General features: G+C 36.2%; 2 protein-coding genes and 1 long non-coding RNA gene across 9 annotated transcripts; 2 read left to right on the plus strand and 1 right to left on the minus strand.

Annotated features, from left to right (window-relative positions):
• The first annotated feature begins 18,369 nt into the window (after nucleotides 1-18,369).
• On the plus strand, nucleotides 18,370-165,910 carry PKHD1L1 (PKHD1 like 1). 4 transcript variants are annotated; one of them, XM_025451092.3, is made up of 79 exons: nucleotides 18,370-18,513; nucleotides 20,328-20,417; nucleotides 28,463-28,607; nucleotides 29,582-29,690; nucleotides 30,937-30,994; nucleotides 32,054-32,147; nucleotides 35,151-35,204; nucleotides 35,825-35,898; nucleotides 36,990-37,032; nucleotides 40,868-40,938; nucleotides 42,320-42,430; nucleotides 45,991-46,080; nucleotides 47,912-48,180; nucleotides 49,683-49,774; nucleotides 52,818-52,977; nucleotides 53,445-53,580; nucleotides 54,361-54,504; nucleotides 56,232-56,389; nucleotides 57,318-57,431; nucleotides 58,137-58,286; nucleotides 59,308-59,432; nucleotides 62,204-62,367; nucleotides 63,744-63,916; nucleotides 66,184-66,331; nucleotides 66,851-67,005; nucleotides 69,538-69,660; nucleotides 70,581-70,686; nucleotides 73,385-73,495; nucleotides 74,612-74,776; nucleotides 75,730-75,851; nucleotides 77,234-77,366; nucleotides 78,105-78,300; nucleotides 80,083-80,225; nucleotides 80,627-80,731; nucleotides 81,924-82,112; nucleotides 82,869-83,039; nucleotides 83,575-83,798; nucleotides 84,741-85,725; nucleotides 87,642-87,890; nucleotides 88,826-88,975; nucleotides 90,415-90,589; nucleotides 91,565-91,721; nucleotides 92,134-92,290; nucleotides 93,735-93,814; nucleotides 94,266-94,395; nucleotides 95,431-95,560; nucleotides 99,410-99,651; nucleotides 100,719-100,855; nucleotides 103,076-104,105; nucleotides 105,687-105,878; nucleotides 110,128-110,279; nucleotides 111,651-111,810; nucleotides 112,786-112,957; nucleotides 116,118-116,206; nucleotides 116,556-116,704; nucleotides 118,000-118,129; nucleotides 119,457-119,575; nucleotides 120,256-120,385; nucleotides 124,944-125,117; nucleotides 129,034-129,137; nucleotides 130,046-130,175; nucleotides 130,951-131,072; nucleotides 132,568-132,658; nucleotides 136,075-136,223; nucleotides 136,306-136,428; nucleotides 136,970-137,081; nucleotides 137,159-137,275; nucleotides 140,583-140,748; nucleotides 143,865-144,097; nucleotides 144,272-144,439; nucleotides 147,699-147,856; nucleotides 149,934-150,069; nucleotides 152,864-153,208; nucleotides 156,760-156,911; nucleotides 157,329-157,475; nucleotides 157,822-157,975; nucleotides 162,070-162,330; nucleotides 165,089-165,132; nucleotides 165,704-165,910. In XM_025451092.3, exons 1-79 carry the CDS (start codon nucleotides 18,441-18,443, stop codon nucleotides 165,725-165,727), a joined length of 12,813 nt encoding a protein of 4,270 aa, XP_025306877.3. In that variant the 5' UTR covers nucleotides 18,370-18,440; the 3' UTR covers nucleotides 165,728-165,910. The 4 variants fall into 4 exon arrangements, with proteins under 4 accessions (XP_025306877.3, XP_025306878.3, XP_025306879.3 ...); XM_025451093.3 differs by lacking the exon at nucleotides 165,089-165,132 and having other exon boundaries at nucleotides 18,373-18,513; XM_025451094.3 differs by lacking the exon at nucleotides 144,272-144,439 and having other exon boundaries at nucleotides 18,373-18,513.
• A 3,985-nt stretch (nucleotides 165,911-169,895) lies between these two features.
• LOC112662538 (uncharacterized) lies at nucleotides 169,896-174,533 on the minus strand. The gene is made up of 2 exons (XR_003138640.3): nucleotides 173,985-174,533; nucleotides 169,896-170,157 (listed from the first exon to the last, which is right to left on the minus strand). It is a non-coding gene; the product is annotated as an uncharacterized LOC112662538 (long non-coding RNA).
• EBAG9 (estrogen receptor binding site associated antigen 9) lies at nucleotides 174,512-192,801 on the plus strand. Of its 4 annotated transcripts, none has more exons than XM_025451099.3 (7): nucleotides 174,512-174,748; nucleotides 179,782-179,879; nucleotides 182,189-182,267; nucleotides 183,246-183,404; nucleotides 185,054-185,161; nucleotides 188,820-188,911; nucleotides 192,257-192,801. In XM_025451099.3, the coding sequence occupies exons 2-7, from the start codon at nucleotides 179,797-179,799 to the stop codon at nucleotides 192,375-192,377; spliced, it is 642 nt and encodes a 213-aa protein (XP_025306884.1). In that variant the 5' UTR covers nucleotides 174,512-174,748; nucleotides 179,782-179,796; the 3' UTR covers nucleotides 192,378-192,801. The 4 variants fall into 4 exon arrangements, with proteins under 4 accessions (XP_025306884.1, XP_025306882.1, XP_025306883.1 ...); XM_025451097.3 differs by having other exon boundaries at nucleotides 174,737-175,311; XM_025451098.3 differs by lacking the exon at nucleotides 174,512-174,748 and adding an exon at nucleotides 174,905-175,307.
• Nucleotides 192,802-202,905: the final 10,104 nt, after the last annotated feature.

The following is a 202,905-nucleotide window of genomic DNA, read 5'->3' on the forward strand; positions in this document are numbered from 1 at the left end:
TGGATGGACAAGGGAATGAACATTAGGGGAGCACAAAATAAGATAACAATACAATTGGGTATCATTGAGAAGACTTCGTGTTAATTTTTGGTTTACTGTTCCAGAGATACAATTTTATCTTTCTGATGAATTTATCTTTAAAGTGTAGTCTTTGAACCAACTGGACTTGATTATGTAAAGTGATCTCTCACACACAAAATCACAAAACCTACACAAGAGTTTTTGTTTCATGTCTTATAAAGCAATGATCTTAAAGCAATGGTAGTTATATTCATTGTTCTGTTGCCCATCATCAAAAAGGAAACAGTCTTAAATGATACAACAGAAATATTAGTAACAATAGTTCTTATTTTACAGTACTGTATATGAAAACAAGCCAAAAACTGCTCATGAAGATATTTTAGAAGCTCAAAACGAAAATGAGAAAATGAAAACAAAATATTTTGAAATGGAACAAAAGAAAGTTGAATAGAAAGTATAGCAATTGAAAGTACTAAAGAGTATAGTTTTAAATGATCATGCCAAAAAATGCCCACCTCTACCACCACCTCTATGTTTCTTTGACTTCTTAGGACTGTCTTGTTTGCATCTAGAACCATTGTTCTCTTTCAAAGAAACCAACTTCTTGACTCCCATCATTGATTTATGTAAACTAGGAATACATTCTTTAAAATTCTAGCACCCTTCCATGCTTAACATCAGGAATTCAATAGATTACTATTACACAACTACACTGGGGGAGTAAAATGCTAATTAAGATTACTATAAGCTTCTCTTGTATAGGATTAAAGAAGACTCCACTAAATTATGTATGTAATCACTTTGCTTTGGCATTATGAGTGTATCATTTGGTTGAACAGTGCCAAGCCAGGGCCTGGGTGATGCTGGGAATTGGTAATTGGATATGTGACTTCATAACTTGATAAAAGGCCCCATCTAACTTAAGAGAACTGTAACAGCTGCTCAGTAGCTGATGTTGGAAATGATCCAGTGTGTGCGTGCATGTGTATGTACGTGTGTTTTAACCCTTCTTTTAAATGGCTATCTCCTATTACTCAATGACTTCATAAAATCCTTCATATTACCATTAGAAACCACACAAAAGTCATTGGATGAATCCACCAAGAAAACGAACAGGTACAGTCAAGCAATTTGAGTTCTAGTTTCATCTATGACACTGAATTACCAGGTAAGACTGACTCTGCTGCATAATAGGTCTGATAATATTATCTGGCAAGAATTAAAATGATGACAAAACTGTTAATATTATTAATAAGATCATCATAAAAGCAATATGGATTCGAGTTACTCCTAGGAAAAACTCTAGAAATATGTAATTATTTACTATGTGTTTAATACATTTATATAAATATATGAATTACACCCTGTGTCGAAAACAGCTGCTTTTATTTTTCAGGAATTTCTATATGATATTAATTAACATAATACCTACAAGAATGGAGATAACCAACGTATCTTGGTTGGAATAGAATAAATCTCTCTGTAGTAGCACTTAACAGGGAGAGTTGAAATTATCTGTAGTCAGTTTTACCCTCATTCCACTATTAACTACTGTATTGACATAGACTGTATACCATTTATCTTTTAATCCTAAGTGCCTAACAGGATAAATTCTTGATAAGTTCTTTTAAAGAAATGAATAAATAAATGCAACAGAGAATGAAATTTGACATGTGCCTGTTTATTCCAGACTTAAATTGTATTTGGTTGTTCTATCTATCAGCCACCAGAGGGCACCTGAAGCCCGTACTTTGGTTCTACCTGGGGCTGTAACTGAGGTGTTAATTTCCACAGGCTTAATTCCAATTCAAGCGAGTCAGATTTTTCAAGATGGAAGTGTTATTGAACTAAAAAATGTGAGGACTTCAGAATGTGCTTCTGTTATAAATTAAGATGAAGCTACACTAAGATATGTTATTTTACTGGTATCATTTTCTGAAGCCAATTCAGTATTTCAGGCAGCAATTGGATTTAAATAGCAAATCCCATGACTGAAATAATTCTATTCCATTTATTTTTTCAAAAAAAAAGAAGAAGAGGGGTGCCTAAGTGGCTCAGATGGTTAAGCGTCTACCTCCGGCTCAGATCATGATCCCAGGGTCCGGGGATTGAGCCCCATGTCCGGCTCCCTGCTCTGTGGGGAGTCTGCTTCTCCCTCTGCCTCTGCCTGTCACTCTGCCTGTTGTGCTCTCTCTCTCAAATAAATAAACAAAATCTTTTTTAAAAAATAAATAAAAGAAGCACAGTAAATTTTTAATAAAAAGCGAAAGAAAAAATAAAAAGTGAAAGAAAAGTGAAAGTGTCTTATTTCCCTGTCCTCATGCTCTTCCATTATAGAGTGCTTTTAGAAGGGAATAATACTCATATTTTCCTTTTTCATACTAGTCAATGTTTTTTTTAAAAAAAAGTATAAATAGAATAAAATAAATAAATAGTTCCAAAATCCTGTAGACACTCAATAAAGATTGGCTTATGATGACAATGGTAAAAAGAAAAAAAAAAGTCAGTTAATGAAGGCAGATTCTGCACTCAGGATGTACTGTTGTTAATAAAATAACTTCAAGTATAGGAACTGGTGCCAGTACTTACCACATTCATAAATGCTTTGGCTTTGTGCCTGGCATCACCAGAATTGAGTACTAATCAATGGCTTTTAGTTATTGTATATCTCCTTAATCTAAAATTATTTGTTGAGGGCACATCTTTGAGAATTTATCCTTTCTAGGTAACTACTTACATTAAAATTGCCCTTTGACAAAATGAGAGGCATAATGTAGAGTAGTCGAAATAGAGACGTCCATTAAGCCCCAGTCTGTCAGGTGTGCAGGTGATTTGGGTAATGATACACATTGTGTAATCTGAGTAGCATTCAGTTCAACTAGTATGACATGTTGAGCGCACACTCTGGTTCTCTTCTCGGATCTATCATTGATGTACTTAATGATTTCATTAGTCACTTAAAGTTCTACCTGACAGTTGCCTATCAACACGATTCCTTTCTGTTAGGGATGCTGAGAAGATAACAATGTAGGAGAATCCTGAGTGCTCCCCTTAGGAGGTGTAACATAAAGTCAAAGTTATGGTAAAGGACTCTACAAGTTCTAGGTATAACATATAACTTCTAGCAATGGTGCTCATGAAATATTTTGTGTATTGCATCTATCTCCTGCATTTTATCTGAAGCATAAACACTGGACTTTGAGCAGACCTATACGGTGAAAAAGCACAGATGTACCCACTGATCAGCTGCCTTTCCAATGCTCCTGACCCAATTCTTTCTATAGAGACTTTACATGAAAGAATGAAAAACTAAAAGAATTGAAAAGGGTAAAAAGGGAAGGAATGAAGGTCAAGAAGTATTTTATGTTAAAAAGAGAACAAGGAGAAATGCATATTTAAAGGAATGTGTCAGGCTTGATAAATAAAATTATAAAGAATATTACTAGGACACAGAAATTTTTAATATGGGTTATAATATCAGTGTTTTAAATTTGCTGAATGTTACATTTGTATTTACAAATGACTGTTTATTTTGAAGTGTTTAGGGATGAAGTGTTACATGGTAACTTTCAAATGGTTCAAAAACAACAACAACAACAAACAACAAAAGTATATATACTTAATATGGAAAGAAAGAATGATAGAAAATACGATTCTAAGGGAAAGCCTGTTATCACAAACAGGCTTAAAAGTTTTCAAAATAAAAATTGTAAGGGAAATAATGGTCACAAATCTCAAATGAACTTTTCACTGCCCCAGAACTCTATATACTGCCCTGGTATACACTTTCCACTCCCAAATTGCCTGTTTCATACTCCTTTCCTATCTATGCTAACCACACTGCTTCATGCTTTACCAAGGAACATCAACAAACAAGAACCTAGCATCATCCCATCACCAAATCTGCCAGCCTTCCTGAATCTGCCTTCAGACTTCCAACCTTTCCTCCACTTGTGCTCTGAATCCCAGCACTCTTTCTTTCTCAATAATTTCTCTCCTGAGGTTATTCGTCTCTAGACTTTTCCACCAGAAGTTTCTCCCTGTATTGCATCAGCTCTAACAGCAGTAATGTGGCCCTGTATCTTGCATCTTTTATAAAAAACCACGTCTTGGTCACAGATCTCTTTCAAGATACAGCCCTATTTCTTTGCTCTCATTCAAAGCAAGGAAAGCTTCCTAATTAAGTTGTCTACAAGTACTGTCTCCACCTCTTCCCTCCCACTCACTTACTCAATTTGGGGTTATGGCGATTGCTATTCCACTGAAGCTATTCAAGTCAAGGTCAAGAGAAACCACTACTTAATAACCTCTTGGCAGCACTGATAGCAGATGACCACTCTTCTTCCTTAGACGCATTCTTCTCTTGCTTCCCATGTTGTGAAACCATCCTACTCTCCTCTTAACTCGTGGCTGCTGTCTCTCCATCCTTGCTAATATCTCTTCTTCTAAACCTTGGACTTCTCAAACTCTCATCATGTTCTTCTCTGTCTCAGGGGTTCTTGACTTTTTTGTGTTATTTTGGCACTCAAGTGAAGCCTATCTATTCGTTCTAATAATAATATATTTAAGTGCACAAAATAAAATTCTTAGAGTTACACAGGAAATTATATTAAAATACAAATATATTTCAAAATAAATGCATGATATTCATCTTTATTAACACATAATAAGGCAATGCATTTCAAATATAGGTAATCTTAAAAAATATATTATTTTTAAAATATCACTTTAAAGGCTATTTAAATTACTTCTTAACTAGTATAAAAACATTAAATGGTGTTCAATCAGACAACATACATATATTGTTTTCACATAATACATATATGATATGTTGGACATTCCATCAATTTCAAATTTTTATTTTAATGGTTATGAGTACTAAAAATATTGATTAGTTAAGATATATATATTTTTGCAAATGGAATTACAGCTTCTTTAGCTCACTTTGCAAGGCCAGGAAAACTTGTCTCAAAGAACACCAGGATTCTCAAAGGCTTTTTAAGTTAAATTTCAACTATAATAATATTTGGTTCTAAGATCAAAGATTGTGGTCTAGGACAGTATCTTCAATAGAGTATATAACAGTATCTTCAATAGAGTTTATATCAGAAAGAAAAGGATTGTGGATCTGTGGTTCAACTTTAATACTATCAAGATACAAGTAACTTCTGAAAGAATCCTCAATAGTTTACAATTGTCCATAGATTTCTCTTTTTGAAGAAATTGACAGTTATCTGAGGATGAAGCACCTTCTCCAGCATTTCAAAGTTTGGCTTTCCTGACTAGTTGCTAATCCTAGAAATCTTATAAATTTTTTTTTAAGTAGAAACCACAATGGACTTGAAATGAAAGTTTCATCTCATTCATATCATTAGAAATAACTGCCAGGTGAGCCAACTCATAGATAAATCATTTTTTTCAAAGTGTTTGAAATGTGCAGTTTCATTTCTTTTAGAGAAATTAAAATGGACTGTCCTTAATTTAGATAAGTATTTAACTCTTGTTCTATAAGAAAGTCAGTGAACTATTTGGTAAAGATTTACTTCATATTCTGATCCTTTTTCTTCACAAATTTTTAAATTCAATTATTCAAAGTAATTATCAGAGGATAATGCTAATAATTTTTATAGTTGTTGGCAAATCTCTTCTCAGGATTGTAAAATCAGTCTTAGTTTCCAGTGCATGTCTGTGTTAAAAAACAAAGTGATGATATCATGAGGTGCTTCCTTTTCCATTAAGGTAAGAAATATTGGATATATTACCAAGTATTACTGCAATCATGGGAGGCATATAGTGCTTTTTTTTCCAATTGAAGTTTTGTTTGGAGAAATAATCTTTACAAAACCCCAGAACAATAAAACAACTTTTCACAACTTTGAACCTGTCAACAGTCTTGGTCATTTCCAAAAGAGACTCACAGAAAAAGAATTCTTCCAGTCAAATACTCCAGGAGAACAGTGAAGCTGTCAATTCCTCCATTGCTTGTTTAAAAATTTTAAGATATTTTTGTAATTCTACCCTGAATGAAAACATTTGACATGAGAACCCCTCCTAGATTCCTGTTGGTTTGCAACCTTGGGAGCTTCCAGGTAAAATCTGAAACCAGCCCCTGTACATGGAAGACAAGGAGAGATGGAAGACAGTTCGGCCATTCTAGATTAGTAGATAGAAGTCTTAATAAGCAAGGGGACTTAAATATGAGGCTTATCTTGGGCAGAAGCAGAACAAGTAGATTTCTGTACTACCTGCCATAATTTTAAAAGTTTCTATAGAGATCTTAACTAGGCTCTGTCATGTATATAGTCCAGATAGTCTCAACAACACCTCACTCTCTCAAGGCTGAGTCCTTGAAAACAGTTCCCACTATTTTGTTGCCAAACAGTGGGAACTGTTTTCAAGGATGCAGAAATGGTGGGTAGAGTGTGCATTCTGAGGTCAGGGGAGGGGATGAGGAGCCTGATTGCCTGGGTCTATCTAGCTCATGGGTCAACTGGTAGTTACATCCTCTCCATCATCTGCTCTAACAATTTCCTCTATTCCAGTCCAGAAACCAATGTGTACATTTTCAGTGAATATGGCTGAACTAGAGGCGCTTCCATTTTATAGGAAGCTAGAAAAAATAATTTTGTTAAATGGAAATTCCATTTTGGAAATATCCTAGCTTTTCATCTTTAGATTTTCTTGCATGAGGAAAGTGCTATTTGTAAGAATTTTTACAAATAAGAACACTGTGGTGGCATGATCCATAAAAGAATGAATTGATAAATGACTTCATTCCAATTTAAAATTTCTGCTTTGCAAAAGACACTGTCAAGAGATTGAAAAGACAAACTACATATTGGGAAAAAAATATTTGAAAAAGGCATATCTGATTAAGGACCATTATCCAAAATATGCAAAGAATTTCTTAAATTCAATGGTAAGAAAACAACCCAATTAAAACATGGGCCAAAGATGCCACCAAAGAAGACATACAGATGGCAAAAAGCATATGAAAAGTTGTTCCATATCATATATCATCAGGGATATGTAAATTAAAACAATGAGATGCCATTCTACACCTATTAGAATGGCCAAAATACAGAACACAACTAATGCTGGGGAAGATGTGGAGCAACAAGAACCTTCCTCATTGATTCCTGGTAGGAATGTAAAGTGGAATAGCTACTTGGAAGACAATTTGGTGATTCCTTACAAAACTAAACACACTCTAAACCATGCAATCCAGCAATCACACTCCTTAATATTGAAAATGAGCTTAAAAGTATATATCCACATAAAAAAATGCACATGGATATTTATAGCAACTTTATTCACAACTGCCAAAATCTGGAAGCAACCAAGATGTCCTTCAGTAAGTGGATGGATAAATAACCTGTGGTGTCTCCAGACAATGGAATATTATTCAGCACTAGAAAGAAATGAACTATTTAGCTCATTAAACTTTAAGGCAAACTACTAAGTGAAACTTATATGCATATTACTAAGTGAAAGAGATCAATCTGAGAAAGCTACATACTATAAGATTCCAAATATATGATATTCTTGAAAAAGCAAAACTAGGGAGACAGTAAAAAGATCAGTGGTTTCCAGGGACTGCGGGGAAGGAGAGATGAATAGGAGGAGCACAGAGGATTTTTACAACAGCAAAACTAGTCTTTTTTTCTTAAAGTTTATTTAAATTCAATTTAGTTAACATATACTGTATTATTAATTTCAGGGGTAGAATTTAGTGATTCGTCAGTTGCATATAACACCCAGCACGCATTATCTCAAGTGCCGTCCTTAATGCCCATCACCCAATTACCCCATGAATTCATTCTTTTTGATAGCTGACTAATGTTCCAGTGTGTGTGTGTGTGTGTGTGTGTGTGTGTGTGTGTGTGTGTATACGAATGTGTATTTTAAAAATTTGTTTATTTGAGAGAGGTACAGAGAAAGCATGAGCAGGGGAAGGGGCAGAGGGGGAGGAGAGAGACAAGCAGACTCCCCACTGAACTGGGAGCCCAACATGGGACTCAATCTCAGGACTCCAAGGTCATGACTTGAGCCAAAGTCAGACATTTAACTGACTGAGCCACCCAGGCACCCCACAACAACAAAACTAGTCTTATGGAACTTTGATGGTGTACATGTGTCAGTATAAATCTGTCCAAACCCACAGAATGTAATGTACAATGCCAAGTGTGAACTCTAAAATTATGGACTTTGGGTGATAATGTGTCAATGCAGTTACATCAATTGTAATAAATGTACCATTCTGGTCAGGGATGTTGATGATGGGGGGATCTTTGCGTATGTGATGGTAGGGGCATATGGGAAGTCTTTGTACCTTCTGCTCTACTTCGTGAACTTAAGCTCTAAAAAATAGTCTGTAAAAAATAACTACACTATAGCCTTTGTGTCTTATCACATTGAGCAGTACACAAATAATACCCTAGCATCTGAGGCAGGAAGAGCATGGTTATGTTGTTATAGGTCTAAAGATTCCTTTAAGTAGTGATGAGCATAAATGATGTTTCAACATATTTCCACCAATTATAATATTATATGAAAATATCTATTATTTCTATTGATATCACAGATACCAACAATACTACTGTGATTTGTTGTCTATGTTAGTTATTAAAGGGAAAAAATAAAGCTAAAAATTTTTCCCCATACAAATTCATAAACATCTGCCCTCTGAGATCTTAGCTCCTCTTGTGGCTTCAAAGTCCATCTCTGTGCCACTGTATAATTCCACATTTTACTTGTTTACTTATCTTGACCTTCATTCTTGGTCTGTAAGAATATTAGCATTTTGGGGATCCCTTGATGGCTCAGCGGTTTAGCACCTGCCTTCAGCCCTGGGCGTGGTCCTGGAGTCCCAGGATCTAGTCCCTCATCGGGCTCCCTGCATGGAGCCTCCTTCTCTCTCTATCTGTGTCTCTGCCTCTCTCTCTCTCTCTCTCTCTCTCTCTGTCTCTCATGAATAAATAAACAAAATCTTTAAAAAAAAAAAGAATACTTAGCATTTGTTGAGGGCTTACTGTATGCTAGGCACAATTATAAGCATTTTATGTTTACTAAGTCATTTACTTCCCAACACAACACCATCAGGTAAGTTCTATTGTCATTTTACATAAAAAAAAAGAAAGACAAAGAACAACAAAAAACCACCTGAGACATAAGTAGTTAGTCCAAAGTGTCCCAGCTATTAAATGGTGAGTGAAGCATGCAACCCTGACATTTGCCTCCAAAGCTTGTGCTCTTTGCCTGTAAGTAACCCTTCTCCTAACCAGCACCTCAAACTCAAGTTAGACAAATCAGGTGTCCGGAATCACCTACCTCAAACTGCATCTTCTCTAGCTTTTGCATATCATAGTAAATGACTCAGCACCCACTCAGGCATTAATGCCCCAAACCTAAGACATTCTGCTTTCCCTTGCCCCACCAATCCATTCCAAAATATAATTACAGAAGTAAATAGCAGTGCTATCTCTAACCTATATCCAAGCGTCTACCCATTTCTTAACAATTCCAATGCTTTCTAATTCCATCCTCATCATCTGTAGTCTAGACCACTACAATAGCATCATAACCAGTCTTGTGTCCATTCCTATCCCTAATTTAATCCTTTACCACAAAGCATCTACAGTGCATTTTCTGAAACATGGATCAAGTCACTCCATTCTCCACTTAAAATTTGACAACTGCTTCCTTGGGTTTTAAAAGCCCACCAAAGGGCAGCCCCAGTGGCGCAGCGGTTAGCGCCGCTTGCAGCCCGGGGCGTGATCCTGGAGACCCTGGATTGAGTCCCACGTCAGGCTCCCTTCATGGAGCCTGCTTCTCCCTCTGCCTGTGTCTGTGCTTCTCTCTCTGTCTCTATGAATAAATAAATAAATAAATCTCTTAACTCTTAAAATAAGTAAATAAAAGCCCACCAAACCCAGTTTTGGGGGTTTTGTTGTTTTTCAGCTTATCCTTATTTGCCATTTATTTTGAAAGGGAAGAAGGCAATGGAAACAAAATCCAAGCCATCACTTAAAAATGTGCCCACTGACACTTGGTATTGATGTATCATTGCATCATGCCATTTTTAAAAAATATTTTATTTATTTGAGATAGAGAGAGAGACAGATATAGCAACAGAGATAGTGAGAGAGATCAGGAGCGAGGACGAGAGGGAGAAGCAGGGTGCCCATAATTGAAGCTCTAGCCCAGGATTCTGGGATCATGACCTGAACCAAAGGCAGATGCTTACCTGACTGAGCCACCTAGGCACCCCTGCATCATACCACTGGACGAAAATATTTTTCTAGCTTTATTGAAATATGATGAACATATAACATTATGTAAGTTTAAAGTGTATAGCCTGATAATTTAATATATGTACATATCATGAATTAATTAGCACAATAAGATTAGTCAACACATCATATAATTACAATTTTCAATTAAAATCAGGAACAAGACAAGGATGCCCACTCCCACCACTCCGATTCAGCATAGTACTAGAAGTCCTAGCCAGAGCAATCAGGCAAGAGAAAAAAAGGAAAAAAAAAGGCATCCAAATCAGAAACGAAGAAATAAAGTTGTCACTATTTGCAGATGACATGATGTTATAGATAGAAAACCCTAAAGGTTCCACCAAAACAAACAAACAAATAAACTATTAGCTAATAAATTCAGTAAAGTTGCAGGATATAAAATCAAAATACAAAACACAGTGGCATTTCTGTAAACAAATAATGAAATATCTGAAAGAGTAATAAACAATCGCATTTACAATTGCTTCAAAGACAATAATACCTAGGAAACTTAGCCAAGGAGATGAAAGATCTGTACACTGAACATTACAAGACAATGTTTAAAGAAATTGAAGAACACACAAATAAATGGAATTTTATCCTTTTTGCATAGATTGGAAGAATTAATATTATTAAAATGTATGTATTGCCCAAAGTCATCTACAGATTCAATGCAATCTCTATCAAAATTCCAAAGGCATTTTTCACAGAAATAGAAAAAGCAATCCTAAAATTCCTAAAATCCCGAATAGGCAAAGCAATCTTGAGAAAGAACAAAGTTGGAAACATAACACTTCCTGATTTCAAACTATACTACAAAGCTATAGTAATCAAACAGTATAGTTATGGTACAAAAACAGACACATAGATCAATGGAACAGAGAAGAGAGCCCCGAAATAAACCCATGAATATACAGTCAACTAATATGGGATGAGGGAACCAAGAATATTCAATGGGGAAAGAATGATTTCTTCAATAAATGGTGCTGGAAGGGCGCTGGGTGGCTCAGTTGTTAAGCATCCAACTCTTGATTTCAGCTCCAGTCGTGATCTCAGGGTTCTGAGATGGAGCCCTTCATTGGGCTCCATCCTGGAAATGAAATCTGCTTAAGATTTTCTCTCTGTCTCTGTTTCTCCTTCTGCCCCACACCCACTTGTGTGCACACACACTCTTTCTAAAAAAAAAAAGAAATGGTGTTGGGAAAATCGGGTAACCATGTGTAAAAGAATGAAATTGGACCTCTTTCACCTTTCCAGTTCTTGATCATTCCATGTTCATCCTTTACTTAAGACAACTAACTGCTCTAGCTGTTACCTCAGTTGAAACATTCTCACTTGATTGTAAGGTCCATGAGGGAAAGACTTTGTATGTCTTGTTCATTGAGATATTTCTATTACCTAGAGCTATTTTTGATGATCAAGAATCCTTAATAAATATTTGTTGAATAATTGTATGAGTATTATATAAATACTTCTTAGTGAAGGTATAAATTAGAAGTGTTATATTATTTGAGTTTATTGGAGATTAATACCCCTAACAGAATGCTGGGCAGATAGTAAGTGCACAATAAATACTTTATTGATAAACTGACTATGACCATTATGTTGTTCTACCTACTTTCAAAGTAATATAAACTGCTAATTATCAGCACACACTTGGCTAGGAAATATTGTGGAGTGTTTCAAAATATAAAGCCAAGATTATAAGCTTTCCATTTGCTTCAAAACAATTGTTTATAACCATTTGCCAAAGACTTATAAGATGTTGATTTGTTCTGTCTAGGAAACATCTTCTCAACTATGATTATCCTAGTACATAGATACCTGTTTGGGGAAGGGAAGATCAATAACTTTGTGTCTAAGAAAAATTGGGGTCAATATAGTTTCCATATTTAAATTTCTTATGTAGGATTTTGGAAAAATCAGAATTGCCAAATGATTCAGTCCTCTAAGAACATTACCCCAGTGATCCTTCACATTATTAAAGTATTTTACCCAATGCTTCATTTTTTTAAAATGGCCTATCTCATTTTCCAGGGCTCTGTCTCTTGTCCCAAAAGTATGATTTCCTAATAAAAATGTTTTCTTAATGAGAATTGTTTGGGGGTTGCAGGCAACAGTAACTAACTGGCAAACTTAAGCAAAAGGAAATTTATAGAAAGACTATCTGAAGCTCCTGTTATCACAGGAAACCTGGCAAATCAAAATGTGAAAACAGGAAGGAACCAAACTACTTTCTAAGATGTGGAAGAACAGGACAATTCTGTGTGAATAGTCCAGTCAGGGCACCTCTAGTGCAGTGAATGAACCCCAGCATTCACACTCTTGCTTTGTTCCTCTGTTCAAGGTTCAGGTTCCAGGGAAAATCTGATACTCTGTGTTCCCCCACCATACACATACACACCTGGACCACCAGACTATATTTAAGAGATTATTCCACAAAAGAAATTGGGATGATGTTTAAAAAGGAGAAATGAAAATGTTCCCCCCAGATAACTGTCTTCTACAAACAACAGAAACAAAAATTCTCAAGGCATTAAAAAACAAAATAAAACCCACATGCATGCTTGAGAACAAAGGTTTGTTCTATCAGTAGGTTTTAGTCTCTTTACCCTCTTATACTTTGTTTCCTGACTTTTTATTAGAGAATGCTGCTCACAGTGTCATCTAGTGTAGGCAAGTACCTTAAAGATAAGTGAATAAAACCACTAGCTTTCCCAAAATTGCCTATTCTTATCCCTGCACCTGGGCACCTCAAAGTAGCTAGAAAAAAGATAATACCATTCTCATTGATTTCACTTTAATCCAAGACTGCTAGGACTGCTAGTTTTATTGGCTTCCTGCAGTGACTCTTTTCCCCTGGCCCATTGACTTTCCAACTCTTCTTATTGTGGACCATTCTAAAATGGTCCCCAGTTATCCCTGCCTATTTCTTAAGGAATCTGCTCCAATTAGAATTTCACTCCACCACTTTGGTAAATTATTCTTAGTTTCCATAAGCTCCACATTGTTAAATCCAAGGGTAATTGATAGCTATTACTTCTTCCTCCTTGAATACTTCTCTATGTGGCTTCCAGGCAACACTATCATCTAACTTCTCTGCCACTTTTTTGACCACTCTTTCTCAGTGGTTTTGCTTGTTTTTCCTCATGTTTCTATTACTAAATATTGGAGTTTTCCAAGACTGTCTTTAGATATGTTCATTTTTTCATCTATATTCTATTCTCTAGATGATAACATTTGGCTTCATTATTTCTAAAATACATGCTTGTGTTTATCAGATTGATATCTCCAACCTGGATTTTTTCCTGAACTTCAAATGCAAAAACCAAACTGTCTATTTTACATCTCACTTGGAAATCTCATAGATCTTAAACTTGATATGTATGAAAGTGAGCTCTTGATACACTCTTTCAAATCTGCTCTTTCTACATTTTTCACCAGCAGTTAATGGCCTCCATATTTCTAGATGTTGAGGACCAAACTCTTGCAGTTATGTTTACCCCTCCTCTTTTCTCTTACCCTCCATACTCCTGGTCGGCGAATCCTATCAGCTCAGTTCTCAAATATATCCACAACCTGACCTCTTTGCACTACAAACACTATTGCCAACACATCCTAGTCCAAGATACCATTATTCTTGTCTGGATGATTTGCATTTATCTCTAAATTGATCTCCCTGCATCTGCTCTTGCCCTAGTACAACAAAATAGCATCTGGGTGTTTCTTTGAAAACATAAATTAGATGATGTATTTCAGCTCAATATTCTACAGTGGATTCACATATCACTCAAATACATGATCCTGCATGATCTGCGCCTCCCCTCTTTACTTCTCTGACTTCATATCTTATACTGCTTTGGCCTCCCTGCTCCTTATATATAAAGCACACTCCCTCCTTGTGGCATTGGCATTTGTTCTAAAATGCTTGGAATGCTCTTCTCCCAGATATCCACGTGACTAAGTAATTCCCTTTAGACATTTAGATCTTTACTCAAAATTCACCTTCTCTATGACAACTTCCTGGTCCTCCTATTTAAAACTGCATCACACTCAACCCCACCCCACTCCCCACATATGTGACATTCCTCCTTGCTTATTTGTCTTTCTTCAGCATGTATCACTTTCTAACATCTATATATTTCACTCACTTATCTTGTTTTTAGACTGTCTCCACTAAGAATGTAAGTTCTGTGAAGACAAAGATGAAAAAAAATTACTGTTCTATTCCTACTGCTTACCATATTGAATACTTGTTGGAGGCTTAACAAGAGAATAAATCTATTCTTGTACCTCATTTTGTTCATCGTCTCTCACAATTAGGTTTAGATTCAAAATCAGGCTCTCACAGCTCATGTTCCAAGTTAAGTGAATTTGCAAGTGAACCCTTTTTGCCTTCTAGCTCTGCAAGTGTTCTTACTCTTTATCACTTTCTAATTGCTTTTATTTATTTTTAAATAAATTGATTCTTTTTTTTAAGATTTTATTTTATTTTTTTAAAAGATTTTATTTATTTATGAGAGAGAGAGAGAGAGAGAGAGAGGCAGAGACACAGGCAGAGGGAGAAGCAGGCTCCATGCAGGGAGCCTGACATGGGACTTGATCCTGGGTCTCTGATCCTGGATCTCTAGGATCATGCCCTGGGCTGGAGGCAGTGCTAAACCACTGGGCCACCCGGGTTGCCCAAGATTTTATTTTTTTTATTTGAGAGAGAGAATTGGGGGTTGGGGAGCCAGGGGCTGGGCAGAGGCAGACTCCCCACTGAGCAGGGAGCCTGATATAGGACTTGATCCCAGGAAAGCTGGGATCACAATCTAAGCCAAAGGCAGATACTTAACGGACTGAGACACCCAGGTGCCCTTCTAATTGCTTTTATTTATTTTATTTTTTTTCTAATTGCTTTTAAATTGAAGGATCACTCATATGTGGAATTTAAGAAACAAAACAGAGATCATAGGGAAAGAGTGGAAAAAATAAGATGAAATCTCAGGAAATAAACTGAGGGTTGCTGGAGGGGAGGATGGTGGGGAGGTGGAGTAAGTGGGTGATTACCTCATTCAAAAATTATTAAGGAGTTCGCAATGGTGCCAGCAGAGCATTAAACAAAGCAGGCATCTATGAGACCACACATATCATATGCCCATGATGTTGGCCCTAATAGCAGGATTTTGTTATAACTGGATTTTTTTTTAAATTTACAAAAACATAGAATTTAGTGATCAGGAGTTGCCATTCCATTCCTATAGTCTATGATGAATTTGTATTATAAAGGCTTAAATATTCTAAAGAGGAATACAATTTAAATCATTAGTTATGTAAACCACAAAATCACTTTTTCTGGTTCCAAGTTGACTTTTGGTTATACAAATTTCTATCTAGTTATAATTATTTATTGTCACATTATCCTATCCACTTACGTTAATAATTTAAGATAAAAAATACCACTGGTGTATCTTTTGCTAGACATGGATTTATCACATAAATAAGTGCTCTTAAAGGGAGAAATGTTAAAGATGCTCATTCATTCGAGAGTTGAGTAAAAATCTATATATGCAAATTACAATGCTTGGTTTTTTAAAAAAGTTTAGGCATTATTTAACAAGAAAATAGGCTTTTTGCTAAAATATCAACTTTCCTAAAGTCAATTAGCCAAATGATCAATTTGCTGAAAGACCAATTAGCCAACTTTGGATTAAATGAATTAATGAATGCAATTTAACAGTATTAACAGTTTGAACAAGTTGGTGAAGTATATAGAACAATTATACATACATTTTTAATATTGACTATCACAATTAAGTTGTGAATTATATATGGATATTTGTATATTTTATATATATACTTGTTTCATACTTATATATATACTTATTCATACTTGCATATAGAGTTAACTTGTTACATATGCATATTATAAGTAACATATATAGGTTCCCTATATGGTTAACTGGTTATAAGATTTTTAGCTATAAAGAAAGCTATAAGAAGATTAGCTATAAAGAAAGTAAAGATATCTGAAAGGGACTACTATAATCTGGAAGGGACCATATGGTTAGTATGAAATAAGTAAAAAGATGAAATAGGACACAGCGGGAGTAACTACATTATATGCTAAATATTGTATGCCATCTTCTGGTTAACATACTCTGAGGATTTGGTAAAAGAATCTTAAAAATATTAAAGGTTTGGCAAAACAGAAATCAACATAAAGAGGTTCCTAATCACTTATTAATATATCCAAAATGCAGAATAAATAAATCTCACTTATTTTTCATACTGTTTTAATCATAAATTCAAAAGCATCTGAAAAATCAGAATTTTGAATTAAATTGCACTTAAATTACTTTTTAATGAAATCATCCAAAACTTAACTTAGGTCAATTTAATTTGAAAAGCATCAGAAAGAAATAAAAATTAACCAAGAAAATACAAATTTTATTCCCCTATTACATTTTATTTTGGTTTTTGATACTGAAATACATACTTCTACACGTCACAGTTAATAACTTGAAGTGAATATTTTTGTTAATGCTGCTAAGAAATTCTTGGTAAAGTTGCTAATTATAGCTATACAACATTACAGTCTTTAAATTAAGTAAATTTGGCAAATAATTAACCAGCAAATTGGCATTCAACAAGCTTTCTGCTAATTGACCTACTTCTAGATAGCGGATGGGAGGATGAGTAGAAGCTGCAGGAACATCAATTTTCAGGAAGAAGATGTAAGAGAAAAATATGAGATACAAGTGATTGGAGAAGTAGGAGGAAACCCAAGACTCTTCAGAGGAATGGAATTTCAAGAAAGATGTTAACAGTGTCATATGCTACAAAGAGTTCCAAGAGTAAGAAGGTCAGTGGTACCTTGCAGGCACTATTTTCAGTAGGACGGTGACATGGGCAGTCAATTTGTAGAAAATTATGAGATGAATGTAATTAACCAAAGCCAACAATAACAACAAAATTAATCCTCAATGAGCTAAACATAAACTCTTAAAGCACAAGGATATAATTTTATTATTTTACTTATTTTAGGATTCTATTTCTTTTTTTTTTTTTTAAGATTTTTATTTATTCATAAGAGACACACAGAGAGGCAGAGACACAGGCAGAGGGAGAAGCATCTCTCTGCGGGGAGCCTGATGTGGGACTGGATCCCAGGCCCCCGGGATCATGACCTGAGCCAAAGGCAGACGCTCAACCACGGAGACACCCAGGTGCCCCCTCTCTTCCATTTCTTCTGTCTTCCCTCCCAACTAGAGTAGTCCAATTTGGCAAATACAGGATGCTGAGTTAAATATGAATTTCAAAGACAATGAATAATTTTTAGCATAAAGATGTCCTAAGCATCGCAAAACCTCACCAGAAGTGTGCTACATTGGGAGCAGTGGAGGGGGTAAGAGCACTGGGTCCGGAGTCACTGCTTGAATCCTCACTCGGCACTTAGTTACGTGTCCATGGGCAAGTTGGTCAACCTCCCGTGCCTCAGGCCACAGCTTGGAACACCCGGGGTGGGGGGTGGATAAGAAGAGTAATCATAATTAACAGTAATAGTAATAGTCCTTTGGGGATTATTGTGAGTTGAAGTCCCTAAAGCACTGGGCATGGCGTTTGGGACAGGCAGAGGAATCAACACGTACGACTGTCGATGAAAGGAACAACACTAATTTATACGAATGTGAAGGGGGAAAACGTGTGGGGTTTGTGTATTGGATGGACGTTTAGGTCCACCGGGGATAGTTAATAGCCAAAGCATACGGGCTAAGGAAGGCACAGGCCTAGAATGTAATGAAAGGGAGGGGGCGGGAATCATGGAAAACTTGCCCATTGGTCCCTCTTGCCAAAAGGAGTGGAGTCATTGCCCTCGTGGGGGCGGCCTTGGACGTCAGCACCCACGCCGACGACCACCGCGGGCCGGGCGGGCCGGTTGGCGGGGCGGGGAGCGGGTCCGCGGGCAGATCCAGGGCGCGGCGGGGCGGGGCGGGGCGGGGCGGGGCGGGGCGGGGCGGGGCGAGCTCGCCTGCGCGCGTGGGAAGGGCCGTGCGCGCCGCGGGTCCTGGTCCGCGAGCCCAGCCCGGCCCCCGCGGCGCCTGCGAGGCAGCGGCGCGCGCGGACTGCGGGGCTGACGCGGCGATGGGACACCTGTGGCTCCTGGGCACCTGGGGCCTGTGGGGGCTGCTCCTGTGCGCCGCCGACCCCCGCGCAGGTAATTGCTCCGGGGCGCCCGGGCGGCGAGCACACGTCCGTGCAGGCGCGACCCCGCTCCCGGGCCGCGGGAGGGGCGGGGCTGCGATCCTGGGCACCTGGGACCTGGAAGGGGGGCCTCGCAGACGGACAGACAGACACGCGCACACAGAAGGAAGAGTAGAGGGATTGCTCTTAAGTCGGAAGAGTTACTGCTTGAATTCTAGAACCTCACCGCCCCCACTCGCAGGGGACTCGATTGAAAAAGACACACTTAACTGGGGGTGGAGGCGGGGATACAATCTGAGTCCTCTCCCACTTTTCTTGGGTCCCTTTCCCCCACCGAAGGGAGGGCAGTGTCCCCCAGTAGGACAGGAATGGGTCTCTGTGGCTGCTTGTCAGTCACGTCCAGGGGCAGCGGCCCTCTGCCTTCAAAGTAATACCCAGGAGAGGGTTGGAAGGGACTGATAAGATAAGAAATTGGAGTTGTCCCGTGGAGATAAGGGAGGATGAACCTGAGATAGGTGAGGAGCAGCACGGTCTTGGAGATAGGATCCAGAGCCCTCGCTGGAGTTTCCTGCTCTTGGCTGGGGGCTGCTCGAAGTTATAAATGTGCTGAAGCAGCAGCAGCAGCAGCAGCAGCAGCAGCCTTGGAGCTCTTGGCAAAGTCAGACCCGTAGTACAGAAGACATTTGAAGTCCATGCTAAGCTTCTTGCAGGCCCGGATGAACTATAGGATTATAATGTCTTTAACCTTTTCTCATACATCTATTTCAAACAGTAATTTCTATAGCTTTTCTTTTTGTGTCCACTTTAGTTTTTCCACCTCCTTTGAGAATTGTAACTGGATCTAATAATTACCAGATTTGTGCAGTGTAAGCAGAAAACAAACCATTTTAGCCACCGTGTATCTTTGAGTTGTTTTAAAGCATACTGATAGTTCTCTTGAGAAGCAGCTCACTCACCCCTGTGTTTGCATAGGCACCTCCCTCTTTCTAGAACTCTTTATCTCTCCAATAGGTGGTCCTGTCTAGCTATTAGTATTTCCTGTTGAGATGCAGCAGGGACAGCCCTTCTTTTAAGAAGCCAGTGTGACCCTACTGAATAACGAAAAAGGGAGTGAACTGCCCCTTCTTAGCTACCCATGGCCCATCTACTCTCTTGTCACTCTGTACAAAAGTCAAGACAGTTAACACATTTTTATATCCTCAGGACCTTTATACCATTCATTGAATGAATTAGTGACCAGTAGAGTAAGAACTTACTATCATCAGGAGGCTAAAAAGATCCCAGAAATGATCTTTTCTGAAGTCTTACTTAGTCACAGAAAACAATTTCTTCTTTAAATACACCGTTAGGTTGTGTACCTGGACTATTCTCTGCATCTTCATTTATTCTTTGCTTTTCTTAATTGCTTTTATAACGAATGGCCTATTTCTCCCCAATGTTGTTTTTCCAGCATTGTCTGCTACTGTGTAGGCTGCTAACTGCAGTGGAACTACAGTTTAGTTGAGCACTACATGAAATTAAGGGTTTAATAAATGTTTTATAAATAGGTAAGAGTGATGAAAATCATCATGTATTATTCCTGCTCTTTGTGGCACAAAAGGGAGTGCTTTGCATAAAACCAATGAGTATTAATTAAGTTAATGACTTATTTCCCTGTCAAGTCATTGGTTACTAGTAGAGCCGCAGATAAAATATAGGTGTATTTACTTTCAGGCCTATAATTTTCATGATGTTTTTCTTACAACATTATAATATGTGGTATCAAATTTGATGCTTGAATTGAAATACTTGACACTTTTACCATTACTGTGTTTTAATATCTTTCAGATGGCTCTAAAATAATTCCCAAAGTCACAGAAATAATACCTAAATATGGCAGCATAAATGGAGCGACAAGGCTGACTATCAAAGGAGAAGGTATGATGGCCCGCTCTTTTTTCTTTTGGCCAAAGTTGAGGTATTTTAAAGACCATTTCACTTTTAGACCTTTCTGGTCTTAAAAAAAATCCACAAAAAATGTTTCTATGTTTCTGCATTTGGCCAGGGTAGTAAAACTCTACCCCTTTGACAGCTAACAAAATCCTTAAGAGTCTCTACCAACTTGATCATCTGAATTGATACTACAATTACTTGCTTAATTTAATTCCCAAAATCTGGATTATAATGACTGAACTGAAAGAAACATCTTTAACTCAGTTTTGCAATTATTTGCTTTGCTCTTCATGGGTCTAATAACATTTATCTTTATATCAAATATAACATGGGGGGGGGGCTTGGGAGGTAGAATGTTTAATAAGAGGGAATGCTAGAGATATAGAATGTTAATGAAGACAGAAAGGCAATTGAAAGCAAAACTTTGGATCCATTCTCCTGCCACCCAGTCCTTATCAAATGCTTCATCAAAGCATGGGTTATGTATGACTCTATCTCCTTGCCAATCTTGAAAGGAAACATCGTAGGCAAGCAGTGAATTTATTTAATGAGTAACTCTGCCTAAGATTAAATAAAAATATGTGGTTCTTTTAGTCCTATGGTCTCTACCATCTAAATTATAATACTATTCAGCTTACAAATTTTTGAAGGTTGGGAAAGAAAACATTTTTTAAAAATACCAAAAACTATTATCTGGTCTTGAAAATAAAACGAGAAATGAGAAGTTTTTCAGTTAGAATTGACAGAGCAAGATATTTAATTATTCTGTCAGATATATTGAAATGTCTTTCAATACTTCTAAGTAACATTTCTACAGAATTCAGTCTCTCAGTGATATATTTAAAATGGCTTATGCATGTAAATTGTGAAGAATATATTTTGGATTAAAGTTTGATCGGTTTTTGTTGCTTAGAGTTAAATACCCAAAGGCAATGCATTTGTTAAAGACCATTTTAAAAGTGTCTTTATCCATCGTTCCCTTAAATTGCTGTTAAGATACTGTGTTCTTGGAAGCTATTAGGTTTTTAACAGAGATTTAAAAGCCAGGAGAGAAATGCTTAGATTAAAACAAAACAAAACAAAATAACTACTCAGCTATTTCTTTCTTCATGGAGACCTGAACTTTTTCTGATCCAGGAGCCATGGCTTGAGTTTTAGTACATAGACCCAGATGGCCCTTAGTTATAAATACAGAACAAAACAAAATATTCTATTCTTAACGCATTTTGGAAGAACGTCTTTATGAATTTAGCTATATAACCTTTGCTTCTTTCATGGACTTTCTGAGTCACAGTATATTGTGTGTCACTAGTGTCATGGTGAATTTCTAGTTTTCCCCTCCGTCTCAATTTCTGAATGCTCTTGACAGAGAATCATAGAATAGTTAAATCCTATTGGAATTGCAGATACCTGCATCTCCACCCTGATTTATTTTCCCTCTTCCTGCCTTAGCCACATACTGTAGTCAACTAAAAATGGGTTAGCATGTGTCTTTCTCAGAGGCTGAGTCTATGTACTGTTTTACATAGGTTTTCAGGGCCCATGATATGCATAGAATGTAAATTTATGCAACACACCAGACCTCCAAAACTACAGGAATGTAGTACTTGAACAAAATTTATTTGGAGAACTACATTCACATAATCCATCAGTGTTGCCTCTGACCCATCTTTATGTTTAGATTTGCATGCAGAGCTAATTTATTAATCACAGAAGAACATTTTCTAAATGGAATTGTAACTGCTAGATGATTACTTAAATGTTGGTCCCATGTAACTATAAAAATGTTTTATTTTTGTAAAGTCACGATGAAAAAATTAAATGTTATAGAAATGTTTGACTTCGAAAGTGAGTTCTCTGAAATTCTACCTTCTAGAAAGATCTACTATTAATATTTTGGTATTTTGGTAATAAATGGCCAATTGACTTTTGGCCATTTCCACACATCATATTTGCCTAAGCAAAAATTTGCGACTATATTACTTTGTTCTAAAGGCTGTCCTTCAGGAGCCAAAGAGAGATCATTTTACCATTATGATGCCCAAGTAAAAGTGTTCTGAGCAATGGCATGATCATGGAAATAATTGTGTCTCTAAGAGGACTGATTTAATGAGGGGTGTTAGCATTTTGATGATTAGTTCTGGAGTGTTTCTAACTTTATACCTGTATTTCTCAGTTATCTTTCTTAATCGGTCTCTTTACTTAAAAAAAAAAAAAAGTAAAATGGAAGGAATAGTATTTTACTTTTTACCTTTTTCCCCTAGATAATTCTCTATTCCATATATTTTTATCTAACTGAAGTGTTGAATTATATAGTTTTTGTAATATTATGGAAAACACGGGGACTTTGGTCCTGTCTGGTTTTCAGTCCATCTTTGCCCCTTCCCACAATGTGACTGGGGCAGGTAACCCCCCTAAGCCTCAGCTTTCTCATCTGTAAAGTAGGATATTGCTTCATACCTGGTGGGGCTGTTGTAAATATTGAAAAGGATGATGTATCTAAGGTCCCAATGATACTATTTGTTCCACAAATTAGAGCTATTTTATTTCTGTTATTTTGTTTTATTTTTGTATATTTTTTTGCATTTATGTCACAGGTTTGTTTTCATTCTTGAGAAATTATCCTTCATCACACTGTACCTTTCCTTCTGATTGTTTTGCATGTTACAACTTTTGAGTAGGTTTATACTCTCTCAACCCTGTGTTTTTTTAACTGGAGAAATCCAAACAGCCTACATTGTACATGGTAACTGCTGGCTTTAACGACACTGACATTTTCCATGATAGCAGCACAGGCTGATATCAGGAGAACCAGGTTTGCGTGCCTGGCAAGTCTTGTCTCCAGTTTTTCTGCAAAAGAAAAAAACACACCAACGTGCCAGGAATTTCCATCTGAAGCCTCAACCTTTTCTGTTTCCAGGGTACACTCAACCCTTCCTGTAATCTTTGTGCTTTGGAGTACTTCCAGTGGTATCCTCTTTATACCCAATTTTTAAATTCAGAATTATACTTGTATATTGAAATTCTTTTTTAGAGGTGATTCCTTTGTACTGCTTTTTAACTCTTTGGAATTAGCTAAAAAATCAGAAATATTTCTATAGTTGTGTTTTTTAAGCAATATTTGTAATGAGGAAAAATGTTACTTGGCTCATGTTTTCCCATGGATTTTACTCCTATGAGGTGTATGTGTGTGTGTATATATATATGTGTGTGTGTGTGTGTGTGTGTGTGTATGACATAAATTATGACGACATAAATATGATATAAAAATATATACGACAATAAATACACATGTGACATTAAATATATATATGACATTAAAACAACTCAGCAAAAAACATAACATCTTTTGTTGATTTTATTTTTTACGATTGTATTTGTCTCAGGAATGCTGAAGAAAAAAATCTGTGTTACCATACCAATTTTGTGACATGTGCCTAATAGGAAAATAAATACATGTATCACATCCTGAGCCACGCTACAAGTAAAACTTTCCATACTTTAGTTAGTTGCCAGCAGCCCTTCTGTGTATTTCAAGCTCAACGTGAACTCCAAAGATAAGCAGAAGTTGGCAAAAGAAAAGAGCAGGTTTACAAGAAACTTGCTTTTCTGTGCTTTCCTGTATCTTTTCAAAATTTCATTTTAGCAGTAATTGCAGTCATAGAATCAAAACTTCAGATTCAATGCAAATATCTTTCACATGTCAAATTGATACTTATCTTTGTACTTTAGCTTATAATTGGATGAGTTCTGTTGGTTACAATTTAAGCTTAGAGGAAGAAAGTGTTGTGTACTCAAATCCCTACCCTTTGTTGAGTGTCTGCTTATTTTTTCTGCATATAAAAGATAGGAAAAGAGCTAAGGACATAGGGTCTGAAGGAAGTTACATATGGTAATGGGTAATAGCTTTAGAGTGTATGTTTTTAAATATTGTTTTACTCCGAATATCACAGGTGCCAGGTTGACATCTACAACCTGGATTTGGATCCTAGCCACCCATTTATTAGTTTTCTGTTATTTAAAAGGGATTACGTTAACATTGAACTTAAATTTCAGGATTTTTGTGACCAATAATAAGATCCAATAATAAGATCCAATCCTCATTTCATCTTCCTAATACTCCAATAAATAGGCAATTATGGTCATCTTTCTTTCTTTCTTTCTTTCTTTCTTTCTTTCTTTCTTTCTTTCTTTCTTTCTTTCTTTCTTTCTTTCTTTCATTCATGAGAGACAGAGAGAGGCAGAGACATAGACAGAGGGAGAAGCAAGTTCCCTTTGAGGAGCCTGATACAGGACTCGATCCCTGGACCCCAGGGATCACAATCTGAGCCAAAAGTGGGTCCACAACCACTGAGCCACCCAGGTGCCCCTATGGTCATTTTTCTGATAAGAAGATTAAGAATGAGAGAGTTTATATCTAGAATTTGAACACCTGAAGGTTCACAGCAAGGATATGTTGGAGCTAGGATTCCAATCCAGGATGTTAGGGTTCCTTTAAATAGCACTATCTCAAACAAGCAACTTTCCCAGAGCTGGAGTTTAGGGGCTTTGGCATTTGGTGAACATCTGGCCCAGTGAAGTCCTTAAACTAGGCAATTCATGTTTTAATGGGCCTTTTTAGAAACACTGAAAATGTTTAATAATTTAAAAAGCAATAACATCAGAGATATTTAGCAACCTCAGTTCAGCCACATCAGCTGTTAAGGGTTATTTAATGTGAGCATGTGTGGTAGTGGTGTTTTCTGAAGCATACTGCAAAACTACATGATAATTTAAAGTAAATACCTAAAATTTATTTATTTCTTCTAACAAAAGCAGTATATATACACATAGGATTTGGAGTTAAATCCAAATCTTTGGGTTTAACTTTTTTCCTGGTTTACTGATTTTAAGTTTATTATTGTACTGTGCTTATGCTCTGCAGGTGATTAAATTCTGAAATGCAAATAGCTTATAAATTTACTTTAAGGACATGGAGGCAAAGGAAAAATCTTCATAATTTCAAAAATATTAGTTATCAATTTGGCAATAGTAGTGTTTTAATGTTTAGTACCTTGCAATACTTAGAGAAAAGTAACATTTGAAAACGCACATACTTTCAGAACTCAGAATTCAGAAGTTTTAGATTTTGAAGTGATCGAGGCAAAAATTATTTATTTACTAATTTAACTTTATTCCAGAAAATATTATAACATTGACAAACTTACAGGTTTACTCTGCATATTAGAATATTATTAAGTATATTTTAAACATTTTTATTAGGAGAATATTTAATTATAGGATTTAATCAATAGAACAGTATCCAATTAATCTTTTTTTAAAAAAGATTTTATTTATTTATTTATTCATGAGAGACACAGAGAGAGTGGCAGAGACATGGGCAGAGAGAGAAGCAGGCTCCCTGGGGGAACTTGATGCGGGACTTCGATCCCAGGACCCCAGGATTATGACCTGAGCTAAAGTTAGATACTCAACCACTGAACTAGTCAAGCATCCCGGTATCCAATTAATCTTAACCATAGGTTTTATTTTGGGGGTTTATTTCAAAATTGAATGTTGTTCCAGCAATATAATATACTTTTATGTGGCATAAAATTACTTAATGGATATTTAACTACTTCTAAATCTAGTTTTGAATTTTCATGTATTTACTATAAGATTAAAATAACTTTCATCAATTAAAAAAATAATTTTCTGCTCTGTTTCACATCATCCATTTCTCTGGTTCTGTTGAATCACACCCATTAGCATGCAAACATACTGTTATTTCACCATCCTGAAAAAAACAAGAGCAAAATCAGCAAGCTACCTCTTGCTCCACACCCCCTTCCAACTACCATCCATGTCTGTTTCCCTTTATGGTAAAAATCCCCAAAAGGTATTAGTATTTATTCTCTTCACTGATTATCCTCTAATCTTCTCTTGACCCCATGCCACTCATTTATCCATCACTCACTGAAACAGCATCTTCGCTGCTGTCCCTAGTATTTATTCTCAGAACAGCAGCTAGTGAATGTTGGAAAGTGTAAGTCACATCATGCCATCCCTCTGTTGTGAAGCCTCCCATACTTCTTCACTCATAAAAATAATCTAAATGCCTCAATTTCTGGTCTCATATCCTACCACTCTCCTCACACATACTTCTCCAACCGTGCTTGCTAATTCTTGAATCCAGAGACATGCTCCCACCACAGGGCCCTGAACAACATAATCCCTCTATCTAAAATGTACTTGCCCTGGATTTCTTCTGGCTTACTCCTTCCAGAAAGCTTCCTTGACCATTTATGTCACATCACATGCTGCCTATTTCCCAGGAACAGGGCTGGGAAATCATAAACAAGAAGGTCTCATAAAGAGGCATGTGAAGGTGCTCATGGTATGAGCACAAAGCATGCAGATCTATGTCTCAAGTTAATTCCTACAAGAAAGGATACCTCATAGAGGAAACAGAAAAACCATATTGATTGAATGACTCATTTAGGAGCTTCTCTCTTTGGCTACCTCAATGCTTGTGCAATGGACCCATGAACAGAGGGGCCATGGGAGGAAGATGGTGCCTGAGCTAACACCATGGACTCCCCTTTCACCAAGGCTAAGCTATCCACTGCAGTTGCTGAATACCTGACCTGCCAGTAGCAGAGACCCACACTGAGATGTCAATAGGGGCCATCCCTCAGGAAGTCCACCAGCTACTAAGGGACAAATTGACTACATTACTCCCCTTCTCTCATGTAAAGAACAGAGGTACGTTATTGCTGGAACAGACACTTGCTCCAGGTACAGATTTTGCCTTCCCTATCCACAGTGCCTCTGCCAGCCCCATCTTCTGAGTACTTCCAGGGTCTGAGTTGCTTCCACAAAATTCCATAAAATAGTGCCTCAGAACAGGAACACATTTACAATGAAAAAAATTGTGACTGTGGGCATATTGCCACAAAACCTATGTCACTCTGAAACCTGTGGCCCAGTAGAATAATGGAATGGTTTATAAAAGGCAAGCCTAAGATCCCAGCTTGGGAACAACCTCCAGTGGGGTAGGACGCTGGCCTCCATCATATGCTGTATGCATTGATCCAATGGCGGATACATGCTACTGTTTCCTGATAGAACGCGTGGAGCCGGAAAGGAATGGTTACTCTCTGTCATTATCACTCCCAGTGATCTGGAAACTGAGCTGTGCTTTCTGTCCTTGCAGCTTTAGCTTCTGCTGGATTTGGGGTCTGAGTTTCCAGTTAGAGAATACTTTTGCCAGGGATCCCTATATGGCTTCCACTGAACTGAAACCACTACTACTTGATCAGTTTGAATTCATCAAACATAATTAGTAGACTACTAGAGATAATCAGTTCTGAGGATCCTGAAGAGGTAGGGAAGGATATGTGTGGAATTCAGGGTACTCATGAGGGTATGTCTTGGCTTCCGTGTCACATGAGAACTGTGAACAAGCAATTGTGGCAACTACAACCTAACAAAGGTAAAGCAAGTAAGGGCTCAGACCCTCAGGAGGAAGGCTCGTGTCACTCCATTAGCTGAAGGGCTGGTTAAGGGTAAGGAAATCTACAATGGGTGGTAAAGAGGGGGTATGGGGAATATCCGTTATAGCTTCAGGACCAGTTGTATTAATTTGGCCTGTATCTTGTCCTGCTAACCCTCTTGTATTAAATCTTCTGTCTCATCTGGCCTGCTTTTTTTCATAATAGTTATCCTCAGCAGATAGAGTGTATGATAGGGGCAGGGGAAGAGTCTATTTTCTCCAGCCCTCCACACCCTGCCACTGGAATATAAGCTATTATTCTGCGCCTGGCAAATAATAGGTTCTCAAGCATTACTTTTTGTGAATAAATGAATTGAAGGCAATTTTTTAGTCTTCCAAAGAGGATTACAATCATAGGGATAAATATAAAATAGGTTAACTGCTTACTTCAGGACTATTCCTTATTATTTATTTATGATTCAATACTGAGTAACAATTGTTAGAGCTTTGAAAACAGAGTTCCATTAATAATAATTTAGTGTTTTTACTTTTCCAGGTTTTGCTCAAGCAAACCAGTTTAACTATGGAGTTGATAATGCTGAGTTGGGAAATAGTGTGCAATTAGTTTCTTCTTTCCGATCAATTTCTTGTGATGTAGAAAAAGATTCAAGTCATTCAACTCAAATTACATGCTATACCAGGTATGTTTTGTAGTATGCTTAATAAGAGCATTTTATCATGTATGTATTAGTATTAGATACTTTTTTATATACTCTATTAAAATAATATTTTCCGATCAGCTATTTTTTATTTCATAATGTTTAGACCATTTTATAACTTTGTTTTATTCAGTGTAATGCTCTTTCCACATATTGGCACAAAAAAATAAACTCTATATCCTCTCCCCTGTTATTAGAGCTATTATCTTATCATTATTGATCTTTTTTAGAGGATAAATGACTACTATTAAATTATAATGATGCTCCTCAAAATATCAAAATTATGCTTTCTTGTATAGTTTGATTAATTTTGTTCAAAATCTTGACACAGTGATTAAGATTAAAGACAATCATTTTGTATAGTGACATTTCAAGTTCTTTACCATCAGCCAAAATGATGTTTGTTATTAGCAACTTATCATAAAAATTAATCATTTTACATAGCAAATTTTATTTTATTTTATTATACAGCAAATTTTAATAATAAAGCAGGTACACATATTTCAGAGGATTTCATTTACATTAAGCTTGTCGGCTCTTCTTTAGTAGCAAAAGCTTTAGAAATTTGATCAGAACTTAAAAACAAAACGTAACATAACTGTATGAAGGTGATATATTACTGTTTTAAGTGATTATTCCTACATTTGTTATTACATTTTTTTTTCCTTTTCAGTAAGCATCAGTGTACTTAGAATAAGGCTTTGCCTGAGGTCTATGATGTTAGAATTTGTAGTACAGAGTTCGGGATGGAGATCCTTCATGATACAGAACAGAATTCTAACAATTTAGAATTCAAATAATAGAGAATGGAATTTAGCTGTACATCAATTAGAATTTTAGGCATTTATTTTAAAAAATGACTTGTAGTCTCTAGGGCAGTATTTTTCATTACTGGTATACAGTAAATAAAAGGGTCATTGCATTCATTCTTTATACGTTCTTTATTTGCTTTGCAGAGCAATGCCAGAAGATTCCTATACTGTGAGAGTCAGTGTGGATGGGGTTCCTATTACAGAAAGTAATACCTGCAGAGGTCGCATCAACAGCTGGGAATGCACTTTCAATGTATATTGAAAGGATCTCCTCTTTAACTTATAGATGATCGATCTTGTGCTTGCTTTCTTTTTTTTTTTTTTAAATTTTTTTTTTTTAACTTTTATTTATTTATGATAGTCACAGAGAGAGAGAGAGAGGCAGAGACACAGGCAGAGGGAGAAGCAGGCTCCACGCACCGGGAGCCCGACGTGGGACTCGATCCCGGGTCTCCAGGATCGTGCCCCGGGCCAAAGGCAGGCGCCAAACCGCTGCGCCACCCAGGGATCCCTTGTGCTTGCTTTCTTGCTGAAATGGGCTTATATTTTGTAATTTTACAGATTGTTATCTATTTCCACATTGAAAAATACTGTCATGTAGTGAAGAATAACTTCACTCAGTTTTAATGATCTTCTGTGGTAGAGGAATGTCTTTTATCATTTATTTGTTACTCTCTTTAATTTTATTAATGAATTAAACTTTGTTTTCTTGCTCACACTATTTTTTCTGTCTCCATTTCTACTCTTAGTTTAATTTTCTTTTCCTTATCTTCATTGCACTCACCTTCATTTTAAATAGAGTCATAACTATTTATCCTTTCTTTATAATTTCTAGTGCATTGAGATAAAATATGACTGCACATACCAGAGGAATCATTCAAAATTTAGTTACCCTATACATAGATATTTACAATAATACATTTCTTCTAAGGACCATCCCATATATTTTTTAAAACTATGTCTGTCTATCAAAAGTATGAGTTTCCATCCCTCATGTGGGCTCCTTGGAATTCTTTCTCCCATTCCCTTTTGGTGTTACAATTCTTAAGAATTATACCTGCATTGCTCTAGAGTATTATTATTATTAGGTTCATTACTAAAGCTTAAAGCTTACTTTGATGGATTTTATCCAGATTTTGCTTCTGTTTTTGAAATATGCTTTGTTATTTTTTTCTTCATAGGTTTAAATAAAAGAAGGCTTTCTGTAATTTTATTTCCCCCAAATTCCTAAAAGTTGTTACCAGAAAGCCTTATTACTAGGATTTGACTTACACTGTGAACAAAGGAAGATTGAATGTTAAAATTCCAACCTAAAAATATTGAAATGAAAGAGAGTTTTTAGTGGTTAAGGAAAAGATCTTGAATAAGCAGAATAATATTCTAAACCTTATTTTTTATATGTAAAAAGAGATATTTTTACAGTCATATTATGGATATTATTTAAATGTAAATAATGTAAGAAACAGAGATATTAGCTTATTGGTGGTATTATTTTACAGGCAAAAAGTTTCAGAACCCCAATGATAAAGAGCATCACACCTTTATCTGGAACTCCAGGTCTGTTATATGACAGCTGAATATCTTTTTTGATTTGTGGTCATTAATTTTATTTTTAGTATATAAAATTGTTTTATCTGATAATTTATAAATAACATATTTATGATTATTCAGTAACTCCCATTATTATTTCAAAAATGATTTTCAGTGGTTACATCTAAATCTGCTATAACGTATTTTACTATCTCCCCATTTGACATTTAGCTAGCTTCCACTTCATTATAGTTATAATTATACTAGCTTGTAATCCCAAGAGGAATGTGAGAATACCTTTTTCTATAACCTTGACAATTTTAGGAACTAATTTTTTTCAAGTATCACATTTCTAATTTTTCTAATTCTTGATTTATGCAAATTTATTTATTTAATATATATTTATTGACCCTTTGTATTTCTTCTTTTGTGAATTACTTGTTTATTTCCTTGGTTTAATTTAATGCTAGTCAATTTTTTCCATATTAAAAGAATCTTTTATATTTTAAGGATGTTAATGATTTAAATTTTAACAGTTTTTCCTGTCATTCAGACATTTTTTAATTTTTAAAATTAAATCTGTAGATTTTAACTATTGTTTCTTTCTTCATTTTTATGCTGTAGAAGGCCATGCCACTCCAATTATATGAGTATTATATAAATATATACTTATTTTTCAAGAGTTTTTATGGTTTTATTTTTATATTTAATTTTTATTTCTCCTAAGATTTATTTATTTATTTATTTATTTATTTTTTGGTATGAAGTAGAGTAGGGATCTTAGTTAATTTTTGAAATATATCATTCATGACCCAAGCAATAGTTATTGACTAATTCATTGTTTTCCCTGAAATATTTCTTTTATCTCTAAGTACGTACAGATATTGCTTAATTACTATACATATTCATTCATGTTTTATTGTATTTGCTAGACCTTTCAGAACAATGTTAAACAAATAGTGATGAACTTGGAATTTAAGTGTCTGGATTCTGATTTTATTGGGAATACCTTTAATGTTTTGGTATTAAGTGTATGGGTTTATGGGTAAGTAATCTTTCACAGAACTTTTTGTTTGTTTGTTTTAGGCACACTAATAACTATCCAAGGGAGAATCTTCACTGATGTCTATGGAAGTAATACTGCGTTAAGCTCAAATGGGAAAAATGTTAGGATTTTGAGGTAAATTTCTGATGTCGAAATATATTGTTCTCATTCATAGGTAGGATATGGTATTCCAAAAATAGTGGATTTAATGGTATTCAAAAATCACTACAATATGATGGGATTAATCAGTGTGTTTTCAGCCGTATTACAGGAAGAAAAGTAGACTGTTGGATGATCATTGACATAGAAGCAGTGGCGAATATGCCTTTCATTTTTGGTCTGACATAATTCATTTTCTGTGATGGGTTTTAATTAATAGAAAGCACATGGAGGTAAGTCCAATAGTAATTGAGTTAGTTATAGAACTTTATTATTGGATAACATTGTTATCTAATCTAACTGCCTCATTTTGCGTATATATGTAAGTGTGGAGCCTCGGAGGTTCATTGCTTAGTCAAGATCCGAAAACTGGAGTCTCTGGACATACAATTTGGCCTTTTTTCTTCTACACAGTGGTGTATGGGAGAGTGCTAAAGCTAAAAATGGTCAATAACTTATATTTTTTTAAAGATTTATTTATTTATGTATGAGAGAGAGAGAGAGAGAGAGAGAGGCAGAGACTCAGGCAGAGGGAGAAGCAGGCTCCATGCCTGGAGCCTGATGCAGCACTTGATCCTGGGACTCCAGGATCTTGCCCTGGGCCAAAGGCAGGCGCCAAACCGCTGAGCCATCCAGGGATCCCCCTGGTCAATAACTTATTAACAGCCTAGGGGTTGAATACTGATTCCTCCATTTACCAGCTACGGACCTGATGGTAACACTGGCTAGTTACCTAATATCAAAAAATAATTGTCCACATTTTGGACTAGCTTTGTCACTAATCTTTCTGTAGCACAGGTGTAGTTATCTTAGTTAGTCCTGCCTTGAAAGACTTAAAGCCCTGTTCATGCTTATTAAATACAGGTATAAAATGGATCAATAGATAAATTAGATAACAATTCATACAGCAGATAATTTTTAATACTAAAAAGGTAATATATATGTATATATACATGTGTGTATGTAATTTGGTAAAACAAGTAATTTGAAAGATTTCACTAAATAAAATAAAGGTAATTTAGGTGGCATTCTATGAGATAGAACTCAAATCACATTTGTATGCATCTATAATATTCTGGCAATGTTCATATTGATTCCTTATAAATAATACTAAATAGAGAAGCAAATGTTTGACATTTTAGATAGTTTAGCATAAATATTTTGTTTGCTTCCATATAGTTGAATGTTATGAATGGTTTATATTCCAATTCTTAGATGGGGTTTTATAAGTCATCCTTTGCTATAATAATGCCAGAAAATAGAAAGCTTAATCTTTCAGAAGATTCCTCTTCCTGTCCCCATCGTAACTGAAATTTACTTGTGTTCAATACAAAGGAATGGATAGAAATTATTTCATGTAGTCACAGAATTGCAATCAGAAGAGACCTCAGAGATCAGACTACTCAGCCCATGTACTCCAAAACCCTGAGATACTATATATAAATGCACAGAAACTTTCATATACCTATTAATGCGAGAGGTGAATGCCTTAGATCTGTGTTTATCCCATTTCTACTATCTTAATAGTGACTCTGGGGTCCCCAAAGCATTTCACTGTGCTTGAATCCCCTTAGCAGGGGGCAATGGGCCATGTATGGGTAGGAAGTCAGGACGCCAGAATATCTAAGCTGCTTCTGCTTTTCACGTCTTGTCCAGTCAGCCTAATCTCCAAACTCAGATCAAGTACAAATTATAGTGGACATGCAAATAACCAAAGGGTGTGGTGTGGTGCCCACTAAGGAGATTTTGGTCTAAAAGATAAGATGAGAAAAACTAAAAATATATATATATTTAAGGCCACATAGGGTAGTTTTGCTGTTGATAGGCAAACCCAGACCAATATAGGAATTCCTGGGTGTGGGTAAGAGCAACTGCTGGAGCCCAGTTATCTAGGTTTGAGTTCCTGCTCTATTCCTTACTGGCTGTGGGTTTGAGCATGCTATTTAACCTTCTGCTTCAGTCTTTTCACCTATAAAATGGAAGAGTAATAGTTACTAACCCATAAGATGGTTATGAGGGTTACACATAGTAAGTGCCTTTAAGTGTTAGTTGCTAAATTTATTATTTAGGTGCAGTAAAGAGGGAGGTTAGAAGAATACGAATTCATAAATCTCTACAGTGGGTACAATAATTCAGTGTGCTTACACTACAAACCTAATGTAATGATAAAGGATTTGTGTGTAAAAGGATAGTAAAAAGTTTAAAGTTCTCTGCAAATGGAAGTCCTTACTTTATAAGACTTCAGGTTTATATCTGCAGTTACTTTGTATCTGGGATTTGTTGGCACAGAAACTGGGTGGTTTGTTCTGAGTATGGGAGAGAATATAGTACTTGTCAGTCCCTCCTGCAATCTTCCAATAACATCAGGTCCTATCATCCTTAAAGCAGTAGATGACCTGGTCAGCTAGGGAAATAAATGCAAGGCAGATGTTTCCCTGCAGCCCAACGATGCCTCTTCTCAGTTTAGGATTTCCACCTCAATGGCACTGAGGATGTTAGTTGTTCTCTTCATTGTAGTTACTCTGTGGGGCTTTGGCTGTGACCCTCCTTTAATTCCTACTTATAGTTTGAAACTTAATCTGTGTAACAAAACATAAAATTCTGTTTTGTATTTGAATTAATTGAACTCCAGATGGAAGGGTCCCCATTATCTGTTTCCACATTTTCTATTTTTGTAGTATTATCACTTCCTAACACACCAAATATCTTATGATTATCATGTTTATGATCAGGTCTCTCTCAGTTAGAATGTCCGTCCCACATGGGCAGGATTTTTGTTTTGTTCCTTGATATGTGCCAATATCTCTAGTAGAGACTGCAACGATATAGGTATACCCTCTGTGTTTGTTGAACAAATGTATGTTGGATAACAAGTGATTGAGAGAAAAATATAAGGTGTTAGTGAGCTTGGTGGGAGGGAGCATTTTGAAATGATTTACTAAACATAACTTGATCTTTTCCAATAAACTATTTATACAGAGTTTATATTGGAGGAATGCCCTGTGAGCTTCTCATACCACAATCTGATAATTTGTAAGTCATTCAAATAATTTTTTTTAGAAAACAAACAGTAGATATAAACTTACCAGTTTAAGTAGCAATGTTTAGCGGTACTGTACAGCTGAATCCTTTAAAATACAGTGTAAATTATAACCTTTTATACAGTAAATTAGCAATCATTTATATAGTTAAGTGTAATCTGATATCCCTTATTGTCTCCAGTAGAATACGATATGAACTATTATTTAGATTATTATGTTTTGAGGTATTTTGAGAAATATCTTTATCAAATAATTGTTTCCCTTGAAGAATTTAAAAATATTTAAAAGGAGTATCAATGGGGATAGCCAAATTAACTACAGAATATTTAATTGTAAAAGAAAGCTTGATGCAAGCTTTATATATCCCAAGCAACCAAGGCTGGGATATATTTTCATTTCACAGAAATTTTTGTTGTAGCAACAGTTCCTATCCTGATACATATTCTGAAGTCCATAAGGTGTTTTTAAGGGAAACACAGTATTTTATTTAATTTTACTTGTTTTTTAATCTATTTGACAATAAATGCATCTTTACTATACAGATACATAAGGGAAACAGTATTTTAAAACAATGTCAATATAAACTTTGAATTAATATATATATTTTATTAGGTACGGTCTAAAGTTAGATCATCCAAATGGAGACATGGGTTCTATGATTTGTAAGACGACTGGAACTTACATTGGTAAATGTTCATCACCATTTTTTATAATTCTTAGAGATCCTGACTCTATTTCCTTGTTTTATATTCTCTTAGAACTCTCCTTCACCCTCATCACTCTCTTTAAAATTAACATTTCTTCTTTACCTTGGCTTCTTTTCGGTTTCATGTAAGCATGTATGAATTACCTTTTTCTTAAGGTTTATATTTAAGGTAAGCTTCTTCAAATTTCTTTTTTTTTTTTTTTGTTAATTCTTCTGTCATCCAGAAAATTCCATTACTAATTTAGCTGTTTTTGCTGTAGCCTTAATTTTTATGTTGTTTTCTTCCCTATTTCTCTATATACTCCAGGGACATCAATCTTTTAATTCTTTTTTTCTAGTTTTATATTGATGTACATCACTGTATGCATTTAAGGCTTATAACATGATGGCTTGATTTATATATACTGTGAAATGATTACTGCAATAGATTCAGCTAGCATCCATCCTAATCTTTTAATTCTACAATAGGCTTCACTTCATTCTGTCTCAGAGCTTTTGCAAGCCTCCCATCCTTAGAATTTCAGATTAAATATCATCAAAAAAGCCTTCCCTGATGCCCAGCCTTCCACTCTCAAAGTTCAGTCTGTTTTTTTTTTTTTTTTTTTTTTTTTTTGGTTACTTCTTCACAGTTATTAGTTCTCTGTGTCATTGCTCTTGACTGACTGTATCCCCCACTGTACAATATGCTCAGTTAAGAGAAGAATAAACTGCTCACCCTGCGTTGCTCAACCCCCAGCAGAATATCTCATCTAATTAAATAGCTGTGGAATGAATGAAAGAAATTTGAGGGCAGTTGGTTATGTATTTGTTCTTTTATCATTCTTCATTCATTATATTTTGTCAAGTTTTTCTAGTTATAATCTTAAGACATCTTAGTATGTGTATTTTAAAATACTAGATGCTTCTTTCAGATAGTTCATTGTCATGTCTTTGAGGATTAATAAATGGACATATAATTATAGTTTTAATTTTAAATTTCTTTGCTTTGCTTTTAAATCAGCTTTATAATATATAGTTATTGTTCTCCTGTGATTGGGAATTTAATTAATTGTGTATTTTAATTAATCCCAGGTCATCACAATGTCAGCTTCATCTTGGATAGTGATTATGGAAGGTAGGTCACTTTGTAAATAATAATTTTCATAATTGATTCAACTGGGTAAATAAAAGTATATATTTACTTTGTGCTGTGGACCCAGAGATTAAAAAACTAATTAATTTCTTCCCCCAAATTAATATTTAAGGGGTCTATCACTCCCTTTCTCTACTTTGTGCCTCAGACACAGCCTTTCAACTGTTGGGAAATAGTGCATTACCTAAAACAATAAATAAATTTTTTATTGTGATATTTAAAAGGGTTTTTTTGTCTTATAGCTCTCTGACTTAATTGTAATTCTTTTGATAACTAAATAGTTCAGTTTTCGTTTGAACTAATGTGAGGATAAATAAAATCCCATGGTTAATATTACTTGATAAAGGTGTTCATTTAAAGTATCAATACATACGGGGTGATGAAAGATAGTCATTACAGCTCACAATTGTCCATCTTAGCACCAAAGTTAATAACATTTATTCATGACCTTTAATAAATCTAGAAATCACTTCCAGATATCCTACACCCTAATTTCACTAAGAAAGAGTACCATGTGTTTATAGAAATATCAGAATATGCAAATCTCAACACATGATGCAAACCTCGTATTATAGATAATCATAATAAAGAACATGTAGTGGCAGGCAGGGTGCTAAGCATTTTACATATGTTTTCTGGTTGTATACTCCCAAAGAACCCATAACGTTGAGTGTTATCATCCCCTCTGTGTTGCACACTGGAAAAATGAGACTCAGGAAAGTTGAATAATTTGCCCATGGTTATTCAGCCAGTTGGAAGCAGCACCAGTGTGTGAACCCACACAGCCCTACTCCATGCCCTGAGCATTTTATTCTAGTGCTCTGCTAAGAGTGGTGGAGGATTTCAGCCATAGAGCCACATCTCCTCACTACTTGACATCCTGACACAGGATTCTTTAATCCTGGCAGAATTACCCCATTTCTCTATGCATTTGCAAATGTGTGTGGAGCATTTGTTGGCTGTCACAGTGACTAGGGCATGCTAATGGCTTTTTGTGGTCAGGACCAAGATAACTCCAAACTTAAATGAATTATTCTGCCCAAAATGTCGTAGTGTCTCCCCATGAAAAAATTAGCTGGTTAATAGAAATCCAAATAAATCACATTATTTAGTCATCTAGTACTAATATAGCTATAGTAGATCAGTAATAAGATATGTCTGTTCATTTTATTTTTGTTTCTGAAGGGAGATGAATGATTAGAAAATATTGAAAAAGATTAAAAAGATTGAGAAGAATGGCAATATTACAATCAAAGTAGATTATTCCTGGTTAATGCTCACAGACTGCAAGAGAAAGATGATATTTGGTCCTTGCATGCATGCAGCTGCCAATTGAGGTAGTGAGACCAAATCTATTATCATTGTATTTAAAAATCTTCTGGTTCCAGACAGCTAGAGGCAATGGGTTTATAACAAAGTGATGACTGTGTTGCCCACTTTATTATAGACCAATATAGACTGGACCCAAACCACGAAGAATATTATAATTAAATGGCAAACCATTGTATTTGGTACATAAATGGTACTAAGATTCACCTTTGTGATTTACATGGAGCAAATGACTTAGAGTCCCATGATTTACCAGTTATTTTCTGCAAGGACACAACCTACATACACATAACTTGATACAAATAGGGCAGTAGGATTTTATTGAAAATATTAGAAAGTCATGTTAGAAGCAGTTATTATTGAGTCTTAAATGATTTCCTGAACTATGTATGCTTTTTTTTTTTTTAATGCTCTCACTGTCATTCTTCTTCAGGTGAAAAAGATGAATTCTTAGTTCTGAGTCTCTATCAGAGGTATTAATTACCAAATCCATCATATATCTCTCAAAGAAGGAATTATCCAAAAATAGGTTTGAGTGATCAAGCTTGAATGTGATTGATAAGCATATATAAATCATTGTGTTGCATTAACATGCCTTGAAACTTTCCATTTTTAAAAGCCAGAAAATTTGCACATAATATAGGCAAAAATACAGCTTACAATAGTTGATTCTGTGATCTTGAGTTATAATTCCTTTTTTTAAAGCCAGTAGCTGTTCTTTTGTATTATGTCTCAAAACTGAGAAAACTGTGTTTCTATATAAAACAATCTTAGGAATTTAAGAAAACTTAAAAAAAATACAGCATTTACTACTTAAAAGCCTAGTTTCATGATTTTATGGCATTTAAAAAAATGTTAAATCATTTTATAAAGTAAAAAAACCATATTTTACAAATTTTGGGAGCATTCTTGAATGTCAGATGAACCAATTAAGACCATTGTGGCTCCCATTCTGTATGTCTTTTAATAACTAACCTTCTCTCCCTCTATTACCCCAAGTTCAAACAACAGCTGTTCCAAACTGATAAGGTTCAGATGAGGCTGCTTTAATTGAGAAATGCCTAGTCATTATCAATGAATTAGTGAAAATCACCTCAGTGTCATATCAAATAAATTACATTCAAATTTTATTTCAGGAGGCAATTTTCCCACCAACTTAAGAAGCAGGGTTCTTTTTTCAGATGTAGAATCTGACCATAGACAATGTTGTTGGAGCTGGCATCATTTCAGGTCTTTGAGAAATGACTGAAAGCTTATAACATACGAATATAAATCCAGTATGAACTTTTTAAGTAATTAATTTAGCATCCAATATTTCCAGAGACTCTGTGGTCTTACAAATGCACATTGTAATGCTTGGGTTAGAGTTATAGGAGTTTATTGTGGTCTCAACCAGAAGATTTTTTTTTAACTATTTATTTATTTATTCAGAGAGAGAGAAAGAGAGAGAGAGAGGCAGAGACACAGGCAGAGGGAGAAGCAGGCTCCATGCAGGCAGCCTGACGTGGGACTCGATCTCATCCATGTCTAGGATCACATCCTGGGCTGCAGGCGGCGCTAAACCGCTGTGCCACTGGGGCTGCCCTTAACCATAAGATTTGTATTATCCTTTTAGATTCTAGTTCAGTGTGTTATAAATATAATAGATGGGTTTTGAGACTTAACATTTGAATTTCTTAACATCTCTAATTATGAATTTCATTGAGGTAATTAGGGAAACAGTATTTAATTTCCCTTCCTCGCTTTCTAAGCTATGGAAGTGTAAGTCTGTATCAAAAAAATATGAATAGGTTCTGTGTTTATTAAGGGTGATTTAACTCTAGTGGATTATTGTTAACCTGCTTTATTCACTGGGCTCTCACACAGATTAGTGGCAGAAGAGAACTGTGTAGGACACAGGCTAGGAGTCCGGACTCAGGACTCAAATTGCCTGGCTTCAAAATCTGTTTCTGCTACCTACTCCCTTTATGATCTTGAGTAAGATAAATAGATCCTCCGCGTTGTACCTACCTCATGGGGTTGATATAAGGATAAAATGGCATAATAATTTAAAAACTTAAAAAAATCTTAAGTTAAAAGCTTAAAAACCTTAGCATGGTATCTGATAAGTGTTCAGTAATGTTAGTTATTCTGATGCTGAATGGATTATAAGAGAGGAGAGAGGAGGGAGGTCAACACAAAAGCCTTCATGAAAGATGATCCTCTATTTTTATCTTAATAAGAATTGTTTATTGAGGTATGATTTGCATATAATAAAAGGTGCATAATTTAAGTGTGCAGTAAGTTCTGGCCAATGAATGTTTGAGTATTTGTATTCTTTTATATTTGTGTAACCGGTAACTATATCAAGATATAGAACATTTTTGTCTTTCTAAAATGTTCTGTTGAGCTCCTTTGCAAATTATGACATTTATATCACTAAAGAAATAACATTTTCCTAAAATAAAGTTCATTTTTAAAGTAAGAATTTTTTTCTTTTTTTACGCAGGAGCTTCCCACAAAAAATGGCGTATTTTGTTTCTTCTCTAAATAAAATTTCAATGTTTCAAACATATGCAGGTATGTGAGCTCTGTGTGTGTGTGTGTGTGTGTGTGTGTATGACAGAGAGAGATAATGAAAAAGACAGAGAGACTTGTGTACTTCATTTTATCAAATCAATGACGATAATGACTTAAGGCATACTATATTATTTTAGGTACTGCTAAGAAAGGAAGAACACCCAAGATGGGGAGTCTAATAGGAAGCTCTGACATTAAATTAGGACCCAGAAAACTACATTTTTCATATAAGGTTGATTGAGAAACCAGCACATCACTCTGAAAGAGACAGAAAGGAAACTTGCATGTATCCACTTGGGCTGTTGGTCCAGGGAGAAGAAAAAATCTCCACTGTCAATTTAAACTACAAGCCATAAATCTCTCAGATTTATGGTCTCAATGTGGTCCAAAAGAATACTCAACCAGATTATTATTTACTTTAATTTATAGAGGTCTAAGGTTGGTAAACTCCTCAAAGAGTGTCAGAAACAAACACAAATCCTACTGTAAGAATTATACTTCATTCTGGGTCAGGAGTGATGGAGAGGCACATTCAGATTTCAAAGACGTTCAGAGGTGAAAAAAAGTGTCCTAAAGTCAATCAAATATATATTCTGGCTTTTTCTATTTAATGTGAAACTTGTGTGTAAAAATACGTAGAACTTTGATAGAACTAATAAGAACAATTTTTTATTATATTTTTATTTATTTATGAAAGACACACAGAGAGAGAGGCAGAGACACAGGCAGAGGGAGAAGCAGGCTCCATGCAGGGAGCCTGATATGGGACTCGATCCCTGGATCCCGGGATCACACCCTAAGCCAAAGACAGGTGCTCAACCGCTGAGCCACCTAGGCATCTCAATAATAAATTTTAATAAGAATCTACCATATATCATGCACTGGGCTATTTTACTAATATATCTAAAACTTATATATATGAAACCAGAAGACTTCCAACCATAGTTAATGTATTACTATATGAGAAAAATATAAGATGCTGGCCTATAAATAGAAGACAGATTTATTCTTTAAGAGTACGGGGGAAAGAGGCTGTGCTCATCCCTTCCTATATTTTCTTTTGGAATCAAACATCTATACTCAGCCCTGCTTTTCCTTAATTCCTGCATCTTCCATTACTGATATCTCTTTAGTGCCAGTCACCACTTAAAAGCCTGGTCCCCATGAGATGTAGGGCACTGTGAAAGCCATGTTAATTGTCCTCTGCAGGATTGCATCAGAGACAAAAATAGAAACACTCAATTTATGAATTTGGTAATCCACTACCTATTCTGTGTTATGTGTTAAAGCTAGGTAATTTGGAAAATTTATAAACATCAAGCATTTGGGATCATGTGTAATATTCATGACATTTTATTTAATGTGCTTCTCCTCCCTCCAGAGGTTACTATGATTTCCCCTTCAAGAGGAAGCACTCAAGGTGGCACCTTGCTAACAATAAGTGGACGGTTCTTTGACCAGACAGATTTCCCTGTCAGAGTTCTCATTGGAGGTATTTTTTATGGCTTTTAATATATTACATTGTAAGAACAATTCCTGGCTTTTATTTAATAATTTGTAGGAAGAATAATAGTCTTTTCTTTTCTTCGATTAATGTCTTAAATTTAAAGCTGAATATTTTCACAGGACATTTGGTTCTGGGGCTTGATACTTTTCCTGCTGTGACTTTTCCATGAGGGCTATTCCTTGCAACTTTACATGACCAGGACTTGGGCTTTGAGGTCATCACCAAAGGGCATTGTATGGTAGCAACATGGCTGCCTTCCGCAAATTCCTCACCACACTTGGAGACACATCTACTCTTTGTTTAACAAGCTTTTAAATGTTCTTCTTGAACTGTTGTTAATTCTTAATGGATTAGTTATGGGAAAATTTAAAGTATAGGGATACTCTTCTCATCCCCTTTTCATGTATTGTGACTTACCTGGTCATCAGGAATTACTGATGATATTGGCTTTAGAAAGAGCATTGGTTAATGTGTTATATTTTTACAAATGTGATAGGGCTTGGTTCTCTGATTATACATCATTTTTATGTATAACATAGGTTTATTCAGGGTAGGGAGCTGTGCAATTCAAAAGGGAGATGGAGGATGAATACAAGTGTGGGGATCTCCCTACTCAGTTATAATGACCTTACCCACCCTGAGCAAAGGACTGCATGTCTGGCCATGTAACTGGGCACATACTTTTTCTGATATAGCCCTCCTTAGGTACTTTCTACTTTTAAGGAATCTGCCTATGAGCCTGCCAAAATGTGACTTCAAGAGATGTAATTAGTATAAAGTAACCTCATCTAACATTTATGTAATATCTTCCTATCCCTGTGAATCCTTGCTGGTCACCTGTATAAAATATTAAAGCCTTTGCAATAAGATTTTTAAATATCATATATGTTTTCTGAAGTTTTAAATATAAGTATTTCATTTATTTTTTTTAAGATTTTACTTATTTATTCATGAAAGACACAGAGAGGCAGAGACACAGGCATAGGCAGAAGGAAAAGCAGGCTCCATGCAGGGAGCCCAATGTGGGACTTCATCCCGGGTCTCCGGGATCAGGCCCTGGGCTGAAGGCGGTGCTAAACCGTTGAGCCACCCGGGCTGCCCTATAAATATTTCAAATATCAAAACCAGGGACATAAAATATTTTTAATTTAGATACTGTTTTATGATATTATGATACAGTTGATATGCAAATATGTTAAGTTTTTATGATATTTCATTGCCATCAATGTGACAAGTTTTGAGATTTTCAATCCTCAGTAATTTCTTTATTGAAATTTCATTACTTTCGTTAAGATTTTTAAAAATTTTAAATTCCAACTAATTTATTGGAGTATAATTGCATATAGTAAACTGCATGTATTTTATTTTTTTCTTCCAAGTTTTTTTTAAAGATTTTATTTATTTATTCATGAGAGACACAGAGAGAGAGAGAGAGGCAGAGAGACAGAGACACAAGGCAGAGGGAGAAGCAGGCTCCATGCAGGGAGCCTGATGCGATACTCGATCTTGGGTCTCCAGGATCATGCCCTAGGCTGAAGGCGGTGCTAAACCGTTGAGCCACCAGGGCTGCCCTTCTTCCAAGTTTATATTTAAACTCCAGTTAGTTAATGTACAGTGTAATATTAGCTGCAAGTATACAATATAGAGATTCAGCACTTCCATAGACACATTCCATGTGTCTATGGAAGTGTGTACTCCTTAATCCCCATTACCTATTTAACCTACCCACCCCCACCTCTCTTCTGGTAACCATCAGCTTGTTCTCTGTAATTAAGAGTCTGTTTCTTGGTTTGTCTCTCTCTCTCTTTTTTCCCTTTGCTTATTTATTTTTTTCTTAAATTCCACATATAAACGGAATCACGTGGTATCGGTCTTTCTCTGACTTACTTCGCTCAGCATTATACTCTCTAGCTCCATCCATGTCATCACAAATGGCAAGATTTCATTCTTTTTTGTGGCTTTTATATATACTATCTCTTCTTTATCCACTCATCAGTTAATGAATGGGCTCTTTCCATAATTTGGCTATCGTTGATAATGCTGCTATAAACACTGGGGTGCATATATCCCTTTGAAATAGTATTTTTGTATTGTTTGGTTAAATACCTAATAGTGTAATTGCTGGATCATAGGGTAATTCTATTTTCAACTTTTTGAGGAACGTCCATACTGTTTTCCACAGTGGCTGTACCTGTTTGCATTCCTAACAAAAGTGCAAGAGTATTCCCTTTTCTGTATATTCCTGCCAACACCTATTCGTTTCTTGTGTTCTCGATTTTAGCTATTCTGACTGGTGTTAGGTGATATCTCATTGTAGTTTTGATTTGTATTTCCTTGATGATCAGCGATGTTGAACATCTTACCATGTGTCTGTTGGCCATCTGTACGTCGTCTTTGGAAAAAAAATGTCTATTCATTTGTGCATTTGTTAATTGGATTATTTATATTGGGGGTGTTGAGGAATCCTCAGTTAATTTCTTGAAAACAATGATTTGTCTATGTATCTTTCCTTTGCTCCACACAAAATAGGCTAAGTTGGTTTAATATACTGTTCAAATGCATTGTTTTCTATCTCAATTATCTTACTTTCACAAAGCATACAAAATTGTGAAAGGTAGTGTTGAAGTAAGTTTTCCAGGCCACCAAACAAAACTTGGCAAAGATACTTTCCTCTATTTGCTAACCTCTACCTCGTTTTTCATGGGCTGTGATTCCCATTTCAGTAAATACTTAAGGCACTGACTAGGAGGGGCATGTGGAAGTCTGGAATATAGACTCTTCACTCAGTTTTAATTGTGCTTTTGTATAATTGTTCTCGTTTAGACTCCTTTTGGTTTTGGTCTGCCTCTGGAAATACCATTTATGCATTATTATCTCTGTTGTTTTCATTTGAAGAACTTGGACTACACTACTGTTTGTTTGTTTGATTTATTTATTTCCTAAGATGGCTGGATTTGCAAATTCTGAACATTATGGACTTATTCAGCATTTTTTCTGTAGGGAACAAGATATAAGGCTTCACTTTGGACTCAAAAGTTAAATCTTTTACAGTGACATAGTTTTATCAATTTTTAAATTTTATTTCTCAGAAATCACTCAGATTTTTGAGTGATTATAGTTAGAGTATAACTCAGACTTGTGATGTTTTGGCAGGAAAATGTTGCTGTGTGAAAGTATGACAATGAGTGATAAGCTTTATTATTTTTTATTAGATTTTTAAAAAAATTATTTGGGAGAGAGTGAGTACAAGTCAGAGGGAGAAGCAGACTCCCGCTGAGAAGGGAGCCCAAGGCACGGGGCTCAATCCCAGGACCCTGAGATCATGACCTGAACCAAACGCAGACAGACATTTAGCCAACTGAGCTACCCAGGTGCTCCAGAGTGATAAGTTTTAATGCAGAACATATAAAGGAAATGAAGAAACCCCGACTTTGCTTCTTGCTTATGCAACTTGGTTTTCATCAGAAAAGCACTTCAAGATAAGCTGATTGTGATTTGCATTCTGGAGCTCTGTAGTAATAAGTCTGCACCTTATTTCTCTCTAGGTCAAACCTGTGATATTTTGAATGTCACAGAGAATAGCATATTCTGCAAGACACCCCCTAAACCTGAAGTTCTCAGAACTGTATATCCGGGTAAGTTACCAGAAGAGAGAATGGCCATTCTACATTTACATAAGAAGACATATGCCATTAGTCTTTTAGTCCATTTGGGCTCCTGAAACAGAATACCACAGACTAGGCAGCTTATAAACAACAAACACTTATGTTTTACAATGCTGGAGCCTGGGAAGTCCCAGATGATGATGCCAGCAGACTGGATGTTTAGTGAGGACCTGCTTCCTCATAGATCAGCACCTTCTTGGGGCTAGAGAATTCTGTGGGGCCTCCTTTATAAGCCCTCATTATGAGGGCTCCACTCTCATGACCTAAACACCTCCCAAAGGCACCACCTGCTAATAACGTGACATTAGACATTAGGTTTCAACATCTGAGTTTTGGAGGAGAAGCAAATATTCAACCCAGAACAATTAGTAACAAAAAATATTTGAACTTTTTAGAATTTTTAGTGAGAATTATAATAATTTTTTCCACTTTTTCTCCTTACACTTTCTGGATCAGGAAATATTTGTATTAAAATAGCTGCCTCAAAACTGTACCATGAAAATAAACTCAGCCTGAATTCCTGAGACACCCTATTGAATGAGTTTGAGGATGACTTTATTTCAGATTAAATGAGAGTACTGAATGTTGGTGCAGGCTGCATGGCCTTTTTGTGGTTAAAAAATAAATGGCAGAGGTTAAATCCTTACTTGTCTAGAATGTTTTAAGAGTGATAATAGAGGATGAGAGAAATGGAACTCAAAATTCTTTCCAGACCTTGGCCTGTGACTCACTGTAGGTGCTTTGACACCTCCAGTGATACTACTGAGAGGCTGAATGGCTTTGAGGGCATATATCTCCTATCCTGTGCACATAGTGAAATTGGTTTATTTATATCACTGGTTGGTATTTGAAGCCAAGTAAATTATGTTTATTAACCTCTTAAAATTCCTGGTTTTGAATGACATTAGAAAAAGATGCCCAGTTTAAGAGAGTGTTTTGATCATCATAGTTGATAACTTTAAAGAAAGTTGTATTTATCAAAGAACACTGTTGCTGCCAGGGGTATTCACGTTTTTCTCCAAGCAAACTCAACTGAAGAGGAGGAGCCATCTTTTTCTAGATCCAGCCACTCCAGACCAGATTAAGGCTGCTGGAAGAAGGCACGAGTCTGTCTGATTGATGTGTTTTAAGGAAGAAAAAAAAAAAGTGAGATGGCTCCCTTATGATTAAGAAAAAACAATTCAGATTTTACACTGGCAAGTGTAGGTTCACTTTAATGAGAATATTCCCTCTGATTCTGTCCAAGAAGGAGATGAAATCATAGGACAGAAGTGATGTTAGAAAGATGAAGAACAAATACAAAAATCTTAGAGTCAACACTGTCCATTCTTTGATTAGTTGCAAACCACTAATAGAGTAACTTTTGTTAGAGAGAGTAATCAGGCAAAGTCTTTGAAATAAAATGGTCTGAATCATGAAGTTTTGAGATTTAACTATGTAAAGTAACATCAATCATGTCACAGGTAATAGTTATCATATTATTATTATCTTAAATAATGTACTTAGTAACCTCTAATCCCCATAGCAACCAGGCAAATAGTGATATTACTCCCATTTTACATATGTAGAATCTGAGGTGCAAATATATGAAATAATAATAAATAAATTGTAGACTATCTTAAAAGTACTCTATCCTGTGGGTACAGGTACGTGTATGGGTATGTGTAATTGTTTTGTTTACATGCATACTCTAAAAATGTGAATAGCAATAGAATATCTATAACCACCACCCAAGTAGAGGGCCATTGAGACACCACAAGAAAATTCTGATGAGAGTATTCTTCTATTTTGTTATATTCAGGTGGGAGAGGCCTAAAGCTTGAGATATGGAATAATAGTCGGCCAGTGCACCTTGAAGAGATACTTGAATACAATGAAAAAACACCAGGGTACATGGGTGCCATTTGGGTAGATTCAGCTTCCTATATTTGGCCCATGGAGCAAGACACATTTACTGCACGCTTTAGTGGATTTTTGGTGGCTCCAGACTCTGATGTCTATAGATTCTACATCAAAGGCGATGACCGATATGCTATTTATTTCAGCCAAACTGGACATCCAAAAGATAAGGTAAGGAAACCACAGAATACTATTTAATATTATAAAAACAATATGACAACTTTTATATGTATCTCATTTATTCTAAACCCAAGCTGATGCATATACTAAAAAAAATATGAGGTATATTTTCACATGGTTGGGTTTTTGGCTATTTTAACACATCTAATGTGAACTATAAAATCACCATAGAAAACTCATGGCTTAAAAAAAAATGCTTTCCTATACTTAAATTTTCTCTAGGAGGGAAAAATATGTATTTCCTTTACAGATTATTTTAGGGACACCTGAGTGGTTCAGTGGTTGAGCATCTGCCTTTGGCTCAGGTTGTGATCCCAGGGTCCTGGGATCAAGTCTCACATCAGGCTCCTCGCAGGGGAGCCAGCCTCTCCCTCTGCTTATGTCTCTGCCTCTCTCTCTGTGTCTCTCATGAATAAATAAATAAAATCTTAAAAAAACAAATATTATTTTAATTATGGAAGAGTTATAACTATACATAGGAAACTTGGGAAAGAGTAAAAATAACTCACTATTCTACTAGATCTATTTCACTATTATGTGGTTATGAGATTGAAGTCTGTCATTTCTTTTTGTGTCTGTTTATTATATAAATAAGATTATACATTCAATTTCATAGTCATTTTTGTCACATTAGAATTTCCACATTTTATTAAATAATTTTCACAATACAATTTTTTTATGACTGAATAGTGTTCTATTGTCTGGGTTTACTAAACCTGCATCACGTTGTGCCTACAGATACATTTTTAGCTTACCTGACTTTTTATGACCACAAATAAAATAAACATTATTGGGTATTCATTAAATTATGTGTTCATTAAGTTATTCTGCATTTTAATTATTTCTTTAGAAGATTTTCACAAATGTGAAAATAATAAATCAAATAAAAAGAATATTCTATGACCCAGTGTATATGGCAAGATTGTCCCCCAAACTGGAGGAACAAGTTTAAATTGCTGCCTGTAGTATATGGATTCTAATTTTACTAGCTTTTCAGCATGTTTCCTCCAAGATGGGATAGTCATTCCCGACAGGAAGTACCAAGTTTTCTCATTCTAGAACACAAACCCATTTAGTGATATTTAGCATTTTTCACACCTACTTTTAGTAATCTCATTTGGATTAAATCTCTAAAAGCTCTCCACAGAGGAAAAGGATATTTTATTTAGCAATAACAACCTTGCTCCTGGTATGTATCTTTCTATTTTCCATTGCAGTTCTAATTGTGGAAAAGCTACAGTTTGTGTATGTTTGTGGTATAGTGGTGCTGATGTTAGTTGAGGGTGTAAAGTATGAAGTGAGCTTTGATAATTTTTAAAAACTTTATTTCACTGTGTAAAACTGATCTTAGAAGAAAAATATGGTAGTTTCCTGTTTTTCTATTCATAAAAGTTCTAGGATTGACAGAAATAATAAATGATAAATTATAAATAAAAAAGATCTATTAATAAGTTCTCCTCTCCCTCTCTTACTCTTTTTCTTTTTGGGATAAGGTGAGGATTGCATATCATTCTTCCAATGCCAACAATTATTTTTCCAGTCCAACACAGAGATCAGATGACATTCATCTTCAGAAAGGAAAAGAGTAAGCTTTTAAATTTTTCATTAAACTGTTGTGTGGTATTTAAAAATTGTAAGTTTAGGGACACCTGGGCAGCTCAGTGGTTGAGCATCTGCCTTCAGCTCAGGGCATGATCTTGGAGTTCCTGGATCGAGTCCCACATCAGATTTCCTTCATGGAGCCTGCTTCTCCCTCTGTCTGTGTTTCTGCCTCTCTCTCTGTGTCTCTCATGAATAAATAAATAAAATCTTAAAGCAAAAACAAAAAAACCCTGTAAGTTTATATCTAAAAATATTTTTAGTTTGTTTTATGGGTGGAAGTGATATTAGTTTTTGGCTTAATTTATAATTTGTCATTTTTTAATATTTTTGTTAAATATGGTTTCTATAGTTTCAGGAATACTGGCATTCAGCCAACCTGGGGAATTTGATATCTAAATTATCCCTGTTGCAGAAATGATAATTTTGTGAAATTTACCTAATCCTGTTCTTAGTTTCTTACTAACCTTTGCATCAATCCAGCCATCTAATTTCCCTGCTCAAGCACCTGTGCTCTTGAATATTTCTAGAGAAAAAACACAAAACCATATGCTTTGGTACCACAGCTAATGTATGTTTGATATTCATTGATTTACTTTAGACCCTGGGCCAGGAAATTTAATACAAAAAATATTGAAATATACTCCCTGCCCTTAAGGAGTACATCACTTAGTGCTACAAGGTCAGTTCCAGGGAGATGAGAGTGTCATTCAAATAGTAGATAATCCCATTCAAAAAGCCATTAAGGATTCTTAGAAAGCAGGGAGGTAAAAGACATGGTGTATTCAAAGTAGCTAAGTTTCATGAAGATCAGTAGATTCAGTGGGATCATCTCCCGTTTATCATTTGTATCTGTTAGATTTTGCTGCATAAGAAACTACTCCCCAAAATTTAGTAACTTAAAGCAACCCACTTTTGCGATGGCTGGGCAATTCTTTTGGTCCTGGTTACTTTAGTTGGTGATTGATAGCCTAGAACGGCCTTGCTCATATGTTGAGAACCACCATTTGCATGGTTGGAATTTAGATATTTGGGATATCCCACTCCACATGGTCTCACCTCTCAGTGGGGAGCCTAGGTTTGTCACATTGGTGGGTGGGTTTCTAGTGGTAAAGAGAGAAATTGTTATTGCACATATACTTTTTAAGACTCTGCTTTTGTCACATTTGCTAATATCCTATTGGCCAAAGTAAATGGCCAAATCTAGAATCAAGGGGTGAAGAAATGCACTTCACTTCTAGATTGTAGGAGGTGTTTTGTTTTGTTTTGTTTTGTTTTTCATTCTACAACACCACCCTTCCAGACATTGATGAGATTATGCCTACAAACAGCACCATGAAGACCAGATGGAGCTAGACAGGGAGGGTTGGGATCAAAGGTACTTGAGAGCAATCATACTCAGTGTTCTCACTGACATCTTGGTAATAACGACATGGGGAAAGCATTCCATTCTTTTTCTCCTCCTCTGACTGTCACTTCTTTATGTACTTAAACATTTACTTTTTTAACCAGAGTCACTGCCAATTCATGGTAAGTAGAGTACCTAGTTAATCCTTACTGCTATTAAGCATTCATACATATTTCAGACTCTGCATTGGCCTTGGAAAATGCGTTCAGTTTCCCTGCTTGGCGGGAGCACAGAGCTTACATGGAAGGGACTCATAATACATCTGCTGTGTGATATCTGTGCTCCTGCAAGTTAGTATGGAATTTATACACTGACCTTTATAATGATGGCTGTGAATTCTGAAATCGAGGCCATTCTAGCTGGCTCCTTTCACAGTGGTCCCTGGCACCTTTCCAAAGGTAGCTCATTTTCCAGGTTCATCCTAGTCACATAATAAAGCCTCATCTCTAAGTGTGTATCTTTTTGGTCACCCTGCTCTACTTCGAGTCATACCTCTGTTACTGATTTTTAAGTAACCTTTTGATCTTTAAAGCTCTCTTAGTGTCTGTTATTCATATGAACAAAGACAATAATAATAATATATATTTTATAGGATTTTGTGAAGATTAATAATGTTTGCAAAGTGCTCAGTTTAGTGTCTTGTACATAGCAGGTCCCTAATGAAGATTTTTAAACTGCTAATAAGGATACAGAATTTAATGATTCTTCTTACTGTGGCCTACATTGCAGAGCTGGCAAACAGGTTCTCAGGGCAGCCGAGAGCCTGATGTAGTCCTCCAATACCAGTACCAGGAGGGGGATGATCCATAGCCCCATCATCCTAGAAAGATGACAGGTGATACATGTCCCCTATTCAGAGTCTTTCATGAACTGTGAATACTCACTCTTCACATACAAGAGGGTATCTGTTGAATCATGTGAGGCAATTTAGAGGAACTCCCAGCTGGCTTCTCCAAAGATGGGAGCAGTGGTGACATTAATAGAGATTTAGGTAGGTAACCAATAGCTTTTCATCACCTGTAACAGCTGGCCAGAGAATGCCTTATTCTCTATAGGCAGTTGGATGACCCAGCTTCTTGGAGGACCATAATCAATCTAATCGGTAACAGCTTCCTAAAGCCATGTTTTATTTCCCAAGTTATAAGTGGAGCCATTATTTAAGGAACTAGAGAAGAACTTTCATCCCTGACATATTTAACCACTCAGATACAAAATATGTGATACACCTAAGTCTGCCTGTCATTTTCTTACACATATTAAAGTATTTAAACTCCACATGCCCTCTGTGTTTTAGGCCAGGGAGTTTGCATTATAATGTACTTTTGTTTTAAGCTCCTTGAGGATAAGCGATGGTATCTTTTTCAGTAAATATTTACTGACAAAACTGAATGAGTTAGTCATGAATGGGGACAACTCTGTATCTCTTGTGTGGATATCTTACATAATTTATTTTATTTTAATAAACCACTATGAAATTTTATATTTAAAATCAAAGATACTGTAAAAAATAAATAAAACAAAACAAAATCAGGGATACTACAATATAAATAATTTAATAGGCTGGTGTTTTATATAGTGTTGCAATTTTATTTTCATTGGAAAAAATTTCATATGTTTCCAGATATTACATTGAAATCTTGCTGCAGGAGTATAGACTGAGTGCCTTTGTTGATGTTGGCCTGTACCAGTATAGAAACGTTTATACAGAACAACAGACAGAAGATGCAGTAAATGAAGAACAAGTTATCAGATCCCAGTCGACAATTGTCCAGGAAGTACAGGTTTGCTATGATTATAGATCCACTTCGTAGAAAGTAAATGTTCAAAGATAGGAGCTCTATTTGATTATTAATTTTACTAGGGAAGATGGTGTTTTGGGGGAGGGGAGATTATTGACTTGTGGCTTAGAGTATCTATCTGTATTAAAACTCAAAAGGTGGGATAACTGGGTGGCTCAGTGGTTGAATGTCTGCCTTTGGCTCAGGTTATGATCCTGGGGTCCTGGGATCGAGTCCTGCGTCTCCCTCTGCCTATGTCTCTGCCCCTCTTTCTGCGTTTCTCATGAATAAATAAATAAAATCTTTTAAAAAAATCGCCAAAAAACTCAGTAGTCTGTTATTTGATAAGAGAGAAACTTCAAAATGTTTTGTCATTTGCAGTAAAATCAAGAGGCATTGAATAGTTGACTATCATGCTTTTAAAGTGTATTTTTCTATACAGTAAAGATTTTTTTTTAATTGGAAAATAGCTTATAACATTGGAAAACTGGGAAACATCTAGTGCAACTAATGAAGTTCAGAAGATCACGGTAACCAGCCCGTGTGTAGAAGCTAATTCATGTTCACGCTACCAATATAGATTAACCTATAACATGGAAAAAACTGGTAAGTTGTAAATTATAAAAGAAATTTTATTTCTCTTCATTTATAGATGGAATTATAAAAATTTGCTGTAGTCAAATTATAAAGATTTGCTTTAGTCAAATTCTTTCTGGAAAATATTGTTTTAATAGTATGCTAGACAAGCTAAAAATACGTTGTGAAGAAAAACCTTTAGACTAGGATAAAAATGGCATCAGTAAAAACAACTTCCAGGTATATAATATCATTTTTGTTTATAAGGATCATGATAAATGTACACCTATGTGCACACAAGGGATTTATATATCTGTGATTCATAGGTATGTTAAGATAATAAGAATCCAATTTATCATTACAGAGAACTAAACATTTCTTCCAGTTCCTCAAATTAAGTGACAAAGATATGAGACACTAATTTATTCGTTAACAAAAACATCGTATCTCTATTTTATATTTAACCTTAAAATATAATTTTTACTATTTCCATTAATTGTTTCATTAAGTAAATATTGACAGGCGCTTACTATTTTCTAAACACAATGCTTAGTACTAGGGGACTATTAAAACAATAAAATATGATCCTACTCTTCAAGAGATCACAATCCAAATAAGTAGTCACAATTGTTGAACTTGCATCAGTTTCAAAACACAATTTTATTAAGTGATAACATGATACAGACGATGGGCACTTGAAAAAATCAAATATAAAACATTAGTACTGGCTATGGTAGTACAAAAGATTTTAACTCTTCTTTTTTAAATTAAAACCCCTAATCATTTGACTTTTTTTTTTTTTTATCCAAGTCTTGCTACCTGGCGATGCTTCTGACTTCATATTGGAATCAGCTTTAAATGATCTCTGGTCTATAAAACCAGATACAGTTCAAGTAATAAGAACACAAAACCCCCAAAGCTATGTTTACCTGGTAACTTTTATATCAACTAGAGGTAAGCATATATTTCATTTTGTATTTCTGTTAGGTTTTTTCTAAGAGACAAATTTGTATCCTGTACAATTTCACTGAAAATGGTAAAAACTCCATAAAATGACAGAAGAAAAGAAGTGAATTCATAAAATAAAAACTAAACAGTTAATTTTTTCTATTATAATCAAAACTTTAGTTGTATTTTAAGTATTGTACAATTCCAATGCATGAGAAATATACTATGTATACTAAAAATGCACTATCTATTTAATAGCATACTAAGTTAGCAAAAATTAATGAAGATGTAAATTCTGGAAATAAAAGTTTAAGTACTCAATATTTGTCAAGAGACACTAGTCTGGCCAGATCGTGCCCGATGAAAGGATTCTATGGTCAAAGCCACATAGGAAACTGCATACACCAACTTCTTGTTGAAGATTGACAGAGCTCATTCGAATATTAAAATCCTTGAGGATTCCTACAGTGAAGAAACAAACATACAAACACACAAACTGGAAAAAAACCACTTTACCTGTGTTTAATACAGCATTTTCCCAAATTATTTGACCTCTCTTCTTTTCAAGTAATAGCTATTAATTTCCTGTTAATGTTTTACATTTTCAAATCTTTTTTTTTTTTTTTTTTAAGATCTTTTTTATTTATTCATGAGAAACACAGAGAGTCAGAGACAGGCAGAGGGAGAAGCAGGCTCCATGCCGGGAGCCTGATGTGGGATTCTATCCCAGGACTCTGGGATCATGCCCAGAGCCAAAGGCAGATGTGCTCAACCGCTGAGCCACCCAGGTGTCTCTACATTTTCAAGTCTTACAGCCACATTTAGCAACCAAGCTTGGTATTTGGGCGATCTAGCTCAAAAATAGGTTCCTGAATATGTATTGTAAAAAAATTTTGTTTGGGCACTCATAATTCATTTAGGAAGATGTTACTTCATTGTTTATGTCTCATTTGATAAAGCTGTCCATTTGATTGGTGAGTGGAGGGCAAAGAATTTTATTTAATATGAATTGAAGTTCTAAAAATTTCCCAAAGGTTAGATTGTCAAAATGCCGTATAAATGAAGATATGGTTATCCTTGTTCTCCCAGAAACTTATCTACAGCTCAGAGAGAAATTTTAAGGCTTCAGCAGCATACGTTAAGAAATATGTCGGTAAAATCATAACTGGGCAAATTCTAGGACATTGTCCAACAGAGAAGGTCAATGGGATTCCACTGGCGAAGCATCTTCCCAAAGTAGAGATACATCTGAGGACAAACTCTTATTTTCCTCAAAGTGAGATTGTATAAACAGGCTTCACAAGCCTGGGGCTATTTCCTGGGATTCAGCTTCATGCCATATTTCTGTTTAAAGAAAATAGAACTATCTCAGCTTCGCCCTTTATATTATGATAACAGTACTGGACAAAACTAAAAGAATTTTTGGAATATCCCACTTCCAATTGATGTTTACCCTCTGGTTCCAAAACCTCCTTCTGTTTATCTCATAATACTTTCTTTCAAACCATGGAAACTGAACCTTAAATGAATAGCACTTTATTTGCTGCTTTGCTATTTCTGCTGCAGTTAAATCTGCTCAAAGTCAAGGATCCATTCCTTGACTTCTCCGTTCATCCTTTTCTTTGGTGATAATACAACTAAATAAACCCAATTTTATTTATTTTGAATGTCTATTATGGCTATATTGGTATTTTATTAATTAACATCAAATTCTGTTTGGTATTTCATTGCAGGAGACTTTGATCTGCTTGGTTATGAAGTGTTTGAAGGGAACAATGTCACACTGGATATTACAGAACAAATCAAAGGAAAGCCCAGTTTGGAGACATTCACATTGCACTGGGATGGAGTCACTTCTAAGCCTCTGACCCCATGGTCATCAGAAGCTGAAGTAGGCTGTTTGTTAATTTCTTAAACAGAAATCTGTTTAAACGTCACCTTTATATTAAAAAAACTTCCCACACTTTAAGGAATGGTAATATACTCTTACTTGGCATGATGGGTTGGAGCCAACCCACATTGAGCAGAGAAGGAAGGAGACGTCACACAGAGACAGAGGGGATGGGAGGGAGTTCTTAGATATGTGTTAACAGGATCCAGTGTATCCTCCCAGAGCCCAGCTGTTCCCATAGAAAAAAAAAATGTTTGCTTGGGAGTTACTGAATTTTGACAACTACCTACACCATGAGTTTGTTAACATTTGTTGCATGATTAAAGATCTTATATTACCTCCTTAATTCTAAACATGAATTCTATCTGTGTCTTGCCAGAGAAGTAGGTATGGGAATTACAGGAGAACTTGTAAAAGTGTACTAATTCCTGAGTAATCCAAAATGACTTATTATTTTTAAATAATCATAAATGCAGTCTTATAGTATCTGAATTTCTTCTTTTGAAAAACTGAATGTGTTAGGATGTATATTTTTCCCAGTTAATTTTGAGTTAATTGAGAAAACTACTGACTTGGAACCTGTTTAATTAGGTGCTAATTCATTTAGGCTCGCCTCATTGCCCTCTTTAAAAAAAACTGCTAAACAAATATGTCTACCTTATGTAACAACTGTGTAAGCTGATATTACCCAATGGGATGTAACTATTGTCATTCTAAAGTAAAACTCTCGAAAAAGTCACTGGACACTGAAATTATTACACAGAAATTAAAAAATATTTGGGAAATGATCTCATAATGATGGCTAAAGTATAGGAATTGTATTATGCAAATGTTCTATTATAACTAATTAGTGGAATTAGTGGTAGAATTATGAATGTTCTAACTCTTCATGAAAAAGAAGTTACTAAAGCTCATACTGTTAATTTAGTTTCAGGCAGCCGTGGAAGAAATGGTTACCACCAAGTGTCCACTACAAATTGCAAATTTTGAAGAAGGATTTGTTGTGAAATACTTTCGAGATTATGAGACTGATTTTAACCTGGTATGGAAGATTAAAATGAACTGTGAAACTGACCAAATAAGAAAATGCTTGGAATTTTGTGATTTTCTTTGTATTAGTTGTGATTCCTGTTGTCAAATTGCAAAAATAATTTTGTTACACATTTATTGATAAGGTCTGTTTTAGCATTTCTTGACATTATAATGTGATTCATTTTTGAAAGCAGCATTTCCACCACATATGAATTTTCTTGTTCAAGAGAAAGTAGGGAAGATAAACAAATGAAAGATCTATAGCATATTTTATTTGTTTTCTTTACTTGGATGCAGAGTAGATCCTGTTTCCTCACTGACTTCAGAGAATACAATTTGTAGTAGGACATTATATACATTAATTACTTCCCTTATACCTTGAAGATTAAACAAAAAAAAAACAGCAACGTGTACACAGTGAACAGTGAATAAATATTTGTGGAAGGAATGAATAAATATCCTTGAGAGTTCATGATATAAGGAGAAAGATAAGATTTAGGAAATCATCAAAGGTAAAGGTATAAGGGATTATATGATTATGGAGTGACATAGGATGAGAGCTTTAGAGTTTCAGAGAAGAGAGAATATTTCAAGTTAAAGTAGCGTGGGAAGAAATGGAATCAAGTTGGAACTTGAGCGACTCAGGTGGAGATGTGGGGGAAGAAAGCAGGACAATAAATCATTTTTTTCACTTGAAGTATTATTGTGTCTATAGGAACATAATAACAGAGGGCAGAAGACAGCTGAAACCGATGCTTACTGTGGTCGTTATTCCCTGAAAAACCCAGCTGTTCTTTTTGACTCAGCAGATGTTAAACCAAATAGACTACCATATGGAGACATTTTATTATTTCCTTATAATCAGGTAAACTCAACAAAATGATATGCTAATTTAATCTGTAAAATATCTAGGTAATAAAATGTCATGAAATTTTAAGACAGGGAAAAGTACTTGTCATGTGAAATTATGTCACATTGGACAGGTACTGTGGTTCGTATTCTGGGTGCTTATGATTTCCATTTCAGTTGGTTCTCAAAAAAAGGTATTTTAAAAAATATGCAGTATCACATGTATTCTGCTTTGTCTTATAATTTCAGAGAAAATTATTTGCATGCAAATTTAAGTACTAAAGTCATTAAAATGTATTATCTCTTCAATCTTCCTTCATTTATTAAGAAGAAACAAAAATGGATAGGCATCATAGAGTGATCTTGGGTATCCAGTCAAGGAAAAGTGAAGGAAAAGCATGAGCAGAGATGGTAGTTTTAGGGTATATATTTAAGACTAGCAATCATAGTTTTGTTTATCCTTTTTCTTGTTTTAAAATTCTCAAATTTGTGATGCATATTCTTAAGTTCTAAATATATTTGGTATGCTTAAGATGTTGTAGACCACTAAAATTGCTATTTTTTAATTGGTATTTAATTACTATTTTACAGTGACATTCATCTCCCTCTCTAAATGCTCAGCTACGTTAACATCCCAATTAATCTACTTGAATGTTTATCTTCTCTCTGTGGGTGATGGGCTTTTAAATTCACTGTGGAGTTCAGCTAGAGCTGGATTTAAGTGTTACATTGCTCCGTGACTATGAGGAGTGAATTGTTTTAATTTTTCAAGGAAACCATATCTAAGAAAACATTAAAGAATTAATCATTAATTGTAAGGTCACTTCAACTCCACTTCTTCTTCTAGGAAATCTTCCCCAATTCTTCTGTACCTAATAAGCTGAAATTAATTGTTCTTTCTCTGTGTTCTGAAACATTTTATACAGAAAATTCTCAATATTTATTTATTGGAATAGATTGAATTAATTTGAATTGCTAAAAAAACAACTTAAAAGTAAGATATTGTTACTGATTTCTTTTTAAAACTTTCTGTGTAGTTATGTTTAGCATACAAAGGATTCCTGGCAAATTATATTGCTCTAAAATTCCAATATCAAGACAGGAGCAAGATTACTAGAAGCAATGATATGCAATTTACATATGACTTTACTAATGGAAACACGTAAGTTATGCTATGAATTTAAAATTTAAGTTAGACTATAATATATAAGCTGAAAATAAACTCATGTTTTGTTTGGGCTTTTTTTTTCTCACTTTTTGTTGGTTTTTGACAAATCATGTGCACCATAGATCTGACTGCAGTTTTCCTGTCCTGTACATAAGCATCCTAACAAATAGTTGTGCCAAAAATCAATCTATAGGCTATGAAAATAAAAATTGGTCTAGTGTTATCATCACCTATGACCATTTAAAAGACAAAGCAATGGTAAGCTTTATCATTTAAACCATGTATTATTAAATCTAATAATGTTCCTACTTATTGAAGGAGGGTAGAAAGAGACTGCCTCATCACAATATTGTCATTAGATTTTGATCACTGAAGAAAAGGTCATTTCTGAGTGTAAGTGGAGAAAATAAAATGTTTCAATGAATATTCCAAAATTAGGGGAGAGAAGACTCTTTAATGGTTGATTTGCCAAAAGTTAGACACATAGAAATGCAAATAGAAAATATAGGGCCCAGAGAAAGCTATTTAATGACATTATAATTGCTATACCCTCAAGCACTATTTAGTTCTGCATAATTTTTAAAAATATTTTATTTATTTACATTAGAGAGAGAGAAAGAGATGGAGAGGGAGAGCATGAGTGGGGTGAGGGGCAGAGGGAGAAGCAGGCTCTCCTCTGAACAGGCAGCCTGATATGGGGCCCTACCCTTGGACTCCAGGATCATGACCTGAGCCGAAGGGAGATGCTTGACCAACCGAGCCACCCAGGCACTCAGTTCTGCAGTTATGTTCTGATTTTTATTAATTATTTAATCTTCTGAAATTTATGTCAACCCACTCTTGCATTTCCACATACAACATACACACATTTCACATACAATAGAAGTAAAAATGAAGACACGTGCATACACATATATACTTTTTTTATTTTAAAAAGTATTCCCCAAGTACATTTTGCTGTGATCATTGCCTGCATATCTGAATTGAACAGTAGAATCACAATTTTAGCTTTGATGAGCACCACCTGCATACATTTTACTCTTCCAGTGTAACAGGATTTTGGGATGTTTTACAAATCTTGGTTCTTCCTTGTTACTCAAAAGCATCACTTGCCATTATTGTTAAATAGATTCTGTTTCCTTCTAACCTGTAGTTTATCTGCTGTGAGGTAATTTGAAGATGTACTACATTTGATAGAAATGATGGGCTTCCTTTACTCTAAACACCACGAGATCTTTAAACAAGAGTATCATGATTTTAAAGGACTAGAGTTCGCTGTTAAAACTATTGCCAATTAAGGCAAAGTAAACTGTCCTGCTCCTATTGGGTATTTCTAGATCTGCTTTTATTTAGGCTAGATAGGCCACCTAGATCAAACGGATGTGTTAGCATTAGATTATTTTCAGGACATTGTTAGTGTTAGAAGAGCCATTTTCGGGATCCCTGGGTGGCGCAGCGGTTTGGCGCCTGCCTTTGGCCCAGGGCGCGATCCTGGGGACCCGGGATCGAGTCCCACATCGGGCTCCCGGTGCATGGAGCCTGCTTCTCCCTCTGCCTGTGTCTCTGCCTCTCTCTCTCTTTCTCTGTCTGTGACTATCATAAATAAATAAAAATCTAAAAAAAAAAAAAGAGCCATTTTCCTCTCAAGAATCATTCTATAACCTTCCAAAAACAGTGATGTTCATAACTATAAATCAAGTTTCAAAATTTGAAAAGTTAAATCTCATTTTCCTTTAGAAACCACTGTTATCTAGCCACAAAGGCAGTGTGCTGTTCACTTAAGCTTGATACTGTTTGTTATCTCCTTTTGTCTGATAAAGGGTCCTGTCCTGTATACCAAATTTTCAAAGTGTATTTTTTTAAACTTCAGAATTATATAATGAGAGTAGAATTCTACGGAGACCCTAAGTACTTTTTTTCGGATTTACTTGAAGAGCACATTAACTTAGTATAGTTTTGGATATAATTTTCTAAAAATGATACATCAGTTTAAGCCACGCTTTGATGCACTTGGGTAGATCCCATGATGAATTTATAAACCACGAAGAAAATTCGAATAGAAGGTGCCCAAACAAACTAGTCAGTTAATAACTAAGGTAGTAGCTGATGTAAAGATGATTGTTAAATTGTACTTAGTTATTTCCATGGCAATATTTATCTCTTTGTTGCAAACTCTCGTAGCCAAATTGCTTCATGGTAATTTATGGAATTCCAGTGCAGTTCATATGTAGTGAGAAATCTGAATCTAACTTACACATTTAAGAGGCATTGTACTACAAATCACGTAGCACTTAGAAGTAGAAAGTGCAACTCCAGCGAGCTCTTTTGGGAGTAATAACAAATTCCAGTTTTGCTTCTTAGTCCTGAACTGAATTTAACTGTTCTATCTCTGACATTTTTTGCTGACATAGTTGACTTTGTTGTAGTGTCTTATTTTTATTTACATGCTCTACACCAAGGTGCATACTCCTTAGTTTCCTTATGTATTGCTGCAGAATATTTCACGTCCCTATGGCTACTGCCAAGCTGCAAATAGAAGAAAACCCGTATTTGTATTCAACGTTAATTCCTTTACTACCAATTCAAGTTTCTGTCTGTTGTTTGTTGTTATGGCTGCTTTTCTGTGCTAATGAAGTATGCTTGATGGTCTTCTTGTGGGAAAAACCACTTCTACTCCTTAAGATTTTAAGGCTTTTTATAGTGGATGGCTTTACATTAGACATTACAACTGACCTATGCATCTAATTAATCAACCATAATTTTAGCTGGACCTATACTTGCATAGACCTTCTGGACCTCATACAAACCAAATACACTGGGTCAAATTTTTCTCTTCGGAGGATTGGTTTACAGAAAGCATCAGAATCACAGTCCTTCTATGTTGATACAGTATACATTGGACAGGCATCTACACTTTCAGCGTGGGATGGTATGTTGTATCTTTCCATACCTATTGAAACCTTCTGAATCTTATGTAGTAAAATCTTACCATGGAAATTACTTATATTCTTTAATTTAGATAGAAACATTAATCTATAAATATTTATGACTCATTCTTTTATCTTGATATTATAATTTAAATCATATTTTTTATTCTAAGGATAAATGTACCCTTAATGTAAGCTTTGTCATTATTGTAAGAATTAAACTTTGTAGTCCTGGATTCTGTTTACAGATATATAAACTATAGCAAACATTTTCATTTTGCTTTGATTTTTAAGAAACTAACTATGAAAATATCTGTTCCTAAAAGGCCACCATTAACATTGAAATCTGTTTGGTAAGATTCAGCTGACTATTTCCAAGGATTTAATTGTGATAATTAATGATACTTAAATGAAAACTTTATTTCTGGTAGCCTTAGCATTGTTTTTTATTTTAGTCATGTCAGTAGATGCACATATATGAGCTGTGATAATAAAATTAAATTGTGATCTTTTAAAAAAATCAACCTAATTTCAGTCACTGTGAAAAGTGACTACTACCATTTTTCAGAGGAATTTTGGGATCCTTTCCTTTGGAATTGTTTTCAAGTACAAGGTCATGAGTCAACTGGTAAAAAAATTAAATGTAACTATTTTAGAGTCACTTCTTTTGAATCCGGTCTTACCAGACTTACATTATGATTAGTGGAGCACATATATAAGACAGCTCACTTGTGTTCAGATAAATTTTGTAACTCATTAAATACCATGCATTTAGCACCTACCATGTGGCAGGCACTATGCTGGGTACTAAAGCAATTGCTGTGAACAAGACAGTCTTGGTCTTGTCCTAGTGTATCCTAGTAAGCACTGCATTCTGGGAACCTAGAACAGAGCAGAACAGGGCCACAGAAGGCTATGTGGAGCCCAGGGTTTGGTGGCTTTTATTTTTTTTTTTTTTAAGATTTTATTTATTTATTCATGAGAGACAGAGAGAGAGAGAGAGAGAGAGAGAGGCAGAGACACAGGCAGAGGGAGAAGCAGGCTCCATGCAGGGAGCCCAACGTGGGACTCAAACCCGGGTCTCCGGGATCACACCCTGGATGAAGGTGGTGCTAAACCGCTGAGCCACCCGGGCTGCCCATTTGGTGGCTTTTAACTATTTTCTTTTATCTGATGAGGCTTATACATCGACAGACTTTAAAGCTTTATACTCTAGAAGTAAAAGTTTACCAAGCTTCAAAAACTGCTTACCTGATGAATCTCTTTCTAAAATTTGATTCTAAACAGCTTATTCCATGACATGGATATAATTTGATAATTTTCTTTTTAGTAACAAAAGCTGCACAATTTTATTTCCCATTTATTCTTTGTTCTTTAGAAATGCCAAAGAGAAGACTGCCAGCACTAGCAAATAAAGGGATATTTTTAAAGCACTTTCAGGTGAATCACACCAAAATTAATGGATCAAGTGTGACCAACCAATATTCTATCACCATGACTTCATACAATTGCAGTTACAATATACCCATGATGGCTGTGAGCTTTGGGCAGGTAAGCCTAGAATTTTACAAGTTACTCTTTCCAATTTATGGGAAAATAGCTTTGATCTAGTAAATTTTCTTTTTTTTTTTTGATCTAGTAAATTTTCTTTTTAATTTTTACATATGGCTGACATAGAGATGGGCTAATAGGACAAGATAATTTTTCTAAGGATAAATGAAGACATTGAGGCTTGTAGAACTTGAGTATGAAAATTCACTTTAAGCATTAAAAAAATCTTGAAGAAATGTATCTGTGGGAAAAGACAAGGGGAAATATTCTTAAATAGTCAGATTTAAGTAAAGTTCCTCTCTTGACTTAAAAGGAAAAATTGTGGGCCCTTTCAATATATGTTCTGAACAGAGATTGTTGAAAGCAAATTTGAGATTCTGCAATATGTTTTAAAATGTTTCTGTTATAGGGGTGCCTAGGTGGCTCAGTCAGTTAGGCATCGAACTCTTGATTTCAGCTCAGGTCATGATCTCAGGGTTGTGAAATTGTGCCCCATGGTGGGCTCCGTGCTGGGCCTTTTTCTTTCTCCCTCTTCCTCTGTCCCTAAGCCCAACCTGTTCTCATGCACATGCATGTTCTCTCTCTCTCAAAAAAAAAAAAAAAAAAAAAAAGTAAAATAATAAATAATCAATTTCTGTTCTAAACACCATTTTTTGCTTGTATCAAAATTGGTACAGTGAGGGAAAAGATAGTTTTCCACAATTTCAAAAGGATCTGAACAATTTTTTGTACTGCTTGAGTTATTTATAATAAGATCAGTATTAAATACTGTAAGGTTTTTTTTATTTTTTAAATTATTTATTTAAATTTTTTAAAAGACTTTATTTATTTTAGAGATACAGAGAGAGTATGTGCAAGCAGAGGAAGGAGCAGAGGGGGAGGGACAAGCAAACTCTGCCCTGAGCACAGAGGGGAGAAAGAGAACACAAGCTGAGGAGAGGGGCAGAGGGAGAAGCAGACTCAACTGTGGAGCAAGGAGCCCCATGTGGTGTGGGGCGGGGCTGGGGGGTTGGCGGTTTGGAGCCAAGACCCTGGGATCATGACCTGAGCTTAACCGACTGAGCCACCCAGGACCCCCTGCATTTCATTTTCTTTGAATTGTAAATGGTCTGTGTTGTTAATTTTTGTTTCTATATGCTTGCTTTTGTATGTAGGAATGTGACTGGTTTCTGTGTTCATCTTACATCCTGCAACCTCACTGAATTCCATGAATTTTTACAAAGTAAATACCCTCATGTAACCACTACTCAGATCAAGACAAAGAAAATCATTAGCTCCCCAAGAGCCTTTCTTGTGCCTTCCCCTTGTCACTATATTATTCACTCTTCACCCCTGGATAACCACTGTTTTTGACATATACCACCAATAAATAGTTTTGCTTTTGCTTGTTTTTAATCTTTGTATCAATAAATACTAGTATGTACTCTTTGCATCTAGCTCCTTTTATTCGGTATTATGACATTTCTCTTTTGCATGTAGCCATAGTTCATTCTTTGTCATTGCTTTACCATATTCCATGATGTGAATATACCACAATTTAACCATCCTATTGATTAGCTTTTGCCTTATTTCCAATTTGGCACATTATGAATAAAACTGCTATGAACATTCTTGGCATATGTCTTTCGGCAATTATGTTTATTCATTTCAGTGGACAATGAGGCTTATAGTTTTCAATTCCACAAAATTCACAGACAACTGTGAGGGATCAGAAGCAGGAGACTATCATTGACTAGTAGAGTCACAATCTATGAATTTTCATAGCATGTGTTGCTTTTGGCAATTGATTTGCCAATCAACATTAAGCTTTTCTCCTGAGTCTGGATCAGTCTCTATGCCGATTTTATACTATCGTATATTGTTAGTTTTATAGTTGTATTATTTCTCCAAAAAAGATTTTGTTTTTTGATAGCTAAGACTTAATGTTTCTTTGCTGCCCTATGGTGATTAGCACTGTACCTTGAATGGAATGCCTGTTCAATAAATATTTGTTCGTTGAGTGATGAAGGGTATGCTCTGAATTAATGAGGTATTACTGGGATTCCAGCTGATTGCTGCACAGATGACTGAGTTGATTTTGGCCTCATTATCACAGCTGTGTAGGTATGGCCTGTGTTGATTTATGTGACACTCCTTCATGTTCTGAAGAATCTTGAATACCTGAGGCTCATTTATGTCATGTCACAGAATTGTATGATGGTGAAATAGAAATCATGTTAGCTGTTGTTATGTTTAATCATTTTATCAATATTTATTTTGGAAATTAGATCATCACAAACGAGACAGAGAATGAGTCTGTTTACAGAGGAAATAATTGGCCAGGGAAGTCAAAGATTCGTATTCAGAGAATTCAAGCTGCATCCCCACCTCTTAGTGGCAGCTTTGACATTCAAGCTTATGGACACATCCTCAAAGGTATATGGCAAAAGTTCAGAATGTGATATATATATAAATCAGTTAGATGGTGCCAATCTAAATAAACATAATAAACATTTTGGTGTATTTTTTTCTAATATGATTTCTCTACATAATTTATATAGTTGAGGTTATGTCAGTAATGTAAAGCTAAATTGTTCAGAACAAATTACATTTTCACTTTTTCTTCATCGCCTCTCCAGATATAACAGGTTATATTTCCAAAGTTTGTTTTTCTTTTATAACCCTTGGCTTGTAGGTTGTCTATAAAGTTAATCAATATTAAAAATAAAAATATTTGAGCCATGTAATCTGACTTACATTACCCATGTAATTTTTGCTTCTAAGAGATACATAAATTCTTGGCATAAAAAAGATATAAATTTCATTTTTACTGTATTGGAGGAGGACAGTTGGCTTACAAGTGATAATCCACAGTACACATTTCCTATATTTTAAAGGTGAAATTTAATTGTGAATTTTTGACTCATACTATTTCCTGTCTTTCTGTGTGTGCAGGCCTTCCTGCCACCGTGTCCGCTACAGAATTACAGTTTGCTCTCCAGAGTGTAGAAAAAGTTGGACGAGTCTCAGTGACACGTGAGGGAACCTGTGCTGGATATTCATGGAACATCAAGTGGAGAAGCTCATGTGGAAAGCAAGATCTTCTACAGGTTCCTTCAATTGGCTCGAGTTTTGTTTTTTTTCTGTGTGTTGCTTGCTTATTTGCACCATGCCTCATTTTATTTTTCACCCAGCCTCATTTTTATTCTCTTTTAATTTTTGCTTATTTTTTTACCTACTTTATTTTTTAAATTTATTTTTATTTATTTATTTTACTTACTTATTTTTTATTTTTTTTATTTAAATTCAATTTGCCAACGTATAGTATAATACCCAGTGCTCATCCCATCAAGTGCCCTCCTTAGTGCCTGTCACCCAGTTACCCTATCCCCCCACCCACCTCTCCTTCCACGATCCTTTGTTTCCCAGAGTTAGGAGTCTCTCATGGTCTCTAATTTTTCCCACTCAGTTCCCCTCCTTTCCCATAAAATCCCTTTCACTATTTCTGATATTCCTCGGATGAGTGAAACCATATGATGATTGTCCTTCTCCAATTGATTTATTTCACTCAGCATAATACCCTCCAGTTCCATCCATGTCAAAGCAAATGGTGGGTATTCATCTTTTCTGATGCACCTGGCCTCATTTTTAAAAGAATTTGAGACTCTCTGTATTTTAAAAAATGGAAACTGTAGATTAAACATAAAAAAAGGAAATTGAGATGAAGATTGTTCTAAATTAAGTTGATGAGATGTTCTCTTTCATGGAGAATTGCTACTGGTACTTTATTTGCTGTCCCCTCTGGAAAGAGTCCAGGAATATGTGTTAGAAGACTCTTGACAGGGATCCCTGGGTGGCGCAGCGGGTTAGCACCTGCCTTTGGCCCAGGGCGCGATCCTGGAGACCTGGGATCGAATCCCACATCGGGCTCTCGGTGCATGGAGCCTGCTTCTCCCTCTGCCTGTGTCTCTGCCTCTCTCTCTCTCTCTCTCTCTGTGACTATCATAAATAAATAAAAATTAAAAAAAAAAAAGAAGACTCTTGACAGGAGCAGGAGGAGTCCAGGCAGGGCCTGTCTCGGGACTAAATCTGGGTATACTTTATGGGGGGACCAAGTATAATCACTGTTGCTGTCTATAATTCTACCACCATCCATTAGAGCTGTATTCTGGGGCCTTGGATACTATTCTGGTTCTAAAGGTGATCTTTTAAAGTTCACAAGGGAGTCACATGTTAAGTTGTCATCTAACTACCTTTGCTTAGAGTGTGGAGGAGGTGGGGAGGTTGGGCCCAAAGTATGTGAAAGACAGGAGTCTAGAGGAGTCTAGGGGCTCAGATTGTCAAATATTAAGAAGATGCTTTCAAGTGACAGAGTGTGAGGAAAGAGTCTCTCTCATGCACTGTTTTAGTGAGAAAGTCAATTCATATGACTTGGGGGATTATATAGTAGAGTCCGAATATAGATACCTTCTGATTTAGCAATTTCAGCTATTAAACTCTATACTACTAAAATAATAACACAAATATGAAGTGATATAGGCACAAAAGTAGTCACTGCAACAGTATTTATAATAGTAAAAACCTAGGAACCTATCCCCATCAATAGAAGAATGGTTGTTAAAATGCCACAACTTTAGCATGACTGTCATGCAGCCATAGGTAGACCCATGGATATTCACCTGGAAAGATGTCCATCACATAAGGTAGAAAAAATGCAATGGTTTACTTATGAAGCCACTATGGGAAAAAAAAAGAGGGAAAGAGAAAGGAAAAAAAGTATATAAATGTAGTGTATAATGTCCACACATAGACTATGGATGTGCAAAATAGTAACAATCATAAAGATATGGAAGTTCTTTAAGAAAATGTATCATTTAAAACTAGAATTAGAAGATTCTGTAGCTGAGCAGCTCTAATGACTGGTCTTCCTCTTGTTATCTCTGCTGGTATCTGTGCATTTATCTCCTTGTCTCTTTCCTGACCAGTCTCCTCTGCTTGCTCATCATTTCTGCTTCTCATCACCACTTCGCAACCCATGAGGCCCAACATGGAGACTCCTATCTCTTTGCTAGGTGCCGTATGTATCAGAAGCCTACCATATTGGCAGAGGGATTTTGGATTGACCAAATTGTACATATTGATTTTATTTGATTCATTTTTATTATTGGCAAAAAACATAATTCCACAAGTGGATGAAAAACCAGGATGGGCAGGGGTAAAACATGCTAAAAGAGAAAAGTTAACTCTCTAGAAAAAGGAATAAATAAATTCAACTATTCAACAGTCATTTGTCAAAGTGGTGATATTCAGAAAAAGCAAAGAACTTTCTGAGAAAATAAAATTTAGTAAAATCATTTTCCTGAGACATATTTTATTTTAAAATTTCAGGTTAATTTCAGTCATTCAATTTAACTTGTAATCGGTGCAATATATGATAAGGCAATAATATTAGTGTTATTTTATTGGGGGTATATTATGCTTACTTGTAAGAGGCTCCTTCCAAAAATATGACTAAAATGTTATAGAATTTTTTTTTTATCCTTAGCTTTTATTCACTTTCAACCTTGCTTAATTAAAAAAAAAAACTAATGTGGTCATATTTATCATGGCCTTTCTAGTAAAATAATTTTGTGTAACAATAGATTAATGATTCCCATGTTATTGGAGAAAAGGCTAATATGACAGTTATGAAGATAAAGGAAGGTGGCTTATTCAGACAACGTATACTTGGAGACCTACTTCGTACACCCAGCCAACAGCCACAGGTATTCTTGAAACTTTCCTCATGACATTTAACATAATTTTAAGTGTGTAACTACTTTCTAATACATTAAAGACCAGTTAAACAGCAGAGATGGTGTCTTTATTTTCCTGTGAATATTTGTGTCAATAGTTGATTAACTCAATATTATTTTGTGACTTTTGGGAAAATTATCTTCCTTATGATAAAAGCATAGATCTATAAACTTTGCTATTGCCTGTTAGAATTTGAAAATGTATTCTTTCATTTAATTTTTACGTCATTCTGTGAAGTAATTATTAATATTACTACTTTAATGATGAGGAAATTAATATGTAAGAGGTCAGAGGACTTTCTCAAGAGCAGCCTTTATTTTCCTTCATAGCACTATTCACCACTAGGTGAATTGTATGTATTTACTTTTAAAAAAAAAATTGTAGTCTTGGGGCACCTGGGTAGCTCATTATGAGTTGAGCATCTACCTTTGACTCAGGTCATGATCTTGGAGTCCTAGGATAGCCCCGAACTGGGGGCTCCCTGCTCAGTGGGAGTGGGCTTGTCCCTCTTCCACTCCATGTGCCCCATTCGTGCTGTCTCACAGTGCTCTCTCTCAAATAAGTAAATAAAATCTTTTAAAAAAATGTATAGTGTTGTGAAACTGTCTCTTTCCCACTAGGACATAAATCAAGTGACAGCAGGGATGTCATTGGTTGTGTTTAATGATATTTTACTGTATTTTACAACTGTGTCTTTGCATAGAAGGCACATTTGCTGAATGAATGAATGAATGGTCAAAGCAGAAAAAGTTTAAATAGAATAGGATAATTTTTATAAGCAAACAAGCAAACAAACAAAATTCCATCATTTGTTTAAATCCTATGCATATTCTCCTTAGCCATGCTACCTTTGTTCTCTCTCTGTGTGTGTGTGTTTCTTTATTTGAAGGTTGAAGTCTATGTCAATGGAATTCCAGCTAAATGTTCAGGTGACTGTGGGTTTACATGGGATGCCATGGCCACTCCATTAGTCCGGGCCATCAGCCCATCTCAAGGTAATCTCCTGCTTTTTAGCTTGGAGTAGAAGATGGAAGACAACTAGCAAAAATGTAAACTCATAATGATTTTTTAATATACTAGTTTCACCGACTCAGGCAAGCAGTTATTTCTACAGAGTTAAAAAAAAATCTATCAGATCAGAAAGCTGTGGACAGAGCATTCATTACTTATTTTTGAATAAAAAAATCACATTTGAAGATGGACTCCTCAGCCTTCTACTTCTTTAGTTTCACCACATTGGAATCAGTATCTAAAATTTCACTCTGATAAGGCATTTTTGTGAAAGGCCGCTTGCTGGGGTATTAATGGGAATCTTTCATCATATGAGACCACTTCTAGGAGATTTAGTACTAGAAGGTTGGTAATGAGACAGCTGCTGTTTAGTAAAAGAAAATAATTAGGTCCTAGACTTGAGAACTGGAGAGAAAAATTATTGCCAAGAACTCAGTCTTGGGTAACACATTGTACCATATCTTCATAATATGTTGTTACTTTAAAAAGCATGGTTACGATTTGTGTCTGAGCTCCCAGGTGCTGAAGTAAATAGCAGGTCTAAGGATTGCTGGGAGTGGCTTGTGGTTTCAGTCAGAAAGATGAGCTCAGCTACTATAATCACAGATCTGATCTTGGCTAGTAGGAAAATTCATCTGCTAATTATATATCAGGGAAAAACGGGAAATTTTAAAAACAGCACATCTCTGTGTCTGAAGAATAGATTCTTCAGACTTTTTTACATTAATGATATTACTTTGGGACAATTCATGTCACATGGGGTCAGAGCTATCAAAAATAAGAATTTGATTAACTTTCATTTGGTTGTGGTCCTTCAGTATTTACATTTTTACATTTTCTATCCTTGTATTTTGTAATGAATTTCAATTTTTTATGTACTTCCTGAAAAAATTGTTTCTTACTCAAAATAATTAATCCAAATTGCCTTTTGCCATATTTTGATAAATTTAAAAATAATTAAAAGATTAATAATGCTATAAAAACACCTATATTCTTTCATTGAAAATTAGCACTGTTAACATTTTGTCATGTTTACTTCCTATCATCAATATAAGAAAGGAAATATTATAGGAATAGCTCAGGTCCTCTCGAGGCACAATTTCTTCTTCTAGTGTCTAAAATCTCCCCAGAGGCAGTCACAATAATTAATTTTGTGTGTATTCTTTCATGCCATTTTTAATACCTTTTGTATATAACATGCACATATGGTAATTTTGCCAGTTTTTTTAAGCTTATGGAAGAGATGTTGAAATGTAAGTATCAGAGATGTTACATTGTAAATATCATTTGTATCTGACTTTTGTCATTCAACATTCATTTTGAGAAATATTTATATGGTTTTATGCATGTCTAATTCATCATTTAAAAATATTTCATGAATATATCTATTTTCATCTGTATTGATTGACATTTAGATTGTTTGCATTTTTTTGTTTTTACCCATAACCATATTGAGCTTTGTTGCACAAATCTATTGTATACATACTAGAGCTTCTTTAGGGTATATGCCCAGAGAGAATTGCTGAATAAGAAACGAGTGAACGTGTATTCAGTTTATTAGATGACCAAATTGCTCCCCAGAGTGCCTGTACTTGCAGTAGGTATGAGAGTGCCATATTCTCCACATCCTTGTCAATATTTGGTATCATCAGTTTCCTAATTTTGGTCAATCTGATGGGTAAAAGGGGTTATCTCATCCTCGTCTTATTTTGTCTATTCCCTTATGAGAAATGCATGTGATCCTCTCATCTGCTTCCTGGACATTTGCATGATTTCTTCTGCAAATTGTTATTGACATCCTGTATCCATTTATCAGATTGTCTCTTTTCTATTGACTTATAGCTGTGTATTACATAATATGTTTACCAATCTTTGCACATGTCTACTCCCACTATGTCACCTGCACTTTGTTTTAGTATCGTGCTCATGGAAACATTTAAATCGTTGATATATTCCAATTTATTTATCTTTTCCTCTATGGTTAACCATGGCTTTTTAATCTTATTTAAGAAACCCACCTATACATTAAAGTTGTTTGATTATGTTTTCTACTAAAATTCTAGAGTTCCACATTTTTCATTCTTAGCCATTTAAGCCCATGTAGAATCCATGTTGTATGTGATGCTATATAGCCAGGGTGACTATATCATTTATGGATCAAATCTGGACACTAGAGTGAGTGTAAAAACTTTCTGTATAAGGTATTGAGACAGTCGGTGTACCCTGGTAATATTTCAGGCACTTTAGGATGTGTGTCACCCTAGATAGAGGAATCTTATTTTATCACAAGTGGGAAGTGCCCACAACACATTTTGTGCAGTTCTTCCTTTTCTCATGAATTTGTGATGGCAGTTCTGTCATAGTATAAATTATCATATAGAGATGCCTGTTTAATTTGTCATGACAATAATTCTCCTTATGTCATTCCATACTTCAGTCAGGTAATTCTGCTAATCTCTCTCAACATAGAGTTAAAATATGAAACAATGCAGAACAATTCAGTGGAAAAAGTTTACCACTGGTAAATACGTGTCTATCTTTTCCCTGGTTGCTTATAGGCTTATTGTTTGTAGCCTTTGGAAGATAGGCTTATTTTTCTCTGCAAAACATTTGATTTCATAAGAACAGATTCTGTATTTTTTTTTCATTTTAATACTGTTTTTTTAAATTGGTCATTTTCAGGGTCCTATGAAGAAACCACAATTCTAACCATATTAGGCTCTGGATTTTCTCCCAATTCCGCTGTATCAGTTTCAGTTGGACCAATGGGTTGCTCTCTTCTTTCTGTGGATGGTAAGTCCTTTGTAAAATTATTATTATTACATCTAATTGTTTTTCTCTAAGAGAAAGTAGAATCAAAGAGCAGTATTACAGTAATCCTCCTATAGAATACCCTATGGGGGCATGAAATAGGCAGACTTCTCTGGGTAAGTGCATTATCTTGTAGATCTTTGGTTATGACCACAAACTAATTCTTTCACTGTTGCACAGTGTCTATCTCATAGCAGTTGACTTTTGTTCTTTTACCCTCATAAAGTGTTATATAGAAGCTACTATCTTTCTTTGGTATGTCTCTGGGACAGAAAAATATAAGCTGCCACTCTGGCATCCTTCTCCTTATGCTTTGACAGTATCACATTAGTAATGCAGCAAAAGGATATGGCCATCTTCCCTGACTCCTATTATCTGTATCCCTTAACACAGAATTTCAAGATTATTCACAATTTCTATTCTTGAAAAGTGAAAGCCATATTTATTTCTTTCCCTAGAAATTATCTTTCATGATCCTAGGTGTTTTCCTTAATTTTAATAGGTTGGAATTACATAAGCAAATTCACCTTCCATATAATTTGTTTTTAGTTCACATACTCTATGCATTCTCGAGATCTAAGTCAATAATGCACCTGTATTATAAATGCACATAGACTGTTCTAAATGTAGTATGAAGGATAGGCTTTAATTTAGGTTTTGATCACCTTTCTTGATGAAACTTGATATTTTATTTAGCTTTGGACATGAATCATATATTGAATCAACAGTTTTAGAATTACTGATAAAACTGATTTTACAGATTAGGACTTTTAAATTATTATTACAATAACCTTTCTCTCTTTCTTTCTCTCTCTCTCTCTCTCTCTTTCTCTCTTGACCACAGTAGAAATAAGGAGCAAATTTTTCACTTTGCTTTTTTTTTTCATCTAGCTTTTTTCTAACAGTTTCTGATTCATAACATCAAATAGCTTGTAAAGATTTCTGCCCCATTAATATATGAGTAGTTTTCCTTAGATACATTTCCTGGCATATAAAAATGAAGACCAGTGTTTATATTTGCAAACATAAAATTTCAGTAATTTTATCTTATAAAAATATTTGATTTATTGTATTTTTCTTTTTTTTTTTTATTATAAGAAAGTGAGATCAAGTGCCAGATTCTGAATGGAAGTGCTGGACGTTTCCCAGTTGCTGTGTCTGTAGCTGATGCTGGACTAGCACGGAATGTAGAGGGTGAAGTATTCTACTTCATTTATCAGAATCGGATCTCACACATCTGGCCTGCTTCTGGAAGCCTGGCAGGTAATAGTTAATTGTTCTAAACAAAGAAAATTGCATACATCTCCATCATTTCATTGTACTGTTTCTAGAACAGAATGGAGGGAGAGGAACCCAAACCTCCCTCATATAGAACAAAGGAGCCTCCCCTTTTGGAAGGCAGGGTGATTAAATGGCTAACTAATTCTTTTGTTTCTTGTGAAGCACAAGTCAAGGTGACTGCTTATACTTACATCTTAGGTTATTGAATTAATATCATCAATTATTACATGTTTCTATAACAAGCTCATCAATTATGTCAAGATAAGATTTATTAGTTATTATTCTGCTTACCAGCTGCTCCATTTGTAACCACAGTCTCAATGGAGCTACTTGACCCAGAAAAAGTTCTAGGAACAAATCAGGGAAAGGAAAGCTGACGCAGAAGATGGAAAGAAAATAACACATTTTTCCTGTCCTGCTTCATTTCCTTTGCCTTTGTTTGACCATGCTTAGTTTTGGATTTTTGTTTTGGTCTTAATCTCTTCAGTGTGTTTTCATCTTACTTTATTTTATTTTTGTTTTGTTGGGATTTTTCTTAGTTCCTTTTACTTAGAAATATTAAAATGTGAAATTTGGGAAGAGTCTTAATTCACTTTCACACCCACAGAATGGTTGAGCATATAGAAAAAGCATAGTTTCTCTTGAGGATGAAGACACTGTAGAAAATAGATAGCAGTTGCTGCTAGTGATACCCCAAAGCAAATGGCGGTTACAAATCTGTTATTTCATTAAATCACTTAGCCCAGTTCCTTGATGGTTCCAGACTTCAGAACTCAGGCTCTGTTATGTGGTGGTGATTATATACATCTCAAGTCTGGTCCTTGGTCTATTTGCCAACCTGTCTCTTGGATGACTAGAACATTATTGAATGATGAGTTAGTTGCTGAAGTTTCCTTTTGTTATTGTTGGTCTATTATTGTTGTTTCTTCATGAAGGTGGTACTCTTTTGACTCTATCTGGATTTGGCTTTAATGAAAATTCAAAGGCATTAGTTGGAAATGAAACCTGCAATGTGATTGAAAGGGATTTGAGTAAGATAACCTGCAGGACACCAAAGGTAAGGCATCTGATTTTAGTTTTTTGTTTTTTGTTTTTTTGTTTTGTTTTGTTTTTTTTCTGAAAACTTATGAACATCTCTGTAGGTTAAACAAGTGACATTTTTACGTAGGAACTGCAGCATTACAGTGTTGTTCCCTAACGATTATTTCTTCTACATCTTTCTGCTAAGACCCTAATATGAAGCATTATATCCACATACTTATATACACATACCAATTAGAAAGACAGACACATGAACCCATGTTAAACAACGTGATACAAAGGCAAAATAAAATATAGTGAGGAGAGGCTGTCAAAAAGAGTTTCACAGAAAAATTGATGGGCTATCAGAACTTGAGGGATGAATGAGAGTTGACCAGGTAAATCCAAGGATGAAAAAAATTCAGTACTAACAGACAGTCTAAAAAAAATTCAAAGAAGCAAATCTAGGCATTTTTTGTTTTTAAAAAAGAATATATGTTTTGAGTGTGTTATAGTTTCAGTTTGTTTACGATGAATAAACAAGTAAATAAGTAAAGCAGATACAAAAAAATGAAATTCCTCTTGGAATACTGCATCTTAGCATGATCTTTGTTCTTTATCTTAAAAAATAGTCTCCTAATTTAAACCAAGGTACTTGTTTGCTTATTATGTGCAAAGGATGCTGAATCCAGTAAGTAACATTAAAAAAAAAAATTGAGCAGATTCAGTGTGGGTATAATGTAGTTAAAATCTGTAGGAAAAGTAAATTTGAGCATGTGTTGGACCGAATGATGATGAGAATCTGGAGGATATGGTCAATGAAAACTTTGTTTAAATTATTCGTTTAAATGCTGAGTACATATTGAGCAAATAATACATGTTGGAATAACATTTTTCCTAATTGGGAAGTGTGTAGATACTCTATCAGTAAAAGCACTAAACATTTTTCTTAGGAGTCCAAATGTTAGTCTTGGATTCTGAAACTAGGTCACCAAAAGGATATAATAATGTGATTTGTCAGTAAAGAGGAATAAAAAATTACATTTGAGTGTATTTTAAGAGTAAAATGTCAAAACTTTTAGCATCTTAATGCTTTATCAATTTGAGTCACTTGTCCAGAGAATCTTCACTATATTGCAGAGCCCTTATGAACCCAATAATATGGATGCATTTAAATTGGTCATAAACATCCTCAAAACTGCTATAGCATATGCCTTTATCTAAAAAATTAAAGCATGTAGCTTACATTGGACACTATAGCTTTCTGAATATCTGAAAACTGATTATTGATTCATGACTTTGAAACTAAACATCTTCAGCAGTTTATTTTGAATAATTCTATTTGTTTTTAGCTATCAAATTTCTTCATTTCAATGATTCAATTTTTTTAATTGTTTCATTTTTTTCTTCTTATTTCAGAGAATTGAGGGTACAGTTGATATTTCAGTTATTACCAATGGATTTCGAGCCACAGCAAAGGATGCTTATAGTTATAATTGTTTACAGACTCCAGTTATAACTGATTTTAGTCCAAAAGTTCGAACAATACAAGGTAAGAAAAATTTCAGTAAGATCATTTGATATATATAAGGTATATATACAAAAGATACATGTATATGTGTGTATATATAAATGTAAGATATATATAAATCACATAGATAAATGTAAACTATTTTTTTCAAGATTTTGTTTATTGATTCATGAGAGACACAGAGAGAGGCAGAATCATAGGCAGAGGGAGAAGCAGGCTCCCTGCAGGGAGCCCAATGTGGGACTCGAATCCCAGGACCCTGGGACCATGACCTGAGCAAAAGGCAGATGCTCAACCACTGAGCCTCCCAGGAGCCCCAAATGTAAACTATTTCTAGAAAGGTTTTTGAAGCATGGTTTCTTCTGCAGTTGTTTCTTAAAGTAAAACCAGCCACAAGTTTTATTTTTTTAAGCATAGATTAGTCTATTTATTATTTCACTTTGAACATGTGTAAAGAGAAAAAAATACATTTTTTAGAAAGCACTTTGCCATCTTTTTTCCCTGTGAAACAATTGAATATGAATTTTATCTCTACATGGCAATCAATTCTATCAATTCTTGAATTCTATCAAGAATCAATTCAATTCTATTGAATTCTATCAATTCTTTCACTGACTTTTCTTTTGTCTCTGCAAACATTAGTATTTCCTAAATCCAATAAAAGATAAGAAGCAAGTTGGTTTACTTAATATGTGAATTTGATGCCACATAATAAGTTGAATCTTCTTGTAAAACTTTTGTTCTCTTTTAAAATAATAGGAGACGTTAATTTAACAATTAAGGGTTATAACTTTGGAAGTGAAACTGCACAAAATGTGGAGGTATATGTTGGAGGAAAACCCTGCCGGATTTTTCAATGGAACTTCACAGATATTAGATGTCTTTTGCCCAAGTTGTCTCCTGGAAAACATGATATCTATGTAGAAGTCAGAAACTGGGGCTTTGCATCAACAAGGTATAATAATGACCGTGGAACACAGGGGGCTAATGGTTTGGGGATGAGAAAAGAAATAGTCATTATCTTTATAAAATTTCAGCTGCTTTTTTCACCTATCTGTATACCTCCTTTTACAAGATGTTCTGAGAGACTATCTCCTACAGAACAAATACGTGTTCAGTTTTGAGACCAATTCCATTCAGATTAGGTTGTAAGATTCTTTGTGGAACTACATTTATGTACATATCACATAATTTTCATTCATTCTGGAAATACTTATCGACCCATTAGTAAGGGGCAGATACTTGCTCAGTGCTGGGTTTGCCAGGGAGAATAAGAGGGACCTTCCTCCACTGTTAGTAATGCCCACAGTTTTGTTGGGGAGGCAGATTCCAAACAGAAGATTACATCAATAACTTAATTATAAGTGTGAAAGGGGCTATGAGTAAGAGGTAGCAGGTCTTAGGAGCATATACTAGTATGCTAGTCACTAGATACAAGTGACCCTTAAATTGATACATACATGTAACTTTTCCTGAGGTACAGGAAACCGTTCTCTAAAAGGTGACAATTAAACCAAGAAATGTGTAGGAGCTGACCATAAAGGAGAGGATGGAGAGAATCCTTCTCTAGCTGTTTCCTTTATGTAACTATTCAGTGTTTTCTTCCCAGAAGCTGTTTGTTAAAATTTTTGTAAAATTTTAGGTCTAGCATAAGGGAAGTACTGGTTCAGAATACTTAGAAAAAAAAGGAAACTGAAATTTAGGGATTAAAAAAAATCTTGATGTCAGGATAGGAAGAGAGATTATTGCAGCAGAATCTTGAGGTGAAGGAAGATGAGCAACAGTAAATATGAACTCTAGAACTACATCCCCTCATTGATTCACAGGGCAGAGTTCATAGGAGTTCTAGAAGAGCTGCTGGTTTGTGCTTTGGCATGATGGAGTTAATGAGCAGAATTGACAGCATACAAAACTGGATATTTCAGTGACAGTTCAAAAAATATAAATCCAGTTATGCTGAGGAAGTGAAATAAAAGTTAACACAAAGGCTCATTTTATTCATGGTGAGAGCTGGGCTGTAGGAGTCTACTCTATAACAAACCAGAAAAGCACTGCACATTCTGATGACCTCTCAGCAGACACATTGTCTATAATAAAGCAAAAGAAGTTTAAAACTCTCTCATTGAAATAGTGGGAAGGAAGATCATGACAAGTTTCCAACATACATAGAATAATAAGTTCAAATTAGTTGCATAAAACTTTTATTTCTTATATAAAATGTATGGAATTTCATTTCTATTCTCTTATAGATAATGCTGCCTTTATGTTTTACTCTAATGAATATATAAAATATTTTAAAGGACATCATATATTTCTTGTGACCTCAGTTCTCATAACCATATCTTTCTCATAATATTTTAAGATCCTCCATCTCAAATTATTCTTGCCATGGGATTCTCAGAAACTTAATTTTCTGTGTTAGGGAAAACTATTATTATATATTATTATTATTATTATTATTATTATTATTATTTAGCACATTATTACATATACTACATATGTTATTATACACACACACAGACCATCCAACCAAATTAAGGTCATGATAATTGTCAGATTATCTAGTTTAAACAAGTATTGTCTAATTAAATATTCAACTACTTCCACTTCCTAAATGAATCATATTCTTAAGAGTTTAGCAAAAAAAAAAATAAATAAAAAAAAAATTTAAAAAAAGGTTTAGCAATAGAACCTCATGGAAAGCTTGTTGAAGCATCTATCAATTTTTCTTTTTCAGAGACAAGTTGAGTGCTTCTATACAGTATATTTTGGAAGTGACTGCCATGTTTCCACAGAGAGGCTCTTTATATGGTGGAACTGAAATCACTATAATAGGTTTGGGATTTAGCACGATACCAACTGAAAACACTGTGCTTTTAGGTAAGAATACCCTCACAGAGGGTGTTATCATCTTTTTCACTTGAAAAGATGTGCTTAGAGGTGAGTTATTACACAAATACTCTCAATCGTGGAAACTTTAATTTGCTATTAGCATATAAAAGATGATTGGTTAAGGTAGTAAAGAGAAATTGAATAACTGATTTTGATTTCAATAAGTAAATATTTTATGTTTAATGTGTATAAAAGACTAAAAAGTGAAGGTCTCTGTTCTAAAAATAATCAGTACTCAAACAATATAACTATCAGAAAAGTATCAAAGATTCTGCAAAATAGTGTGGAGCTTTTCGAGGGCCTTAACTATTCACTAATTATACTAAATCTCTCTATTTTACAAAAAGTATTTGAGAAAATGCTTTTTCCCCCATCTTTTTTCTTTCTAGGGTCCTTCCATTGTGATGTGACTTCATCATCAGAAAATGTCATAAAATGTATTCTTCATTCAACAGGGAGTACATTCAGGATTACCAACACTGGAGAAGATTCAGGTATTAGCCAACGTTTACAAATTGTAAATAATGGGAGCACTTCATCCTGAAATTGATTTGATTTTTATTTATTTAATACTTCAAAGTATTCAGACAAAAAAGTATTGCTATTTCTCTCCATAATTTGTCAATAGTTTGTCTCTAATTTACCACCTTGACATAGGGAGCAAAATATAGAATGAATCAGTGGTGGACTTGAGTCTTGAGTCTATAAGGATAGACTGCAATTGGCAAGTTGAGGAATTGCTATTAAGTTTTACTGCAGTACAGAACCTCATGAGTTATGATGATTTGTTATTGGCCATGGGGTTTCTAAATAAATATTCAAGTTGAAATTATATAGATTTTTGCATGTCTCAATGCCTGAGAAAATTCTTATGTTTAAAGAATTGATCATAACTTTATTTTTTTAAATATTTTATTTATTTGGGCAGCCCAGGTGGCCCGGCAGTTTGGTGCCTGCCTTCGGCCCAGGGCATGGTCCTGGAGATCCAGGATCGAGTCCCACATCAGGCTCCCTGCATGAAGCTTGCTTCTCTCTCTGCCTGTGTTTCTGCCTTTCTCTCTCTCTCTGTGTCTCTCATGAATGAATAAATTAAAAAATTTTTAAAAAAATAACCATTGAGCCATCCAGGCATCCCTGATCATAACTTTAAAAAATATTCCATGTGATATTTCTGAACATCTGATTTTTTTTTTCAAATTATCTCTTGATATCATCAGTTTTGGAGGTGTGTAGTTTTTTTTAAGGTTTTATTTATTATAAAGAGAACATGAGCAGGGGGTAGAAGGAGAGAGAAAATATTTTTTTTAACTTTTAAAAAAATATTCACCTATTTATTTATTTATTGAGAGAGAGAGAGAGAGAGAAAGCGAGCAAGTGCGCGTGCACACAGAGAGAGAGGGAGAGAAAGACTCCCTGCTGAGCAGGGAGCCTGATGTGGGGCTGGATCCCAGGACCCCAGGATTATGACCTGAGCTGAAGGCAGACACTTAACTGACTGAGCTATCTAGGTGTCCCGTGTGGTTTATTTTTTCCCTTAGCTTCTATTTTCTTTCTTTTCATTATTTCTGTTTATTTTTGTTACATGTTTAAATTATGCACATAAAAATTTTAAAATACAATACTTTCAAAGATAATTAAGAATTTTTACTTTTTTTCCCTTAAATATGCCTCCATTCTTGCTTCCAGTACATGGATTAGGTTATGGCTGGTCACCATCAGTCTTAAATGTATCTGTGGGAGACACAGTGATATGGCATTGGCAAGCACATCCATTTCTTAGGGGAATAGGATATAAGGTTTTCTCTGTATCCAGTCCTGGAAGTGTAATTTATGATGGCAAAGGATTTACAAATGGCAGAGAAAAATCTGCATCAGGTATGTTTCAACTTTGTTGCATTTTTATGTCACGCTTCTTTTTCCTAGATATAATAAAAATATATTGTTTAGATTTAAAATACCTTTGCATAAATATATGTGAATACACAAATAATTTAGTTGACATTTATTGCTGTAGTAAAAATATTACAAATTTATAAAAATATTATAAATGAATGTAAGCAAGGTATTTTATATGTCAGAGATGAGTTCTGATTCAGAAACATCTTTATTCATTCTGGAATAATCAGCTGATTTAAAAAATCTTAAATAAGCAAAATATAAAGAAAATTGGAGCGTTTTAATCATACTGACCAGGTCGCAAGTAAATGAACTTCTGTTGATTGGAATCAGCAAATCATTATTTCTCCTAGGACAATTCAGTGTAAAGCGTGCCTTTTAGACTATATGTCTTGTTCTATACATATGTAGCAGTTTCAACTTCTCATGAATACAAAGTATTGTTCATTTTTCACTGCATGTTGAATTTTTCTTTAAAATGTGGTAAGTTATGCTAGACTTGACCTGGTTGTCTAGAAAAATTAATGCTGGATCTTGTCTTCTGGAATGTATTTCATTATAGAAGATAGTTCTTTTATAAGTAGTGAGTCATTTCTTTACTACTTACTATTGAAATATCACGTGCATGAAAAATAAGAATCCTGTCATCTGCATGTGTGAATGATCACTTGAAATTTCTTTTGGAGGGTGCATTAATTGCTTGTATTTATTATGTACAATCTTATTTTATGGCAGGTTCATTTTCTTACCAATTTACTTCACCTGGAATCCATTATTATAGCAGTGGATATGTTGATGAGGCTCGCTCCATTTTTCTTCAAGGAGTCATTAATGTTTTACCAGCTGAAACCAGGCACATTCCTCTGCACCTGTTTGTAGGTAGCACTGAAGCCACATATGCTCAGGGTAAGAGGGTTAAAGATGGAAACCCAGTTACTCCAGTGACATAGGGTATATGTGACCTTTTTGGAGTAGGAAGCAGATTACCCTCTTTCTGTCTCTGACCAGCCGCATGACCTTGCGTAGATCTGGACAGTTCTGAGGCTGGAATTTATTCTGTAAAATGAGGCCCATGTTAATATTGCCCTGCCATTCTCCCAGAATTCTTCTGTGCCTCAAATGAGATGTAGCGTGAAGAAGTGTGCCCCAAGATATATCAAAATGTGAGATGATGTTATTGTTTTGTTGTCCCCATAGGACTTGGCCTTAGACAAATTGAAAAATAATTTTATATTCACTCTTCATTCTTCACTATGCCACCTTTGTCTAGGTCTTTAATTTAACTTTGTACTGCCTGAGTACCTCTTGTAATTAAAATAAAACAAAAAAAATTTTAATGGCATATAAACCACCACCATTAAAATAAAGAGTAATGCAGTCTGAAAACAGTTCTTGTTTTAGAATATTATCCATGACTTACAGGCAGTTCTTTTGCCTAAAGGACCTGTGGATTTGCACTTGGGGAGCTCTGTGGCAGGATGCCTAGCAACAGAACCCTTGTGTGGCCCAAACAATACCAGGGTTAAAAATTCAGACAGATTGGTCTTTGAGCTTTCAAGTTGTTTTTCACCATTTATAAACAACATTAGTCCATCTGCTGGAACACAAAATGAATTGATAACAATTACCGGACGTGGCTTCAGTAATCTCACATGTGCTAATAAGGTAAGAATGTAAAGATCTCCTTCTTACTACCATATACTCAATAAAAGGAAAATGTTTTATCCATAACCTCATAATTTAATTTCTAACAGCTTTATTATAATATAATTCATATACTGTAGGATTCATGCATTTAAGGCACATAATTCAATAGCTTTTAGTATATTCACAGAGTTGAATTTTATGATATTCAATCACCACACTCACCACACTCAATTTTTTTTAAAGATTTTATTTATTTAGTCATGACAGACACACAGAGAGAGGCAGAGCTACAGCGAGAGGGAGAAACAGGCTCTCCACAGGGAACCCAATGTGGGATTCAATCCCTGGGACTTGGGATCATGCCCTGAGCGGAAGGCTGATGCTAAACCACTGAGCCACCCAGGTGTCCCACCACCACACTCAATTTTAGAACATTTTTATTACCTCAGAAAGGAATTCCTAACCCTTAGACATTACACCCAATTTTCTCAATCCTCCCAGCCCTAATTTACCTCCATCTTTATGGATTTGCCTATTCTGGATCTTTCTCATAAATAGAATAATACATATGGTCATTTGTGACCAGTTTTATTCACCAAACATAGTATTTTCAAGGTTCATCCACGTTATTCCATGTTTATCAGTACTTCACTTCTTTTATGGCTAAATAATATTCCATTATATAGTATATACATTGTATTCATCCATTTACCAATCATGGGCATTTAGATTGTTTTCAATGTTTTGACTGTTATGAATAATATAGCTATGAAAATTCATGTATGGTTATAATTTAGTTTTAAGATTAATCTGAGAGATGCCTTAGTCAGCCCCCCAAATTAATTTTATGAATAAATAAGTTTGCATGAGATTAAATTTTTAAAATTTAGTTGTTAATAGAAAATTTAAGTTCCCACTAAGTAATATATTGACTTGTTTCCATGTTCATCTTACTTTTAGGTTACAATTGGTAACTACCCCTGTATTGTAGAAGAAAGTAGTGACAATTCCATTAGATGTCATATTGACCCTCAAAACTCAATGAATGTTGGCATCAGGGAAATTGTCACAGTAACTGTCTACAACCTGGGCACTGCTCTCAATACACTGTCTAGTGAATTTGATAGGCGATTTGTGCTTTTGCCAAACATCAACATGGTGTTGCCAAATGCAGGATCAACTACAGGAATGACAAGAGTGAGTGTAAGAGGCTCTGGATTTGCAGCTTCTCCTGCAGGTGTAGAAGTCTTCATGGGTCATTTTCCCTGTAAAGTTCTATTAGTAAATTATACAGCCATTGAATGTGAAACATCTCCTGCTCCCCAACAGCTTGTGAAAGTGGATCTTCTAATCCATGGTGTGCCTGCCCAGTGTCAGGGAAATTGCAGCTTTTCATACTTAGAAAGCATTACTGCTTTTGTAACAAGAGTCTTTCCAAACTTTATCAAAGGACCTGTAGAAGTTCTTATTGAAGGAGAAGGTTTTGGCACTATCTTGGAGGACATTGCTGTGTTCATTGGAAACCAACAGTTCAGAGCTATGGACGTTAATGAAAATAATGTCACTGTTCTTGTGGGTCCTCTCCCAGCTGGACTCCATTCTCTTGGTGTTGTGGTAGGAAGTAAAGGCTTGGCTCTGGGAAACCTTACTGTTAGCAGCCCTGCCATAGCATCTGTCACACCAACTTCTGGCAGCATTGCTGGGGGAACTACTTTGCTGATCACAGGAAATGGCTTCGACCCAGGCAACACCACAGTCACTGTTGGGTATGAACCTTGTGAAATTATTTCTGTCAACTCTAGTGAAGTCTACTGCTGTACCCCAGCAGGAACAGCTGGAAGGGTCAGTGTGAAGATCTTTGTTAATGAAGTTGCTTACCCACCTCTGTCATTTACGTATGCCTTGGAAGATACTCCACTTCTCAGAGAACTTGTCCCAAATACAGGTATTCCACTACCCTCCTTTTCTTGTTTGTCTCGATACAGTATTGCCAGCAATATTTATTAGTGTCTAATTGGAATAATAATGTGTTCTTAGACAATCCACTAAACACAATAAATAAATGGGATTTGAGTTCAGTGTAGTTTCAATTTTGTGATTATTTTTTACACATTCTTGGGATAAAATTTTTAGTCAAATTCCAACTTCTATTTTGAAACAAAATCCATTAATTTGACCTATATTTCAAGATGAGGAAGAAATAGATGGATATCTATGAATTAAAATTAATAATTAATGTCATTAATGTTGATACGGCATGGGAAACAGCTGTTTAAATTCAGAAGTAGGTTACTAAACATTGAGAGTTTTTCTGTATCTCTTATTTCCATGAAACTACAGTTAATACTAACTTATTGACTCAAAAGGGTTTTTTTGAGGAGATAATTGGCTCATTCAGATGGAAAAAAATATTATAAATAAGATTTACTTGGTGATTTAGCATAACTCATTTTTCTAAGCTAAGAATAGATTGAGATGTCTTCCTAATTTTATGTCATTATTCCATAGTGTTTCTGATCATATTTAAGCTGCTGGAATGCTTATCATCTACATGATGAATTCTGGAGAGCTAGCTATAGTGTCTTGATGAGAACATGGCCTTGATGCCTAGGTTCAAATCTCAGTTTTTCTACTCTACAGTGATGCAACTTTGGACCAAGATTTTTAAATATTAGTTTCCTTATACATGCATGTACCATGAGGTTGGTACCAACCTCATGGTACATGCATGTAGAATTAAAGATTCTTCATGCATGAAGATTAAAGAAGTTCATTTGTATAATGTAACTTAGAATGGCAACTTTAATAAAGAACTAATGTTAGCCTTTTAAAGTCTTTTTTAACTTACATTACCAGAAAATGTGGTCAGGTTTGGGTAAGGTGTATTCTCTCTCTTTAAGAAATTTGCTATTGAAATTTCCTTTGATACATCAAGTTTTCTCATTTAGAAGATATTTGCAAATGACATATCAGATAAAGGGCTAGTTTCCAAGAGATCTATAAAGATCTATATCCAATAAGATCTATAAGATCTATAGTTTCCAATAAGATCTATAAAGAACTTATTTAACTCAACACCAAAGAAACAAACAATCCAATCATGAAATGGGAAAAATACATGAACAGAAATCTCACAGAGCAAGACATAGACATGGCCAACACGCACATGAGAAAATGCTCTACTATCTTACATCTAATTATTTACCTATCATAATCTATTTATCAATATATATCAAAAATATTTAAATTAAGAAAAATCATCCTCAGAAGAGTTGTCAATATCGGGAAGGACTAAAAATAAAAAAAAAATAGTAAGCCCCTTCCCTAAAATATACTCCAACCCACCACCCCTGCTCAAACATTCATACTTCCTGATTCTAAATCTCTCTTCTCTTTTTCCCTCATCTCCACTGACCTGAATTATCATTAACAATAGCAATAGAATAACAATGCAGGGGAACAGACCAAAGGGCTGGAAAATAATGAATGCTGAGATAACTTATAGTAAGTAGACTATAGATCGTAACATATGGTATAGCCAAAGTTTGTGCTTTGTTAATATTTATATTAGCTTTAAAATACCAGATATCATCTTGTTTATGGAAGTAATTAGGTTTTTCTTTTTTTTAATATTTTATTTATTTATTTATGAGAAACACAGAGAGAAAGAGAGAGAGAGAGGCAGAGACACATGCAGGGAGCCTGATGTGGGATTCTAACCCAGGTCCCCAGTATTACGCCCTGGGCTGAAGGCAGGAGCTAAACTGCTGAGCCACCCAGGGATCCCCAGGTTTATCTTTAAATGCATGTAAAATTACTAGAATTTAGATATATTGTTTGCTTTTTTTTTTTTTTTTTAAGGTCCACCAGGAACCAAAATTCAAATCATTGGATCTAACTTTGGAATTGATATCTTGGAAATTTCAGTGAAGATAGACAACACTCCATGTAATGTAACCATGGTCAATGATAGTGTATTGCAATGCATCATTGGAGATCATGCTGGTGGCACTTTTCCTGTTATGATGCATCGTAAGACAAAAGGCTTTGCTGTGTCCACGGTTGTATTTGAGTACGCACTTACTATTCAGAATATTCATCCGAGCCAAGGTAGTCATGAATTTGCGGAAACCTACAAATATTTTTATTGTTTCAGTAAACACTTATTTAGAAAAAAAAATTCTTTAAACACTGCTAAAACTTGTAGTTCCTATAACACATTAAAAATATTTTTATGTATCACATAAGCATGCATATCTATCAGTTAAGCATCTCTAAATATTCACTTACTGCCTATATTTCTCTTTGTTATATAATTAACTTCAAATTTAATCCTACTTAAAATGTCCAGATTATATGTGAATTTTTTTTATAAAATCATGTTTAGACATCACAGTCTCTAATTATGAATACTTAAGTATTTTTTAATTTGAAAATTATTTTAATGGTTAAACACCTTAAGAAAGTATAACCGATGTGGTCCTAATTAAATAGTAATTTTATATTCATGTTTTGACTAATCTGAAATTCTTTTTGACATCTCTCTTAAATTTTAGTTTCTAGAAGTAGTTTATTTTTTAAAGATTTTATTTATTTATTTGAAAGAGAGAAAGAGAGACAAAGCAAGAGAGGGAGAGAATGAGTGAGGGGAGGGACACAGATAGAAACAAACTCCCCACTGAGCAGGCAGCCTGATGTGGGCCTCGATCCCAGGACCCCAGGATCATGACCTGGGCCATAGGCAGCTGCTTAATCAACTAGCCATCCAGGTGCCCGCCTAGAAGTAGTTTAAATAAATGATTGGATGGAACATTTATTCAGTAAAAGTTTTAGAATCCTATAATCAAAAGAGATTCTGTTGCATTAATATAGCATAATATAACACAGTATAATATAATATAATAAAGTATAATGCAATATGTAACTTCAATTTTAAGAATTGTTTCATTTAGTGTAACTTACTTCCAATTCAGGTTTTAAAATATATACAGAGAGGAGTTTTTTCTTTTCATTAGCTGTTTTTCCCTTTTGTATGTCTTCACTAGGAAGTTTCGGTGGTGGTCAGACCATGACTGTGACAGGCACTGGGTTTAATCCAGAAACCTCAATTATATTAGTGTGTGGCTCAGAATGCGCAATTGACAGGCTGAAATCTGATTGTACAAGACTATTATGTAAAATTCCACACAATGATGGTGAGTAGTCAGAAAAAAAGAATCGCAGTTTTTGAGAAATGATTAATGTTAAAGCAATCAGAGTCTAAATTTCTTCTTCCAAGTGTTTGTTTTGGGGAGCAAGGGGTCACCTTGATGACCATCTTGATTTTAAACAATTTCTTTAGAACTTTGTTTCTAGGTTTGTATGTCTTTCAAGATTCATAACATTTGGGTTAGGTTGAATTATTTATAATAAATTGTGGTTTTTTAATTTATCTCATAAATGGAGCATGCCAAATGGAGAACATATTTTTAATTTCTACTGAACTCTTAGTTTCCATTAAAGATAGGATAGCTAACGGTTATGAGTACAGACCCTGGTAATGCATTGCCAAAATTCAGACCCAAGCTGCGCCTTTGGATGGGTTTTTTAACTTCTCCAAGCCTCAGTGTTTCCTCCCCTGTACAGTGAGAATAATCATCTTCACTTACTTTATAGGATTTTGTAATGTTTAATAACTTAATGTATGTAGAGAAGATGGAATGATATCTGAGACATGATATGTGATTTGCTGCTGTTATTATTACTCTTACTTATTTTCATTTAGTGGTTAAAATCCCGGGCTCTCAGGAGCCCCCAAATCTCATTTTACCACTTACTATGCAACATCAGCTAAGTAACTAAACTCTGTTTCAGTTTGTCCATTTATTAAATGGAGATATTATTAATCCTAATTCTTTAGTTATTGTGAAGTTTAAATATCTGGCATGAGTGGGGAGGGGCAGAGAGAGAAGCAGATTTGCTGCTGAACAGGGAGCCGGATGTGGGACTTGGGGTGGGGCTCGATCCCAGGACCCTGGGATCATGACTTGAGCCGAAGGAAGATGCTTAACCAACTGAGCCACCCAGGTGCCCCTCTTTTCTGGCTTCTAAAAGAATATTAAAGAAAATATAATATTTTTATGAATCAGCTTATTTATACTTTCAACATCAGTTTATATGCTGATTTTTTTAAAAAAATGCAACAGTGCTGTCAAGATTTGTCAAGGCTTTGGGGTTGTCTTAATGCCAGCTCTGCTTCTTCTTTGTACTATTGTGCTGGGTGTCTGTGATATTTCTGTCTCTTACCTTGCTTCCAGCTGTCACCAGCATGCATGCCTTAGCAGTTCCTCCTTTCCTGCTCTGATTCGCAATGTTGTATCCTATAGGCTGGAACCCTACACAGGGAGGTTTGCAAAATTGTCTACAGTATGAGGCTCCAAGGAAGGATCTAAGGGGTTTTTTTCCCTTTGATAATGTGCATGAACTTTGCGATGTTTTTGGCTATTGCTAGAGATCCTTATTACTTGACATATAGCCTGTGTATATTGGAAGTGATTTCGGGAAAAGGAAGATGTTATTGAAACTATTTGGGGGTTTTGGAAATGAATAAAGGCCTGATGGCCCAACTATTCTCAATTCAGTCCTTTTCTCCTAGGCAGAGGACCTGAGCAAACGTGTGAAGTGAGTGTGGTCAATGGGAAGGATTTGTCACATTCCACAACTCCTTTTACATATACTATGTCACTGACACCACTCATCTCCGACATATATCCGAAGAGAGGCAGTACAGCAGGGGGCACCAGACTTACAATCACGGGATCAGGCTTCAGGTACTGTCTTCACATACACATACATCAGCACATAGATGCAAGCTCACACCATTACTCCTGCTTTCTCATATGCAAGATCAGTGCTTAAATATAGTCATGTAATGTGTACCCATCTGCTCAGAAGTCATGCGTGAGGCACATCATAGTACTAATAGCTAACATTTATCCAGTACTTCATGTCAGGCACTTCTTACCCCATGGAAACTTCCTGCCTTACCCTCTTAGATATTTTTATCCCATTTTATGGTTAGGAAACCGAAATTAGAGAGGTTAAATAATTTGCCCCAAATCCTAGTCAGATCCTAAGAATAAATCACATCTTGTTATGCTTCCCTCACCATCTCATCACCAACCATGATCTGCTTCATTGGGTCAATGAAACATGTCTTCATACATCATATCCATTCATTGTAGCTGGCCAGATTCCTTCTTCCTAAACATATTCATTATTTGGCTCAAATTTATGTACTGCACTGTCATCATTCTTCAAGTGGATAAGGCTGACTTCAAAACCTCAGTTCATCTAAATCATAAAAGACCATTTTAATTCCTCAAGTACATAATTTCTCAAGACCTTGGACTTGCATTTTAACGTGGATATTAAATTCTAAAGTCTTTGAATGTGGTGAAAATATCACACAAACAAAGGGATCCCTGAAAGTCTCTTAAAAAATTAGCTGTTTAGTGACTAACAAAGAATCTCTCAATAAATTGAACCCAGACAGTTTTCTTCCAACACTGGAAGGCCTGCTAATTTGTACAGTTTTATTTCCTGGCTGCTTAATCCCTTTGTTTACTTTTTTCTCAACAAATATTTTGAAGTTTTACTACTGAACAAAGTGTCAATCTGCACTTTGGTGGATCAGAGAGTAAGATCATTATTTTTGCAATAATGCATATCAGTTATAGGGTTTGACAGTGGGAACTAAAAATTTGAGAAAAAACAACGGTGTTTCCTCCCTTTTTTCTTTACAGTGAAAATGTGCAAGATGTTCTCATCACCATAGCTGAAGCCAAATGTAATGTTGAATATTCCAACAAGACGTATATCATCTGTATGACAAGTGCCCATAGCCCTTCAGGGTGGGCTCCAGTGCATGTCAACATCAGAAGCCTTGGCATGGCCAAACTGGTAAAAGTGCTGTTGAATGTGGTAATCATAGCAACAAAAAATAGGGAAAAAAATAAAAAATAGAAAGGCATTATGGGATATGAAGTAATTGGTAATGGACTTTTTACTTTGTTAATGTCTCCAAAAAATAACTGAGATGTAACCATACTAAATTTAAAGTTAACATATTTTTGTTGCTTATTACTAACATTTTATGATTTCAAGTTTTTATTTAATCTGGATTCCAAGATAATTGGTAATTAATTTTTTACTTTATTATTATTGTGAAATAAACCAATAGGCAGCTATAACATAGAGTAGATTATACTTTACTATTAATGGAAATGTTTACTGGTTTAGATTTCTTTTTTGAGAAATTGAATGAAGAATTCTGATAACTCTCAATTTAAAAGTCTTTCCTGTTTTATTACAGGATGATCCTGACTTCCTGTATGTTGATGCTTGGTCCTCCAACTTCTCATGGGGAGGAAAATCTCCCCCAGAGGAAGGGTCTTTAGTTGTTATTACAAAAGGACAGACAGTTTTGCTGGATCAAAATACACCTATTCTGAAAATGTTGCTTATTCAGGGTAAATTTCTGAAAGTCTGCTTATTAGATTCTATCTATGGTATATTTTTGTGAAGTAAATTTAACTAAAACTCATGATTATGAACATCCATAGTGGTATGATGTTTTTAATGCAAGGTGGAGTACTGTGTTCTTTAAATGGAGCATTAGAATCTGATGTGGTTTGCAGATATTTAGTGTATCATAACCAGAATCTTTTAATGAAATAGGATAGAACATATCAGAATGTCTTGCATTCTTATGGGTAAGCATCATTTAAAGTTATATGTTGTTTTAGGAAACTTTTGTTTTAATTATGTATGAGTATGCACATATGCTTATGCACTTGTGGTGGATCACAACAGTGAAAGGAATATCACATTTAGAAAAAAACTGGCATAGTGGGTACCAGGGGTTATAAAATTATAGAGATTTGCTAAATTCTATACTAAATGACTTCCCAGCTCCCATTGGATGCCAGTTGTGATTCTCACCTTTGCCTTTGAGCCTGCTTTCATTGTAGTTGGGGTTCTCTCTGCTTCTTGATGTTCTGTTATTACTATAGAAGACTAACTAAGTAGAACTGTTACAATTGCATGTTAAAGAGATAGATTGGCAAGAGTAAAATGCTTTGGGCTTTCATGTATAAACCTTGCCATAATGGTTTTAGCTGCTCAAAGACCTTTATATTTTGTTTTGGTTTTAACTTCTGTGATAATAGCAGTGTTTCATTTATTTGAAGTTATTAACTATTGGACCTTTGGATAAGTAGAATTTTACTGTTCACACATTTACATCAGTCTCATAAAAATATATCTTAGCACATTCTTTAATAATGCCAATCAGGCCATAGGTGTTACTAGTGCAAATTAGGGGATAAAAGTTCAGAGGTAATGTCAGCAGTATTTTTTTAATATTTTATTTAAATTCAGTTTGCCAACATATAGTATAACACCTGGTGCTCATTCTATCAAGTGCCCTCCTTAGTGCCTTCCTTGTGCCCAGTTACCCCATCTCCCCACTCTCCTCCCATTCTGCAATCCTTTGTTTCACAGAGTTAGGAGTTTCTCATGGTTTGTTGGTAATGTCAGCATTATAATGATTTCTATAAAAAAAATACTTTTCTTTAATTTTAATTGTTTTGGTTCTTAATTTATATTTTGAGGCCTTGTGTTTATGGAAGTTTAATTCATTTTAGGGGCACTCTTTAAACGCACTGAAACTAACAATGATCAAAACAATCTGCCTAGGGATTTCATTTTCTATCAACTCCTGGGACTTCTCTGAAGTTTTTATATTTTATGTTGCCTAATAGCTGAAGTTAAGTGAAATGCATAATGATAGCAGATTTAATTTTAATTAATTTCTAATTTAATTAATTTTAATAAATTTTTAAGTCTAATTAAATAAATAGCATTGAATAATAATTTTCCTTGTGTTGTATTTCAAAATTGTGTGGTTCATAGGTGGAACTCTAATATTTGATGAAGCTGATATTGAACTGCAGGCAGAAAATATTCTAATTACAGACGGAGGCATTCTTCAGGTATATAAGAGAACCTAATATATAATCATCGCTAAACTCTATTTCTTTATAAAATATTATGTGTAAAATGGATAGTTAATTATAACAATCTCTCATAGGTTTATCTTTACACAGGTCTCTATTATTGGTCTAAAATCCTTTTTCTGGGGAAACGTTTTCCAGAGTATTCTGTGCTTTTAATGGAAAGATAATAGTGTATTATAATAGAGCAGAATTTTAAATAGAACAGAAAAAAAATAATTCGGAGAGATGGCTAAAGTCATGCAGTATTCTTTCCAAAGATCTGACATAGTATACTTGGCTGACTAGAAAATTAAAGGTTTATCTTTCATAAGAAAGGAACTGAGGAATGAACAATTGGTTTCTCAAAGGAAAGGATGACTTCTGTGGGGTTAGAATTGTGGATATTGAGTTTTAACTTTTTGAATGATGCTTGTGAAATCACTTGCAGATTGGGACAGAAGCATCCCCCTTTCAACACAGGGCAGTCATTACTTTGCATGGACACCTGCGATCTCCTGAGCTCCCAGTATATGGCGCCAAAACTCTGGCTGTCCGAGAGGGAATCCTGGATCTGCATGGTAGGGCAGCCAAAAGGGCTCAGGGAATTGGCCTAGGAGATACTAGCCAGAAAACCAGAGATAATTCTCCTGATAATTCTCTCTAAATGAAAACTTGCCAGATTCCTCCTGTCTTTATGTATCCCCCCTTTATCCAAAGCCTGTCAGCCCCTCATACTACCAAGACTCGCAACCAAGGCTACTTCTAGCAAAAAACCTTCTGGGTCTTCTCTACACTCTTCTGCTTATTCCTTTCCATTTGTTCCCATAACACCTTTTGCATATTTTTGCGCTTACCGCTGTACATAGTGATTGTTTACTGCATTCATTTATCTGTATAAAAAGGCATTAAGTCTGGAAGCAGAGGACTATAACTTTTTATATTTGTATTTTAAAATAGGCTCTTTCTAAAATATACGTTTATAGTTATAGTTTTACATAACTATATTCTGGAAATTTATCAGCATATAAAAATGATTATGGTCATGTTTGAAGTATCAGTGTTACTTATTTAAAGGAAGCATGGTGTGAGTCCTTTTTATATTAAAGCCTTCTATATTGCAATAATCTGTTTCTTTTATAAATTTAGAACGTATAAACATCCCTATTATGATAACTGTCATCCTGCATTGTGCTAAATAAATATCCTAATGTAATTTTCAGAAATTTACACATTTCATTTGTCTCTAGATTATCAATTTAAGTGATTTCTATCAACAATGGCAAAGATCATAGGCTTCTGCCCGTTTTAACAATAGTATCATACCATGTTTATATTGTGTTCCTATAAAGAAGATTGTTTTAAGTAGAGTGTATCATTGCAGGCAGATGTTTTTTAGTTTTCTAGACCTACACATGTTATCATAAACCTAACTGTTAGTTTTATAAAGCAAGTATTCTAAATATTTTTTTCTTTTTTGAGAAAGGTATAAAATCTAACATCTAATGAACCTTCCCCAAATTTATTCAATTCAGGCAAATATTTTAAATGCATAAAACTCTCACTATGCAAGAAAATGAATCTTTAGAAATACTTAGCTTATATGTTGGCTTCAGGTCTGCCTGTTTCTGTGATCTGGACTCATCTGGCTCATACTGCAAAGGCAGGGGAAAGAACCTTGATTTTACAAGAAGCAGTAACTTGGAAACCAGGAGATAAGATTGTAATTGCAAGCACAGGTCACAGGTATGATGTCTTCTGTGTATGATAATTTTAATTTAGAACAGAGATTTTTTAAAACTATGTAAAAGAGGATGATTCAGAAGGTTCACAACTATTTGATCAAAATTTGAAAGCTCTAATAAAGAAATATGAACAGCCAAGTATGTATTTGCCAAATTTTAACACTGGGTTGAACACCAGTGTGTTGTTTTCACGGATTAATTTACAATAAGGAAAAGTAATTTGAGTTTATAGAATGTATACTAATGAAATACTTTAGTTGTTTTTCACAGTTAGATTCTCATGTAAGATTTTGCTTGAAAAAAGCATTGTCAAAAGTCATTTAGAAACCTCTGACTTAGAGCTTAGCTAAATAAATTAATGAATGCAAAAAATGTAAATGAACTGCTTTATTTGGGGTTGCCAAAGAACATGGTTGAAAGCAGCCAGCAAACTCTTTCATATCTTACAGTCTTGGCAGTGGTTCCCATGGAGCAGGATTGTTAGTAATGATTGGATCAAAGAGAATTATTATAGAATGAGTGATGATTAATACGACCTTTTATATGTCTGACATTTTACAATTGAAACAGTTTATGACCTTTAATTTGTGCTTAATCATATGTATTAACAAACAAGAAATAAAAGGATCAAAAGTAATATAGCTACACCGAGAATATTGGTAGGGAAAGGGAGCAAGAAGAGCTTTATTTTTTGCTTTATTGTTCAAATTATGGGTAATAGCAAAATTGGATATGGTTATGCATATCAGGTAACAAATAGTAATTTATGATAAGAAACAACTAAATTATGTTAAGGTCATGACTCAATTTAGAATTAAAATTCAAGATGGCATTTTGAGTTTGCCATTTTCCAAGTTAAAAATAGACTTGTAGATGTTAGAAAGAATTAAATATATACTTGGCTTTATAAGTGCCCTTTTATTTCTGCCTTTGAAAGAAATTTTAATTACATAATGGCAAAATAAAAAGCAGCAAAATGACAGGGCTTAGTAATAAAATAGGAAGTTCTCATTTATAGCTTTTCTATATGAAATTAAAGGCTAAGTTTGTAATTTAGCTCAGCAATATTTAGTTTTAAGAAACCAAAATTAAGAAATTTCCCACCAAATTTAATCCACTCTTCACTATTTCATTTGTAAGTTGTATTTGAGAATTTGTAAAGCAAGTGGTTGAGAATACTGCTTCTAAAATTAGTCAGCCTGGGTCCACCTCTCAACAATATCACTTACGAGTGCTGCAGCTATAAGATTTCGTCTCTCTGTGCTTCAGTAAAACTGGAATGCTATTAGTGTCTATTTCAGAATTACTGTAAGAATTAGATGAGTTCCATTAGATTACGTATGCATAAGTACTTAGAGTGGAGTGGAACTGGCTGAAAGTAAATACTATATAAAAGATATTTAAAAAATAGATATTACAAAGGAATGAAAAGTGTATTTAGATGTACAGAACATAAAAAATACTTTGCAGAACCTTCTCTAAAGAAATCTCTGTATCATCCAAATCCAAGAGAATTTGGGAGAGACGAGCCTTTTCTATACCACCTGTGGGATCTTGTACTATTGATATGCCCTCAATTTCCCCTGGCTTCCTTTCCCTACAGTTCCTTTCCTGGGTCTTTTTGGGGTTGTGGGTTTCTGCATCCACTCACTATCATGAAAAACAATTTTATTCTCCTGTTTTCTAGACACTTCCATTTTATCTTTTAATTTTTTAATTTTTTAAAAAGAGATGATTTTTTACAGAGAGAGAGAGCTGAGGGTGGGGAGGGGCAAAGGGAGAGGGAGAGAGAGTCACAGGCAGACTCTATGCTAAGTGTGAAGCCCGATTTGGGGTTCAGTCTCACAACCTTGAGATCACAACCTGAGCCAAAATCAAGAGTCAGACACTTAACTGACTGTGCCACCCAGGTGCCCCCATCTGTCTTTTAATTTTTTTTTAAATTTATGATAGTCATACACAGAGAGAGAGAGAGAGAGAGAAAGGCAGAGACACAGGCAGAGGGAGAAGCAGGCCCCATGCACCAGGAGCCCGACGTGGGACTCGATCCCGGGTCTCCAGGATCGCGCCCTGGGCCAAAGGTAGGCGCTAAACCGCTGCGCCACCCAGGGATCCCCCCCATCTGTCTTTTAAAAAAATATATTAAATTGCCTAAATATTATACTCATTTTTTTCATTGGATTTTTGTTAACCATTTTTTCCCCTTAAACCCTTGCAATCTAATTTTGATCTTCCCAAAACCTCCCAGTGACTTTCTTACTACCAGCGTCCTTCGTTTCCTGCACATCACCAAGTCCTTTGGGTTCTGCCCTTGTAATGTCTCTTCCATCGTCTTTCCATGCTCTCAGTTTAATTTAGACACCTGGAATTTAGACATCAGCTCCCTATCTGGACTACATTCCTCTATTTTCTCCCCCTCACGAATTCATTCTGCATTAATTTGTTGAATCAATCAAACACTGTTACTGAGTTGTTACAGGTACTGTACGAAGTGCTCAGCATACAAATGACTTAATCTTTAGGTGCCTTACCTGGAGGAGCAGCCAGGTAGCAGAAAGGACACAGAAGCAGACAGGATGGCAGTAGCAGACTTGATGGGACTGCAGTGTGGGAACAGGGCTCACTGACAGGGCGTCAGACAGAATGTACTGGGAATCCAGGAAAAAGGCTGGGAAAAGTTGAGAGAGGTAGCTTTTTACCTGACAATGTGACATAGTCATTTGAATTGGTATTTAAAGAGGGAAAAAAGATTTGTTAAGAGACAGTCAAAAGGGAATGTCAGGAAGACACAGAAATAACTCCCCTAAGCTTACCCCTGTTGACTGCACCAACCGTACTTTAGTAGATAATATACCAGCAGGCACTGACACATGTCTCCTGAAAGTCAGGGGCACTTTCTACTTGGCATCCCTGGCTCTGTGCCTAGAAGACAGGTGGGACATTCAGCAAATATTTGCTGAATGACAAAATACATGAATGAGTATGGTAGAATTGACAAGCTCTTTGGCTGTGGCTGGACTGGATTTGGAGGTGTATTGATGAAGTGGTAGAAATAAGACCTCCTAAATTTCACCTTGGTCATTTCTTTTCCTGACTCAGGAACCTCCAATGGCCTCCCTCTGAATGGGTTTCTCAATCTGAGCGCTGCTGGCACTTTGGACCTGATAAGCCTTTCTGTGTGGGGCTGCCCTGTGTATTATAGGATGTTTAGAAATATCCTTAGTTGCACCCCACAAGATGCCAGTAGCACCCTCTGATTTGTGACCACCAAAAATGTATCCAGGCATTGCCAAATGTCTCATGGGGGTTATAATCATCCTCAGTTGAGAAACATTGAGTGTGATCTTCAAAGTTATAAATGAATAGTTCTTTTATAAAAAAAAAAAGATTTATTTATTTATTTATGATAGACACACACACACACACACACACACACAGAGAGGCAGAGACACAGGAGGAGGGAGAAGCAGGCTCCATACCAGGAGCCCGACATGGGACTCGATCCTGGGACTCCAGGATCACGCCCTGGGCCAAAGGCAGGCGCTAAACCGCTCAGCCACCCAGGGATCCCCATGAATAGTTCTTTTAAATACCTTATAGGAATTAGTACCATTCTCTGAACAACTGTAGCATGTGGAGAATATTTATTTGAAATGCGTTTGTAAAATTTATTCAGTTACCCTAAGAGTTAAAGACAATCTTCAAATTCCTCTTTGGAATATTGTGTGACATTCAAAAATTTCCTATTTTACAGATGAAGTGTTCAGAGAGCATAAGACAAATGCATCAAAATAAGATTATGTTGATTTAGATTAACTTTGAAAGTTTTTTTTTGTTAAATTTTTTACAGACACAGTCAACAAGAGAATGAAAAGAGGACTATTGCATCTGTATCTGCTGATGGCACAAACATATTGCTAACTAATCCACTGAATTACACACACTTAGGAACCACTGTCACGCTCCCTGATGGAACCTTGTTTGAAGCGAGAGCAGAAGTTGGAATTCTTACAAGAAATATTTTAATAAGAGGATCTGATCATGTGGAGTGGAGTAACAAAATACCAGCATGTCCTGATGGATTTGACACTGGTAATTTCAGCAGCCAGAGTGTGTCAACTTAAATTGTTTCCAGACATTGCAAAAGTGTGTTCTGCAGGAGCAAAATCACCCCCAGTGAAAATTTCCAGGCTAGGTTATGCTCTAGTTATAAATAAGCCCTAAATGGCAGGGATTTAAAATGAGAAAGATTTCTCATTCATGCTGCACGTGTCCAATATGCTCATTGTAACGATTCTAGGATGTAGGCTGATGGAGGCTTCACTTCAGCATGAAGTGCTATGATCTCTTGGACAGAAGTAATGTCATGGCTGGTGAGTCAAGCAACAGGAGTTAATTACTTTGGTCCTGAAGTGACATGTGTCTCTTCCACTCAGGTGTCATTACACAGAACTGATTCCATGGCTATGCTTAACTTTCCACAGTTCTTATATGTGTGCCTATGTGTGTGTGTGCATGTGTGTATGTAGATAGGTAGGTAGGTAGTAGGTAGATAGATAATTTTATGTAATAACTAATATCATTACAATCAGATATGAAGTTAAATACTAACAAAAGCTTAAATATAGCCTTTCCTTCAATGGGATATATGAGACAAAGCTCTCTGGATTCAGTGTCTAACAATTTACATTCTGATTCCAGTTCATGAAACCTAACTAAGAATATTTCCTGTTCCACCCAGTTATTATAGTTTTAGGACTTAAGTGACAAAATGTATATTCTAGTGCTACACAAATGTAAGATTGCATTATGGTAATCCCCAAATCATGGGGCAAAGCTTCAGAGATAAGACAAAATGTCCTCGTCAGCATTCATTCAACCATTAAAATATGTATATAGTTGTATCTTTGAAAAATTCTAAAAAAAAAAAAATTCTGTCATAAGTACTTTAGGGAATGCAAAGGTGAACGAGACAAGGTACTTAACTTTCTTACTATCTAGAGAAGGAAATGATGTGAATGCAAATAATTATATCCCAGGATGAGGTTAAAATTATATATGACTAAAAAGATACAATTAGGTATGGATGAAAATCTTAATATAATTAAAAGATTTTGCCATAGTTTTTCTTTATGATGTCTTAAAAAATATTTTTAAAGGTGAATTTACGACACAGACATGCTTCCAAGGAAAGTTTGGAGAAGAAACAGGAAGTGACCAGTTTGGAGGCTGCATTATGTTTCATGCTCCCATACCTAGTGCTAACATGGTAATTGGAAGAATAGAATATGTAGAGGTAAGAGGCATCATTGTTAACTCACAATGGTTTGTCGAAGGTTATGCATACAATAAAAAAGCACTGAACTCCTGCTGTTTGTTGTATGGTGCTTATAATCTAGTAGAGGAGACAGATAAGGAAACAGGCAAATTTGATACACCCAGTTATTCACCCATTTAATCATGCCAAAATTTTGTTTCTCAGTTTTTCTCACACCTCACATCAAATTCATCAGCAAGCTCTAACCACGCTACCCACAAGATACAATGACCTGCATCCACTGTCTCCACCACTGCCACTCAATCCCTCACCTAAGTCACCGTCCCCTCTAACCTAGATGACTATGATTTTCTCCTAACTGATCATCCTGCATCCACTCTTTTTCCAAGAGAATCTCCACACCAAAGCCAAATAAAAACTTTAAATTATGAATCTTGCTGCACTCTGTTGAATGGCTTCATATTACACCTAAAACAAAAAGCCCAAGTCCTTTCCATAGGACCCACACGATCTGTTCCCCAGATGGCCTCTGACTTTATCTTTTATGATTTTACCCTCCTTGTATTAACAGACCACATCAGGCATATTTCTGTGTCAGGTTCTTTGCACTTGCTCTTCATTATGCTTGAAATTCTCTACCAAATTCTTGTATAGTTCACATTCATTTCAAGTCAGGTGTCATCTCAAAGGTTTTCTCTCAAGAGAGGCCTTTTCTCACCCTCTATTTGAAATAACTGCCCAGGGATCCCTGGGTGGTGCAGCGGTTTGGTGCCTGCCTTTGGCCCAGGGCGCGATCCTGGAGACCCGGGATCGAATCCCACGTCGGGCTCCCAGTGCATGGAGCCTGCTTCTTCCTCTGCCTGCGTCTCTGCCTCTCTCTCTCTCTCTCTCTCTCTCTCTCTGTGTGACTATCATAAATAAATAAAAATTTAAAAAAAAAAAAAAAAAGAAATAACTGCCCAAAGCGGTTTTCCTTTATTCACTCGTAACTCCTGACATTTATCTATTTTCCATCTCTCCCTCTAGAACATAAACTCAATTAGTTCCAAGATTTTGTCTTTCTGGTTTTCTGCTGATTCTCATGTGGCTGAAACAGTGTTTGGCATATGACAGGTTCTCAACTGATTGTTAATCGAACCAATATATAAATAAATGCATAAATATACAAATTATCCCCAAGACATTTGGAGCCCCTCTGTATCTTACTTATATTCAATCCATATAGTCGGAGTTTAGCATAGTTTTTTGTCAAGTATTCAGCAAAAGGGAGGAAGGAAGGATGGGAAGAAAGGAGGGAGAGGCTGTAGGAGAGAAAGTGAGGGTTAGTAAACTCCATAAATACATTACACTGGGATCACCTAAGTTGCAAATAACATAATTGAGGGTGATAGAGTCAACATCTGTATTTTATGAAACTCCCTAACTCCTAAAACTTGTTACACATATGTGACATATGGAGATACGGGACTGAGTGAGGTTGCCAGGGTCAAACTGTGTATTAATGATTAGTAATAGTTAATTTTTAATGTTTAGATGAAGAATGAAAATAAATAGGTACCCTAACATTTTATTTCTTAACCTTATGGGATCATATTACACACACTCTCACACACTGGCATCCTCTGTATTAAATACTAGGTCATAGACCTATTGAAAAAAAAGCACAGCACAGTGGTAAATAATAGCACCAAGTGTAGAATCGCACCACCTTGGGTTTAAATGGAGTTTTATAACCATGAAGAAGATATTTAGCCTTTGTAAACTTCAATTTATTCATCTATAAAATGAAATTGACACCTGGCTACTTCATAGGATTGTGGTAATGACTGTGATCATGCATATATGACACAGCACAATATCTGGCACATGGCAAACATTCAAAAATGTCTTATTATATAAGAATCAAAGTGAAAGAGAAAAATAAGTTTTTGAGAGGTTTTATTTTGCTAAACATGGAAGTCTAGTAATAGACTGAGGCAAAAAGCAGAAGATTCAAAGATGGCTTTTGTTCATTCATTCATTTGGTAACAAGTATGGGCTATTATATATAGAATAAAACAATGTGGGCTGAAGGTCACATAACATTTTTGAATCATAAACATGAACAATATGGGAGATATAAGTGTATTAATAATAATTATTATAAAGTTGGAGATTTGTTTGAAACAAGAAAATGTAAGCCAGGCAAATTATGAGTCTGTGTGTGCACTAAATAGCTATGATTTCTGGGCTTGACAGATATTCCATGCTGGCCAGGCATTCCGGTTGGGGCGATATCCAATACATTGGCACCTGCTTGGAGATTTACAGTTTAAATCTTATGTAAAAGGCTGTGCAATTCACCAGACCTATAACAGAGCTGTTACTATCCATAACACACATCACCTGCTGGTTGAGCGGAATATTATATATGATATCAAGGGTGGAGCATTTTTTATAGAAGATGGTATTGAACATGGCAATATTTTGCAATATAACTTGGCAGTATTTGTGCAGCAAAGTACTAGTCTTCTAAATGATGATGTGACCCCAGCTGCATTTTGGGTAACCAACCCAAACAATACCATACGACACAATGCAGCTGCTGGTGGCACTCATTTTGGCTTTTGGTACCGAATGAACAACCACCCTGATGGGCCATCTTATGACCGAAACATTTGCCAAAAAAGAGTTCCTCTTGGAGAATTCTTTAACAACACTGTTCATTCGCAAGGTTGGTTTGGACTGTGGATATTTGAAGAATATTTCCCCATGCAAACAGGATCTTGTACTTCTACAGTGCCAGTGCCTGCAATCTTCAGTTCACTTACTACTTGGAATTGTGAAAAAGGAGCTGAATGGGTCAATGGAGGTGCCCTTCAGTTCCATAACTTTGTGATGGTAAATAACTTTGAGGCTGGAATTGAGACCAAGAGGATTCTTGCTCCTTATGTTGGAGGATGGGGTGAAACCAATGGAGCAGTGATTAAAAATGCCAAAATAGTTGGTCATCTCGATGAACTGGGAATGGGGTCTGTATTTTGCACAAGGAAAGGCCTGGTTCTCCCATTCAGTGAAGGCTTGACTGTATCTTCTGTACACTTTATGAACTTTGACCGTCCCAACTGCGTAGCTTTGGGAGTGACGTCCATCACTGGAGTTTGTAATGAAAGGTGTGGAGGCTGGAGTGCAAAATTTGTCGACATCCAGTATTTTCACACACCAAACAAGGCTGGTTTTCGATGGGAACATGAAGTGGTTCTGGTTGATGTTGATGGCTCACTTACAGGTAAACATTATGTCCCATTTCTGATAAGATACATTGCACATATATTTGTGTGAACACAGAGAGTTGAACCATCAAAGCAGACTCACATGAATCACAGATCTTATCCAGCACCAGACTTTGCAAATGATTTAAGGACACAGGTCAACACTAGGCAGAGATGAGACATTCTTTTCTGGAAGAGACCTAAATTGTCAAATGTAGCCTCCCCAAATATCCTTTGTCTTGTCTTTGCACTTTGGTTTGGAATTAAGAGCAAATTTTGAGCAATATTTATGGAAACATTGACTACAAAAAGAAATCATTTCTATTTTAGAAACTTTTCATTGTATATTCAGTTAATTATACAGATAAGAAACTATTTACATGATTATCCAAGCCAGTCATGCCCCATAAATGTATATATTCCAGCCAGTCATGCCTCATAAATGTATATATTCCAGGTTTATTTACATAAGCAATGTAGGCAGACTGGATATATCCTACTAAAATAGGGGAAAGGAATAAGTTACAGGCTTGCTGTTAACCCTTTTCTTTCCAATCTAAATTCTGAATTTGAAATTAGTTCAAAGAATATGTTAACCATAGTACAAAATTCAACATAATTTGTTAGTACAATGCTAATTTTTTTTACCATTTCAAGTTTGGAATATGCTACGTTTTCTGTAAATACTCATAATTTCCAGAATTTAGTATCTTTACACATTTTAAATGATAAGACTTATCTAAATAAGATAGCAAGGATCATGTGTGTGATTCCACATAGTACTTTGAGATAATTGAAAAGTAAATACAGATATTGACAGTTTACTTTTGAAAAACTTTGTAAGATGCAAGAAGATTCATCTCAATAATCAGACAGACTAAGTTCTCAACTACATTTTTTGACCTTTGTCTCCTATTGTGGCTTTTTTTTTTTAAACATTGAGGAATTTTTTAAAATTTAAATTCAATTAATTAACCTATAGCATATTATTAGTTTCAGAGGTAGAGCTCAGTGATTCATCAATTGTAAATAACACCCAATGCTCATTACATCACATGCCCTGCTTTTGCCCAACACCCAGTTACCCCATCCTGCCACGCCCTCCCCCTAATCGTGGCTTTAAGAAGGAGAACATTTGGATGGTTCTACTATAAAAAACTTTGTGTAACTTTTATCAGTTTATCTAATTCAGCTTAGATATTTAGTATTAGTTGGCAATCCATTGGCGAAGAGTATGGAAGAGTATGGACTCTATGGTCAGACTGCCTGGATTTGAATCCTTTTGTGTGTCCTTGAGCAAGTTACTTATCCTACTTCCCATCCCCTATTGGGCTCTCTGGGTGCTTCAGATCCTGTGTTTCAGCTTTATCTACAATAAGCTCCCTGACTAGAGAGCCCACTGCAAAGCCTCTGCACGAGGTCCTCTTGCCCCTGCAAAAAAAAAAAAAAAAAAAAAAAAAAAGTACCAGAACCTTTAGATTTTGTTATGTGTACTATGGGTCACAGTAGCTATATGTTGTAGACAGTTCAGGGTTTTGTTTTATTTTTTAGTTTTCTCACATGATATAGGAAACATGTAGTTTATGTCCATATCCTAGGTCACAGAGGACACACCGTCATTCCACACAGCTCATTGCTGGACCCTTCTCACTGTAGTCAGGAAGCTGAGTGGAGCATTGGATTCCCTGGGGCTGTCTGTGACACTACAGTCAGCTTCCACCGTTTGGCATTCAACAAACCTTCTCCAGTAACTCTGCTAGAAAAGGATGTGGTTCTCTCAGACTCTTTTGGTAAGTGAAATATAATAGTTCAAGCCACTAACTTAAATATGGTTTTTGGTTTTCGTCATCTTTTTAAGTTGTCACTAATTGTTTGGAACATAGAAAAAGGCACAATATATATTCTGTAACCAGGCAGGAAACAAATAACACACCCAAAATGGGCATGTGAGGAGTCGTGAATAAATGTATGGACTAGCATGATGTTCTGCTGCTCAAGGAACCTCCAGACAATATTACAACAGAGAATAGAAAAGTTGACATAGTTGACTGGAACAGGACAGTAAAAGAATACCATCAACTCTGCCAGTGAAGACAGACCCTTTTGATTATCTTTGTTGATTGAAATGGGGTGGGGAAACATTTGCTAGGTCAGTGGCTGTACACCGGGTCCAGGGATTGTTGACTTACTCATTTGTTCCAGTTAAGATACCATATTTGGAATACCAGATGAGCTTGACATCATTAACAGACTTGGTTACATTAATTTGCTGTCATTATTTATGACCCATTTGGCATTTACACCAGCCAGACAAGAAAGTTAAATGGGGATGTGCCTGTTGGTTGAGAAATACAGGAGCACACTGAGGACCCCTACTCACTCACAGGGAGAGAGTCAGGAATAAGTGGCCCATTTCACATTCCTTCTTGCCTCTCTTCTTGTGCTTCCCATAGTGCAAACTCATGGAGAATGGCGAAAAATGGATCTACAGGGAAAACAATAAGTATGCGGCACCTCTTCTATCATTTATTATGATGTCATCAGTTATTATATTTAATTTTAAAACGTTCTTACTAGAGTTTCTTCCTCCTATGAATTGAAAGAGCCATACACCTACTCTCTGGGTAATGATTAATACCCACTGTCCCAGTGACTTAATGATATGAACCTGACAGCCATTTCTTTTCTTGTGATAACCAGATGACTGGATTGGAGTTCCACTACTTAAACTTTTAGAGACTATGATACAATAAGCGGTATTTTAAGCAGAGTATCTATGAATTTTTTCTAACAAGCTAAAACTAAAATTAATTAAAACATCAAAAGCAAATGGGGTTATTTTATCTGGTAAGGTAATATGTTAGCATTTCCCATTACTAAGGTTCCAGGTCATAAAATACTTATGATAAAAATTTTAATCATATCTCCAAATACTTTATGACCAACATATGAAAAGACCGAACGTTAGCTTTTTATAAAACATGGTCTAAGATAATTTTACAGAGGACTCCGAGATATACAACCAGCCTAGGTAAATTATTTTAAATACAGCATGATAAAAAAATATAAATACCTTACTCTATTAATTTTAAGGAGTAATATTTAAACATTTTAAGCCTCTAGGGCTTATTTTTTTTGTCCTTGTTGGGCTTTCTTGCTGTTGTTAGTGGTGGTGGTAGTGATGATTTTAGAGAGAAATTTTTATTTGTGTTTTTATTTTTGAATCAAGAAGTCTAATACTTCTGAATTTATGAAATTGTAGCTTTCTTGTGAAGTCTTTCTGTGCCTTTTTGCCTGATCCTTTCAGGAAGAAGATTTTTATTTATTACTAAATTGAACATCTTGGTGGAAAGATCTATAAATTTATCTTTCTGTCACCCACATAACTCAATACAAGACATGGCAAATAGTGGGAACTCAGTATTGAATTGCAGTGGAATTAGTTGTAGTTCTTGGACCAAATTACAGAGTAGAGAAAACATCACACAAGGTATTTTTCCTTTTTAATGTGACATGAAAAATAGGTCATCTTTCTTAGTCAAGAAATTTGACTATTTTATCTCCATTAAAGCCAAATAAAATGATTTAGTATTAAAAATTAAAAACAGAAAAAAAGGATCACTTGTTTTAATTATATATATATATATTTAAATGAATCAAAAATTCAACAAATATACTAGAACAGTGGGAAATAAGATTTGGTTAAACTTTACACTTATCTATAGATATCTTTATTAAAGTATCTTATGCATGATGATGTGTGTATCTTTACATATATATGTATGAATATATGTATCTCTATGAATATATATGTAAAGTTAGACCAGATGGCAAATTAATTTGAGACACTTACTATTAGTGATAGTATAGACAGATGGCAAATTAATTTGAGACACTTACTCTTAATGATACTATTTTTTTAAAAAATATCAACTTCAAATTTCAGTCTAAGATGCTTAAAATCAGCATACTGAAAATGAGTGCTTCTGAAAAAAATTAAGGAAACACAAATAACTATGAAAAATGACAATTAGGTTTTTCTTTAAGGGCAGCCCGAGTAGCTCTGCGGTTTAGCACTGCCTTTGGCCCAGGGCGTGATCCTAGAGACCTGAGATCGAGTCCCATGTAGGGCTCCCTGCATGGAGCCTGCTTCTCCCTCTGCCTGTGTCTCTGCCTCTCTCTCTCTCTCTCTCTCTCTCTCTCTCTCTGTATCTCATGAATAAATAAATAAAATCTTAAAAAAAAGATTTATCCATTTTAGAGAGAAATATTGAGTATGAATGGGGAAGGACAGAGGAACAAAGAGAATTCTAAGCAGACTCCATGCCCAGAGTGGAGCCTGACACAGGACTCAGTCTCACCACCCTGAGATCATGATCTGAGCTGAAGTCGAGAGTCAGATGCTTAACTGACTGAGCCACTCAGGTACCCCACAATTCATTTTATTTATAAAAGAGAATTATCAAGTGCTCCAGTGGTGCAGTTAGTGCATGGTACTTATAAAAGAGAATTATCAAGGAAGTTTAGGTTAAAGTATAATTCCATACATCAGATAACTCCAGTGGAGGTTGGTTCTGTCAAACATAGTGCAGATTCTGGAGGTATTGAGTGATTTTTCATCTATTACTTCATGATAGACTATCCCCAAACTTAATATCTTAAACCTACAATATTGTTTTCCCTCTCATATCTGAGGACTGGTTTGGTTGATCTTGGCTGTGCTCTAGGATGCTCTGCCTGAAGGTGAGGATCCAGTGGGCTCTGCTACTCCCCAAGAGTTGAATTCGGGTTGTTCCATGTGTGTTTATTCCAGAGCACAGGCTGAAGGGAGAGCCGGCTACCTGGGGCCAGGCTCATTACATTGCAGTGGTAGAGGTTCAAGATGGCAAGCTTCATCCAGCAAGCACTTTTCAAACGTTTCTGAATATCATGTCATCCAACATCAACAGATCAGGGATGCCTACTCTGCATTCAGGGAGGGGAGAGGAATGAATATTTGCTGAATAATTCAAATCATCATAGTTCTTCTCATACATTGCAGGTCTTTTGGAACTGTACTTTTTTAGGGTCTCTACTCATGGTGTTTTTAAATGTAATGCTAATTCACAAGCCTGAGAATGAATGAATTTTTTCCTCTTTGAAATTGGAAATTTTTTGCCTTATTCTTCAAAGAAAAAGGACAATAGTTTATTTTATCTTAATCTTTCATCTAGCTTCTTCCCCCTAAATTTGTAAGGGAAGAGTTTGCAAATGTAACATAAATTCAATTAGAGATAAAAAGAGGGAATGGAGAGGAAAAAATAGAATATAGACAATCAATCATAGATCTCTTCTTTATATTGTAAGAAATCTTTTCAGATCCGTAGCTGAAGTTGTCAGGCACTCTTTCATGAATAAAGCATTACCAAATTAAGTAGTTTTTCCCATAACAAGTAATTTTGGTTCCAAGTTTGTCATTCAGAAACCTTAGGGTATCATGGCCAGTGTTCATGGTAAGTCTGGTAGTAGACTAGATTCTTAAGAGCTTTAAATCAAAATTTTCCAGTAGTACTTAGTACTTGTTATACAGATTTTGATTAGCTCACCCAATATGGGATTTTTTAGAATTTATATTTTCATACTCTGCAAATCAAGGATCCTGAAGAATTAAGTTCTTAAAAGAATAGCAACAGAATTCTATTTTAGATCAACGATATTTATAAAGAATTGTATTAATATATTTAAGCACTTTTGTCATAGTAGTCCTAATCATCATCGTGTTTGAATTTTCTCTTTCCCTAAGGAATAAAGACTTCATCTCAGTTGAGAATTCCAAGTGAGAAGGCGTTTTATGTTTCAGTTAAGTGTAATATTAAACATTGGGGCCTTCAGTTAACAAATGACAATTAGAACATAAGTAATGAAATGTTATTCTGACCTCTTTGGAGACTTCCGTAGACTAAGCTAATATTTCACATTTGCACTTGTTCGTAAAAAAGAGGAATTTTCTAGATAGAGGTAGAGATCACTGTTATTTGTTTGTTTTATATTCTGCTACAGGCACAAGCATTGTTCCCTTTCAGAAGAAACGATTGACTCATATGTCTGGATGGATGGCTCTGATTCCAAATGCAAAGCACATTAATTGGTATTTTAAAGATGTAGATCACATAACCAACATATCTTATACATCAACATTCTATGGATTTAAGGTATACAAAAAGCTTTAAAATTCATCTTCTAATAATGATGATTACATATTATGCAAATGCAGCCTAGGTCTTATCCTTATACCAGTTGTTAGACCCAGAATATGCTTCCCTCACATACTGACATGTCCTGCACACACTTCATGACCTACCCTAAATCTAAAAAGCAAGCTAAAAAAAGAAACCTTGTGTAGGAATTAGAATTTGCCATATTCCCATAGTACTAAGCTTGTGTCCTGTATTACCATGATAATAGTATTTTGAGTGCTTATGATATTCCAGGTACCAGTTAAGGGCTTTGTAATTTGTATTTTAAAGTATACCAAACACAGGGCACCTGGGTGGCTCAGTCTATTAAGTGTCTGCCTTTGTCTTGGGTCATGATCCCAGGGTCCTGGAATTAAGCCCCACATCAGGCTCTCTGCTCAGCGGGCGGTCTGCTTGTCCCCCTCCCTCTGTCCTTTCCCTCATGCTGTCTCTCTCTCAAATAAATTTTTAAAAAAAATTTAAATAAAACCCGAAGAAAATAATAGGCCAAGTCCTGTATACCCATCACCTAGTTCTATCTAACATTTAGTGAATATTTACTTTTTTTTTTTTTTTTAAGAAATAAACATTTTCAGAGTGCCTTGGTGGCACAGTCACTTAAGCATCCAACTCTTGGTTTCAGCTCCAGTCATGATCTTAAGGTTGGGAGAGCAAGCCCTGTGTGGGGCTCCATGCTCAGTGCTGACTCTGCTTAAGTCTTTCTCCCCCCTCCCTGTGTGTGCACTCTCTATATATAATCAATAAATACATCTTTAAAAATAAACAAATAAACAAACAAAACAAACAAACATTTTTTTTTTAATTTTTATTTATTTATGATAGAGAGAGAGAGAGAGGCAGAGACCTAGGCAGAGGGAGAAGCAGGCTCCATGCACCGGGAGCCCGACGTGGGATTTGATCCCGGGTCTCCAGGATCGCGCCCTGGGCCAAAGGCAGGCGCTAAACCGCTGCGCCACCCAGGGATCCCAAACAAACATTTTCAATGAAGTGGAAAGCCCCTGTATGGCTTCCCCTGATCTCATTCCTCACTCTAGTAGTAACCAATAAACAATACTTAGCATTGTTTTAAATGTTTTCAGATATTACAGAAATGAAATATTCCTATATATATGTGTGTATACAGAGAGAGTTTCATTGCCTTTGGATAGAATTAGCATTATTGCCACAAACATGTAAAATGTTATTAAACAAAATATGAATGCAACATGACAAACTGAAACCAAAATTTAAGTCTTAATATGAGGGCTAAATATATGTCATCAAAATTAATGTATATTATTCAGGATGTTAACATATACAATGATATTTTGGGGCAAACATTTATAGGAAGAAGACTATGTAATCATATCTCACAACTTTACTCAAAATCCTGATATGTTTAATGTTATTGATATGAGGAATGGTTCTTCAAATCCACTGAGTTGGAATACAAGCAAGAATGGAGACTGGCATCTTGAAGCTAACACAAGTACTCTCTATTACTTGGGTATGTATTCATTAGGCAAAAGTGATTATTTTATCTAACGCTTTGTCTAAAAGGAAAGAAAAAAATGCTTGGTGGGAAAATATGTTATACAGTGCCTTATAGATAGTAGGATTCAAGAATTGTTTGCTGAGTACATGGATTGGAGACTAAATTTATGTTGAAAAAGACCTTGAGGGTTCCCTGGGTGGCGCAGCGGTTTGGCGCCTGCCTTTGGCCCAGGGCGCGATCCCGGAGACCCGGGATCGAATCCCACATCGGGCTCCCAGTGCATGGAGCCTGCTTCTCCCTCTGCCTGTGTCTCTGCCTCTCTCTCTCTCTCTCTGTCTCTTTGTGACTATCATAAATAAATAAAAATTTTAAAAAATTTATAAAAAAAAAAAGAAAGAAAAAGACCTTGAGTTGAATTAAGAACTTACTATGTTTGGAGATAACACCAACACTCTTACACATAGCCCTACAAGTTATTTCACAAAATTAGAGGAAATGAGTAGAAAGGAAGCTATCAAGTATTTTGTTTCCATTTTTACTATTTTATAATTTTGGGAAAATAAAAAATATTTAAGAATAAATTTTGAATTCCAAAATATTTTTTGTAAAGTAATTTTGAATGTATGATTCTCAATAAGACATGTGCATTTCATCAGAATTTTCCATAAATAGTCCATAAATTTGAACTCTATCAAGCTAGTAAAGACTATTTTTAGGAGTGTCTGGGTGGTTTAGTTGGTTAAGCATCTGCCTTTGGCTCAGGTCCTGATTTCAGGGTTCTGGGATCGAGACCTATGTCAGGCTCCCTGCTAAGCAGGAGTCTGCTTCTCCCTCTGTCTGTCCCCCCTGGTTGTGTACTCATTCTTTCTCTCTCTCAAATAAATAAAATCTTTAAAAAAATAAAATAAAGCATATTTTAAAATTGCCATGATTTTGTCTACATTTAAGTTCTTTGATCATATTTAAAGTGCTTTCCTTCACTTTTAGTGTCAGGAAGAAATGATCTTCAGCAGTCTCAGCCCATTTCAGGGACCCTGGATCCTGATGTGAAAGATGTTATTATTAATTTCCAAGCTTACTGCTGCATTCTCCAGGACTGCTTTCCTGTACATCCCCCATCAAGAAAACCAATTCCCAGGAAGCGACCATCCATATATAAGTATATAGGCCTTTTGTTTGTTAATACCTTCAATAGCATTTAACAGAATTCTTTTCACATGTCACTCTCCGGTGAGAAAATAATGCCCTCCTCCTGTACAATGCCTTTTAAGTCACAAAGAACTTCCATACTGATTACTTCACTTGGGCCTTAGACTTGCAGAATGTTAGATATGGATTACTAGACCAACTCCTTTATTATATAGGTAAGAAAGCTGAAGCCAATGGCCTTTAGTGAATTACCCAAAATCACAAAACTTGATGAGACTTCCAGAATAGCACCAGAAACTAAGTCTCCTCATTAATCCAATGCTTTCTTAGCAGGTGGTGTCTCTTTGTCTAGAATAACTGTCATGGTCAGATTTCATAATACAACTTATTTAATTTTATTTCAAATGTTTGATCCCCTAATATATGTTCACTCTGACAGTTAAAAATGATTTTTCTATCTTTGAAACTTGCGTAGCTCTTTACCTTTATTTCTCATGTGAAACACCACTCTCTATCTTGTATTATAGTAATTACCATACATCATGGTACTAGCATGTGATGGTTGGTACTAGTCTTCAACACCCTTAAAGGTATAATCCTGATTTGATGTATATTTATGTCCTTTATGGACAAATAATAATCATAAAAATAATGATAGTGATGATAAAAGCTAACATTTAGTGGGCACTTAGGCCACTACTATGCAGCAAGTACAACCCAATGTTTTTTTTATGAAGTGAGTTACATTTCAAAATATGCAGATAGAATAGTAGCTATTGCACAAAAGAATAATAATTGAATTTTTTTGATGTATTCATTTGATCATTAAAAAATATTGGAGCACTTGCTATGGCCAGGCTCTGTGCTAAGCACAGAGGAGCCAATTGTAAACAACACAAATGTGGTCCCTGCTCTCATTACAGTCACATTCAATTCAAAGGGACAGATGCCAACACAAGGAAGCAGGAAAACAACAAAGTAAACAGAAAATTAAATACATGAGTGTGAGTTGTGATAAAAATTATAAGGGAAAGGGGTAGGGGTGTGATAGAGAGCAATATGGCAAGGACCTCCTTTGGGTAGGGTGATTAGGAATAGTCTCTCAAGGGAGGGGACATTCCAGCTGAGACCCAAAGGCTGGGAAAGAGGTGACCATGTGAAGGATGGAGGGGGGCGGGGGATGTGGTGTTCTAGGCCCAGGAAGCATCTTGGGCAGAGGCCCTAGTATGGGAGAGAGTGTGGCATCTATGAGAGAGAAAATCAGCATGGCTGGACCCTGGTGAAGAAAAGAGGGGCCTGGAAATGGTGTTGGAAACAGGTAGAAATCAGACCATTCAGGTCATGCAGACAGTTAGCATAAAGAAATAGAAGAAACTTTTAAATGATTTACATCTGAGAAGTGATGTACTCCAAATTACATTTTGAAAATGCCACTTTTGCTCTCTGGCCGTATTACACAGGGACAGTGGAGAAAGTAGAATGGCTCATAAATAGACTAGAGAGCTGTATAAGAGACATGAGCCATCAAGGTTATTGACCCAAAAGTACTTGCATAGTCTAAGGTAGTTAAATTACTGAAAATTTAATTAATATTTATTATATACTCACATAGTAGATTTAGATTGGTCTAGACCAGGATGTGATAGAGGAATATGTTGGTATGTATATGTCTTAGCATAGATTTTCCCCCCACAGTATGAATTATGCTTACTAGAAATAGCTATAATTGGATTTATTAATTTATATTATATAGATAGCTATCAGTGAAAACAAGCAGAATCATGATCCAGAACTGGTACCTCAAGATTAGGATATAAAGCTCTAGCATGCAACCCACATATGCTTTGTTTAAGCGTTATCTAGGCTTTATTGATCATAACAATGAACAGTAAGAAGAGTGTATCATGCATAATACAGTGCTGGTGGGGATAAGAATGAAAGGCTATTAATCTTGAGAAAAGCTAGATAAAATCAATGATTGAATCTGTATAATGCTGGTCAGATTTTTTAGTTAGAAAGATACAACTGTTAAGTTTTTCTGAAATTGCTTCATGAAAAATAATGTATTATTGTAAGTCTAAATTAACTGCTATCCTTTCTTTTAAACTTAGTAAAACAAGTTTTTATAACAGAATTTTTAACGTATTTCTTAGTAATATGGTTTAGTAATTCAAATATATAATACCAATATACTTTAACCAAACTATATATTGACGGTTTTGTAGAATTCAAGAATTAGTATCATGGAATTTTTAAAAGTTTTACTACTTCAGAAAGCAACTCTGATTGTGAATGTTTTCCAGTAGGAAAATATCATCAAATTTATAATAACATTCTCTACAACAATTTGCATTGAGTTGGTTTCTAGATGGTATAGCGACGAAAAGCGGAGACTGCCTCTCCGCCAAAGCAGTTTTTATATCTCCTTCAGTTTAATATAAACTTCATTCTGATTGCAGACCTGCCGTCCCTGATCCCAGCCCAGAGGCTTAACCTCTTTGACTTATCCTTACCAATTCATAAACCATCCTTCTATTCCTCTCTTCACAGAATCTAGTGACCATATCTTCTTTCATGCTCCCCCCAGGCAGTAGAACCATATATAAGGGTCTTTAAATGGACAAAGGATGAGTTTCTTTTTACTTTATACCATATGAAATCTTTTTTAAAAAGATTTATTTATTTTAGAGAGAAAGAGCTCAAGCCAGGGGAGGGGCAGAAGGAAAAGCAGAGAGGGAATCTCAAGCAGACTCCCCACTGAACATGGAGCCTGGAGTGGGTCTCAGTCTCACAATACCTGAGAAATCAAGATTCAGATGCTTAGCTGACTGAGCCACCCAGGTGCCCTTCTACCATGTGAAATCTTATAAGGAAATTAAATAATTTACATTTTAGCCAAAATTAGTGTATCACAATGAGGATTTAGTGAGAGAAAAGGTGAGTCAGATTATCGAAAGAAAGCAAGTTTTCTTCAATGGAGGAAAAAAAAGCTATATGTGTGAGGTCGTGTGTGTTATTATAGCAATTGCACATATTAACTTGCCTACTTAGTGAAATTATAAATTCTCTAATTTGCATTCTATCATCCCAAAACATTTAGTATAAGGAGATGATGATCATTAAGTATATAAAGACAATACTTAATGGAACTATTTCTCTTCTGTTTTCAGCTTATGGTCAAATGATTCTTTCTGGAAATCATCTCGAGAAAATAATTATACCATACCTCACCCAGGAGCAAATGTGGTTATTCCTGAAGGTAAGTCATAAACATAAACAAAATGCCTGTGTTTATGTGATATTAGGATAGATACCACAAAGTTAGCATTCCACCTTTATGCAGCACACCCTAGGGAAAGAGCAGATGTGAAGTGATGGATTCTAGTATTGTGTCCTGGATACCAGACCTAGCCTTCTGAGTTTTATATGGGTTTAAACCTGAATATTAAGATAATAGACATTCTGGGAGAGACAAAAATAAGTCATTGTGTGGGAAAAGGGTTGCAAACTTTGAAACCAGGACTCACTGGTAAGTGTGTCAGTGTTTTTATTTATAATATATAGTATGGATTATGTTATATCTCTTATATTAAAGTATTATTTTATAGGAACATGGGTTGTAGCAGACACAGATATTCCACCAATGGAAAGTCTCACTATTTGGGGAGTTCTCGAACTGGAAGATAAACACAGTATGAGAGCTGCAGAGTCTTCTTACAGAAAGGTTGTTCTGAATGCTACCTACATATCACTTCAGGTAATAAGGAGGGGCATATAATTTTATACCTTTATTAGTAAAATTCTAATATGTTGGAGATTTACTGAAAACAAATTATAGAAAGTATATGTAATCAATGTGAAATAAAAAACACAACTGGCTCTAACCCATGAGATGTAAGCCTCATGTAAATTCAGTACATTTCTGCTGTCCTTTCAACTGGTGGTTACATATTCCTGAGGGAGTAATTATGCTACCTTTTACAGTGAAGTTTGTCCATTTTTATCCTATGTAGAATATTTGTATTACTGTTAGGTAGAGTTAAACCTGCAACTTGCTCCAACAACCAGAGAATCCCTAGGAGTTCTGGAAAAAAATAAAAGATTTTAAATTTTTTCTTTTTTTTAGAAAGTGAACTGTTTCTTAAAATGAATGGACATAGAATTGTGAAAACAGGAAAAGACTAATAAGAATATTTCAGCTGTTTGGAACAATCACCTCATTCTCTCATAAACCTCAGATAGTCTTGAACATGTAACAGTATAATTAGTTAAGTTCTGTCAGTCTTTTATTACTGTTAATTAAAAAGAATGGCCTAACCAAAAGTGATGAAGTATCATTAAAAAGTAAAAGTGGGTAGTAACCTTTCTTTAATAAAACTAGGCCTTTAGTTTTAAAGATATGCAGTATTTTGGTATTTAGATGCATGAGCTTTGAGGTAAATTAAAGTGACGACTGAGTCCTTACCTCAGTTGGGAACTTTGGGTAAGTTATTTGACCACTTATAGCACCAGTTTTCTGACCTATCAAGTGAGAATAATAACAGCAATGCATAGGTTTAGTGTAAAGGTCAAATGATATATGTAAAGCCTTACACATTATGTCTGGCATGGAATCAGCAAGCATTTAGTAGTAGCTGCTATTATTAACAATGAGGACTCCTACTTGTCATATGCAGTGCATGTAAGTGTGAAGAATGTATTTCATATATGTCATGTGTTGCTAAAATAAAACGTGATCTGTCCATATAGCACAAGTTTAGGTGTTAGCAATTTTCAGCTTTAGATATAGCACTGATAATAAGTACCTGTTGAGTCTGACCTTGGAAAAGTCGTTTAAGCTACAGATCCCAAAGTAACAGGGTTAAATCAAGGTCACTTCCAGATACAATTCTGTTTTTTGTATAACAAATTTCACTTTTTGTTTTTTTTTTTTGTTTTTTTTTTTTACTAGAGGAGGCTGCCAGTATCTTCCTAACTCCTTTTTTATGGGCAAAAAACAAAAATTTTTTCTGCTCAATCTTTAACTATTAACAATTTTCTGCTTCACTGCAGGGAGGTAGGTTGATTGGTGGCTGGGAAGATAACCCTTTTAAAGGAGAATTACAGATTGTTCTTAGAGGAAATCATTCTACTCCAGAGTGGGCTCTTCCAGAAGGACCAAATCAAGGATCAAAGGTCTTAGGTATATGTTTTCAGATACTGAAAGTATCATATCGGTTTTGAAAATGTATTTTAAAACATGTAGCACCAAAATACCTGTTGTCAGTTCAAGATGTTATGATATCAAAAACTTACACAGAGGTTTATTTACAGTAAAGGGTTGTAAAAATAAATCAAAAATCTTTTATTAAATCATATCACACTGAAATAGGTATAGATATGTGTATTTGAAACCAAAAAGGAATTTATGGCAAAACTAACATAAATCCCTCTATATGTATATTATTTCATCAGTCTGATTTTCTTTATAATAACTTTCCCTTTATATAAATTTTTTATATATCATACTTTTTCATATTTTAGTGCTTTTCCCTTAAAGGTAACTTTTTTTGCACATTATTACACTTACATTATTAATAATCTGTGGATCAGTTGACTCTACTATCAGTTATCCAGTCACAACTGTTGCTGAACTTTATACTTTCTAGTTGGATTTTTATGGCCTTGGGTATTCCTTTCTAAGCCTGGAAAGAAAAGGAACTGAGAGGGTTTATTTGGTCATAATTAGTAACCACATTTATTAACACAGCTGCATATTAATTGAAACAATGCAGACAAGCACGTACGGAAGTTTCTTTCCCATACTGTTTCTGAAACAGTGACAATCCAAAAAAAGGAACATAAAAAAATGACATCAGAATGATTTTAAGTCTCCACTGGTCAATGTCCCAGGGCAGACAAATCCAATCTTAAAAAATACTTGCTTTTGTTAGTTTATTTTTTTGTTCTTTCAAAAGTAACATTTCAAACAACACAGATGATATCAAGAAAAAATACCCATCTTTCTAATTCTCCACATCATGAGGAAACTTGCATCTATAGTTAGCAGTGGTTCCAGGCCAAACTAAAGAGAATAGGTTTTCTTTCTCAGTTAAGACATATGGATATCTGTCCAGATCAATACTTACAGATAATAACCTTACAGATAATAACCTTTTTAAAGTATATTACCCTACTCTATTAGTATATTATGATTGATTCCATCATTCTCTTTTGATGTACATTAGATTTATTCCAGTTTTCCAGTATTTTCAAATATTATCATAGTAGGCATTCTCATTCACATATCCTTGTGCACTGGCTTTATTTAATTTCTATAGACCAGATTCCTAGAAGTGGGTCAGGGGGTCAAAGTCTTCTTGTAAAGCCCTGAGCAGATAATTCAAGTTCATTCCATTCCTTCTAAAATGTCCAATCACTTATTAAAACATATCAATGTACCGTTTCATTTTATATTAGCACCTAACTCAGTGCTATGTGGTGAATAAATACAAGTTTTTCTCCTTCAGGGGTGTTTGGTGAGCTGGATCTTCATGGAATTCCACGTTCAATATATAAAACGAAACTCTCAGAAACTGCAGAGGCGGGTTCCAAAGTCCTATCTCTAGTGGATGCTGTGGATTGGCAGGTACAGGAAATAGGATGTGGTGGGAACTGAATATACATAGTGGGTCAACTTAAGGTGTATTTCTTATTCTCATGGACATTTTTCTCATAGGATTAATCAGATAAGAAATGTATATTTTGCAGTAGCTTGCACTCAAAAGCTTACCTGATAGCAGGCATTTAAAAATTGGGATCTTAAAGGTCCTTCAGAATATATCAAGAACATTATATATTAGTTATGAAAGGAAAATATGAAAGTTTTTGAGTAAAATAAGTTTATGTGTGTCTTTCCCACATTTTAGGAATACCGAGTAATAGTTAATTGTGTAAAATTTAAAAACTCTGAGGAACTTTTTAAGTCTTAAAGAATATTATACTGACCAGTTTTTAATAAAATATGAGTATATTTGCTTCGATCTATTTAATTTTTAAAAAGTATATTGCCTATGATTTTAATGACTGAATTAAATTTGAGGAAATGCTGAGATGAATAAAAATTTAGAATTCTTAATATCAAACAAGCATATTTATTTTTAGAGACCTCGATGTATATTTTGTCCCTTCTGATAATATCATGTTGCTAATCAGACATAAATTAAATTAGAAATTTTTTTTTAAATTAGAAATTTTTAACAGTTGTTATTAAGAAATAGAAACCTATTTTAAAAATTGTTCTTGAATTTGGCACTTGAATTTTCCAAGGAGGGAGAAGAGATTGTGATAACAACCACAAGCTATGATTTCCACCAGACAGAAACTAGAAGTATCATTAAAATCCTGCATGACCAGAAAATTCTCATTCTCAATGATACCCTTTCCTACACTCACCTTGGTAAGTGGCTGTTCCTTAACTAAATAGATATGTAATTAAAATGTCTTGAAATATTCACATTTTTAGTGCTCTCCTTTATAATTATTCAACAAATATTCAGCAAAGGCTAATGTATAACATCCCTTGAGGTAAGGCTAGTACTTTCTGCTTTAAGCAAGTTTCTAAGTGATTTTTTAAATTAATTTATTTCTTTGAGAGGGAAAATGTGTGAGCTTGGGGGGAGGTGCAGAGGGAGAAGAAGGGGTAGGTAAAGGGGCAGAGGAAGGGGGAGGGGCTGATGGAGGTGGGGAGGGGCAGAGGGAGAGGGACAGAGGGAATCAGAGAATCTCCAGCAGACTAGATGCTGAGGGAGGAGCCCCACACAGGGCTCTATCTCATGATCCTGAGGTCATGACCTGAGCCAAAATCAAGAGTCAGAGGCATAATTGACTGAGCCATCAGGTGCCCCCTAGGTATTTCTTATGCACACTGAATTTTGAGAAAGAGCAAGCACCTTTGTCCTAAATTAAAAAGTATCATGGAGGGAGGGAATCTAAGATGGCGATTATAAGATTATTCAGCATAGTATTTTTTTTTTTTTTTGGTGTAAATAAAAGAAATGCTTTTGACTGCATTTCACTTAATAAAGTAAAAAAAGTATCATGCGGAGAGCTAAGACCACAATGTAGTAGGAGGCCCCTAGGCTCATCTCGTCCCTCAAACAGATAGCTAGTCCCTCAACTAGATAACTGTTCAGTCATTCTGAATACCCAAGAAAGCATTCTGAGGTCTGACAAAACAAAGTTCACAACTAGAAGAAAAGAGGCTATGTTGAGGATGGTAGGAAGTGCGGAGACATGGTTTGGGGGAGAAATGGATCCCAAATGCTATATAGGGGAGGGAGGCCTGGTTGCAAAAAAAGGCAAGAGAGAGTATAGCACAGGGGAAAGAGTAAGGTGAACATTTCCCCAAACCACTGGCTAGAAAAACAGAGAGGCTGTTTTCATGAGTTTTAGCAATCAGCAAGGCTGATTGGAGTTTAAAACTGGAGTTTTAAAGGTCGAGGGCTTGGCAGGGATGGAGCCCTGAGGGCTTTGTCCTGCTCCTGGAGAGAAGGCAGGCAGGCAAGCAAGCCTGGGGGCAGATAGCAAAATCTGAGGAATGCCTAAAATACAAAGAGACTGTTCTCTCGGAGCATTTTTGTGAGAGGTAGCTTTCATGGAGATGCCTCTCTGGGGACAAAAATGCTGCGGGCACCATTTCCCTCCCCGATCCCTCAGCACTGTTGCAGAGGCATGTGTGCAAAGCAGCTCAGCACCAACACCTGCTGCCTAGCCTGCTTGCTCTGAGGCCCACTCCCCTGCACTCTGGTGTGACTGTCTTCCACCAAGCCTTCCTCAGTGCTGGTGCAGGGGGACTTTCCCCTAGAACACCCAGTGCAGGTCCCTGCCCTCACCATGTCCACAATGCCAGAGTTGTAAAAGTCAGCGGGCTTGGCTGGGATAGAGACTGGAGGGCACTGCACTGCTCCTAGAGAGAAAGCAGGCCCACAACCCTGGGGGCAGATGGTTTGGAAACAGTGGCCTGAAAAACACCTGGGATGCACAGGGCGGGAGATTATTTGCTCTTCTGGGGGTGCTTCCCTGAGAGGCAGCGTGCATGGAGACTCCTCTCCAGGGACAAAGGACTGCCTGGCACTATTTCCCACACCCGCCCCTCAGCCTAAACAGGAGCCAGTTGCAGTAAACAGCACAGCACGGACACTGGCTGCCTACTCTGCTTATACCCAAGTTCTGCACCCTTGTGCTCTGCCAGTATGGCCCTTCTCAGTCAAGTGTGCCTCAGTCCCAGTGCAGTGGGCTCCTTTCTCAGAAGACCAGCAGAGACCCTGGCCCACATCACATCTCCCAACCAGAGTTCTGCAGGGCTTCAGTTCTACTGGTAGCGTCAGGTCTCATTTAACAAGCAGACCAGAAAACACCTAGTTAAAAACTCGCCACACTCTGGCCAAGGTCCAAACACTGCCAGTGAAGGCGAGGAGAGTCTCTGCAGATGACTGGCCTGAAGGATAGAGTAGTCAAAACACAGCAGCAGAGTGTGAACAATAAACACCAGAGACACTCCCTAAAGTGCCAGGCCCTGGCCACTATATGACCTCTTCTTTAGAAAGCCATTACTCTAATGAGCAGAACACATAACAAGCTTTTCTAACACACAGAAGGAGACAGAGATTTAGAGAAAATGGCAAGATGGAGGAATTCATCCCACATGAAAGAATAAGATAAGGTCATGGCCAGAGTTCTAAGGGAAATAGATATAAGTGATGTGCCTGATGGAGAATTTAAAGCAACAATCATAAGGATATTTGCTGGACTTGAGAGAAGAATGGAAAACTTCAGGGAGGCCCTTAAAAAGATAAAATAATAAAAAACAGAGATACAATAGTCCAAAAACAATAATCAGAAATGAAAACTGGCAAGCCAAAAACTTGGCAAACCAGAAGAGAGTGGCATGATATATTCAATGTGCTGAATTGGAAAAATCTGCAGGCAGCCATACTCTATCTAGCAAGGCTATCATTCAGAATAGAAGGAGAGCTAAAGAGTTTCCCAAACAAAAACTAAAGGGGTTCATGACCACTAAACCAGACCTGCAAGAAATAGTAAAGGGGACTCTTTGAGAGGAAAGGAGAGACCAAAAGAGATACAAGAAAGGAACTTAAAAATCTCCAGAAACAATGAAAAAATGAGTAATAAAATGGTACTAAATACATATCTATCAATAATTACTCTGAATATAAATTGACTAGGCACTCCAATCAAAAGATATAGTTTGTCAAAATGGATAAAAAAAAAAAAAACATGACCCATCTAAATGCTGTCTACAAGAGTCTCATTTTAGACCTAAAGACCTGCAGATTGAAAGAGAGGGGTTGGAGAAATATGTATCATGCAAATGGATGTTAAAAAAAAAAAAAAAGCTGGAGTAGTGATACTTGTATATACAGACTAGATTTTAAAACAAAGACTGTACCAAGAGATGAAGAGGGGCTCTGGGTGGCACAGTTGGTTAAGGATCTGCCCTTGGCTCAGGTCATGATTCCAGGGTCCTGGAATTGGGCCCCACATCAGGCTCCTTGCTCAGCCAGGAGTCTGCTTCTCCATCTTCCTTTACCCTTCCTCCCTGCCCCATTAATGTACTCTCTCTGTGTCTGTTTCACAAATAAATGAATAAAATCTTAAGAAAAAAAAGGGAGTGGAGAAGGGCACTATATCATAATAAAAGGGACTATACAACAAGAAGATCTAACAACTGTAAATATCTATGCCCCAAACAATTAATAACAAACATAAAGGAACTCATTGATAATAATACGAGATTAGTACTCTACTATTGGGATTTCATTAAGATAAAAACCTTCTGCACAGTGAAGCAAACAGTCAACAAAATGAGAAGGAACTTTTGGAATAGGAAAAGATATTTGTAAATGACATATCTAACAAAGGGTTAGTATCCAAAATCTATAAAGAATATATCAGACTTACCACCCAAAAAACAAATAATCCAGTTAAGAAATGGACAGAAGACACAGACATTTTTCCAAAGAGGATATACAGACGGCTAACAGACACATGAGAAGTAACTCAGCATCACTCATCATCAGGGAAATACAAAACTACAATGAGATACCACCTCACACCTGTCAGAGTGCTTAAAATTAACAACACAGGAAACAACAGACATTTGCAAGGATACTAGGGAAGAGGAACCTTCTTACACTGTTAGTGGAATGCAAACTGGTGCAACCACTTTGGAAAACAGTATAGAGGTTCCTCAACAAGTTTAAAATAGAACTGCTCCATGATCCAGCAGTTGCTCTACTAGGTATTTACCCAAAGGATACAAAAATAGTAATTCAAAAGGATACATGCCCCCTGATGTTTATTGCGGTGTTATCAACAATAACCGAATTATGGAAAGAGCCCAAATGTCCATCAGCTGATGAATGGATAAAGGAGAGGTAGAGGTATATATATATATAGTGAATTATTATTCAGCCATCAAAGAGAATGAAATCTTGCTATTTGCAATGATGTGGATGGAACTAGAGGGTATTTTGCTAAGCGAAATAAGTTAATTAGAGAAAGACAGATACTGTATGATTTTCTTATGAGGAATTTAAGAAAGAAAAGAAATTAACATAGAGGAAAGGACAGGAAAACCAGACTCTTAACTATAGAGTCAAACTATTAGTTACCAGAGGGGAAGTGGGGGGAGGTGGGTTAAATGGATGATGGGGATTAAGGCACTTGTGATAAGCACTGGTTGTTGTCTGTAAGTGTTGAATCACTAAATTCTATATCTGAAACACTCTATGTTAACTAACTGAAATTTAAGTAAAACCTTGGGAAAAAAAATAAAAGGTATAATTTCAGTCTGCCATCTATGTATGTTTAAATATGCAAATCTAATTAATTCACACATATTAGAAAATTATATGGCCTGTGAATTGCAAAGGAACCAATAAACACAGGTATTTTTCAACATTGGTGATAATCTAGCTGTCCGTCTCTTGCAGCTGAAAGATACCATGTTCCTGGAACAGGTCAGAGCTATACATTAGCAGCTGATGTTGGGATACTGAGCAGAAACATCAAAATACTTGGTGAAGATTATCCAGGTTGGTTCAAGGAATCTTTTGGTGCACGTGTCCTGGTCAGCTCATTCACTCAAGATATGATGACATTTAAAGGTTCGTACAAATTTGAAATATAGCATGGTCTCTTTTATGTTTAGTCAATCCTTAAATATTATTCACATTTCTTTTTGGAATCACATGAGTTTAAAAAAATTCAGTGAGTACATTTTAAAGACCTTACTGGCTTTATTCAGTGGTTCATGAATCAGGCAGTATCTGATCTAGCAGATAAAAAGGAGCTCCAAAGAGCTGTGCAAAATGAAAGATTTTTATAGGCAGAGAGCAGGAACATGGGAGGTATACCCGGCAAGAAAACAAATTGGTTATTGCAAGTTTATTTTCCTTTAGGGGATGGCAGGGGCTAGTCAGCATGTTACCTAACTAGTGCTGATCAAGAGATTCCTGATGGGCTGGTTTAAGATTCCATTACGGGGAGAAGAACTGTAATTAAGTTCAGTCTTGGTTTGGTGACATGGGGCTGAGCATAAGCAACTCCCAATTTGGGCCCATTGGCTTGTTTTTAACACAGAAAAATAAAGCCTGGAGAAGGGTTTTGTAAGCCAAGGTGTTGCCCTCCAAAAGCAAATCTGTAACATTTTTCTACTCATTTTATCTTCATAGACAATAAGAATTATCAAACTAACAATAACATTAGGTAACAGCTAGCCCAGCCTCTCACCCAAACAGCAGTTGTTTATAAAAAGCACAACAGATCTGTTATTTTCGTTTGAAGGAAAATTTCAAACATATGCTAAATTTTCAAACACAGAGAAACGTATAATGAATCCCAGTATACCCATCACTAGTTACCACAGTGATCAATTTTGGTCAGTCATGTTCTAACTGTATGACCACCCACTCTCTTTAAGCCCCTGGGTTATTTTGAAGCAACTACATATATTTTTTAATTGAGATATAATTGACATATAGCTTTGTGTAAGTTTAAGGTATATACTGTATTTATTTTGATACATTTATATATCGATATGATTACCACCATAGTGTTAGCTAACACTTCGGTTGTGTCGCATAATTATTACATCTTTTTTTGTGGCAAGAACAATTAAGATCTGGTCTCTTAGCAACGTTGAGTTTACAATATAGTATTGTTGACTGTAATCACCATGCTGTACATTAGATCTCCAAGTCTTATTTATCCACTAGTGGCAAGTTTATACCCTTAACCAACATCTTCCTAATTCCCACTGCCCCCCAGCATCACCCTAGCTCCTGATAATCACCATTCTACTCTCTGTTTTTATGCATTTGGCTTTTTTAGATTTCACATGTAAGCATCATACAGTATTTGTCTTTCTCTGACTTATCTCACTTAGCATAATGCCCTCAAGGTCCATCTGTGTTGTAACAAATGGTAAGAGCTCCTCCTATTTATGGATGAATAATACTCCACGGTTCTAATATGCATCATTTTCTTTATCAGTTCATCCATTGGTGGACACTTAGGTTGTCTCCAGATCTTGGGTATTGTGAATGAAGCAATCATGTTTTATTTCATCTAAAAATATTTCAGTATGTGGGGCACCTGGGTGGCTCATTCGGATAAGTGTCTTTAAAAAGTCTTTAAAAAATATATTTCCATATGTAACTTTCAAAGACTTCTTTAAAAATATCTTGTTTTTTAAAACATTTTAAAATAAAAATGTTAATAATCATTCCTTATCATCAAATGATTAGATTCCCCCAGTCCATTCTTTCTCCTTTCTTCCTTTCTTCTGTCTTTCCTTCCTTTCACATGAACTTTCTTTGTTCAAATCAAGATCTAAATAAGACCATGTGGCCATTGATTATGAATCTTAAATCTCTGATTCATTGATCTCTCCTTATAATTTATTTATAAAAGAAACTAGATCATCCCTTCTACAGTATTTCCAACAGTCTGGAGTTTAGTGATTCATCTCTAGAACATAAGCTGTTCCTGTCTCCTTTATATTTTCTTTTTTTAAATATTTTATTTATTTATTTGACAGAGTGCGTGTGTGAGAGAGAGAGAGACAGAGAGAGTATGAGTGAGCGAAGGGGCAGAGGGCGAATCAGGCTCCCCACTGAACAGGCAGCCTGACGCAGGACTCAATACCAGGACCCTGGGATCATGATCTGAGCTGAAAGCACACATAACTGACTGAGCCATCCAGGCACCCCCTCCGTTGTATATTCTTTCATAGGTAGCGTAGAAGTGTAGAACTAGAAAACTGATTGTACTCCGACTCTATTTTTAGGTAAAAATTCTTCATAGTTGATGGTGTATTTTCCCATTAGTAGACACATAATGTATGATTATTTCTCCCTTTGTGAAGTTACAGGCATTAATGATCATTGCCTAGATCTATTAAATCACTGAGGTTTAAAATGGTGATATTTTAATTCTACCATTCCCTCCTCATTTATTATCTAGAATATTTCTATAACGAGAAGCTTCCCCAGTCAACTATTTGACTACCCTGAGAAATAGTTTATATAGGAAATGTAGGGAAAATGCTTGATTCTTTCCTATTATGAGCTAGTTTTTGAAATAGTGAGTTGGTTTCCAGCCATTCTCCAAAAGTGACAAGCATTTTTATTTTTTTGTTTGTTATTAGTGTCATTATGAGCTCTCCTCCTCACTCATAATTCTGCCTATTGCATTTTGCAACAACTCTAATTTTAGAAAACCTTTATATTGAAGCAAGCAGCCATCCCACTATAACTTCCTACCTTTTGGACATAATTTGTCAACGGGAGCTTAACTGATGATGATAACAGTAATGATGATCCTGATATGATAGTCCAGGCACTGTGCTAAGCATTTAATGCATATTATCTCATTTAATCCTCATAGTGCTATGCATAGATATTGTCCCCTTTTAAAGGTAGATAAATAGACTGTTAATGGGTTGAAGTTGCTCTGACGTTGGATACTAATCCACACCTGTCTCACTTCAAATCCCATAATGGATGCTATTCCTATGACAACCTATGACAACCTTTCCTTGCTTTTAGAAATTGTTTTGTGATGTTAGTAAACATCTATGGCTTGTGTTGGTCCAGACGGTCTGTGGCAATCATTTCCTCTCTGTCTCTATCTTATTACTATATTTCCCACTGTACATCCAATTGCTGGCTTATGGATTTTGAGACCATTCTAGTAAACTCTAGTACATTTTCCCCTTCTAATACAAAGTAACTCTTCCCCAATGTGTTATATTAAATATCAGTTTTTGAAATGAATAATATACCCTACTGTTTTTTACCAGACATGAATCTCTGTGCCTCCATTTTCTTATATTGAATAAAAGAATAGTGAAAGTTCCTAACTCACAGGATGCTGTATGAGAATTAAACCGCAAATTACCTTTTAAGCACTTGGCACAGTGAACTCTCTCATGGATAGCTATTGCTGTTATTACTACTCTATGAAATTGCCTCTTGTCACCTCAGTGGTACCTATGACAAACTGATGAGCAGATACTTGGTAATGCATATTCTGGAAAGGATTATGTAAAGACAATGCCCTTGAAATCTCTCTAGAGCATCAAAATTGAACTGTCAGGTAAATTATCTCTTTGCTTTATGTCATGCATTCTCAACAGGAACAGTATCACTACCAGGGGGATGAAAACTGGATCTTGTGGGGCAAAAAAACTTAGATAAGCAATAGTTTGTGGCCCTCCAAAGAGCCATCATACATGAAGAGATATATGGTATATTTGAGGTACTGAAATTTCATGGGGAGGGGAGGCTATCAGGAAAAAAGTCTAAAAAGGCTCTTCTGGAGGTCAATGAAAGAAAAGTTTAGGAACACTGCCTTATTTGGATTAAAGGAGCTAAGAAAAATGAATGAGATTTCCGCAAAAAAAGTCGAAATCAAATTTGTAATTTGGAAAACTACAACTCTTGTAGCTTCTCAAAAATTTGTATTCTGTTTCAAGAAAAAAAAAAAAATGTTGTAACTCTTCCCTCCCTGCCCTGCCAGGAAATGCAAGGATAAGTAATGTGGAATTTTATCACAGTGGTCAAGAAGGCTTCAGGGATAACACAGATCCAAGACATGCTGTAACATTTCTGAACTTAGGACAGGTTTGTACTTGAATTTTTCCATATGTTCAAAATAAAGTATTTTGACTTTATTTTCATTTAGCTTTCCTAAAAAGGTATATCTTAGAATTGCTAAGACTATATGATCTAATATAACTTTCTTAGATACATTTCCCATCAACTTTTTTAGACTCATAGCAGCATCTGATTTCCCCCTTTCACACATGTATTTAAAGTCAGTAAAAACAAAAAGCAGAAAAAAGAGCATAGTGATGAAAGAATTAAAGATCTATATTATTTCAGAACTCCACTTTACTTTGCAGTGATCAAAAATATTCCCAAGTAGTTTCTATTGATCAAAGTAAGGATTGCTTCCATTTCTCAAATGAAAAGCATGTACGTATATCTATGCCTCTGTCAAAAGTGGGAACATAGATGTGCTTAGAAGGCTAGTGATTTGAGAATAAAATGAGAGAGAATATATTTTTTATGGAAATAAAAAATAATTTTGCAAGTTTGAGGTTACAACCCCAAACCTACTCATTAACTGGTTCCTACAGACATTTGAATTGTAATCCCCTGACTAGAGTATCAACTTTTGTAATTAAAAAAGTCCTTGCTCATCATATAATAAACTGTTCTGAAAGATAATTTTTAGTTTTTTAGTATTTTATAGGTAATGATAGAAATACAAGTGCATAGAAGAGTACTTCAGAATTTTTTATCTGCAGTTAAATCTGCATTTTTCCTTTACTTAATCATAAATTGAAGATATATAGACATTTCTCAGGATTAAAAGATCTACAGAGAAATCATCTTCTTTCATGGAACGTGAAATGAGCATTTTACTTGTCACGATTTGTTTCCTGAAAATCACCTACTTCAAATTTTTTCCTTAAATATATTTTAATTTTATTTTAAAATGTTCACTGAATTCTTATGATTTGTAGATTCAAGAACGTGGCTCATCTTATATTCGAGGCTGTGCCTTTCACAATGGCTTCTCCCCAGCAATTGGTGTGTTTGGGACAGATGGATTAGACATAGATAACAACATCATTCACTTTACAGTGGGGGAAGGTAGGATGATAATATTCTTATCCAAATAATATGCTTTCTGAGACAGTCTTATCTGAAGACTGTAGAGCCATGCTGTCCAATTGATCTTTTTGTGAGAATGGAAATGGCCTATATCTGTGCTGATATGGTAATTACTAAACTGTATGTGGCCACTGAACACTTAAAATATGTCTGCTATGATTGAGGAGCTGGATTTTGAATTTTAATTGTACTTAATTTATTTGTAGTTACCTTACATTTAAGTAGTTACATGTGGTTATGGTTATCTTATTGGACAGTACAACTCTAGAAGAATTATTTATCAGATCATGATCTTGTGTGAATTATCTAATCACTGATAGTTTAAATTACTATTATTTTTCTTACCATGACACTTAAAATACTCCCCACATATCAATCAAAAAGATTATTCACAAAGTTTACTATTTTATAGAAGTTGGACTTGGTTTTAGGAAGTCATCTTTTCTTGAATATCTGTATAAAGCAAATATTTGTATAAAGCATAATACAAACTCAATGTGTACAAAATTGATGTATGTGCTTATTAAAATCTGAGGTGGATCCTGTGAATATTTAACAGGCACCCCAGAAGATTCTAAAACAAGTAGACTATTAAAGAAGTAGAGTTCAAAGGGCAAACTCTAAAATTTAAGAGGTTGATTTGTCAGGCTCAAACTAGAAAAACTAATTTTATGGAACCATGAAAGACATTCCCCATAGTACTCATTACCAATTTGTATGTATTTTAGGGGACTTTGTTCATTTGTTTTTGCAGGCATAAGAATATGGGGGGATGCCAACAGAGTTCGAGGGAACTTGGTTGTACTTTCTGTTTGGCCGGGAACCTATCAAAACAAAAAAGATTTAAGTTCAACTCTCTGGCATGCGGCAATTGAGGTAGGGGGATTTATAATTATGCAAAATAATTACATAGTTTTACAAGAGTGCCCTAAATTATAATTTTTAATTTCTTTACCAAAGATTATTACTGAAAACTGTTTCTTTCTTAGGTAAAGATTGGTGCACTAATAAAATGAGCTAATGAAAGGAGTGAATAGATTTTCTTAAGAGGTGTTGTGAGCTTCCATAGCCTTTGAAATGTTCTTGGTGTTGATGTCCAATGGTTTAAATGGTTTTTATTTCCTTGCTTCTCCAACATTAATTATCACTTTCAAGTTTTGGGGCAGGGTCTCCCTGCTGCTAATTGACTGAGTGCCTTGCCCATATTGCTGCTTAACTCTGAATTTAACTTCCTTCTTTATAGGGAAAATTAGAATGAGAGCACAGCATCTCTAAAATCCCTTTCTCATCTAAAAGTCTTATGACTTTCTATACAAGGTTATGTACTCTTCTCTGGCATGACTAGTTGGATCCTTCTTGTTTCCCACAAAGTTTCCTCAATAACTGCAGGCCATCAGGTATATAGGATGAGATTGCAGGCAGGCCAAGTAAGTACAGAGAAAGGGTCTGGAGGACATATCGCCCCGTCTTGTTTTTATTCTACTTGCCTATGCCATAGGAGCCAAAAGGAATTTAAAAAATAGCTCTTTTGGAAGATGGGATAAGGATTCAGTTTTGGTTTTGTGCAACTTTTAATAATCACCTTAAAGTAAAACCGTGAAAGCCTGAAATGTGGTATATGTTTATGATAACACTTTCTTTCCATCCTATTTATAGATGTGAGAATTTAATCCAATGTCAATTCCAGATCTTTAAAGTTTTCTGTCTCTTTTCTGAATTTCATTTAACTCTATTCTCTTATCATAATATTTAAAACTAAAGGTGCTTAATACTTTAAATGGTTGAAATTTTGGCTGCTTCGCTGACACCAAAGGCAAGAACTAATCTTCTGTGCTCTAATCTTCTGTGCTTCTGTGTTTCATTTTTTGCCACCTCAACTGGACTCATAAAGTAAAATTATTTAGTGACTACCTAACACTCGTGTTCAACCAGTTTTTCATACAGCAGATTTTATTGAAAATAGTAAGTGCTTCTGTTGACTGTTATGGTCCACTATAGTCACCTTAGTTTTTCTCTTAATAAATCAAACTGGTAACATAATATAAGCAATACTGCAATTTGTCTATGGCTTAGAATTATTGAGTGACACCCAGGGGATTGTGTGACTGAAATAAATCTCTTTTCTAATGAAATCTAAGTGTCTAGTGATGATTTTACACCAAGAACTTAAGGTAATTTCAATATTCCATTTGTAACATAAATTTGTAATTTCAATATTCCATTTGTAACATAAATTTGGATTGAATAATGAAATGAATTTTTCTCCTAAAAGTTAGTTATAATTAGTTTTCCAATATATGTTGCATACTTGCTTTCATTGTACAGTTCTGTAAGAGCCTGACCCGTAGCATTTTCCTTCTCACTGTACTAGATAAACAGAGGGACCAACACAGTCTTACAAAATAACGTTGTGGCTGGATTTGGAAGGGTAGGATACCGCATTGATGGTGAACCTTGCTCAAGTAAGTCTTTGGCACAGAGTCATTCTAAAACTAGGAAATATCTTGTTCAAATTTGTTAGAAAGAAATAATTATTGTTTGTTAGTTCAATGTGTAGTATCTCCTCCTCCAGGACACTGAAAGAACTCAACATACTAAATTATTGGAAGATACTATTGTGTCTAAAGAAAAAATAAATAGGCTTTTAAAGATAACTTCCCATGTTTATGACCCAGAAACTCTGGCAACCACTTCAATTCTTTATGTGGCTGCTGTTGGAACAGTGATACCTCATTCCACTACCACTTTCACAAAAGCAACACTTCTAAGCATAAAGCTGCATGTCTGTAGGGATATGACATTATTTCATGCTTCCTCTTCAGAGGAATAAATGCTCACTCTTTGTGCCTTAAAACCTGCAAGCATGAAAAAGTCAAAGGACATGAACAGATAGTTCTCAGGTACATTTCTCTCTATTAGATGAGTAAAAATAAAAAATTAACTGAACAACTACTCTTTTGGCAAGGCTGTAGGGAAACTAGAACATTTACACATTGCTGGTTTAATGACAAAACAGTATAACCCTTACAGAGGGGAATAGAGCAATAGCTGCCAAAGTTATAGGAGCATTTGCTTTTGGCTCAACATTTCCCTTCTGGCAGTCTAACTACCATTTGCCTCTATAACACTTATAAAATGATTTGTGAACAAGGTGATTCATCACTGCATTGTGTGTGCTAGCAGGAAACTGAAAGCTTTCTGTGTCCAGTAACAGTGGACTAGTTATATAACTTTTAGTTCCAAAAGCCAGACTTTGGAACACCAGGCCCCTCTCAAAAAGAGGGAAGAAGATACATACTGATATATTGATATGGAGAGAGAAATCCACAAGATATTCTAAAGTGATAAATGGAGATTGCAGAACAATATGTGTGTGTGCATATGTATATGTATATGTGTGTATACACACACACACGCTCTCATTGTACAGTTCTGTAAGAGCCTGACCCGTAGCATTTTCCTTATTTTCTTTATATATGTGTGTGTGTGTGTGTGTGTGTGTGTGTGTGTGTGTGTGTATATATATGTTTTCTTTATGGTATGTTTTGTGGAAGAAAGGAAAGAGGTATATATGGTATCTGTGTTTACATAAAGTGACACAGAGTTTGAAAACAAAATAAAAAGCAAAAACAAAAAAGGTGAGTAGTAATAGGGTGACTTATTCTCATATAGCTTTTTATAACCTCTTGATTTTTCAACTGGGAAAATGAATTATCAGATAAAAAAAAAAGTACTAGAGCTGCAGGCTTTACCTCTTCAGAAACTTAGAGGAAATAGGATTTTCTCTGAAAACCTTATATCCCTTGTACAGCTGATTTTTTTTTTTAAATCTCAGTATAGTTATTTTGAGATTCTTTGAATCAGCAATTTTTTCTGGGCTTAAGCTAATTTTATTCTTGTGTAAAATACATTTTGAAGGAGTAAAACAACTGCCAACAAATTTAACTGATTCCTTGATATATGCTCTTATTAAATATTTTAGTTCCCAACAGCTTTAAGATTTTCTTTGACTAAAATTTTAAGATATATAATTTTTCTGCAACTTCTTTGAAGTGTTGTCCTGGATTTTTTAAGTCAAAATATGACCTACAAATATGAATATTTACTAATATGTAAATATTATGTAGTATGTAAATATGACTATATTGATATTCTTAAATAATTGAGAGTATTTATAAGGAAGTTTGGGGATGCCTAGGTGGCTCAGTGGTTGAGCATCTGCCTTTGGCTCAGAGCGTGATCCTGGAGTCCCGGGATGGCCGGATGGCTTTCTGCATGGAGCCTGCTTCTCCCTCTGCCTGTGTCTCTGCCTCTCTCTCTCTCTCTCTCTGTCTCTCATGAATAAATAAAAATAAAATCTTAAAAAAAAAAAAAGAAGTTTGATACTTAAGAGAAATTGAAATAGGAGTCATTACTGAGGAATTGAGGGGTTAAGTTACTGGAATGGGATACTAACTTCCAGTCAACCTCCCAGGCAAGTGAGAGGCTAGGAGCAGGAATCTGGGAGGTCAGGGAGGAAACTGAGGCCCACACTGGGTCCCAGGGGAACCACTGAGTGGAACCAAGGGAAAGATGTGCAAACAGCTTCTTATGGAGGAAAAAAAAAAACAAAAAACAGAATCTAGGCAGTTGACAAGTAAAATTTCAATCCCAAAGTATTAGGAAGAAAGGAAAATGAATAAAAGATAAGAGGAATTCAGATATCAAGAGACTTGGCCAAGAGAGCTGGTACTAAGTAAACTATAGGGGGTGATGCTGCTCTTTATAGGGAATCCTCCAATGTATGTATGGTTAGGGGGGAATTCTTAAGATTGCTAATCTGATTTTGACATAAGTAAAGTTTCATAAAAATCCATTTCAATTTTCCTATATATTAATAATGATTATAGCTTCTATTTATTGAGATACTTTATGTGGGTTATTTCATTTCATTTGAGACTACTCTAAATTAGATGTTAAAGCTTTTTATATTTGAGGAAACTGATGTCTAAAAGGTTAAACAATGTTCCCAAGATCATACACCCATTAGTTCAACAGATATTTAAATGAGCACCTATCTCTGCATTACCTTCTAAGCCCTAGGAATATGGTGGTGAGTGAGGTAGACACAGCATTTTCTCTCATGAAGCTTACATTCTAGTAAGAGAGAGGAGATGAATAATTCATGAATAAGTAATATTAAAATATCAAATGAAAATAATTTTAATTGCCATGTGAAGGAAGTGAGGTGTTACTTTGAATCAGGTAGTCAGAGAAGGCATACTAAGAAAGTGACACTTAACTTGAAAGTGGGATGACCAGAAGGAACCAACAACAAAAAGGTGTGGAGGGGAAGCATTTTACAAACAGCAAGTGGTATCATTGTGTTTCACGTTTACCTAAACTTCATGCACTTTCACATGAAATTCATGTTTGATCAGATAGAGCAAGTTAAGTATGCTAGCTAACAATTAAACCAAACTTTAAAAAAAAAATTTCTTTAAGGTTTTATTTATTTATTCATGAGAGACACAGAGAGAGAGGGGGAGAGACACAGGCAGAGGGAGAAGCAGGCTCTATGCAGAGAGCCTGACATGGGACTCGATCCTGGGTCTCCAGGTACATGCCCTGGGCTGAAGGTGGTGCTAAACCTCTGAGCCACTACCAAACTTTTGCAAATGAGTGTACACTCATTCTAATGGTAAAGGGACAAATTAGACAAGATTAAATACTAAGTAGAGTAAGCCATAAATGTTTAAGCCATAACAATATTTAATTATCATGTTAAAATGTGCATAAGAACCATATATTTAATTTTAAAAATTTAACTGATACTGCTTATAAAGCTCAAGGACAGGACTTGTGATATTAATTCTCTGTTTTCATATTTCCTTACAAGGTCAATCTAATCCCATGGAAAAGTGGTTTGATAATGAAGCACATGGAGGTTTATATGGTATTTATATGAACCAGGATGGCCTTCCTGGATGTTCTCTTATACAGGGATTTACCATTTGGACATGCTGGGATTATGGAATTTATTTTCAGGTAAATGTGATTGAAGATAGTGCTTGTTTGTCTTGTTTTATGATTGTATTTTGTACTATGTAAACTACAAGTTGTTTTACAGACCACAGAGAGTGTGCATATCTATAATGTGACTCTGGTTGACAATGGAATGGCCATTTCTTCCATGATTTACATGCCAGCTGCTGTATCTCACAAAATTTCCAGTAAAACAGTACAGATTAAGGTAAGAAATAAATATAGCCACAATAAGGAGAAAGGGTAAAATTACTGAAGTTCTGATAAGAATGATCTCCTTGACTTCCAAGCCCTGCAAATCCAAATCTCTTTGCCTTTGTTCTCCTTGTCTTCTCCTGGGAAGTGCTTTAGCCTTCCTCTCCTCCCTGATCCCTTCACCTCTTCTTGTTTACCACTTGCTAATCTTGTCACAGTTAAAATTTCAGCCCATCTATGAAACCTTTCCTGATCTAGCTTAGGCAGTATTGACACTCTTTCTTCCTTTGGTTCCTGCTGGTCCCTGGGCATATTTCTGTTACAGAAATGTAACATGTCATCATACATAATAATTTGCCTGCCTGTCTTCCCCTTCCCAGTTTGATGGTCATTACTCTCAGGGTGTAAAGTCACATCCTTTTCATTTTGGTTTTATGAATGATCCCTTCCTCAAACTTAAAGGTTGTGTTTTGCTACAGTGGAATTCAATATAATATTTTCCTTTAGGAAAAGCTATTCTTTAAGCTGTCCTGTTTGAATTTTTTTTTAAATAGAGCTCATTAATTGTTGGAAGTAGCCCTGGATTTAATTGTTCTGATGTCCTAACTAATGATGATCCCAATATTGAACTTTCTGCTGCCCATCGGAGTGCCAGACCTCCATCAGGTGATAATTTTAGAAATTTAATTTTGGTGTTATGAGTGCATATTTGAATTTTATTAATTTTATTTCTTTTATAAAAGGTGGGAGAAGTGGGATTTGCTGGCCTACCTTTGCTTCAGCACATAACATGGCACCCCGGAAACCCCATGCAGGAATCATGAGTTACAATGCTATCAGTGGCCTTTTGGAGATCTCAGGCAAGTTTAAATGTAGCCTTGATAGATCTAACTCAGTGAAGTTCTATAAAGAATATGTAGAATATAGCTAATGATATTTCACTAGTAAAAAAAAATAATGATTTAAATGAATTTGCCTATGAATCTGCTCAATATGAGAAGCAAAGAAATCAGACAGAAGTCAATTTCAAGAATGGTTCCCTGGCAAAATTTGTATATGTTTAAGAAGTGACATTTAATTTTCCTTCTGAAATAACAGAAGAGACACTGGTACAGTGATTTAATGTTAGTTTCTATAAATTGTAAAAGCCCTTTTATATAAGTAGGGTTATATATTATTATCTCTTTTTACAACTGAAGAAATTTAAACTCGTGTAACCTAGGAGCTTAGTAACATCTATTGGCCCTACTATCATCATGTTCACTTGTTTCTTTAATGCTTCTTCCACAGTTGCTGCTCTTTGGTGATCATTAACATGCCCTTTGTGCTTACTCCCATAGACCCGTGCAGTTGCTTTTCCCTCAGGCTTCATTCTATCCAGTCATCCAGTCTTGTTCCCTCTAGACCCCTGACTAACTAGCCAAGTCATTTTTTCTATTTATCCTTACCTCAGACCACTTCTCTCTTCACCCAAAGTGGATCACCCTGTGTCCTACTCAGATTTCTAGTCCATAATAGGATTTGCCCACACCACACTCTTTCAAGGCCATCCCACGTGAGGCTGAAATGTATTAAATAATAGGTTCATTCCTGGGCACCTGGGTGGTTCAGTCTGTTGAACGTCCGTCTGCCTTCGGCTCAGGTCATGATCTCGGGGTCCTGGGATTGAGCCCTGTATCCAGCTCCCTGATCAGCAGGGAATCTTCTTCTCCCTCTGCCTCTTCCCCCACCTGCACTCTCTCTCAAAGAAATAAAAAAATCATAAATATATATAAATATATATAATTATATATAGAATAGATATATATTATATATATAATAGATTCATTCCAATAGCCCATTTTTAGAGAGACTTTTGACCCTTTCTTCTACAGTTGGCCATGACATTCTTACAATTCTACTTCACTTAAACTGGAATATTGTTTTTTCCAAACTTAGAAAAGCCACAGCATAGGAGAATGCCCCCATCCATACTGATACTCTCTCTTATCCAGCTTTATATTCTTCCCCCCTTGATCTAACACCATCACAGTTTACTCTTAGCTATACATATTTCTGCTTCCTGCCAGTCCATGTTACTCAGTTCTTGTAGTTTCTTTGGTATATAATTCCTCTTCTCCCAGAGCAGGCTTAGCACTTCCCCAGTAAGGCCATGTTGAGAATCGACCAGACTTACTGTTCTGTTTGCCAGAAGGGGAAATGGGAACAGGTCCTGAGAAAGACACCTGTCTTTTGAGTTTCTTTTTTGAGTTCTTGTCATGAGTTCAGCAAGTGGGGGAGGGGAGCTATTCTCTAATAAGGGAGAGGTGGACCACTTATGTAGATCTGGAACATTCAAGGAGAACCCAGGGGTTCAAGGTTCAAGTTCATCTTTCCCTATATTCCCATCCTAACTCAAGGTTCCATTCCTTTTCTATAAGAGCCCTGTCTTTGATGTAGGAGTCTTGCCAGGGCTGAGAATTCAACCTTTTATGAATTCTCTATTGGTTTTGTGATCAGATCCTGAGGTTTGCTTTGAATTTGTGATTGGTCACCAAAGTTTACAGTTTCTTCAAAGCATCGATGGTGGTCAATAGTCACCTATTTCTAGTTTCTTTGTAACCACTGTTTCTCCAGTACCACTCAAATGCCAAATTTACTGTATGAGCCAGAGCATTTCCTTCCACCTAGATGTGCTCAGTTCACCACAAATGAAGTCATAGTAATTGCACTGTTGTGGCATTCTAGGGACTATTAGCACCTACCCACTATCAGTACCACTATCCCACCACCACCACCTGCCACCAGGAAGGGCATCTTCATTCCCATCTAGAGAGCAAGTGAGCTTAATTCATTACTGCATCATTACAGTGTGTACCCTAAGACCACTTCTGGTACTAGCGATCTAAATCAGGTGGTCTAAAAGTAAAGCCAGAGATGAGGTTCTTGTGCAAGTGGTTTATTGCTTTCACACAAGACAGGGAGTGAGGAAAATAGGATACGGCAGAGCTAGGCAAGGATGTGGTCTTGGTTGGAGTCTAGCTCCTTCTTGATAACATCAGGGACTGTGCAGTACCCCTCAGCTTCCCCCTCTTGAGGCAAGGGGACCTCCCGTATCAGTTGCCAGTCAGGCATGGTAACCCTTTGGTGCTGGTGCATAATCCCATAGGAGAGGGAGCCGTCATCTGGTCAAGGGTAGTTCTCCAGAGAAAGGAGAGTAGTTAGCAGCCAACATTTACTTGAGCTGAAGACAAGCACAATGGGCCAGTAAAGCAGATCTGCACAGGTTACAAACAGTATCTGCTACTATAGTATTTTATTGATATTCATCTACAGGCTCATATTCATGTATATACAATATCATCTTAGGAAAAAAATCATTGGAAGGGTGGTAGGAGTACATAAGTGATCTAAGAATTTTTCAGCCACCTTTTGCTTTTTTAATATTTTTGAGTTACTGGATTTTAAGTACAATGGGGATTAAGTTTTGGATTCAATACATTTATCTTCTGATTACACAATATATGCAATAAGACCAAAAAGAACAACGTCTCAATTAGTCTTTGCTGCATAACAAATCACCTTCAAAATTTAGAGTCTTTAAACAGCCATTTATTAGCTCATGATTCTGTGGATTGACAATTTGGGCTTTGTTCTACTGGATAGCTCTTCTGCTGGTCTCACCTGGGATTATTCCTTAGATTGCCATCAGTATACATGATGGATAGGGGATAGTTAGTCTATGATAGTTTCATTTCCATATCTGGTAGTTGGTGGCCAGTGGTTGGGCTGGCCATTAGCTAGAGTAATGGGAGGGATTGGGCTGAATGCCTCCCAAGCTCATACACATGCTGAAATCACAAAATTCTCCCAGAGCACTAAAAGAGAGTGAGCCCTACCATGCAGGCACTTTTCAGACCTTCTTGTATCACAATTCCTTTTGTCTCATTGGTCAAAGCACATCATGCAACTAAGCTCAGAGAAAATATGAGATGATTGTTCAATGGGTATTAATATAGGGAGGCAACAGTCTACCAAAAATGGTGCTGGACTATCTACCATATAAGATAAGGGTTCCATGTTCAAGGGGGTGTTAAATGATGTGTTTTCTGGAATGTACATGAAATGAAACTGATTTTATCACTTTCCCCATAGAAAATAATTATTTTTCTGCTATTTATGTTTTAGGTTCAACATTTGTTGGATTTAAGAACATTTGTGCAGGTGAAACTAATGTGATATTCATTACTAATCCTTTAAATGAAGATTTACAGCATCCAATCCATGTGAAGAATATACAGCTAGTTGATACTACTGAACAATCAAAAATATTCATACATAGGCCTGATGTAAGGTACAATATATGAAAGCCCATTTTTTTTTCTTTCCTGTATTTATAGTTTTCCATTATCTTTTTTTCCTGCCATAGACCTGAGGAAGTTGCTATATTAAAGTAACTATTAATTTCTATAAAATTTTAATCAGGATCATGAAAATTAAGACTATTTAATGCAACTATGTTTTCAGTTAAATTGAAGAAGCTATACTTTAATATGTATATTTTCTCATACTGTTTTTTTCATGCCTCGTAAGTAATACCATCATAAAAGACTGAGACCAGGTTAGAAGTACTTTTGTACATTAGTGTCTCTCCATTAATAGTCATTAGGATTGAGAAGCATTTCTATTATTTCTTTCATTTTCCTACTTCTTTTTTTTTCCTATCACTTTCCAAATACCTTTTCATGTTCACCCCAACATGCTCTTTGAAATTTAATGTTAATCATTATAACCACTGTGACTGAGAATATGCAGAAACCTAGAACAGTGACTTTTCAACCACAAAAGTCAGTTGGGGTCAGAATATTTCTAGAAACTGAGCCACTTAGACTGTAAATCTTAAAAGGAGATAGCTGGTAACTGCTACACTTTCTAAGAGATGCAGACTAGGAATTCAGATGTAAGACAAGATTGAAGGAAAGAAATTTTTTATGAGCGATCTTTGTTTTCAGTATAGGAACAAGATGAGGAATAATGCTGTATAATTATATAGACATTTCTTCAGAGAAATGCAGTGTTTCGTAGTCTGATTTTGTTTTAGTGACAACCATACACTTACTTATTTAGTAATTATTAAACTACAATATTTTTTGGCTCTATAGAGCCTCTTCTCACTAAAATTTAATTAGCTCCTCTTTAGTTATCATTGAATCTTTCAGAAATAATATGTAATTTTAATACCTAGGTCCTGAAGAAAATAATATTCTTTTGAGAGAGAGGAAAGCATGCATGTGGGAATGGGAGAGGGACGGAAGAGGGCAGAGAGAATCTTAAGCAGCTTCCATGCCCAGCACACAGCCTGATGTAGAGCTTGATCTCACATCCCCAGGATCATGACCTGAACCAAAATCAGAAGCTGGATGCTTAACTGACTGAGCCACCCAGGTGTTCCAGAAAATACCACATTTTCAAATATAATATCTTTGAGCTCTGTGCTTTTATTAAGATGCTGTTGATGTTTTCCCAGATCCCTTTTATTTATTTTTATTTTTTAAAAGATTTTATTTATTTATTCATGAAAGATACAGAGACAGAGAGAGGCAGAGACACAGGCAGAGGGAGAAGCAGGCTCCATGCAGGGAGCCTGATGCAGGACTCGATCCTGGGACTCCAGGATCACGTCCTGGGTCGAAGGCAGGTGCTAAACCACTGAGCCACCCAGGGATCCCCTCAGATCCCTTTTATAAAGCAGTTTGCCCAGTTCCCAGTGCTGTAAATGTTGGCACTTGATAATGATAATGATAATGATTTATTTATTTATTTATTCATGATAGACATAGAGAGAGAGGCAGAGACACAGGCAGAGGGAGAAGCAGGCTCCATGCCGGGAGCCCGACGCGGGACTCCAGGAACACACCCTGGGCCAAAGGCAGGCGCCAAACCGCTGAGCCACCCAGGGATCCCCGATAATGATAATGATAATCTATAGTTGCTCTCTTTTCCAACAAATTGCTCTTAGCCAAACAGTAATAGCTCTGGGGGCTAAAGCCCTCTGTAACAACATTTCCTTGCAGTCCATTGAAAATGACTAGTTTATACATGAGTACAAAAGCCCAACACCCTTTGTCTCATGGTGGGAGCAACTCTGGGTTCAATTGATGAACCAGATGTACTCCTGGGATCAGAATGAAGCTAGTCCGCATACCATAGTAATCTCATTTTCTTTGTCCTTTGTGGCTTCTCTCCTTTTGTGAGAGAATTGTTTCAATAAATCACTTGAACAAAATTTTACATTTCAGGTTCTGTTTTTTTGCAACATGAAGTAAAGACAGAGCCCTACGTCATAATATAAAAGAGCCAGTGGGTACTCTCCCTACAGACTTGCTCACAAAAGCACTCTTCATGTACTTGAACACAAAGAACCCATGAGCTACAGAAATATTTATTCAAGTCATCTCCAAAACTATTATTGTACAGTAAGGGGTAACTTACTCCTTTGTGTCTCTTACAGCAAAAAGAGACGGATGTTAAATACTATCTAATGGTTCTGAGCTTTCCACTATTATTTTGTTGTTATAATTTTGGAATAAGCTATATTTACCCATAGTATATATCATGCTGTAGTATAACTATACTGTATCCTATGTATACTATGCAATGTGCAGTATATTGCAAATTAAGCATCTATTTTATTATTATTATACCCAGTTAACAATCAACACTGCAGGTAGCTCAAGATGAAGGCAGAATGCTATCTATGGTTGAACTGCATGATAAGTATGTAGTATTTCATTTCCTACAGTGTGGGTATTTACAGAATGGTTGCTAAAATATGTAGCATAGCAATCATAATCCAAACATATCTGTTTGTGTATACATAAACAAATGTCTATATAATATTATATACTAATCTACAGTCGGTGATGACCTGAGAGCTTGAGATAAGAAAGTGAAGGAAACTGAACTTTAAAGTATTTAGATTATTTTATAGTAATCATGCAATACTTTTATAATTTTTGAAGACCGTGAAAAAAAAAAAAAAAGGAAAGAGGAATAATAGATTTCCCTGCCAACACAGGGATTTTATATGTTCTGCACAACAGACTAATTGTTCGCCTTCTCATTGGGGCAATGTTAGTATACTGTGAACACTGCACAAGTTTGAAATCTATCACTTAACAAAATGAAATAACAAAATGGAATTCTAATTTTATATCTCACAGGTATAACTTGTCCTTTTGCAATGTTAATAATAATAATACAACAAACCAACAGAATGGAAAACCAGACCTTGTTACAATACTAATTACATATCTTACTTGGTCCCATTTTGAATCCTTTCTGAAATGATAAGATTCAATTAATCAAAACAATTTTTTTGGATACTCTCTATCAAACACTAAATTTAAATGCTCTCTAGAAACAGGGGAAGGATACTAAGTATTCACACATTTTACCTTTTCTCAACAGTAAGGTGAATCCATCTGATTGTGTAGACATGGTTTGTGATGCCAAAAGAAAATCTTTTCTTAGAGATATGGATGGCTCCTTTCTGGGAGATTCTGGTTCAGTGATACCTCAAGCAGAATATGAATGGAATGGAAATAGTCAATTTGGAATTGGAGACTATAGGATTCCTAAGGTGATGCTCACATTCCCAAATGGAAGTAGAATTCCTGTCACTGAGAAAGCACCTTACAAAGGTTTGTTGGATATTATTCTGTTAAGTTTGTGAAACAAATATACCTTTTATTTTTAGGAATTGGGATATTCAACCAATATTTTCTACTCACTAATCTTACATAAAAGAAAAAGATAGTACATATGTTTTTGCAGAGATTGCTTTTCTTTGGTAAAATGTATATACCTGTTTCTAGGAATTATTAGAGATTCAACCTGTAAATACATTCCACAATGGCAGAGTTATCAGTGCTTTGGGATGGAATATGCAATGATGGTTATTGAAAGCCTGGATTCTGACACAGAAACTCGAAGACTGTCACCAGTGGCTATAGTGAGCAATGGTTATGTTGATCTCATTAACGGTAGGTGTTTAGTATGAACAAACTAGTAGTTACTCAAGGCATTCACTATTTATTACATGCATGGAGACATCTCATAAATTATTTATCACATAAAAATAGCAAAAATCAGCACTGCTTTTCCTTCTGTTTGTAAGAAAAGATCTATGTGCAGGAGGGATGTTTGACACTTCAGTAGTTTCCTGTATTAGAAAGCCAGGATAGTTGTTCCAAATTGACCATTAGAAGAAAAGGAAAGTTATTCCTTTAGTGATCTTCATACCTATAGTAATAAGTAGCATGAATATTTTAAGGAAAAATTGGCCTGAGGGTGTCCAAAAAGACAATTTGCCTTACATAAATTAAAACACAGATAATGTGTTATTTGGAACACTTGAGAACATATTTTGAGCCTATTCAGTTTTTATTTTCATGAAACCTTAGAAGACTTAATCTTGAAACAATGTGTTTTTGGGTTTGTTGGTTTGTTTATTTGTTTTTTCATTCCTGATTCCTTCGACTGTCAAGAACATCTTGGCAAGCTCTGGAGTCTAGGCTCCGAACATTCTGGTCACGGGTGGCTCTAGTACAGAGCGAAGATAGTGGTCTCCATAAGAATTCAGATCAACTTAGGAGTCCAAGACTTTTTGAATAAATAGGATGAACTTCTAAGAGTTGCAGAAAATAGAGAGCAGGAACTCATTGTATTACCCTGAAATAGTATCAGGGGCTCAAAGATTAGTCCATAAAAAGTCTTAAGAGTCTTTCAAGTGCTGAAGGGTCATGTAACTTGGATCAGAAAGATTTCTCTGCCCTGGCAGTCTCAAACATGTACTAAAATATCCTAAGATTCAACAAAATAGCCAGTACTTCACAAAAATACTAATTTTTAAAATCCGCTAACAGGGAAATTTAAAAAGCACTTGAAGAAATGATGATATGCAAGAAAAATGTTTTAAAGAAAATGAGCTAAATCAACGATGTCCCAAAGTTATGTGATTTCAAGTCTCTCGTCACTTCTGTTGTCCACAACATGGAATTTTCCTGGTTTCTCTGGCTTGCCATCAACCCCATTTCAAGCACTGCCTTACAGCTCTTACAAAGCAGAGAGCTTGTGGGAAGAATTTTAGACCAGTCAGTGTGAATAATGGAGATGTTTCAAATTACTCTGTTTTGTCTGGCGGAGAAAGATTTTATTTTGTTTATTTTTATGTTTTTATTTTCTGGAAAGCAATATAAGCTTTCCACTTACACTACTGACATGACATTTCTCTTAAAAATAAATTTTTAGGGATCCCTGGGTGGCGCAGCGGTTTGGCGCCTGCCTTTGGCCCAGGGCGCGATCCTGGAGACCCGGGATCGAATCCCACGTCGGGCTCCCGGTGCATGGAGCCTGCTTCTCCCTCTGCCTGTGTCTCTGCCTCTCTCTCTCTATCTGTGTGTGACTATCATAAATAAATAAAAACATTTAAAATAAATAAATAAATAAATAAATAAATAAATAAATAAATAAATTTTTAAAAATGACTGTCAATTTAAAGAAAAGTCTTAAGTAAATGATAGCAGGATTGCAAAAATTATGAAGATGTTGAAAGAATCACTGAAGCATGAGATGCAGCCACATTAGATTGGGGGGGGAGGGAATCCCAAGATAAAAGTTATTGAAATATTTTTCCCTTAAAATTTTAATACTCAATTTCATTTATTCTTAAAATATGGCTTTTGCTATTCTAAATGTTTCATTATCTACACAGATATTTCTTTCTGTTTTCAAAACTCACAAAGAGATTTTATTTAAAAGTAGAATTTATATTTTGGATATTAAGAGAAAGTTCATATTCTACTTGAGTTTCAGAAGTTTCTATTGATTTAAAATTTGAAGTTCAGTTGTAAATATTGATAAGAATTCCAAGCAAGCCAGGAAATTGAGTAAAGCAAATGAATAAATACATCAAGAAAATTTATGTTCCATATCTCACTCAGCGTTTTATAATCCCAGGCACTTTAAAACAGAAGTAAAATAGAGAAATTTGCTACCACAGACATGGTGTGCCTGCTCTGGAAGTATCTGGATTCAAGTAGAAAAGCATCCACTGTCTTTGGCTTTCTAGAGAGTTTATTAGAGTGTTATTTCTCTGATTACTTCAATTCATTAATGATGTTGACCCTTCTATGGTGCCTATAATCACGGTATTTAACAAAAATGTATTAAAATGACAGTGGAGGAAGATTAAAGACTTCATAAAAAGCAAACGTAAGAGTTTGTTGAATGGGGATGCCAGGATGGCTCAGCGGTTGAGCCTCTGCTTTTGGCTCAGGTCCTGATCCTGGAGTCCAGGATCGAGTGCCACATCAGGCTCCTTGCAGGGATCCTCCTTCTCCTTCTGCCTATGTCTCTGCCTCTCTCTGTCTCTCATGAATAAATAAATAAAATCTTAAAAAACAAGAGTTTGTTGAATGTTCAAATTAACTGATGAAGAAATGAGTGAGTGAAAGAATTGAATCCATGGTTTAGCCATACACATGACCATGTTTCCAAGTACAGGCTCTGTTTTTATTTTTTGTTTTTTATTAAAATTTTTATTTATTTATTTTAGAGAGGGGGGGGAGAGAGAGAGACAGAGAGAGAGAGAGAGAGAGAAAGAATATGAGCAGGGGGAGGGGCAAAGGGAGTAGCAGACTCCCCACGGAGCAAGGAGCCCTATGCAGGTCTCCATCCCAGGCTCTGAGATTATGACCTGAGCCAAAGGCAGATGCTTAACTGACTGAGCCACCCAGGCACCCCAACAGGCTCTGTGTTTAATAATTTAACTCTGTAGCATCATATTTCTTGTTAAAGAGTTTTAGAAAGTTGGCTCCCCACCTAAACTCACATTTGATAGGTAGGAGAAAGGATCAAGCATTCTTTCCTACCGTGTGGCCTGGGCTTAAAAATGATTAGTGAAGTAGAGAATCATATAAATCTACTGTTCCTTCAATGACCCTTTCAATGCAAATTCACACATTAACTTACCTTTTTTACCCTACACTGTACAAAAAAAAGTAAGGGTAGTAAGGAGGAGTTGCTTCCCTGCTTTCCTTTTAAGCTAAGTATAGATGGGTGAATGGATAATGGATATAAATGCTGAACTTTATTGCTGTAATTTATTTTTAATGCAATTGCTCTTCAGACTTTGTGTTAAATAATATTCATAATACAGAATATATTATATATATGTATATATACACATATATATACATATATAGAATATACATAATACAGAATTTCATTTTGTGGCTTTAGGCCCACAGGATCATGGCTGGTGTGCCGGATACACATGCCAGAGAAGACTGTCCCTGTTTCATAGCATTGTGGCTCTGAACAAATCTTATGAGGTTTACTTCACTGGTACCACTCCTCAGAATCTTCGACTGATGTTGCTTAATGTTGACCATAAAAAGGTAACACAAGAGAAATAATTTGAATTATTGGTCTTGGTTATTGACATATATTTCTATATGCTAAGGACTTTATCTCTTCCCCTATTCTCTTGAACATCGTCACAAGGATCATCAGGGTACTACTAAAAATACTGTTAGTCCAGAAAGTTTTTAGCAGCCTGAGAACATATGCATACCAAACACCTTTCCCCCATATACACTTGATGCTGCTGCTCTACATCTGAAACATGACAGTGAGGCCTATGATTTGTGTGATTGGCAGCAACTTTTACATACAAATAGTGCACATCCAGAATTGGGCACTGGAATTATATATTTATTTTTCCATGCTGCTCTTTATATATTTTAAGAATACACCTTTGGAATTTACTTCAGAGATCACAGCATGTTATTTTAAATATCTGCAATAATATCACATTTTTGCTATCACATCAGCTGGGACGGTTAAGTTTATGTATCCCATGTCATTGGGAAGAGTGTGAGGTTAAACAGTAATCTCATAATTGAGTTTTTTTTCCCCCCAAGAGTATGAGACTTGAGAATCCCAAAGGATTAGAAATGAGAAAAAAGAATGTGGATAAGACGAAGCAGAGAGACTAGTAACAGAGAGACACCTGCCCCTTCTCAGATGAGAGCAATCTCATCTTTTCAGTTGCTGGAGATAAAACCTTAGACCCATTCTTGATTCCTTTGTTTGGGTCATATTCCTAATCCTCTATCTGCAAATCTTGTTGAGTGTCCCTTCAGCATATCCAGAATCTGACCACTTCTCACCACCGTCACTGCTACCGCCCACTTGGAGCCAATGTTATTTCTTCCCTGGATTAAGGCAGTTGGCTCCCAACTCCTCCTGCTGCTCTGCCTCTGCCTGCCCTACTGTCTGTTCTCACCTCAGTAGCCACAGAGGGACTTCAAAATATAAGCCACACCAGGTCACTCCTTGCCCCAAACACTGCAGTAATTTCCCCATTGGGCTTTATATAAAAGCCAAATCCTCACATTCATAGCTCTCTGATTTCTACTCCTCTAGCCACACCGGGCTCCTTGCTGTTCCAGACCACCTCAGATCTGTTACCACCTGGGCCTGGGTTCCAGATATTGAGTCTGCCTGGAACAGTCTACCGTAGGTGACTCTCCCTCCCTGGAGCCCCTCTATTCCCCCAATAGGCCTAGCCTGTTCACTCATAAGCCCCACTTAGGTCTCCCAATTATGCATACACTGATCTACGTTTCCTTTTCCATAGCACTTACTACCTTCTAACATGCTTCATATTTTACTTACTATTTCTACTACTTATTTGTCTCTCTCCTCACACTAGAATATAAGATCAAAGAGAGGGGACTTACAACAGCTCCTACAATAGGGCCTGGCTTAGATAGGCCCTCAATTTTTTAATGGAAGAGAATATTTTTAATTTTAAAAATAACTACAAAATAATGTGACTGTTAATATTCTGAGCCTCTGAAGACAATCTCAAAAGAAGATTCTAAAATTATGTATAGCTTATTAGATTCCTTATTAATCTCTCCCTGCTCTTGTAAAAGCTAGTCTCCTTACTTTATGATTATACCTGTAGCATGGGATGTGAGGAATATAAACATGGAAAATGGACAAAATTGAATCAGAAAGTATAGTTATTTTGAAGAATTTTTAACAGTCTTACTACCAAATTTATCTCAGAGGTAAGCATTTTTTTCAACATTAACTAATTTTGTGTGGTTGTATTATAGAGCGCTGCTAAATTCCCTGTTTCTCCCTGCCCCTGAAGTTGAAAGCCTATTTTGGAACTTTGTTATCTTTTAAAGGAAATGTTTCTTTTAGAGATACTCTTCTAATAATTCTTACCTTATACTTTTCTACTGAAAATCATCAATTAAGAGTTAAATTATAACATCTATATGAATGATTCAATATAAGATCATTTACAAATTTTAACTCAGTATTTATCATCAATCCATAAAACTTAGTTTTACTATTTTACAGAAGGCATATATAATTGAAGGACATTTCTAAGGCTAAATTCTAAATATTCTGTGTCATTATTTTCTTAAGAAACAAAAATGTTGTTTTTGACAGGCTGTAGTTGTAGGAATTTTTTTCCCCACACTTCAGCGTTTGGATGTCTACGTGAACAATGCATTGGTTTGCCCCAGAAATACAGTATGGAATCCTCAACAGAAACACTGTGAACTTAATAGACATCTGTACACAGGTATTTTTCCTCAAAAAAAAAATAAAGTACACATTACATATGTACTTAATTATGTATAAAATTCTTTGTAATGTTTCACTATTAATATTTTTAGTTCCTTAGCCATTGATGAATGCAAGACAAAGTATTGTTAGCCACAGTCCACCAAATTCTAAGATGTGTTCATTTATAACATATGTGTCCTGAAAGGTTATTCCTGATGGAACTCATATATCTGCACACATGCAGATATTAGCTTTGTGTATCATGCACAGTCCTTTCCCCCTGAGAACATTTACGTTCTACATGTAGTTCAGTTATTCCTATGAACAGAAGATATTTGTCTCAGAATTTTTACCCTCTCTCTGCTTTACTTTTATTCCTATCCAAAGGTCAGAGCCAAAATTAATTGACAGTTACTAGAGTATTGCCAAGAAAGCTAGTATAACATCAGCTGAACATAATGAAGTTAATATAATGAATTCTGGATTTAAATGAAATATATGGAAAAGTCTAAACTTACCCACTTACCAATATTTGCAAGACCTGAATTTATATCTGCTCATTGAAGTCCTTTTCTTAAGCAGGGTTCTAGTAAGGCCAATATATTCCATTCCAATGTGCTACTTATCATTTTTAGATATGCCCCATAATCTTGGTTAACAATTATATAAATGTGTGCTGTAGGTCATAACATCAGCTAGACATGAGAGTATGAATGGATAACCCATATTCATCACTGTCCATGGAGCAAGTTCTATTTCTACTAATAGTCTGAATAGCTGATACTTCCAGAAATGTTACTATGTGCCAGGCACTGTTGTAAGTGCTTTGTATATAACAACTCATTGTTACTATATTCTAATAATAATTCTATGAGGTAGGTACAGATAAGTAAACTGAGACACAAGGAGGTGAATCAATTTGCCACAGTCTCTGCCTTAGCTCTGGCTGCTATAACAAAATACCATGAAATGGCTTAAAAAGAGAAATTTGTTTTCTCACAGCTCTAGGGCTGCAGGTAAGAGGTCAGGGTGCTAGTAGGATCAGGTTCCAGTGAAAGCCCTTCTCCTGGCTTGGAGAGGGCTGCCTTCTCACTGTCAGAGAGAGCAACAGCAGGCTGTCAATATCTCTTCTTATGAGAGCACTAATCCATCATGAAGTCCCCATTCTCATCTAAGCCTAGTTACTTGTCAAAGGCCCCATCTTTGAATACCCTTACATTGGGGGTTAAGGCTCTAACATGTGAATCTAGGGGAGGAGGCACAATTCAGTCCATTGTATCAAAGATGGTGAGGGCAGAACAAAGACTTGAGCCCAGAGAGTCTAGCTCTAGAAGCCATGCACTTGACCAGTATGTCATATTGCCTTCTTATAAGATAAGAGAGTCTGGGTTATCACTTTTATATACAAATAACTACCTGTATTTGCAGCTTAATTTTCATAAATTTTTAATTCTTTTTAAAAACATTTTCAGTACCAAGTACTCTATAATTCAAATCAGGGAAATAGAAACTATCTCAACAAACAGCACTTATTTAATATAGGGAGTTGGTTACCCAAGTGTTGAAGGGCTACAAAACACTATTACTACCACTTTCCTATAAATATTTTTTTCTGATACAGCACTATTTTTAAATGAACATTTTGCTTTGGCACTTAGAATGCAAAATAATTTCCCTCTATTATAAATCTATACATATTATTTTAGATTGCCCAAAATGGTTTATTATGTATTTCTTTACTTCCTTCTATTACTGTGAAGACATGAAGATATAAGAAAGTTACCTTGGACAAATAGTGCATGCCCCTCTAAATGTAGTTTGAGAGCAGCTTCAAATCATAATATAAAGGCATATTCTTCAGATTCACAGAGTGTTTAAACCAAATTGCATCTAGAACTTATACTAGTAGATATGAAAGAAATACATGGTAATAATTAAATGGCTTCTTAATACCAACTTCTATGAATGTCTATTACATTCATAAGAAATTTCTTCTTCCTAAAATTTTAATCTATTTTTATTAGTAAGCTTCACCATGAAATGTGGTAAGCTACATGTCTCATTCCAGTGCTATTATATAACTCTGCCTTTGGGCTCAGTATGTGCTAGTGGGTTTATTAGCTCTTAGACATTTTTGATACTCTGCCATAAAATCATATATATATTCATTCATTTTATATGTATAAAAATCTCAGTCACTTTTACAAAAGTCAGTTCCCTGGTAGAATTTGTTTTGCATTAACCAAAGATATTTCAGGCTGAAATATAAACCTGTTTCATTGGTATAAAACACCTCTGAAATATTTTATTACATACTTCATTTGTATTACATACTTCTGTCCTTGATAAAATAGAAGCACTGAATTATAAATGCTCCTTAAGAGTTGATACATAGCACTGCATAAACTAGATGACTATTAAAGTTAAATTTACATTTTTAAATTGCCAAATGCCTTTGGCATTAAAATTTAGGCTTTAAAATTCTGAACATGTAAATACTGTTACAGATATAATATAGGCTCCTGGGTTCATAATTGAATTTTATTTCTCAATTTTACTGTATCTATAGCTAATTGTTTTAATAAATGTAATGTATAATGACGATTAATGGTATTATTTAAAGGGTTGACTTTAATTTTGCATGTCAGTTCTATAGTGTTTTTGTTTTTAATATATATACTTTCCTATGGAAGATTACTGTTGAATTTTTTTCAGAATTTCTTATGTTTAAACAGATATTAAATACCACATGTAATTTGTGATAGCATAAGTATTTTTAACTGTGCTGTTTTGGCTTTTTTCCTTCATAGAGCAATTCCTTCCTAACCTGAATTCCACTGTCCTTGGTGAAAACTACTTTGATAGAATCTACCAGATGCTTTACCTTTTGGTTAAAGGAACTACACCTGTTGAAATCCACACCACTGCAGTCATATTTGTTTCTTTCCAATTACCTGCTGTAACAGAGGATGACTTCTATATCTCTCATAATCTGGTTAGAAATCTTGCCTTGTTCCTAAAGATACCAAGTGACAAAATCCGAGTCAGCAAAATCATACAAGGGGAGAGTCTGCGGAGGAAGAGATCCATGGGACTCACGGTGGAATTGGAGATTGGAGATCCTCCTCCTCAGTTCATAAGCAATGATACTGCAGGTATGAAGAGAAGACATGTGAGTTGGAAGAACGTAATACCAGATCCACATTCACAGATAACCCGATCAGGGCCTCATAAACCTGGCTCAGGAAATCCCACCAACCCCACATCCCAAACCCTGGGCCTAAAGACTCTTTTCTGTACTCTACTTCTGTATTCCCAAACTCTTTTGGACTTATGAAGGAATTTTAGCCTCTATTTTGTTATTTTAGCAATTAGTAAACTCAACAAAAAGGATTTGACCTAATATGGAAGATTTGAGAGGTGACCAAAGGAATTGACTTTATAGCTATGAAATTAAGCATAAAAAGAGTTTTTCAATGAAAGGAGAAAGGTAAAAACGTTCAAGTCTAAGAAAAAGTTGGTGGCTGTGGTGCATTAGAAGAACTGGAGAAGGTCTGATTTGTCTGTGGTGGAAGGAGCCAGGAAGGGTAAGCTTCCTGGAGATGAAAATTGAGACGTAGGCAGGTGCTAAATCATGGGAAACAAAAAGAAGCTCTTTTCTTCATAAGCTAAAAGTACTGTGGATATTTTCCTAAGGAAAAGAGTAGATCTTCAGAGATTTACCCTAACAAATGCAAATGTGCAGGAAATTCTTTAATCCTTTGACTGATCCATTTGGTGTCACCAGCTGTCATACTTTTCTCTATCCTACAGGGTAGGTGGTCTTCTCTGCTTGGCACAAGCTTGTCTTGAGGTGCAACTGAACTTCCCTGGCCTCTTGGCATCCATCCTCAGCATGCATTACCATCCATGCCATTGCCTCCAGTAGTCAGGCACAGGTCTCAACTAGGCACATCCATCTCCAAAAAAATGAGACCTAGATCCTTGTCAGTGGAACCATCCAGCTAATGAAGCTTAAGTTTCAAGGCCTTTAACTTTTGCAGGTCATAGGAGGGACTTTTAACTTTCAAGACCTTGGGAGAAACGTCCATTTAATAATGTGACCCAATCATTGTTACTATACAAGTTGCAAAAGTAAGACTTGTCCTCATTCTTTTTATTAAAGACAGCCTCCAAACTATATAAATCTTAGATTCAGAAAATCTGGATCTGCCTTATCTCTGTCCAGCATCTTTTTCATTACCACCCCCCCCCCCCACACACACACACACACACACCCTCACCCCTCTGGGCTCTCTTACTTGTAAACCTGGGTACTGGGTGAAGTTCTTACTTTATTCCTTTAGGGGTCATCACTCATTACCCCCAGGAGGTTTGTGTCCAAGGATTGACCCAATGTATCTGTCACATACTGTTCTGGAATTCTACTGGCTAGGCAGACCTCTGTTCTATAAGGATTCTTCCCTTATAGAAAGGTAAGCCTGTGGAAAGGCTTTCTGGAGTGGAAGGAGGTGATCAACTCTCTTTGTTGAAATAGGAAGCATAGGTTTGTGGTGTAATGAAACCTCACATAATGTTTTCTATGTGGTCATAGGTTACTTTCCTTCATTGGCCCTGTACTTTCTAGTACTCAGAGAGTCAGGGCTTTTAACTGGACATAGTCAATTATTTTAGGAGTTGTAGTTGTTTCCATGGTACATACATAGACTCTCAGAAATTCCTGGTAAGCCTTTATATGTCACGGGGTCATACAAGACCATGTAGCCACTCAGATGTCCAAAGAAACTATCTTATCTCCTATATGTGATCTAAATTTCTTCATCCACAACCTCTTCCATCCACTTATCCCCTTTAAGCAGTTTTATATTGTTAGATTTAGCCATCTAGGTATAATATAGTCTAAGAACATGGAGATAGGAGCAGTCAGAGGAACAGGCAAATAGCACATTTCTCAGACATATTCTAGGATAGAGTTTCCAGTCTCAAGGAAAGGCCTACAACTTGGCATAGAAGAATTTCACAGCAAAATATTGGGAAGTGGCAAGGACGATGTGCATGTAGTACTATTCTGGCTCTCCACAGCCTTCACATGGTGTCTAGATATCTAGGAGTTCTCAGATGCTGTAGAAAGGGATTAAGGACTTTGGTTTCTTGAGGTGGCTGTCACCAGAAATGGACACCTTCACATGTCAGGCAGTCAGAGAAAACCTGTTAACAGTGCAGGCAGATTAGACCTGCCACATTGCACCCAAACCAGTGAGGACAAGTTGTAGTAGTAGTCTGTGGATATGAAGCACCTTCGGGCTGCTACAAGGTCACACAAGCCCTCACACTTGGGAAGCCATCTGGAGAAGAGTATATGGAAGGAGGGCGGGGAAGGGGGTGAAGGAGAGAAAGAAATCTGAAAGTAAGCATTTATCCAGAGGGTCTGAGTCCACCAATAATAGACACCTGTTAAACTGACAGGACTGAAATTTCCTAAGACCATGATTATGTGAGATCATCTGCCTCCTTCTTCCTGAGCACACTGAGCATTATGGTTTAGCCTTGACAGAGGAAATGCAATGCTCATAGTCCTCAAAGCAGGATTCTGGGTATAGCAGGTGCTGGATAACTGTTGTCAGGAACCATTGTCAAGGCTTACTGTACTTCAAAAATATCTTGGATATTGTTGGTTTTTATTTTTTTTATTATTTTCTATTTTTTAAAGATTTTATTTATTTACTCATGAGAGACACAGAGAGAGAGAGGCAGAGGGAGAAGCAGGCTAACTACAAGAAGCCTGATGCAGGCTCAATCCCAGAACCCCAGGGTCACGCTCTGAGTCAAACGCAAACACTCAACCACTGAGCTACCCAGGTGCCCCTACAGTTGTTTTTTAAAAGATCACTCAGACTACAATGTATGGAATGGCGAGGAGGAAGGACAGAATGGATACAAGAAAACCAGTTTAAAAGCTGTTTTAGTAAATGATGGCTTTGACTAGGATTTCAACAGTAGGGACAAACAGATCTAGAAACTGGTAATTGATTTTTATGGTGTAGGGGAGAGAAGAAGTAGAAAAAGGCATCAAGCAAAATTATGAGGCTCTGACTAATGAGTATGGTAGATAGGGGTGCCACTTTTTAGGTAGTGAGCCCTGTGGGGCCAGAAGGTATAAGAGGGCCTGCCAAGCTAGACAAAGACAATAGAAACTGCCTGTAGCATTAAAATTAACCTTGAAAACCATCAATGCCTACAGCAAGCAGCAATTTGTGAGTAATGTAGTGTTAACTTCAGAACTTACTAATATACAACATTGTGTAAATTCAATGATACTAATTATCCTTACACTCCAAAAGTAAAACTCTATTTTTTAAAAAGTGGTATGTGGTGATAGACTTGCATGATAGTGCTTCATGTCTCAATAAAAAATGGCATGGGAAAGTATTAAATTAATATTTTCCCACTATGCTTTCATTCACTTTTCTTGTATCTATTTTATCCACCTTTGGTTTTTCTTTAATTGCAGCTTAAAAACATATTCTGCTGAGTTCTCCATTTTCCTAATCTCATTCATATGACTTTGTCATATTCAGCTCATATGTGGTGAAAAAGCTACAGGATTCCAGTATGTGGATGGAGCCATGCAAAAGAAACTAAAGTGAAAAACTCTCATAATCCTATATTCTTATAACCCATACATCATATTACTGTTTCCCCATAGGTCAGATGCAGTTATCTGAACTTCAAAAAATTGCTAGTTCTCTTGGACAAGCTGTAATTTTAGGAAGAACAAGTAGTATCATTGGATTTAATATCTCTTCCATGTCTATTACCAGTCCTATCCCCAGCACAAGTGATTCTGCCTGGATTAAGGTAAGAAAAGGTCACCAGAAAAATTCATCTTAGCTATTTTTAAAACATTGCTGCTTATTTCTTATTTTAACTCTTTATAGTTCAATACAATAATTTAGAAGGCAAAAAAAAATAATTTAGAAGGCAATGTTGGCTATTTTTTTAATGTTATAACTAAAATGATAAAGTAGTTGAAAAAGGAGCATATCTTCTTTAAAAAGTATTTATTGGTATAAAATGTGCTATGCTGTGATTATTTAGAACAGTGCTTCACAAATTTGATCCAGAGGAAATACTGTAATAAATTAACTTCACATATTGAACATGTTTTTACACTTATTATTACATATTACACTTAGCCTCGCTAAGAAGAATTTTCTACTGACTGTAATTTATCATGTGAAAACCACTTCATCACTCATGACCAATTCTTTACAGGTGACTGCCCAGCCAGTTGAAAGGTTTGCATTTCCTGTTCATCATGTGGCCTCTGTGTCCTCGCTGTCAGTGATCACTCAGCCAGTGGCAGCACCACCGGGACAGGCATTTTCTCAGCAGCCTTCAATAAAGGCAGTAGATTCCGATGTAAGTCATGGCTCAAAGCTTTAGTTGAGAAAAGAAGTTAAGCTATAAATTTTGGAGAGTGATCCAACTTTAAGAATCCTGGTCCATGGGCAACCTGAGGATTATACTGCCCCTTAAAAGCTGAACTAATACCTATGACTATAATCTTTTCATGTTTTAAAAAATGTTCCTTTCCAGTGGACTTGTCCCAGTGCTCACCTGTATTTGTCAAGTCTTTGGGTAGGGAAAGGAGCTTCTGCAGATTTTGAATTTGCAATGAGGCATTTTAAAAAATAAAGTTGTGCACATCTTAAAAAAGAACCAGGGGAACAAGACAAATAAAATTCTCCACTACTTTTTCCTTCAGGGTAATTGTGTATCAGTTGGGATTACTTCACTGACTTTGAAGGCCATACTAAAGGACTCCAATAATAACCAAATCAGTGGTCTTAGTGGAAACACAACAATTCCATTTAGCAGCTGTTGGGCCAACTATACAGACCTTACTCTACTTAGAACAGGTGAGTGTACTATTTTGGATCTTCACATATATCTGTGATAGGGACAATTATAGTTGAACAAAGTGTTCTATAACATTTTGGTTGATAAATTATAGAAACTAGAACACCTTAGGGGAACCTGGGTGGTGCAAATCAGTTAAGCATCTACCTCTTGGTTTTGGTTCAGGTCATGATCTCATGGTTGTGAAATGGAGCCCTGGGGCTCAGCACAGAATCTACTTGAGATTCTCCCTCTCCCTCTGACCCTTCCGCTTGTGTTCTCTCTAAAATAAATAAGTAAATCTTAAAAAAAAAAAAAAAAAGGAACACTATATTTTGCTTCAGAAAACATGCCAGATAACATCTAGCTTACAAAAATATATTTAATATACAAAACCAAGTAGGAATTTAAAAAAAGGAACTAAAACAAGCAATTAAGGAGATTAAATAAGTAATCTGAAGCTATGAATCAAAATTATATCATAACTCATATTTTTTATCCATTTGTGTACTTTTCTAACTTTTTACTATGCATTTACATTTATAATAAAAACAGTTAATATTTAGATTTTCAAATTAAAGAAGAAGGACACGATAGACTTTTATAGATTTAATAGCCCATGCAAGAGTTCAGAGTTGGACTGAAGAGTGGATTGTAGGCTTTCTGAAAGCCAGTGCAAATGAGAAAACATAAGCATTATCATGATTCCACAGTGCCCATCAGGTAAACAAACCAGTTGTGGAGAATTATAAATTGCTCTGAGATCAGAACAAATGTCTCCTCTGAGTTCTCATACCCAATAAATCTGTATGAAGTGATATCTTCAACATTAAATAGTCATATCTTCATTGTGATATTTCTTTTTTAAAAAATATTTTACTTTATTTATTTGAGAGTGAGCAAGAGAGAGAGAGCATGAGTGGGGGGAGGAGCAGAGGGAGAGGGAGAAGCAGACTCCCCACTGAGCAGGGAGCCTAACGTGGGGCTCAATCCCAGGGCTCTGAGATCATGACCTGAGCCTAAGGCAGACACTTAACCAACAGAGCCACCCCGGCACCCCCATTGTGATGTTTCTTATATTATCTTCATATAGGTTGATGGCATAACGTCAGTTGGTAAAAACCTTTCTACTGAGCCCAAAACAGATAGGTTGTAGAGTATCTATTGGTGATAGATTGCAAAGTATCTAAAAGAGAAAAATGGATAAACCGCTTATTCCTGAGACAGGCTTGCATTAATCTATTTACCATTAATCTGGGCCCACTTAAGACCTTTATAGGATCTAACTTCTGAAAAGTTATATTGGTACACCCCACTTCTTACCACTGTTATCTCACACATATATACATACTAAAGGTCAGAATAAAAGTAAAAATAAAGAGTAAAATAAGTAAAGGGAATTTTAACAATAGTCTGCTTTTTTCATATTAACTAAATATCAAAAACTAGAATCATTCCTCCAAATGTTTTTTCCTTATTTCTTGTTTCTTCTTGCTTTGAGGATGCCTTAAACCAGAGACGTTTGGTCTGCCTGCTAGGCAGCAGTATCTCAACCTAGTGTTTGATGGGACTCAAATGTCAATGAGTCTAACACTGTGCTCCTAGATAATACCTAGAGTGTCCTATATACTGGCTGGTTAAGGGCAGAGCCCAATTCTTTAAGAGTCAGCCTAAATGATAGTAGAATGGGGACTATTTTCTGGGAAATGAGGTACTTAACAGGAACCCCAGGTGAGGAGAAAGTTGCCACTTCCCCATGAAAATGGACCCAAAAGTTGCCCAGCGGCAAAACCTCAACCTAGAGACATGTTCTGCAAACTACCACTTCCAAATAGCAAAATAACCAGGATCACTGGAGTGCTGAAGCAATAGTATAGGTTTTTGTGTTTTATTGTGATAATAAAATAGCATTCTTTTATGGAGTAAATTTTCCTTCATAGTGAAAGCTTCCCTTGGAGAATCTATCTGACCTGCTTATGGAGAACCACCATTGCTTGCTTGCCTCCTGTCTTACTTTCTGACTTTCATCAAGTGTAGGGTCTCAGTTCCCTGGTTATGTATAGTAAGGAAGACCAAATATAGTCATCTTTCTTCATTAGCTTTAGATCAGTTAGCCAGGTTGTAGATTAACCACTATAAAATTGTAATAACAATAAAGCACCTGAGAAAAAATTTTAAAAACATAATTTTTTAATAACTCCTTCTAATAGGTAACCACCACATTTACTGCATGTAGGAAATCCCCTTGCCGATTAGACTGGAGCCTGATGGTGTGGTCTCATACCCTCTTCTATTTATAACTCTATAAAAGGCAAATCAAGGGCCACCCAGTTAGGGGAGGTATGGGTTGTGGTTTCTAACACAGAAAATGGGGATGTGAGAATGAGGTAAGAAAAGAGTAGAAGAAAAAGAAAGTGGTAAACAGCTGAGGCTGCATCTTTGAGCAACCTGGATAAAAATAGTATTACTACCGGATAATCACATTTTGTGATTTTGGTAAATCACATATTTACCTAGCAACCTAGATGATTTACAGTTCTTGTTTCTGTTCTATTGCTGCATAACAAACCGCCCCCAAATCTAATGACTCAAAAAACAGCCATTTCACTTGCTCACAGTAGTACAGTAGTGTGGGCCAGGAATTTGGGCAGGGATGGCTCCTCTCTGCTCAGTGATATCTGGATTTTCAGCTGGTATAGCTTGATTGAAGTCATATCACCAAGATTTTGATTCTGGATTTTAGCTGGGTTCTTCCATTCTCCTGCATGGGGTGGCATATCCACAAGGCCCTCTTGGGCTTTTTCATAGTTCTGCAGGAGAAAACAACAACAACAAAACCAACCTAAATTCTTTTTTTTTTTTTTAATTTTTATTTATTTATGATAGTCACACACACAGAGAGAGAGAGAGGCAGAGACACAGGCAGAGGGAGAAGCAGGCTCCATGCACCGGGAGCCCGACGTGGGACTTGATCCCGGATCTCCAGGATCGCGCCCTGGGCCAAAGGCAGGCGCCAAACCACTGCGCCACCCAGGGATCCCCCAACCTAAATTCTTTACACAGAAAAATCATTAAGAAAAAAATAAACCTGCTGCAAAAAAAAAAAAAGGAAAAAGGAAACTTAAATGTGCCATTGTCATGGATTATAATGGTGGCAGAAAATTCTATAGAACAATGACCTTCCATCTTGAAAGTTATAGAATGTATTGCTATTGTTTGTGAAAGCACAATGCAGTTCAAGATCTAATTCTATTCTCTGAGAAAGAAAGGAAGGAAGGAAGGGAGGGAAAGAAAGAAAACAAATGATTTTTTTTAAAGGTTACAGAAAGAGAGAGGAATGAAAACTTTAGGTTGTGACAAGCATTGCAAACTCTGTGTGGTAACCACTATTAATGACAGCACTAATCCTAGAAGAAATTATGTCAAGGAAAAATATATTGTTTATCTCATGTTCAAAACTGTGGGAAGACTTAACATATGGATTAAAAAGTATTTGGATGAGCTTTTTATGTTTCATACTCTAAAAATATAGAACAAGTTTCCTCATCTTGTCTACCTGGGGAAAGAAGAAAGAAAGGGTCACAATAACACAAAAATAGCATCTGACTAAAAGGAAATATGGAAAGTAGTAAAATTGCTGAATCAAAGTGGAGAGTATATGGGTGATTGTTGTACAATTCTTTTAACTCTTCTGTATGTTTGAAATTTGAAGTTCTATCCCCATCTCCCCCAGCTAAGGCTGAGACTTCTCTGATCCTAGGTCAAGTATCCAGGGATGGAACAGAGGTTCAGCATCTTCATTTCCTTTCCTTACTGCCCCTCATTTCAAGCGACCTTTCTCTAGTCCTGGGCACTAAGAAGGCATCCCTAAGAAGCAAATACTGATACTACAGAAATAAAATCTACCCAGACTCCACTTGCCTGTAGTTGATGGGCAAATGAAACTCTGAGACCTTTATACTTGTTTATACTTAAACCAATCTGTTTGGCTCAATTTATAAAAATACTTCATTAGGAATTATATGGTATTTTTAAGTTAATGAAAACCCAATTGGAACTGTGTAAAAACAAATCATAAAGGGAAGTGATATTCCCTGATGGTTTTTCTCCCTAGGAAAAAATTATAAGATTGAATTTATACTGGATGATATTGTCCGGGTAGAATCTGCGACCCTAAGCCTACCAGCACAGTCTATCTCTAGTGGCAGTGGCACCAGTGGTGGTGGAGGCAGCAGTGACAGCAACAGCAACAGCAAAGCACCAACTGTGGGCACAGCTGCCCAGATAATGATTATAGCGATTATCTGTCTGATGGGAAAAGTGCTGCTCTCAGAAATATTCATGGCCACAGTTTTGAATTTGAACATAAATCCAGGTAAGCATAGTTCATCGTTATGTAATGTATGTCTGTGCATACTGAGCTTCCAGTAAATGTTTACTGCATAGAGACTGAAGGCATAACCACTACGCATGGCACCTCCTGGGAACCCAGAGACATGGCTGTGGTCCTTGAGAAAGTAATAGCTTCAATGGTAGAGATAAGATGACTTTCCAGGAAATGTGGCTCACATTACACAGTGGCACATGAGAATGTGGGCAATGGGAAGCTAATGTTGGACTCTTTTTCAGTTACAAGCAGGCAGAAGTTCAGCTCAACTGTTTCAGCAAAATTCCGAAGCAGTATCATTGACCTAGCTTGAGTCACATGTCTCATCTTGGGCCAATCACTAGGGCCATCAGATACTGTGTTCTAGCTAACCTGGCCTGGCTCACACGGACTGAAGTGCTAGGAATGTGGAGATGTGGTTCCACAGAGGGAAAGCAAAGTGCTAGTACCAGACACAGACAGTGACTATTGGGGAGGCTCAGAGGAAAAAGTGATCCTTGTGGGCTACCATGATTGGGATAATGGTTGGTGTCACCCCTCCAGGAGCACTTTACACACAGGATTATTTAAAAAATGAATAAAATGTGGAATTGGAGGGAAAGGTACTTCAAAACAGGGACATGATAGGAGCAAAGCAAAAAGTGGGAGTGAAAAAACACATCTTCAACTATCCATGTTCAGCATGGAATTCCTCATCATCACCTTCCAAAGGGGCTTGTCTTCTTGGCACCCCATCAGAGTTAATGCCAACATCATCTTTCTCATCGCTCAGGCTGATCTTTCTTAGACTTGTCTCTTGCCTTCAAGCTCCATGTCCCTTGGAGGGGCCCTGGGGCATCCATCTCTATCCATAATGTCATGTCTCCGTTCTTCCTTTAAAATCTTGCTGCTCCACATAAAACTCTTTCCTTTTTTACTTACTTGGCACACTACAGTAGCCTCCTAAATTCCCTGCTTCTGAACTCCTCACTTTCAGCCTGTCTTCCACATTGCAGTCATATTTATCTTCCTAAAGCACAGGGTCACATAGTAATATGTCCTGTCAAATCCTCAAAGATTCCTTACTACGTGCAAATTACAGTCAACCCCAAAGTCCTTGGAACCAGACTTGAAGACTGCCTCCTATGCCAAGTCATTCATAGAAAAGATTCTTGCTATACCACATATTCCCTCCATCTGGGCTTTCCTCTACTCACCAGATCTGCTTCTCATGGCATGCTGCCCAGTCTTGCTCAAAATCTACCTCCTCTATCAGGGTTCCTTTCTTCCTTCCCACTCTGTAATACATTTAATTCTCCCTTTCCTTGTTCTCCCATTCTAGTTTGTTTATACCATTATTATAACCTTTCCAGTGGTGTACATTTATTAAACTTAGACATATTCAAATCTATCTCCCTTATAAATTGTGAGCACTCAGAAGATAAGTACTACAAGCCATATTTATTATAGGTGCTGAATATGTGCTTTAATTGACTTTAGTTTTTAAAAGAAGGATAAGGCCTCCCTGCTACTTAGGGGGAAATGCTGAGTTAGGGATATTATAAGCAAATTGTAAAAAGCTTTGATTGGCAGATACTAATCAGTTTGCACTTGATCTAATGGGAGGAATGATGGAGAGTTTCTGATAGATTAATGAAATGAAAGCAGTACATAAATACGGATACGATTTAAGAAGTTGAAAACAGTTCTGGAGATCAGTTGCACAGCAGTGTGAACATATTGCTACTGAGCTGTCCACTTTAAAAATGATTAAAATTTCACATTCTATGGACTTCACCCGGATTAAAAATAAAATAAAATAATTAGTATTGATTTATATAGAAATGATACAGATATCCAAATCTCAAAAGATGATAAATATTCTAAGTTATAAGATACCTAGGTAGATTCTTTTATTTGAGTAAAAATCAAAATTCAAAGAAGGATGGAATAATTTGAGGTAGGGTAATAATTTAAAAGGATACTGAAGAATTTTGAGGAATAAAAGCCAAGACTAGATTTTAAATTTAAATATAGGCAGGGTCAGGATGAAGGGACACACTTCTAGGAGTGGCCGAACAGGTGGAGATTGGGGTTTCAAGAACAATGATCCAACAGAAATAATCCTTTCTTTCCTCTTAATGGCAGAAGTTAATTAGGATCCAACTGTCAAGGGAGAAGTGTGGTTTGCAGACTTCAGTCCTGGCCTCTTATAGCTGAATATGGAAGGGTAGGTTTGGAGCTCAGGGACCATAGGTAAATGACCAGGACACAAGTGATTGTATTTTTATACAAGTTTTCTTATCTTCAGAATTCTAATAAAAGTAAAACCAGTTGTCCATTTAAAAATAGCATGACAGATATTGTTTAAATTTGTTTCTTTTCAGAAGTATTAAAATATAAAGTATAAGTACTGCTCAGCATATCTTTGTGCTTTTTGTATTTCCTTGTTAAATGCATTGTTTTCTAATTGTCTTCACTGACTTTCAGCCTTCTTGTTCCTGACAGCTTTGGGATGTTATAAAATTCAGAAAATTCTGTTTTCAAATTATTAGTAAATGATATTATTCCTGGTGTTTTCTTTGGGGCTTTTTTTTCCCAGGTAGAAAAGTTAACCAACATCTTCTCCTTGGCTACTAAATAATCAATCATTCTTTAATTAAAACAAAAGGTGATTTAAACACCATTATCCTAATCCATTTGGGCTGCTGTAACAAAATACCACAGATTGAGTGGCTTATTGACAACAGAAATTTATTTCTCACAGTGCTGAAGGCTGGAAGTCTGAGATCAGGGTGCCACTACCGTCAGGTGAGGACCCACTTCCCGGCTACAGACTGCGTCCTCACAGTGTGGAAGGGCCTAGAGAGTGCTCTGTTCTTTATAAGAGCACTAAATCTCATCATGATAGCTCCACCCTCAGGACCTAAGCACCTCCCAAAGGCCCCACCTCCAAATACCATCTCATTGGGCATTAGGTTTACAACATAGGAATTTGGGGGGAATGCATTCAGACCATGCTAACTATTAATGAAATCCAATGCTGGGATTTTATAACTTTGCATTCTGAATTAGTATTTTATTTATAAGACAGTCACAAAATTCCACTAAATGGCAACTTGAATGTGAAAAATACAAAGTTTAAGCACCACTATTCTCTCTCCCCAGTTCTACAAAAAGAGTACATTGCTGATTCTAACATACACTGGTAAACTTCGAAATACTAATTTTTAAATACTACTTTGCAAAAAAAAAAAAAAAATACTACTTTGCCTGATTAACCATACCATGAAATATTAGAACCGTTAAATGAATGAAACATATTTTAAACCACACTGCTGTTATTACTACTTAAAAAAAATATATTGTTTTCACTTTTCAGGATGCAACTAAACTGCTGTCCTGAAGGAAGGCTGAAAATAGAAATGCAAGAGCTGCTTTTTATGAGCTATTTTGTTGTAGAAGAAAAAGTCTATAGAATTTTCAAGAAAATACGCTGATCATATTTTTGTAATATATAAAATGTACTAATTAGCTTTTACCATAAAAATCAGATTTCTTCAAAATATAAATTTCTTTTGATTCCTTATATTTGTATGTTCTTATTTCATTACAAAAAAACTTTAAAAAGTCTTTGATTTAGAAGCAGATATACCACCTCCAAGTTGCTGTACCTACAAATATTAGAACTCTTTATATTATTGAAAGAGCTTGTCTAGTTTTGACTTACCCATCCTTAAATCAGATTGGAAGCATTTTGAATTTTTCTATGTACTAGGGGATCTGACTTCCTCTATCCATTCATAAAACTCTGATTTTCAATGATTTAAGTCATTCTAATTTCCAAGGATTTTGGAGAAATTAGATTCTTTAAAAAATATTTACTTATTCATGAGAGACACAGAGAAAGAGGCAGAGACACTAGCAGAGGGAGAAGCAGGCTCATGCAGGGAGCCCGATGCAGTACTCGATCCCAGGATCCCGGGATCACGACCTGCATCCAAGGCAGACACTCAACCAGTGAGCCACCCAGGCGTCCCAGAAATTAGATTATTTTAGACCTTTTTCAGATTAATTTTCTGATTTTCAGATCCATAGTAATCCCATAAATTCTAGATTGTCCCAGATTTCTGGGCCTGCCAAACCTGGCCACTATTCTAAGAAAAGTTTTTGTTGTTGCTGCTGGAATAAACTTTTGGTACAAGTCCAAACGTTCTCAGCTTACCAGCCTTCCCACTCAAATTGCCTCTATTAGGAGTGTGACTTCCCTTGACCCCATGAAAATACTTATTTTCAAGAGGATACTAAGGGAATGCAAAATAAGGGAATAAAATGAGGGAATGCAAGAAAAGATCACAATTAATGTAGATAAATTAACTGAAGCTCTCATACTATAAAAATTGCATTTTACTCAGAAAATTCTAAAGGAAATGTTTAATTTTGAGAAAGAACTCTCAATAAAGGCATTGTAGTCACGTCCAGGGCAAGAAGAGCTGGTATTCAGGATCCAGAAGTAACACTGAGAAAGCATTGGAAATAGCTGAGAAAATTCAACAAAGCCCAGACCTTTCTTTTCTGTATGTCATTTCCTAGTATATTCTCCCCACATAATTGTTAATCTTGCTTAAGGAACGTTATAAACATTTACCAGGTAGCGAATCGGAATATCTCTGTATATATTTGGCATTCTGTTCAGTCAAACAAACATCTATTTAGCATTTATGAGATACCAGGCATTCTAGTGAGAAGACTACAGGGAATAAGATGCTGTCTCTACCTTCTAATAGTTCATAATCTAATTGGGGAAGTAGTCGTGGGAAAAGATCACATTGATGCCGTATGGTATGTGAGGGCCATAGACAGAGGGTGCTAGAGGGGCACTTGGCTGGGGAGAGGGGCATCCTGTGAGGATGGAGATCAATGACGCCCAGCTTCCAAAGATGATGCCTGAGATGAATGTTGAGGAATAAAGAATGAGATGAGCCTAGGAAGAGAGTCCTGGCGGAAGGTGTGGTGGCGAGAACAAAGGCTGGAACACCAGTAGTTAGTGAGTTCCTTGAAGGCAGGGCACTCCCTTATTCAGCATTTCTTCCTGCCATCTAACAAAACATCTAGCATGAGTAGATCCTGATACAGTGTTTGGTAGACAAATGAAGCATGGAGCGTGGGGAAACAACGGTCTGATGTTACTGGAGCACTATTGTGACATGAGAAAAGGCATGAGGCTGGCTGGAAGGAGAGACAACAGTCTTCTGTGCCATGCCATCAGAGGGGCTTGGATTTATTCTGTAGATCTCAGGGATATCGTTTTAACTAGATATTAAAATAGAAGTTTTGGCTAGGACAGATTTTAAAGGGGTACCTCTCCGAAGTTTGGGGCACACAATGTGGATTGGTGTCAGAGTCGTTGCTGTTAGGAATCCTAGACAATATGGCTTTCAATAGCCTTCTGTCATAGCTGGCCACCTTTAAAAAAAGTTTCTTTGAACAATGCTGTCTTAGAAATTCATTTTTAATTAAAAAAATACGTTTTAATGTTAGAAGTGACTATTTACTGGTGTATTAGGATTTTTCTATCCAGGCTGTGAAAAATTCATGAAGTAAATGTAATGCCCCCTCTTCGGTCAATGTAAGGAACAGAGGATAAGAAGGTAAGAAGAATACCTTCCTGTATTTCTGATGATAAGTAAAATGTTTATATCTTGTCCTACTGTTTCTACTCTTTTCTAAGCTTCATCATCTCTGATCATTGCAATGACTTCTAGATAGTCCATCGACTTTTACCTCTTCTCTATTTTATCCCAAAGTGCTACCTAGAATACTACTGCTACTACTAACAATAACAAAATAAAGATTCACCCCATGGCTACCAAGTGCCAGATATACACTGAGTGTTCTCTGTGGGCTTCTTCCTTACAATAACCCTATGAAGCTATTGTCCCCTTTTCCAGATAAGGACACTTGAAACCTAAAAAGATTTAATAAAATGCCCCAGTTCACAGAGCTTCCAGTGGTAAGGCTGGGATTCATTCTAACTCCAGAGCCCAGGCTCCAACATTTAACGGCTTCTCTCACTTATCTTCAAGCACTGGAAAGTGTTTCATTCTAAAGAAAGTTTTCAGTAAAACATATTTGTGTTTAACACATATTTATGTCTAACTTAGACATAAATTCTCAGTTTATACTTTATGACCTCTGTGGCTTCAGGCAAGTTCTTAGTCTTATTCTGATTCTTTACCCGTAAAATGTGGAAAATATCTGCCTTGTAGTATGGTATGTGAGTACCCATGATAGCATATATATGAAACTTTACACAGTGCCTAACAGCTACTGGCCCTCAGTAAATGGTTGTCATTCCTGCTGTTTTTACTACCATAATGTTGCCTATATCGTGTCAATCCCTGGCCCAATAAACCATTAGGCTTCTTATTACACCACAACAAGGACTAGCATGTAATAAACATTGTGTTAATAGACTCCTAGGCTGGATACAGGGCCACCTAGAATAAAGACTTCCCTTGCCATTAAGGATGACCAACTTCTGTGCTCTAAGTTAGAAAATCAGAAATAATCTTGTGGCGTATTCTAGAAACTTAAAAGATGGTTGTTATGCATCCCTTTGCCTTTTCTTCATCCTTTCCTGTTTTTCCTGCTGCATGGAGAGCAAGATGCCTGCTTGGACCAGGAAGACAAAGGCCAGCCCCTGCAGGAAGGGGTTGGAGTGCTCAGCTGCAAGGAGCTTGCGTCCGACAATGTGGTACCCTATCTAGTAGCCTCCGCTCTTACAGGGTTTCATTGTCACTTGGCAGAAACCTAAACCTAAATGATGTATCTCTTCATTTCACAAGATGCTTGAGGTAGGCAAAATTTGAAAGGAACAAGGGAACAGGGAATTGGTCTTTGCTATCCAGGGAGGTGGGCAGGGATAATACCAGGGCAAGAAAATAGTGTCAAATACCACATACAACTTTGAAGTTATTCCCTGTATCCTTCAAAACAGAAATGCTTAAACCTTGATATGAATCCATTATATATTTGGTTTGGGAAATATATACCTATCTGAAACAGGTGAAGGGTCACAACTTTTTCCTATGCTCATCAGTGGGCATTTTCAGCTTCCTCAGGCTGGCACCAGCTGCCAAGAAGTGTTCAACCTCCAATAAAAGAAATACTTCTCCAGGGAGTAGCTACAGACACAGTGTATAAGACTGAAAAGGAAAGGACCTGCTATAGGGGTAACAGTAGGTACTTGAATGCCTGTAGGCAATCTGACCAGCTGTAAGCCTCTTGCCTGTCTTTCTTACAGGTCCTAATATGCTACTCTAGTTATTATGATCAGATTATTATAAAATTAGAACAGTCCCTGTGAAAAAACTCCTCTTTCAGGAATTCTTTTCACTCATGACAAGCTGATTTTATTAGTTATTTCTGGTTAAGGGTTGTATATACTTTTGACTTCTCTAACATGCTTTGCACACACTATGCTGATGGTAAACTGTTTCATTAATGAATGAATAAACTGCATGATGAAACTTTCCCTCTCCAGACTTCTCAATAAAGTAGTCCTTCCAAAATATTATAGAAATTTCACTTTATTCTGACATACTGCCTTCACATTTCAAAGAACAAATGTATAAAATTCACATCCAGTTAGACAACACTAGTTATGGTTGCTATGGTAATGGGCTCAGAGCCTAGGAGCAGGAAAAAATAATTCCTTTTGGGCAAGATATTTATGAATGTGTCTGGCTACATGGTAAGAGTATTTTCCTTCGGCTTTTCTTTAGAGTAATTTATATATTCAGGCAGATGATCCTTTATGCATATAAGTTCTCCCTAGGAAGAGAGAAAATAAATATGTTTTTTATACTGAAAATATCTAGTATGGTTATAATATGGATTTAATTCTCACTTATAAAGGATTTAATTTCAGATAAAAACCACAGCAAGAAATATATATTTCATGATGAGGAGGTGAGTAATGAAATGTACAGTATATACAGACAAATGTTTTTAACAAAAATTGCTGGCATGTCTGATATTTTAAAGGGCCAGAGGTAGTCACAGGGAAATCCAGTAGCAGCAGTTTGAAATTAAGAGATTAAAAGGCAACATTTGAGACACATATCCACACAAGTGAATTTGGATTGATGGACAATAGCAAATCTCTCTTTATTTTGAACACATTTATTGTGAAGAAGCTTTAAAAATACCTAATCAGGGCAGCCCAGGTGGCTCAGCGGTTTAGCGCCGCCTTCAGCCCAGGGTGTGATCCTGGAGACCCGGGATCGAGTCCCACGTCAGGCTCCCTGCATGGAGCCTGCTTCTCCCTCTGCCTGTGTCTCTGCCTCCCTCTCTCTCTCTGTGTGTCTTTCATGAATAAATAAAATCTTTAAAAAAAAAAAAAAACCCTAATCATACAGCAAAATATCAAGGTGACTTAAAGGGAGGAAAAGATAAAAATCAAAAGACTAGTAAGGACATCATTATGAAAATTCTGGTGTGCTAAAATGATGGACACTGAAAGAATGGACAGAACTTGGCAACAGACACTGTTATGAGCAAAATATCCCATAAGTAGTGAGAAAAAGCCCAGAGAGGGTAGGGTTGTGGGTGCTTTCCTTGTAACAGCTGTTTTTTCACCCTCTGTCTTTAAAATCAAAGGGAAAAAAAAAAATAAAATAAAATCAAAGGGGGCAAAGGATGTACCAAGAGGATGTCCTCAAAGCATAACTTTAAAACTCTTCTTTTTGTGTGTGTAACTAACAAAAATGTCTATTTCTGGTTGCTGGTGATAGAAAATTCACTCCTGTTTTCCTTGAAGCAGTATTCCCTCCTGTGAGCTAAAAGGAGATTCTACTGAACTTGAAGATGATAAAACTTTCATTGATCTGCTTTGTTTCCAACACATTTCCACATACATTATGCCAGTTACTTTGCAAAATTAACCTTTAAGGCAGGAATTATTAATCTAATTTTGCAGATTAGAAAAGTAAGGCTCAAATGTATTCAAGCTATAGCTATAGCTGAATGAATTAGGCTTTCATTGTTGGTTCAGTGTTTCATTTTTTTTTTCAGTGTTTCATTTTTAAGTTGTCCATTCATGTACAAGACAGATCGTGTTGTATGTGTGACAAGCTGTTACTTGTGTGAATCTCAACACATTTACCCTTAGAAATCATAAATGACCTTACATTGCCAGATCTGCTCAGATCAAGTCTCCTTAACTCATAATATAGCTAAATTGTATTATACCTCTAATAACAATGTGGGCATTAGCCAAGAGGTATTACATGGTTGAACCTCACTATGGAAACACAGAAGCAAAGATATTCATGATATCTTTTCATTTTAATCCATTTCTAATAAAAGACAGATTATTTTTCTCTATTCCTATGTAGGCCTGTTCCAAAGATTAACTTGGTTAACTCTAAATTGTTTTTAAACCTTGGGTCTTCCTGTTTAGCAATAAAAATCACTATGAAGATACACTATAGTAATATTTATGATGGAAAATATTCAAATGCTTCACAGAGAGTCACTTTTATTTTAACAGAAATTAAAAAAAAAACCTGTCAGACTTGTATTTCTATTAAGCTACTGACCCTATTAAATGGTTATGATGGGTATTAAAAAATGTTAGAATTTTCCAGAATATTAAAATATATGATTTTGAAAGCAAGCATAATTCTCTAGAATAGAAAGATTAACAAAACAATCCATTAAAATTATCATCAGAAAATGCTTTGCTTTCAAACATATCTATTCAAAACTGTCACTGTGAGCTGAAAGGCTTTGTTTTGCTTGATCAAGAAATGAATGTGACTTTTAATTTGTATTCAACTGTGGACAGCTGCTCATTAATAAAAAGCCATTAAAGTCCAAGTCAAAACAGCAGGTCTAAAATTATGCTTGAGGGAAAAACCATCTCTTTAGTGAAAAGCCAGAGAACTGCGTTAGGTAGATTGGGAAGCACTGGGCTGTGTTTGTAAGGTGCGCCCTAAATACTGGGCAGGGATGGGAGGTCAGTCGACAAAACACTTTTCAGACCCACACGGACAACTCAGAACAGAAAAGCCTACAATGGCTTTGACTTGGGAGATTAAATGGTGAGTTGGAAGCTGATAAAAGTGAATAAATCAAGCTGGTGATTAGGGGTTGGGCAGAGGCAAATCAGAGTGGGCAAAATGGTCTGAACAAAAAGCACGTAGAATTAACTGTAACACATGGAGTACAGGCAATTCAGAAAGAAATCTTTCATTTACCAAGTTTCTCCCTTATGTTACTCCCACCTGACATTTGATGGTCCCCATCCCCACCCCATGCAAGCCTTGGGCAGAGGACACGACTTCAAATTGCACACTCCCAAGAGGTGGTCCCCATGCAAGATCCCAAATTATTGGCACCTGTGGTCCTCAATTATGGAATTACTACTCAACAACTAAAGATGACTTTGAACTGTTATTCCATAGATATTTTTGAAGTAAAAGAAGTTTGCCATCTTTGACAAGTTTTTGTTTTTTTACTGTGTTGGAAACAAATATTCACTAGTGTTTCTAGAAAAGTATATACACCTTTTAATTTCGTTTGGAAATGGCAAATTTAATAAAGGAAACTGAAGAATAAAAAAATTGAGGGATATAATAATCTGAAGCAAAGATATGTGTCTAAGAAAAACATTTGAAAACGTTTATGTTGAGATGTAGCCTATTTTGGATTATCAATTAGGGGAATCCAAAAAGAAATTTGGAGATTTTGAATTATTGGAATTTAGGGATTTGCAGAAATTTAAGCTTAGAACAAGTGTTTAAAAGACTGTAGAGGGGATCCCTGGGTGGCTCAGCGGTTTAGCGCCTGCCTGCGTCCCACATCGGGCTCCCGGCATGGAGCCTGCTTCTCCCTCTGCCTGTGTCTCTCTCTATGTCTATCATAAATAAATTTTTTAAAAATCTAAAAAAATAAAAGACTGCAGAGGATTTAGGGAGGTGTGGTAACTGGGAATGATGATGAAAAAGCGTGGTGGTAATAGTAGTAGTGGTGGTGGCAGCAGCGGCTGCTGCAGTAACTATTAATCTATGTGTGTTTGCTTTGTGCCAGCCTCTGCCCTAGATGCTTGGAAAGGGTTAGTCATCCTATGAAGTAGGCGCTATGATGGTCATTTTATTGATGAGGAAACGGAGCGTTAGAGATGAAATACTGTATCCAAAGGTACATGGAATCATTCTAGAGCAAGAGTTACAACATTCTCTTTCTTCTCTTCTTGGGGATAAAGAAGTGAATAGAAAAATGTGGTCCAGATTGGGGTGGCATGGGTGGGTGGATACTACAAAGTAAGTGGGTAGATGGAGGCTGGTCAAGGTGACGGGACAAAGATAGTTGTAGTAGAAAAAAAAAAGAAAAAAAGAAAAACATGAAGCGCTTTCAGCCTCTGACCATGCAAACCGTCGCTGTGCGACAGTGAGGCAGATTACTGAGAGACCCTCGCCCACAAGCAAAGATCCCTGGTTTTTTCATAGCATACAGGATAAAACGAAGGGGAAAAAAAAAAAAAAAAAAGACTTCAAAGAGAACCATAGAGGGAAAACCTTAGTTTGGGAGAACGGCTAGCCTGAGCTGCAAGGGAGGAACAAATGCTGGGATAAGGTTAAAGGCCGGTTTTTAACCTTCAAAGGAAATCCAATCAAAAGTTTCTCGGAGGAGGCGAAGTCCCGAGTTACACTCAACGTTTCGCACCCTTGAAGTGTAGGAATGATTGAGAGCTTGCCCACCGCCTGCCGAATCACCGAGTCAGCCGCAGCTCCCTCTTTTTTGCAATCTGAATACCGCTTTCCGTCGGTCCCATCTGGTGGTGGGGGGGGGGGGGGGGGAGTCTGCAGGTAGAACGAAAAGGGGCAGGGCTGGAGCCGAGACACCGTGCACAGAAAGTAGGGCAACGCGGAAGGAGCGCAGGCACTCTGCAACGGGACAGCCCGAGCGGCCCGCAAACCTCACAGAAACCCTCCCCGTGACCGAGCCTCGGCCCCAGCCCCGCCGCCCGCCGCCCGCCCCGCCCCCAGCCCCGCCCTCCGACGCTCATTGGCTAAGCCGGGTCGCCGCAGCGGCAGCCTCTCGCCTATTGGGCCAGGCAGGACCAGGCGGGGTGCGGAAGTGCGGGCCTGGAGACCACCGAGACCCGCCTTCCAGGAGGGCGGAGTGGGAGGGCCTGGGGAGGGTTTCCCGAGGAGGGGGCGGCCATGGCAGCTGCGCGCAGGCAACGGCGGCTGCGGCGGAGCGCGCGCCCGGCTTTGAATGAGCGGGGCTGGGACTGAACGGGCGGAGCGCGAGCTCGAGGAAGCGACCGGCAGTGCGCGTGCGCGCGCCTTGTGTGCGCGCGCGGCCCGCGGCCTCTCGGAGCCTCCGCCGGGCGGGCGGGGAGGGGGAGGGGCAGGTGAGTGTGTGCGGCTCGCGCGTGCCCGCGAGGGGCTTCCCTCCCCCACTGCCCCCCGAACGCAACCCGGTGCTGGGGGGGTGGGGGGGAGGCGTCTTCTGCCTTTCCCCGGTCGGCCCCCCTCTTCGCCCCGCACTTCCCGCCCTGCCACCTTTTCGCCCCTCCGCCCGCTGGCTCCCTACCACGGCCGCCTGGCGCTCCGGGGTACTGTTTCCGGGTCGGGGCGACCTCTGGGGTGAAGGCACCGCGCCTGGGAGCGGGCCCCGGGCGTGCAGCCCTCACCATGCGGCGCTCACGCGTGGGAGACACGCCTGCGGGACGCGGGCGCAGCGGCCCTCGGGTCCCGGGATGGGCTCCCGGCGGGGAAAGTCTCCGCGTCCTCCTGCCCTTCCTCTGCAGGCCTTGCGCCTTCTTGCTCCTTCCCCGATTTATCCAAAATCCAAACCCAAACCTACGCTGCACCCACTTCCAGCGCTTCGGAGCGTTTGTCAGAGCGCCGAAGCCATGGCGTCGGATTGTGTAACCTGAAGACGCTCTCGTCGTTTTTCTCATCTGTACAGTGGGTATGATTTTTTTTTTTGCCCCCAGCAGCCAGTTTCAGAGGGGTTATCTGAAGTCGAAGCATTTTAATTCTGGAACTCCTGCCTTCGGAGTCATTCGGGAGACATTAACTCTGCTCTTTTAAGAGTCTCGGGGTCACATACTTGAGGGCCCTTGAGTGGCCGGAGGTGGTACAGCCCCCTTAGCCTGCGCCCCCTTCTGCGTTTTAGTTCCTTTCTCCTTGGTTTTTCACATAAGTGAGTTCAGGTATCATTTTTTTTGGAGCCTTGTGATATTCCTTAACCAGCTTAAGAGTTACAAACTGAATTTGAGGCTGTTCTGTACTGCGCTAAATCATACGGTTTTTACAATTTTGATACTGAAAAATTTCAAAAATACCCTTTTAGAATTACAGCAGTTGAAGACTTATTTAGTATGTACTAAAAGATTTTGGCTTGGCTTGTTTAACAAATTGTCCTGTAGTGTCTCTGCCGAAAGCATCTGGCCAGCAGTTTACAGGGAATTAGAAGGAAAAAAGATACATTTAATTTTGCGGCTTCTAACCTAGTGTTCTTTTTTAAAGTTGTAGGTGAATCTTACTCACTTGACCTGCCTAAGCTCTCATTCCTGTTGATTTCCTACAGATGTCATTTCTCTAAAAGCACTGAAAAATAGGTTGCTTAATAATTCTGATCCTTTTCCTGCTATGTCTCAAGTTTTTGGGTTTTCCTCCTAATTTTAAAGGAAATTCTAATTTGAAAATTCGGTTATATTAGTAGTTCCCAGTTTTAGAAAGTATTTTGAAGTAACCAAAGTGCAAAGCAGCCTACGGTGCATACTTAAATTGGCTACCTTGAGGGCTTTTCAAAAATCAAACTGAGGCAATGAGCATGAAATTACAAGGTTTATGGAATGGGATGTGGTTTGGGGAGAGCCTGGGCTTTGCAATCAGTCTCTTTAAATCTTGGGTGAGTAAATATAAGCCTGTCAACCTCCTCTGTTAAGTGGATTAACCTCCCCTGTACTTAGGATTCCAGTGATGTGATAGAAGATACATTGTCTAGAACTCTATCTTGAACATATTGAGTGCTCAAGGAATGTCAGTTTCCCTTCAACAAGTATTTGAGTACCCACTATGTGCTTGGAATTGGCTGAGACCTAAAAATATCTAACTGAGTAAGACTGATTGGAGCACTGTCTCCTTAGTCCCTTGCATTGTCACTAGTCTGTGACAATTGAGCAACAAACACAGGGTTTCTGTGTACTGGGTGAGTAGTTTCTACCATCACGCAGGAGATCATCTGTTACATATGGGTGCTAAATATATATATGTTTGTTGAATTGAATTGGAACGTTAAATAACTGTCCCAAAGAATATTCCAGCCTGCAACTCAGTGTAATTGATCAAATCAAAAGTGTTGATAGTTAAGTGTCAATCACATTAATGTAACTTGATTGCATTTTCCTCATTTCATCGCAACTGGTTGGAAAATGTAGTCTGGAAATTATAATAATAATTTCTGTCACTGAATTACTAAGAATGTTTATTGTTTGTGAAATGTTCTTGGCTTTTGAATTAAACAGACCTAGGTTTAAATCTGAATCAGTGGGTGTGGGAACATGGAAACATGTGCTTACTCTCTGTGCTTCAATTTTATGAAATGAGAGCAGGAATGTCTATCTCGTAAGATGGTTTTATGGGTTAAGAGACATCATTTGTAGATAATGCTTAGCATATTAGTAGCTGGTCAATGAATCTTAGGTCCTCTCTTGATAATCACAAAAGCAAATTTTCCAGAATGAAGATATTCTTAATTGCTAGGGAGAATCTGTTCTGTTGTCAATAATAGTCCCATTTTCTGTTTTAATGTTGGACAAAATTTTAGATTTTGTTTCCAGTTACCATTGAAGTCATTCAAGTTGACAGATACTGAACAATAACACTGGCAAGGTGATGACAGTGGTTACCAAGGCTCTATATGAAATTTATTTTCAACTCTGCATTCAATGTATATATCCTGAGGCCCATTCTTCTCTCTAGCCCTTAAATATTAAATGTCTTCTCCCTTCAAAACTTCCTGATAGAGTACCTCCTCAGTTCTGTCCCCGTTGCCCCAAAGCGCCACATTTCATACAATCTCTTTTCTAGCTATCTTTTTTAGTTTACAATTTTTCTGAAGATTTAGCATAAATTTTCATTTAGAGAAATTTGCCTTCTTTTGGTTGAGACTTTAATTCTTGATGAATTCAGCTTTAAAGTGGAGCTTTTATTCATCATCTTAACTATTCAGATCATTCTAGTCGTAATGAAGTAGTTAAGCCTTTCAGGTCTTGCTTTGCAACTGATAACTTGAGGTACAAGATAACCAAGATTCTCTATTGTATAGGACAGATAAGGTATATAGAAATAACTGTAGTATGAAGTAGAGAATGTAAGTGTGATAAGAAGACTTTACAATAGGGGCACCTTGGGTGGCTTAGTCAATTGAGTGTCCGACTCTTAGTTTAGGCTCAGATCAAGATCTCATGCATGGATCATTGGATCAAGACCTGTATAGGGCTCTATGGTCATTGGGAACTCTGCTTGAAGATTCTCTCCTTCTGCCCCCCACCCCCTTCTTTCTCTTTCTGAAATAAATCAATCTTTAAAAAAAATTTTTTAATAATACCCCATCAAGAAGTAATACAGACCTATGCTAGGGAGATTGCAGTGGAAATAGGGAAGAATATGGGCAGTATTAAGAAATGGAATAAGGCCTTTTGGTAGTTTGGACATAAAAGACTAAGAGAAAGGAGAAGTCAAAATTGTTGCATTTTTTGAAACCTAGTAAACCACTAATTGTATTTTTTGACAGACGTATTTAACTTACTTGAATAGTGAAATTCTTTTTATTTATTTATTTATTTATCTATTTATTTATTTATTTATTTTTGGTTCATACTCTTAGAGTCACTATTCTTTCCATACTCTCAATTAGTAAGTCAGCTCCAAATACAAGCATTCCATAAATCATTGAGCTCATGTGAAGATACAACCTAAATGTATGAGCATTGCTAAGGGAGCCTTTTGGAACTGTTAGTGTAAAGAGTCTACTTGGCCTTTCTACCTTTGTAATTCTAGAAATAAAAAGAGCTGGCTGTGTATTTTGTCCTTCTCTGAAGGGAATGGCAATAGTGGCTCTAAGAGTAATTAGGATGAGGTATCAGAGTGTTGCTATCACTCAGACTAAGTATAGATCTATATGCCAATAGATTTGACTTAAAGTTGTTTGTAATATTTTCTTAATAGCCTTTTAAATATCAGCAGACTCTCTGGTAATGTCACCTCTTGTGATATTGGCATAATTCCGTTATTAGGGACATAAGTATTTTGGATTCTTACATGCTTTTTATCATTATGAAAGGACCATTTTTATGTCTGCTAATATTATTTTCTCTGAAATCTACTCTTTGACATTGAAATAGTCACTTCAGCTTCTTTTTGATTAGTGTTAGCATGGTATATTTTCCGCCTTCTTGTCCCATCTGTTATTTGTACCTCTTTACCTTGTTTTCTGCTCCCCTCCCCTTTTTTGCTCCCATTTCTATTGGCTATTTTTTGTCTCCTTTGTAGGCTTACTAGTTTAACTGGAACTTGCCCCTTAGAGACTATAATTTAATTGATTTACTAGGGTTAGATCTAGGTATCATTTCTTTAAAGGATCCCCAGATATGTGAACCATGTGGACTTGATGATCTCTGTGATTACTTTCAAGTTCTTTGTTATGTGACTTGGGACAAGTGATTTGACCACACTTAACTCAATTTCCTCATCTATAAAATGGGCATATTAAGATGTATTTATCTGAAATTTAAAAACATTTAAAAATATTTTGAATAGTACTGTTAGTGTTCATGTTCAAACTTCAAAAGGTGCAGAAGACTCAATGTATACTGTTTTATGCTTTTTTTGATTTTCTTAATTTTACAGTAGAAAACAAATCATAAATAAATAATTGGAGTTCAGTTAAAAAATATCCTGAGGGGGGAAAAATATCCTGAGAATATTTCAAAAAGTTTTTTCCTATTGAAAACTTAAAAATCTTGTTTCTTGAATTGTCAATGTGATTTACGTTTTAATTTTAAAATTTACTGTGTATGGGGTACCTGGGTGACTTAGATTGAGTGTCTGACTTGATTTTGGCTGAGCTTTTGATCTCAGGGTTGTGAGATCCACATTGGGCTCCACACTAAGCACAGAGTCTGCTTGAGATTCTTTTTCCTCGGTCTACCTCTCCCTGCACCCCGTCCCATTCACACATGCTCTCTCTCTCTCTCAAATAAATAAATAAAATCTTTAAAACAAAATAAAATATACTGTGTTAAATTTGTGGTTTCCAAAAAAAAAAGTTAAAAAATGTTTGATTTTCACAGCTCATAGTAGGACCTTTCAGCTTGACTTCAGAATGGGAAGATAGCTTATCAAATCATTTATTTTTGTGCTTTTTCCACAGGTTTTGATTCCCACCATGGCTATCACACAGTTTCGGTTATTTAAAGTTTGCACCTGCCTTGCAACAGTATTCTCATTCCTAAAGAGATTAATATGCAGGTAAACAAATTTTATGTTCAAATTGACTTGTTTAGCTTCTTGTTGGTTTTGGATGCCTTCATAATTACAAAAAGGTAGGGCAGACTATATTTAAGCTAAATAACTTGATTATAGTATTCATTCAATACTATCTGGTATTTTTTTTTATATTTCTGTACTTCAGATGTAAAAAGTAGAGTTTCACTTTTTTTCATTCTTTCAAATTCTTACATCTTCAATTAAAATCACATTCTTATTCCTGTAGAATTTCAGAAAAAAGCAAGCCAGTTTTCACTGGTATAATAAGACAGTTTTTAGTACATAATTATTTCATTACCAGAATGTTTTAAGGTGGTTAGGTGGAATTAGGCATACATATGTCTTTGTATATTACAATATGAATGTTGTTTTTATATTTTAAAAAAAAAAAAGCTTAAACAGAAAAAACCCAAGCAAAATAGACTTTTTTCTCTTAAATAATATTCCAGAATGTGGAATGTGTACTACTTATTCCTAGTCAGATAAGTCCTTCTATTTTAGTAAGTCATCCAAAGATCTGAATTCCTTCTATTTCGTCATACTACTATACCCTAAAGCTATAGTTCTATAGTTCTATACTATGACTATTAAAACTCTGAGGATTAAGGACATTTATTGTTAGAGGTAGAGTGATTTGAGATATTTTTTAAAAATAGGTCCATAGTATGGCAGTGGGAATGAGTGGACGGAATAGAGTAAAGATGAACACTTGGAGGAAGAAAAGTCAAGAAAGAAATGGAAAATTTAGGTAACTATTGATCCCACCCAGGAAGAGAACAGGATTTGGGAAGTAGGGAAAATAATGAACTAAGTGCTCAGATCATCAGGGCATGAGGAGGAATAGCTAGAAATTCACAAGGTAAAGTAGGATAAATATGGGTATTAATTGCTAGAATGCTAGAGGTTAACAAGATAAATTATAGATGTTTTTCTCTTTGCATATGTATTTTCTAAAACTGAAACACTTTTGATAAAAGAAAGTGCATTTGATTTAAAAAGTATTAAGGACAGTTGTTGCCACTATAAATTTCATGATAAATGTGAATGTAAATGTATTTAGGATTGATTGATTGTATGTTCACTTTTAAAGAAAACTGACTTCTTGTTAGAATAAGCTTTTCTTATGTGTCAGAACGAACCTAGATCATGTGTTCTAAAGTACCAGGTTCACATAATAAATTTAGTAGTAGACCGTATTTTCTATTTATCCTTTGAACAAAATATGATTTTTAATTTTGTAGTAAAAATAACTAACTTTACCAGTTACCTCTAAGTAGATGCTTAATAGATTATTTGAAATGAAGCAAGTGATTGATCATTCATAATAGGTACCATTTTTTTTTTAGTGTCTTATTATATATTGGGCACTGTGTAGTGTCTAGCTGCTTTAAATATGTCGATTAAATCCTTACAATAACCCTACAAAAGTAGATTTGAATACTTCTATTTTGCAGACGAGGATATTGAAGCTTGAGAGGCTAGTTGATTCTAACGTGACTCATAATTAATAGGAGTAACATTTAAAACTATGATTTACCACCTAGTTTCCATAGCCCATGCTCTCAGCAACTGAGTTATAATACCTATTTCATTTAATATATTGTTTCTCTTTCTAATCTTTAAAACTTGTCAATTACATTTTAATTCAATCCAGTGATTTTCAGACTTTTTGATAGTTTGATAGGTAATCTTACCAAAAACCCAAACAGGTAAAACAAACAAAAGCCAAGCCATCCTGGTTAAAATGGCATAGATGGGGGCACTTACTTAGATGGCTCAGTTGGCTGAGCATCCAACTCTTGATTTGGCTCAGGTCACGATCTCATGAGTCATGGGACCAAGTTCCACTGGGAGCCTGCTTGAGGATTCTCTCCCCTGCTCACCCACACATGTACAAACATACTCTCTCTCTTTCTCTCTCTCTCAAATAATCCTAAAGAAAACAAACAAAAAAATGGATTTGGTGTCCCAGAGTTTTACCACAGAGCATGGTTTAAAGGAACATCATTTGAAATCACTTCACATTTTCGTTTTTGTCTTTATATTCCTCCTGAGTTTGTCTATAATTCTGTCCTAAGCCAAAAAGCAATTTTGTTGTCCTAAGATTTTAAACACATTTCAAAGATATTTGATACATGCCTCTTCTTTTCATATTTTAATGAGTAACTGTTAATTATTTAAATAATTGTATAATTATAAAAGATCTTCTTTTATTAGCCTTTAGTCCATAGTGCTTTTAGTCATGTTTGTTTTGGTAGTTATTGAAATAAGTTACTTCATTTTTATTTTAGATCTGGCAGAGGACGGAAATTAAGTGGAGACCAAATAACTTTGCCAACTACAGTTGATTATTCATCAGTTCCCAAACAGGTAATTTTTTAAAGGTTGAATAAATATTCCAAAGCCATAGTTTTCAAACTGGTCTGCAGACCATTAATTAGTATGTCCATTTCGAAGTTAATTTGGTAGTCAGATAAGGCTTTTTTATTATGGTTATATTTTTTAATTCTAAAATTTTTATTTGATTCTTCATAGTATTTTCTGTTACTTTGCTGAGATTTTCTATTTTCCAAAAATTTCAAGAATGATTGCTATTGCTTGGTACAGTATTTTTATAACTATCTTAAAGTCTTAGATAATTATAACATTTTTACTTTCCATGCAAGTTCAAATTTATTGATTTGTTTACTGAATAATTTTGAGTTGTTTCATGGACATTTTGAATATTATATTTGAGAACTCTGTCTTGTATAAATCCTATTAAGAATGTTTGTTTTAGCTTTTGTTTTTATTTTTTAATCAACGCAGTTAGGCTTAGGATGCAAATTTCAATATTCTTCCTGTGGACTGTAGTTCTAAATGTGATTTCAGCTTTTAAAGCATTTGCTTTGGTTTTGGTTTTGGTTTTTTAATGGGTAGAACCGATCATCCAACTTTAGTAAAACTAAGTTTTTTTTAAACTTTTGATCTAGTTTTGGTATATGTTAAAAAATTCCTATTTTCTTGTTGGTCAAAAAGGTTGAAAACCAATGTTTTAGAAAGCCTGTTTTTCTTTCTTTCTTTAAGATTTTATTTATTTATTTGAGAGAGGAGAGAAAGAGAGCATGAGTAGTGAGGAGGGGCAAAGGGAGAGGGACACGTAGGCTGCCCACTGAGCAGGGAGCCTGACTGATGCAGGGCCCCATCCCAGGACCCTGAGGTCATGACCTGAGCTGAAGGCAGACACTTAACCAACTGAGCCACTCAGGTTCCCCTAGAAAGCCTGTTTTTCTAATAAATGATGAATGATGAAAGAGCTGTTGATTAGGTTACTGTTTGTGGCTGATGCTGTTGATGGATTCAATGTAGACTGATGTTGAAGAGTGGACTTCCTGGGATGAAGATGCCCCCACAAGTGTAAAGATTGAAGGAGGGAATGGGAATGTAGCAACACAACAAAATGCTTTGGAACAACTGGAACCTGACTATTTTAAGGACATGACACCAACTATAAGGAAAACTCAGAAAGTATGTAAAATATTTGTGCTATGGGAGGTTAAATAATTAAATTGCTTCTCAGATTCCTATATTTAAATCAGACAGTATGATTAGTATTTGTCAGAAAGCCTATTTCTAATCAATTTGTGTTTTTTGTCATGTAAACAAGTTTATTTATTCAAGTGACATAGATCTAGTAAGTTATACACCCAAATCTTCGAAAGTTATATATGCATTTACTGAAGTCCAGCTGTAGACCAGATTCTAGACTGCAGTCTCTGCTGTAGTCTAAACTGAAGTAAGATAAAGTTCTGACTTTAAAAGAGTTCACAGTTTAGTGCTGCTTACAAACTGATAGGTACTGTTTTCATTATTTGTAACCATTATAAAACTGATGCAGGGCTCTGAGAACAGAACAATTATTATGGGCTTATGTAGTCATCCACACTTTATTTAATCCCTTTTGAGTTAGATATGGAAGATCACTTAAAAGTGGAGGGAATTATTGGAAAAGGAACAGTGGCTGAATATTTTCCTTTCTTTTTTATCAAAATAGTACATCTACTTTAAAAAAAAATTAAATCAAAGAATGTAGAAGAGCTTATACTGAAAAGCAACAGACTTCTGCCCCATTATTCCCTATAGCCAATTCTACTTCTCAGAAGCAGTTACTCATAACTTTTCCTATTTGAGTTTGTAGTGTTTTTTTAATCATATCTGTATATAATATGCTTATGTTGCTGTGTCTTGATATACCAAACAAGACATTATCCATTGACTTCATACTATGGTAGATGAAGGTTTATTTCATACTATGCTCACTACTCTTCCCTCTCTTCCAAATATTATGATGCTGTTATTCCAGTCTACCTCACTCGTCACTGTATTTAAAACAAAAACAAAACTTAGAATCCCATTTCTTATTCAGTCATGCATAGAAAATATTTCTTAAAAATACACTTTATAAAATGAAGACATTATTTATTCCACCCTTCCTAATAGGTTTTTTTTTTTTATCCTCTTCTACCTCCCAACCAGTTTCAGCTATAAATTTATTTTTATAATTTCAAGGCTTCTAACATTTACATCTTATAATCAGGATTGTTTTTATCAAGTTGGTCAAATGTCTCAATGCCAAAGAGCATTAAGTTGTGTATTTTTCAAGGAGTTTGAGTGTCTTCATAGATAAATACTTTATATTTTAGAAGTATATTGCTACTCTTAAGAGGAAGAGCCCAGAATATTACAGTAGTACCTTAATAAATTAGACTGAAAATGTTTTTAAGCTACAAAGCTAATACTACTATCTTGAAAGAGTTAATGCATTCACAGATAACCATATGCAGAGAGGTGGTTATACTTTTATAGTAGTATGTAACACATGTTCTTATTTAATACAGTGATAAAAGTGTCACCTTATATTTTGTGGGTCTAGAGAAGAAGAGGAAAATTTGTGTTTTTAGAAAAAGTAAAATGGAATTTTTCTTAAGTGTCTAAATGATTTGCGTGACAGTTGCCTAGGAATTTTGATATTCTTTACAGACTTAAAAAATTGCATTATAAATTTTAAAAGAAAGGGCATATTTTAAATAATTACAGAATACTTTGGTCATTTAATTAGTCTATTTTTATATGATATGTAAAATATTCCTATAATTCTGTTTCTATTAATCTTTCAGATCATTATTAAGAAGAGAGAACCATTAAATTTTGGCATTCCAGATGGTAGCACAGGTTTCTCTAGTAGATTAGCAGCTACACAAGATATGCCTTTTATTCATCAATCTGTAAGTATGTTAATGATATATAGGCAAGGGTTTGTTTTTACTTGTTTTCTTGAAAAAAAAATCAAAATGAATTGAACATAATATTTGTATTTCTGTGCTTTCAAACAGGCTTAGCATATGAGAGAGGTTAATATGGAATTTTGCCAATCTTACCCTTTTATGAGATTATAAATTACATCAGCTACTGAGACCAGAGTCCCATTGTACACATAAAAGATAGACACAATATGTTACAAATGTGACCTTTAGAGGCGCCTGGGTGATTGAGTTGTTTGAGTGTCTGACTCCTGATTTTGGCTCAGGTTATGATCTCAGGGTTGTGAGATGGAACCCTGTGTTGGGCTCTGTGCTGGGTGTGGAGCTGGCTTAAGATTCTCTTTCTTCTACTCCCCCCCCTCACCCCCACCACCACGAGTGCTCCTGCTCTCACTTTTCCCTCTCTACAAAATAAATAAATAAATATGTAACCTTTAAAGAGATTACCACTGAAATTTAAACTTAAAAGCAGATTATTTTTAAGGGAATAATGAATTGTTTCCTTAGTAGAGGATATTTACATTTAAAGTATAATTTGACTTCTAGTAGGTTTGATAAATGTGTTACTTTGAAGGATAAAAGTGGTAAGGAAAGTATATAACTGTGGTTCTCAACCTTAGTAGTATCTCAGAATCAGCTTTGAATTTTTTGAAAAACACAAATGTCCAAACTTCTCAGATCTGACCTTAAGCATGCTTCAATTGATTAATTATTGATTACTAATTATGATCAAGTTTATCATGTTATTATTATATAATAGTCCCACACTTAGTGCCTTAAAACAATAAGCACTCTTTATCTCATATAGTTTCTAGGGGTTGGGAATACAGGAGTGACTCAACTGAGTGGTTCTGGCTCAGAGTTTCTAATAATTTTCCAGACAGATCATTAGCTGCGGCTGTAGTCATCTGAAGGTTTGACTGGAATTGGAGGATTCATTTCAAAGGTGGCTCACTTAAAAAAAAGAAAAAAAGGTGGCTCACTTTACATGCCTGGCAAGTTAATGCTAGTTGGTTGCACAAAACCTCAGTTCCTTACCATGGACCTCTCCGAAGGGCTGTTTGAGTTTCCATACAACATAACCACTGACGTTCCCAGAACAAGCAATCCCTGAGAAAGAGAAGGCACACAGATGCAAAGCCACAATGATTGTTTATCACTTAGTCTTAAAAGTGACACACTGTCACCTCCACATTATTTTATTCATTAAACATTAGTCACTAAGTCCAGCTCACATGCAAGGGGAGGGCAATTAAGCTCTACCTCTTGAAGGAAGAGTGCCAAAGAATTTGCAGACATATTTTTATTTTATTTATTTATTTATTTATTTTGCAGACATATTTTTAAACCACCACATCTGTCTATTTTAAACTGCATGGTGCTTCAGAGGCCCCTCTTTCCAGGGGACCCATGTTTATGTATGTCTTTAATTCACTGATCAAAAATTATTCCTACTCATGTGAAACAGTGTGGTGGATGCTAGTACTATAGTGGAAAGTAAGAAAAACAGGTAGAGTCCTTGCTTCAAAAGAATGCATTCTAGTGGGGAAGGTGCAATATTAAATGATCACACATAAATAATGCAAATTTTGATAATTTTTATGCATTTATACATCATGCTATGAGAGCACCATTGATATTTCTCTAAAATGGCACAGCATATTTAATTTTTTATATTTCTAAACTTTATGCTTTATTCATATGTTTGCTCCATATTGGTAAAGTGGGTTAGACTTATCCAATGAATTAGTAAATGTTTGCCTCTTGCTTGTAATTATAAGTTTTTAAAACACGAATCTAGTATTCCAGAATTGTATTAGTATTATTAAGTTGTAAATATATAATTCCCCACAGAGTTGGAAAGGATAAACAGTGTAGATAGAAAATGTCTCCAATGCTATTTCTGCGTGTTTTCCTCCCAGCAGACGAAATAAGGGGGTAGTTTAGGAGAGAATGGTAATCTACTGCACTTTGTTCTCTACTCCAAAAATATCTTACCACTCATTCTACCAATTATGTTCTTTTAAATTTCACATTTTATTTTTCTTCTGGAGTTTAGTCATCTGTATTGTTGTGATAGCTCTTTTTATACTAAGGATATTAACTTTTTTCTGTCATCTTTTACAATTTTTTGGTTTGTTGTTGGCTTTATAATTTAGTTTGGATGTTTTCAATGGGCAGATGTGTTTAGGTGTTTTTTGTTTTTTGTTTTTTTAAGTAGGCGCTCCACCAGCATGGAGCCCAGTTTGGGGCTTGAACTCACAACCCTGAGATCAAGACGTGAGCTGAGATTAAGAGTTGGACACTTAACCAACTGAACCATTTATGCACCCCATATTTAGTTTTTATGTAGCAGATCTATCAGTCTTATCCTTTAAAATTTTTTAAATTAGAAAGCCATTTCTACTAAAGGATCAGATACCACTCTCTTTTTGTGGTTTTAGTGCCTAAATATTTTATACCCAGAAAGTCAGACACCTCAGTGGAAAAATGGATACATGTACAAATAGATATAACTTGATAACCTGAAGAAAAGTTTGATCTTAGTAGTTCTCAAAGAAATCCAAAGTAAAATAACAAGACACCATTTTCAAATCTTAACAAATTAGTGAAGAGGAAAGAAGGCTATTACCAGTATGGACAAAGTTACAGGGAAACAACACTTGATCCCTGTTGCTGTCAGTAGGCTAAGTTGGTATGATTTTTCAAGAGGGTCATTTGTATTTCGGTTCAGAGGCTTGAAAAAAAATTTTTTATTTGATTTAGGTATTCTACTTTTAGAGACTTTTATTAAACTGGTAATCAGAAATACACTAAAGTTTTAACAGAGGATGGTATTATGTTTATGGTTAGGAAGAGAAAACCACACATTTTTTTTTTCAGTTTTAAGTGTAAGTGCTCAAAAGAAAATACAGTAAATCTATTCACAGATTGGTGCCATGTATTTTATGCTCATAAACCTAAATAACATTCCAGAATGAGCATTTTTATTGGTTTGTGGAAGAAAAAGTGAACTTTCAGAGGTCTAGCCTTCGGTTCTAATATCCCTACTGGGATCAGTTAGTAGGACAGGTGGTGGGGAAAAAAACACAATATAAAAGTACTCTGGTAAAGACTAAATTTTGCCTGATTTGTTGTTTTTGCCTTGGACCCACATAGTAAGAACCACTGAAAAATCTATAAATTACTTACATTTAAATGAAAATGACTGCCAGTTTGGGAACTTCAGGTCCTCTGGTTCATCCCAGCACAGAGTACTTAGGCATCTCTCATTCCATCTCCAGTCTCTTCTCCCCCTGTCCTCTCACTGAAAAGAGAGAAACAGAAAGAAGAAATGTTCTGTTCTTGTCCATTCCAACTTAAAGTAGGCAGGAAAAGAAAAATCAGTATAAAATACAAAATACAAAGAAAGCTGGACCTGCTCAGCACTGTGAATACTGAAAGTCATGCATTATAGGAAACACCTCAGTTTCAGGCAGACCAGGGGCCTTATGTAGGACATGAAAAATACACAGGGGAGTGACCAGGTCTGAGTCACGTTATAAAAGATACTCTTATTGACTTCTAAGTAGAGAAAGGAGAGCTCTTTACTATCATAATTTTGTTTTGTATTTTGTTGTAGCCTGAATTAGGTGACTTAGATACTTGGCAGGAAAATACCAATGCATGGGAAGAAGAAGAAGATGCAGCCTGGCAAGCAGAAGAAGTTCTGAGGTATTTTAGGAATATTTACATTGCAACTTGAGTAGAAGAACTCAATTTGTTTATGTTACATTTGAGGTCAAGAAAGCTTGTTCTGCAGAGTTGTATCTTTCTTCATACTTTCTCACTTGAGCTTAGGTAATAGGGGATTCTTTTTTTTAAATTTCAAACTGAATATGCTATTTCATATGATTAAAACCCCACAGATACCAAGAATATAAAGCACTAAAGGAACAAAAGAGTAAAAATGTTATTAATGGGAAATGAGATCTTTTACATATATACATCATATTATACTCTTTGCTTTATACTACATTACTTGTAAAGCATAGTTATCTCTTAAAATGTGAGCCACCACTATATATTCCTCTAGGTTAAAAATTATACCTTCATTTTTGTTTCCCCATGGTCTAGAATAGTGCCCAGCACTGCACATTCGAATGGAAATAGCTTACATAGCACTCTGCATTTATATATATATTTCAGTTGATGTACTCAAAAATCCTATGAGGTAAATAATTGTCAGGTACTGTCCATTCTACAGAGAAAAAAATACTATTCCTGAGATCTTCAAGTTTGTTTCTTTAGTGTTTCTCTTTTTATATCTTTGTTTTTGTGAGCAATAAACTTACTTGCTACTACTGCATGAGGTCAAAGAGTAAACAATATTTACCCTAAAAATATTTGTGACCATCGTCACTGGTGAAAAGCTCAGATATTTAAATGTATTTAAATTTTTTTTTATTTTTATTTTTATTTTTATTTTTTTTTTTTTAATTTTTTTTATTTATTTATGATAGTCACACAGAGAGAGAGAGAAGAGGCAGAGACACAGGCAGAGGGAGAAGCAGGCTCCATGCACCGGGAGCCCCACGTGGGATTCGATCCCGGGTCTCCAGGATCGCGCCCTGGGCCAAAGGCAGGCGCCAAACCGCTGCGCCACCCAGGGATCCCTTTTTTTTTATTTTTAAAGATGATATAGTAAAGCACAGTGATGTCAGGGTTTTTTTTGTTTTTTGGGGTTTTTTTTTTAGATTTACTTATTTATTTTATGATAGACATAGAGAGAGAGAGAGAGACAGAGACACAGGAGGAGGGAGAAGCAGGCTCCATGCCGGGAGCCTGACGCAGGACTCAATCCCAGGACCCCAGGATCATGCCCTGGGCCAAAGGCAGGCGCCAAACCGCTGAGCCACCCAGGGATCCCCGTCAGTTTTTTTTTTTAAAGATTGTTTTTATAATAGGAATAGAAAAGAAGTAACTGATTTCATTTTTATATTTTCCCTTTCTATCTTCATCAATTAAGTGCAGTTACCGTGAACAGCCAGCAGAGGATATAGTTGAGTTATGGCTGACTTTTTTTTTTTTTTTTTGTCTTATCCTTCCTATCTTAAGCATTTTTTTTAACAGAGATGCATCACATTTTAAAAGTAAAGTCATGAGAGTTTTAAATATTTAGTTTTTATTTAATCATTATTTACTGTAAAATAAGTATTTTAAAAATTGTAAACAGCAACATTTTTATTTGCATGGATCATCAAAAAAAGATGTTACCTATTTTTTTACTCTCTTTTGGATAAATCATAGATATAAAAGTCCAGGTGTTTTAGAACATTTTTGGGGGTTCTAGTTATTATTAGAGTCATTAACCACAGGATGAAAGAGGGGTCTGTTCATTCTGAATACAGTAATCCTAATGATAGCAACTATGAGTTCACAAGTATCTTCACACTCACTGTGTACCAAAGCCTTTTTTCCACACTACCCTCTTGCACTCTGAACAAAACAAGACAAAAAACAAAAAACAAAACTCTAACCCTAGTGTTTTATATTATATGACATATAATTGGGAGAGGGAGCCTGTCAGTAATACACATGCTTTGTGCTACAAGTTGATAAGTTAGAATCAAAGAGACATGGAGGATTCTTGTGCTGTTATTGCCCCCAGAAGAACAGTGTGTTCAGACTCCATGTCCTCTGACTCAGCCCTGTTTCCCATTCCCACTTAATACTGCCCGTACTATATTCAGTAATGCTAAGGAAGGAGATTCTAATAATTCAGTAATGCCAGGTGTGTATCTGGAGAGGAAAAATAGACTTTGTCTGCAGTTATCTCTAAATTGCCTCATTTTCCAGAAACATTAATTGTTGTTGTTTATACTTCAGCTAGTAATCAAGTGAAAGCTTGAGGATCTTACTGTTTGTAAGCTTGTCAGCTCTTTATAATTATTTTTCCAGCTCTCCTTTTGGCACTGGCATTTTGGCTTTTTTAGTGCCGATTATCAGATTTGCTCGAACGTGATCAGAGCTAATAAAAAGTAAATTTCTTTTAAACTATTCTTCTGAAACCTTGGTTAATTGATAGTGAAAGTCAAAATATTGCCTAAAATAAGTCCCTCTACTTTTTCGAATTTTGGTCATATACAACTCTGCTCACTCCCCACTTATAAATATGATGAGAATGGTATCTACATTTCACTCACCAGAGTCCACTTTGAGCTGTCCCATACATAGGTAATCTCACACTGGATTTTTCTGTTTTATAACCCGTGTTGCCTATCCCATGTACAGCTGTGACCCACAGCTTGCCTCCTCACCCTTGCATACTTCTTCACTTATTTTTTCATACCCTTTACCTTAGATGCAAGACCAGCTTCTGTTTTTGTCCTGTGTCCCCCCTCTCCCCCTTCCCACGCAAGCCATTCAGTAACAAGAGAGAGGCTGGTGATTCTAGCTCAGTGGAGTCAGGGAGGGGCCAGGAAGGAGGGAAGTATCTCATAATGTATAATCAGCAGCTCCCCACAATTCTGACCCTTCATCGGTAGAGCTGGCCAAATGCTAATTCTTAAATAGGTTCCTAGTTTCCACTTGGAAGGCTTGTGTTACATATCTGTTTTCTTTGCATTGTGTCCTGTACATCTGTGTTCTTGACTTCCTTTAGGAGAATTTCTAGCTATTAGAACAGGAGATTTAATCCTCAACATCAGGCTTTTCAGAATGCTATCAAAAAGAAGGTGTGGTCCAATGGAGGTAGTGTGTTAGTGAAAATAATCTGAAGAAGAGGGATTGGAAGATGTGGGTTCTTATCCTTGTACTTCGTTTTATGACTTTGGGCAAGTCACCTAGCCTTTGTGCCTCATTTTACTTATTTGTAACATAGAGATAATACTGTTTTGTTTTGCGAGGCATGATCTAAGAATTAAGAGATACCATTTTTGAAAATCTTTGAAATCAAAGCAGTGAGAAGAATGAAGATTTTTCGAGCTTACATTTGATATTAGTAAAAAGGGCACTGCTATTTCTTTCTAGAATTCATTTGCCATTTTCTAAAAGTAAAGATAATATATTTCTTTCCAGGCAGCAGAAGATAGCAGACAGAGAAAAGAGAGCAGCAGAACAACAGAGGAAGAAAATGGAGAAGGAGGCACAGCGGCTAATGAAAAAGGAACAGAACAAAATTGGCGTGAAGCTTTCATAACAGATGTTCTTCACGTGTCATCGTGCCAGTAGGAGAGATGTGAGCTCCACAACTCAAGCAGCATTTATATGGATATAAGAGTATTTTCAGAATACAAATACATTGCTTGATTTTTAATGCATTCATCAGACCATCTAGGACACCAGGATTCTCTCAGAGTACCTTGAGCTCTTAGTGATTGAGACTCAAAAAAAAAAAAAAAAAAAGACCTACGAGGCAATATTTTTTTTCAACATGCTCCAAGTGTAAGACAACTGTTTGCTGTAGAGAAATTATTACAAATGGAATATACCAGTACCTCTTCTAGCTAGTGTTTCTAGCTAAATATATGGGTGTAAATAATTTTATGGTGGGAAAGGACTCTGCTCTCTATAATGCTTTCCTTCATTGTGCATAATGATAAAATAAATACTTTTAAATACTCTTTTGTTTCCATGATTATCTGACCTAATTCAGACAAACTGCAGGGCTTTAACTTCTTTATTTTCATGGTCAGAAGCTGGTATTGGCATACATTTCTTCTAGTTTCAACTGGTATTGTTTATGTTTAATATGACATTAAGGAATTTAATGACTTTGGTTTTCAAGAAAGTGACATTAAATGCAATAATTTTATTTATCATAAGGATTTTATACATCATTGTTTTCTTATAGATAGTTGTAATGGTATATTTGTAATTTATACTGCATGTATAAACATTGAAAATCAGCAAAAATGACAAATTTGTTTTGCATTATTATAACTCATGAGTTTAAAAAAATTTTTTATTTATTTATGATAGGCACACAGAGAGAGAGAGAGAGAGGCAGAGACAGAGGCAGAGGGAGAAGCAGGCTCCATGCACCAGGAGCCCGATGTGGGATTCGATCCCGGGTCTCCAGGATCCCGCCCTGGGCCAAAGGCAGGCGCTAAACCGCTGCACCACCCAGGGATCCCACTCATGAGTTTTAAAAACAAGTATTAGTAGTTTTTTTCCTTTTGTTGTAGATTTTAAAGTGTTGCAGTGTTTTAGGTACCTTAGTCCCTCCGCCACAAAAGCCATTAATTGACAAACGCAGAAAGCCTTCGGTTCTAATATTTCAAAGCTTTGAGAAGATTTCTCTATCAATTTTATATATCTGACATAATACAGTTTACTGTGTTGTTGGCAAAGATAATATTGATTCATTAAACTGAGATAGATAGGAATAATAATATTTTTGTTTTTGGATGTGGACTGGCTCCAAAATAGTTTCAAGGAAATAGATACATACTGCATTCACAGGAAGAACATAGATTTGATAGTTTTAGTTTAAATCCCATTAATTTTTTCTCCATAACTAAAATATATCCAGACTGATTTTCTATGGCTTTAGAATTTTTAAAGATTTTTACTTTCATAAAAGTTGTTGCCCCAAATTAACATCGTGTGTTTTTTTTTAAATGTCATAGATACTCTACAGGCTAACTACTGCTGCTATGTTTGAATTAAAATCATATTTCGTACTAAAAATCACAGCCTATATAGAGAGATCACCCTAAGTCCTTTGCCTAAGCTCCCAGACTAAATATGATTACAGAACCCAGTTGAAATTTAACTTTGGTAAAAAGCTGCTTTTTATAGTTCCAGGCCACATTTTCAGTTACCATGTTTATTAGCGTTTCTGCCAATAAACTCCCAATTAAATAGAATTGGACTCAAATGTTTAGTAATAAATGTATTCTCTTTCCTTATTTGTATTTATTTTTAGTTATGAGAATGCTACCTGACTTCTCTAAATTTGGGGTTCATAAAGGATAACCTCTCCTTAAGTACAATAAATTTTACTGCTTTTCCCCAGTAGTTGACAAGTATTGAAGTCTACTTTGGTCATGACTTTAACTGTGTGGGATTTTGTTTTGTTGGCTTTTTGATTTTTATTTGATTAGAAGTAAAGACTGGTTAGAAATTCTATGATTATTTAAAAAATATTTTTTTAATGAAAAGAATAGCAATTCTGGGATTTCTTTTTTTTTTTTTTTTTAACTTTGTTGGTATGTAAACTGAATTCCTGTGTTAAGTTGGGTGTAATATCCCAAAAGAATTAGTGAGGTTAAATACATATGATAAACATTTCGGGTAAATGACTTTTTTAGCTTTGCAATTTGTAGTTTCTGTCTTTGTTTTAATTTTAATTAAGAATTACCAGTTTTAGAAGCCTCTTAGTAAAAGTCAAGAAGAACTATGGGTAGGCATAGATGGAATTAGTGAAGTGCTATCCATTATCTGAATTGTGCATTTCATGTATTCAGATCCCAAGTAATGTGCAGAATATGAAACTTTGTGTTTTGTCTATCTACCTACCTATGGTTTACACTTCCACTTACGAAGCTGTAGCTGAGGGTAACTTCTAGTTGACTTTTGTCTCTTTTTTAGTAGCATAATTAATTGAGTCAACGTTTTAGAACTGAGAATTTAAAATTCAGCATCTAAGTTCCTCAGTTTTGGCATGCCCTCATCGCCTTTGGCCAGGATGATGACTGAAGATTGGTGGTTGGGAAGAAGGTGGTAGCTATAGAAACTGGCATCTGGATCGAGCTTCTAATACTACTCTATAGGCTGCCAGTGTTCCAAAAAGACTGTTTTGTCAGGGATGGCCTGGGCCAGGTACGGCTGATCTTGTTTAATCCCATGTAGTTTAGCTTTAAGCCAACCTACAGCAGTGATTTTCACAGCCTTTAGCCTGTGTTCAAAAGAAATCTTTGAGGGCAGCCTGGGTAGCTCAGCGGTTTAGTGCTGCCTTCGGCCAGGGGCGTGATCCTGGAGACCTGGGATCGAGTCCCACGTCGGGATCCTTGCATGGAGCCTGCTTCTCCCTCTCCCTCTGCCTCTGTCTGCCTCTCTCTCTCTCTCGAATAAATAAATAAAATATTAAAAAAATTTTTCATAAGGTGTATAAGCAAGTAACAGTTACCATGGTGAGTAGTTTTGGTTGAAGCCACTTTGCAGGGTAAGGGTGCAGACTGTTGATGGAAAGAATCAACTTTCTCAGGTGAACTGGAGGGATGAGGAAGATGCTGGGGAGCTTATTTTAGTGAATAACTTATTTTTTTTCAAAGATTTTATTTATTCATTCATGAGAGACACAGAAAGGCAGAGACACAGGCAGAGGGAGAAGCAGGCTCTGTGTGGGGAGCCTGATGTGGGACTCGATCCCAGGACCCTGGGATCACAACCGGAGCCAAAGTCAGATGCTCAACCACTGACCAACCCAGGCACCCCAGTAGTGAATGTAACGTAATAAACTTGTGCTCACCATTTACATAGAGTTTTAAAGTTTGAGGTACTCTCAATATCAAAAGGGAGCTCTTTTTATCTTTGTATAATTTACTTCACTTTAGCATAGGATTAGCGTGTGATTCCTTTTGTATTCAACATTTTTTACTTTGCTTCCTACCTTTTATTTTCTGTGCCCCTTGGTCATGGCTGTTGGGCTTGCTCAGTAAGTAACCAGGATGTTTTGAGAGTAATGACGCTTTTCATCAAAAGCCTTGATCTTCTAAAGCTGGAAACAGAGACTATTCTAGAAACACACCCTTATGCACATACCTGCCCCCTGCCACTCCCACGCCCAGCAGATTTCTACCCTGAATACCTGCTACTGAGTACGCAGGAGCTTTTGCATAGAAACCTATGCTTGAAGTCTGGCCAACCAGGGTAATTGCAACCTTCCCTTCCGGGAACTTCAGCAGAATTAATACAGGTGCTTTGCCTATATATTGATCGGATTGCATCAATTCTGAGACTCAGAGTTCTCAGAGCTGTAGAAATGGTGCAGTATTAAACTGCCTGAGTTTGCAAATCATTTAAGTGGAGATGGTGGTTTTAAGGATTGGCTGAGACTAAGTTCATTATAGTGTCTGTGGCACATACCTAAACACTCGGCAGATGGTAGTTGTTATGAAGGCAGCCCCATCCCTGTGGAGAGTGGGAGAAGTTGGCTGATCTTGCCATATTAATCTTTACACACCTTTATGGTGAACTGCAAGTTTAAGAAAAGGAAAGCATTATTTGTTCAGCTTTGAGAGTCTAATAGCAATGATTCCTCCCAATCCAGTGAGGTAGACATTACCCCACTTCACATATAGAGTAAAGAAAGGCAGTTGTGTGCTTGATTAACAGAAAAAGAGCGAGCTTTGAGAGCAAATTACCCTAGTGGTTAATCAGCATTCAATGTGGACCAAGATTTCAAAGTCCTCGTCTCTAGAAACTGCCAGCTGTCAATAGTTCATTAGAATTTCCTTTCTAGTTCTTAAAGAACTCAGTGAAAATGATCTTACAGATTGCAGTAGATAACATCTATTTGCGTTTTCTAAGAACGTATTTAATAAGGAAGTTAGCTTGGCTTTTATTGTCATATAAATAACTGTAGTTCAATGTCTGCCATTAAGACTATTTCCAGTATACTTGAGTCAGGTAGAATCGAGGCAAAATGAAATGTGGTTTATGTTCACACAGTTGCAAAAATAAGCCAATTACTCACTTGATTGGCTCATTGTTCTGAGGCCAGGGTCACAGGTTTTGTGCACGTATGGACCAGTGCTGTAGCCAGAGACCTTCCTGCCACAAACTGTGTCCCTGACCTTGTCCAGCTATCTTCTTAACGTGATTTTAGGGTCTGATTGAGAGTGTAAATGGCACAGAAAAAATTTCCATGCATAGGAAATTCAAAAAACATACTCTTAAGTTCGTGGTATGTTGAGGGAAATCATTATGGCTTCTTACCTCCCCGCCCCCCCCGCTTTTTTTTTTATTCATGAGAGACAGAGAACAGAGACCTATGTATCACGCCCCAAGCCAAAGGCCGATGCCCAACTGCTGAGCCACCCAGGCGTCCCTATGGTTTCTTACTCTTACGACAATTTTGGCTCATTATAAGATACTAACTTCTCCCTCAAGTCAGTTTTATTAAAATAGTCAATCTCTATACATCAAGGCAGTTTCCAAACCTGTTGACTATTCCTAAATAAAATCAGTGTTTACCTACTTTATGAAGAAAACTGTCATCATTAGATACATTGACTTGTGAAATCAATTTTTTAAAAGTTTTTTGACTTTTTTTTGTAGTGGTAAATGAAGACGTTTGTAAGGCTATAGATATATTCAACTTGTGTCATTTAAGTTTAAAGTACACAAAAATGTAAGTGCTTTTTATTGCTTTTTTGGAGCTTCACAGCACATCTGAACCTCATAACTGCCAATCTGTCTTGCTTAGAAGGACAGTAAGATACTTACGTAGGTGATTTTTTTTTTTAAAGATTTTATTTATTCATGAGAGACACAGAGAGACACAGGTAGAAGAAGCAGGCTCCCTGTGGGGAACCCGATGTGGGACTCCATCCCAGGACCCTGGGATCATAACCTGAGCTGAAGGCAGATGCTCAACCATGGAGCCACCCAGGTGCCCCCCCATAGGTGATTTTTTTTTTTAATTTTATTTATTCATGAGAGAGAGAGAGAGAGAGAGGCGCAGAGACACAGGGAGAGGGAGAAGCAGGCTCCATGCAGGGAGCCCAATGTGGGACTCAATCCCGGGACTCCAGGATCATGCCCTGTGCCGAAGGCAGGCACTAAACCACTGAGCCACCCAGGGATCCCCAAAGGTGATCATTTTTAAAACCTTTTTCCATGTACCACTTTCAGTGGGAGATGTGACAATTATTAAAACTGCTTTCATTGTTTTGTTTTCTCTATATAATCAACAAGCCAGAAATAATGTGCTGGTTCAGAGGAATTAAAGGTCAGTTTAAAATGCCAGCACCTATTGTTTACTGTAGAAAGTAAGGCTGGCAGACCATTTCAAACACTGTGAGCTATTTGATTGCAAGGAAGGGGAGGGAGGGCCTGATTGCACCATCAAATTGGGGAAACGTTGCAGTTGTTCATGGTTTTCATACTCATATTTTCATTACAGCTCCAGTCTGGCAAAAATGTAATTTTTCAAAGTTATTCAGAATCAGTTTGATCAAAATGACACCTTCAGGGAATGAGAGTGTAACTACCCCTGAAGTTGGGTCAGAGAAGATCACCGTGGGGAGGAAGTTTAGGGCGGGGAGGAGCAGCAGGTAGGACTCCTGCCTTTATAAGCATTCAGCGGGGAGCCAGACTGTGGGTTTTATGGCCAGCATCATTCTGCCTCAAGGTCCCAGGGACTTATGTGAGCTCTGGAGTGAGAGCCTCTTCACAGTTAAACCAACGGACCACGGGCAAATATGTATGAGAAAGATTAGAATGCGTCTCCATGAAACAATCATTTGTTTAGGACAGTAGAGAATTGAGGCCTTTAGCATTGCTCAGAATACTAGTCCAGGGGACTGGGAGTCACCTCACTAGGGGCTCTTACACGAACCGGAGGTTTTTGAAGCATCCCCATATCTAGTGAACTGGCTTCCTAGCTGTTCTCAGAGGTGGTGCTGAGACCACTGCCTGGGATGAGAGGGAGGCAAATGGCAGGGCTCTGGGCCTGGTGCCCCTGTGCCCAGACTTCACTTTTATGTGACTTATGTATGGGGACTTTTATGTGGAAAACAGTTTTTAAAAGAGGTACACCTTTTACAAAACAAACAGTTACTGAAGTCTTCCTGTCTTTTAATACAAACTTCTGTAGCATTCAAATCTGAGATTTTAAAAATTGTCTGAAATTACTGTTGTAACCATTAGTTATCACAGCCATCATAACTGTAAGAGAATCAGTAGTCACCACAGAGCATGTCTTCCAGTGGTTTAAAAATATTACCTGATATCCACCTGTATTACTCTAAGTGGAATTTCTAATTGTTTTTCTTTGGGACACCTGGGAGCTTGACTTTCTTTCAAGATTTGATTGTGAAAACCATTATTTTTCAGTTCCTAGGTTACTGCTTCATTGTGCACTTTGCCTGGTAGGACCGGGAATAGATCAATTTGGTAGAAGTGCTCACTGAGCCAAAATGGAAATTGGAAACTGCCCCTAAACCTCTGAAAATGAAAAGTCCTCAAGAGAAAAACATATCAGACCCAACCACTACTTAGTTAGGCAGGGCCTACGATAGATGCAAATCACAGACTTCCTTTCTCTCCTGCCACAAATGTCAGAAACGCTTGGCATCTGAGCACAAATGCGTTTCCCGCCCCTTTCTGAACAGCTCAACTTGGAAAGGTCAGCTTTTCCCTTCGGGGTAAAAAACAAAAAAACAAACAAACAAAAAAAAACTTTTCTTATAAATTGGAATGTTTGCACACACAACAGTAGGAAATGTTTAACATTTACTTTGATGGGACAGCAATTTGTTCAACAGGGTGGAATCGTTCTTCTCTTTTCATGTTCCTCTTTGTACATCACAGGCACACAAATTACTGAATGCAACCGTGAGTGCTTCTAGATCAGATCATCCTGTCCGCAAAACCAGCCAACGCCTTGGGCTTCCGAAAGGCAAGCTATGTTCCATCTTTTTTATTTTTTTTTTTAATGCCAAGGGACTCATTTGTGAGAGACTGTTCTGAATAAAAGCAGTAATTTTCCACAGACTATACATACTGGAACCCTGAAGGAGATGGAGGAAGGGCAGGGAGGCAGGGGGGGGAGGAAAAGAAAAACAGAACAACTGGTCCAGGATCTTGTATGAATCTCTTTGGTTTACTGAAAGAGGGATCCAGAACATTATGACAAAGCAAATCGCTGTTTGTGATCAGCTGCCTCCAATTTGATAATCAACATAAATGCTTGTGGTTCATGAAGAATTCTTCACCAGAGCCTATCTTTTGATCCATTTTGAAATGATGGTGAACAGCTCTGAGTTTGTGTGTTATATTTGTTTCTGTAGCAACAGTGGATACCAAAAACCGGCTTGTGATTTTTCTAAAGGTAAAAATGCTTTAATTTAGCAACGGCCAAAAATAAACACAAAGAGGGACCATAAGGAAGATAACAGTGTCTAGGTATTGATCTAGGCTGGGGCTGGACTACAGGAAGGGACCTGAGTCCGCATGGCTTATTATTTTGGGACACTTCCAATTATTCACCTCCAGAAATAGTTTCCCTTCCATTTTAGACAAATTCCTCTACAGTGTGCAAAAGGGCCATGTGTGTCCCGAGGTATGTGTGTTCTCTAGTAGAAGAAACGCCCTGTCAGAGACAAACTACCCCTCTCCACATCCTCATGCCAGGCATCCTATCCCTTCTCATCTCCTCGGGGGCTTCTTTTCTTCAGTTAATCCTTCCACTCCTGGGTTAACAATTTCTTTTCCACCGCTCAACTACAAAAGCATACAAACACGTTCTAGCTCCTTTCGATATTGAAAAATAAAACAGCTTGTAACTCATATTCTCTTTCATTATCACCCACTTCCCTGCTCCCTTTCACAGTTAAACTTATATTTCTAAAAAATAACAAACAGCAGTACATACTGATTTCTACTCATTCTCCTCCATTCACTCTCCAACCCACTTCAATCTGGCTTCCATCTGGACTTCACAGAAAAGGCTTTTGACAGTTGCTAAGACTTTGTTTGTCAAAGTCAATGGGCATGTATCTGTTCTTGTGTTACTCAGCTTCTTGGCTGGGTTTCCAGAGTTGACCACGCCACTCTGGAATCACTGTCCTCTGTTTTCACAACCCAACCTTCTCCTGGTTCTTCTACCTTTGGGCTACCTCTTCTCAGGTTCCTTTGTTGGTTCTCTGTCCTCGATTTCTGTTTTTTTTTTTTTTTTTTTTTTTTTAAGATTTTATTTATTTAATCAGAGAAGGACAAACATTATATGGTCTCATTCATTTGAGGAATATAAATAATAGTGAAAGGGAATAGAGGGGAGAAGAAATGGGTAGGAGATATCAGAAAGGAGGCAGAACATGGAAGACTCCTAACTCTGGGAAACGAACTAGGGATGGTGGAAGGGGAGGAGGACGGGGGTGGGGTGGGGGTGACTGGGTGGTGGGCACTGAGGGGGGCACTTGATGGGATGAGCACTGGGTGTTATTCTGTATGTTGGCAAATTGAACACCAATAAAAAAATAAATTTATTATTAAAAAATAAATAAAAAATAAAACATTTCAAAAGCGCTCTAAAAAAAATATTTATTTATTCATGAGAGACAGAGAGAAAGAGAGAGAGGTAGACACAGGCAGAGGGAGAAGCAGGCTCTGTGCAGGAAGCCCGACCTGGGACTTGATCCCGGGACTCCAGAATCATGCCCTGGGCCAAAGGCAGGTACTAGACAGCTGAGCCACCCAGGGATACCCCTCTGTCCTCTATTTCTATGTGAATGTGAGGTGCCCTAGGACTCAGTCTTTGGCTTTCTTTCCTTCTTTCCACTCTTTGGATGGTTTCATCTAATCCATGGTTTTAATAGTATGTAAATGCCAAAAAACCCCAATCTTACGGCTCTAGCCCTGACAATGCCTGTGTTTTTCACATTCGTATATGCAATTACTCACATTTCCACAAAGACATTTAATAGACATCTCAAATTTATTCTCTCAAACTGCCATTTTCGGGAAATGGCAGTAAAAACTGAGAATCAACCCTAATTCCTCTCTTTCTTAAACTCTATCATATCCCCTCCCCACATCCAATCTCTCAACAAATCACCTTAGTTCTGTCTTCAACTTATATCTCTATTCAACTTAATCTCTGTCCACTTCAACCTCCAAGTTGTCATAATCACTCACCTAGACTATTACAGTGGTCTTGCTGCTTCCACTCCTGCCTGCTTACAATGCATTCTGCATACAGCAGCCATAATTTAAAAAAGAGAAGAAAAGAAAAAAGTAAAAACAAAACAAAACAAAAAACACCTCAGATCATATCATTGTCCTGTTTTAAGTCCATTCATATTTCTTATTGCATGGGGGATGAATTCAGACCAACCTTAACATGATTGATACTGCCCCACATGAACTAGCTACTTGTCCACTTCTCCAACAGCCTGCCACCCCCATCTCTTATTCCGCTCCAGCACCTCTGGCCTCCTTGTTGCCCTATAACATGTCCTGCCCTTTTTTCCCACAGAGCTTTTGGATTTGTTCTTTTTGCAACATTTACCCCCATCTTCATATACCTGGCTCTTTTTAATCCATCGCACTAATGTTATTTCTTCAGAGATTTGCTCCTTTTCTTTATCCCTGTCACTCTTGGTCAAAACATTTTATTTGCTTGGAAATACCATTTTTTAAAGTGATTTTCATTTGTAGGCATGTTCTGTGTCTTTTACAGACAGAACCTAAGCTCCCTGAGGACAGAAACCTTGTCTGTCTCCTTCAGTATTGATTGCTGATCTGGTAAAGTGCCTGGTACCCAGTAAGTATTTGTTGGATGGAGTAATTCATCCAAAGGCTATTTTTAGAACCCCTACTATGTGCCACATATTGTTCTAAGTTCAGACATCTCCCCTCAGAAACTTAGTATCTTAGTGGGAGAGATGGGCGATGATCAAGACAAGTAAATCAAGTAAAAATACAGTATGTTTAAAGGTGGTAAGTGCTATGGAAGGAGAGTTTCTGGTGTAAGCTTAGGATATTCTCACCTCTTT

The sequence above is a fragment of the Canis lupus genome, chromosome 13 (assembly GCF_003254725.2).
Source record: "Canis lupus dingo isolate Sandy chromosome 13, ASM325472v2, whole genome shotgun sequence".
Lineage (NCBI taxonomy): Eukaryota > Metazoa > Chordata > Mammalia > Carnivora > Canidae > Canis > Canis lupus.

What these genes read in the sequence shown, in the direction of transcription:
- PKHD1L1 (XM_025451092.3), top strand. Translation starts at nt 18,441, where the DNA reads ATGGGACACCTGTGGCTCCTGGGCACCTGGGGCCTGTGGGGGCTGCTC. An exon ending in ATCTCACATGTGCTAATAAG is followed by an intron (nt 83,799 to 84,740) that starts GTAAGAATGTAA and finishes TCTTACTTTTAG; the next exon opens with GTTACAATTGGTAACTACCC. An exon ending in CTACCTACATATCACTTCAG is followed by an intron (nt 116,705 to 117,999) that starts GTAATAAGGAGG and finishes GCTTCACTGCAG; the next exon opens with GGAGGTAGGTTGATTGGTGG.
- EBAG9 (XM_049093358.1), top strand. An exon ending in ATTCATCAGTTCCCAAACAG is followed by an intron (nt 182,268 to 183,245) that starts GTAATTTTTTAA and finishes GATTCAATGTAG; the next exon opens with ACTGATGTTGAAGAGTGGAC. An exon ending in TGCCTTTTATTCATCAATCT is followed by an intron (nt 185,162 to 188,819) that starts GTAAGTATGTTA and finishes ATTTTGTTGTAG; the next exon opens with CCTGAATTAGGTGACTTAGA.